General features: G+C 46.6%; 1 protein-coding gene across 1 annotated transcript; it reads right to left on the reverse strand.

Moving 5' to 3' along the window:
- Positions 1–8,252: 8,252 nt before the first annotated feature.
- Positions 8,253–232,889, reverse strand: LOC146805860 (uncharacterized). The gene is made up of 8 exons (XM_085623190.1): positions 232,813–232,889; positions 126,869–126,993; positions 123,903–124,022; positions 109,042–109,153; positions 88,837–88,974; positions 61,535–61,659; positions 46,568–46,702; positions 8,253–9,426 (listed from the first exon to the last, which is right to left on the reverse strand). The coding sequence occupies exons 1-8, from the start codon at positions 232,815–232,817 to the stop codon at positions 8,966–8,968; spliced, it is 1,221 nt and encodes a 406-aa protein (XP_085479316.1). The 5' UTR covers positions 232,818–232,889; the 3' UTR covers positions 8,253–8,965.
- Positions 232,890–288,358: the final 55,469 nt, after the last annotated feature.

Raw genomic sequence — 288,358 nt, forward strand, 5'->3', positions numbered from 1 at the left:
TTCTTGCTGGGAACGGTAAAATGTCATCCAAAAAGGGTTCTAATTTATACTTGTCTTTCACAGCGAGAAATTCTACTGTCAGAACACCTAGATTCGGATTCCCATGTAAGACTTTCAGTTTGTGAGTTCGATAGATTCTCGCCAGTTCAGTTCGTGAAACTGTAGAGCAAGTTTCTTCAGGGTTGCTCCAGAGGGTTGGTTTGCCTATCCTTATGCACTCTTTCCTTATATGTGCAAACCAGGCGATTTTTTTTCTGCCCCGGGAAGGCCTAGTAGCTCTTTGGTTTCTACCTGATAATCTACCAGTTCCGGGGTCACCCACATCCTGCGCCAGAAAGCTAGAGGTCTAAAAGTAACCTCATTTTCAATCGGCCTTATACCTAAATCTAGCCACAGGGGGGTTAGGGGAGTGCTAGGAGGGAGACCTAGAATTTGTCTTAGAAACTGTTCTCAGCTTTACTCAGAGGACTACATGGACAATGTCCCCAAAGTTCAGCCCCATACAACGTGGCTCCCCTTGCTTGTGCCCTATATATTTCAATGATAGGCCCAGTTTGTTTAAAGGTAGATTCCCTCAGTAATTTAGCGATCCCTCCGGCAGTCTGTGCCAATTTAAGCTTAGCTTTGGTCATTTGTGGCCCCCAGTCCATGTTTTCAGTAAGGGTGACACCCAAATTGTCGAATACAGGTACCCTTTCCAGTGCTATACCATCTAAATGGGGGTTTGGACGTGTTTTCTTGGGTGGATTAACAACCATAAACTTGGTTTTTGTAGTATTAATCTCCAGCCCCCTGTTGTTGCAGAAAATTGCGAAACTGTCCAATATCCTCTGGATACCCATTGGCGACTTAGGCATCAATAGGGTGTCGTCAGCAAACATCAGTGCTGGAACCTTTGAGTTTGCTAGCTTGGGGGCATCGTTGTCCTTAACCTCAGTTAATTGGGCGATGAGTGCGTTGACAAAGAGGCACAACAGAGTCGGTGCAAGCACACAGCCCTGCCTCACCCCTCTGTCAACTGGGAGACTTGAGTTTAGTTCTCCCCCTCTACCACATCTTAATTAGCTTCATGCAGCTTAATAAGCATACTTAAAAGGTGAAAGGGAATCCCCATATCTCTTAGTACCCCCCATAGTTTATCTCTGGGCACCAGATCAAAAGACGATTTCAGGTCCTCGAAAACTAAATAGAGGCTGCCACCCTCCATTTTTACCGTTTTCCAAAGTATAAGTTGGAGTCTATATATTTGGTCAACGGTGGAGGTGTTCTTCCTGAATCCGCTTGATAGGGGCTTATAATGTCATTATCTTGCATCCATCCCTGGATTCGGTCTAGAAGAATCCGTGCAAACAATTTTTGGGTGACATCGATCAAACTGATCGGTCTATAGTTTGCAGGGAGTAGTGGAGATCCCTTTTTAAAGACTGGGACAATTTCTGCCCCAGCCCAGGTATCAGGGATCGACATGCCGTTCATTATAGCATTAAATAGTACTCACAGGTAGGGGCCCCATATTGTTGGCTCTTCTCGAAACAAATCCCCTGGTAGCCTGTCTAATCCAGGTGCTTTGCACACTCAATGAATCACTGATATAGGGAATGGTGAAACAAGGACAACCTAGGCCTTCCAGTTTTCAGTTAAACAGAAAAAAAATATTTTAACTGTGGGGTTCATGCTAAATTTGGACTGGTAAGCCTATTGCAGCACCCGCTAATCTCTGAGGATGTGATGCATGAGGTCAAGCTCTGTCTGCTTCACATATTTAAACATAATTGGCTGATGTCCAGCATTGGCATCTCCTATCCTGCCCCAAATGAGTGATCTGTACTGCAGCCAGAGCCTGAACCTGCCTCAGGAGCACTCTGACAGCCACACCAGCACACGGTGGAGAGCTTTGCCATCAAGATGGAGCATGAGAAGAAGGTGAGGGTGATTGCAATGTGGCCAGTTTTAAGAAGGGAGAGTATTATGAGGTGATGCTGGTTAGGTTTCACCATGCAATACTCTCACAATACCCCAAAGATGGTCCTTGGATTCACAATAATAAATCCTTAGCTCACTCCTGGTAGAGTGACAAAGAGCAGTCAGGCTTTACTAGAGGAGCATTTATTAAGCATTTCAGAGTACCAACATGGCCAAAAAGCAATTGACACAACTCAATAGAAGTCTGATAACAATTTATAAGAGCAAAGCAGATTTTATATTAATTTAGACACTAAAACAAACACAATTAGATACATATAACCAGAGGTATGGATTTTAGAATGAAACATAAATCACAGCAATTCAATACTGCCGAACTGTAGCATTGCGGGCAAAAGTAAATACTGGTAGTGACAATAGGTCACTTGTAGGTCGAGTTGCCTGGAACAGGGTAAGGGTGATGCAAGTCCCAGGAGTTGTCCTGGCTGTCCTTGGTGCTGAAGCAGGAGCCACGGCAGAGCTGCTTTTACTTCTTAGATGGTGCTGCTGGGGAACCGGGTGCAAAATGTCCACAACTGAGCCACTGCTGGCATCAGATGAAGGTTTTGCGGAGTTCCCGGAAGGTGCAGTGCCAAGTGAAAGGGTAATTTGTAGGACTGGTGACTAACAAGCCTTAGCAGTGGTTAGCTCAGCAAAAAGGCATTTTCATGTCTGGAAGTCAGGGTGCTCATGGAAGCTGCCAGAAACTTTGTGGAGGTCAGGACTACATTTCCCACAATGCATTGGACCACCTACTTTTGTACATTCCCTCAGAGGGCCCAATGGCCAGCAGATCTTTGGTTCTGGTACATTGTTTCATCTGCGGACTGCATAACCCTGGGCGTAGTTCGCGAAGTAGCGCTTCGCGTAGCTATGCAAAGTGCACCTCGCACTACGCGAGCTACGCGTAGCACTTTACGAACTGCGTAGTACCTTGTTCGCACTGTGCAAGATGTCGTTTTCAATGATTGCACAGTGTGCACTGTGCAATCATTGAAAACGGCATCTTGCGCAGTGCGAGCTGTAGTTTTCTGCTGCTCGAGTAGATTTTTTCTCGAGCGGCAGCTTTCTCAACGCGAACTGGTAGTTTCTCATCGCGAGCGGTCGCGAGCATACGCAACCACTCGCAATGAGAAACCTGATCTCCTCGCGTTGGGAATCTCGCCGGGAGGTTTATTTTCCATGCTCGCGATTGCCAACTTGATGTTGCTGATCGCGAGCAAGGAAAAAGTCTCGCCGGGATGTCATTTTGCTGCTCACGGTCGCCAACTTGACGTTGAGGACCGCGAGCAAGCAAAAAATGACCGCAGCACTACGCTACGCGTGTTTGCACTGTGCTACTTGCAATTCGCGTAGTGCGAAGAAGCGCGAACTTCGCAAACTACGCGAGCGTAGCGCAGTGCTTTGCCCAGGCTTACTGCCGATGAGTCTGGAGTTGCCATTGGCTCTCAATGGGTTCCTCTGTTTGGGCGAGCCGAACTTTGTTCCAGGATGCTTCGTAGTTGTGCAGTTCCAGGAATGTTATTGCAGGTGCAGAGTATTGCGCCTTTGGTTTGTACAGATCCTCTTGTCACAGACAATGGTCTCTTCTTTGTCCATCTTGCAAGTCAGATCAGCACTGAGGTTAAGGTGTCAGGGGTGGCCCTTAAATCCTATGTATAGGGGCATCAGGGGTGTGGGTGCAAGTGACCAATGAGCTATTAGCCTTATCAGCTAATCCACCCCTGAGGTAATCACATCGGGGAGAGTCATCTTTTCCACCCATAGCTCTCCATTCTAACACTTTTAAAAATGGCAAACATCTTCCTCAGCTGTAGAGATCAGGCAGCCCATCCTAGAGGTGTGGCTAGCCTTCTGGGGGTGTACACCTCCTGAATACCTAATGTTCCCACCTGCCTGGGTCCAAATGTGCCTCAGGCAGGGAAGGGCTGTTTACTCCTTTGGGAGGCAGCCTGAATGTATATCAGAGGTGTTGAATACTTTGAAGCTCACCGTCTTGATGTGCCACTTCAGTAGGCATCCTGGCAGGGAGGGAAGTGTCACCTCCTTCAATCCACATGATTGTTTCTGACCCCTGAGAGAGGTCACACCTCCTTGCAGGGGGTCAGATTCCTGTCTTGGTGGCAGCAGCTGTGGGCTGGCAACCAGAGCGCAGGAAAGGCTGGGGCAACCAGGTGGGCAACCTCTTTGGTAGTCACCTAGGTGCATGCCACATCATCCTCGACATGAGATTAGTGTCAGGGGTGATAAGACACATTTTTTTATAAACCAAACATGACATTTAGGCAGTGCCATAATGGAGCTTCTAAACACGGGTTTTCCTGCCTGTACCGTTTATCACATATATAAGCCTTTAATGGTAAAGGGACAGTTTGCAGTTACATGTCCACACCTTTAATATAATGCACCCTGCCTTCTGGGCTCAGGAGGCCTTCCTTAGGGGTGACTGGCATATATTAAAAGGAGAGCTTTGACTTTGCCACCCATGCTGAGGGCACAGTGGAGTTTGAGCATTTTACACTTTCCTTGCATTCTGCAATGGCAGGCCTGCTGTCAGTAGTTAACTTGGGTCACTCAGGATGGCACAAACAGTGCTTCAGGCTCTGGCGACCCCTTTAACACCCATGACCTGGGTACCACTGGTACCATATACTAGGGACTTATAAAGCTGTTAAAGTCTTTGCCATTTGGGGTTACCAATTCACGCATATCAGTTTTAGGGAGAGAGCACTGGCAGTGAGACTTGGTTAGCAGGCTTCAGTGCACTCCCAGAGTCAGAAATCAGCATCTAGAAGTCCAAATGGGGGCAAAAAGTGGGGGAGGGGGCATGCGCAAGTTGGCCTGTTTTCTTACACAAGACATAAGGGGGAGGGCTTTCTAGAAGGAAAGGATAGTAACAATATTACTGGAATGCTTTGAGTTGAGGGCTTATATTGTACATGGACTCCATGACGAGATTTGAGGTCTTAGCGTCTTTGGAAACAAAGGAACACATGACCGTGATGTGAAAAAGGAAGGCTTATGAAGATAAGAGTCAAAGTAAGGCCTCTGATGGAGGCTGTCATATGCAGGCGTTGAAGATTTCTTCAACGCCTGCATATGACAGCCTCCATCAGAGGCCTTGGGGTAAAGAATACAAATCATCCTATCATTGCTGTGAAACCCCTTCTTCTTTTCACCTCTGCATCTGTTGGTGCATTGGCTCGTGGTTGCTCCACACAAACATACTTGAGAATTCTTTTCAGCAACATCAAGAAAATAGCTAGCAAAACACCTGGAAAATGTCAACCATTGATATTCGAAATATTTCTCCATCCACTTTCATGGGTCATGTTCATGTCCCAGTGCAATTAAAATGTGAATGTTTTTGGTAAAGAGTGGAAAACAAGCCTTGACAAAAACAGTGAAAACCACTGATTTTCAGAAAATAATTCGAAGGGGAAGTACTTTTCATTATTAGGGCCCCCCTTCACCAGTACTCCCATAAAACATGGGGATGTTTTAATCTCTTTTTCATTTTAGAAACACCTTTAATCCTGCTTTCTGTATGCTTCCCAGTTGCGGAAAAAACGTTTATGACTACCTAGTGAGGTACTTCGTGGCTGTTCACAGGAGTTTGTGAGCACGCACATGACATGTCAAACACGCTTGCCTTCCCTTTGGTATCCCTAACTCAGACTTTTGCGCGCGGAAAGTTCTGCCACTAAGGTGGATTTCAGCACATGTGCGGATTTTCTCATCATAAAAATCCACACATTTTAATTCTATCAATCAGAATTTATGAATGTAGATTCTCCGCTTTGTGACCCCAGAACATTTTGTGAATCAAGCCGCGAACACGGAATATATAATGATTCGAATCCAAACCCGTCGGATCCCCAATCCAGATGTTTGCAACCATTTAGATGCCGTTCTTCAGCTCGTTCAAAACGTCACAATCAAAACTGTCGCAGCCCTTTTTCAACAACCAGCATATGCTTGTTCTACCTCTCTTTCATGGCCCTACCCTTCCGATACAATACTGGCATCTCTCTATTTAGGACAGGAGCAGGACAGAGGGGAGGAAAACAAAGATCTCTGGGCTAAAGGATCCAATATATCAGGCATCTCTCTACTTTCCAGGGCGGCACTAAAAAGTCACTAAAAAGTGTTTTGATCAATGGGACACTCTCGGAGATATTTAAGATCACTAGGGAAACAAGACAGGGGTGCCCATGCTCTCCTCTTCTCTTTGCAGTCTATATAGACGCGTTTATACGGAAACTAGAAAATCATCCATTAGTGACCCCGATAACGGCATTTAACAATGACACAAAAACCCTTGCGTACGCTGACGACATAGCCTTAGTCACTTGCAATCCTATCCAAGCAATGGCAGCGATAGAAGAGGAAGCGCATAGTTTTGGTAAGATCTCCGGATATAAGTTGAACTCAACCAAAACACAGATAGTCATTAATGATAAGCTTAAGATGGATGACTACAGAGTAACGGATCATGCTGTCTACCTAGGAGTTGATATAACCGCTAGCGTAGATAGAATAGTGAGCTTAAACTTAGACCCACTGGTTAAATATACCAAGAAAGAACTAACCCGACTTGGCAATCTACATCTTACTATTGGCGGCAGATGCAATGTTATAAAAATGCTATTTTTACCTAGATTTCTGTATCTCTTTCGCACAATATGCCTGGAGTTTACTCCCCAACAGTTTAAAAACATAGAGAACACCTTTTCTAGATTTATTTGGGGATATAAGAGACCTCGCCGAGCACTCAAATGGCTTATGCTGCCCAAAGAAAGAGGCGGACTCGGAATGCCAAATTTTAAATTATACTATTGGGCTACGGTAATTAGATATTGTACCGTGCTTTTATCAATAGAAGAGGGCCATAACTCCGATAGGACCACTCCACAAGAATTGATCCCAGGGACAGGTTGTGAGGGTTGTCTTTGGCGACACATGAATGACAACTATTTTAAGAAAGTAAAACTCAAGACCATCTTTAACATATATAAAGTTTGGATTAATGTAAAAAAACTGTTAGGACCGGGCCGTTTCTCATGTTACACCCCAATTAAGCTTAACAATGAGCTACCCGCACTATTCCACGATACTTGTATGTCGAGATGGATCGAGAATGGCATTCAGCAATTAGGCTGTTTTTATAACTCTAGTGGCCTAAAAACTTTCTCCGACCTCCAGTCTGAATATTTCATCAGCCATAGGAATTTTTTAAAATATCTACAGTTCAGGGATTTTCTGCCAAAAAAAAACAGGGGGACGTGACAAATTTCAAAATAATATCGTATTAGATACTATATGCAGACCAAATACCCCTAAAATTGGGGTCATCTATGAACTTCTTAGGGACAATCTCCCTGATGACCTGGGAAAACATCTAATGGGATGGCAGACCTCTCTTGCAATCCAACCGAATATTCCTTTGCGAGCGTACGAATTATCACAGGTTTGTTTAATGTCTATAAATCTCCAGGCACAATTTTATAAAACTTTTTTCTCCCTTTATTATACACCATATAAGATTGCAAAATGGGCAGTAGGAAAGGGAACAACCTGTCCACGTTGTTCGATGGGTGCTGCTGACACTATTCACATGTTTGCCTCATGCGACAAACTATCAGGTTTGATAAAGGAAATCTCTGACTTCCTTTCAGAAATTCTTCAAGCTAGAATATCTATCACTCGGGAGGAAATTGTGTTAGGAGTATCTAACAACCAAAGACCTAATCATATGCAGGGCCTTATTTTTGTAGCCATGGCTGTCCTCCGACTCTGCATAGCTTCAGCGTGGCTGGATGCTACTTCACCGGTCTTTGCACAATGGAGGACTAGATTACTAGCAATTTGTACCCTGGAAGTAGCCATATACAAAACCAAAGGGAGGAGAAAAAAGAGAAGAGGGATGCAGATCTGGGGTCCGCTCTTGCACTGGCAACTAGATCACACCTAAAATGCTTGGTCTATAATATGGGTTCAATTGGGAGAATATTCATTGTAACTATACAGATTTTATAAGCACATGATGTATTATCTTACAGATTTACCGAATTGTTTTTCTCTCTAATGGATGGGTATGATTTGAAGTAATACCTTGGTCCAAAGGTGGGGGTGGGGGCTTATGTAAATAATTATATAATTTTGTGAAAATTGCTAATAAAAACATTTTTTTTTTAAAAGTGTTTTGATCTATATGGAAAGGGACAGAGAGCTACAGTCATTTGTATAAATAGTGGATATAAATAAATGAAACTCCCAGACTTCTTACATTTAGTGGACAAGTTGTTTTTATTAAGCATTTAATAACTATTTAAACATCTCTTTGCTGACGAAAAGCATATGAAATTCATCAATGATGCATTGGTGGGACACATAAGATTAGGGACCGCTCACCCATACAAAGCCGACCACATCTAACTATATCATGAATTTTATCAGGGAAACAAAGTGATTTTGATGGGAAAAATACAGAACGCTGGCAGGTGCCAATATTGCAGAGGGAGTAGCATGACTCGTCATGCCTGGTGCTTGTACAGGGAAAGTGTTGTGTCAAAAAACCTCTGATTGTGTAATGAGTTACAGGAGACATAGATGGTGTCAATTACTCATTTATTGCTGCATCAGTTTCCTGTAAATGAGTCCCAAAAAGTGGCAGGTATTTTTAAGTCAGAACACTGAGATCAATCCAAATAGCTTTTCCACACAATTCTGGAATTGGGCGTCCTAGATTGAGATCTTTTCAGAAATACAAGAGACCACTGGGAAAAATAGCTGATTTAGATTGGGTTTAAATTGGGTTGCTGGTGGGCATTTGACAGAGATCATATACTTAATGTGCAAGTGAAACATTTATTTAGAATGGTTACAAAGTTATCTCTTTACAATTCAGTGGAAAGGACACTTCTAGAATTTTCATGATCACAGAATCATTGGTCAAACAAAGTAAAGCAATGCTACGCGGTGACGATTCATGTGGAAAGCGCTATGACTGAGCACTGTTGATTTTTTTCTTGTATTCGCAGACCCCGTTTCCCTGTAAACAGGACTCTTTGGATGTATCAGGCTTAATACAGTTTTCAGAAGTCGCATCTTTGCACATCACTATATTCCCACCACATGACCACGCTGATGTGTATTGACACTTACACGCAGTGTAGGCTATGGACGAACGAGAGATTTTACAGCCACCAGGGTGATACTTGCAGTCACAACTCTCAGAATAGGCATTGCAGTTACCCCCACCCTGAAGGCAGGTGCCCAGAGATGTATCTGGATTCTTACAAAAGAAAGCCTTAGGTTGGGCACAGTCTCGGATTCCTCCTACACAATTCATCCCGTTGAGTGTGCAGTGGCAGGCCATGTTGGGAGGTGGTGTTGCCGCTATCATACACCCTCCAGCTTGGTAAACACAGTTACACGCATCAGGGTCATGATGGTGGTGACCTACAAACCAGACAATAGCAGAATTGAGTTAAAGTACAGTAAAGAATTTACTTTGCATCCTATAGTTACTTACATTTATAATGTTCCTAGTGTCTCATCAACAGTTCAACAAGCATGAAAGTGGCATTCAGGCATATTTATGAAGATTTAAAACATGAATAAACTCCCCATTTCAAATAGCAAGTGCAGGATATTTTCAGGATATTCCTTTTAGAATTGATCATGTTCCCTTAAATGGTGCGTGACTGCTGCCACATAAGTACAGGGGTCAACTTAGAAAATATGGCAGGTGTGCAAAGGAATGAATGTCAGGGCAGGCGAACCGGTTCCCGATGGATGTGAGCACTGTTCACATTGAAACTACTAGAGTTTCTGTTAAAAAAATTCCGTACACCATAATCTTTCTTTAGATGAATAAATAAACTGTTTCTGTTTTGATTAAATCAAAGATTTATTATCTTCTTTGATTCATTTTTTTTTATTTAGAACATTCCATAGTTTATAGTAATTCCATCAATCCAATTATTTTAACATGGCCCAATGCATTTCGGCTCTGAATTGACCCTTCATCTGGGGTCTACAAATAATAAAAAACAAGAAACCACATCAGTCCTTCTTTAGTTTAAACTTATTTACATTACCGAAAAGATAATATGATTTAATTAATAAACCGTTGGTACTCAATATTGTGTTCGTCTTCCTATAACTATTGCCATGAATATGCATCCAACATTTTCATCTGTTAACTATTGCCATAAATAAAAATCAAACCTTTTTGTCCGTTAATCACGAACCAACCTAATATCTGTAACCATTATCATGCGATGTGCCATTGCGCTGAAAACAATAATGTAACCACATAAACTTGCTTGTTTAATTCAAAGAATACGGATCAACCGATATCTGTGTGTAGATCGCGCTACGTGCGCTTGCACTTCCTGGTCGTGCGTTGAGCGAAATGACGTAACGTCATGTGACTCTTAATTTAAAGGAAACAATCCTGTGTACGCATGAGGTTTAACATAACGCAGTAGCGTCGTGGAATCTTTACGACCTGATAAAGTAACTAGATTACAAAACGGACAAAATAGTGATCAATAAAGTAAAAAAAACATGAATGATGAATAAATATCAAAAAATAAACACAGTCTTTTGTGTATAAATTGATATAACTTCTGGGAGAACCTGTATATTCGGAAGTTCTAGGACAGCTTCAACATGCCGCTACTGGCATCTATATGACTATGTATTATATGGTTTATAAAGGACACTGATTAATGGTGCAACTAAATATTTTGACATAACAAACATTGCAAAATAATGTCTGAATGACAAGAAACATTCAAAACGGATCTACAATGAAATTAAATTATTGAAACATCGCAATGTTTTGTATGTGATATGAACGAAAAAATTAATGAAACAAAGAATTACAACTATGTGATTCTAGGCATTAGTCAGGAAAACTATGATGGATCTATGTGTACCATATGATTGCACATTGACAACCTTACCACGTGATTAATGATTATCATCATGATCATTAACAAAATTTCTGTTAATGTGACAATTCCAAAGCTTCTAAAGAAAACATCACATTTCAATACGATCATTCATCCCGTTCGGTTGGAAGGAATTCAATCTTTTTATCCAGTAAAATTCAGATCCAAGCAATTGTTTATGTGGATCAGTATCAGGTCTGGTTGTAGGCGCTTCAAGAATGGTGAATCTGTGTTGTGAAATATTATGGCCAGCTTCAAGCCAATGCATGGCTACGGTAGATTTCACATTCTTTAATTAAATACTACTTTTATGTTCAGTGATTCTCACTCTGATTTTTCTCTCCGTAACACACACATATGTTTTCCCACAAGGGCATTTTATAATGTACACTGCATTCATAGTGTCACATGTACTTGAATGTTGAAGTGCTATCTTCGTGCCTTGTGATGGATGAGTAAATTGATTTCCTACGATGACATTATTGCAGTGAATGCAATTTTCACACTTTTGCATGCCTTTAAAAGTTTTCAGTTTGTTCTCTGGTTTTTTGTTGGATGGTAGTTCTCTCAAATTGCAAGATCATTGATAAGCAAAAACCACTTTTTTTTCAGATATACACCGTAAATCAGGTTCTGTTTTTATCATCATCCAATGTTTATTGGTGATATTTTTTATTTTCATTGCTTGTGTTGAATATTTTAATACGCATACTATTGGTGCTTCTTTCACGGATTCCTTGGGTGTCAATAAGGTTTGTCTGTTAATGGTATTAACTCTGTTCATGGATTCCTCAATTAAAGACTTCGGGTATCCTCTTTTGATGTGTCTTGTGGCGTATTTTTTAATGGTTTCTTCAGTTTCTTGCGAATGGCTTGTTATTCTTTTCAACCGAATGAATTGTGAAAATGGATGGTGTCTTTTTTAATGATTCTTGATGAAAGCTTTTAAAATGTAAACAGTTGTTACGGTCAGTTGTTTTAGTGTGTACATTAGTCTTAATCTCATTTCCATCAATTTGTACTAGGACATCTAGGAATATAATTTTTTTCTTTTTCAATCTGATGCGTGAATTTTATCTGCTCATGGCATTGGTTTAGTCTGCGAATATTTTCTTGTAACACTTTCAAATTACCCTTCCATATAATTAATATATCATCTATGTATCTCTTAAAGATAACTATATTCTCATTACATGTGGGATCTTTCAAGATGTGAAACGAATGGAACAGCACAACATTAAATTTTGTTGAATATTATAAAAAATTGGATTACTGAGTGCACTGAGAAACCTTATTGAGTTTATTTAAGGTGTGCAAAGGACACAGGCGAAAAGGGTTTTGATGTCTCCATACGTAAGCGATTGCTTTGCTGTTGTTAATGTAATACCAATGTTTGTATATCAAAGACGGAAGTTAAGATACAAACCTGATGTCGCTAAACACTTATGGCAGCACAGTAAATAGTTATTCTCCTTTTTTAGGGGAATCTTATGCACTAATACAGTCTAATCTCTATGTGAGATGCTATATCCCACGCCCCTACTCACTTCTTGCATAGCACAAACAAGGCCCGACATAATCCAAAACTAAGGTGTTCTAAATTTATCAGATTTCCATTCTGACGTTTTGGGAAATGACTTACTGCACCTAACTTCGCACGTCTCAGTAAATACCAGGCTTTGTACCATTGTTAAAGTCTGACATGTTTAATCTGCCAATTTGTAACAAATGGTGGGAATTTAACAGCAACTAATCAATGAGAGAGGGGACAAGGAGCGAATGGAAAAAGGTCCTGAACCAATGCTCCTAAAAGTCATATAATATTCCAAGGATGGTTACAGTTCCTACATAAAGAAAAGAATAGTAATAGCCAAAGAATAGGCTGTAAAGAGTAGGGGATGTCTCCAAGGACAAAGTGAGTGTGTAGAGTGAGGAGAGGATACTCCTTGTTGTGGTACTTGGTGCCCTCACACACCCTTGCGGATGTTTAGCATCATCATTGGGCACAGTTGCTCCTCGTGGGGGTGGCGCTGCAGTCCCTCACGGGCCCTTGGTTAGGGGCTCTCTGGTGGAGTTCTTTTAGGAGTTGCCGCATTTGTGAGTGTGGGTGTGTGGGTAGGGGTGTGCTAGTGAGTGCAGGTTATAAAATTGAGACAGGGTCCAAAAATAGTTTAATTGGGAGGTCCCTGGTTCAAATTAAAATATTGACGGGGATGGAGTTGCACGATAGTGCTATAATGAGAGGGGAAACTTAACCAAATAATGTCCCACTTCTCTCAACCCATATAGTGTATTAACAAGAGTGCTGTAAAAAAAGTTAGGTCAACATGTTTCGCGCTTTCTGAAGGTCCCTATTGGATCCAGAAGCGCTTCGTCAGGACCAAAAAAAAGGAAATACCAAGAACGGGTTCGGGAAGAGACAGCCCGTAATCCCATCCGTTACCTAGGTCTGGTACGCTTGACAATTCGTGTCCAGAATCCGTTTTTATACGAAATTCATGTTCACAGCCTAAGAGGAGACATAACAAAAAAGGGGGGGGGAAGAGAAGGGGTGGGAGGGAAGAAGAAAGGGGAGAGGTAGTAACATATCAAGGCTATTGATATAACTTAGACACTCATGCACATTCAGTGCTCTGGTGCCCAGTGCATAAAACCCACCGTGTTCAAAATACAGTGGTCATGCTTATATTGCGGCCGGGATACTACCCAGCGTAAACGGACAAAAGTCCAGGGGTGGTGGTTCCTACAAGGAAATGCGTGCGACACACGGGGTAGTAGTAACTCATTGGAATTCAACACTGAAATGGTGCTAAATGGATACAGGAGTATAGTATCCCCTTGAAGATGGCTGATACGGTGCTGCGGAGCCTTAGCACATCCTGAGAGTAGGGGATCAGTCTGGTAATAAAACTTTGTCTCCGCTGAAGGTAGAGGGGAGAGTGGCTAAAATCTCACAGAGCCGTGCAAGTGCCGGTCGTATACAGTGCATATGGAGTAATCTCCGGTGAGGTAACTAGCACGGTGTGACCTAGCTGCTATGTACACGTATGGTGGAGCAGGCAGAGAGGTGTAAAATAAAATAAAAAGACATATACAATCTTGAAAAAACATAAGACGCGGGCGCAAGCCTACCCCCTCCAACTCGGTGGTGGGCTCCGTCAGCGTGAGCCGCGTTGTAAGGCTGTAGAAGGTAATAATGTTAGAGGTAAGAGAGAAGTAACAATACCTTAATGGAGGTAGCTGCTGGTACGTCCCGAGTGACAGGTACCGGACCTCCCAATTAAACTATTTTTGGACCCTGTCTCAATTTTATAACCTGCACTCACTAGCACACCCCTACCCACACACCCACACTCACAAATGCGGCAACTCCTAAAAGAACTCCACCAGAGAGCCCCTAACCAAGGGCCCGTGAGGGACTGCAGCGCCACCCCCACGAGGAGCAACTGTGCCCAATGATGATGCTAAACATCCGCAAGGGTGTGTGAGGGCACCAAGTACCACAACAAGGAGTATCCTCTCCTCACTCTACACACTCACTTTGTCCTTGGAGACATCCCCTACTCTTTACAGCCTATTCTTTGGCTATTACTATTCTTTTCTTTATGTAGGAACTGTAACCATCCTTGGAATATTATAGGGAATTTAACAGCACCAGGTAATTATCCGATGCAATAAAAATCACACAACTTCTAACTCCGTTTTTCGAGCAGAGATCAAAACGTGACTGGTCACCTGAAATCAGGTTCATAAATTGTTATTCACAAATATAATGTTTAGATTTGTCATGCAACAGTTTTCTTAGGGCAAAATAACTACATTCACTGACTATGGAAGTGCTCCTAAATGTGGATGGTCCATACATCATTTGGCTGCTTTTTCCACTCCATTCCCCCACTCCCCCTATTTTAAGCGTAGATGAGAAGAAAAAAAAAGACCCGGGATTCAAACAAAATTTCTTCAAACTGCAATTCTACAGTGATGTTTACACAGTGTAAGAAAAGGAACAGGTACGGGTCCAGAGAGAGTTAATAGCTGCTCTAGGAAATGGGAGATGCAGCAAAGAGAACCAGCGGCAGCAACGATTAAGAAAGTCTTAACCAAAATCAAGTGTGACAAATTGTACCAAACAGATTAAAAAGCCAACCAGGTTCCAGAGCAATCAAGTCTGTCCTGCAACAAATGTGGATCAATTACATCAGAGTGCATCCCACATTACAGCAGGATAAATGCTCGGCCTCCCATCTCTCCCACGAACTTCTAAGGCCACAGGCAAAAGGGTCAAGCATTTATCTCAAGACTCTCAAAGAAACTTAATCCTGCTTCATAAGTCTGACCCACATCATTTAGGGCAGTTCAGTCCCTGACCATTGTTTCTACTATGGTTTCTAGGAAGACGTCATGGTTGATGGTGTTGACAGCTGAAGGCTTGTCTACAAGGCTACATTTTAGCGAGCTTTAAAATTCATACGTAGATCTATCATCATTTAATCTTTCATGTAAGGCACTGGGTAAATGCCCCACTAGGAGCTACGACATTCACTGATATTCACTGTACCTCATCCGAGGAGCATCACAGAACCTCTAACAGACAAACACAGAGCTCCATGGCATCCCCAATGCACAGAGACAGTAATATACATATTGCCCTGGGGAAATCTCTGAACAAACACACAATGCAAAACAAAATAGAGCACCTCTCCCTTAATTTAATAAAGTAAAGAAGAAGAGGGAAACACCAAGACACATGAGACATGTAACTCATCATCAGCATCAATCATCAAACAACTTTATTTTTGTTTTTTGTTTGGAAAACCGTAAAAGAAGACAGTAGCAAAGCATCACAGATAAACTTCAGGCAATATGAATGTTGAATTAAAAAGATAAAGGGTTCATTACTGGAAATGTGGGATAAAAATTAAAGTGGTATTGCGTCTGGATGCAACAGAGCACAACGGGGAAGCTCCATACTGAGACAATTTTCGGGAGGACAAATACAGAATTAATTACAAGCATCCAATTTAAAATAGATTAAGAACACAGTTCATCTCTTTATGTTTGGGCAAATTAAAGTGTCTCCTTGCTATAGCAAATTCAAGAAAGCAAAAAACCTCAAAAAGAACATAATGATAAGCTCTAACATGGTCCGCTATGCCAACCGTGATATCAAGCAGTACATACTATTTTAGAGATATTAAGGCACTTAACTAATGTAGGTAGACATAAAATGCATAGTACAAACATTAAATTGGTTCTAAAAACATTAAAACATTAAGAAGTTAAAAATCTCCCTTAGATTGAAATATTTGTCCAGACCTTTAATCTGTTGTGCAAAAATGAGCATAAAAACTTGGAGACTGAATAAACAACGTTGCATTTATTGTGTGTCGATTGTCAAACTGGAGGACCCGACAACGAGGGAACAATCCAGTAAGCTCACTGTTTTGCATATGCATGACAAAAGAAGACAACATGTTCTTCATTTTTCACAGTTTGGCAGACCATTGGACATAAATTATTGAGAATATCATTATTTTTTGTCCAAGAGAAGGTAAACAATGCTATTGGCAAGATCCCTAGTCTAAATTTATTTATAGGAACTTATAAGTGGAGCTTTCACATTGTCCATGAATTCCTCGAATTGAGGTGCACATTTGTGGAACAAGCATAAGTCAGTCAGGCTGCCAGAGGGTTCAGTCAACATTCTATTTCAAAATTACAGTGTTCCAACAGCACTGTTTAACCAAATCTTGAGCACCTTTAAGTATAGACGAAGGCTTCAGAAAATATTCAGTTCATCCTACCCTGGTCCATCAGGATTTAACATGGGCGATTGACCACTATCTCCCGCAGATGGTCTTTGTATACAGCGACAAATCCTCTGTAGTCCAGAGCCTAATCCAGTATAATATAGTTTTAATGGAGGCTATATCTGAGATTTGTCTGAGATTTAAGCCAAACCTCGGTGGTAATAGTGGGGCACTTTTTTGCCGCCTTAGCATGGATTTAATAAAGGCATTTTCGCTTCTAACAAGCAAATCTAAGTTACAGTAGCCCCACAAGTTAGTCTTATTTAGAGCTGCCCCACTCACTTGGACCTTATATATTTCTAATGGTGGGGAGATTGGTTATGAAGCTGCCCTATTAGCAAACATTGCTATGGAGATGGCTCTAGATTTGAGAGTAAATGTGCTTTTTTTAATCAGGTCCGTACTATTGTGGGAGTCGCTGAGTTTCACACCAAGATAATCAAATCCATGGACCCTTTCAAGGCTGTACCCCCTTAGCACTAACTTCCCCCTGATTTACATCCAATAGTTGAATACCATGAATTTTGTTTTCTTGTTGTTTATTTCTAGGCCATGGACATTACAGAATAAGAGAAACTTCCCCGGGAGGGTGTTTAAGCTACAGTGTTTCAGAAAGTAGAAATGTGTCATCTGCTAAGAGCAAAACCGGTACCTAGGACCCAGTCATTAGCCATTATGGGGGAGTTGTTATGACAATCCATGAGATAGGCAATGCACCCACTAATGAGTAACAGAAATAAAGTGGGTGCCAGGACGCATCCCTGGTGAACACCTCTTATGATTGGTAACTCAAAACCTTCACAAATCCCTAAAGCAGACAGATGTAATTGACACCTACTAACTAAGCATGCATTTCCCCCAAAATTAAGACACTGAGGTAAAAAATCAAAAAAGAAACCAGTGACAGCTATCTCCATCCATTTGCCGTCTACCACAGTGGTGGAAATTGGTTTACTGGTTGAGGGGGGTGAAACCCTACGCAAGCAGAAACCACAATCTCTGTTAGGGTGAAACACAAACAGACCTCCTATTAACCAATGCTTAACCCTCTGGTAGATTGGCACAAAGTGCTTAGGCATAACTTAGAGGCAATGTGTACAATAGTTATGCAGCACTTCAAACTGTAATAATGTGAAAACACAACAAAGAAAAATCCGTTACCAATTTTGAAAAATAGTGTACAATGTAATTGTTAGAAATGGGGGCCTCTAGTTGGCAGAGGTAGGTTTGTTTTGTCTAAATTGGGACTCTTGCTTCTAGTCTGTGTAAGGGGGATACACACTGTAGATAACCCCTGCTCACCCCCTTGGTAGCTTGGCACGAGCAGACAAGCTTATCCCAAAGGCAATGTGTAAAGTATTTGTACCAACACTCACAGTAACACAGTAAAAACACCACCAAAGGACACCACAACAGTTTAAAAAACATAAAGTATCTTTATCTAAACTAAACAAGACCACAACAACAAAAATCCAACATACACCATTAAAAATATGACTTTCAAAAGGTTTCAAGAACTTGTACCATAGAAATCTATGGATGCGTGACTTTTCACCAAAGTACCTGGAGATGCATCAAAACTTCCCAAGCCTAACAGCTGCAAATTCGGAAAACAAAGTGATGCAACACTCCTGAGACCTTAGGAAGGCAATAAAACAGTTATGTGGCCCGCACAGGACGTGTTGCGGCGGTTCTGGGCTGTATGGGGAGTGATGCGTCTATTGTTCTTGTCGGTTCCGGTTGCCAGGCGATGCGTCGGTAAAGCATGCCGCACTCCGGGATGCGTCAGCGATCGGTGCAGCAGCGTTGAGTAGCACTGCATCAGTACTCTTCAGCTGCAATCCCTCGATGCGTCGATTCTTGCAGCGGCGACAGACGTTGTGACGGTTTTTGCAGCGGCACGGCAATGCGTGGAAATTCTCACGCCGTGGAGAAAAACAGCCGCAAGGAGAGCGATGCGTCAATTTTAGCAATTCTTCATGTTTCTTCTTTCTTCCAGCTCCCAAACAGCAGCAACAACCTCCAGAGGTCCAAAACTGGCATAGGCACCTCTAGGCGGGTCAGAACTCACAATAGCATCGTTCTGGGGAGCTGGGGGTTAAGTCTTTGTGTCCTTGAGACTTCAGAACAGGAGTCCAGCATACACAGGCCCTTGGAGATCTTCTTTAAGCAGGGGACACAGCACACAACAAAGTCCTTCTCCTTTCCTTGGCAGAAATAGTAACTGCAGGCCAACCCCAGACACACAGTACTCCTCCTCAGTTTCTCCAGCTCTTCTCCTTGGCAAAGGGATCCTCTTGAATTCCAGGAATGATCTAAAGTTCTGGGGTTTGGGCCCCAATATTTATACTACAAAAACCTTTGTTCTCTGGTGGCAGAGAAGCCCTGTACCCAGCCACAACCAGTTCTGTCCTCTCTGGTGCAGCTTCCTGGCAGGAAGTGGAGACAGCATTGTGGAAGGCAGACCAGGCCCATTCAGGCGAAAGGAAATCTCGTCCCCCTACTCTAAATGCAGCCCAGGTCTATTCAGCCCAGTCCTGACACATCAGGGTCTCTGGAGTCACTGCTCCTCCCCCTGACACTCCAAACCCAGACAGGCAATCCATATCCTAGCAGAGGCACACTGGATGACCAAACAAGAAAATACCTACTTTCTGTCATGCCCCGTGACTCGGATCAATAGACGATCCAGTATATAAGGATACTGGGCGCGTACGAACGCGCTTAGCGTTCTAGCTTGGAGTCCTGGTTTTGTCCGTGTGCCTGACTTCCGGAGAGAGAGATTTCCTGTTTCCGGAGTTGTGTAACTTGGAGTTTGAACCTTCGCGGGTTCTGCCCGAGTATTTGGCGTGTTTGCAAAGACGCCAAGTAATTGTAGCAGCGAGCCCTTCTACACCTTTGCGGCTCGCTTTTGCTTTGCGTGTATTTGACTTCCGTCACGTGTGGCGGCATTTCGTGTGAGTGCAAGTCCTTTCCCTATCCCTGTGCTGCTCCTTTGTAGTGGCGCTCACTCCTGGGTGGCGGTGTTATGTATGTCTGCCTTCTTATTATTTCTCTCAATCGCCGTGTCCTCCCCACTCCGTTCATTCCTCAAGTCCCCGCTCAGTGATTGAGGGTTTAGGAATTCACGGGGCCACTCGTCACATCACCCGATAGCCTACATTACTGTTTCCTTTCACTACTGGATCATCGCGTCCCGACAGCACCTGGCTTGCTGCTGGGGCCGCACACCATTTACTCCCGCATCTTCCCAGTCCAGCACTATCCCTACTCCTTTTGCCGTGGTGTTAGTCTCCTCTGAGACAGAAGACTTTAGTAACTCAAAGGGGACGCTAGCGTGGACCACGATTCAAGGGCCGGTGTACGACTGAAACACGGTAACAGCGCTGTGCGCTCCACCTTTCTTGTGTGCTTATGGTCGCTTTATATAGTGAGTGGAAGTAATAGTTATCGCTCTGTTTTTTCCCACCAGGTCTTGACCTACATCTGAATATATTCGCCTTGTTATCTGTCATTGGAAAATACAAGGAAGGGATGTATGTTACCATTAGTGAGTGATAGATCTATAAGAAAGCATATGGAGAAATTGATGTTACAGTTAAAGAATATCCTCTGAATTGTTTACTTCATGTGGTATAGGAACTCTTGGCCTGCTTATTCTACGCCTGCCCTCTCCTGAGTCCCTGTCTTTCCCAATAGAGGTGCCCCACCATCATACAAGAAGACAGGACCCCAGCGGTAGGTGGGCTTGGTAATGTTTATGGTTTGCAGTGCATGAGGAGATAAGGAAGAGTGATTAGGCCTTTTCTATTGCAGCGTCCAGAGAAGAGCTACATCCTTGGTTCCACCACAGCCCAACCACTGAAGTCACACCCTCCTTCCCTTGTTTTGTTACCCTGTTTTCCCCTGGCGTGTCATCCGGTTCTCTAGGGTTTGATAGAGACGGAAGGCCGTAGGGGAAGACGGAGACTTACTCTTCAGATTCCTGACGCTCCTGCAGAAGATTCTGAGAACCCTTACACTTTCTAAAAGTGATGTTTTCAAACACAGAATATAAAGATCACCCTCACTAAAAGCTGCATTTTAATATTCTGAGTTCAGGCATACTAAACTTTATTTTCCTACCTTGTTCCCAGGGGCAGTTATGTTTATAAGACGTTACAAACAAACTCCCCATTATGTCCTATGGGAACGCTGCACCCTGCCCAGGGATGTACCTTGGGCCTTCCATAGGAGTGTCTGATACGTAAGAAAAGGGAAGGTTATGGCCTGGCAAGTGGGTGCACTTGCCAAGTTGACATGGCAGTTAACAAACTTTGCATAGGCACCGCGGTGGCAGGCCTGAGTCATCTTTTCAGGGTTACTCATGTGGGTGGCACAATCAGTGCTGCAGGCCCACTAGTACCATTTGATTTACCAGCCCTGGCACAATTAGTGCACTTTACTAGAGACCTACTAGTAGATCAAATATGCCAATCAGGGCGAACCAGTCACATTCACAATTTACACTGATCAGCAGTGGCAAAGTGCCCAAAGCATCGAAGCCAGCAAAAAGGAAATCCAACACAGCATCAAAAACACAGGAGGCAGAGGCAAAAAGTCAGGGAAAACCACGCCAAGGATACCAAGTCTAACATGTGTCCCCTCCAGCTGAAAAGTGGGGAGAACTTACCACCCTCTTGGGAGTTTTCATCACTAAGGCAGAAGAACCTGGACAGACCATCAGCATTGGTGTGTTCCGTACCATGGCGGTGTTCCACCGTAAAGTCCATTCCCTGTAGGGATATGGACCACCTCAACAGTTTCGGATTCTCACCACTCATTTGCATCAACCATCTGAGGGGCTTGTGGTCTGTCTGAACCCGAAAGTGAGTCCCAAACAAGTAGTGCCTTAGCTTCTTCAGCACCCAGACCACAGCAAAAGCTTCACTTTCAATTGCACTCCACCTCTGTTCTTTGGGAAGTAGCCTCCTACTGATGAAAGCTACAGGTTGGTCCAAGCTCCTGTCTTTCAATTGTGAGAGTACTGCTCCCACACCATGCTCTGTAGCATCTGTCTGCACTAATTCTCTGGAGAAGTCAGATGCCTTAAGCACGGATGCCGTGCACATGGCAGATTTCAGGAAATTTAAAGCAGTCTGGCAGGCATCAGTCCAGATCACCTTCCTGGGCTCCTTCCTTGAAGTCAGCTCTGTCAAGGGGGCAACAATGGTGCCATACCCCTTGACAAACTGTCTGTAGTACCTGGTGATACCTAGGAAGGCTCTCACCTCTGTCTGGGTCTTGGGGGGCACCCAAGCCAGAACAGTGTCAATCTTCGCTTGTAGGGGTGCCACCTGGCCGCTCCCTACCTGGTGTCCTAAGTACACCACAGATCCCTGCCCTATCTGGCACTTACTAGCCTTGATAGTGAGGGCTGCCCTTCGCAAAGCCTTCAACACTTCACAGAGGTGGAGCTGAACACAGCAATGTCATCCAGGTTAGAGGCGCTGAATTCCTCCAGCCCGGACAGTACCTGGTTGACCAGTCTCTGGAAGGTGGCAGGGGCGTTCTTCAACCCAAAGGGCATAACCCGGAACTGGTAGTGCCCCTCTAGATTTGAAAACGCTGACCTCTCTTTTGCCCCATCGGTTAAGGCAATCTGCCAGCACCCAAATGTCAAATCAAATGTACTGAGGTACCGGGCAACTCCCAACCATCAACGAGCCCATCAGCTCTGGGATGGGATGTGAATCAGTCTTAGTGACTGCATTGAGCCCACGGTAGTCCAAACAGAACCGGAGTTCTGGAGTGGCACCGTGTGCAGCAGCTTTTGGCACTAAGACCACTGAGCTGGCCCAGGGGCTGCTTGATGGCTCTATCCCCCCTAATGCCAAGATCTTGGAATCTTCTTCCTTGATGTTGGCCCTGACTTTGTCAGCTACCCTGTAAAATTTCTGCTTCACAGGTAGACTGTCTCCAGTGTCCACATCATGGATGCACCAATTGGTGACTCCTGCTGTCGGGGACAACAGCGAGGCGAACCGTCCCAGCACCTGGCGACAGTCCCTCTGCTACTCTGGGGTCAGGGTAGTAGAGAGGTTTACCCCATCCACTGACCCATCATGTTCTTTTGCTGACAGGAGGTCAGGAAGAGGCTCACTCTCCTCCTCCATTCCATCATCTGTTGCAAGGAGCATAGTTACTTCAGACCTCTCAGTGTGCAGCTTGAGGCGGTTTGCATGCAGGACCCTCACAGGTTCCTCGGAGTCTGCAAGTTAAGCAAATAGGTCACCTCACTCTTGCGCTCCACCACCTCATATGGACCAGTCCGCTTATCTTGGAGTGCACAAGGCTCCACTGGTGACATCACCCACACTTTCTGGCCAAGCTGAAATTCGACCAGAGTGGCATTCTGGTCATACCATCTTTTCATTTCTTCCTGGCTAGCTTCCAGATTCGCCTGAGCGAGTTTCCTGAAGCGTTGAGTCTGGTTTCTGAAGGTCGGCACATAGCTGAACACATATTGTGGGGTCTTACCAGGAGTTCTCTCACAGCCCCCCTTCATCAGACTCACAGGTCCTCTCACAGGGTGCCCATACAACCCTAAAGACATCTGCGGTACCTCCCTGTAAGCAAACAGCAGGCATGGCAAAAAGACTTCCCACTTCTGTCTCATGGGTTCTGCAAGACCCTTTATCATGCCCTTCAGGGTTTGGTTGAATCTCTCAACCAACCCATTCCCTTGAGGATGGTAAGGAGTGGTGAACTTGTATGCCATACCGCGCTCAGAAATGAAATGAAGTTTGTACAGCGGTCCGAGTACACCTCTCTGGGGAACCCCACATGGGAAAAGATCCCCATCAATGCACGGTCCACCATGGGGGCTGTGATTGTCGGAGAGGGACAGCTTCCGTGTAACGGGTGGCATGGTCCACCAAGACCAAGATAAACTTGTTGCTTAAGGCTGTCTTGGGTTCTAGTGGACACACAATGTCAATGCCCACCCACTCAAAAGGGGTGCTCACTACAGGAAAGGGTTGGAGGGGAGCGTTACACTTCCCTCCACTCTTGCCACTTGCCTGGCAAGTTGGACAAGATCTACAAAGTGTGCCAACGTGCCCTCTCATTTGGGGCCAGTAAAAGTGGATGACAAGCCTCTGAAAGGTCTTGTCACACCCCAAATGTCCTGCTAGAGGCACGTCATGAGCCAGACCAGTAGGAAGGTCCTGAAGCCCTCGCGTACCACCAGCACATGGGCTGCACCCGGCTCAGCAACCCTAAGCTCACTATACAACAATCCATCTTCCCAGTAAATCACATGTGATCCAGACTGATCACCTGCTGCCTGGTTTGCAGCCTGTTTCCTCAAACCCACAAGAGTAGGGCACTCCATCTGCGCTCTGCAGAACTTCTCCCTGGACGGACCTCCTTCCTGCTGCCAATGGGTCAGCTCAGGCAGGTTGCCCAGTTCGTCCACTTGTTGCCCTGTTCGTTCCAGGGCATCCCCCTCAGGTTTTGCCACCTCCTGGACCGTGGGAACTTCGGGGGCAGTTTTCCCACGCCCCCTTCCCTTCCACTTTCTGGCAGGCACCTGAAACACTGTTTCAGGCTCCAGGTCCTTTCGATTACCCCTACTGGCTGCCATTGACCGAGTGGTCACACAGACCCACTCAGGCAGACCCAACATCTCCAAATGAGCCTGGCTTTCCACCTCCTTAGATGAGGAACTCTCCTGGTCATTGCCAAGCAGACAGTCAACAGGCATGGATGGACTAACAACAACCTTCAGGGAACCTGAGACACCCCCACACTCAAAGGGAACTAGCGCCACCTTACAGAGTTGTCTGTTGCAACTACAGGGCGAAGTACATTGGGAATAACCTGCACTTCAGACACCCATTGACACCAGACAGATGTCACACTGGCTCCTGTGTCTCTCAGAGCCTCCACCCTCCTCCCATTGATGCATGTATTTCTTAGTGTTCTCAGGCAGATAGGATCCCTGGACCATCTCTATGTATCCTAATGAGACAAGGTTCATAACTGCTTGCTCCCCCCTCCCTAGGAACCAATTCTTCCCCCAGCACTACACTTACTAACCCTGGTGGTGGTGCACCAGTGGGTGCTGATGGTGTATTGGGGCACCTGGGATCTCTTGCAATGCAGCCCACCTGATTGCATGAATAACACTGTTGGAGACCCCGGTTGTTGCACCTGACCTTAGGGGGCCAGGATGCTTTAGCCTTGGGGTGTGGGGATTCCTTACCCTGGAAACTGTTTTGCAGCCCTTTCAAGAACTTCTTTTGGGTACCCTTGTCCCCCGCACTCTTCTGCTGGGGATCCTGCCCACCTTTGGCGGGGCTACCCACAATCCCCTTGTGGACCCTAATGCTAGACCAGCGGTCTGCCTACTTAGCAAGCTCCCTGGGGTCAGTTAGCTTACTATCCAATAGATGCTAGTGCAGCTCTGGAACACACAGACTACTCAAGTGCTCCCAACCAATTAAGTTATACAACCCCTGGTAATCAGTTACCTTGCTGCTCTATATCCAACCATCCAGTGCACGGTTATATATGTTCACACATTCAACCCAAATATGAGAATCAAGCTTCTTAAAGTTCCTAAACTTCTCTCTATACTGCTCTGGTGTGAGCCCATACCAGAGGCATAAAGCCTCCTTCATAAGGGGATGGGTCAGGTTACCCGCCTGCTCCAAAGGTGGTAGGGTGTCCCTCCCAGAGGCCTCAAAGTGTTTCCGCAGGCCCACCTCCCAATTATTCTCAGGAACCTCATTCATTCTCAAGGATATCTCATACGCTGTAAACCAGGCATAAATATCTTCATCCCTCTGGTAATTGTGCACTGGGTCCTTGGGTATGTAAACCTTACCCCCTTGCACCAGTTGTACGCTGCCAGCATTTGAACTGGACTCCACTTGCTTGGCCTTAATGTCCAGCTCCCTCATGCTCAACTCATGAACCAAAAGCAATTTATTTTCCTCCAATTCAAGAGCGTTCTTTTTCTCCTCTGCCATCTTATCTCTCTCTATGGCAGCCTTTTGGTTATCCATTTCCAATTGCTTCATCTTTAAGTTTAAAAGCTGAACTTCATGCTCTCTGACCCTTTGGTTTTCCTCCAGCTCCTCTGGGGAAAAGTTCCTAGCGTAATGGTTGCTGCCAGCCCTGCAGGCTGCTCTTGACTCAGACAGATCCTGTGACCTGAAACCATCCCCTTGTGCATCCTCATCCACCTCTGCATCCTCTGTCTCCCCAGCCTCTTTGGCCTCCCACCAGGCCCATAAGGCCTTCTAAAGCTCTTCCTTCGTGGAGCTGCTCGTCATGGGACATCCAAAATCTTTGCAAAATTGCTTGAGCTGATCTACTCTGTAGGTATGCAAAACCTCAATATCAAACTCCAATTCTGTCATCTCACTTGCTGGTTTAACCTTCTGAGACATAATGCGTGGATACTTTAAGGGTCACTCAAAAATAGAACCACAAATAAAACACAGTATATGGTTGCCTAGTGGTCTGCACTAAACTAGTGATGTACACCAATCACTGTGGGTCAAGTACAAATATAGGTTCAAATCCCACTGCTGACCACCAATGTTAGAAATGGGGGTCTCAAATTGGCAGATGTAGATACCTTTGTCCAAATAGGGACCCTTGCTTCTAGTCAGGGTAAGGGAGATACACACTTTAGATAACCCCTGCTCACCCCCTTGGTAGCTTGACACGAGCAGACAGGCTTATACCAATGGCAATGTGTAAAGAATTTGTACCAACACTCACAGTAACACAGTGAAAACACCACAAAAGGACACCACAACAGTTTAGAAAAAATAAAGTATCTTTATCAAAACTAAACAAGACCAAAATGACAAAAATCCAACATACACCCAATCCCAGTATGTCACAGAACACCCGTGCTAAAGCAACCACAAAACAAACTCCTCTGACGACCCATCTCTCACACTCAGTCCAGTCCCAGCAGATACCTTAGGATATGACAACCACTCCACTAAAACCAACAGCACCCATTCCTCGTCCGACACTCAAAGCTTTCCACCCACGCTCACCCCAACTACCCTAAACATCACCTCAACCTCATCCCCTCCTCACAAAAGCATCAGGGGGATCAGGGCAAGAGAGAAAAGCTTCCTCTCAGAAGCTTTTCTCTCTTGCCCTGATCCCCCGCTTGCGTTCATTAATATCTCACTAAAAACAGGGGTTGTCCCCGCCTCCTTCAAAGTAGCAGAGGCCATTCCCATTTTGAAGAAGCCTCATGCCGATCCCACCAATCTTACCAACTATCGTCCCATCTCCCTCCTTCCCTACCTGAGCAAGATCTTGGAGGCTCATGTTACACAATGCCTTAGCTCCTTTATTGAATGTTCATCTTTTCTTGACCCCCACCGGGCCGGTTTTAGGCCCGCACACTCTACCGAGCAGGTTATACTTGCTGTGATGAATGAGCTCCGCAGGGGGGCGGATAACAATCTCTCCCAAGCCCTTGTTCTTTTAGACCTTACGGCCGCCTTTGACACGGTCGATCACAACCTCTTGATCGACCGTGTCAGAGATGCTGGCATTCAGGGCACGGCCCTAAAATGGATTTCCTCTTTTTTGGGAGACAGCTCGCAGGCCGTTCGCCTTGCCGCCTTCTCCGCCAAAAAGACCTCTCTAACCTGCGGTGTGCCACAGGGCTCGTCTCTTTCTCCCTTACTCTTCAACCTATACATGGTCCCTCTTATCTACTCACTTCGTAACTTTGAAGTAGTCTGCTTCAACTATGCAGACGATCTTCAAATTGTCTTCAACATTAACTCTACTGCCGCGTCTATCTCCAGCTTTCAGGCTACTCTATGCCCTAGCAGGGATTGGATGAACATCAGTCAACTCAAGCTCAACCCTGATAAGACCGAGCTTGTGTTGACCGGCTCCTCAAATCCCTGGAACAACAATTTTTGGCCCCCCTCGCTAGGAAATCCTCCTATACCCTCCAAATCGGTTAAAAGCCTTGGAGTAATCATCAGCAGCGACCTGTCCATGAAGCCTCAGATCGGTGCAGTCACATCTTCATGCTTCTTCCATCTACGCAGAATCCGGAAGATCGCAAGATTTTTCACCACCGAGGCCCTCACTGTGGTTCTCATGGCCTTGGTCATCTCACGGATAGACTATGCCAACTCTCTTTATGTTGGCATTCCTGTCTATCAACTCCATCGCCTTCAGCTGGTCCAGAATCAGGCCGCTCGCCTCATAACTCACCAATCACGTACTCAACATGTCCGCCCACTGCTGAAACTCCTTCACTGGCTCCCAGTTGCCAAACGCTGTCTGTTTAAATTGGGCTGTACTATTTTTAAAGCCCTTACTTGTAAGGGGCCTGCCTTAATTTCCTCCTTAATCTCTCGTTATTCTCCTACTCGTGCACTCCGTTCGTCACACTCCAATTTTCTCACCCCTTCCCGCTTTAATCGGAAAAAACACGGTGGACTCAGTTTCTCCTTTCTGGCACCGCAGATGTGGAATTCCCTTCCTTTGGAACTCAGACTCGAAATATCTTTGCCACACTTTAGATCTCTCCTCAAAACTTTCTTATTCATTCAAGCTTACCAGTAACCTCCTGATTTAGTACGCCATTGCCATAGCGCCATGAAACCTTTGGGTGTACTTGGGCTCTAGAAATAAATTTAACATAACATAACATAACATAACATAACATCAAGCGGGGTGGGCACCCGCCATTTCAAAGGTGCATGATGCGGGGTGGGCACCCGCCATTTCAAAGGTGCATGATGCGGGTGGGCACCCTCCATTTCAAACATATACAAAGCGGGGTGGGCTCCCGCTCGTCATGAAAAGAATGCGGGGTGGGCACCCGCTCCAAGAGGTATCACGGGGGAATCCCTACGATGGGGATTCCCTTTAAAAGGGCGGCAACTCAGCGCTGCACGCCCACACTCTCCTCCTTCTTATTAAAATATAGCGCTCACGAGGCGCTAGGTGCAGCCAAAGTCTTTTAAGGTCCTGGAGGATTTAAAGACACAAAAGGTCCAAGCAAAAAGTTCTTCTAGGGGGCGTGGCCAAGATGGCGGGGTGAGCGGACGCTTCCTCCCGTAGCTCCTCCGGCCCGGCCAAGCTAAAGCCCTTTTCTTATGCTTCTCTCCCCCCGCTGAGGCTCAGCGCGGGAGAGGAGCGTGGCGGAACATCAGGGGCATACACCGGTGCTGTTTTGGTTCGGATCGCCCCGGGGGAACCCCCCCAAAAGTTCGCCCGAGATCACAGGACGACGGCGGCGAGCCCGAGGGGCGGAGCGTATTGGAGAGCTGTCCGGGCGCCTCGGCTGGGCCTGGTGCTGAAAGTTGCGGTCTGGAGGGGATCTGGCCCGCCGCTCGACGGTGACTGAAGGAGCCTGGCGGGAAGGGGCCCGACGGTGTGGAAGGCTTGGGACGGGTGCCCCGGCACTCGGACTGGTGATGGCGACACCTTGCACTGCGGAAGCCCTGACCCCTAGCCGAGGTACGGCGGACTCTCTGATGGGGTCGGATCATCTGGCCCCCTGTGCGTGACAATCGGGGGCCGGTGGTGGCACTTATTTTACTGCGGGGTGCCTCGGAGGCCCCGGAGGTGTCGCCGGGCCTAGTCGTTTTGGCTTGCTCCGCCCGGCCGCCATTTTGTCCCCGAAGGAGCAGTGGTGGCGGCCTCCGCTGGAGTCCTGGCTGCTGGCTGCGGGCGACCTCCCGCTATTGCTGGATTGACTACCGGAGGGATGAGCTGTTGGGACCCCTCCGCTGCGGCCCCCTTGGTTGTCTCACGCTAGCTCTTGCGGCTGACGGTGACCGGACTAGGCCGCCATTTTGTCACCTGTGACGCAGCGACCTCACTTGTGGGGGATACCCGGGCCGAGTGCTTGCCGGCGGCTGAGCATCCCTGGGGCGCCTGGATCGGTGCCCGACTGCGGCGCTGGCGATGTCTGGAAAAGGAGGCCCGAAGAAAGGGGACCGTACTCTGCCGGACATGCTTGGCAGGGCCCAGCACCTGCGGGACAGGACACCGCCCTCACCGGGGCCCTCCCGGGCTCCGGCAGATGTGACTGGAGGGGAGCCACCTGTCACGAGGGCCTTTATGGAGGAACTGTTTAGCTCCCTCAGGGAGGACTTCCAGACACTGAAGCGGGAGGTGGCCAGCGAGGTCCGAGAAGTGCGCAGAGAAGTGGAGGGCCTAGGTGAGCGTGTGGAAGCGGCGGAGACGGAGGGCCACCAGCGAGCGGAGGAGATAGTCCATCTCCAGCAGGACGTTCTTCGCCTCCGGGAACAGTGTGTGGAGCTCCAGGCCCACTCTGAGGACCTTGAGAACAGATCTCGGAGGAACAACATCCGAGTGCGTGGCGTGCCGACTGCGGATGAGGGGTCCGATCTGGGGGACTACCTGCGGGCCCTGTTCCGAGAGATCCTGGGGGAGGCCGCGGACTTTCCCATCAGCATCGACAGGGCGCATAGGGTTGGCCGTCAGCGCCAGCCATCGGCACCCCCACCGGACATTCTGGCCTTCCTGCCCGACTTTCCATTAAAGGAGCGTATCATGGCTGAAGCCCGCAGGAAACAGCCCCTGACCTTTCGGGATCGGCCGGTGGCGCTTTACCAGGACCTCTCCGCCATCACTCTGCAGAAACGCAGGTCCTTTAGGATTGCCACTGACTTTTTGCGCGAGCATGAGACGCCGTACTCTTGGGGTCACCCCTTCCGCCTGATTTTTCGGTGGAACGGAGTATTACACCAGCTACGCTCCTTGCAAGACATTTGTGGTGTCCTGGGGCTCACGGCAGCGGAGGAGGAGGGAGCTACGCCGTCGTGGAGGTCCTCGGAGGGACGGAATCGGCGGAGGTCAACGAGACGGCGCTCAGCGACCAGCGCAGGGCGCCCGGACTCCCCTACCATTAGGGCGGACAGGGCTGACGCCCTGAGGGCGGCGGCCGGGGACTCGACCGGCTCCTCTAGCGTGGCCTTGACGGCCTAACACACACTCCGGGGGGAGATGTCTTTAGCTTCTTAACATGCTTGGCACGGGGCGGGGGGGTTGGGGGGAGCGGGTGGAGGTGAGTGGCTGGACGTCCACTTTGCTCTTTTCTACGGACTTGCCCGTTTTGGGGCTTGACTGAGACTATGGGGTGTTTGAGTTTGGGGATGGCTAGTTGCCGAGGTTGTGTTTTGGGTGGGGGAGGGGGTTGTTTTGGGGTTGGGAAGGTCCCGTCCGATGTTGTCTACGCCCGCTTTGTTTTGGCTTGTCCCGCGCTGCGGCCCCGCGCGCCCCACCCGCTGATTCCCTACCCATTGCATGGCGCTCCCGACCCCTGCGAGGAATGCCGGGCCTAAAGGTAGTGACCCTTAATGTTCAGGGTCTGAATAACCCGGTGAAGCGCAGAGCGATCCTGTCGTTGCTGGAGGGGACGCAGGCGGACATTTGCCTTTTGCAGGAGACACACTTATTGCCCCGAGACTGCCATAGGATGCGCTCTGCTAAGTTCCCCACCCAGTTCTTTTCCTCGGCAGCGAACAAGACGGCGGGGGTGGCCATTCTCCTAGCGAGCTCCTTTCGGGGGGAGGTGTTGCATAAGTGTGCTGAACAGAAGGGGAGGCTCCTTGCGTATCGCATGCGCCTGGGAGGCATAGCATTTACAGTTGGCTCCGTTTATAGCCCAAACGAGCATCAAGAGCGCTTCCTAGATTCCGCGCTGGTGGATGTCACTGCTTCCCCAGACCGACACGTTATCTTGGGCGGAGACCTCAACATTGTCTTTGACTCTGGGATGGACAGATCGGCGCAGCGCTTTCCGCAGACGGGGGAACTGTCCCAGGCTGGGAAGGCCCGGATTGCGGAAATGGACTTGCACGATCTCTGGCGCTCCCTGCACCCCACGGATAGGGACTACTCTTTCTTCTCGCACGCACACCGCACCTACTCACGGCTGGACTACCTCCTGGTGAGTGGACCGATGCGTGCCGCTGCCACGGCGGCGGACATCGGGGTCCTGACCCTGTCTGACCACTCTCCAGTCACCGGCGTTTTCCGGTGGCCGGCGGCCTCCCCCTCTCGGGGGGCGTGGCGCCTCCGGGACACACTTCTACACAAAAAATCGGTGGTACAACGCGTCGGGGAGGTCATACAGGACTATCTCACTCACAACAGCAACACTGACACTTCGCAGGCGACACAGTGGGCGGCACTGAAGGCCGTCCTACGGGGGGAATTCATCTCTATCTCTGCAGCCGAGAATAAGGAGCGGCAACTGAAGAGGGATGAGTTGACAGCTCAAGTCCGGGAGCTTGAGCAGGTCCACCGCCGTACGGGAGCGCCGAGAGTATGGAGGCAGTTGAAGGCAGCGAGGAAGCTCCTCTCCGCTCTGGATCTTGATAGGGCGGAGTACGCCGCCTTACGCTTGAAACATGCCTACTACACTGGGGGGGACAGATGTGGCAAGCTCCTAGCACACCGGCTCCGGGTCGCGCAACAGCGCAGCGTGGTGAAAGAACTGGTGGGTGCGGATGGGGGGGTTGTCTCCGGGGACGCGGAGGTAGCGGAGACTTTCCGCGGCTTCTACGAGGCGCTGTATGCTGAGGAGCCCTCCTCGCCACGGGATGCCGATAGCTATTTGGAGTCGGTGACCCTCCCGGTGCTGGACCCGGCTCAGGCTGACCACCTGGAGCGGGACATCCATGTGGAGGAAGTGATTTCGGCTATCGCGCGGCTGAAACATGGCAAGGCCCCGGGCCCGGACGGGTACACGTCGCTATTCTACAAGACTTTTTGCACGACCGTGGCCCCTGTTCTTACGCGGCTGTTTAACTCTTTCTCCGAACCGGGAGCCATCCCTCCGGATCTCCTGAGGGCGACGGTCGCGGTAATCCCGAAGCCTGGGAAGGACCGGGCCCTCTGCGGCTCGTACCGGCCCATCTCGCTCCTAAATGTCGACCTCAAGTTGTACACGGGGATTCTCGCATCCAGGCTGGGTCCACACCTCCCCGACCTGGTGGAGGCGGACCAGGCTGGTTTTGTGCCCGGTAGACAGACGGTTGACAACACCAAGAGGGTGACGCATGTTCTGGAGAAGGCCTCAAGGATCTCGGGGGAGCGGATGTTGTTGTCCGTTGATGCGGAGAAGGCCTTCGACAGAGTTCACTGGCCGTATCTTGAGCGGGTCCTCAAAAAACTGGGAATCGGCGATAAGTTCCGCACCATGGTATTTAATTGCTATAAGCATCCTTCAGCGTCGGTGCGGGTAAACGGGTGTAGCTCTGGTGGCTTCGCCATCGAGCGCGGCACGCGGCAGGGCTGCCCTCTCTCGCCGCTCCTGTTTGCCCTCTACATGGAGCCGTTTGCTCAGAGGATCCGTAATAATCCGGATGCTGTCGGGGTCCGGATGGGCCAGTACGTCCACACCGTCAGTCTCTACGCGGATGATGTCCTGCTGACTTTGGACGACCCTAGGAGGTCGCTGCCTGCTTGCCTCCGAGAGTTGGACGCCTTTGCGGGGGTGGCCGGCTTCAAAATGAATATGAGCAAGTCGATGGCATTAGACGTATCCCTGGCTGCGGAAACCAGGAGGGATCTTCAACGGCTCTTCCCCATGCAGTGGTCCTCGTCCACGGTGCCGTATCTGGGGATTCTGCTGGCGCCTACATTATCGGAGATGGTTACGGCCAATTATGCCTCCCTCAGCAGGAAGATCAAGGACGAGCTTGGCCGATGGAACAAAGGCTTGCTGTCCTGGCTGGGGCGAATCGCGGCGGTCAAAATGACGGTGCTGCCCCAGATACTATATCTTTTCCGAGCCCTTCCGCTCCAACCCCCGGTGGGCTGGATCCGACAAATGCAGGCTGACATCTCCCGCTTTGTCTGGCAGGGCCGCAGGCCACGCATGAAGAGGGTCCTCTCCACGCTTGCTCCGGAAGCGGGGGGTCTCGGCATTCCGGACCTCCGTAAGTACTTTCAGGCGGCACAGCTTCGCTATCTGGTGGAGTGGAGCAGGTGGGAGTCCGACAAACATTGGCTCTTCCAAGACCAGGCAGTGGCGGGCCGCACCTTACAAGAGGTTCCATTCTTGCGCCGCACGCATCGCCCCCCTAATCTTTACGCTTCCTTTGTTACGCGGGTCCCCCTGCGTGTGTGGGACGCGGTCTGCGAGACCCGGGGCCTCACCACCTTCCCTTCGCCGCTCACGCCCATTACGGGCAACCCGGACTTCTCCCCAGGGATGGAGCCGGGGGTTTTCTCCCACTGGGTACGGGCGGGCTGCAGGGCACTCTTCCAGATCTATGGCCCGGAAGGCGTGGTTCCTTTTCAGCAACTCCGCCAGGAGTTCGGCCTGACGGAGCTGGACAGATTGCGCTACATGCAAGTTCGGCATTGGGCCCTCCAGCCTCAGGTGCGTGCCACCGCTGCCCGTCCAATTACACCGTACGAGCGGTGGTTGGCTACTCGGACCTCCGACGCTAAACTGATCACTGATCTGTACAAACACCTACAACCCCCGCCGTTTCACTACTACAACCCGGGGAGGGAGCGCTGGCACAGGGAATTGGGTAGGACACTCAGCCACAGGGAATGGGACAAAATTGCGTATCGGGCTCGGCACTCTGCATATCACACGGGCCTTACGGAGACATTCACTAAGGTGTCCACATACTGGTACTACACCCCGGAGAGACTGTATGAAATGCATAAACACACTGACAAGGGGTGCTGGCGGAGCTGCGGGCAGGAAGGTACCCTTACACACATTCTATGGGATTGCCCAGTGCTGACCGCCTACTGGAAAGAAGTCTTGGACGAGGTGGATGAGCACTTTGGGATAGAGCTGCCGCGACTCCCGGCGTATGTCCTGCTGGGCCTCCCCAATGACCTAATGTACCCACTGAAGTCCCGCAGGGGTAGGCAGATTGCAATAGCGCTGGGGTCTGCGGTTCAGAACATTCTGATCCACTGGCGCACATCCACCGTCCCCTCCATCACCGGTTGGTTGCATAGGCTCTGGCATGTGCTGGGGATGGAGAAGCTGTCGCTTGCGGTTGCGGGGGAGATAGACCAATTTGAAGAGCTATGGCAACCCTTTCTAGCGCTGCTGTCCACTGAATTCCGGGAGCTCACCTGCCCGAGGTACCTTAGGCTTCTCAGGCTGAGGCCGCCGGTGACCCCGGCGGACTAGCTTACATGTGAGATGGGGACCCCCGGGGAGGGGGGGGGGAGCGGGGCTTCCTGGTTAGGGCTACTTTGATGCGGGACCATAGGACGGGGGGGAGGGGGGAGTGTTGTTGTTTTGTTACTGGGAGGAGGGGGGATGGGAGGGGGGGGATTGTGTTCTGTTAAGGTGTTGATGGGGGGGATGCTCTTGCTCAGCTTTGGGGTGTCGGATACGCGCGTGGGACTCCACAGCTTGTAATTCTAGCGTTCAGTTACTGTGTTCTTCCCTCTGAGCCACCGCGCCACCTATTGCCAACCCTCTGGAGATGCATCCCTTCTTCTTTGACTGTATTCCATGTATCCTGCCTCCTATCCCCCTCCCCCATGGTTTGTTTTGTCTCAATAAAAAACGTTTTAAACATAAAAGTTCTTCTAGGTCCCTGGTGCATAGCTGGGCCCAGGGAGGCCAGCAAACAGGGCCCTCCAGCAGGCAGGTAAGCCCCCATTGCGGTTCCTCCTGGGCCCCAGCAGCAGCAAGCCCCAGCAAGTCAGGTTCAGCACTAGCACAGAACAAAACAACTTCATGGGGTCACAGCCCCTATATTTATATTAGGCATTCCTTTGTCAGCAGTACAAGGCATGGGGGAACCAGATGCAACTGGTTCAGGGGGGAATTGGAGCACTTTGTTTTCCAAGCTCCTCTTCCCCTTTGTCAGGTGGGGGCTCAGTGATTTAAACAGTCACCAGTTCATCTGACCTCCTTAGAATGCGCTGTATTTTCTTTAATGCTGATTTGTGCCTCTATATGCCCCCAAACCCTTGTTATAACAATAGCTCCCGAAGTGCATGGGTGACAGGGGAATATATTCATAATTACAGTGGCGTAACGAAACTTGAGGGGGCCCCCCTGCAAAGTACATGGAGGGGGCCCCCCATTCTCCTCGCCAGTCAAGAGCCCTCAGGCCAGCGACCCGCCATACTGCAGGGGCTCACCCCAGCCATAAAAAAAGGATTCTGGTTCCTCTATTGGTCACATCCGCCCTCTCATCGAGCAATTTACATACATCAGTAAATGCTGCTGCGCCCTCCAGCAAAGTTACATAACACTGCCTCCAGCCGGCCCACCAAACACATCCTCCTACTTGATGAGCCACCTTCAAGCGAAGCCCTCTCTGTTAACCACCTCCAAACGCAGATCACTTCCGTCGTGCCTGCTACTAACTCATCCATTACACTCTACCCTCACCCCTATGAAACCCGCAATTCTGCTTTTCTGCCCTCCTTTAAAACCACCCCTCGTATGTCACTGCAAACCTGTGACCGCCGCCTACTGCTCCCCTGTCCATCACCCACAGAAAGACTGATGACCGGTCACCATCTAACCACTGCCTACCAGTAAAGACAGAGCCTTTCAGCTGCTGGCCTCCCCAATGCCACTATGGAAGTTTTAAAAATGTTGAACAATCTCTGCAACTGACCACCTCAAAACATTTCTTCCTGCTAGCCTATACGGCATCAAAGCCGTTCCTGCTACTTTTCATCCTCTGCATGATGCACACAATAATATCAAATGCACAAAGTGTCCGATTTTTGTTTCCTCACGCCAACATTAATTTACACTATGTACCCCACTAAACCATACCTGCTGTCAAAGGCAAACCAGATCCCATATGTAGCACCAGTCAACAAGTACCCCAAGGACAAACACCAGAGAGAATGAGCGATTCATGAATTAAACCTACAATGACAACGTAGCATTTCCCCACCAACTGTCAGCCCAGCAAAGTCTGCAACCGCACAGTAGCCATCAATACCAGCAACGTCTAAAGCGCATTTCCACTTCCTTTCTTTGGCAGCTCCTGATACATATACGTATGCCTTCTGGGCGCCATCTACCACAGACCACAGCATTCTTTGTCTCCCTAAGACTAACCGAATGCTGTCGGTGAACGCTTCTCTTCCCCCTTCCTTACTAATAACTAATGGAGGATAACGAAAAAAATATATAGTATTTTCTTATGCAAATAGCGTATCAAGCACTTGCTGCCCGCAGTCCTCGCCAGATCAACACAAATCAATATTCTGCTATCGCACCATCCTGTCACCCCTATTATTATCTGAAGATATTTTTTTATCCCTTCCTTGAACTGGGAAAAACAATACTTTGCACAAAAACAAGTCCCTTTAAAACCTTTGCTACTTACAGACTCGCAAAGCACTTCCTTGTTTTACTAACTGTTGTAAAGCAAACGGATAACTCATTCTAGGATTGGGATTATTGTTTAGAGGTGTGGAAGTTAATACTGAGACATAGGATGATTTTTTGCATACACTCGTTCTTCCCTGCATGCGCACACAAAGCAACATTACAATTTAGCTAAACAAATTGTTCAGAAATGTACCGGAAGGTAAAGAAACAGCCCAAATTATTTTTACAAAGAAAAATAGACAATCGTCAACTTTATACCCCATGACATAAAAGCCTTAGCGTGCACAGCTTGCTCAAATCCACGCTACCTAATTCTACCAAACTCAGCACATTTGAACATCTCATAATTCCATGCCACACAATTCAACTATAAATAATTTAACCCTACATTCCATACCACATAATTACAATCCTAAAAATGAAAAAACATATATTTCAACTTCACTCCATACCACATAAGTCCACATCACATACTAACATTCCACACAACTTAATAGCACTCCAAACCACAAAATTACACTCCACACAACACAATTTAAGTATACATAATTCCACTTCAACCTATATAATTATACGTCACACAACATATTTACACTCAACTTTAAAACACAGAATTACCCTCCACAAAATACAACTCTGCAACATGCTACATAATTCCACTCCGCACAATTATACACCACACCAAGCCACATAATTCCACACGTCTCACAATTCCACAATTCATCCCCACACAATTCATCACACATAATTACTCCACATAATACCACTCAGCACCACATAATTACCCTCCACATAATTATGCTCTCATCCATATTGCATAAATACACTCCACATAAATCTAGTCTATGCCACGTAGCAACATTCCACATACACTCGTTCTTTCCTGCATACGCACAAAAAGAAACATTACAATTTAGCTTAACAAATTGTTCAGAAATGTACCGGAAGGTAAAGAAACAGCCCAAATTATTTTTACAAAGAAAAATAGACAATCGTCAACTTTATACCCCATGACATAAAAGCCTTAGCGTGCACAGCTTGAATCAAATCCACGCTACCTAATTCTAGCAAACTCAGCACATTTGAACCTCTCATAATTCCATGCCACACTATTCAACTATAAATAATTTAACCCTACATTCCATACCACATAATTACAATCCTAAATATGAAAAAACATATATTTCTACTTCACTCCATACCACATAAGTCCACATCACATAATAACATTCCACACAACTTAATAGCACTCCAAACCACATAATTACATTCCACACTACACAATTCAAGTACACATAATTCCACTTCAACCTATATAATTATACGTCACACAACATATTTACACGCAACTCCAAAACACAGAATTACCCTCCACAAAATATAACTCTGCAAAATGCTACATAATTCCACTCCGCACAATTATACACCACACCATGCCACATAATTCCACACGTCACAATTCCACAATTCATCCCCACACAATTCATCACACATAATTACTCCACATAATACCACTCAGCACCACATAATTAACCTCCACATAATTATGCTCTCATCCATATTGCATAAATACACTCCACATAAATCCAGTCTGTCACGTAGCAACATTCCACATAACTACACTTCACACCATGCCTCATAATACCACTCAACATAATTTTCACCCAGCAGCGAACACTTCCACGTCACACATTTCAACTCTACACATTTCCATTCCACACCACATAAGTCAACAACAAACTACATAATTCAAACCAACAACAGAATTACATAACACACCACATACATCCAATCTACACCACAAAATTCCACATCATGCTATAATATTTAACAGCACACCACATAAGTAAACTCCACTACATACCACTCCACAACGCAAAATACCATTCCAGATAATCTCCCTCCAAGACACACAATCCCACTCCATGACACACAATCCCACTCCACATAATTCCAGTACACTCAGTACCACACAATTACTATCCACATAATTACATTATTTCGCTACACAGATCCAATCCACACAACACAATTCCACAACTAACAATTCCAATCCAAACCACATATGTCCACTTGACACCACACACATTCACTCCACTCCAAGCAGAAAACACATAGGTAAAATACACTGTCCTTTACAATGTCAATAGCTCTAACTCTCACAAATGCGAGACCAATTGCATTGCAAATGCTTGTTTACCTTCCAATGCGACCGAGCAGATCCTGTTCATTTTTTTTATTTTTATTTATTTTATGGAGTTTTATATAGCTCGAACTTGACCCGTATCGGGTATCATAGCGCTTAACATGAGCACCAGTTGTGTTACATGAGGACACATTCATATTTGTTAGGCACAGGGAGATTAAGTGATTTGCCCAGAATCACAGGATGTTCAGCGTCATTGTTGAAACTCGAACCCAGTTCCCCAGATTCGAGGTCGACCGCCCTAGCCGTTAGGCCAACTCCTCTCCCAAGTATGAGTAAGAATAGGCATAAGAAGGGCTAAGCAGAAGACCTGAAGTATTTAAATGTAAAAGTAGTGGAAGGTAGGTTCAAGTAGGAGTATGCAGGAGTAAGAGTGCAAGTAGGAGTAGGTAGGACTAAGTTATGGTAATAAGGGCATTGGTAAATATGGTAGCAAAAGTAAGAATAGCAGTTAGAAGACGTAATAGTAGTAAGAGGAGAAATGAGTAAGAGCAGGAGGAAATAGGCGTAATAAATTGTAAGTGGAAGCAAGAGTATGTTGGAATAATAAAACGTAAGAGTGGGAACAAATATGAGGTGTAAGAGAAAGGTAAAATTAAGAGGTTACGTAGCACAGTAAGAGGAAGTATGCAACATATGAGTAGAAACAAAAATCAGCAGTAGGCATAAGTAGGAAAAGTTAGTAAATTAAGTGCAAGATTAATGAAAGTAAGATTGAAAGAGACCAAGATGAGGAAAGAAAGACGAAGACAGCAAATCCTTCCATATTCTTCTACGACTCCAGTGCTAACAAAGCGTGACATGCTTTTCATTTTATGTACACATCAGATGAAGAGCAAGGACCTTCCATTAAGCGCTATTGTAACATGCTTCAGTTGGTAACTTGCGTGCAGCTGAAATAGGTACAATTTATGTGTTTTATAGCGCTCACAAACAGCATAAGCGTGTTTCTTGGCACTATTTCAACAAAAGTTAACGCTATGCCACTGGCAGAGGTGCAATTTGTTTTATTAATGGGTTGCACACAGACCGGTCTCTGTGACGTGCTGTTCGACGAAAAAGTGCAAGAAAAGACTTCTTAATACCACGTGAGCAGCACTTCAGGACTGTTTGGATAAAGCTTAGCCGATGCCCGGGAGCCGAATAGTGATTTTTATGTGTCGCTGGCGGCCAGTAGCAGTGCGTTTACCCCAAGGGCCACATTTGGCATGTTCTGATTTGAACTCACCATTATAGAGAGAATGTAATACTAGGTCATTTATTGTCACATGCAACAAGGGTTGTCAATCCCGGCCCCTTTCTCTGTAGTCCCCGGCACCTGTTTAGAGGTGGACAGGAAGGAGCCCTCTCTCCTTCCAGCACAGCAAGCAATACCACAGAACAGCGCCAAGGCCAACACAAACGGCTCCCGGTAGCTCAGCTCATGTGCCCCGGTAGATGTGAGGCTGTGAGCTGATGAGTAAGAGGTTTAGGAGCAGGGTGAGGAGCTGGCAGCCTACACCAGGGTGGAGCAACAGCACCGAGGCGTCTACAGCAACAGGGGACGGGTCTCCTCAGCTCCGAAGTGTGAGGCCAGCACGTGGGAGCCATGCAGCGGCAGCCAATGCTTGTGAAGCAAGTAATCAAGCATTGGCAAAGGTAAAATAAAACCAAGCTAGTGCCAACTAACACGAAGGGTGGGACGGGGAATGGTAAAATTGGGGGCAGGAGGCAGGCCCGGCTCCGGGAATTTTTATTTGGGTGGGCCAAGGGTACATTCGGGTGGGCCACTGCTGGCCTGATTTATCGCTTATATATCTAGCCAGGCCTGCTTCTGGGCCCTCCTTTATCTCTCCTTAGTATTACAAGGTACAGTAAAACACACTCTTTTCCAAGTCTCTTTCTAAATGTTATCACTCTCAAAAAGTGTTTTTTTCCATGTACTGTCCCTCTGATGGGAAGAGGAGGTTTCTAAGGTGGGAGTATCAGGCAAGTGACACTACTCGGGCTCCCACTGGGAGAAACCCTCTTCATTACTACCTCCACCTGACCTCTGACTCTGCAGCGCACTCTCTTACAGGCTTGATTATCCACTTTTCTACCACCCTTCTTCATCACACCTTATCTCACACCTGACCTTGGGCCCTAGCCCCATATCAGCCACCATTCAGTTCCACTTTCACTATTCCCAGTAAAAAACAATAGTAAAATCACCTTCAAACTTGAAACATTGAATATAGCAGTAAAAATAATTAGCATGCATGATAAAGTATGCTCCACAGTTGTCCTAATCACCTGATTGTTAATTAAATAAATGAAAACAGAAAGGCCATGACAGGGCCGGCTTTACTGCTGGTGCAAACGTCTTTTTGACCTCTTTTTTGACCTCTTTCTCTGTAGATAGGTTAACTACCACCCTCCAACAGTACCCTTCATCTCGCCATAGCCACTCCCCCTCATGGCCTCCTCCTCAGACTCCCTAACTACCACCCTCCACCAGTTTCCCCCATCTTTCTGTAGCTCCCCCACACCCCATGACCTCCTCCTCAGATTCCCTCACTGCCACCCTCCACCAGCGCCCCTCATAGCTTCGTATTTCCCCCCACCCCATGACCTCCTCCTCGGATTCCCTGCCACCCTCCATCAGTGCCCCTCATCTCTCTGTAGTTCCCCCCCACCCCTGACCTCCTCCTCAGATTCCCTCACTGCCACCCTCCACCAGTGCCCCTCATTTCTCCATAATTCCCCCCACCCCCATAACCTCCTCCTCAGATTCCTTCACTGCCACCCTCCACCAGCACCCCTCATCTCTCCGTAGATCCACCCACCAGTGACCTCCTCTTTGGATTCCCTCACTGCCACCCCCCACTAGTGCCCCTCAGCTCTCTGTAGTTCCCCCACCTCATGACCTCCTCCTCCGCTTCCCTCACTGCCAACCTCCACTAGTGCCCCTCATTTCTACATAGCCCCCCCACCCCATGACCTCCTCCTCAGATTCCCTCACTGCTCCCTCCACCAGCGCCCCTCATCTCTCTGTAGTTCCCCCCCACCCCATGACCTCCTCCTCAGATTTCTTCACTGCCGCCCTCCACCAGTACCCCTCATCTCTCTGTAGTTCCCCTCCACCCTGTGACCTCCTCCTCGGATTCCCTCACTGCCACCCTCCACTAGTGCCCCTCATCTCTCTGCTGTTCCCCCCACCCCGTGACCACCTCCTCTGACTCCCTCACTGCCACCCTCCACCAGTGCTCCTCATCTCATTGTAGCTCCCCACCCCATTACCTCTTCCTCGTTTTCCCTCACTGCCACCCTCCACTAGTGCCCCTCATCTTTCCGCAGCTCCACCCCCACTCCAGGACCTCCTCCTCGGCTTCCCTCACTGCCACTCTCCACTAGTGCCCCTCATCTCTCTGTAGTTCCCCCCACCCCGTGACCTCCTCCTCTGACTCCCTCACTGCCACCCTCCACCAGCGCCCCTCATCCCTCCGTAGCTCCTCACCCCATGACCTCTTCCTCGGATTCCCTCACTGCCACCCTCCACTTGTGCCCCTCATCTCTCCGTTGCCCCTCTCTCATATCCATTCCATTTGTTGTACAGCGCTACTCATATGAGTGTAGGGTGTCACAGTACTTTACATAACAGCACACATTATACAGAGACAATAAATCAGTCTATGGGGAATGTCACATAAGCCAATGAGGATTACAAGGTGTAGAAATCACGTCATCCATACTGGTGGGCAATATATTTTACGGGGGTTTGGACTGGAGAAGCACAAACTCAGGATTTAAAGAGTACTCCAGTGGTTGGGGGTTGGCTTTACTGATAAAAATGTATAACTGCCCAAACAAACTCTTTTTGGCAACATTAGAATAATGAAGGAATGGAGAAGTTCTAACTATATCACAATACAAAAAAGCGAAGTTTGTATGCAGCTCTTTAAAGACAGTTCATAGGTCACTGTCCTATGTTAGGATAGTAACTTCTGAACTGCAAGTAACACAAGGATATCTGTGACAGAGGTAGTAACCCACTGAGCTATTCCCATAAAATTCAGTTTATCAGCATTTAAAAACTACCAACAGACAAATGGTTACTCTGCAGCAGGATCGTAAATCACCAGTTATCTGCACAGTTTTTATTATAGTTGTACATCGGTGGCAGATTCACTGGGAGGGCCATGGCTCATGTTTGGGTGGGCCTGGCCCACCCCGCCCACCCCACCCTCTAGAACCGGGCCTGGCAGGAGGTAACATATCCTGCACTTGTTAGTGGTGTGAGACAAAGAAAAGGGTCAGCGACAGGAGGATATTTACAGCTGGGACTAATTAAAGTCCCAGATAACCTAACTATCTGTAGAAATGTAAATGCTGCATTTTAAAATATATCAGGCATTTGTTATCAACCCACAACATAGCATGTTTTTTGAAGGAGCTCACAATGAAAACTCACAATTAAAACTGCTAGACTTACCGACAACGCTGCAGAATGTTATCTGTCCTGCTCTTTACCAGTCTAACCTCTCTCCCTGAAAGCCCCGGCCGGGCTCTGACTGAAGAGAAACAATGTAACTTGTTACTTTGTTTCTCTTCAGTCCTGCCCTGGGTCAGCGCGAGGAGCTCTGAGCAGGCTGCAGACTGCAGACTGCACCTGCTTTCTAGAGCAAGCATTTCAATCATAGCTCTTTACTGAAGAGCTGAGGGGGCCCCCTTCACCTACCGAAGACTGGGGGCCCCCCCGCACCGCGGGGGCTGCGGGGGCGTTTGTTACGCCCCTGCATAATTATAATTTTTATTGTATTCTTTTCTCGTGGTAAATAATTTAAGATATTACCTCTGCAGGCCATGTTTATTCTTTAGTTACGATACTGCAAGGTGTATGACGGATATTTTCATAAAACATGTTTATTTATTTCAAAGGATACCTCATTACCAGAAAATAGCAAGGTAAGTGGGGGAAGTGTGGCATGCTCCGTTTTTTTTAACATTTATTAAGGAAACAGCTTTATGATTGCTGTATACAGAATGTTATAGCTCTGTTGACTTGCATCGAGCCACTTGTCTTTGTGCTTTAAAGTGCCTTAGAATGTGTCCATAAATGTTTACTAATGCAAGCATACATTTCTAAATCAGACTACATGAACTAGTGTATAGCAGTTGTATAGCTCTTCAATTCCTGGCTGCACAACACCCAGGATAATGTGCTGCATGGCTAAACACTCATAAGGTCCCAAAGGCGAGATCTATTGGCTATGCCAATGCTTGTTATTTATGTTGTTATTTCCAGGGCCAATGCCCCCAAGCCTGTGTTTCCGGCTCCAACTCTGCTTGGACGACACAAAAGGAAGTCAATGAAGACACTTCTAAACAGGCAAAGTGAGCTCAGGTTTTCCAGTTCCAGAGGTATGAAAATGTCACATAGTAATGCACTGCCAGAGTTAGTTCAGGGTAGAACGAGGGCCTGCAAACATGGCGAAAGCCAGTTTGGGATGCGAAAAGGTTTAACTTGTTTTCAGGGAGTGAAGGATGGTTTGTACAAATGTTATGAAATAATCTGTTTTATTTTTAAACTCTGATACCTGAGCAAGCATGCATTAGTTATTCATGGTTACAATACATATAATATAATATTGTATAGGCTTATTGCATTTTACTATTTCTTCTGTCAGCAATTCTGCCTTACTTGCATACAATTAGAAACCATTTAGTGGCAGGTGGAGCCAAGATTCAGAGAAAACAAATTCAGGAGAATAATAATTTGCCTCCATTTAAAATATGTCTAGATTTACCCTCGTTATAATTTATCATACCCACGAAGGATTCAGATGATGCTAAGAAAGTGAGACCCCTAGTCCTGATGATTCATTACTATACCTACATAGTAAAGCCGAGGTCCATAGGTGGCTGCATTAAACTGATGCAACCACAGAGACCTAACGTACCTCATGGCCAGAGTAGTGCATTGACAGAGACTTTTCAAGGAATCTCATTGACAGTTGTAAAGGGTATAAAACTAGGATCCAGAATCTGGAAAGATGAAAACTTGTTCTCCGTAAGCCTAAAAGGATCCATCACGCCACATCTCATAAGTGCAACCTGCATCAGGAGGGCCATATGTAACTAATCCTAAGCGCCCTCTAACAGCTGCCAATGGATCCACGGATCAAGCTGAATTTCTCTGTCCTGTGCAAAAGGTCTTCTAGAAAAGAGGACCATAATACCTTCAAAATCTGGCACAAGGTGGTGTACCAACCCTAAACCTGTGACCAGTGACCGCACGCTTGAACAATCAGTCAGCATTCAAACAGAACAGAGAAGATCCTTGGGAGTTCAGCATCATATGGTGTGCAAATGCCCTGAACCCACAGAACACAACAATGCTACACATGCTTCAGCAAACACCCATATACTTAACTACTCAACACAGTGGCTGTGACTGAAGAATTTTGGGAAAGGTGCAAGCCACTGGACTCCAATTCCACCAACCCTGCATTCACACAGACATAAGGGAAACCTAGGGGCATATTTGCAACATGGCGATAATAAATTATCGCCGCTTTTGCGGACGATTTCGGCCGAAAACCGGCGATAATTTTATCACCTAATTAGCAAGGCCACGCTAACGCTTGAAACCTTGCCTTAGCGTGGGGATTCTTTACGACCAGCGTTGCATCTCTAATGAGATGCAAAGTGGGCGTTCCTGACCGAACATGACAGGAGAAATGTCGCCAAGCGACATTTCTCCTATCATCAAGCCCCGCGCTATGAAGCATAGCGTCAGGAAAAGTAGTGATAACCCCTGTTATTGCTACTTTCCTTACGCCTGCTTCAGCACTGACTTAGCCATGATATCCTATGGAAGGTGGATACCATGGCTAAGTTTGTGAGTCCCTATCAGCAAGCTAACGCCACATTGCGTGAGATTATCGCTGGGTTTCCAGCGATAATCTCACGTTAGGCAGTTAACGTGAGGATTTTTATCGCTGAGGAGATAAGCGTTTCTAATAGCACGCTATCTCAGTGATAAAAATCCACGTTACCCAGCAATAATTATCCTCACGCTAAGAGCGCTGAGCGATAATTATCGCCGGGTGTTGCTGATATGCCCCCTAGTTTCATATTTATCTCACACTAACTTCAGTCATATACCTCAGAAGTGGCCAAACAGTGAGGCGTAGTGCTTTATACAACCATAAAATTAGTCAATGCGCACATGCTCCTCTTGAGAAAAGCTGGCGCTCTCTGATCTAGTGACCAGATCGCTCACCGTTATGATGATCCTGATCGTCTTCATTGTTAGTTTCCGTGTCGGTCAGGTTGATCTTGCAGGCGCTGAGGAGATACATGTTACTCACTGGTTGATCGAAACCTTTAACCGCTAGGAAGGCGCCGGTTGATAGACCTCAATAACAACAAGAGAAACACGTTGAGTCCACTTTCTGCAAATCTCAGAATATTGGGCAGCATTTGTCAGATTTTGCGAATGGGAGAACAAGAAATACTTTCTTGTAAATAATTCGTAGGAGGCAATTTCGTGAAACTGGGGCTCTTTCAGTTAAATCATCTGTTAAATTTCACCTCTAAAAGAATAATATCTTCTCAGAACAATGAATACTGTTGTAATTGAAACTGGAAAAACATTTTAGGAGAAAAGCTCTAAGGTTTGTCAATTATTAGCAAGACAAAAGCAACCACTGTGTACAGGTGTTACACATTTATAATTAGTGTAGTCCGGTGATGCTTGTACGCATGGCCTGTGTGTGTGCGTGTTCATACATTCAATGACAATTCAAAGATCTTTATTTCGGCACCAGGCTTTAAAAACACATAAAAACCAGTGAAACAGCATAACACGAAATATACAATGTAATGCAAGTAAGCAGTCTTAATCATATTCTGTGGGGTGGACACAGCCTCATGTGGGGCACTCCAAAGACTGGATATCCTATCTCACTCACTGTGGACTTCATATACTTAATCCACAGAATCTTACTAGATCTTGAGTAAGGTAGAATTTCTTCTAGCCCTTGACAATAAGAGAGGAGCTCCGGGATGGCCCAGATCCTCCTCCAATACAGCAGTGGGTGCAGTCCTAACCTTTCGGAGATAGTTCACAGCCCAAAAGCCAGCCTAAGAGGAAGCAAAGGGGTACACGCAGGTACACCTACTAACTGACACATAAAATGATTTGACACCCTCTTGCCCGATGTCGTCTTGTTCACGGAAACTTGGACCAACACCACATCCGGCCCCGACATCGCCACTGCCATCCTGGACGGCTACAAGATACAGAGAAAGGACCGCCCTAACCACCCGGAAAGAGGGATCGCCATCGCACACAAGACCCCCTGCGACTCTCTACATCCAGCACGAGTGATCCCCACTCCAACACAGAACACCTCCACTTCCAGATCCAGACCAGCCCCAGGACTACGCTACACGGCACCCTCATTTACAGACCACCAGGACCCCGCACCCAGGCAGCAACCACCATCACCGAGCTCGCCGCACCCCACGCCATCACCTCCACTAACTACATTCTACTCGGGGACCTGAACTTCCACCTCGACAACAGCAACGATCCCAACTCCACCACTCTCCTTGAGAACCTCTACAACCTCGGACAGAAGCAGCTCGTCAGCACACCCACCCACAGAGCAGGTCACACCCTCGACCCCATCTTCGCGAGAGGATACAAAATCCGCTTCAGCCACACCACCCAGCCCATCTGGACGGACCACCACTGCGTACATTTCACCTTCAACACCGCCACCGCACCCAAGACCGCCCGCGTCCGCCGCGACAGAACTGGGGCAAGGTCACTGAGGAACTCCTCAACACCGTCCTCCTCCAAGACCCCCCCAGCGTCATGACCGACACCAACTCCGCAGCTAGGAAATTTCACCGCTGGGTCTCCTGCTGCGCCAACAAGTTGGCTCCTCTCCGCCACCCCACCAAACAACGCCCTCTGAAGGCGGCCTGGTTCACCGCAGAACTCCAAGAAGCCAGACGCTCCTGCAGATGCCTAGAGAAAACCTGTAGGAACGAGAAAACCTCGGAAGCAAGGAACAACCACAAGAGCGCCCTCAAGGAATACCACCAGCACATAAGAGACACCAAACGGGCCTTCATAAGAGACAAAGTCAAGACCAACGCGACCAACGTCAAGGAACTGTTCAACATCATTCAGCAGTTCGCAAAATCCACCAGCGAAGCCATGGACGTCACACCCTACCAGGAACTCTGCGACAAGCTCAGCTCCTACTTCCACCTGAAGATCAAGGCCCTCTATGACAACTTCAGCGAGCCAGCACCTAACATCACTCCCACCACCACCAAGAAGCCGACCATCACATCCTGGACACCTGCGACCGTAGAGCACATCACCGCGACCATGAAGAAAACTCACTCAGGAGCCCCAATGGACCCCTGCCCTCCACACATCTTCCACAAGGCCGCGACTGTCATTGCTCCCGAACTAGGATGGACAATCAACACCTCCCTCAGATCCGGCACCTGCCCAGACGACTGGAAACGTGCAGAGGTGAAACCCCTTCTCAAGAAACCAACGGCCGACCCAACGGACCTGAAAAACTACCGGCCCATCTCTCTCCTCCCCTTCGCAGCCAATGTCACAGAGAGACTCGTAAACACCCAGCTGACCACCTTCATCGAACCGAACTCCATCCTAGATGCCTCCCAGTCTGGTTTCCACAGCAATCACAGCACCAAGACCGCCCTCCTCGCTGCCACGGACGACATCCGCATGCTACTAGACCAGGGACACCCTGCGGCCCTCATCCTTCTAGAACTCTCCACAGCCTTCGACACGATCTCGCACCGCACACTAGCCATCAGACTCCACGACGCAGGGATACAAGGAGCCGCACTCGACTGGATTCAATCCTTCCTCTCCGGCAGAACCCAGAGGATCAGACTCCCCCTTTCCTCTCCGAACCCACTGACATCATCTGCGGAGTACCCCAAGGATCATCACTCAGCCTGACGCTCTTCAACATCTACATGGCCCCCATCGCCACCATCGTCAGACAGCATGGGCTCAGCATTGGTTCCTACATCGACGACACCCAGCTCATCCTCTCACTCACAAAGAGTCCTGAAGACACCAGACTCTGCCCGAAACCTCGGCATCATCCTTGACTCCTCCCTCTCCATGAACCGCTACATAAACGCCGTTGCCTCCACTAGCTTCAACTGCCTTCGCATCCTCCATAAGACATTTGAATGGATCCCCCCGGACTGCAGAAAGACTATCACCCACGCACTCATAACCAGCAGACTTGACTATGGCAACGCCCTCTACGCCCGACTCAACAAAACTCTTCTACACAAACTCCAAACAATCCAGAATGCCGCAGCCAGACTCATCCTCGGGACACCGCGTTACGAGCACATGACCCAACACCTATGAGGCCTCCACTGGCTCCCCGTCGAGAAGAGGATCACCTTCAAACTCCTCACCCATACCTACAAATCCCTCAACAACATCGGACCCAAATACCTCAACGACAGAGTATCCTTCCACGTACCCCAGAGGAACCTCCGCTCCGCTGACCTCTTCCTGGCAGAGGTCCCCCGCATCCGCAGAAACAGAACCGGTGGGAGAGCCTTCTCCTACATCACAGCCAAGACCTGGAATGAACTTCCTGCCAACATCAGACGCTCCCCGACCCTGCACACGTTCAGAAAGGACATTGAGATCTGGCTCTTCAACTGATCCGGAACTGCCTCCCCCCAGCACCTTGAGACCCTCACGGGTGAGTAACGCGCTATACAAACCCATGATTGATTGATTGATTGAACTAATGTGGATATATCTAAATGCCCCTTAACTCTGCGCCATAGGAAGCTGACCCCAGTGCCTGATGATTATATATCAGTAAAGCAAGTTGGATAGGGCGAAACTGTGACCTAGCACCATCTTAAGAATTCCTACTGACACTTGTAACATACGCTGAATAATGTGTGCTTGCCACCCCATGTGTTCATTCAGTGTTATACCTAGGTAAACAAAAGGGCCCCAGATAGTGTTGGGTTAGCCCTTGTCGAGGGCCCAGGGTTCAGGACCGTTTACTTAGTTTTGCTCACGTTGATCTCTAGGCCCCTCATTTTACAGAAACACACAAGTTGATTCAAGGCTTTTTGAAGTCCCATGGGTGATTTGGAGAGGAGTAAATATAATTTGCAAACATGAGGACCAGATCCCTCAAGCTTGCCAATCTGGGTGTGTCATTATCACACTGGTCTAAAAAATTGACAAGTCCATTGACATAAAGTGTGAACAACGTAGGCACCAATATGCACCCCTTGCCTAACCCCTCTAGTCACAAGGAAAGGATCAGCCAACTCACCTGCACTTCCAAACCTAACTTGCACATAATTCTTATGATGCGGTCTATTTATAATGTCGAGCAGTCAGTTTGGCACCTCATCTCAGAAAGAACCCCCAAAGCGTTGACCTGTGTACTATGTCGAGGGCAGTGCATAGGCCAATAAAAACGACATAGAGTCGTCTCCCAGAAAATATGACAGTCTTCCAATACAACACCTGCAGATGGAACACTTGTTCAATAGTGCTAGTCAACTCTTTGATCCCTGCCTGAAGGGGAGTCAGAAACCCATTATCAGATGTGGGCAGGTCATGTGAACTCTTTTTAGAAATAGGGATGATTTTGGCGGTCTATGTTCCTGTTAGAAAAACACTCCCACACCGGAAGGGTGGTGGTGTTCTCCCAGACATACACTGTGGTAGCTTGGCTCGAGTGGTCAGGGGTCAGGCACCGTGCTAAGTGTACGCCATACCCACACAATAACCATGCGTGCATCCGTTCCAAAAACGACACTACACCTTAAAAATTATACTGAAAATATATCTCTTTATCTTCTTTTCTCTTAGTTGCTGATTAAATAAATAATAATACAATCACAGTACACAAGGCTTTTCCTGTGGAAGGGTAAGTCAAATAAATAATACTTCAACGATTCAATAAATAAGGTAGATCATAAATAATCAAGGCATAAATATAAGTGCATTACATAACAGGCAATTAAATATTATGAGGCAATAAATACTGCGAGACAATAAATATTGTGCGACAATAAATACTGTGAAACAATAAATACTGTGAGGCAATAAATAGGATGAATACAATAAATACAGTGCTCTCAATAAATAATAAAAGCCAACAGTGACACTTGAAAATCAGTTCACATTCCTGAGGTACTATGGGATGATTTGGCCCAATCTCAGCTTGTAGAGTTTTGGATGACCTGAGGGGTGTACTACTTGGCTTGGTCAAGGCTGAGGCCTAAACTGAGGTAGATCAAGGGGGAATCTAGAGATCTGGCTCTCCCCCACTACACAACCCCTCTGTATTAGTCTCAGCTCACCCCTGGCACTATCAAGCTGGTTCCAGCACCTCTCTAGCCTCTAGGATGGTCTCTTAGGGCTCCACAGGGCCTTAGGCGCCCTCTATTCCACTTACTGCCCTTTTTAATGAAGCTCCGATGCCGCTGGAGTCGTGTCGACGCCGTGAGGCGGCTCCGGTTCGATGTCGGCGGCCTCGGCGCAATGACAGTTCTTGACGACGCCGGTAGGCGGTTCCGGTTCGATGTCGGCGGCCTCGGCTTGATGTCGACCTCCGGTTCGATGACGTCAGGCAGTCTTGGCTCGATGTCGACTTCGGGCGGCTCCGGTTCGATGTCGGCGGCCTCGGCTCGATGTCGACCTCCGGTTCGATGACGTCGGGCAATCTTGGCTCGATGTCGACTTCGGGCGGCTCCGGAGTGCGATCTTCACTCCCGACCTCCGGTGCTCCTTTCCTCGGGTTCCTGCAACTCCGGAGTGCGACCTCCACTCCCGACCTCCGGCACGCTTCACCTCGGTCTCCGGCGACTCCGGAGGGCGGACTTCACTCCCCCGTCGACGCCGCACACTCAACCTCAGGTGACTTTCTCCTCGACCTCTGGTGTCCCCACGACCTCCGTCGGCGCCCTCTCTCGACCTCTGGCGGCTCCGGGTACGACGTCTGCTTTCCAGTCAGCGCCGCTTCTCCACCTCGGGCTCCAGGACTCCAGGCTTCTCGACGTCGGACTTCAAGAAGTTACCAGTAACCAGGTCAGGAACTTGCTGTTCTTTACTTTTAAGGCCTGTTCCTGCTGTCCAGGTCCTTAAGATGGTTTCTCTTGCTTTCTCCCACACAGGGCTCCAGGCTGGGCTCAGTCAGTAGGGACTAGTATCAAGGGTGGGTTTATGGACCCCACTCCAGGCACAAGTTTCCACCCCTGCTGCCTCACTCCATCCTCCTTCAGGTTTCTGCTGCTCTCTCTTCACCAGTCAGGTGCCAACTGCCAACTCCAACTGCCAACCTGGAGATGCCTTCCCAACATTCTAAACCGCCTCCAACTGTCACAGGGTTCCAGAATGTTGCAGAAGGTTCTAGTAGGTTCCAGTGATGTCACAGGTGACAATGGGTGGCCACCATTTTGTGCTCCAGGCCCTCAGACAGAAGTTCCAGGGGTAGATAAAATGGCTCCCTGAATCTGCATCAATACTAAAAAGTCTGGTGGTTCCCAAAAAGGAAAAATTCTAACAGGGTTTGAGGCAAAAGTGGGACAAAATAAATAATGATGAGGAGGGACCACCCAAAGGGCTGACAGGTCTAACAGTTCCCTTTTAATTGCTTGAATAGGTTCAGTCTTACCTTCTCTGCATGATTTATTATACCAGGTTGTGGGCGCGTCCTCTCCAATGTTTGCCCTCATTCAATCACAAAGTGATTCCTCAGGGTTTTAAACATCGATCGTGGGCTTCGGATATCGCACTCAAAATCTCTGGGGCTTCTACTAGCTGGTCCAGAAGCACCAACCCCTCCATGCCATTGGCAGCTAATCTGTAAATCTCACTGATGGACTCCTCGGAGTATTTTAAACAACTTCATTTAACCCTGCTTTTATTACTAGTTTATTATCAGTCTTCTGCCAAGGGGTTCACATTGGAACTAAATTGTGCACTGTGGACAAACTCAACTTGAGAATCAGGGCAGTATGATTGCTCTCAAAGTGGGGGAGAACTATCACGTCAATCATGAGCGGCCACAATTTGACATCCAGCAATTTGTGGTCTATTAGGCTAGTGTGCCTTGGCCTATTAAATGTCTGTTTGCCTAATTTGTCGGAAATTGATCTACCATTGCAGGCCTGAAGCCCCTGATTTAGGTTAAGTGCATTAATTTGAACTGCAGCAGGAGACCATCTCTTGATGAGAGGAATCTCTAACTCGGGGATAGACCAGGCAGCATCTTCGTCTGCCGCAAGGGCCTGGCTGTCCGCACAGGGTTCAAATTGACAACTGAAATCCCCCACACAATTTTCTTTGCAGAGGCTGAGAGTGTGGCTAAATGAATGAATGAATGAATGAGGAGTTTCTTGTATCGCGCGTACTTAGCCCAGTGGGCGTCAAGGCGCCTAGATTGAATACAGCAACTTAAGACCCTACTTAGTCCTATTTAATCATGAGTAGGCCTTCTTAAAGAAATACAAATGCCCATTCGATATATCCACAACTATAGATTCCTTTTGTTCCCAGTTGGTCTGTAATAAATACTATAAATATAGTATGTTACATCTGAGGTCGCTTTCAAACCAAGGCACACAATGTCAGGGGAGACGATATTGATCACTTTCAATGAGCCACATGTGGAAGTTCTAGCTCAAATCATTAAACCCCAGGAGGGCTTGCCCTTCCCAGAGGATGTGGCCACTTTGTAAAAATGTTCGTACCCTACATGATGGAGGGGCTGCGTAGACCATGTCTATTGAAAGATACAAAAGTCATGTTGGTCTATGAATTCACACCAATCGGGAATAAGTAGTTTGGATGACAGCCCAGCTACATTCCAAGAGATAAATTTGGTATGCATGGTCTCCTCAATGTGAACTGTAAGATTATTGTGGCTGAATAAGAGGACCCAGCAGGATCTAGTATCTCCAATAGCTTTGGGTGGGTACCACAAATACTTGGAATGACTTGGCCTAATTCGGCGCTATCCTTTACAATGCCCGGGTTACCATACCCCACAATGGGAATGGTATGCACTACAGCCCCATATGTACCATTTAATTGGGGAATCTTTTTTGGCTGGACTCTTTTAATTCCTTCACTAATATGAGAAAAAAAGACCCAACCAATACTAGTAGTTGGGGTGTTTGTGTTTGACTTACATAATTACTGAACTTTTTCTGTCTCATCATTGGGCTGTGTACGACCGTGTCCATCGCCAGGTTATGTACAACTATGCCCACATTTTCAGCTCCTACATTATAGGTGGTGTATTGCATTCTATTCAGTGGTAACCATAATAAAATGTAGTAGACTGGCCACTAGGTCATTCTAGAGTTTCATAACTTTGGATTCTGGTTTCAAACTGAAAAGATCTCCACAATATCTCCTTCCATCAGGAGCCCATTCAGACTGCCATACTACCTGTTAATAAGAAGTGAACCCTTTGATGAAGCATGCCACCAATAGTGGGTGAGGGCACTGCTTTCTAAAAAAAAAAACACTTCTTGGACAGAGGAGGATATAACGATATATATAGTTATTATAACTTGCAGTTTGGACGGATGCATAGTGGACCTATTTAAAATCCTCGCACTCTTCTTTGCTACTTTTGGTACTGGTGTGGATATTAGACACTTTCTATGGGCATCAGTGGGTGGAGTTCCCATCAGTTCTATGCTCCCCTCAACCTAATAAAACTCAAGGGTTTAAAAGGGAAAAGCATTACGTGTCTAATGGCAAGGAGGGCGGGTAGATGCAAAGTGAAATGGCAGCAATGGAAATTTGGCCTATTTCTGGCAAAGGTTAATGCTGTTCCTTTCACTAACATTGCTAGAAAGTCATCATTTTGCCCGGTTCATCCCCATTTTATGCTGAATGATACTGGTCCTAACTGACTGACTGTCCCCTGGGCTCTGCTAACCAGGCCCAGGGCCAGTGCTATGTTTAAAAAGGTACATGTAATTGGTTACACTTACAATTGGCATTGACAGACCCTATAAGTCCCTAGTATATAATAGGTCTAGGGGATTCAAACTACATACAAGTCCCTAGTATATAATAGGGCATCGAAGTTTAGAGGCCCAGTAGATTTCCTGCACTGCTGAGTGCCTGCTGTCCTTTTAAAGGCACCCTGGCTTTTCAGACTGTTGCTAAAAATAACAAGCATTGGCATAGCCAATAGGTCTCCCCTTTGGGACCTTATAAGTGTTTAGCCATGCAACAGTTGCATAACTAAATACTTATAAGGTCCCAAAAGCGAGACCTATTGGCTATGCAAAGCGGCCCCGAAAGTGAAAGTGATCGCGATCGTGATCACGATCAAACATCAAAGCGGCCGCGAAAGTGAAAGTAATCGCGGTAAAGTGCGGCGTGCGCGCCCGCGCACATGCACTGTAGCTTTAGGCTGGCCTGGTAGCACTTTTTGGAGCCCTCTCAATAAGTCTCGCCAGACCAGCGCATGCGCTGGGTCAGGCGAGACCTAAAAATGTGTGCAACCACAACTTTGTTGGTATGGGCACTTCAAAAGTGACAATCTATCTTTTTTGACGTATTAGGCATCCCCGAGGTCTCATCTAGGTGTCTCAGGGGTGGGGTGGCCTGTAACTATAAGGAGAGACCTTATACAATACGTTTTATATGCCCTGGTGAGGGACAAACTGCTCATTTCATTTTTCCCCATTCCAGATACTTAGCTCCATAGGCTAACATTGCAATATTTTATTCAGGTATAACTATAGCTAGGAAAGGAGAAATATCATTCAAGGACTTAAAAGATTGGTATTGATGAATTCAACAACTTGCCACTGTTGAATTTATCATAACTCGTACAGAATACAAGTTATAGAACTTTCTCTTCTGTAAGCCAAAATCAATCCTCATAGTCATCTTTGCTGATTGGTCAGCCTTAACAGTCTTAGCCAGGCTGCTTTGATTAGGTGATAAGTGGCCTGGCCGGAGCAAAGGTTATCTGATGGAGAGAGCTCTGAAGCTGAGGATGATGAGTCCTGCAGAGGGGGATGGGTAAATCAAACTGAGGTCAAAGAGAGAGCAGACCAGTAAGGTATGCCAGGAGTACCTACCCCCACATACTGTGCCCCAGCTTGATGGCAGGTTTAGGACAGGAATTTGCAGAGGTCAGAGGGAGGAGAGTTAATGGAAATGAGCCACACCATATGGGTTGCTTTAGCTCCCTCTTACTCCTCTGGAGAGAAATCATCCATGTTGGATTATGGAAGTGCATTGCTTTGTGGGACAAGAAGATGACACATTTTGGAGGAATTTGTTATGCTTTTGGGTGGCACCCAGCATCTCACTGGACAGAGGTGCCCCTCTGCTTGTCATCCCTAGAACACTGAATAAATATGTTAGAGCTTGCATAGTCTCTTAGTTCTGCTGGCTGAAACCACACAGAAAAAAGGAGTTCCCTGCTGGAATCTGGATTTACACCCAAAGGCCTGCAGTCTAAATGACTGCACCATCTAGTAATACAGGCCTGGGGACTGAGCCTTGCTTTAAAGAAGGGTTAAGGAGTGGACTCTCTGCAAGCTACAGATTAACAGACCCCAGCTGCATCATCTCCAAAAACAGTCCCCATTCTGGAGTGTGTCCAGTGGACTTTTAAGGATTTGGCCAGATGCATTGTGGGGACTGTGGACCAGAAATCCCAGAGACCATCTAGGAGATTCCAGACCTTTGGATTGGTGAGTTGGACACTTAGAACCTAAAAGGAGACCTTAAGGAAGCACCTCCTGAAGTTTGAAGAACTTTTGTGAAAAAGCTCTATGAGACGACCGACCCGACATCGAGAGTCAAGCCAACTTCCTTCAATTGTGACCCGGTTAGGATCTCAGGTTCAGCCCGCTGAAAGCTCCGTAGCTCCAGACTTCCAGGATCTGACCGGGCCGCTTGAAATGTCAAGCCAGCGAATCCTCTCCGAATCCGGCCTGCTGTGGAGGCTAGAGCGACATATTAAGAAAAAGCTCTAGAAAGGTTTCTAAGTGTGAAGGTACAATTTTGACCAGGGCCTCCTGCTTGTGTATACGACCAGATCTTCATCCCAGACGGCCTTAAACTTTGATTTTGTCCTGGTCAAGCATGACCAGATGTCCCAGAGAGGTGCGATATGTTTTTAAGCACTATAAAGTGGTTAATCGGTTCCCTACATTGGAGTTTTGTCATTTTGGTGTCCATTTGTTCACAAAAATACTTCCCCTCTTTATAAATTGGTGTGGATTTTTATTGTGTATTGTTTTTCATTTATTTGATGAAATAGTGTATTTAAATCCTTTTCACTCCTGCCTCCTAAGTTAGACCTGACTGCTCATTGTCAGCTACCAAGGGTTGAGCAAGGGGCTAATTTACTGAGACCTTTACTAGACCCTATACCATGTTGATGGCCTTATTACTAGTGGTAGGTGCATACTTACTCCTATCAATATCCCGCTTTCCAACAAACATTAATTTTGTTTCAAGGTGCACACACCACACACGAGTAATGACTTAGACCATATATTTACCTCATTTGAGTCAATGTGAAAGGAAAGAATAAAGTATGGTACCATCAAATTGTGCTGCTAAAAGAAGAGAAAATACCAAGTAAGAAATATTATGCTTCTTATATTTTTTTTATCTGTAAGTGCTCCTGTGACTCTACTGTGTATAGTGTCCTGGGGCTATGTGGGTATTTGCACCCGCTTCTCATGTGCCTGGGGCATTTTCATATATGTGGCCCCTTATATAATATAGACCATGGCAGGACACATTTTGTGATAGTGCAAACACAAGGGGGAGTTAGTTCATTGGTAGAGAAACCTTTTCTGTTATGCTGGTGGAGTATTAAAGGGGCAGGCACAATGGCAATGAAGTCATCAGGAGTCGCATTGACTGTGCACTACATATGGAGTTGAGAACAGTGCGCACCCCAAAGGTGCCCTTTGCAACGGTCTAATGAACCGACCTAGACCCTCCATAACAGGCAGATGCAGTAAGGACACTGGACCACCTGCAGTGGGGATGCCTTTCTCCCTAAAAAGAGGCAGATCCACCCACAGAGAAAGAGGCACCTATGATTTAAATATGCAACTCCATACTTTAGTAATTTGCTCTCCTCAATGCAGGGGAGAACTGTGAGAGTTCATGCCTGTGCTGAGGGCAGAGGATTTTTTGTTATAATCAGGCACACTCTCCTGGCCTGCACCAGGTGCACTGTGGTAACCCTGGGCGTAGTCCGCGAAGTAGCACTTCGCGAAGCTATGCAAAGTGCACTTCGCACAACACGAGCTACGCGTAGCACTTCGCGAACTGCGTAGTATCTTGTTCGCACTGTGCCAGATGTCGTTTTCAATTATTGCACAGTGCGGACAAGCAACCGGCACTGTGCAATCATTGAAAATGGCATCTTGCACAGTGCGAGCTGTAGTTTTCTGCTGCTTGAGTAGATTTTTACTCGAGCGGCAGCTTTCTCAACGCGAACTGGTAGTTTCTCATCGCGAGCGGTCGCGAGCATACGTGACCACTCGCAATGAGAAACCTGACCTCCTCGCGTTGGGAATCTCTCCGGAAGGTTTATTTTCCATGCTCGCGATCGCCAACTTGATGTTGCTGATCGCGAACAAGGAAAAAGTCTCGCAGGGATGTCATTTTGCTTGCTCGCGGTCGCCAACTTGACGTTGAGGACCGCGAGCAAGCAAAAAATGACCGCAGCACTACTCAACACTACGCTACGCATGTTTGCACTGTGCTACGTGCAATTCGCGTAGTGCGAAGTAGCGCGAACTACGCGAGCGTAGCGTAGTGCTTTGCCCAGGCTTAGAAAAGAGCAAACGTGCGCCCTATTTATAATTTGGGCCCAGGGTTCTTGGAGCTTACATGTTTCTTATAGAGATGTCAAGTGGACACAGAAAGTTAACTGACACCTTTTTATGAGATAGTCCTTTAAAGTGATCACAGAAGTGAGAAACTGTACATCCCCTAGCTCCTTGCTGGTGGGGAAGGGGTTTTTAGGGCTCATTTTTTCTTTTTTTACAAAGGAGCTCAGGTTTTGTAGATATGTGGGGTCCTTTTTTAAGCAGTGACATAGCAAATTTTAGTGAAGCAGGGGCAGTGGCACCTGGGCCTAGGGGTGTAATGAGCCTCTTGCAACCCAACTATTGCTGCTTTCTAAACTAGAATTGCAGTTGGGCACATTTTCTTGCTAGCAGTAGGGCCCTGGGGCCCCAATGCTGTACAATGTTGCTTGAGACATTGAAAGAGCAGGGGAGGGAGATGTCGAGACTGCTTTTTCTCAAAAGGACAGCCTGTTTCTTTTTCCGGCCTCAGGCTTTGGAGGGATGGCTCAGTGCAGGGGGCAGAAGAGACAGTTTACATCACAGGGTTGTAGCAATTAGAGGTGCAGCAGGCAGAGTGGCATCAAGGAAATACGACATACAAGCCATGGTCACTATTCGCACTGATACTTTTCTGAAGAAATACAAAGGCTTCTAACAAATGCTCGGTCAAGCACAAGTAAAATCTCAAGGGCTTATTTCAAGCTCATTGCGCCACAGTTGCGTCACTTTTATTGATGCACCGGCAGGGCAATGGGCTTCCCCATATTTACAAGGCCATATAAAGTTACCCTGCGTTTCTTTTCATGGCCTTGTAAATATGTTTCCCTTTCATGCATAACTCTGCATGAAAGGGGTATTCCATGGGTGTTGTTGTGGGTGTTCCCATGCAACATGCATGGAACTTGACTCCTTCTCAGATTTACAACATTTTGGAAACCAGGGAATGCATCAGCATTCTGCAGCACACATAGAAAGAGGAAAATGCATTTAATAATTATCTTGTTGCTATGGCTCATTCCTGTCCTTTTATTTTAACTTACTGCAGTGCAGCAGTAAGGCTTGCTGCGTTGCCGTGCGCCAAAATATTGTAAAAAAAAGCCCTCAGACACAAGCTATGTGTCACAGTGTCGTTTTTTACCAGATAAAGTGCCTAATAACCATTAAGATCATTCAAAATGTATTAAAAAATATTCAAATAATTATAGGAAGTGCCTCACATAAGCAACCGCCGTGAGCCGGTTGGCTATTACTCACCATCTGGCTCGCAGTGTCATCTTCGGCACTTTCCTGTAGTCACAAGAGGACCAAGCACCATGCTTATCACTAATGGTGATCAATGTGTATAACTTCTAATTAACATCACAAGAGTAACCACCCCTATAGGTCCTCAAAAAAAGGAAGAAAAAAATGTAATACCTTTCAAAAGAGTGGCATCAGGGCTCAAGTGTTAGAGGGGCCAACTATAACCAAATTACTTCTAATTACCCAAACTATTCTTCCTTGCTTATATTAAGGTCATAGCACCTTTGCTGTGACAGAGTTGTTTTGGGTCTAGCAACGGTCAAGAGGCGTGGGAAATAGAAGCTGTGCAGTCCATTTAAAGAAACATCTTAGTTTTGGCCTCAAAAATATGGCCCAGATGGGGGTATTTGGTTAACTAAGGCTCATTATTTTTTAGCAATAGCAAAGGCGATAGCCTGCTTCACATGGGTTTCTCAGTTGCAGTGGCACTGGGGCCCAGAGGTGGGCAAGACCTACTGAATCTGGGCTTGGAACAAAGAAAGACTGAAGACTTCTGAGAATTTGAAAGAGGAACTGATTGCCCAAAATTGATTGCGTACTTAGATGTGCACTAATCCAAATGCCATGCCTGTATGAGTAGAGTCATGCATCAGTACAATGCTTCTGAAAGATACAATGAGTTCAAATGCAACTAACTATGGGCAACACTTCAATGCATTAAAGAATGACCACAGAGGAGAAGCCGGCAAATCATCACTGTTAATCCCAAGACAGTGGCTTTATAGCAAACCAGATGTGTACTGTTTGCAAAGAAGCAGAAACGACTCCCTTTAATATCAATTTGGAGATTATCTACATTGGTAAACTGTGATCAGTGTCAGTGGACAACGGGAGTCTCTACTTGCAGTTTAATCGTCGAGCACTTCTCAACAAATTTCTGTCATTGTATGATTCGTCCAGTGAGTATGTTAAGATGGCCAAACAATAGTCAATTCGGACAGGCAGACAGAGAATAATAATTCTGAAGGCATAACGTGAAAATTCATGCAGAGGTGGAAGGTAGACACATTGGTAAACCTACCTTTTGCCATTGTTGAATTTCTTTCTTTAAGTATCCAGAAGCTGACATCCTTCTTGGTGCCAAAATGCTTGCTTTTCCAGAGGTTAAAAATATCGCCCTTATCCACCAAATCCATCCGAATACATCTGCAAAAACACGAGGCTTTACTCATTGACCTTCATGTCAGATGGTTGGGAAAACATATTAAACAGCGCTGAAAATGAAATTGTGAATCCATCCTCCCAGAGTGAGAGTCTGTAACTCCTCATGCATCTGTCTTCCTTCTGTACCTCATTGGGATGTCAAAGACAAACAAGTTACTTACCTTCGGTAACGCATTATCTGGTAGACTCTATCTAGCTGCAGATTCCTTACCCTTGAATTTCCCAGGCTTCAGGCTGGATCCAGAAACTTTTGCTGAGCAACATCCCTTGCGTGCGTAGTCGCGTGACTCCATTCAGCTCAGCAAGATGTCGTCGGCTTCAGTTATGACGTTGCTGTGCCAATATAGGTGCACGGACATCAGTACTTTCCTTTTTCCCACATCAGAAACACGGAGCAACGAAGTTACTGATGTAGTCATGTGCAAAACTAGGGCCCTGAAAAGTGGAGTAACCCTAGCCCTAATAAAAATCAGTTCGCAAAGCTGGGAGGCATGTGTGGGTGTTGGACTTGGCCCTTTTTCCCTGAAATTTTTCGCTTTTGTGGGAAATCGCATGTTATGTGAATGCAAATATTGAACACTGTTCAAAGATGTACGCAGACTGAGTTTTCCCATTTACACCTAAAGCTTTGAAAATGGATGCCATAGCTGTGTGGTTGTGCCGTCTGACTGAGCTGGGTTAACAGTCTAGTGGTTATTTCCCAGCAACCCCAGCTTTTGGAGGGAAGCCTGGCACCCAGGGTGCTCTACCCCTCCCCCTAGGCCAGTTAGAACCAATTTCCCCAGACGCTTCTAGAAGCTTCTGGCACTGTCTGGAAGGTGGGGTGAGGGGCGTATAAAGGGCGGAGCTAGGCTGCCATGTGCTCAGTCAGAGGGTGGACCTGAGAGAGAGGGGACCTGCTGCCAGGGGTTACCGCCACATGGGCCTGTGTGCTGGGCCCTGAGCTTACCTACACCCCTCTACTGTCCCCAGGGTGAGGGAAAACTATAGTTGGGGCGACGCAGACCTGGGGGAACCTAGGCAGGAGTTTTAGGTGGTAGGGCCTAGTCAGGGACTTATGCCACTGAAAGTGACAGGGCTTAGGTGCTGCCTTTTAAGTGAGTGAGGGATCCTGAACTAGCCCACTGATCTGGCCCAGCGGGAGGGGAACCCAGGGACAGCCTACCAAGCCTGACTAGGAGCTATCTAGTCACCAACTCAACCTGCTCCCAAGGAACAAACCTACTAAGGGCACCAGATACAACAAGCGCCAAAAGGACGAAGAAACTTACCCAAGAACTTACCACGAGAACTGGCCGCAGAAACTTAACACAGAACTGCTGGGGGATCAACCAGGTACCTGTGCTGTGCCATTCTGCGTTCCCTGGCATCACCTGGGCCCCCTTCCTAGCTTGTTCTGCCACGGGCGTGTGGCCTGCCGCCTCCCAGCCTGCCTGCCCCGAGCTGGGGCATCATTGTGAGAGAGAGGGGGCGCTGGGCGCCAAATCGATCGCCACCCCGAGCTGCAGACCACCCCTTAAGTTCGGCCACCCCCCCGTCGGGGAACCCCAGAAAAAAAAGAGAAATAACTCACCGCCGTGAGATCGTCCCCTGCCATCACCGGGGCCCGCGGAGAAGCCCGGGGCCCCGTCGCTGCCGTCGCAGCCGAGGTAACGCGGCCCCCCAGGGCAGAGAAGGCCGCCGGAAAGCAGCGAAGGCCTCTTTGGGCCGAGACGTCTCGCTGAGGCCGCATAGGTCCGAAGCCGAAGACTCAATTCACCTGACGGGGGCGGACTGCCAAACGCCGCCCCCGCCGTTGCACCATTTGTGGAGAGGGCTGCGCCCCCGCAGACCGCGCTGTCATTGGCGGCTGTGGGCGCGGGCCTCTGAAGCCTGCATGGAGATCCCTGGACTCGTCTTTTAACACCGCGGAGCTCCCCGGCCACGTCTGGCCCGACCGGGAGCCCCGCGCCATCCCCCTCGACCCGGACATCGCCGGGAGGGATACGAGGAGTGCACGCTTCCCCTGCCCCGAGGAGAAGGAGCCGTCAGCAGTGACCCACGAGGATCGTCGGCGAATAAGGTAACCCCCCTGGGACAAGGGCGGGAGGCCCATGCAGAGGCCGGCGCACGCCCTTTCCCCGGGGGGAACCCACTGTCACGTCTGTTGGGACCCGCATCAGTCCGGACGGGGCCCGACACCCTTGAGGCACAGTTTGGGGGGAGTAGTGGAGCCTCAACCCCCGCCCTAAGACGGGCTAAGTGAACACCTCGGAGGAGGAATGAGTGGGGCCTCATTTCTTTTTTGTAAAAGCATTTTTTATTGTTTTCTCAACAACACAACTCCCCAGGGCCCCCGAGGGTACCAACAGGTCACAAAAGAGTATCATATGAGTCCGACTACACAATTATACAATGACATAAATACTCTTCCCTTGTGGGCCCCCCCTCCCCTCCCATCCCCCCTTCCACCCTTGTCAGTGTGCCCCCTACCCCTAGTCTTCCGATGGTAAGCCCTACTCCCGTAACGTATTATTTGCAGGGGTGGTCTGTCCCAGTTCTACCAACTTAAGTGCGTTCCAGGAGCCCTCCCTGGCATGGGTCACCATGAGTGGGGCCTCATACCGACTGCCCTGCGAAGAGTTGCCTCCACTGCCCAGATGGTGACTGTAAGGAGGGGACATGTGTAAGGCCCCCCTTAGATGCCCTGACCGAATGAAGTGTTTAGTGCTATAATTAGCTGCCAGGGTTAGAGCTTTGATTTCTGGCCTAATGTTATGCTATGTGCAGCGCCAGATTTACAGGCCATGGTTGAAGCGCTATTGATTGGCGATGAACAGCTCTATGTTTAGATGCCCGCGTTGAAGTGCCATTGAATTGCTAGGTGCAGCGCTATGTTCATAGGCCATGGGTTTTAAAGCGCTATTGATTCGCTGGGTGCAGCGCTATGTCAAATGCCATGTGTTAAAGCTCTATTGTTTTGCTATGTGCAGCGCTATGTTGAAATGCTCTATTTAAAGCGCTATTGGTTTGCTATGTGCAGCGCTATGCCGAATGCCATGTGTTAAAGCGCTATTGATTTGCTATGTGCAGTGCTTTGCGTAACTGCTGTGTTTGACGCTCCCCAGGATCACCAGGTGTCGCGCTTTGATTCAAGGCCAGGTTTTGATGTTGAAATGAACTGCTAATCAATTCATAATGAAATGCTTTTGATCCTAAGGTTGATCTAGATAAAACTGATTGGTTTTATCCAAACTACTGTGTGATGTCAATTATTGCGTGCGTTTCCTGTCTCAGTGGATGTGTGTGCTGTATGGCCACTTTACACGTAAGCCCTTGAATGCCTACCTGCTTGAGTCACGTTACTCCCTCAGGGCCTGGTGACCCCCGGTCCTACAGTGGGGCTGTAAGGAATCTGCAGCTAGATGGAGTCTCTTCCAGATAATGCGTTACCAAAGGTAAGTAGCTTGTTCATCTGATAGAGAATTCTAGCTGCATATTACTTACCTTTGAATGAGATACCTAAGCCATACCATCTCGACGGAGGGTTGCGGACCAATCCCTTACATTAGTCATGCATGACCGAACGGGCAAAATGATGGTCCCTGCAGACCTGACTGTCCAGGCAGTGGTGTTTTGCAAATGTGTGCAAAGATGCCCACGTTGCTGCCTGGCAGATGTCCAGGACTGGGACACCCCGAGCTAAGGCCGTAGTTGCTGCCTTTCCCTTGGTGGAATGGGCCGTTAATCCCTCGGGGTCTGCTTCTTAGCCAGGACATAGCAGATCTTAATGCAGAGAATGACCCAGCGTGGTCCTTTTCTGCACTGCCGGACCCTTCTTATCTCCCATGTACCCCACAAAGAGTTGGTTGTCCGCCTGGAACGATTTTGTGCAGTCAGGGTAGAATGACAACGCTCTTTTTGGGTCCAGTCGGTGGAGACGCTCCTCCATCTTTAGAGGGATGCAGGGCAGCAAAGAAGGTGGGCAGTTGGATGGATTAACCCAGATGGAATAGGGTCATGACCTTTGGTAGAAAGGAAGTCTGGGTGCAAATCACCACTTTTTCTGGATAAGACATCAGATAGGGATGCGTGCAAAAATAATGCCTGAAACTCACTCACCCTCTGGGCAGATGTAATCGCCACTAAAAAGGCTGTTTTAATGGTCAACAGCCGGAGGGAACATTTATGTAAAGGCTCAAAGGGAGCACATATTAGGTAGGTGAGGACAAAATTAAGGTCCCACTATGGCACAACAAAGGGCGTGGGTAGAAACAAGTGAGCCGCCCTTTTGGAAACCTATGTAAAATTGGAGATTTAAAGAGAGAGGCTGGTCTGGCAGCTGAAAATAGCAGACAGAGCAGAAAGGTAAATCTTGAGAGTTCCCAAAGCAGAGCCCTGCTGGGCAAGGGTCAGAATGAATAAAAGAAGAGTGGAAAGAGAAGCAGAAATGGGGTCACTAGACCTTTCTGTACAGTATAATACAAATTTCTGCCAACTGCAGGCGTATTCCATCTTAGTTGAGGGCCGCCTGGCACCACAACAGCGTTACATATTTCGTGAGGAAGGTCAAAAGATATCAACTGCTGCCACTCAATCTCCACACATGGAGGCACAGAGTTGACAGGTTCAGGTTAAGAAACCTCCCCTGCTGCTACAACAGAAGATCCTCCCGAAGGGGCAGCCTGATCGGAGGGTTGATGCTCGTCTTCAGCATCTCTGGATACCAGACTCTCCTTACCTAGTACCGCACCACAAGGATGACTTCTTCAGAACTTTGGGCAGAAGTGGTATGGGCAGAGAAGGCCTACAGCAGGCCTGAGTTCTACTCATGACGAAAGGCCTCGCCGAGCAATAGCCACCTTGGAAACTCCAGCGAGTATTATTGGTGACACTGAGTGTTCTCTTCAGAAGCGAACAAATCTAACCAAGATTCTCCCCACTGCTGAAAGAGACCTTACACCACCTCCAACTGAAGACGCCTCTCTTGATCCACTAGGAATTGGTGGCCAAGTTCACCTGCTCTGGTGTTCAGAGAACCTGCCAGGTGTTGAACCACCAGGGTTATGCCCTGCTGTTCCTGCCAAGTCCAGGGCCTCTCAACAAAGAGTCCACGACCCCACCCCATGGCAGTGGTGTTGTCCAAGAAAACCTGCATTAACTTCCCCTTGACAGAGGAAAGAAATGCTTTGAATACCATCCGAATCGCTTGAAGCTCCAACAAATTGATGTGGAGCTCTGACTTCGCCGGAGACCAGTGTGCCTTGATCTCTACCTCTCCCAGATTGCCGCCCAATCCCAGAAGTGACACATTTGCCACAACTGAGAGCTCTGGTTGGGGAAGGGAGAGGGGTCTGCCATTGACCCAATCATGGTTCATTAGCCACCACTGCAGATCTCTCGCTGTACCTTCCAAGATCTGGACCATGTCGGTGAGATTTCCTTGATGCTGTGCCCACTGGAACTTCAGGTCTCACTGCAGAGCCCGCATATGCCACCTGGCATGCTTTACCACCAGGATGCAGGAGGCCGTAAAGCCCAACAGCTTCAGAGTCAGTCTCACAGAAATCCAGGATAGAGGCTGAAACATCAGAATCATAACCTGAGTATCCTGGAGTCGCTGCTCGGGAGGATAGGCCTGAAATTGTACTGTGTCCAGAAGAGCTCTGATGAAAGGGAGCATCTGAGAAGGAGGCAGGTGTGACTTTGGCATGCTTATAAAGAACCCCAGGGAATGCAGGAGGTTTGCCGTAGTCTGAAGATGGGAGACGACAGTCTGGGGCGAGGACACCTTCAACAGCCAGTTGACGAGGTAGGGGAAGGCAGACAACCCTAACCTGCTCAGATAAGTTTGACCACCGCCATCACCTTGGTGAACACCTGAGTGGCACTGGTAAAGCTGAAGGGGAGCACAGTGAACTGAAAGTGCTCGTGCCCCACCTTGCACCGCAGATAACGCCTGTGGCGCTGCAGAATGGGGATGCGAAAATACACATCCTGCAGGTCCAACGCTATCATCCAGTCTTCTCGGTCTAGGGCAGACAAGACCTGAGCAACTTGAACTTCTCCTTCTTGAGGAGGAGATTGACGGTCCGCAGATCTAAAATGGGTCACCACCCTTTGTTCTTTCTTGGAATCAGAAAGCAGTGGGAGTAACAGCCACTGCCTACTTCTGACACCGGGACCCTTTCTATAGCTCACTTGGTCAAGAGAGCTGTAACCTTCTCCTGGAGTAATTTCAGATGATCCTCCATCAGCCGTTTCTGTTTTGGCAGAATGGGAGGAGGAAAAGAAATGAAAGGCAGAGAATAGCCCCCCTGAACGATCTGCAAGACCCACTTGTTCGATGTTATGGACCTCCAGTGATGGAGATGATGACAGATTCTCCAGCCAACTGGAAGGGTGTGGTCCTGCAGATTCAGACTCGGAGTGCTATGAGGCTGCGGCTGCCGAGGGCAGTGCGGCCGGCATCTTCTGACTTTCATTCCTTGGTCAGAGCGCACCGGATTCACGTTCCAGCATGGCTTGGGAAGTCTGTGCCGGACGGTCGCTGGGATAGGGCTGACTTGGCTGGAAACCCCTTCCGTTGCCACAAAAGGGGCAAAAAATAGACTGGCCATGAGGAGTAGAAGAAATGCCCATGGATCTGGCCGTAGCTCAAGAGTCTTTGAACCTCACTAGGCTGAATCTGCCTTTTCCTCAAAAAGATGGGTTCCATCAAAGGGCATTTCCATCAAATTAGCCTGAACATCGCCTGAGAAGCCAGTTGTCCTAAGCCAGGCGTTGCGCCTCAAGGCCATTGTCGTGGAAATTGATCTGCCCAGCGAATTTGACATATCAAAGCAACACCGTATGGTGAATTTTGCAGCATCCCTCCCGTCCTTAACTGCTTGGGAGAGCACAGCCCGGGCCTCCTCCGGGACTTGTGGCATCACTTGTGCAACCGACTCCAAAAGGAAGTGGGAGAAACGGCCCATTAAGTATGCGGTATTCACCGACCTCAATGCTAGGCTGGAAGAAGAAAACATCTTCTTCCCAAATGAATCCAACCTCTTGGATTCCCTATCCGGAGGGGCGGAAGGGATGTAGAGACCTGTACCACCAAACTTTCAGCGTTGTGATGTTGGCTAAGGATCTTTGGGCCACCCAGAGCAGGGCGATGGCGGCGTACAATTGTCCGATTCACAGAAGCCCCTGTGCTAGGCTTGGACCACTTGCTTGAAAGGACATCAGTCAATGCTTCGTTAAAGGGCAAAAGGGGTTCCCAGGGTGGAAGCCCCGGGTTGGAGCACTTCAATCAGGAGGTTAGTCCTGACCTGCACTGAGGGTAGCTCTAGTCTGAGGACCTTAGCTGCCATTTTAACCACCATTGCATAGGACGCTCCCTCCACGGTAGCCACAGTTGGTGGAGAGAGCACGCCAGTATCTGGAGAAGTGTCCAGTCCGCTGGCTTCCCCAAGTTCCCCAAACCAGTCTAGCTGCTCTGCAGAGTTATCCTGGTGTTCCAAAGGGGCCATAGACCCCTCCCATTCCTCTCACAAGCCTAGCATATCCTCAAAGTGCTCAGGCGACAACATAGGACCCTGGGTTCAATCGGTGCCGGAATCGGCATCAAGCAATGTCATTCCGATGCTGTGTCATCTGGGATAAGGATGAGGCTGGTGCCGACGGTGGGCACCACTGGCAACGAAGGCACCAACTTTGGGTCTAAAGCCGGAGGAGGTCGCGATGCCACAACTGGCGTCAACCTAAATCCAGGATCGGATCCATGAGGCCCTGCTGTGGCCGGAGCCGACGGTGTCAAACCCAATGGGGCCCCTTCTGACTCTGCGGGCCCCGAGGACTCACCAGAGGGGTAGGCCCGCTCAAATATGCAGCACATGGCCTTGTAAAACTCTTTATTTGAGTGGGGGGTCGCCATGGCTCCCAGAAAGTGAGGGAGGCGTGAAGCCAACCCAGGCTCATGCGCCGCAGAACCGTGCCTAGAGCGTCAGTGCTCCTTACCTCTTTTGTTGATGGATGACAGCCGAGGTGAAGATGAAGTCCGCTTGGACTTCTTCTTCTTCTTGTGCCTCTTCCCCGAGTGTCCTGAAGACCTCGAGTGGAATGAAGTGGGCTTTGGGCTCTGGGAGTAGTCCCACGACCTCCTCTTCTTCGATCGGGACCGGGATGTCCACGGAGTCTCGCTGGACGGTGTCAACTGCTGGGCCACAAGGAGTTTCATGGCCCGCTCCAGCAAGGCATTCAGAGCCATGGCCAGGCAGTCCGAGCACGACTTTGAATCATGGTCACGCTTGAGACACCAGAGGCAGACGAGGTGGGGGCCGGTAAATGACATCATGCAGTGACAGGCACTGCATGGCTTGAACCCTGTCTTCCTCCAAGACATCCTTGCACATAAAAGAAAAAATCTTCCAAATCTGACAAAAAGTGGAGAAAAAGCCTACCAAAAAGCAGCAGAGGGTAGCTGTTCCCAGATCCGCCCTTAACTGGCGCGGAAAGAAAAGAACTGACGTCTGCGCGCCGGGGTGGCTCTATATAGGCACTGTGATGATTTCAGTGCAGACCTTAGTGCATTTGCATTTGTAATAATGTTGCCTTTCTGAAAAGCAGGCTACTGTAACAGAATATCATAGTCAAAATATTGTCTCACATAAATATTGCGTCCTAAGTATTGATTCAAAAGATATTGCCTCAATGGGGGTCATAAATAACATTCACATCCAATGGGGCGACATTTAGATGTCAGACCATATTTCTGGCTATGATAGTCTGACATGCAACCCTCATTGCCCCGCTATACGCCATCAGCTCAGCCGCACGAGTCATTGGGTGAAGCAGTCTGCTGATAGGATGGTTATTGTGGTCTCACTGTTGATGGGTAGGGGTCCCGGGTAGCTGTGGCAAGAGTGTTCTTCATCCTGTTCGGCCCCCGTAGAGCACTCTAAGTGTGGGAGGAATGTGTGCAGAAAGGATAGTCTTAGGTGTGGTTCAGGAGCTCATATTCTGAGTGGTGGATTCACTGTTGTGAATTGGTCTGTGACAGATGAAAAAGTCGTTAGAAATGCTGCCGATAAGGTCCGTTGTATTACGAATATGTTCACTAGTTTGCTTTAATATTTTAACATTTTGTGGCAACTTAATGCTCAATTACATATTTTTCCTTCCCACTGCTTTACCACCTCTCCTTAGTTGGAGCCATGGAGGTTTTCTGTTGTGGATATATAAAAGCCCTACCAAAAACTCTTGCAGTTTTTTCTAAGCAGCACTGGCAAGTGATAGCTCATGGCATATGTATGGTTACCTACAGGCATGCTGTATGGCCCTAAAATGTACTGTGTTTAGGTAATTTGAGCTTCCACTAAAGAATATCTGTAATCTTACAACTTCCAGCTAGACTATACCTGCTGTATTTAAAACGAGCCACCTCGTTACTTGATCATAACACTTTGAACACTGGGTTACTACATCCAACATCAGCAGGTATGTATAGTATTACATATCACAAGCCGTAGCCAATGTCCTTCTTGTATAATGGTCCTGAAAGTACCTAATTCACTTTTGAAGTGTTTACTCTTTAGAGCGCACCTACAATTGTGATTTTTAGCTTTTTTGCTCCCAAAGCTCTACCACCACTATAAATTTGAGCCTTAATTTCTGACTTCATGGACATGTAAGGTGCATCTGGGGGACTCTGGAAAAATAAAATGACTCCTGTTAATATGGCAGACTCTGGCATGGTGGTTAGACGCCTGGGATTAGGATGGACTGTGTGATGGGGCTTGGGCTCCTCACAACTTGGTAGCCTAGGATTTGATGCTGTCTCTTCCTGTATGGCAGCAAACCCCAGACTTGTACACCATCTGTAGGTAGGGTGGCCACTCCACCAGATGGGGGAATATCCATTGGATGAGGCATAGGCAGGGCTTTAAGTGGCATGAAAAACCTGGGGGGTCTCTCAAAGGGGCGTGGTCAATGTAATTAAGGGCGTGGCTTAAAAACGTAATCTAAAAATCTGTGCTTAGCATAGTGTGCCGCCCGACTTGTATTTGGCTGTTTCTGTCATTGCATCCAGATATGTGATAAAAGTACCATCATATCTACAAAAAGCCAGGAGTATTGGCTTTGTCAATGGTTGTTAGTTGCATAAAATAAATAGGCAACTATTGCTTGTTGTATAGAATATTGAAAAAGCTTCCACTTAAAGCCCTCGTGACACCACAACAATGTTGCTGCTCCTGAGTTTCAAAAAGTGAAGGGAAATCCAGAGAGAAAGTGACTCTCTTTAAAGGATTTCCCTTCCCCTACAACGCTCACCTGGCATGACTACATGCCGTAACTTCTCCACTAGTTAGAAGTGGGCAGTGTGAGCACGCACACATCAACGTGCCTGCTGTCACTGCAGTCCGGAAAAAAATGGACCACATGTGCCAGGGCACAAAACAGAGCCCAAAAGAGACCCGTTTCGAGGCCACCTTTAAAAAACTGCTGGTGCTCAGAACCGGTGAGACTCGGACCACTTAAAACCCACAATCGGAAAGCTGTAAGCGGTGCCTAATTTGAGCCAGTGGTTTCCGATGCCTGGCACTGGCACTTTATCTTTATACCAACACTTATGACAGCCTGCCACATGGTGGCGGTGTTAACCTTATTTTGAGATGAGTACAACAAACCTTGTATAATAATTCAATATATATTAAAATGACTGATGCCTGACACCCAACCCTATATTAATAGCTTGAGCGGCAGGTATTAGTCATTTTTAGGTCAAGTCTGTGAGGCTTCTTGTATCTACTCTGTTTGGGTCCGATGCATTGGGTTGGCTTTTGCGTGTCTTTTTCGATTCAAACCCTGAAAATGGCTAAAGGTGGGTGCATGTCCCACCGCTTCTGAAAGGTTTACTCCCATGGCGTTATGCCGTGGCAGCGAGCAGTGGTGTGCAGGGCGGCAGCTGCAGTGCCTCCTTGTCTCCGTGTGCCCACCCCACCACTCCTCTTTGTGTCCCTCCACTCCCCCTTGTCTCCGTGTGCCCGCCCCCACCACTCCTCTTTGTGTCCCACAACTCCCCCTTGTCTCCGTGTGCCCGCCCCCACCACTCCTCTTTGTGTCCGTCCACTCCCCCTTGTCTCCGTGTGCCCTCCCCCGCCACTCCTCTTTGTGTCCCTCCACTCCCCCTTGTCTCCGTGTGCCCGCCCCCACCACTCCTCTTTGTGTCCCTCCACTCCCCCTTGTCTCCCTGTGCCCGTCCCACCACTCCTCTTTGTGTCCCTCCACTCCCCCTTGTCTCCGTGTGCCCGCCCCACCACTCCTCTTTGTGTCCCTCCACTCGCCCTTGTCTCCCTGTGCCTGCCCCACCACTCCTCTTTGTGTCCCTCCACTTCCCCTTGTCTCCGTGTGCCCGCCCCCACCACTCCTCTTTGTGTCCCTCCACTCCCCCTTGTCTCCGTGTGCCCGCCCCCACCACTCCTCTTTGTGTCCCTCCACTCCCCCTTGTCTCCCTGTGCCCGCCCCACCACTCCTCTTTGTGTCCCTCCACTCCCCCTTGTCTCCGTGTGCCCGCCCCCACCACTCCTCTTTGTGTCCCTCCACTCCCCCGTGTCTCCGTGTGCCCGCCCCCGCCACTCCTCTTTGTGTCCCTCCACTCCCCCTTGTCTCCCTGTGCCCGCCCACCACTCCTCTTTGTGTCCCTCCACTCCCCCTTGTCTCCCTGTGACCACTCCACCACTCCTCTTTGTGTCCCTCCACTCCCCCTTGTCTCCGTGTGCCCGCCCCCGCCACTCCTCTTTGTGTCCCTCCACTCCCCCTTGTCTCCGTGTGCCCGCCCCCGTCTCCGTGTGCCCGCCCCCGCCACTGCTCTTTGTGTCCCTCCACTCCCCCTTGTCTCCCTGTGCCCGCCCCGCCACTCCTCTTTGTGTCCCTCCACTCCCCCTTGTCTCCGTGTGCCCGCCCCCGCCACTCCTCTTTGTGTCCCTCCACTACCCCTTGTCTCTGTGTGCCCGCCCCTCCACTCCTCTTTGTGTCCCTCCACTCCCCCTTGTCTCCCTGTGCCCGCCCCACCACTCCTCTTTGTGTCCCTCCACTCCTCCTTGTCTCCGTGTGCCCGCCCCCACCACTCCTCTTTGTGTCCCTCCACTCCCCCTTGTCTCTGTGTGCCCGCCCCGCCACTCCACTTTGTGTCCCTCCACTCCCCCTTGTCTCCGTGTGCCCGCCCCCGCCATTCCTCTTTGTGTCCCTCCACTCCCCCTTGTCTCCCTGTGCCTGCCCCACCACTCCTATTTGTGTCCCTCCACTCCCCCTTGTCTCCGTGTGCCCGCCCCCACCACTCCTCTTTGTGTCCCTCCACTCCCCCTTGTCTCCCTGTGCCCGCCCCTGCCACTCCTCTTTGTGTCCCTCCACTCCCCCTTGTCTCCCTGTGCCCGCCCCACCACTCCTCTTTGTGTCCCTCCACTCCCCCTTGTCTCCGTGTGCCTGCCCCACCACTCCTCTTTGTGTCCCTCCACTCCTCCTTGCCTCCATGTGCCCGCCCCCGCCACTCCTCTTTGTGTCCCTCCACTCCCCCTTGTCTCCGTGTGCCCGCCCCACCACTCCTCTTTGTGTCCCTCCACTCCCCCTTGTCTCCCTGTGCCCGCCCCACCACTCCTCTTTGTGTCCCTCCACTCCGCCTTGTCTCCGTGTGCCTGCCCCCACCACTCCTCTTTGTGTCCCTCCACTCCCCCTTGTCTCCGTGTGCCTGCCCCCACCACTCCTCTTTGTGTCCCTCCACTCCCCCTTGTCTCCGTGTGCCTGCCCCGCCACTCCTCTTTGTGTTCCTCCTCTCCCCCTTGTCTCCCTGAGCCCGCCTCACCACTCCTCTTTGTGTCCCTCCACTCCCCCTTGTCTCCATGTGCCTGCCCCCGCCACTCCTCTTTGTGTCCCTCCACTCCCCCTTGTCTCCGTGTGCCTGCCCCGCCACTCCTCTTTGTGTCCCTCCACTCCCCCTTGTCTCCGTGTGCCCGCCCCCACCACTCCTCTTTGTGTCCCTCCACTCCCCCTTGTCTCCCTGTGCCCGCCCCACCACTCCTCTTTGTGTCCCTCCAGTCCCCCTTGTCTCCCTGTGCCCACCTCACCACTCCTCTTTGTGTCTCTCCACTCCCCCTTGTCTCCATGTGCCCGCCCCCGCCACTCCTCTTTGTGTCCCTCCACTCCCCCTTGTCTCCCTGTGCCCGCCCCACCATTCCTCTTTGTGTCCCTCCACTCCCCCTTGTCTCCGTGTGCCCGCCCCACCACTCCTCTTTGTGTCCCTCCACTCCCCCTTGTCTCCGTGTGCCCGCCCCCACCACTCCTCTTTGTGTCCCTCCACTCCCCCTTGTCTCCGTGTGCCCACCCCCACCACTCCTCTTTGTGTCCCTCCACTCCCCCTTGTCTCCCTGTGCCCGCCCCACCACTCCTCTTTGTGTCCCTCCACTCCCCCTTGTCTCCGTGTGCCCGCCCCCACCACTCCTCTTTGTGTCCCTCCACTCCCCCTTGTCTCCGTGTGCCCACCCCCGCCACTCCTCTTTGTGTCCCTCCACTCCCCCTTGTCTCCATGTGCCCGCCCCGCCACTCCTCTTTGTGTCCCTCCACTCCCCCTTTTCTCCCTGTGCCCGCCCCACCACTCCTCTTTGTGTCCCTCCACTCCCCCTTGTCTCCCCGTGCCCGCCCCACCACTCCTCTTTGTGTCCCTCCACTCCCCCATGTCTCCCTGTGCCCGCCCCACCACTCCTCTTTGTGTCCCTCCACTCCCCCTTGTCTCCGTGTGCCCGCCCCCGCCACTCCTCTTTGTGTCCCTCCACTCCCCCTTGTCTCCGTGTGCCCGCCCCACCACTCCTCTTTGTGTCCCTCCACTCCCCCTTGTCTCCCTGTGCCTGCCCCACCACTCCTCTTTGTGTCCCTCCACTCCCCCTTGTCTCCGTGTGCCCACCCTCACCACTCCTCTTTGTGTCCCTCCACTCCCCCTTGTCTCCCTGTGCCCGCCCCACCACTCCTCTTTGTGTCCCTCCACTCCCCCTTGTCTCCGTGTGCCCGCCCCCGCCACTCCTCTTTGTGTCCCTCCACTCCCCCTTGTCTCCCTGTGCCCGCCCCACCACTCCTCTTTGTGTCCCTCCACTCCCCCATGTCTCCCTGTGCCCGCCCCACCACTCCTCTTTGTGTCCCTCCACTCCCCCTTGTCTCCGTGTGTCCGCCCCCGCGACTCCTCTTTGTGTCCCTCCACTCCCCCTTGTCTCCGTGTGCCCGCCCCACCACTCCTCTTTGTGTCCCTCCACTCCCCCTTGTCTCCCTGTGCCCGCCCCACCACTCCTCTTTGTGTCCCTCCACTCCCCCTTGTCTCCGTGTGCCCGCCCCCACAACTCCTCTTTGTGTCCCTCCACTCCCCCTTGTCTCCCTGTGCCCGCCCCCACCACTCCTCTTTGTGTCCCTCCACTCCCCCTTGTCTCCGTGTGCCCGCCCGCCACTCCTCTTTGTGTCCCTCCACTTCCCCTTGTCTCCGTGTGCCCGCCCCCGCCACTCCTCTTTGTGTCCCTCCACTCCCCCTTGTCTCCCTGTGCCCACCCCGCCACTCCTCTTTGTGTCCCTCCACTCCCCCTTGTCTCCGTGTGCCCGCCCCCGCCACTCCTCTTTGTGTCCCTCCACTCCCCCTTGTCTCCGTGTGCCCGCCCCGCCACTCCTCTTTGTGTCCCTCCACTCCCCCTTGTCTCCGTGTGCCCGCCCCCACCACTCCTCTTTGTGTCCCTCCACTCCCCCTTGTCTCCCTGTGCCCGCCCCACCACTCCTCTTTGTGTCCCTCCAGTCCCCCTTGTCTCCCTGTGCCCGCCTCACCACTCCTCTTTGTGTCTCTCCACTCCCCCTTGTCTCCGTGTGCCCGCCCCCGCCACTCCTCTTTGTGTCCCTCCACTCCCCCTTGTCTCCGTGTGCCCACCCCCGTCTCCGTGTGCCCGCCCCTGCCACTCCTCTTTGTGTCCCTCCACTCCCCCCTTGTCTCCCTGTGCCCGCCCCACCACTCCTCTTTGTGTCCCTCCACTCCCCCTTGTCTCCGTGTGCCCGCGCCCACCACTCCTCTTTGTGTCCCTCCACTCCCCCTTGTCTCCGTGTGCCTGCCCCCACCACTCCTCTTTTTGTCCCTCCACTCCCCCTTGTCTCCGTGTGCCCACCCCCACCACTCCTCTTTGTGTCCCTCCACTCCCCATTATCTCCCTGTGCCCGCCCCACCACTCCTCTTTGTGTCCCTCCACTCCCCCTTGTGTCTGTGTGCCCACTTCTGCCACTCCTCTTTGTGTCCCTCCACTCCCCCTTGTCTCCGTGTGCCTGCCCCCACCACTCCTCTTTGTGTCCCTCCACTCCCCCTTGTCTCCCTGTGCCCGCCCCACCATTCCTCTTTGTGTCCCTCCACTCCCCCTTGTCTCCGTGTGCCCGCCCCCACCACTCCTCTTTGTGTCCCTCCACTCCCCCTTGTCTCCGTGTGCCCGCCCCCACCACTCCTCTTTGTGTCCCTCCACTCCCCCTTGTCTCCGTGTGCCCACCCCCACCACTCCTCTTTGTGTCCGTCCACTCCCCCTTGTCTCCCTGTGCCCGCCCCACCACTCCTCTTTGTGTCCCTCTACTCCCCCTTGTCTCCGTTTGCCCGCCCCCACCACTCCACTTTGTGTCCCTCCACTCCCCCTTGTCTCTGTGTGCCCACCCCCGCCACTCCTCTTTGTGTCCCTCCACTCCCCCTTGTCTCCATGTGCCCGCCCCACCACTCCTCTTTGTGTCCCTCCACTCCCCCTTTTCTCCCTGTGCCCGCCGCACCACTCCTCTTTGTGTCCCTCCACTCCCCCTTGTCTCCCTGTGCCCGCCCCACCACTCCTCTTTGTGTCCCTCCACTCCCCCATGTCTCCCTGTACCCGCCCCACCACTCCTCTTTGTGTCCCTCCGCTCCCCCTTGTCTCCGTGTGCCCGCCCCCGCCACTCCTCTTTGTGTCCCTCCACTCCCCCTTGTCTCCATGTGCCCGCCCCCACAACTCCTCTTTGTGTCCCTCCACTCCCCCTTGTCTCCCTGTGCCCGCCCCACCACTCCTCTTTGTGTCCCTCCACTCCCCCTTGTCTCCGTGTGCCCACCCCCACCACTCCTCTTTGTGTCTCTCCACTCCCCCTTGTCTCCCTGTGCCCGCCCCACCCCTCCTCTTTGTGTCCCTCCACTCCCCCTTGTCTCCGTGTGCCCGCCCCCGCCACTCCTCTTTGTGTCCCTCCACTCCCCCTTGTCTCCCTGTGCCCGCCCCACCACTCCTCTTTGTGTCCCTCCACTCCCCCATGTCTCCCTGTGCCCGCCGCACCACTCCTCTTTGTGTCCCTCCACTCCCCCTTGTCTCCGCGTGTCCGCCCCCGCAACTCCTCTTTGTGTCCCTCCACTCCCCCTTGTCTCCGTGTGCCCGCCCCCACCACTCCTCTTTGTGTCCCTCCACTCCCCCTTGTCTCCCTGTGCCCGCCCCACCACTCCTCTTTGTGTCCCTCCACTCCCCCTTGTCTCCGTGTGCCCGCCCCCACCACTCCTCTTTGTGTCCCTCCACTCCCCCTTGTCTCCCTGTGCCCGCCCCACCACTCCTCTTTGTGTCCCTCCACTCCACCTTGTCTCCGTGTGCCCGCCCCCGACACTCCTCTTTGTTTCCCTCCACTCCACCTTGTCTCCCTGTGCCCGCCCACCACTCCTCTTTGTGTCCCTCCACTCCCCCTTGTCACTCTGTGCCCGCCCCACCACTCCTCTTTGTGTCCCTCCACTCCCCCTTGTCTCCGTGTGCCCGCCCCCGCCACTCCTCTTTGTGTCCCTCCACTCCCCCTTGTCTCAGTGTGCCTGCCCCGTCTCTGTGTGCCCGCCCCGCCACTCCTCTTTGTGTCCCTCCACTCCCCCTTTTCTCCGTGTGCCCGCCCCCGCCACTCCTCTTTGTGTCCCTCCACTCCCCCTTGTCTCCGTGTGCCCGCCCACCACTCCTCTTTGTGTCCCTCCACTCCCCCTTGTCTCCGTGTGCCCGCCTCCACCAATCCTCTTTGTGTCCCTCCACTCCCCCTTGTCTCCCTGTGCCCGCCCCACCACTCCTCTTTGTGTCCCTCCACTCCCCCTTGTCTCCGTGTGCCCGCCCCCGCCACTCCTCTTTGTGTCCCTCCACTCCCCCTTGTCTCCCTGTGCCCGCCCCCACCACTCCTCTTTGTGTCCCTCCACTCCCCCTTGTCTCCCTGTGCCCGCCCCCGCCACTAGAGATGCTTGTTGATGTTTACCCATAACAACAGCAGCTGGAAAGCGTCATTTATTCATACACCGGGAGATGTATAGCACCAATCTGTTACCTCACGCCCGATTCTTCTAACTGCTCCGACCAGAAGTCACAGTACTGAAGCACATCCGACACAGTTGTACATACAGGTGCGAATGTGTCGTGCAGTGTGTGACATGCCACGAGTAACTGCACGTATTTAACTACTGAGGAAGCCAGTATGCAGCGGTGCCAGTGTCACCAGGCAAGGACAAGTGTAAGGGCAGCTGGTGAGGCACGAGAGTGTGTGCCGTGCAAGAGCCCTAGCTCTTTTGAGCAATGAATGGACGGACAGCTGGCGGTCGGACGAGAACTTGTTGTTTCATCTTATGTCGCTGCCCCCTCCATGGAGGCCACTAGCATCTCAGGTTTGGTTTATTTTACACACTCAGCTATATTAAAAGACTGTTCTATTTTCAACGTGTGTAATAACTCTGGGACCTGGAGTCTCTTTTGGGTTCGACTCTTCACTTTATGAAAGGCACCCTTCTGCTCCAAGCGTCCTTCGCTCGTGCTGTATAATGCACTTTCCAGCCTCCTCCCTGAGTCGGTAGAAATCCTGAACCCCATGTTACAGCACAACTGCACAATGTTACAGGAACTAATGGGGTTGTGCGCCATCTGTTGGGTAAAGAGCGCCATGCCAGTTTCTCGTCGCTTGTTCAGGAAGAGGAGGACATCTAACCCTTTGAGAACGCTGTACTATTTCGGTTTTTTTTAAAAGTCACACCATGTGGTCCTTCATGATCGGGCATATTTTTGCAAGCCAGCCTGTCTGCTTATCAGGGCCCTGTGACGTCAAGGGTGCACTTAATGACAGTAAAGAGCACTCACGCCTGCTTCCCAACGCTTATCTGCGTGGGTGCTGGGCCTCTCCCTTCCCTTGAATACATCGTCACACGTAGCCCTCGTTCAAGAAAGCGCCTCGAGGCGTAAGTAATGCATTCAGGCTGCTGCCTACTTCAACGCTCCTTTCCCAATAGGACCCCGCTAACATGGGTTACATGATGCTCACTTCCTGGGTAGCAGCTGTACCACAAATGCGTCCACTGCTTATAGTGCCAATATCGGCAACCGTTATCATATCATACATCAGTACATAATCATAATAAAACACACGACACTGAATGTAAGTGGAGAAATATTGCTGCAGGTTTATTAGCATAATAAATACGCAAACACGGTGGGTTATCTTACGGGCGATCCCAGGGCAGGCCAGCCCCATGGCGCCTGCCCGTCTGATAAGCCTAGGGTCACCATGGCAGCGCCAATTGGTGACCACCAAATGTTGGGAGGGTCCACCCCTCCCATCCGTGAACCTCCAGTCCACATGCTTCACCACGCCCCCCCGTGATGGGTGGGCGGAGCATACATGGCAGCCCCCGGTTGCTCAGACCCACAACCGCCTGTCGGTAGCGGGGCGCCGTAGGTCTTCCAGTGGACACGCTAAAAGATCCCTGGGTATCCTGGCTTAGCACCACACGGTGCTGCTGCATGCTATACCCCTTGGTATGTGCAGACCCTGGATCGCCCTGTAACTCCTCCTGCAACACAAAAGTGAAAGTTGTTAGAAAACCTTCCCCCCCCTTCTTGACCCTCCTGATGCCGGGTAAGCGGATGGGCGGGTAAGGCAAAACGAGCGGACAAGAGGGCGAGGAGGGGGCGGGGACCGAATATGTACCCCCTCAAGGCCCCTCCCCGCCGGAAGCAGCTACCTGCTTGGGGTCTCCCTAGGTCAAGCCCAGGGACAAGACCTCCCACCCCTGTGCCTTCCTGTGGCACTAAGGCGGCCGCCCTCAAGGGGGCGGGCCGCTGCGCAACCCCCACCCCGGGCAGCCTTACATAGTGCCAATATCGGCAACCGTTATCATATCATACATCAGTACATAATCATAATAAAACACACGACACTGAATGTAAGTGGAGAAATATTGCTGCAGGTTTATTAGCATAATAAATACGCAAACACGGTGGGTTATCTTACGGGCGATCCCAGGGCAGGCCAGCCCCATGGCGCCTGCCCGTCTGATAAGCCTAGGGTCACCATGGCAGCGCCAATTGGTGACCACCAAATGTTGGGAGGGTCCACCCCTCCCATCCGTGAACCTCCAGTCCACATGCTTCACCACGCCCCCCCGTGATGGGTGGGCGGAGCATACATGGCAGCCCCCGGTTGCTCAGACCCACAACCGCCTGTCGGTAGCGGGGCGCCGTAGGTCTTCCAGTGGACACGCTAAAAGATCCCTGGGTATCCTGGCTTAGCACCACACGGTGCTGCTGCATGCTATACCCCTTGGTATGTGCAGACCCTGGATCGCCCTGTAACTCCTCCACAGCCTTGGGAGTGGCCACCGTCACTACCAGGGCCCCCCACCAGAACCCCTATTAATAGCAACCCGCAGCTGTCAGAGCTTCTCCTAGATCCAGTAAAAACAGTCCCATGCCTAAATCCGAGAGGTGAACCCCATCGCCTTTGAGACATCCCGTTGACTTGGCATGCAGAAGGCCGTGCCTGATGAAACCAAAGCCTCTTTGCTCCGTGAACTTGCGCATAGCGCTGTTAACCTTTCTTCTAGATGCCTCGATGGCATCGCCTGAGCGAGCACCACGCCAAATAGTACGTGGAGTCATCTCAGACCACCACAGCTCACACGGTCCTAACAACACGCTCAACTTGCAGAAAGTATCCCTCATGTCTTGTAGTAGAGCTCTCCTTCCTAGTGATGTGAGGTCATTCCCCCCCAGGTGAACCACCAAGAGGTTGGGCGGCAGCCACCCTCCCCGGAGTCTCTGCTTAACCTTCCGTAACAAGTCGCACCAGCGCAAGCCTGGGAAACCCAACCACGTGATGTCCGTGTTGGCAAATCCATTCTGCCACTCTCTTGCCGCCGCCCAAAGTGCCAGTCTTGCAATAATTGAGTGACCAATTACCCACACCTTCATACCTAATAAAGAGAAAATTGGATTTGAGTATAATGTTTATTAAGCGGAAAAGAAAGCAACACAAGCAAACATCAGCACCTCTGCAGTACAGGTATACGTCATCAAGAAGAACCAGCGAGGGAGGGGAGCCCTGCTATGAACGTGGGCACCACAGACAGCCCCCCCCAAGTGACCCACAGCCCCGCCGGCCACCCTTAGGGCCGGATGTACCGCTTGAAGCAATGCGACTGCCAGCGCCCCACCATCATAATACCTTCTGCAGGCATTCCCGCCAGGAACGCTGTGGTGGCCGCACCTATGCGGAAGGAGTGGCTGCTGAATACTTTGCCCCTGACCTCATGGCCGGACAGCCTAAGGCAGGCCTTGAGGATGTGGTCCACTTGAAATCTAGTGACCGGGAGGCCATCCTGATGCACTAGCAGGTAACCCACCTCCCGCGGGCGAAGCAGCAGGTAGGTTCTGACACAGGCTACCGGGCAGTATCTCTCATCCCCCAGGCCATGAAGCACCACTACCCTCCCTCGCCCTAGCTGGTCAGTTTTGGACTGTCTAATGACTATTTTCAAGCACCCCGGTTCAAGTTCCACGTCCTTTACGTTCAGTGCCACCCCCGAAGAGTCAGATTTGGAGCGGGCCACTAGTTCCCCTATCCTGAAGGCACCAAAGAAGGCCAGGGAAAAACAGGCCGAGAACAGCGTAGCTTCGTACCTAGAGTGAGTGGCCCTATCCATGCAGTCCAACATTCCTTGTAGCAGTGAGAAAGTAATGGGGGACCTGGGATCCGGGGATCGCGGATCCATTTTCGCCCACCCTCGCAGAGCTGCCCTGATCACAAAAGCCTTGGTGGGATCCGCCTGCCCCCTCAATCTAGCGTGGTGGCTGATGGCAGCGAGGTGGCCCGATATCCAGGAATGAGTTTTCCCCTCCCCTCTGGCCCACAGCAAGAATTGTTGGACTCTAAGTTCCAGCGCCACCTGATCCTCCTCCCAGCCCCCTGTAACTGCACAAAAGAGGGTGACACAGCTCCCGTAGCGCTTCGCAGTTCTGGGGGCTAACGACCGCTCTCCCAGCTCCCTCATCCGTGGTCCCACTTCAGCAGCCGCCACAAGTGCGGCGGGAAAGGGGTCCCCTCTTGACGTGCGCTCGGCCAGGCCTCCCGGAAGCGGTGCCACTGGAAACGAGACAAAGAGTCAGCGGCAACATTAGAAATCCCTGGAATGTGCCTGGCCCTGCACTCTACGTTGTTAAATAGGCAGGCCCTGGCAAGCTCTCGCAGTAGACACAGGACTAGGGGGCAGCTAGCAGACTGGGAGTTGATGGCCTGCACCACCGCCAGGTTGTCAGACCAGAAAAGCACCCGTTTGGCGGCCAGGGCCCTGGGCCAGAGATGAAAAGCAACCACAATGGGGAAGAGTTCCAGGACCGTGATCTTGGACGTGACCTTTTTTCTGTGCCAGGCGTTGGGCCACCTCTCTGCGCACCACTCCTTGTCCAAAATCACTCCGAACCCTTCCCGGCCAGATGCATCAGAAAAGAGGGCCAGCTCCCGGCTGTTGGCCCAGGGGTCGCGCCAGATGACAGCCCCATTAAAGTTGACTAGAAAGTTTGCCCACATGACTAGGTCTTCGCGCATCCCCTTGTTCAGCTTGACCATGTGGTGCTTCCTGCTCACCGAGGCCGTGGCTCTAGCTAACCTTCGCGCAAAAGCCCTACCCGCGGGGATGACTCTGGCAGCGAAGTTTAGCTTCCCCAGGAGGCTCTGAATGACAGCCAAGGAAACCTTCTCCCTCCCTACCACTTGGCTAATCTGGTCTCTCAGGTCCCGCACCTTGTCAGCTGGCAGCCTGGCCTCCCCCGCCACAGTGTCCAGCTCGATCCCTAAGAAAGAGAGAACTTGAGCCGGGCCTTCCGTTTTCTTAGGGGCCAAAGGAACACCGAAATGATGCATCAGTGCCTGAAAATCAACCAGGGCTCCCTTACATTCCTGAGTGCCATCCCTCCCGATGAAAAGGAAGTCATCTAAGTAATGGGAAACCCCTGAAAAACTGTACGTGTGCTGGAAGGCCCAATGAAGAAAGGAGCTGAAAGCCTCAAAGAAGGCACAGGAAACCGCGCACCCCATGGGCATGCACTTGTCAAAGTAGTACATGCCGTCCACCTTGAAACCCAGCAAGTGTTGGCTGCTGGGGTGCACTGGTAGTAACCGAAAGGCCGACTCAATGTCAGCCTTCGCCAACCAGGCTCCTTTGCCAGCCCTCCTTACCAGGTCAAGTGCAACATCCAGTGTACAATAAGACACCGAGCAAGACCCCTCCTGCAGGCCGTGGTTTACTGAGCCCCCCTCAGGGTAAGACAAGTGGTGAATTAACCTGAAAGACCCCGGATCTTTTTTAGGGACCAAGCCAAGGGGGGAGACTACAAAGTTGTCTAACGGGGGCTCCCTGAAAGGACCCGCCACCCGCCCCAGCCTCAGTTCCTTCTGAACTTTTTCATTCAAGACCTGTGGGAGGGCCCTGGCCGATCTGAGGTTCTCCGCATCGCGGCCGGACAGTGGACCTACATAGGGGATGGTGAAGCCCAGCGAGAAGCCTTCAAGCAGGAGCGCGCTGTCAGCGGAGAGGGGGTACAGTCTGAGTAGCTCTAGCATACGGTCCAGGAGGACCGGGGAAGGACCCTTGCTGGCCAGGGGCGCAGGAGAGCAGGCGACCAGGTCGTTAGGAGGGAGAAAGAGGGGTGGGGCCGCAGCTGGGGGGAGGAGTGGAGGCGAATCAAGCCGATGGCTTGGCGGAGTCAGCAGGCTTCTTGTCCTGTTTGGATTGGCACGAGGCAGCGGGGTGACGCCCCCCGCACTTGCTGCATGAGTGCTGGAAACGGCACTTGACCCCCCAAGAGCAAGCGCCGGCATTGAAAAGGTTGCAAGTCCCAGGAGAGACCCGCTTGGCCCCCCCTCCCCTGCCACCCCCTCTACGCCCGCCCCGAAAGGACTGCCTCGCTTGCTTCGCATTGAACTGGGAGTTCCCTGTCTGCCCACCTCCTCCGGACCCTTTGGGAAGAGAGGCAGGACTCTTGGATCCCCGAGACCCCATGTGGTCCATCCACAGCTGTACCTCTTTCTGGTCCCATTCCATCTCGGGGCAAATGGCCATCTTTTTTCTGAACTCCATGTCATAATTAAGCCACCCTTCCCCGCCCCACTTCTGCGCCTCTGTGTGAATTAGCCTCTGGTACAGTACCAAAGCCTGGCCCTGTTCAGGAAATTTTTCAAGTATCACAGATTGAAGGATGGAAAAGGCGGCTAGCCAATTGTCTATTGTTTTAAAACGAGCGGACAAGAGGGCGAGGAGGGGGCGGGGACCGAATATGTACCCCCTCAAGGCCCCTCCCCGCCGGAAGCAGCTACCTGCTTGGGGTCTCCCTAGGTCAAGCCCAGGGACAAGACCTCCCACCCCTGTGCCTTCCTGTGGCACTAAGGCGGCCGCCCTCAAGGGGGCGGGCCGCTGCGCAACCCCCACCCCGGGCAGCCTTACATTACTACAGCGCGTCTTCATATAGCGCTCCTCTGGGATTTGTTAAGAGCCCTTCATTTGGCTGCTTCACAGGTTCAGGCATTGCCAAGTGGATATAAGATGGCTCCAATATAGAAATATAAAGGCATTCTGGCTTGTACACAGACACCACTTCTACCTGCTGCACAATCTGATTACAGAGGAGTGCTGAAAGATGTGTGTGTGTGGGTGCGTTGGCTGATGTCCTGTTTCAGATGCTGTGTCCCCGCGACAAGGTGGACAAACAGGAGATTCATATGTTGCATTCGGGGTAATGATTTTAAGTTGATGCATGGCCTGTCTGTGTTTGTAAGTAAACTGATAATGTTACAGAACTTTACACGATGGCAGCATGAAAGTCTCTGGTTGCAGAGTGAATGAATCAATGACGTGGTATTCACCTATGATATCATTCGGCTAAAATGTGAACGGTCTCTTGCTGTGAACCATCCCCACAGTGGTCAACTCTAACCGGTTAACTCTCAACCACTCAGTTTAGCCGTCAAAAAGAAATGATATATTTTCCCTGTTGTCCTGTCTACCACCGAGGAGCCGTTCACCCTATGCTGCAGGTGAAAGGGCGAGGGTAGAACAGGCAGCCGTCACAAAGTATAGGCACCTGTCACCAAGTAATGAGGTGCAACTCTCACACCCTACTTTTTTATAGCGTGCTTAATGTTGAAGTTCTACCATTTCTAAGCGCTGTTACCAACAGGTTTTTGTTTCCCCCCATAATAATAATACTTGTTTTATCCAATTTGACCATATAGGCCCTCAGAGGGGGCTCATCTTGCCAGTGGATACATCTCAGGAGGCGAAGAGGGTTTCAACCAATGTCACTAGAGTTTAGCACCAGTGTCTGATGCTTGTCAGGCAATGGGGAGTGCACTAAATGTAGTCCCAGGTATTCCCCGAGAGGCGCCTTCTCTGCCACCCTCTGTCTGGTTGTATGGAACAGAGTTGCTGATGATGGAACCAGTGTGTGGGCTGAGCTGGCAGAGAGAGATTCATGAAGCATTATTTGAGGTGGGTTTGCTGTTAATGTTCAACCATGCAGTCTCCCATCCGACATTGGAAAGATGTGACCTCCTCGGCAGTGGCGTCAGGTGAAGCCTGGGCACTGGCAGCAGTAGTAACCCTGGCCTTGGGTATCAATGGCGGCTCCCTTAATGACTGAGGATACTGCAGTGTTGTGACAAGGATTTCAGAAGCCGCCTGAGATTTTTGCTAAGATCTTTTGGGCAGGGTGTGATTATTGAGTATTGAATGCAGTGAAATAAGTGCCAGTCCCCAAAAATAAGTGCTGGTGCCCCCCAATTCTCCCCAGCAACCACTGGCTCAAATTAGGCACTGCTCATACCGCTCTTTAACCGTGGTTTCTTCCACATCTGGAGGACTAGGGGGTTTTGAAGTGCTGCTTCTGTCGGTTTCAAGGTCGTCAAATATTATTATAGCAGAGCATTAAATATTTCAAAGGCAGGATGTTTGATTTATAGAACAATCACCCCGTTTTAGCTCAAACTTCTCTTTGGCTTTGGCTTTGCAAGCATTTGGAAATGAAACTCACTTTATATGGCACAGGGAGGTATTATCTTGCAGGAAATGATAATTAAACACATGTGAAGACTGCTTGAACAAGGGATGTCATTGCCAAATGCTTGCTGTTGTAGTTTTAGTTCAGCATAATGTATTCGGGTGGGAGCGGGAACTTTGAGAGATTCCATAGAAACATCAGTGAGCTGAGCTGGTAGGGAGTAAAGGAAGGGAGAGGGCAGGGCCCCTCTAGCGAGGGACATGTTTGGGTCAAGTCGAGAGTCAGCGAGCATGCACTGCTCTGCGACGCATGCTATAGTCTCTGCGAGGTTTGAACTCGTAAGCTTAGCTACCAAGCATTAGCAAAATCAATAGCTCTAGCCAAACACTTATAAAGCCCCAAAGGCGAGACCTATAGGCTTTGCCAATGCTTGTTAATGTATCATAACAGTCTGAATTGTCACACTTGTCGGAGTGTGATGGTTGGTTGTGTTGGTACTGTCATTGGCAGCACTGGCAGAGGTAATGGATGGTGCAAGCTGCAATTACGTTGTTTGGGTGCATATCGGGGTGGGCCAGAGCAGACAGCTGGAGTGCCTGCAATAGCCGGTGAACAGTTCAGGAGACGCACAGTGGCAGTGACTGTATAGGAAGGGCGTGCCAGTCTCTAGGGCAGGTTTAGCACAGCCAGACCGATGGAGATAGAGGCAACTTTCATACCTCTGCCAGCTCTTGAACATTAGTAGTTTGAGATTTTGAGCAGGATGAGGAGCTAGTAGGGCGAGATGTCTGAGGGTGTAAGGCATGTTCGGCATTTGGAGCGTGGGACGAGAGTGCTTGGCATCCTCCTGTGTCCGGAACATTCTGTTTCTTGGCAGAAACCACAGACGCAAACACACACGCACACACACTCACTCCAGGTCCAGTTATCTACCCATCCATCCACTTATCCACTCATCTACCCATTCATTCTTGCATCCACCCATTCATCAATACATGCAGTCATCCACTAACTGACCAGTTCCTCAGTCCTTGCACTCAACCGTAATCTCACTGACACATTCATTTATCCATGCACTCCCTCATCTATTCATCATCCATGGACTGATTCACCCATCCATACACTTACTCAGTTATTTATCCACCCATGGACTGTGTCACTTACACACCCATTTCTTAATGAATGTGTTCATCTTCTAATCATTCTTTCATCCATTAATTCGTGCATACATCCTTTCACCCTACCACTCATTCTAGCATGCATTCACCTCTGCACACACAACCTATTCAAGCAATTAAAAAGCATTTTCACTTATACGAAAAATCAGACTTTTCGGCTTCCTCCATGCTTGTTCCTTATGTTGGATTTAGGAAATCGGTCTGAAAATGTTCCTCCATCATGTGTTTAGTCTGGTCCTCCAGGAAAATCTACGTCTTTTTCTCTTAATACACCTTGTAAAGCTTGAAATAATAACTACTGTAATTTGCTAATACAACCTATTACTTCCTTGACTGTCATGAATATTTTAATGGCAAACAACGTCCTCCATGCCCGGCTACGTCGGAGCCAATTTTCCACTGGCAGCACACATTCAATGAGCACAAACAGGGGAGAGAAAACACTAACATTGGGCAAGTGGAATTACCTCAGCATGTACATTAGACATTTCAAAATCAAAAGATTCTCATACTTTGACTTTGTAATCCATGTGCCATCAAGGAGCCTTTCCAAACATCTGTTCATGAGTTTGCTAATGGAGGACTCATAAGTAAAGAAAGGTGTGGAGGCCATGAACCATCTCACTACCTCAAAGGGCTAGCATCACAGGCACACGGTGAACCATGAGAGTGCAACCTACCGGTACATGTTTCGATCAGGGGACCTTTTGTAGCTCTTCATCGCGACATCTCCAAGGCAGATGTAGTTGGATGGAGGGATCATCTCGTAGATTGTAACTGGTCTGTGCGCAGAACTCCCTTTATCGCTCCAGATTTTCCTGCAATGTTCAATTACATTTTTCCAGTTACATATGTCTCCATAATACTTAAATGAAGATAGTAAGGTCTAGCGTCAAAGCCTCCAGCCTTCTTTGTGTGGAATAGCGTACTATAGGCATTAAGAGCAAGGCAAAGTGCCCAGCTTCACACACAGTGCTGACTTTAATGTTGGTAGCGCCCGATGCAGCAATCTTTGTTGGTGCCCTCCCACCCCATGATCTACTTCACAGATTCCCTCACTACCACCACACGGCGGTGCCCTCATCTCTCCTCAGCAACTCTCCCATTTATTTTATAGCACTACACATTCCAATATGGACATTCAAAGCACTTTACATCACAAACATATTATACAGAGACAATGAATCTTACACGTGTGTAAGTCAATGTATAGCAAATGTTAAGACAATGATGACTACAAGGGGTAAAAGTCACATTTCATCCATACTGGTAGGCAATGTGGTTTAGATTTGCTAACACTTTGCGCCAGGTTTGGCTCACAGTTGAAACATAAACCCAAAACTGTTATGTTGGGATTTACTATCCAATGCAAATCACGGTTTGCATTGGGTAATTTCCTAAAGTAACACAAATTTGTGCTGTGTGCTGCTTTGCATTACATTACGTGAAAGGGGCGTTCCATGAGTGGTACATTGGTGTTTCCATGCAATCACCCAAGGGTTTGATGCAAAACCCTACCTCCAAGAATCGTAGACAGGTATTTGCACCAAAATCTTACGATTCCTTGAGGTAAGGTCAACAAGGACAAATGTTTTCATTTCTCCTCGTTTTTCCTACTTTGCATGTGTGATGCATTGTACAGCATGAAGTGTTTTTGACAGTTTTTGCCCTGGAAGTCCTGTAACTTGGGAAGAGCCTAAATAAATCTATGTCTTTTCCAATTGGATTGGAAGCCACGTGTAAAATTCCACACGTTTTTAGTATTATTCTCAATTGGCACAAACCAAATTGTTTTTAGATCGGGCTTTAGACAATAAATAATAAATCTGTATTTGTAAAGCGCAAACTACTCACCCTTACGGGTCTCAAGGCGCTGGGGCCGTTGTGGAAACTAAGTGAGCTATTGCCCAGAGTCACATGGTGCTGAGCTGAGCTGCCGCAGGAGCTGGGGATCGAACCGTGAATCCTGTGCCCCAAAGTCAGCTGCCCTGGCCGCTGCACCACACCGCTCCACCATATGATGTTACTAAAAGTATGTATTCTGTATACATAATTCTAGTGGCTTTCAGACAGCCCTCTTTATGCCTCTGTCTATTGCTATGTCATTCATATATTTATTTTGCCCTTTACAGCCTTGTTATGTGAACATTACAGTATGTCATTAGATTGCAATTTGTAATGTTGATGGGTTTCTTCAATGCTGTTGATGAACTATTATTTGGGAATGTTTATATGTCATCGTTTTGGGGTTCTGGAATGTGACGATGTGCAGGGATTGAAGGCTGTCGCAGTTGGAGAGAATGAAATGTTTTTTAATTACACATGCGAGCTTGAAAAAAAAGTCTTGGATCTGTTTCGACACACTGAACACTTTTAACTCGGAATTGCTGTCCTATTTGTGAACAGTTTAGGGATTTTCCTACAGAATGAGGTGAGAATTCACATGAAGGTGACAATTCATGTGTCATGTAAGGATTACATGCTTTTACATATTTGTAACTGTGTAATAAGGTAATAGGAACTCTATTACATGCCTGGCCAGGCAGTGATAGGCACAGCTTTGTATTCTATTACCTGCCTGTTTGGAACTGTTTGTCTATATAGCACGGTGACAGGCACACCTTTTGATTACTTCTAGGCTCGCTGGGCTGTTTCACTATTTTTTGTTACTTATATTTAGGCTTTCCTGTTTTCAGTTTCTATTTCTAGTAAATTCTGGTGGGGTTTTTTCAGTTTTTTCAGTACCATAAAAATACAGTGATTAGCAGTGGATACACATTTACCTGCCATAAAAAACAACAGAAACAGTGTTTTTCCGGTGTTTATGGAATGTTTTGTTTTTAATTATTGCTTGCTTTCTGAACTGATAGTGCATGTGTATAGATAGCGTGTGTACTGGGTATATGAGGTCCAAATACATTTTTACAAATCTAACTTATTTAAGTATACCATACAATACTTCTTTAGTCAGTCTTTGGTCATGCTCGCTAGCTCTGTCCCTCCTATGTAAACGTTTATCTGTGAAAAGGCCTTCTCAATATTGGCACTTGAGACGGCAATGCCAAAACAGCCAGTACACAATTTGCTAACGCTGGCCAATGACATAGCTTTCCATGCCAATACTGGTGCACCTGAAGATTCTGATTGTGATTGTCTATGACATGTTCTGCAACATATGCATTGAATTGGGCACACATGCCCTCAGTTATTGAAGTGGTCAAAAATGAAGCAGTACTTTTCAAAGTCTGGAGAAAATTCTGAAGGGATCTAGAACTTGTACAGAGTACCTCAGTGAGGCTTCATTAACTTCAAACGCCATAGTTGGTGAAGGGACATTGCTATGCATCATTGCAAGCCATTTCCCATAGACTGTAAAATAAAATTTCCTGAATTGCTCCTCAACATTTCTTTGCTTACCAAGTAGCAAGAACTCCAACATGGAGCATGTTGTAGTGCCTAAAGTCACTAACAATGTTGCCCAGCCTAGTCTCAAGGAGATGTTGCACATCTACACCAATTAGGTTGAACACTTAGTATACAAGGGTGTTTTCAGACTCTAGTATTTTAATTAAGTCCACTACAGCAGTCATGATTTCCTGTAAAAACCTAAGAATGCAGTAGACTGTACATTTTTCACATCACTACCAATATGTGACCAAAGGTCATCACATTTCTTGCCTTTGGCATCATCACCAAGCACAAATCGCATAAACTGTCGCCACATGGCTAATATGGTATTCACCGCCTCTAGGACTAAGAACTAGCGGCTAAATGACAGCTGGGATGACTCTTTCTTTGGTGCCACACAAAGCACAAAATGAGAAAAATTAGAATTTTAGTTCCCAGGCATAACGAAACAGTGCACCAGAATAGACTACAAAGTCAATAGCATTCTTCATTAACTCTGAAGATTGTAAAGATGATTTCAGGTCATCATATAACTTTTTTATATACGTAGCTGAATTACTGCAAATACAAACAATATCACTCCAATCTTTATTGAACTTGGTAGGAACTTTTTCCAGCAGCATTCCAAGTGACACTGCGTTCCTTGTTTACCAACATCTGGTGTCATGTTTTCACCACTAACTCAGATGCTTGTTGATAACATTCTTTTCACATATACCTGTCACTACACCTTGCGTTGAATGTTTAAAGCCTGGCGTGTTTGGTATTTAACCTACAATCAATACTGACTTGCTAGAACAGGGGGCTGATGTATCAAAGGATTTCACCCATTCTCTGTATGTGGGTAAATGTGATTGTACATATTGGGAAAGATTCTTATGAACCCCGCCATTTTACCCATCAGTGAAATCAAATGTAGCCAAAATATCAAATATGATTTTGATATTTCCTGATTCTCTACAGTTTTTAAAATAACTAAATAAAACCTAAAACATGCTTCGAAACACTGCATCTTTAGACCAAAGACCACAAAACTGAAAAAATCAGAAGGAAGATGAAACACTATTTTAGTGACATCCCTAAACAACAAAACTCAAGCAGTTTAATGTTAGTCCAGTTTTTCTTGCTACTGCCTTGTATAACAAAGTTGCATTGCATTAACCCCTTCAGGAAGAAATAAAAATGGCTCTTTTACTCATCTTTTCCTTTCTTTGACACTTAGTTTGTGGTTGTGAAGGTGTTTTTTCAGTGTTTATATATTTAAACCGGTGCTGGCTATTTTCCTTTCAGTGGGGTTTTATCAGTTATTATAGGTTTAAACCTAAAACCAGATAGCCTACTTATATTTATTCAGCTTCATATTTATGATTGTTGTCATGGCGAATTCAAGGAATGTTATTCAACCACCACCTTTTCTGCAAGTGCCTGTCTAGCCACCTATGTTAAAAGAGGCGGCTTTGGATTTTTGAAAATGATTTGGTAGCAATTCATGTTTATTCACTTAGGTAAAGCTGGTCAACACGTTTTTGACAATTTACCACAAGTGGAAGCTCCTACTGGTTAGGATGCGTGGGATGCTTATTCTGGACCTTTAGCTCGAATGGATAAGTAATATTTTGAAGAGCCTTCAGATATGTTGGAAAGACATAATTTGTTTCAGAGAAAACAACTTGTGAATAAGACAGTGGAAGATTGTTTAGCAGGTTTGAAACTACTTGCTACTAAAAGTGAGTTTGGAAGTAATTTAGGGGCATATCAACAACAACCGGCGATAATTATCTCTAAGCGCACTTAGCGCTAGGATAATTATCGCCGGCTAGCGTGAATTTTTATCGCTGAGATAGCGTGCTATTAGCAACGCTTATCTCAAAAGCGATAAAAATTCTCACGCTAACAGGCTAACGTGAGATTATCGCTGGAAACCCAGCGATAATCTCACGTTACATTGTTGATAGGGACAGGCAAACTTAGCCATGATATCCTCCTTCCATAGGATATCATGGCTAAGTCAGAAAAATACCAGACGTAAAAAAGCAGCGTTAACCGCGGTTAGCGCTGCTTTTTTTGTCTCTAACAGGGTTAGCGACATTCTTGATAATAGGAGAAATGTCGCTTAGCTTCATGCATCTACTGTGTGTGTATTAGATAATGCAGAAGTGTGTGCTATTTCAAACAAAAGTAGGTTTAAAAGAAGTTGGAATAAGAAATGGTCTGATGCTTGTTACAGGTGTGGTTCTAAGTTGCATTTGCCAAACAGTTTGTTTGTCATTCCCAGCCCAAGGAAAAAAAATTAACATTGTGAAAAAATATAAATCCTTTTCAAAAAGTTTGCAGATTAGCCAGAGTGAATTCTAAAGTTAATCAGATTTTGACAAATAAAAAGGATATATGTGAAAGTTTGAATAATGTTTTGCTAAAAGTGTATATCGGGGTGGTATATTTATCTAAGAAAAAATATCAAGTTCTGATGTGTGTTGTGGAGATTGCCATAATTAAGGTGGGAATAATGGCCGAATCTCCCATTAAGATTTTAACTGATGTCACTTGTGAAAAGTCTTGGACTAATTTGCTTTTGAAACCTGCCAATGTAAATCCGAAGACGTTTGGTGATTAGGATATCACAATGAAAGGATTTTTCTCAGACGCCTTGAAGTTTAAAGGTTGAGAACCTTTTGCAAAAGTGCATGTTGCTGAAAAGGGGAAAGAGATTATGGGTTGGCACGATCAGGGTAGATTTGGAATTTCACTTAAGCCTGGACATGAGCCAGTTGTTTTGTGTGACATGCCTATTTTGTCTGTGGAAACACCACCTTTATGTGCAGATATTGAAATGTTGCTCAAGAAGTATGAAAGGGTGTTTAGTTACAGTGTGGTCCTTGTCGAAGGATTTGAGCAAAAAAATTAAATTGAAACGTGATGCCCGGTTATTCAAAAAGTGAGACCTCTACCTATATTGGTCAAGAAAGAGCTGAAATATTTTTTAGGTAAGATGTGTGAACAAGGAATCTTCATACCTGTTGAATCGTCAAAGTAGGTTTCTGCAGCAGTTATTGCTAGGAAAAATGTGGGTAAAATATGCTGATGTTAGAGTGTTGAATCACATAGTTGTGGATTGCCATCCTCGTCTACGAATTCATGCTGTTAATCTAAAGTGGTAGTAAATTCTTTCCTACTCTAGACTTACATCCACCATATCATTGAATTCCTTTGGCTAAAGAGTCACAGCCATTAACAATCTTTGGAACTCCATATGGGGCCTACATGTATTTGTGGATGCCATTTGGTCTGGTATCCCCTGCAAGTGTGTTTTAGCGTGTGATGGAAGCAATGTTTGGTGGGTAGGCTTGAATTCAAGCTTTTCAGGGTGATATTCCATTAATGCAGAGACTACTGAATGACATATTGAGAAATTAGAGATTGTATTAAGACAAAGGCAGTGGGTTGTACAAGACAGGTTAACCCTAGCTCCCAGTGTATAGGTAATTTTGATCTCATGCTGGTGTTATTTATACATTTAAAAAAAATATGGCAGCTGCTGGTCGCCCCTCCATGTTCCTTGGAGATGGCCAAATGATTTAATCTGTCTCATTTTAAATGAATGAATTAATTGGTTTTATATGTCTACTCTAGAATGGAATAGAAGTTTATTGTGTAATTATGTATACTGTTTTACCGTGTTTTACAAATTAAGTTATTAAAAGTAAAATTTGAAAGTTAAGCAAACTATTGAGACATGGTATTACAGTAAAGTGTTCGTCGTTGACCAGTCAAGTTGATTATCTAGGACACAACATCACACATCAAGGTATAAAACCCAAGTCATCTTTAGTGAGTGCAATAAGAGAAGGGGAAACAGCCTTTACAATGAGGTTTTTACCTCGGTAAGCCTTTACAACGCATTTTTTAGCGTGGATATTTTTACTGCGAGTATGCATTAAAAACGCATGCCAATACAACGCATTTACGGTAAGTTGGGGGATACAAATACATTGTTTTTAAATATAAAGATAAAACAAAGCATGGTATTGGCATGCGTTTTAAATGTATTTTTGCGGTAAAAACATGTACGCTAAAAAATGGGTGTAAAAGGCATGCAAAGTAATTGCATGCGATGTACCGTCGTACAACCTAAGTGAAGCACCCATTCCTAAAGACAAAGATTCACTCAGATCCTTCTTAGACCTGAGTGAATATTATGCCAGATTTATTCAAGAATACACTTTTGTGGTATAACTATTAAGAGGACTTTTAAAAGAAGAAGTGAAATTTGAATGATCAGATGAAGAGCAATTGGCATTTGATAATCATTTTGTTGAAGATACATATATATGTGTGTATGTATATGTGTATGTATATACGTAATATATACTACCCTTTTTAGGAAACCGACCGCTGGCAATACACTGTTACATGCCACAAGTGCTCACCCCAAACATCTTATAAATAGTATCCCATATGGGGAGATGCTTAGAATTAGGCGCATATGCAGTGACCCAGCAGACATGAAGATTAAACAAATGGAAAGTCAGGCACGGTTTTTAGATAGAGGATACAGCCCCAAAGTTATCAAAGCGGCCATAACTAAAGCAAATCTTCAGCCCCGAGACAAACTTCTCCAATACAAGACCAAAACAGTTACTGACAAAGTGGAACCAGTCAGTTTAATTTTTACCTATTCAAAACAGGAGAAACAATTGAGAAACATTGTTAGACGGAACTGGCACTTTGTCAGAGATGACCCAGTGATAGGTGAATTGATGCCACACAATCCAGCAATAGCCTTCAGAAAGTCTACCAGTATGGGCAATGTCCTATCGAGAAATAGCCAGGAGCTATGTAAAAAGGAGAGCTGGCTCACAGCAAGGAAAGGATTTTATAAGTGCACAAGTTGCAGAGCCTGCCAATTTGGTGTAAATACCAAAAAATACAGGACATTTTTCTCCAATAATGATAGAGAAATAAAGCAACATCTAACCTGCAAAACGGAATTCTGTGTATATGTCCTAGAATGTGACTGCCATCTTAAATACATTGGCAGCACAAAGTTGGCAGTCCATAAGCGAATCCTCCAACATCTAAGGGCAATAACAAATAAAGATCAGAATTACCCGGTCGCTAGACATTTTGAAGCTACGCACAACAGTGACCCGCGATTTCTTCACTATTTTGCCATTGAGTCCATCCCTACAACAAAAAGAGGAGGGGATAGGGAGGCTACCCTCCGTAGGCTTGAGACCAATTATATACTGGAGTTCAATAGTAAGTGGCCGGGTGGTTTAAACACGACTGAAGATCTTTACACGCTACTCTAATATCCATTAGGAAATAGAGGGTGCCCTATACTATATGGCTATCTGTACTGTATTTGGATATGTGTATGTGGACGCTGGCTTTTTACAATCAATTTTAAAGGAATTTCATGGGTAGTTTTATCTATGTTTGTTTTTTTATATTGATTGTTTTAACTGCGTCACCAAGCTGGTTTTATTGAACTAATTTTAACACAGCATGGTCGATTGGTATTTCACCAGATCCTCCATAGACAAATTATAATGCATATATGATATCCCTCTAGAAAGTATTCTCTTCTAATTTCATGTCCCTGATTGTTTGTTGCAATGTTACTGATTTCATGGTTTTAATTGTATCATAGTATATCTATTTTTTAGTATTATGTATACTTTAAAAGGATGTAACTATAGCACTTTATTTCGGTGAGCACTTTATAAAAAGAAAAAAGGTAAAATTTTGTTAGCGTAATTATGCAATGAATCAACTTAAGTGTAATCTTAGACAATGAATGACATTCTCATTATACATTTGCCATAAGATAACTCACTTTGACATGCATATTCATGTGCAAGTACTAATGCATTTAGGCTTTAATTTTGTGAGTTACACTATTGGCATACATGCGTATTATACAATTAAGAATGTTTTCCTTTTAAATTATAATATGATCAAGGATGGTCGACTTATAGTGATGTAAAGTAAGGAAAACATAGTATGTCTTCTATGTCTATTGTTGATCCATGCACTTGCACTTGCACTTTAAAAACGGGTCTATCAGTGACGTGCGATCAGGTGATCAAGGCCGCTTGGACGGCCGAAACGCGTCCTGACATATGAGGAGTGAAAAATAAAAAAATAATGCTGCACAAGTGGGTCTGTACTAGTGATTTCCGTACGAAAACGGGAGTGTGTCACAAGCTGCTGTAAAATATATATTATGTATATACATACACATATGCAAACATACATGCATATATACATACACACACATATATATACACATATATACACACACACACACACACACATATATATGCATAATTCATTCGTCACTCTATGCCTGAAAGGGTATTCTTTCAACTTATACTGGGTGCTCCCTTGTGTCTGGACAAAGCTATACCTCTGTGAAGAGCTCTAATTAGAGCGAAACACTGTGTCAGGGGTTGCTTTTACTCATTTCAGGTTGGCTTGGTTGGTATTTTACCAATTCAAAGCTGTAATACTGTGCCTGGAGTGGTTAATGGCTTTTGTCATTTTACAGTGTGGCAAGGACAGCACTGTGCTAGTTCTATGCTTATAGACTTTGCTCTAAAAATGGCAAAAGACTTTGTCCATTTCTATCTCGGCGTGGATAGCACTGTGCTAATCCTATGCTTAAAAACTTTGATAGAAAAGCAGTCATTTGAGGTGAGCAGATCTAGAGTGTCGCAGGTGTTGAGAGTGCTCTATACAGGAGCTGCTTTCCACCTAACTTGAGAACTACCCAGAGTTCTCTGCTTCTTTTTTTGCATAATTCATTCGTCACTCTATGCCTGAAAGGGTATTCTTTTGACTTATACTGGGTGCTGCCATGTGTCTGGACAAAGCTATACCTCTCTGAAGAGCTCTAATTAGAGCGAAACACTGTGTTAGGGGTTGCTTTTACTAATTTCAGGTTGGCTTGGTTGGTATTTTACCAACTCAAAGCTGTAATACTGTGCCTGGAGTGGTTAATGGCTTTTGTCATTTTACAGCTCGGCAAGGACAGCACTGTGCTAGTTCTATGCTTATAGACTTTGCTCTAAAAATGGCAAAAGACTTTGTCCATTTCTATCTCGGCGTGGATAGCACTGTGCTAATCCTATGCTTAAAAACTTTGATAGAAAAGCAGTCATTTGAGGTGAGCAGATCTAGAGTGTCGCTGGTGTTGAGAGTGCTCTATACAGGAGCTGCTTTCCACCTAAACTTGAGAACTACCCAGAGTTCTCTGCTTCTTTTTTTGCATAATTCATTCGTCACTCTATGCCTGAAAGGGTATTCTTTTGACTTATACTGGGTGCTCCCTTGTGTCTGGACAAAGCTATACCTCTCTGAAGAGCTCTAATTAGAGCGAAACACTGTGTCAGGGGTTGCTTTTACTCATTTCAGGTTGGCTTGGTTGGTATTTCACCAATTCAAAGCTGTAATACTGTGCCTGGAGTGGTTGATGGCTTTTGTCATTTTACAGCTCGGCAAGGACAGCACTGTGCTAGTTCTATGCTTATAGACTTTGCTCTAAAAATGGCAAAAGACTTTGTCCATTTCTATCTCGGCGTGGATAGCACTGTGCTAATCCTATGCTTAAAAACTTTGATAGAAAAGCAGACATTTGAGGGGAGCAGATCTAGAGTGTCGCTGGTGTTGAGAGTGCTCTATACAGGAGCTGCTTTCCACCTAAACTTGAGAACTACCCAGAGTTCTCTGCTTCTTTTTTTGCATAATGCATTCGTCACTCTATGCCTGAAAGGGTATTCTTTTGACTTATACTGGGTGCTCCCTTGTGTCTGGACAAAGCTATACCTCTCTGAAGAGCTCTAATTAGAGCGAAACACTGTGTCAGGGGTTGCTTTTACTCATTTCAGGTTGGCTTGGTTGGTATTTCACCAATTCAAAGCTGTAATACTGTGCCTGGAGTGGTTGATGGCTTTTGTCATTTTACAGCTCGGCAAGGACAGCACTGTGCTAGTTCTATGCTTATAGACTTTGCTCTAAAAATGGCAAAAGACTTTGTCCATTTCTATCTCGGCGTGGATAGCACTGTGCTAATCCTATGCTTAAAAACTTTGATAGAAAAGCAGACATTTGAGGGGAGCAGATCTAGAGTGTCGCTGGTGTTGAGAGTGCTCTATACAGGAGCTGCTTTCCACCTAAACTTGAGAACTACCCAGAGTTCTCTGCTTCTTTTTTTGCATAATGCATTCGTCACTCTATGCCTGAAAGGGTATTCTTTTGACTTATACTGGGTGCTCCCTTGTGTCTGGACAAAGCTATACCTCTCTGAAGAGCTCTAATTAGAGCGAAACACTGTGTCAGGGGTTGCTTTTACTCATTTCAGGTTGGTTTGGTTCGTATTTTACCAATTCAAAGCTGTAATACTGTGCCTGGAGTGGTTAATGGCTTTTGTCATTTTACAGCTCGGCAAGGACAGCACTGTGCTAGTTCTATGCTTATAGACTTTGCTCTAAAAATGGCAAAAGACTTTGTCCATTTCTATCTCGGCGTGGATAGCACTGTGCTAATCCTATGCTTAAAAACTTTGATAGAAAAGCAGACATTTGAGGTGAGCAGATCTAGAGTGTCGCTGGTGTTGAGAGTGCTCTATACAGAAGCTGCTTTCCACCTAAACTTGAGAACTACCCAGAGTTCTCTGCTTCTTTTTTTGCATAATTCATTCGTCACTCTATGCCTGAAAGGGTATTCTTTTGACTTATACTGGGTGCTCCCTTGTGTCTGGACAAAGCTATACCTCTCTGAAGAGCTCTAATTAGAGCGAAACACTGTGTCAGGGGTTGCTTTTACTCATTTCAGGTTGGCTTGGTTGGTATTTTACCAATTCAAAGCTGTAATACTGTGCCTGGGGTGGTTAATGGCTTTTGTCATTTTACAGCATGGCAAGGACAGCACTGTGCTAGTTCTATGCTTATAGACTTTGCTCTAAAAATGGCAAAAGACTTTGTCCATTTCTATCTCGGCGTGGATAGCACTGTGCTAATCCTATGCTTAAAAACTTTGATAGAAAAGCAGTCATTTGAGGTGAGCAGATCTAGAGTGTCGCTGGTGTTGAGAGTGCTCTATACAGGAGCTGCTTTCCACCTAAACTTGAGAACTACCCAGAGTTCTCTGCTTCTTTTTTTGCATAATTAATTCGTCACTCTATGCCTGAAAGGGTATTCTTTTGACTTATACTGGGTGCTCCCTTGTGTCTGGACAAAGCTATACCTCTCTGAAGAGCTCTAATTAGAGCGAAACACTGTGTCAGGGGTTGCTTTTAATCATTTCAGGTTGGCTTGGTTGGCATTTCACCAATTCAAAGCTGTAATACTGTGCCTGGAGTGGTTGATGGCTTTTGTCATTTTACAGCTCGGCAAGGACAGCACTGTGCTAGTTCTATGCTTATAGACTTTGCTCTAAAAATGGCAAAAGACTTTGTCCATTTCTATCTCGGCGTGGATAGCACTGTGCTAATCCTATGCTTAAAAACTTTGATAGAAAAGCAGACATTTGAGGTGAGCAGATCTAGAGTGTCGCTGGTGTTGAGAGTGCTCTATACAGGAGCTGCTTTCCACCTAAACTTGCGAACTACCCAGAGTTCTCTGCTTCTTTTTTTGCATAATGCATTCGTCACTCTATGCCTGAAAGGGTATTCTTTTGACTTATACTGGGTGCTCCCTTGTGTCTGGACAAAGCTATACCTCTGTGAAGAGCTCTAATTAGAGCGAAACACTGTGTCAGGGGTTGCTTGTACTCATTTCAGGTTGGTTTGGTTGGTATTTTACCAATTCAAAGCTGTAATACTGTGCCTGGAGTGGTTAATGGCTTTTGTCATTTTACAGCTCGGCAAGGACAGCACTGTGCTAGTTCTATGCTTATAGACTTTGCTCTAAAAATGGCAAAAGACTTTGTCCATTTCTATCTCGGCGTGGATAGCACTGTGCTAATCCTATGCTTAAAAACTTTGATAGAAAAGCAGACATTTGAGGTGAGCAGATCTAGAGTGTCGCTGGTGTTGAGAGTGCTCTATACAGAAGCTGCTTTCCACCTAAACTTGAGAACTACCCAGAGTTCTCTGCTTCTTTTTTTCCATAATTCATTTGTCACTCTATGCCTGAAAGGGTATTTTTTTGACTTATACTGGGTGCTCCCTTGTGTCTGGACAAAGCTATACCTCTCTGAAGAGCTCTAATTAGAGCGAAACACTGTGTCAGGGGTTGCTTTTGCTCATTTCAGGTTGGCTTGGTTGGTATTTTACCAATTCAAAGCTGTAATACTGTGCCTGGAGTGGTTAATGGCTTTTGTCATTTTACGGCTCGGCAAGGACAGCACTGTGCTAGTTCTATGCTTATAGACTTTGCTCTAAAAATGGCAAAAGACTTTGTCCATTTCTATCTCGGCGTGGATAGCACTGTGCTAATCCTATGCTTAAAAACTTTGATAGAAAAGCAGACATTTGAGGTGAGGAGATCTAGAGTGTCGCTGGTGTTGAGAGTGCTCTATACAGGAGCTGCATTCCACCTAAACTTGAGAACTACCCAGAGTTCTCTGCTTCTTTTTTTGCATAATTCATTCGTCACTCTATGCCTGAAAGGGTATTCTTTTGACTTATACTGGGTGCTCCCTTGTGTCTGGACAAAGCTATACCTCTCTGAAGAGCTCTAATTAGAGCGAAACACTGTGTCAGGGGTTGCTTTTACTCATTTCAGGTTGGCTTGGTTGGTATTTTACCAATTTAAAGCTGTAATACTGTGCCTGGAGTGGTTAATGGCTTTTGTCATTTTACAGCTCGGCAAGGACAGCACTGTGCTAGTTCTATGCTTATAGAATTTGCTCTAAAAATGGCAAAAGACTTTGTCCATTTCTATCTCGGCGTGGATAGCACTGTGCTAATCCTATGCTTAAAAACTTTGATAGAAAAGCAGACATTTGAGGTGAGCATATCTAGAGTGTCGCTGGTGTTGAGAGTGCTCTATACAGGAGCTGCTTTCCACCTAAACTTGAGAACTACCCAGAGTTCTCTGCTTCTTTTTTTGCATATATATATATATATATATATATATATATATATATATATATATATATATATATATATACACATATATATATTCAACATAATGAATAATATTTATGTCCTGTAAGTTACTATATGGTAGACGAGTCAATGAAAAATACGTAAATACTATATCATTTTCATTAAAACGTTTACTGTACTAACTTTGGGCCAATTGGAATGCTGTTGTTGGTTAGCTGTATTGAATTTTTAGTCATGACATTTTCTGTCTACAATACATATAGATAATTATTATACATACATATACTATATATATATATATGTATATATATATATATATAGTGTAGTGTGCTCACAGACAAAGATGGTCTACAAGTTTCGACAACAGCCTTCAGCTTGGTCATAAAGTTCATGTGCAGATTGTCCTTTTTAAAGGGCAACACACCCTACACCACCACAATAGAATTACAACAAATATCTTCAAAACAAAAGAATGGGCAATAGTTATTGTTAAAAACAAATTCTCTTGGACTCATTATCTTAGTGATCATCATAATCATACTACCTGTGTCTGGTAAAGTACCAAAATCCCTTATAGCTATTAAAGTGCATGTCTATTTGTGGCAGGTAACATGTTTTCTCAAACAACTCCACAAACCTATTTGTAACGTTGAAAGCAGTAATCTCAACATGTCCTGTAAAAACTAAGGAGCCAATAAAACATAAACAAGTTAATATAAGGTAGACAAGTCAATGAGAAACATGTAAATACCATATCATTTTCGTTAAAACGTTCACTGTACTAACTTTGGGTCAATAGGAATGCTATTGTAGGTTAACTCTTTTGAATTTTGAGTTATGATATTTTCTGTGCACAATATATATACATAATTATTGAACATAAATATACATATTGAAAAACAAAGGATGTGGCACTCTTAAGCAGGCTTTTGCTGTAGTTTATTAACAAGCGTTCACTCCACCAACGCGTTTCAGCCTCAATTGGCTTTTTTCACGGTCAGTGAGTCTTTCTTCTCTTTACACATTTATACTGCCCATCTCTGCCTTAAGGTGTCATTATGGGAGTTGTAGTTTTGAAGATATTTTACACAATTTACACAATTTTATACATATTTACAAGAAAGACAATTGCGCCATTTGTCAACTATTTACATTCTCTATGATTTCATCATTACGCAAAGTTAATGTTTTTAACAAAGCGTTGTTTAAGTCAAGTTTCCTGTTTCTTTTTTTGAGTGACATGCTGTTTTGTAAATAATCTTTTAGGTTAGGTATAGCACCTGGTGTTATAGACATTCATTATTTGTTACGCTTTATATGATCAATTAAATGGCACTGGTGTCACGAATTTCACAGCATAGATTAATAGGTCACTTTGCATGTACCTTAATGTTTGGGTATAGTACCCCATTCATGTATCTACAATATTATATTAGTTCAAAACAGCTACCAAACTATTTACATTAAAGAAACATTTCTTAATCAAGGTGTACATAAAGTTCTTCATCGTTATTTATGCCTCTCGGGCTCTTAGTCCTGAGTCTTTTAATGAGACGTGACTCCATTTGTTTTAGCATCTTGACTCTATCTCCCCCACAATCTCCTTGGGGTACCGTTTTAATCCCATAGTAAACCATTGATTTCCAGTCGCCTTGTTGACATTTACTCATGTGTTTCGCTGTTAAATAAGCCATGTCCCCATTCCTCACTGCACGTATGTGCTCAAGAATACGTTTCTTAAGCATGCATGTGGTACTGCCAATGTATTTCATGCCGAATTTGCATTCTATAATGTAGATTACAAATTTGGATGTGCAGGTGATGTTCTGATCGATCACAATAGATTTTCCATTGGGTTCAAAAATAGCAGTCATGTTTTTTCCTATTTTGCAGGCTTTGCACGAGTTACATTTTTTAAATCCTTTTTGTTGGTCTAATAGCCAATTAGTTTGTTGCTTAGGTTGAAAATAACTTCTTACTAGTAGGTCTTGAAGTGATGTTGTTTTCCTATATGTCACCACTGGTTTAGTGCCTATCATTTTGCCTATATCAGGGTCTCCGGAAATTATGTGCCAATACTTCCTCATTTTATTTACAATTATTCCACTCTCCTTACTGTATGTGGTCACAAATCGTGGTGTCACGTTATCTTGAGTGATTTTCGGTTTTTCAATTAAGCTCTCTTCTCTTGCTTTTTTATCAATCCGTTGTTTACATTTTCTGGGTGTTCGTTCATTATAGCCTCTCATTTTGAATCTTTTTTTGCTTTCTTTAATTTTTTGTTCTGCAACTGCTTCTTTTTAACAATTTCTCTTCATGCGTGTAAATTCTCTGAGCGGGATGCTGTTTATTAATGGTTTTGGGTGGAAGCTTATCCCGTGCAGGACACTGTTGGTGGCGGTCTTTTTTCGGAAAAGCGTTGATTGTAATTTCCCATCTTCTATATAGACCATAGTGTCCAAAAAAACTATTTCTTTCTTGTGCGTTGTACATGTGAACGCCAATCCAATTTGATTGTGATTCAGTTTGGAGAAATATTCGCAAAACTCCAGTTCAGTTCCATTCCAAACTATAAACAGGTTGTCTATATAACGTACCCATGAGATTACATTGATCAAGGTCTTCTTGATTGTCTGCACTCCACGCTATGGTCCTTTCCCACCATCCCATGGTGATGTTGGCATAGTTTGGAGGAAATGAAATTCCCAAGGCTGTACCACACTCTTGCTTGAAGTGTTCTTTATTAAACAGAAAAATATTGTTCTTTAAGCATATTTGTATCATACTGAGAAGCATTTCTGTATGCTCAAGTTCCGATATGTTCCGCTGTTTTAGGAAGTATTTGCACGCTGTTAGACCAATTTCATATCTAATTGATGTGTACAATGAAACAATGTCTATTATACCCAAGAGGTATTCTGGGTTGCATACTAATCCTGTTAGAATTCTGAGGAAGTCTCCAGTGTCTTTTAGATACAAGCTCATGCTCTGTGCGATTGGCGCTAGAAACTTATCCATGCACTGTGACAGATTTTCATACAGAGAATTGCAGGAGGAGTCAGTCAGTCAGTCAACAATAGCTTTATTCGGTTAATAATTAAAACCATCAAAGCATACAGAAAATTTCAGGAGGAGATTATTGGTCTCCCTGGTGGATTGATCAGAGTCTTATGAATTTTTGGCAAAAAGTATATACATGGTATCACCGGAAAATCTTTTGTTAAGAATTTTCTTTCTTCATCATTGATGAGCTGTTTCTCAAACCACAATTGGAGATCTGAATTTAGTTCCATTGTCATTTTATTTATTGAATTGTTCTGCAATCTACAGTAGTTATCCACGTCATTTAATTGTCTTAATGCCTCTTGGATATAATCACATGTGTCCATTATCACGATGTGTCACCTTTTATCGGCGGGCATAATTGTGATTTCCTTGTTATTCACCAATTTGTCAATTGCTTTTCTTTCCTTTGTTGTTAGATTTTCTCTGTGTTTTAAGTTACGTGTTGGTGGCATTCTTTCCAGTTCTTCAATTATTGCATCATAGAACAGGTCTATTTTGTTACCTGGAGACAGTGCCGGGCAATATTTCAATGTTCTCCTTAGTCCACTTTCTGGTCTCCTATTTGTTTGTATATCCAGATGTTCCAGTACTTCTTCCTCTGTCATTGCCTCATCCTCCAAATTATATAAGATGTAAAACATATTTTTAAGATCTGGCAATTGATCTATTGTGATCACAAGATCTTCATTATTTTCAGTCTGATTTAAACTTTGGGTTTTGTGTTCCTTATTGGCATATATTTTCACCAGCTTGAGCTTCCTGGTGTATTTATACAGGTCTATTTGTGTTTGTGTGCAGTTGAAGTGCGACTCCGGACAGAATGATAAGCCTTTGTTTAAAACTAATATCTCATCTTGTGTTGGTTGATATTGTGGGATATTCACGATCAAGTTGATTTTTTCTACTTGCAACTGTGCATTGAATACTGCTTTCTTTCGCTTGGCCCTTCTTGTTTTTCTTGTGCTGGTGAGGGGTTTATTGTCCCTCTTCCTCGGCCTTGGCTTGTGGCTCTTCCTCGACGGCCCCCCCCCCCTTGTTAGGGTCTTGTCTAGTTCATCAACCTCATTTCTTCTAAAAAAAAGTCATCCTTTCGATGCCACTCATGTCCCTTGATGTTTCACTCTCACTTGCCTCTGATTCACTTGTGCTCACTACTGCTGGCTTCAAGTATTGCCCAGGATAGTTCTTTTTTAAGGTGTCAAATCGCCTTGCGAACATAAGTATTCTGCCTTGTAGGTAATCCTGTTCATCTCGTTTGAATTTGCGGGCTTTACGCTCTTGTATCTCTAATTCATGCAAAGTGACCTATTAATCTATGCTGTGAAATTCATGACCAGTGCAAAGAGACATTTATTGGATCAAATCTTTAGATACAATGATCCCATTAGGGTTAAATGACCGACCAGACATGAGTTGTTTTTTGTAACACACACCTGGCTATGTAACATATGGAATAATATTACTGCTGCATTAGAGAGCATCTTAAATAATACAAACTATAACACACGGTGGTGGTGTCACTATGAGCACGACTGTAAAATTTTAAGACTTCTTTTAAAAAAAAATCTTTTAATAAATCTATTGATTTCATTAAGTGACCACGGGAGTATCCGTCCTCTTAATGGTATGAGTTAGATACTTAGACTTTTTACACATAGATTAGTGTCTTGTATGTATGTATGAGTCTAAAAATGCATATTTTTCTGCATTCAGGTATGTTTTACCGCATGTTTTTCATAACGATTTCTTGGATGAATTATTGGCACTAAGTATTTCCCTCTGTTTAGAGGCGGTATCCGTTCTTTTAATATGGCGACAGCAAGTGTCATCTCGTCACATATTCTCCAGAGTACTCTTTCTTTTTCTATCATCCCGCCACTATTCTAGGACGTTGACAGAACGCCATTTCCGGAAACACAGGCTTCGTCCTATTTCCATTACTTTTTCATAACGCTCTTTATATAAAATGCTTAGTTTCCGCCAGCAACCTCAAGAGTTTTTTCAACACGGACGTACAATGATAGACGGCTTCCATTAGCGGTAAAGTGTGATCCGGTTCATTCGTAGACGACATGACTTTTCGGTAACCTTAAGTCAGGATTAGTTCCCATGGGATCACTTTTTCTGTTGTTGCAGGGAGCTTTGCTTCTCGATATTCATCTCATTAGGTGATACATTAGTAGCCTGATAAGGTGAGATTTTGGAATCTTTTTTGAAATTCATAGTATCACGCACCCGGAGCAACGTATTGATAGATGTTTTTTGTTGTTTCTAGCATTAGGATATAAGCATCAAATGTGCGGAGTCCTTTATAAAATAGGAGGTGAGCTTCTGTGACTATTGGGATAGCCCCATTGATGGGGAGACTGGAATGTTTGTTCACTTGTCTGTTTCTCGATATAGCATTGTTTTTATTTCATTCAGATACTTATTGAAGCCAGATCACAAGATTCTTGACAAGAGGTATTTTCTACTGATATCTTTTGGTTTTACATTCTTTTCACGTTGGGTGTACTACGTGTATTATTAACTTCACTCTTTTATTTTAACACAATAGACACAATATAATTGATCGTTTATAGGGTTATCACTTGGCAGCATGAAAATGTGTTACTAGTAGATAATTTGGGTAATGCAATTCATTTATGTGGCAGTCTGTATCATTTATGAATATATCATCAAATAAGTAATATCACATGCTTCTTTATAGGTTGGCCCCTGAGGAAGGGACGATATAGCCCCGAAATGCATCGGGCTTTCACAAGAATGACATGGAACAATTATTCATGTTTTGTTATGCAATGTTTTTGAAATATATATGTTGTAAACTATGTGAACATTGTTGAAATTCATGACTATTTTAATGGATGGATATTCATGCTTTCATTTATGATTGGATGCAAAATTGATGTTTGTAAACAATATAGTTCATGAATGAATTTAATTTGAGCACTTGTTGATTCATTCAAATTATTGGACAATCCACAAGGTTTTGTTTAAAACCCAGTGAACAGTGCACGGTGCTAGTAAGTTTTCTTGCTATTATTTCATTCCAGTCTTATCCTAACCACTATCAGGGGAACCTATCTTGAACCTCTGCTCATACTAGGCCTAGCTGTGTGTCAGTTTGTAGGCGATAGCACTTTATAAATGACATACAGTTAATACAGAATTTCCTCAAGTTAGTGGTGCAGATAGCATAACTCAGGAAGTAAGAGAAAATCACTGCTTGATATTTCCTGGAGCAGAACCATTAAATACATATTAATTCTGGGAACGTTCGCACTAAATTTGCACCCATGCATTAGTAATTATTGCACGAAAACCACATAGGTCTAGTTTTTCACCAAAATACCTAAACTTCCTAGGTGGCTTCACAAGTCCGGTTCCATCATCTTCCACTAACACAGCCGCGTGGTCAGGAGATTCATGAGACGTTACCGCTGTGTCTCCCACAGGAAAGAAATCTAGAAACAAAATTCAGTGTCTGTAAGCATAGAGCTACCTGGTGTCTAAAACTTCAGACAGCATTATTTATCACATTCCTATAGGAGTATTCACATACTAGGTTTTGAGGGGACGAAGATCACAGTCTTGGTGCCAGTTGTAGCATAGCTTCCAAACTGCCTAAACAGAAAGTCCCACAAAGATTTTACTGAGAATAACACTGGCTCGCTTCTGTTAACTGCAGGATAATGTGCCTAATGAACCAATCAAACAGCAGAACAGTAACAGACTACTTAAATGTCCCCACAAGAAGTAAAATTGCAAGTATTTAATATTAAATATGCAAAAAGCAAGAAAATCTGCGTGCGAGAAATTGATAAAGGATTTAATGGAAAGATCATTTATCTCTTAACCTGTGTGCACACCAACATGTCAAATATAAAAGACAGGCATTGGCAATGCTAGTAGATCTGGCTTATAAATGAAAGTGGTGTTTCTTGAGTGAGTGATGGGTAGGCACTAATTTGGCACTAAGTACCAGATGTATGACCATTCCGTTTTGCTGTTCATAAATTGAGATCTTTGTGACCCGAAATTTGCGACTTGCAAAACGGAATGTACTAATGTGTCTTAGACACAATTAGCGATTCCCAATGGGGTCGGAAATTACTTGCCTCATCAATATTCAGGAGGCAGGTCGCAATTTGCGACCCATTGGGAATGGGCTACTATCACTGGGATGGTGGCCTGCTGGGGACAGCAGACCACCATGTGTATGTTTGCTTTTTAAATAAAGCAACTTTCTTTTTTAAAATGCATCCCGTTTTCCTTAAAGGCGCGCCCCTTCCTAATAGTGACTAGCAGACCCTATTTTGCAAGTCTGTAATAGGTTACATACCACAACCCTTTTTAGTGGTCCCAAACAGACCGATTTTCGGTTTGCGACCACTAAAGAGGGTCACACAACTGACCTCAAGTCACATACATGCACTCTTTCAATCATTATTGCACTCATGAATCCTTAATCCACTCATTGACTAATTTTTGCATTCACCCCCTTATACAACCTCAATGAAATACATACTCAAACTCAAAACAATGCATGGCAAGCATATGCTTGCAATAACAAATAAAATAAAGCATAGCAGTGTGTGGTCATTTTGCAACTGTATTGTTCATAGTGTTAAAGTTCCATCATGGCCGCCAGGTTTGGAACAAACATGTTACCGATCTTGCAATGTAAAGCTATGATAAAACTACACACAACATCATTGAATGATGGTTGCCTGGTTTAGAGGCAGTGCCTGCACAGAATTCAGTTTGCTACAGATAAAATGAGCAAGCAGCCTGTTAACATTGTCCAGGGAGCTGTAGTTTTAGTAAATAACAAAGATAAAAAAAAGAGATGGAAACAAACGTTTGTCACTGGTGGAAGCAGGGCATAAATGGCACACAAACAGTTCAATGGTGAATAAAAGGCCTAACCTCTATTCCTGGCTATTGTGGCTTGATACTGTTAATTTCTGCTGAACTGCATTGTGTACTGCCTTTTTCCTTGCAGCGCAAGCGCTTTCCTTATCAGCGGCGATCTCACCGCGCTCTTAGCAGCCGCGGGAGTGTCTCTCATCGCTCCATTTGCGGCCATGTCCTTGCAGGCTCTGCGGTAGTGCTGACGGCCGCTAGATGGCGCCCGTGTAGAGCAACCCTCGTCTCGTTGCTCGGCGGGAGTGTGTCTTCCTGTCAGGTTTTTTCCTGTCAGTGCTTTCCCCGCCGAGCTGCAGCCCGTGCCTAGAAGCCTTTATGCCTGTGTGTACACAGGTCTGCATTGAAGCAGCCTGATGCCCGCATCGGATCGGTAAGGTGTCTTTAGCACGAATGCAATTCTAAGGCGAGTGCATGTTTAAGGCTGTCATTGAAGTGAGGCTCGGCCCAGGCACACTATTACCCCCCTGATTAGTTGGTGAGAAGCCCCTAGGGTCCTTGTTACCCAGATTCCTGAGCTTTCGCAGCCCAAATATAGGGTTTTCAGGCCCACCAAAGCTCTAGAACCACTGGTTCAACAAATTTCTGTGCTGAGTGTACGGCCAGTGTTGGTACATAGTTTCCCATGGAAGGGAATTATGTAGAGGAGGAAACCTTACAGGTCCTGCCCCTAGATGATGAGTTTTGCGATGATGTAGACGCCTCCATCCACCAGGCAGTCGTGGCGGTCATAGGCCCTTTGAAAGTCTCCAGATCGCTTACTCCTATTCAGGTGGACCTGGGGACATTCGAGCGCCTTAAGAAGGCCTTCCTCATGCGCCCGTCTCTGGAGCCTCTAGGGGCAATTGAGGAGGTGAATACCTTGTCCCCGCAGGGGGGGATGACGAAGGTGATGACTCCCCTACCAAGTCTACTGAGGAACTGGTCCCTTCCAGGCCCTAGCGCCCAACCACGAGTGGTGTGGAGCCTCCACCGGACATACTGATCCCGAAGGATCTCATGCACCCTCGTTCCAAGGAGTGGACTCCGGGAGATAAGGTGACACAGTTTGTGGCGAGCAGCATGAGAAAACCCCTAGAAAAGGAGGTTAGGGCCTGTCTGAGGGCTGAATGCGGGCAAAGTGGCGGTTACACCTGAAATAGATGCTAGAATAGCCACATTTCTTCAGAAATATATGCGTGATCCCAAAAAGGGGATTGATAGGTCCTGGAAAGCTTGCCAGGACAAGCTTTTGGATGCTAGCGGCCCCCTCACGAGTTCCTGTCAGGTCCGCAGGCAGCAAGCGAAGGTAGTGTTGATCAAGCCTTATTGGAGATCGCAAGTATGGTTTCCAGTTCTTCTGGAACTTTCCTGGGGGTCTCCAATCCTTCTACCACGAGATCGGATGATTCTCCGTGATCCTCGGGGGAGCCTCAGCCTCTGATCCTGCAGAATCGGATGCCCATAATGGCCTGGCGGATTTCTGGCAACGTTGGAGACTCCGGGGCTTATCAGGAGAAGCTCAAAACATCCTGGCAGCAGCATGGGTGGGTGACACCAACAAGCGATGCAGATCAGCTTGGTCCAGATCAGGATCCCATGGGTTGCAAGGTGGTCCACATTTTGAACTTCCTGGCCTTTGTGGCTTCAAAGGGTTTGGCATACCGCACAATTAATTCTTACAGATCGGCAATCTCAGCGGGCCATGACCCAGTGTAGGGTAACACGGTGGGCAAACATCCGTTCGTATGCAAACTGATGAGAGGCATTCGCTTGTCCCTGCCTCCTCTGCCTTAATATTTTAAGTTGTGGGACGTCAACAAAGTGTTATCTCTTTTTAAGTCCTGGCAACCGAATAAGTACCTATCCCACAAGGAGCTATCGGTGAAGTTGGCCATGCTTCTATGCCTGGTCTCTTGTCGGAGAGTCTCTGACATGAGAGCCCTGGACATCCACGGTCGTGTTTTTACTCCCCAAGGGGTCACCTTCCATATTTCCTGCCGCACGAAGTCCGACTCCAGGGTGATCTCGTACCTGGCTTTTGATAGGCACCCTAAACTGTGTGATGTGCGTTGCCTGAAGGCTTATGAGTATGACAGATGAACATCGCCCCCATGGAGAGTTACTGATATCTCTTAGGAAAACCTTCAAGGCTGTCTCTTCTACCACCATAGCAAGATGGATCAGATGGGTCATGCGGGAAGCAGGCATTGACATTTCGCACTTCGGTGCTCATTCGGTCAGAGGAGCAATGGCCTCCAAGGACTTTTTTCTCGGGGCACGCCTTGAAGATCTTATCAATGCCACAGACTGGTCATCAGACTCCATGTTTAAAAGGTTCTATTTAAAACCAGTCATGGACATGACTTTCCTGGTGGTGGACAAGCTTTGAACTAGCATAATCCTTGCCTCCGGTCCTGCCATAGAATGAAAAATGTCCTAATCGGCCTGAAGGAAAGTTTCAATCCTATTAAGGACATGGAGGCGAGGATTATTTACGCCCTGGGTATCTTGAGGATTCAGTCATCACCCACCCTCGGCCATAGATCAGCAATCCGTATGGTATAAGTATGAGTCAGTGTTTATCCACTGTTAAAGTATTGTATTTAATCAGACAGTTGTTTGCACTTCGACTTGACATGTGGTTGTTTCATAATGTTGTTATCTTCCTTATGTACTATGTTCCTTCTGTAAGCTTTGGTGTTAAGTTTAGATTCATCTCCATATCCTTTGGCTTCTTGTAGGATCCGAGCCTGCTCAAACGGACTAGTTGAATTTGACGAAGGCCGGATGGTCGCTGTCAAGAAAGAGGAGGTTTCGCAGCAGCCCAGGCCTTTCAGAACGTGTGTAGCTCAGTGATTGGCCCTTGCCGGTGTTCCATGGGAAAGAGAGTTTTTTCTGTTAAAGTTGAATACTGCTGGTGATGGCATAATCCTCGCCTCTGTGTCCTTAATAGAATTGAAACTTTCCTTTGTGCCTGCTAGGACATTTTTCATTCTGCCTACACAGTTCTGTCGGCAGGAACTATGTACGGTGAATGCCTAGCAAGGATTTTGTGGACCACGAGGAGCTTATTATTGAAGCTTTTAAGATGGCCACGCCATTCACAATTCTCATAAGAGTTCTATGGTCCCTTGGACATGTATACTGCCTTTGTTTCACTCAGGTGTTTAGAGCAGAATGTCCATTTGAGATATGAGTCCTCTGTCAGGCCTTGCTGACACTCTGAGCATCATGCCATTCTCTTCTGATTCAGAAGATGTCCATGTTCAGGACATTTAGAGTAGCGCAACTCCATGTGTGATCGGCACACAGAGGTAAGCATATTCCATACATACAGTTGCCAGAATCTAAAGCAGAAAACAGTACAAGATGGGCTATTCAGGCATGGCACAGGCTGATGTGAGATGTCAGAAGGACTTATGCATGAGGGGCACTTGTGCCCCCATTGCACAAGTCCCTCAGAGATCCATCAACTCAGGAACTCGAAGGAGGACAGACGCTTTAGGGAGACCAAGAGCTGAGAGAAAGACAGTGTCTGCAAGGGGGATGTACATAAGCAATGAATCCACAAGCTGTTTGATATTCAGGAACTTGTGAGAAGAGTACACAGACGCAAGAGACAGGAGTTGCAGCAAGCCCCCCTACTTCAGGAGCTATATAGATGTCTGGAGGTGCATGGAGTGCAAATGGCTTCAGGCTGAATCAGAAGCTGCAAGCAGAGCTAGGAGCTGTACGTAGGGTTAGTTTGATGGGCAGGTGTCGACATTCAACTGGATAGATAATATTAAATAAAAATAATAATAAAATCACTTACCTTGCGCTGAGCCGGCAATACGGCGAGCGCAAGCAAAGCGTTTTTATGTTTTTTTGTTTTATTTTATCTATCCTGTCAACTGCCCTGCCCCGCCCTCATCCAGACCCACCGCTCTTACCTGTGCCAGCCACGCCTGCTGGTGGGAATTCCAGAAGCTACTAGTTAGCAAGGAACTTCAGTGGGAGCACGAAGCTCAGGGAAGCCATTTGCGGTCTAGGGAGCTGAGATGCGGAAAGAAGTTCAGGAGCTACAGGATACAAAGACAGTGGGCCCAGGAGAGCAATCTCTGCATCTGATGGATGCAGAGATTTGACGGACATCAGGAGTGATGGAGCATGATTATTTTTAAATGATTTTGCTTGGTCAATTCTTGATCATTGCATGAAAAATGACTAAACCGTACTCATGAAATCCTTTAACGTCTTGTGTCTTGTCAAATCTTGGGAGAAGCTAAAAAACTGCATCATAAAAGCATGCAGAAGGGTTCATGTATATTATTTTTGCTTAATAAAATAGATGTGAGACTCAGCTTTCATGATTAAGAAAAACGAGAAGAACCTCAAAGACTAATATTATATTGTGATATAAACATGGTTTGTGCGTTTAAAGAAAAACGTTGAAAAAATGCAGAATGGTATTATAAATTATTAGTGAACATTATGAGATTATTTAGATTGCTTTGATGAGCCATTCACACTAACGGACTATGCTTACATTGAGAAATATGGTGGTTTGTGTTGCTTCCTGGGTAGGCCCAATTTCTATTCTGCCATTTATCATTGTAGGCCTCAGTAATGTGTTTTGTCCTTCATTATTTCCTTTTCACTAGAAAGGCTGACTTAATTATTCAGCAGAGAATGTTATCGAGAAAACTATATTTTCCTCCGCTTAAAATGTATATTTGTTGAGTAGATAATAACGATTTGCTGCAGTAGTAATACTTGCGTGGAGAGAAATCACGATTATGCTTCCTAGTTTAAATACTTTTTCACATTCTAGGAGGACGGTTGTACAAAGAACAATGGATCATGTGAGGGTGTTGTACGATTTGGGATTCACGCAATGAGTGACCTGCCCAACGAGAAGTGTGAAAACTGAGCTAAGGATACTCTATGGGTGGAACTAAGAACATTTTGAGGTATAATTGCCCGATAGGGTGTGGGGGCCGGCTGTTTCCTGCAACACCTGAGCACGACATGCTGTCGGTCTGAACTTTAATTTCCTCTTGAACTGAACATTCCTGACTCCCTCCTGCATTTTATCATGCAGTGAAATTGTGCAGGCTAAAACCTTTGAGCTGAAGGGTTTGATTTCCTTGACTATAGCACACTGTGCTCTAGTTAACCTGACTAGCTCTTGATAACCTGCAACCGATTCTTGGTTCGTATTATCCCTGAAATTTCATATTCTGAATTGTAATATATTTCATTTCTTTCTCACTCCCTCTTTGCCCTCTCAACAGGCATTTGATTTTGAATGTATTTGCGCAAACTGTTATCGAGCTGTGTCAGGAGCTAAATAGAGTCCTCAGCCCAAGAGCTGCAATAATGCTAGGAGCTAAAGAGAGTCCCCGGGACAGAAGCTACAGAGGGCGTTAATGGTTGTTATCATAGTTCAAGAGGTGACATGAAGCCATTAATTGTAGGGTGTTGTATACATGTGCAATGGATGAAAGAAATATATTACCTTCACACGCTGAAGCAATTCCCTCAGCCAAGAAAATCTAAACAGTCTTGGAGATGCTGAGAAGCCAGACTCTGCAGTGGCAATCATGGGGCAGTGGAAAAGTTACCCCAACTTCAGAGTACCTGAGTAATCTTGAATGAAAGCCAGAGTTCAGTTTCCTTGAACAAAGTGAGAATTTTCTGACATCACCCAATGAGTATTCCGAGTAAGCCTGGGCAAAGCACTACACTACACTCGCGTAGTTTGCGAAGTTCGCGCTACTTCGCACTACGCGAATTGCAAGTAGTACAGTGCAAACACGCGTAGCGTAGTGTTGCGTAGTGCTGCGGTCAAGGAGCAGTAGATGCCTTAGTGATCCCTGTTGAAAGTGCTAGTTGACAAGAGTCTTCACTGTGCACACCTACAGAATACCACTGATCATCAAACGTGCCCAAGCTACAAGAACACTATATACCGTATGCACTTCAAGGGTTTTAGAATTATGTTTGTTTCCAGTCCTGGAGCTCCACTGCAACTGTATTTTTTAAGACTTTCAACTTCAATAGTTTCCTATTAATGACCTCCTGGCCCTCTCCAGTGTTTCCAACATCATCTCCTTCGGCCTACTCTGGTGCTTTTCTCTGTTACATGCTAGTTTCTGTTCTTCTTCATGTATTTCCTAGATTCAAATCAGTGTTCTGCTGTATCTTCTTGATTCTATGAATTCATAAGGGGGCAATTTTTTTTGTGCTGTAAAAGCACAGGCTACTGCTGTGGCCACCTTTCACTGCGCCTAACCTAGGTCGGACTGGCATATAGGGCAATGAGGCAGTGCCGATGGGATGGTCTAACAGATCAGTGTGTGGGTTGGTTTTACAGCAGTTTTGGGCCGGTTTTATGGCCAGGTGTGCTGTTTTTTACTGTTTATTTCCATGATGTTAAAACTTTTTTTTAACTATATGCTTCGCTGATGTGGGCCACTTTCATTTTGGTGGTTGGGCTTACATTTTGGCCCAGCCGACCCTGCTCCTAGGCTTTTCAGATGTCATTGCAAGGCCTGGGGCTAAAGCTTAAACTAATTCCTTTTTTTAGCTCTTTGGCAGATTCGTTCTTCCTTATTATCTAAAAAGAAACGTATAACGTCACACAGAAAGTATGTCATTTGGAGTTACCTAGTGGTACATCCGCGTAAAAAGCCTCTATAAGTGACAGCTGCTTTACTTTCAATTAAATATCTATGAAAAATAAATTTTGATGAAGGAGCAGGAAGTCCTTTAACGCTTAGTTAGGACCATGGACATTATGCCTTGTCTTCCTTCATCTGCAAATGAATATGGTACATTGAATTGCACAGCCGTTCCCTTTAGCGAGTCCACACCACCGCCCCCCTTCGGTCATATCTAACTTTATCAAGTTGGATAGTTTCTCTTAGCAGATTACCTCTCTAATTTGTTAATTTAGTTTGCTCTGCATTTGTTGCCCCCAATTGGCCTTTACATCTTGATTGTCTCACCCAACTCCACTACATGAGTATAGTTTAATTTATTGTTTCACTGCATCACTGGTATTTGCAGAGACGTTTTAAGGCATGGGCAAAGTGGGCTCTGGCCCAGGGCCCCAGCCTGTCAGGGGGCCCCCTGAGAGAGCCAGCTCTGTTCATGCCCGGATGACTTTGAATAATTCTTCAACAGATTGTTTCAAACACCGTTTTCCTTTAATTTACTTTTAATGTGGGTGATGTGTGAGAGTCTATTAGAAACATTTTGCAGAGAAATGTTTTTGTTTCATACAACATACATAAAAAGTTTATTTTAGATCAAAACAGGACCTTACATATTCGTATGTCACAGAGATTATTTGCAGTAATATTAGTGAGCTACAGCTGTGTTACAATATTGAAAACGCATCACTATCCTGAATATTAGAATGTAAACAGGTTTAGAATTTAGACCAGTGTGTGTGTGCACTGTCAGTGATCTGGCCAAAGAGGGCATAAAGAGCTAATCTGGGTCATAAATTCAAAGCTATTTGAAAAGGGGCCCCCACAATATGTTTGGCCCAGGGCCCCCACAATCCTTAAGACGTCCCTGGGTATTTGTTTTGATAGGTAATGTATTGCTAGTTATTTTTTTATACAATAGCTATTTAGTAAACTTACAAATATCTAAAAGCAATAAATCCCCTGTATTCGGTTATATTACAGATGTGTGTGATTATTTCGCAGAGCATGGTTCTGTCTAAATATTCATCACCTAGGTTCGTTCTTCTCCACCATTCTATGTTAAAATGCTCATTTAGGTCTTTCTCACAACTTTTAATTCTTTTGAAGAGTTGTGGTTACAATATGAGTCTGCAGCAGGCAAATATGATTAAAATGCACTGTGAAGAAATCCGAGGTCTAACATTTCACTTTGCTAGATAACAAAGGATAAGGTGTTATTTATACTTGGTGTACTGCAGAGTTTAATAGTATTTTGTTAAGTCAGCAGGTGGCGCTAAAGCATCGCGCTGCTAACGCCAGGCGAGGGCTTCTTGGAATCAATACGGTTCCACAAGTCGTGTCTCTGCTCCGCCCCTAATTTTGATTTGCGTGCATCGTTTGTCGTCATTCATTCTGCCGAACAGAGTTCCCTGATTGGACCGGAGGGTTTTTAGTCCCTCCTGGTTGCCACCCTGTCCTCTTTAGGCGGCGTGAGACGGTGGGTTTAATATTTACTTTAGGCACTTTTTTCTTTACTATTGCATGCGTCTTGCCTGTCTTCAGGCGCGGTGTCTTGCATGTGTGATGCATTTTCTTTATTACTGCCATCTTGGTAGTATACGCTTGAGGCGCTGTGTCTTGCGTGTGGGCTGCATTTTGTTACTTGCTTACTGTTTAACTGAATTTTTGGGGGATCATGAGACGGTGGGTATAACTGCTTGCTTTGCAAGCACAATTTTTTATTGTGTGTTAAGCACTTCATGAAGTGCCTGTGTCCTCAAGCAGTCTCCCTCGTGTACTTTTCTCCCTATGCACTTGTGTTGCTCTTTGTTGCCGAAGTGCGTCTTCCTGCCTGTTGCTCTCCCTCGTGCTTCTCCCCATTACCATTCCACGCATTCCATGTTGTTTCCCTTAACCCCCATTTTGATTCTCCATATCTGTGTTCGTTTCACCTCTAGTCCTACTCTCCTCTGTGTTGCTTACGCCCACCTCCCAGCATTGCGTCCATTTTCCCTGTCTTCCTTCGTGTTGCTTCTACGTCACTTGTTGCTTGTGTACCGACCCCCCCCTACTTGCTTTGAATCTAAACAAAAACGTTTGCACACCCAGACCCCGAGAAGGCCTGGATGATCATTTGATGTGACCTACTGACATGCACCGCAAGACACTCTCGTTGTATTCAGCTTCAACTAGAGATCTCAGTCGTGCCCAGTTATGAACATCCATCCACAGTTGAGCACACCCAGACACCGAGAAGGCACTCGGAGCACAGTATGCCCTGTACAAGCATTGAAAATGCAATAGGTCTCGCCTTTGATTAAGTTAAAGCCATTTGTTTTGCTAATGGTATTGTATAGCAAAGCAAATGGCTTTAACTAAATGAAAGGCGAGACCTATTGCATTTTTAATGCTTGTTTTAATTTTGTTTACATGCCGTCCTTCACATTTTAACGTGATGGCTATATAAGATGAGGTGAAACACTCCAACAGACAATAAGAGTGCAATAAAAGCACTCTTTCAGGCGAAGTAAAAAAATTCGGCCCAATCAAATCATGTAGACACGCCTCCCAACATTTGGGCAGATCCAAAGTTCCTCTTCCGTAATTACCACATAATTATCAGGGGATAGCTGCGCTGTTAATCCAGACCATAACAAGCACTGCCAAAGACAATAGGCATTGAGAATGTGTTTGAGCCATGTTCTACAGCAATGAAGCGGCTGTGCAACATGGTTAAACATGGTTAAAAATGAGAAAACAAAACATTGACAATATCAAACGATCTGTCGCATGAAAGCACTGTCAAGCCAGACGTAAAGATCCATGTATGTTAATGACGGCCTTCTCGCTGCTACTGCCGGAGAAAAAATCACAAATTATTTAGCTATTTAAGACACTTTCACAGCATTATAATAGCATGTGTGTGCCCTGGAAATCTCACGCTCCGACAGCTGAATAAACTAAATGATCACTGCTGTGTGGAGGACAAGCCCATTTTTTGTGGAAGCATACAATTTCTTCCCAGTCAAAACATGTACTTTAGGCTTCCAACATTACGAGTGGCCTTAGCCCCTCTCCTGGTGGTTCCCAGATAACTGTTCGGTGACAGATGTGCTGTCAAGCGAGATCATAAAAGCACTGTGATGTAGCCACCACTGGCCGCATGATAGAGCTTTTTTTCTAGCGGCACTTAGGAGGGGCAAGCAACAACAACGGGAGGGGAGGCAAGAAACAATGACACGAGGTGCACAAGCAACAATGACGTGAGGTAGTAGGGAGAGTGGCAAGCAACAATGACGGCAGGGGATAGGAAGTGTGACAAGCAACAACAACAGGAAGGAGAGGGAACGAAGGAGAGTGCAAGCAACAATGACAGGAGGGGATAGGAAGTGTGACAAGCAACAACAACAGGAAGGAGAGGGAACGAAGGAGAGTGCAAGCAACAATGACAGGAGGGGATAGGAAGTGTGACAAGCAACGACAACAGGAAGGAGAGGGAACGAAGGAGAGTGCAAGCAACAATGACGGGAGGGGATAGGAAGTGTGACAAGCAACAACAACAGGAAGGAGAGGGAACGAAGCATGACAGTTAAATAGGATACCCGCCATCGGTCATAGTCTTTCCTTTGCTTCTAGACTTTGCCAGGCAAAGCTCCAGTAATATTAAAACTCTGAGCAGTGGGGGTGTGGCTTGGATGGCACTCAAGATGGCCACTTAGCTCTGGAACTCTACAACATGCCAGTACCACTGTCTCTTTTCTTAGCAGCTTCTGCTATAATGTGTCCCTGAAACAGCTGGTTCCTTGATGTTTCTGCATGGCAGTTTGGTGTTGGAACCTCCGGTCAGCATCTCCTGTACAGTTGCAGACAGCAATGAAACAGTGAGCCTATTTAGCAGCTGCACCTCCCTCGCAATATCCCAAATAAAGTTCAAAGTCCAGCAGTTTTGAGCCACTTAGCGTGCACCTCCAGTAGCTCCTGCTGTTTCCAGGGAGCGATCCAAAGGTCAAGAATAATCCATCCACAAATGTGGAGTGCACCGCCAATACAAGTTTTCACAGTAAATGAGTCCACTCCGTCCATACTGTATATCATAAATTCTTTATTTTCCACAACAATAGCATAAAACCAGCCAACGCGTTTCGGCCACTGCCTGTGGAGTTCATCAGGGTGTCATAGTTTATCGTGTTGGTTTCTCCACTATATCAGCAAAACATCAACTCAAACCATATAATTCTTGGTTGGGGAGTTTGTCCCTATGACTTATTGGGCCCTCATACTTTCAGGGCTATTTGGAAGTCCTTGTGCGAATATTTAAATCAAAAAAGCTTGAACACCATCAGCAATTTCCCTTGAAACGTACGTCGACCGGATGATGTGACATCCCAGTTATCAGCACAGCCACCGAGGGTTGATGATACACCCCGTTGATTCCATCTGTGCATGCAGTGTTGTACTGGGGTGTATGAATGGATGTATTGTGTGTCAGTGATACAATTGATGAGTACGTAAATGTGGTGTGAGTATGGGGGATTGTATTGTGATGAGAGTGGATTAGAGTCCTAAAGGACTCAATTTGAATTGTGTACTGGATCTCTATAAAGTACACTTGTGGCCTTTGCCAAATTAGAGAATTAAGCTCATTCTTTGTTTATAATGTTGTGTTAATAATGATCATTGTCTAAACTATGTACTGCAATGAAAAAACGCGGACTTTTTTTTTATACCAAATGGATAAAGAAAATAAATTAATTTTAAATAATAATCAAGGTTTGGACATTTTGGTGGAACAGAAGATGACCCAGTAAAGCTGACATCAGCTAATAACGAAGACATACAGGTCAAGTGGGAGTCTTTCTATTATGTAGTTGTTGTTTTCCCCTTACTCCCAGACCTGTAGTCTTATTTTTAATTCTGTGGCATGGCAAGAAAGAGGAGAGAGGAAAGATCATTCAGCAGTCGATAAACATTCTGCAAGCACTGCATGGTGCCAAGCAGCGCTAAATTCCTACAAGAGAGATCAGTAAGTAGATGTGGCTACCTCTGTAGATTATAGCACAGGACCTCACCAATCTGGTCTGCAAACTTAATGCCAGTGTGGCATGCTCAGGCAACCAGGGCACAACAGGCCAACATGCACAAAGTCCACCTCTTTCCATACATGTCAGAGGCGTCCATACACAGCGCCTCTTCATACAACCAACACGCAGCAACCAATGAACTACAATTGGGCCCCATCACACTTAAATTGCAGAGCCGAGCCTGCCATGGGAAGCAGGGCCGCTGGTATTATTTGGCAGGGAAGGGCCCAATAGTGCGGCAGAATTGCCAGAATTGTACAGCTAGAAAAGGCAAATTATGCTGCACAATGTGCCATATTTTATGATAGCATAACTACATTATTTTCCAATTTTTACACTTGATAACGCTGTCTGGGCTTGGACTGCATCTCATTAGTACAAACTTAACACCCTAATATAGTAGAAAGCAATAGAAATTGCATCTAGGCGCTATACACATCCCAGCAGAAACAGCGTTACTAAAATAGCTTAGTGAAGAAACGGTTTATACAGAACAGATTCATGAAAATAGCATAGAATAAAATATATTATTAAGAAATTACGCACAAGGGCTTTACAACTGCTCCGAAATATTCCTGGATTGTCATTGGAAAGATTAAATTGCAGCAAAGTCAAAGGGCTATATTAATGTGGCCTTATGTATGGTGCATGTAAACATATGAGCAATTAATTTGTTTTCACAGCTTGACCTTAAAATGAGTTTAAAGTGAGTGGGGTTGACTGACAAACAGAAACCTCAATTTCCTCATGAAGTGACGTACAAGCAAATTTGTATCTCTGCAAAATGTCAAACCATTCTTAAATACATTTATGAATGTGCGTCTGGGTTATGCAACTACAAAAAAATGGGGTTTGCATGTTTGTGCAAACTAAACTGAACTAAGTTTCCACACAGAAGAGTAAGCTGCTACTGCGCATGCCCGCAGGGAGCTTTCTAAGTCAAACTGCAATATCAACTACTAGTACTAAAGAATTAAGGAGCGCTACCATGGCGGGTGTTAAGGGGCACACTCAAAGGCTTCTATTGAATACAAACTGGTATTTTTGAGTAACACAATACATATGCAGCAGAAACAATACCCATTAAACCACTTTACCCGCTTGTAAGCAATGGAGCTGCCCCTTTTGACGTCTTATCTAAAATAACAAAACATATTTCTGAACCCAGGAACGGCCTTGGGCATGGGCGAGCTCCCCGAGGGGTGCAGAAGGGAGCAGCCCGACTTAATGTCAGCGCCTGGACACCTCTTGGGGTGATTGTAGCTCCCCATCAACCCCCTTCCCTCCTCCCATCTTTCTCACACCTCCTGCTGTGATACCACAGCGACGGCCACCCACCCCCACAACAAACACCGAATGTTCTTTCTGCCCAGGGCGCTATCTGCTCCCGGCCCTGTCTGCACCTCACTACTGAAGAGACGGGGTGGGTGCGTGGGGGCAAATAAACTAAACTAAATCCGTATAAGGCACCTAGTGTAAGCGTCTAGTGTTCATAGCTCTGCTTCGAGTGCCAGGAGTCAAGGTACCACCAGGATCCAACCTACCTGCTTCCCTTGATGTTGGCCTCCAGATTGAGAGGTTTCCTCCAGCGTCGCTTCCCTCGTCATCCCAAATGGCTTTAAAGTTAGTTGTGAACTTTATCAAGAGTTCGACGCTGCAATCCGCTAGAAGAAAGCACAAGAGAAGAAGGGAAACAATGATGTGGCTGTGCCCGGGGCGAGCTGCTGGGGGCGGGGTAAGATGCGCTGTTTGCAGAGACGTGTGCAGCTGTCCAGCTGCAGTGCGCATTTTAGGCGAGAAATAACACTTTCACTTTTGGCACAGAAATATTTCCCAAATCTGACGGGTTATTTAATTTTAATTTTGTAATGACCACGAAAGCCATGACATTTGCGATTTCCAAAACCTAACAAGAATTTTTAAACCCCACTGAAAGGGTTATTAATTATGCCCTGAAGGGTGATTAATTATAACTTTGCCCAATTCCTCTCTCATTTTAAATAATTCGGAGGACACGCCATGGCATCTGTGGGTACCTAAAGATCACAAGGCGCGCTCATAGTTTAGTAAAGTAAAAATCTATAAGATTCTTTGGAAACTTGTTATTAATCAGGACTGTATAATAAGAACATTAGAATTGCAAATACATCTTTGGAGTTTTTAAACTATTGGTTTCCTGTTGAGAAATTGTTGTCCACAATTATGTATGACTCCATCCCAGCTGGAGATTTCCCTGCGTGGTCTTTGTACCCGGGTTTCAATGAAACCTTCAGTGGTGTATGCAGCATCAAGAGGCGGCACGTGAAATGGAAGCCCACTGTCTCCATGACTACTGTCCACCCATCTCCAGGTACCAGTTTGAGACTGTCCTTAAGGTGATCTTGACTCTGATTCGCCTCTGCCAAATACTACGAAACAACAATACTCAGTCTATGCAATCTTGACATGGCGATGCCCACATGGAGAAAGCGCTACAGTGCCATCTTATTGTTACGAGGTGATAAAAAATGTTGGTTCCTAACGTTAAAGGAAAGACAGAAATTGAAGAAATCATGGGTTACGCTGTAACCTGCTCCAAATGGAAGTCCTCATTTGATGTCAACATAGGGCCATGTTCTGACACTCAGCAAGAGTGTAACATCTCCGGTTTTTGCAGAAGTTACCTCTAATACAACACTGTCATAGAAATATATTGTGGATTCGCACAAGGATGCATGCTGCAAAAACTCAAGGTGTGCCCTGTTCGGCGAGAATTGTTTGTGCTGTGCCTGTTTTGACTCTCTGGTTGCCAAAGTAGGCTTTACTTGTCTCATCATAAACGAAGGGCCACACATCCCAAAATGCAGAGGATAACGCAGGACAGGAGGAGTTACTCGAATATGTCTAGAGACATCTTAATAATTGTGCATTGGCATCCATGTGTGACGCGCCGTCACTTTGGATGGATGGATTGAGTGGTTACACTTTGCTTTATTGTTACTGTACTAATGTTCGATGTGCCCCAGGCCCAAGCGACATTATGCTTCCCTTTTAACAGGAGGGCATACCAACCAGGTGAACTAGCAGCATTGATGTGTGCTGAAAATTATTGCTAGAGAACCCTTATGAAATAGCCTGAGGGGCAGATTTATGTTTCCTGGCGCATCCCTGAAAATCAGCAGGGATGCGCCAGGAAAGATGCGTCACGCAAGTTTACCCTTGCGCCACCACAGATGCGCCGCATTTACAATGCAGCGCATTGTGGCGCAAGGATAAACAGATGCGTGACGCATCTGATGGCGTAAGGGCGGCGCATTGCTGGAGTCGTGTCGCAAGCACGACGTAACTCCAGCAATGCTCAGGGACTGCCCATACCTAACAGGCTGCGTCATGCCTTACGCCTGCTTCAAGCAGGCGCTGGTTTTTGACACAGCATGGCCGCAAAAGTGACTCAGCGAAATCTTGTAGATTTCAGTGCATCACTTTTATGAGGCGTTCCTGCAACGGAACGCCCACCGCACCGGAACGCCCCCATGAAACCTGACGCAGGTTTAATGTAGTGCAGGGCTTTACAACGTGACGCATCTCCCTAGATGCGTCACGTTGTAAATAAGGCGCAACATGGCGCATGGTTTACGCCGTCGCTGCGTCACAGTAGTGACACAACGGCGGCGTAAATGTCTCACAAGGGGCTTGTAAATCTGCCCCTAAGGGGCATATTTACAATAACTGGCGCATCCCTGCATATCAGCAGGGATGCGCCAGTTATTGTGCGCCACTGCTCCGCCACCATGGATGCGCCGCATTTACAATGCGGCGCACCATGGGGCAAAAACGGCACAGATGCGTGACGCATCTGTGCCGTAAAAGTGGCGCATTGCTGGAGTTGCGTCGCAAGTGCGACGCAGCTCCAGCAATGCTCTGGGGGGCCCTATCTTGTTGATGCTGTGTCAATCCGTACGCCTGCTTCAGGCAGGCGCAGGGTTTTGACGCAGCATGGGCCTAAAAGTGACTGAGTGAAATCTTGCAGATTTCACTCAGCCACTTTTAGGAGGCGTTCCTGTGCCGGACCGCCCCCCCTCTGTGCAGGAACGCCTACATGTGGCGCAGGGCTTTACAACGTGACGCATCTCCCAGATGCATCACGTTGTAAGTAACCCGCACCATGGCGCAGGATTGTAAATCTGTCTCTAAGTGTCTGTGCTCACCAGCAACTCATCGCAGGAAGAGCTAAGCTTTCACCATCCAAAGCTGGATGAGTGCGCAGCGTTTACAGCGCACAGAATCCACACGAATATTGTACCTTTTGAGCCTATTTGCTAAGATCAGCAGCTAAAGAAATTTGAAGATGCCAATGCACCTCTGAGCTGCCAACTCTATATTCAAGGTTAACGTTTGCCAATCTCTCCGGGGTTTCTAATTGCATTGATCCAGTTTGACTTGTTATTGAAGTAAGCCCTGGGATTCTGCACCCACACTCTAGCTGACGTTTCCCAGAGGATACAATACTATTGAACAGCCAATGACCTACCGTTCTCAGCTCTCTCATCCTTCCTGTGAGACCAGCGCGCATTCACGCGCGCATTCACGCAGCACAGAATCAACAGGAATATTGTAGCAAAGCCGCCCGCTCCGCCCAGGGAAAGCGCTGATCTCCTGAAGGGAAAAAAGATACAATGATTTAGTCGATTTGTTCCAAAAGACATTGGAAACAGTTTTTTCCAAACTCCTTCCATCACTTACAATACATGTACTGGATCTCGGAGTTTGACTGGCACAGCTATGCCCTGCTTTTCTAGTTGACTCTTACTGTATAACCCTAAATGTAGCTCCTTCACAAATAAAGATTTGGCTGGTAATTTTTAGCGGAAAGCGCAGAAAGAAAGGCCTTTGATTTTCAGAGGCCAGAAATATGTGTAAATGCAGTTGTTACAATATGGGATATACACAGGAAACTTGGCTGGTTTACAGCTTTTCCACAATGGTCTTTGTGCCCCGGTGTCCTTCAGTGCCCCCTACAGCAACATCAACAGGGCGGGTCACCTGGAAATCTCCAGACCCATCAGGCATCTCCATGCCCTGCCTGCTCTGACATCACAAACTCCACCCAGGGTCCAACTTTTAATGCAAGATTTCCAAATGACCGAGCCTCAAAAAATATGTCTACCTTTAACTGTGCTGCAAGGCTTATCTGCAACACCACCACCACACCATCACTCAACAAGCATTGGCATAGCCAATAGGTCTCGCCTTTGGGACCTTATAAGTGTTTAGCCATGCAACAGTTGATGTTGTTGCACCAAGGATATTGTGCTAGATAACTAAACACCTATAAAGTCCCAAAGGCGAGACCTATTGGCTATGCCAATGCTTGTTTTACAGGGTGTGTTCATGTATTTCTGGCTTATTGGTGTTGTCTACAGATTCTATACCCTGAATGACCGGACATACTGCCACGGAGTTAAGACACAAGGTCAACGTGTCTTTGGGTGAAGGGCGGCAGAATACGCGTTTGAAAACAAAAACTAAAAGAAACAGCAAAGCACACCACTAAATACAATAATAAGGAAAAGAAGAGAAAAATAAGCAAAGAGCACATTCAGATTTAACAATCAACCTGCAGTGGTCTTTTTATATGCAAATCGAAGGTCGATTTGTCAGGGAAGATAAAAGTAGTTCCACTGTAAGCCAATGTCAGATATGACAACATTGGATCCTTTGCAGTGTGGGGTTTGACGTTTACCACTCTAAGTACGAGGCAACAATCCCGTCCATGTCGAGCTCTGTGTCTAACATGCCAGGTCTGGATGTAGCCACTGGACAGCTATTATAATGCCACTAGACTGCTTTTCCAATCAGTTCACTATGAATGCTGGGACATGTAGTTTAACTTGACCTATTATAGGCATCGGCTTTTTACAGGAAATATCTGGAGTGCTGAACATGACTCTAATAGATGAACTACTGCCTAACTGTGCAAGCAACATAAAATATAAACAGATAAAACAAAAATAAAATGATTTTGCGTAATAAAGGGCCCATCTCTTACTGAATTTACCTCTGTACTGCTTTCAAAAATACTGCATACTGATTATGGCTTAAATGATAATTCCCAACTAATGCTCATGTCTTTTGTAAAGTGCACTGATACCCCAACGAGCTTCCAAACGCTATCCTATCCTGAAAACCTGTACATAACCAACAGCAGATCCTTGTAAAGCTAGGGGGTTCTTCGGATGTATGTGTTGTTATTGTCAGGGATCGGACACAACCTCTTTCTCAGCGACCAATCTTTCCCAAGAGGGGTGCGGCTCTGGTGTGATGTCAGCAGCCAGGTCGGGGTCTCTCGCCGTGCGTCGTCCCCACGTTTGGGCGAGTCGGGGCCTGCACTGCCCATGCAGGCGGCGCTTTTAGACTACAAAAACAATCAGATCACCGGGGTTTAGAGCTGCGCTTCGCCAGTGGAGGTTTCGTAATCTGCTTATTGAAACAGCGCTGTGCCCACACGCAAGTGCAGTACTCCCCATGTACGTCCATATCACTAAGGGAGTGGCGAGGGCTGGGAGAGAAGAGGGTCGAGACAAGTAAAGGCTCAGGTGAATTGACACGTCATTAAAATGGACAGGCATTGAGTGAGGGAGAACTAGGAATGTGAGGAGGGGAGAGTTTAGGATGGACAAAAAGACGCTGTGTATGTAACTCATCTAACCAATGATTTTGCTTTGCTTTCTGGGACATGTAGTCGTGTGTAGACTCTTAGAATGTCAGAACCATAAGTACAAGCATTCAAAGCAAAAACAACTAATAGTTCATTGGCCTTGAGGCACCTCTAAGCGGACTGGAGCTTCAAAGTGAGCTGCACAAATGGTGTGACTTTTGTTTGTTTATTCTCATGAGTAGTGACGAAAAGGGAGGAGGGAGATGCGAGCAGAGCATATGGTGTGCACTTTCGCGGCCGCTTTGATGTTCTCAGTGGCCGCGCGGCTCACTGAGAACATCAAAGCGGCCGCGAAATGATCACGCAGGCTGCCAAATGGTGTGCGCGCCCGGCGCACATGCACTGTAGTTGGCGGCCTGAAAGCACTGGTTTGCACTTCCAAATCCCCCTTTTACAAAAGCTCTCGCGAGAGCAGCGCTAAAGCGCTGGCTCAGGCGAGACCTAAAAACGAAACCCCATTTACTTGGGGTAATCACTCTGAGAGAACCTGACTACAGCCACAACTCTCTGCCTTTTGGCAGCACAAGTCTGCCTGTTCTCGATGCTGACAGAGTCAGACGCATGTCAGAGTAATGTCTAAGGTCAATACAATAAGTACAATGCCTAAACGAACCAGTGTGCTCTAAAGCATTTATGCTACTGAATATCGCCCCCCCCTCATAATCGTGGGACAAGAAACTCAAGGGGCAAAATATCGAAAGGTAAGTGCATATAGGGGAATAAAGATTTACTATTCCTAATTCTACCTTTTTTTTTTTCTTTCTTCCAGTTCCAACTTCCCAATGATAATCGGATACCGACACAAAGGTACGACACTCCAGGGATTTTCCTCGCACATTTATTTATGTTGCTGTATATCAAACAGCCCCAAGGAGAGAGCGCTCTGTTTCATAGTGGGTGCTGGTGCCGAGGACGGGCCAGTCCTCGCAATTAATCTTTCACCAAAATTCCTCTGCGGTAAGGAAATCACCGCAGTCCAAAGAAATTGTTCAATAAAAGGGATTTATTTTAACGTGCAAATGGTCACCACTAACCACCATAAATCACGTTTATTGAACTATTTCTTTGGAGTGTGGTGATTTCCTTACAGCATTAAGGCAGAGGAATTTTGGTGAAAGATATATATATATATATATATATCTATATATATATTACCTACTGGCGGTCGCCAGTAGGTAGTTATAGTTAGGACCACGTTTCCATAGGAAATCCGCAACATTCTATTTTGAATAACTTTGGCGCCGGTCGACGAATCCTCGCGAATTTTTCAAAATAGGTGGGGCGCTACGCTCCGCTCCTACCCTGAAAGTCTCGGGGGGATTCGTCAAGCGGGGGCTGAGATAAAAGGGGGGTCCCAAAACACGTTTTTCCCATGCATTTTTCCATAGGACCTTTAGACAGGGCTACAGCCCGAACGGCTGAACAGAATTACTAGAAATTTGGCAGAGAGGTAGTCCTCAGGTCAAGGAAGTGCCTTTTGTAGGTTTGGTGTAAATCTGTTCAGTAGATTCTGAGAAAATAGCCTTTAAATCAATATATATCTGAGCCAGCTTACGGTGCGCTTACGGTACGCTTACCGTACGCGTACGGTGGCGTGCGCGAGCGCGATTATGATTGGCTCTTAGATCTTAGTAAACATTCGAATCGGCCGAAACCAGGAAGCGGCGGCCGCCATTTTCTCTCTCGCACTGAGAGAGATGATTAACAAACAAAGCACAAAAACATTTAAAGGGGCTGTTTTGACAGCTCCCACACACATAGCCATGTACAGGGAGTCCCCAAAGATCCCCCAAGGCCAAAAACGGAATTTTTATTTTTTCGCTAATTTCGCCGATTACGCTTACCGTACGCGTACGGTAAAAAATTATAAAAAAAAATAAAATATCCACACTAACCCCACCCCGTGTGCAATTGGTGACCGAAGGTCACCAATTGTGAATGGCTTATCACACAAGTAAAAAACGAAAAGATTAAAAAAAAAAATATAAAAAAAAAAAATTATCCACACTCTCTCCACCCCGTGTGCAAATGGTGCCCGAAGGGCACCATTTGTGCACGGCTTATCACTACTGCGAAAAATTAAAATATTACCTTTAAAAACGAAGTGCATCATATGTCCTCCATGTGCGCACGGTGCGCGAAGCGCATCGTGCGTACATGGCCCATCTAGCGTAACGTGGGCACGCGGTGCACGTAGCGCACCGCGTGCCCACCGTGCGTGCATGGCACTAACTGCGTAAAGTGGGCGCGCGGTGCGCGAAGCGCACCGCGTGCTCACTGTGCGCGCACGGTGTGAAACCTATGGTTTTTTCAGTGAATATATATATAGATATATATATATATATATTATCTACTGGCGGTCGCCAGTAGCTAGTTATAGTTAGGACCGTGTTTCCATAGGAAATCTCAAAATTCTATTTTGAATAACTTTGGCGCCGGTTGACGAATCCTCGTGAAATTTTCAAAACTAATGGGGCGCTCCGTTCAGCTCCTACCCTGAAAGTCTCGGGGTGATTCATCAAGCGGGGGCCGAGAAAAAAGGGGGGTCCCAAAACGCCTTTTCCCCATGCATTTTTCTATAGGACCTTTAGACACAGCTACAGCCCGAACGGCTGAACAGAATTACTTGAAATTTGGCAGAGAGGTAGCCATAAGGTCAAGGAAGTGCCTTTTGCAGGTCTGGTGTAAATCTGTTCAGTATTTCCTGAGAAAATAGCATTTAAAAGCATATCAATATCTATACGCGCGCAGGGTGCGCGCACCGTGCGCGCAGGGTGCGCGCACCGTGCGCGCACCGTGCGAGCACCGTGCGAGCACCCTAACGTGCGCAAGCGTAATTCTGATTGGTGGTTACATGTTAGTCAATGTTCGAATCGGTCGAAATCAGGAAGTGTCGGCCGCCATTTTGTTTGTTTTCAGTGCGAGAGTGAAAAAGGAAGGTGGCGAACGTGAAAAGGGGGCAGGGTAGAGAGTTCCTGACCCCCTAGCCTTTGTCAGACCCCGAAGGCAGAAAAACATTGTTTTTTTTTTAAATTCGGGGGTGAAAAAAATACGTAGTTTATTGTAAAATAAATATATAAAAAAAATAATAATACATAAATAAATTAGCATTTATAAAACCGTACAAATTCACTGAAAAAACCATAGGTTTCACACACGTTATAGTTAGGAATTAGCATTTAAAAAACCTTGCAAATTCACTTAAAAAACCATAGGTTTCACACATGTTATAGTTAGGTGGATATTTCACTCGTAAAAAACCAATGAAATTCCCCCGTTATAGTTAGTTCAGATAACTATAACTCGCACGACCGCCACTCTATCACAAGGATGATGTCATCAGTGATGTCATGAGTGATGCCACTGACCATGTCATGAGTGATGTAATATGTGACGTCATGAGCAGTGGATTGCGGGCGCGCGAGTTATAGTTATCTGAACTAACTATAACGGGGGAATTTCATTGGTTTTTTACGAGTGAAATATCCACCTGACTATAACATGTGTGAAACCAATGGTTTTTTAAGTGAACTATATATATATATATATATATATATATATATATATATATATATATATATATATATATATACGGCTTGTGACGATGTTGAGAATGGAAGGATTTTAATTTTCCTCAGCAGAGTTAGTGATCCGGATATTTAAATTACTCGACTCAACTGCACTTTGTAACACAAGTCGAAAAAGGCGCGAACGCCGAAACGCGTACTGCTGATCTCGGATATGAAATAAAATATTACCGAGAAACCTTGCTGTGTGTGGTCCCCTTCATTCGTTGAGTGAAGATTCTAGGGCTGAATATATATATATATATATATATATCCCACAAAGATTGCCTCGCAACTGAACCGGATCTTAAAAGGGCGGCCAGTGTGACTGGTACGAGGCTTCCAGTTAAAATACCACACAACCTTCCTTGAATTTCAAAGAGGCACACCGACTCTGGCTGAATTACTGCATTTCATTTATTACGTGGAACAGCACGAAGGCAATAGGCATCCCTTTCCCAACGTTTCTGCTTCTGCAAGCCTTGATCACGGGAGGAGTCTCTGATTTTGAATGACCCACGTGGTTCCTTTAAACACATGAGTCGTATTCTTTTGCAGAGCGCGCAGGGAGAAAAATGACTGTGAATTACGAAGCACTTTGATATGCGTGTAAATCTTCATCTCACTTGTCAATCCCCCAGCGCTTGAATAAAGTCAGCCATAATGCACAGTTCGTTTTTTCATGTTTCCACTCACTAGGAATACAGCATCAGCTCACAGCCTCAGGGATTTCTTCCTTTAGCTCCCAACTTGCCGCTCACTGAAAAGCATTTTCAAGGGGGGCAAGCAGGTCCGGTTCTAACGTTAAATGTCCCACAAAGATTGCCTCGCAACTGAACCGGATCTTAAAAGGGCGGCCAGTGTGACTGGTACGAGGCTTCCAGTTAAAATACCACACAACCTTCCTTGAATTTCAAAGAGGCACACCGACTCTGGCTGAATTACTGCATTTCATTTATTACGTGGAACAGCACGAAGGCAATAGGCATCCCTTTCCCAACGTTTCTGCTTCTGCAAGCCTTGAAAATGCTTTTCAGTGAGCGGCAAGTTGGGAGCTAAAGGAAGAAATCCCTGAGGCTGTGAGCTGATGCTGTATTCCTAGTGAGTGGAAACATGAAAAAACGAACTGTGCATTATGGCTGACTTTATTCAAGCGCTGGGGGATTGACAAGTGAGATGAAGATTTACACGCATATCAAAGCGCTTCGTAATTCACAGTCATTTTTCTCCCTGCGCGCTCTGCAAAAGAATACGACTCATGTGTTTAAAGGAACCACGTGGGTCATTCAAAATCAGAGACTCCTCCCGTGATCAAGGCTTGCAGAAGCAGAAACGTTGGGAAAGGGATGCCTATTGCCTTCGTGCTGTTCCACGTAATAAATGAAATGCAGTAATTCAGCCAGAGTCGGTGTGCCTCTTTGAAATTCAAGGAAGGTTGTGTGGTATTTTAACTGGAAGCCTCGTACCAGTCACACTGGCCGCCCTTTTAAGATCCGGTTCAGTTGCGAGGCAATCTTTGTGGGACATTTAACGTTAGAACCGGACCTGCTTGCCCCCCTTGAAAATGCTTTTCAGTGAGCGGCAAGTTGGGAGCTAAAGGAAGAAATCCCTGAGGCTGTGAGCTGATGCTGTATTCCTAGTGAGTGGAAACATGAAAAAACGAACTGTGCATTATGGCTGACTTTATTCAAGCGCTGGGGGATTGACAAGTGAGATGAAGATTTACACGCATATCAAAGCGCTTCGTAATTCACAGTCATTTTTCTCCCTGCGCGCTCTGCAAAAGAATACGACTCATGTGTTTAAAGGAACCACGTGGGTCATTCAAAATCAGAGACTCCTCCCGTGATCAAGGCTTGCAGAAGCAGAAACGTTGGGAAAGGGATGCCTATTGCCTTCGTGCTGTTCCACGTAATAAATGAAATGCAGTAATTCAGCCAGAGTCGGTGTGCCTCTTTGAAATTCAAGGAAGGTTGTGTGGTATTTTAACTGGAAGCCTCGTACCAGTCACACTGGCCGCCCTTTTAAGATCCGGTTCAGTTGCGAGGCAATCTTTGTGGGACATTTAACGTTAGAACCGGACCTGCTTGCCCCCCTTGAAAATGCTTTTCAGTGAGCGGCAAGTTGGGAGCTAAAGGAAGAAATCCCTGAGGCTGTGAGCTGATGCTGTATTCCTAGTGAGTGGAAACATGAAAAAACGAACTGTGCATTATGGCTGACTTTATTCAAGCGCTGGGGGATTGACAAGTGAGATGAAGATTTACACGCATATCAAAGCGCTTCGTAATTCACAGTCATTTTTCTCCCTGCGCGCTCTGCAAAAGAATACGACTCATGTGTTTAAAGGAACCACGTGGGTCATTCAAAATCAGAGACTCCTCCCGTGATCAAGGCTTGCAGAAGCAGAAACGTTGGGAAAGGGATGCCTATTGCCTTCGTGCTGTTCCACGTAATAAATGAAATGCAGTAATTCAGCCAGAGTCGGTGTGCCTCTTTGAAATTCAAGGAAGGTTGTGTGGTATTTTAACTGGAAGCCTCGTACCAGTCACACTGGCCGCCCTTTTAAGATCCGGTTCAGTTGCGAGGCAATCTTTGTGGGACATTTAACGTTAGAACCGGACCTGCTTGCCCCCCTTGAAAATGCTTTTCAGTGAGCGGCAAGTTGGGAGCTAAAGGAAGAAATCCCTGAGGCTGTGAGCTGATGCTGTATTCCTAGTGAGTGGAAACATGAAAAAACGAACTGTGCATTATGGCTGACTTTATTCAAGCGCTGGGGGATTGACAAGTGAGATGAAGATTTACACGCATATCAAAGCGCTTCGTAATTCACAGTCATTTTTCTCCCTGCGCGCTCTGCAAAAGAATACGACTCATGTGTTTAAAGGAACCACGTGGGTCATTCAAAATCAGAGACTCCTCCCGTGATCAAGGCTTGCAGAAGCAGAAACGTTGGGAAAGGGATGCCTATTGCCTTCGTGCTGTTCCACGTAATAAATGAAATGCAGTAATTCAGCCAGAGTCGGTGTGCCTCTTTGAAATTCAAGGAAGGTTGTGTGGTATTTTAACTGGAAGCCTCGTACCAGTCACACTGGCCGCCCTTTTAAGATCCGGTTCAGTTGCGAGGCAATCTTTGTGGGACATTTAACGTTAGAACCGGACCTGCTTGCCCCCCTTGAAAATGCTTTTCAGTGAGCGGCAAGTTGGGAGCTAAAGGAAGAAATCCCTGAGGCTGTGAGCTGATGCTGTATTCCTAGTGAGTGGAAACATGAAAAAACGAACTGTGCATTATGGCTGACTTTATTCAAGCGCTGGGGGATTGACAAGTGAGATGAAGATTTACACGCATATCAAAGCGCTTCGTAATTCACAGTCATTTTTCTCCCTGCGCGCTCTGCAAAAGAATACGACTCATGTGTTTAAAGGAACCACGTGGGTCATTCAAAATCAGAGACTCCTCCCGTGATCAAGGCTTGCAGAAGCAGAAACGTTGGGAAAGGGATGCCTATTGCCTTCGTGCTGTTCCACGTAATAAATGAAATGCAGTAATTCAGCCAGAGTCGGTGTGCCTCTTTGAAATTCAAGGAAGGTTGTGTGGTATTTTAACTGGAAGCCTCGTACCAGTCACACTGGCCGCCCTTTTAAGATCCGGTTCAGTTGCGAGGCAATCTTTGTGGGACATTTAACGTTAGAACCGGACCTGCTTGCCCCCCTTGAAAATGCTTTTCAGTGAGCGGCAAGTTGGGAGCTAAAGGAAGAAATCCCTGAGGCTGTGAGCTGATGCTGTATTCCTAGTGAGTGGAAACATGAAAAAACGAACTGTGCATTATGGCTGACTTTACTCAAGCGCTGGGGGATTGACAAGTGAGATGAAGATTTACACGCATATCAAAGCGCTTCGTAATTCACAGTCATTTTTCTCCCTGCGCGCTCTGCAAAAGAATACGACTCATGTGTTTAAAGGAACCACGTGGGTCATTCAAAATCAGAGACTCCTCCCGTGATCAAGGCTTGCAGAAGCAGAAACGTTGGGAAAGGGATGCCTATTGCCTTCGTGCTGTTCCACGTAATAAATGAAATGCAGTAATTCAGCCAGAGTCGGTGTGCCTCTTTGAAATTCAAGGAAGGTTGTGTGGTATATATATATATATATATATTATCTACTGGCGGTCGCCAGTAGATAGTTATAGTTAGGACCGAGTTCCCATAGGAAATCTGAAAATTCTATTTTGAATAACTGTGGCGCCGGTTGACGAATCCTCGCGAAATTTTCAAAACTAATGGGGCGCTCCGCTCAGCTCCTACCCTGAAAGTCTCGGGGTGATTCGTCAAGCGGGGGCTGAGAAAAAAGGGGGCTCCCAAATCGCGTTTTCCCCATGCATTTTCCCATAGGACCTTTAGTCGAAGGTACAGCCCGAACGGCTGAACAAAATTACTTGAAATTTGGCAAAGAGGTAGTCCTCAGGTCAGGCATGTGCCTTTTGCATATATGGTGTCAATCTGTTCAATTCTCCGTCTATATATTATATATATATTTTTTTGTTTTTTGTTTTTGTTTTGGACATATATATTTTCTTGTCCTAATATTCTATGATAATTTGCCTAAATCACATAATTATAATGCTGTGAGAAAAAATTTAATATTGTTTATTTATTGAAAACAAATTAAGTTTGAAGATACAATTACGATTGGTATTATTCTTGTGAAAGTCTTTTGTTTATGCCCTTTGTGGTCTTTAAAATGACTGAACTCTGAACTGATGGTCATGTGACCAAGAGCTTGTTTGCTCGAAACGCGTCTTTTTGCCCTGTGATTAAAAAAAGACTATCGGAAACTGGATTCGTGTGGCTCCTTTCTTGGATCAAGTGAAGATTTGCGAGTTGTTTTGGAATCTATATGAGCGGTGGCACCCGATCAAAAAACGAGCCCCGACCCGACTGGATGGGAGGAGGAGTGTGCCGAACAACGAGACGGTGAATAGACTTCAATTTCCCCCGCCCGCCGGCAACGCGAAACCACATTGATTCACGTTAACGCAGCGTGCTTGAGTCAATCATGATCGTGTTCGTTAACGAAGGATTTGAGGTATTTATTACCGAAGTGGAGAAAACGCAAGCGTTACCAGGGTCTGTCAGGATTCTCATCCGATTGACGGAATCCGGTTTCATCAAGGTCCGACGACCGCAAGGTACTCTGGGCAATGGAGTTCTTGGAAGGCCGGGAGGCTTCAGCTGCACTGACTTTTAAAAAAACGGCCGATGGAGCTACGCAAGGAACAACTAATTCCAATCATTCTCTCACATCTAATCTTAAACAGAAAGGAAACTTGCTGGAGAGATTACGAAAAAAAGAGCTGAGTAGATGGTGGGAGGCTACCTCTCTCCAGAACTACTTGGAAGTAGATCGTATTCCCAGAGGCCTAAGAATCTTTATCGTACCAACGTTAAATAAACCCAAACAAGAGGTCCTGAAGGCATGGCTTGACAATACTACTGCCTGCTCCAAAATGATGCTGCAAATCCTCATTAAGAATGCATGGGAGGAGCATAAGGACTTAGTGGTTGAAATACAAAAAATACTTGATGAACTGGCTAAAGAGGCTGATCAGAGTGAAGTAAATAAAATCCTCACAACAATTAATGATCGCATTAAGATATTTGAAAAAGATATCATTGAAAGGAAACAAAGGAAGTTTGAAAGAGACGAGAGAGATTACCGCTCTGGGAGAATACTGACTTTTGCCAGAAAGTTTGACAAGATACGTTCGAATTTAACTAAGGACCAGGCATTGGGAGCAGCCGATAAAGGAAGATGGGAGTCCGGTACCAGTCTAAGCTCGGATGTGGAATCCACGGATAGCAGCACTTCTTTCCCAACGGAAATTACGTCTTTTTCCGAGGAACTACGCCTCATGCAAGAGGCAAACGAACATTCAATGAGAGGAAGAACAAGGTTTCAAGGAAGGGGAAGAGGAAAAACGCAAGTAAAAGGAGGCGAGAGCGGCGCAAGAAAAAACAACAATACTGGAGTGGGAACCAAGAGCCAGAACCAAAGAGGCAAATAATGGAGTGCCAAGAACTAACGGTAATGAACCTTTCAAACAGATCCTTGACTCCAATGGAAGAACAGGTTCTGAAATTGGGATTACGCTTCTGTCCTGATTTTCCATTAGATTACTCACAAACACGTATTGATATGTATTGTTTTGTTAGAAAATTGTAACTGTTTAAAATTCACCACATGAGAAATAGTAACTTGAATCTAACAGGGCCAGCCTTACCCACTCCTGCACCCTCTATTGATGACACTGAGATTTTAAGAACCTTACTTAGCCTAGATGATGAACAAAATACTATGGACCCACTATCCTTGACCTTACAGGAAGAAAGTTTTAACACCCAGGAATCTGTTATACAGATCCCAGAAGGTACTAATCTGGATTCCACTTTAGGCTTAGACACTGAAAGGTCTATTGTTACACCCTTTAAGGGAAAATCTAAATATAGACCACAAACCCCCAAAGACAATATTGATATTTTTCACTAAATGGTAAACCAAGATATTGAACATCTTCTGAAGAAACCTACCCCTAATACTAACCTTAGTAAACCACAGAGGGATGCTCTAAGGGATTTACAGGATGATAACAGTATAGTTATCAAACCATCCGATAAAGGGGGGAATATTGTCCTATGGGACAAAAGAAGCTATACCAATGAAGCTATGAGACAACTGAATAATACAACGTGTTACGTGAAGGTTGACAGGTCATATACCAACAAATTACAAGATACTCTCTTTACTCTCCTTGACAAATGGGCAGATGAGAAACTTTTAAGTTGGGATGAATTGAAATTCTTGAAAAATGAGACACCCACTATCCCCACTCTCTATCTGCTCCCTAAAGTACACAAAAATCCTACGCAACCCCCAGGCAGACCTATAGTCTCGTCTAAGAATAGTCTGTTTGAAAATGTCTCTATGTACGTAGATTTCTTTTTGTCTGATTATGTTAAGGATTTAACTTCGTACATTAGAGACACGAAAGATTTTCTACAGAAGATTGAGAACATGCATTGGGACACCAACTATTGGCTTGTATGTTTAGACGTGGAGAGTCTTTATACCAGTATCAGACATAGAGATGGACTGAAAGCTTGCGAATATTTTTTGAACTCTAGGGGCAAACATTTACTCAGTCATACATCAATGCTATTGCAAATGATAGAACTGTGCCTTGTGGAGAATGTATTTACCTTTAATGGAGTACTATACAAACAAATACAAGGTACTTCTATGGGCACCTGCTTCGCTCCCAGCTATGCCAATCTTTTGGTTGGCTGGTGGGAGAAGCAGGTGCTCGGGAGTGAATTGATGGAACAATGGACAAGCAAGATCAGTATCTGGCTTAGATTTATTGACGACATTTTCTTTGTGTGGGAAGGTGGAGAACAAGAACTGTTGACACTCTTAAATGTATTGAATGAAAATGCTGTTAATTTGAAATTTACTATGCAACATAGCCAAGAAACAGTTGATTTCTTAGACATTAGAGTAACGGCAACACATAACAAATTAGAGACAGATGTGTTCAGAAAAACCACTGCAGGTAACTCAGTTTTACACTCCAGCAGCTGCCACCCTCCAAATTTTAGGTGGAGTATACCATTTGGTGAATTCCTCCGTGCTAAGAGAAACTGTAGCACGGAGGAAGCATACGAAAGAAACAAAAAAGAAATGTCGGAAAGATTTCTAGCTAGAGGGTATCCACAGGGAATGATCAAAAAAGCAGAGAAAAAAGCAGATGAGATCAAGAGAGAGGAGGTGCTTTATAAAGCACCAAAGAACAAACAATTAGAGACTGATTTACCAATCAGACTCATCACCACTTTTAATTCCCAGTCACATCAATTCCATCAAATAATCAAAAAGAGATGGGATATTTTGATTCAAGACAAAGTATTAAAAGAAAAACTTGGCCCACATCCTGCCATAACGTACAGAAAGGGAACCTCCATTAAAGACATGATTGTCAAAAGTCACTTTAGTAACCAGAAACCTACTTGGCTGGAGAAAATAAGAGGTTTCAATCGATGCGGCAAGTGCAAAGCATGTAGCCACAGCGAAAACGTCAAACAAGTGGTCCTAGAGAGAACCCAAAGAAAATGGTACATCCGCAAGAATATTCAGTGCACTACAGATTATGTCATTTATGTAATCACTTGCCCTTGTGGCAAGTGGTACATAGGGTCAACCATTTTCCCAGTGAAAAAGAGAATTCTAGAGCACTGGCGTGCTATTACTAATAAGGATTTTAGTTATAGCACGGCAAGACATTTCTGTAAAGAGCACAATGGAGACTGGACAAAGGCCAAATTCTTTGCCCTTGATACTGTTATTAAGAACCCCAGAGGAGGGAATAGGAACCAAGCCCTACGCAGATTGGAATCAAAATTTATTCTACAAGCTGGAAGTGTAGCTCCCTTTGGGATGAATAACGATGAAGAGATGCATGTACATCTTTAATCTCCCCATTCAGATCAGTGCAGCCTTTACCTTTCTACCTTTAGGTACTCCAGTTCTCTTTTTCTTTGATTTTTGAGTTGAGTTTCAATGTTTTATAAATTTATATTGACTGTAACCATGTGTAATTAGTAACTAGAATATTTTTTCTTCTTTTCAAAATCTTTATAGGTATCTGTGTGAATTTGTCATAGCATTGATGTTTAGGATCACATTTACAAAGAAATTGAACTGTCTCAGTTATATTTTATATTTACATTTGTCTCCATTTTTGTCTCTCCCTCTTAAACTGGACCTATGAAACTTACAGACATCACTGTCAGTGACTAGTAATACGAGCACGGAGATTCAGAGTGTTGTCCATAACCACCTTCTCCTTCTCTTTTTGGGAGGGTTATATTATTATTTTGCACCTTGTGATCTAAGCTAAACGCACCGCAATTAGATACCAATAGAGGATATCGGGAATATCCATGGAGACAAGGGTGGTACTATACCATAATTCTCCGTCTATATATTATATATATATTTTTTTGTTTTTTTGTTTTGTTTTGGACATATATATTTTCTTGTCCTAATATTCTATGATAATTTGCCTAAATCACATAATTATAATGCTGTGAGAAAAAATGTAATATTGTTTATTTATTGAAAACAAATTAAGTTTGAAGATACAATTACGATTGGTATTATTCTTGTGAAAGTCTTTTGTTTATGCCCTTTGTGGTCTTTAAAATGACTGAACTCTGAACTGATGGTTATGTGACCAAGAGCTTGTTTGCTCGAAACGCGTCTTTTTGCCCTGTGATTAAAAAAAGACTATCGGAAACCGGATTCGTGTGGCTCCTTTCTTGCATCAAGTGAAGATTTGCGAGTTGTTTTGGAATATATATATATATATATATATATATATATATATATATATATATATATATATATATATACGGCTTGTGACGATGTTGAGAATGGAAGGATTTTAATTTTCCTCAGCAGAGTTAGTGATCCGGATATTTAAATTACTCGACTCAACTGCACTTTGTAACACAAGTCGAAAAAGGCGCGAACGCCGAAATGCGTCCTGCTGATCTCGGATATGAAATAAAATATTACCGAGAAACCTTGCTGTGTGCGGTCCCCTTCATTCGTTGAGTGAAGATTCTAGAGCTGAATATATATATATATATATATATATATATATATATATATATATTATCTACTGGCGGTCGCCAGTAGATAGTTATAGTTAGGACCGAGTTCCCATAGGAAATCTGAAAATTCTATTTTGAATAACTGTGGCGCCGGTTGACGAATCCTCGCGAAATTTTCAAAACTAATGGGGCGCTCCGCTCAGCTCCTACCCTGAAAGTCTCGGGGTGATTCGTCAAGCGGGGGCTGAGAAAAAAGGGGACTCCCAAATCGCGTTTTCCCCATGCATTTTCCCATAGGACCTTTAGTCGAAGGTACAGCCCGAACGGCTGAACAAAATTACTTGAAATTTGGCAAAGAGGTAGTCCTCAGGTCAGGCATGTGCCTTTTGCATATATGGTGTCAATCTGTTCAGTAGTTCCTGAGAAAATTGCAGTTAAAAGTACATATATATCTATAGGCGCGCACCGTGCGCGAGCGTAATTCTGATTGGTGGTTACATGTCAGTCAACATTTGAATCGGTTGAAATCAGGAAGTGTCAGCCGCCATTTTGTGTGTGACAGTGAAAAAGAAAGGTGGAGAACGTGAAAAGGGGGCAGGGTAGAGAGTTCCTGACCCCCTAGCCCTTGTCAGGGGGTCCCTGAAGGACCCCGAAGGGTGAAAAAAACATTTTATGTTTTTTTTCAAAAAATCGCGGGGTGTGATAACTGTTTATAAGTTTATAGAAGATATTAACTATGCTGTTCAACTTTATCCAAATACAAAAAAAAGAGCTGAGCCATTCCATATTACAGGATACAGTCAATATATAACTATATACATAGGTAGTTTATTGTAAAATAAATATATAAAAATATAATAATACATACATAAATTAGCATTTAAAAAAACCTTACAAATTCACTTAAAAAACCATAGGTTTCACACACGTTATAGTTAGGAATTAGCATTTAAAAAACCTTGCAAATTCACTTCAAAAACCATAGGTTTCACACATGTTATAGTTAGCTGGATATTTCACTCGTAAAAAACCATTGAAATTCCCCCGTTATAGTTAGTTCAGATAACTATAACTCGCGCGACCGCCACTCTATCTAAATATTTTTTATATATGTATATCTAAAGGTTAATGGAAGAAAAAAAGGGTAAATAAGTGTCTAAATGGATGCTTTTTTTGTAAAATTAATTGTATAACTGACTTATTAACATTATCTTAGTGAATACAGTGATGTAATATGTGACATCATCAGCAGTGGATTGCAGTCGCGCGATTTATAGTTATCTGAACTAACTATAACGGGGGAATTTCAATGGTTTTTTACGAGTGAAATGTCCAGCTAACTATAACATGTGTGAAACCTATGGTTTTTTAAGTGAATTTGCAAGGTTTTTTAAATGCTAATTCCTAACTATAACGTGTGTGAAACCTATGGTTTTTTAAGTGAATATATATATATATATCTCGCGATTTCCTCAGCGTCTCAGCTTTCTCAGCAGCAACACAGGGACACGGACCACAGGATAGTGCCAATAATCGTTTTTTATTTAATCAGATGCCACCCTAACGCGTTTCAACTCCTGCGAGTCTTGTTCACATGGTAACGGTGTTTAGCGGCAAAGACACTTTTAAACTTGTAACGTGCTCTGTGATTGGTTCACACAAATCAATGGGCATAGAAGAGGTATTTCTCTTTGTCATTTTAACACGTTCATTTCCTGACATTGATACTACGTTTTTAGATGTTTCTACAATTCAAAAATTACTATTCATGATATCGACAATTATGTCTATATTTCGTTGTGAATTGTTGATTAATAATGGCATAAATGCGATTTTCATTTTGGAACATCATCCAAATAGATCTGCAATTTATCAGACTAATTCATCGTATACAATGCCAATAATTTGATAAAAGAAGCCCAGTGATTTAAAAATTGTGCAAATAGTGCTTTAAAGTGCTGTTTTAGTGAGAAGTAAAATGTGTCAGTGCATGTGTGAAATAAAGAATATAAAATTATAAAAAAGTTTTTTTCTTTTGTTTACAAATTTTTATGTGTATGTATAAATTATTCTTAATTTCACCGATGTCACAGATGGAAGTCTTTTACTTTTGGATATTGTGACATTTCCAAATTCATTTTACTCGGAACTTATCCTGAGTAATGTCTAATATTGGCAGGTTAGAAAATGCATAGGTAAATATGTATGTAAATCACATAAGTAACACTGGTGTGGTGCCGGAACAAACATCACAAATATATGGTGCAAAATCGCGCTCATGTAAATATAAACATAAATATATAAATACATAATAAATATATAATATAATATATAAATATATAAATATATAAATACATAAATAAGCAATATATATACACCAATATTTACAATACCAATTGTTACAAATGTTAAAATTCCTCACAAAATTACATAAAGTTCTGTACATTGTTTAAATCCTCAATCGGTTTTTAGAAGTTCGTGCTGGACCAGTAGGAGGTTGTTCATATACATGTATAAAGATCTTCCGTGATATTAAGACCACCTGGGGTCTTTGTGTCGAGGTTTAAGATGTATTGGGTTTCTAATTTTCTTAATTTGACCTCTCTGTTACCACCCCGTCTACTTGGTGGAATACAGTCAATTAGGAAAAATCTTAAATCCTGACTTCTTGAGTTGTGGTGTTCACGGAAATGTCTGGCTACCGGATATGTGTTGTCATGATTGTTAATGGCTCTAATATGTTGAAGAATCCGTTTGTGTGCTTGTAGCTTAGTGCTACCGATATACTGTAGCCCACATATATATATATACATTACCTACTGGCGGTCGCCAGTAGGTAGTTATAGTTAGGACCACGTTTCCATAGGAAATCCGCAACATTCTATTTTGAATAACTTTGGCGCCGGTTGACGAATCCTCGCGAATTTTTCAAAATAGGTGGGGCGCTACGCTCCGCTCCTACCCTGAAAGTCTCGGGGGGATTCGTCAAGCGGGGGCTGAGATAAAAGGGGGGTCCCAAAACGCGTTTTTCCCATGCATTTTTCCATAGGACCTTTAGACAGGGCTACAGCCCGAACGGCTGAACAGAATTACTAGAAATTTGGCAGAGAGGTAGTCCTCAGGTCAAGGAAGTGCCTTTTGTAGGTTTGGTGTAAATCTGTTCAGTAGATTCTGAGAAAATAGCCTTTAAATCAATATATATATCTGAGCCAGCTTACGGTGCGCTTACGGTACGCTTACCGTACGCGTACGGTGGCGTGCGCGAGGGCGATTCTGATTGGCTCTTAGATCTTAGTAAACATTCGAATCGGCCGAAACCAGGAAGCGGCGGCCGCCATTTTCTCTCTCGCACTGAGAGTGATGTTTAAAATATAAAGCACAAAAACATGTAAAGGGGCTGTTTAGACAGCTCCCACACACATAGCAATGTTGAGGGAGTCCCCAAAGATCCCCCAAGGCCAAAAACGGAATTTTTATTTTTTCGCTAATTTCGCCGATTACGCTTACCGTACGCGTACGGTAAAAAATTATAAAAAAAAAAAATTATCCACACTCTCCCCACCCCGTTTGCAATTGGTTCCCGAAGGGCCCCAATTGTGCATGGCTTATTAAAGATGAGTTAAACTAAAATATTTAAAAAAAAAATAATAAAAAAAAAAATTATCCACACTCTCTCCACCCCGTGTGCAAATGGTGCCCGAAGGGCACCATTTGTGCATGGCTTATAACATATACGAAAAATTAAAATATTACCTTTCAAAACGAAGTGCATCATATGTCCTCCATGTGCGCACGGTGCGCGAAGCGCATCGTGCGTACATGGCCCATCTAGCGTAACGTGGGCACGCGGTGCGCGTAGCGCACCGCGTGCCCACCGTGCGTGCACGGCACTAACTGCGTAAAGTGGGTGCGCGGTGCGCGAAGCGCACCGCGTGCTCACTGTGCGCGCACGGTGCGCGAAGCGCACCGTGCGCGCACGGAACGAACTGCGTTAAGTGGGCGCGCACGCCACGAATGGCGTAAAGTAACTTAGCATTTAAAAAACCGTACAAATTCACTGAAAAAACCATAGGTTTCACACACGTTATAGTTAGGAATTAGCATTTAAAAAACCTTGCAAATTTACTGAAAAAACCATAGGTTTCACACATGTTATAGTTAGCGGAAATTTTACTGATAAAAAACCAATGAAATTCCCCCGTTATAGTTAGTGCAGGCAACTATAACTCACGCGACCGCAATCTTCTGCTGATGACATATGTGTCTTTATGAAAAAAAAATATTTGTAATATATGTATAGCTAAAAATGTATGGAAGAAGACATGGGCAAATAAGTGTCTAAATACAGTATTAGCATCAGCAGAAGATTGCGGTCGCGTGAGTTATAGTTGCCTGCACTAACTATAACGGGGGAATTTCATTGGTTTTATATCAGTAAAATTTCCGCTAACTATAACATGTGTGAAACCTATGGTTTTTTCAGTGAATATATATATATATATATATATATATATATATATATATATATATATATATATATATATATGTACACATATATACAGGACACACACTTTTTATCTATTTTTTGCACATGCTGTCTTGCACATATTTATACCCGCTTGATTGCACATATTTATTACCCGCCAGTTTGCACAATAGCAGATAATTGTACAAGCAGCACATGCACTTTATGCTAATTAGGAGGCAGTATCAAGATCACCACATTTATTTAAGAAAACACAGTTGAGTGTCTTTGAGCCATGTGAGTCTCACCAACATGACTCTTGTTCTGATATGAATCTACTACAGCCAATACCAGGGAGTTACGGGTATTTTACCGTAACAAGCCCAAAACGCAGAACAGCACATATACCCTATGAGATCCCTTCTCCACATCTCCCTGTAGCGTGTTCCTATTATTTGAAACTATATTTGGCCTCAAACATTCTCTGATACTATACAAAGCTATGAACTTTTAAACTTTGTTTGGTGCCATTTTGGTGTGATTCATAGTCCACAATGTAACAGCTGTTCTTTATGAAATCAAATATTTATTTTGCACTTTGCACTTACCTAACACTATTGCACTGATTGTTGACCGCATGGCTCAACAGTACGACCTTATTTTTTCCAACAGTGACAATGTCTTAAGTTTATGTACCTTACTATGTGACAGGACTGTTGATTGAAATTACGACAACCAGCCCGCACAGCATTATATGATGTACTTTACGGTTATTCGGTTATTGCCATGTACAAGTTTAATTGGCCTCAATATTTTATATTTGTATGGATAATTTTATCTTTACATGTTGATACACATTGAATCATTGAAGGCTATACATAACATGCTGTGTTAGGTACTTAACATTGCGAGTATTTTCTCCTGTTTCATTGTACTGCCGGTCACGTGGCCATTGGATTTCCGTTGCACTGCCACTTTAAAAGCACTAAAAAATGTCTTGCCATGTCGAGTGAACAAGGCTAGTGTGAGCTGAAACGCGTCTTGACATCAGGAAATAAAAATAATTGAGCACGAATTTGGGTTCGTGTCTGCCATTCTTGATTCCGGAGAGTTGGATTCAGGCTGGAACTACGTAATACAATATATTATATTATATTATATTATATTATATTATATATATATATATATATATATATATATATCACTGAAAAAACCATAGGTTTCACACACGTTATAGTTAGGAATTAGCATTTAAAAAACCTTGCAAATTCACTGAAAAAACCATAGGTTTCACACATGTTATAGTTAGCGGAAATTTTACTGATAAAAAACCAGTGAAATTCCCCCGTTATAGTTAGTGCAGGCAGCTATAACTCACGCGACCGCAATCCTCTGCTGATGCTAATACTGTATTTAGACACTTATTTGCCCATGTCTTCTTCCATACATTTTTAGCTATACATATATTACAAATATTTTTTTTTCATAAAGACACATATGTCATCAGCAGAAGATTGCGGTCGCGTGAGTTATAGTTGCCTGCACTAACTATAACGGGGGAATTTCCTCTGCTGATGATGTCAGATATTACATCACTGTATTTAGACACCTATTTACCCATGTCTTCTTCCATTAATCTTTAGCTATACATATATTACAAATATTTTTTTTTCAGAAAGACACATATGTAATCAGTGATGTAATATCTGACGTCATCAGCAGAGGATTGCGGTCGCGTGAGTTATAGTTGCCTGCACTAACTATAACGGGGGAATTTCATTGTTTTTTTATGAGGGAAATGTCCAGCTAACTATAACATGTGTGAAACCTATGGTTTTTTAAGTAAATTTGCAAGGTTTTTTAAATGCTAATTCCTAACTATAACGTGTGTGAAACCTATGGTTTTTTAAGTGAATTTGTACGGTTTTTTAAATGCTAAGTTATGTATTTATTAATATATTTTTTTTCAGGTTTTTCACCGTGCGCGCACGCACCGAGCGCGCACGATTTTTTATTCTATTTTTTTTAATGATTTTTTTCTGCCGTGCGCGTACGGTAAGCTTACCGTACGCGCACCCCGCGATTTAAAAAAAATATATAAAATGTATTTTTCATACTTTTGGGTCCTTCTTGGACCCCCTGACAAACGCTAGGGGGTCTGCAACTCTCTTCGTTGCCCCCTTTTCACGTTCTCCACCTTTGTTTATCAGTGTGAGACACACAAAATGGCGGCCGACACTTCCTGATTTCGACCGATTTGAATGTTTACAGTCATGTAACCACCAATCAGAATTAAGCTCGCGCACGGCAGCGTGCGCGTACGGTAAGCTTACCGTACGCGCTCGGAGCGCACCTATAGATATATATATTGATTTAAATGCTATTTTCTCAGGAAATACTGAACAGATTTACACCAGACCTGCAAAAGGCACATCCCTGACCTGAGGACTACCTCTCTGCCAAATTTCAAGTAATTCTGTTCAGCCGTTCGGGCTGTAGCTTGGACTAAAGGTCCTATGGAAAAATGCATGGGGAAAACGGGTTTTGGGACCCCTCCTTTTTCTCAGCCCCCGCTTGACGAATGCCCCCGAGACTTTCAGGGAAGGAGTGGAGCGGAGCGCCCCACCTATTTTGAAAATTTCGCGAGGATTCGTCAATCGGCGCCAAAGTTATTCTAAATAGAATGTTGCGGATTTCCTATGGAAACACGATCCTAACTATAACCATCTACTGGCGACCGCCAGTAGATAATATATATATATATATATATATATAAACATTACCTTTCACAACATCGTGCGTGCACGGCACTAACTGCGTAAAGTGGGCGCGCGAAGCGCACCGCGTGCTCACTGTGCGCGCACGGAACGAACTGCGTTAAGTGGGCGCGCACGCCACGAATGGCGTAAAGTAACTTAGCATTTAAAAAACCGTACTCCATGGTCTTTGTGTATGCCATCATAGTCTCACTGTTGCTCTCCATGGTGTGTCTTGTTTCTAGTGCCCATCTTGCCTGACCTCCATGGCCATATTGCTGCTCCTGACCTGCCCCCTTGCCCCCAGCCCTCTGTTTCCATGTGCAGACCCCTATTCCCTCCCTCCTGGCTTGTCTATTCCATTGTAATGCCCCTGATCCGTCTCTCCTGCCCTTTATGGTCTGTTATGCTGCAGCTTTCTCTCCTGTCTGTCCATTATGGTCAGCTAGCTACCATTGCCTCTTTCCCCTCTGTTCTTTGTTGTCCATGTGCATGGTTCTGTCCCCTCCCTATTGCTTTCTATGGATTGTTGTGCTGCACTCCCGTACCGCATGCCCTGTGTGGTGTATTGTGCTGCTGCAAACCCTGATGCCTGCCCTGTAGGGTCAGTTAGGTGCACCTCTCCATGTCCCTCCTGTCCTCTGTTATCCGAGTCCATGTCCCTACCCCAATTCCTCCTGCCTACCATGATCCAATGTACCATACTTGCGAACATTTTGAACTTGGTAAGAGGGAGATTTTGAAAAAAAACTGGGGTATTGATTTTCCCCGTTGAGTTACATTGAAAAAGAGGAGACTGTAGACAGGAGACAGATCATATAAAGCCCATTTGAGCTTAAAAACATTGGACGTTTCCTGGCTGAAACGGGTCTGTTGGCATGTATGGTTGTACTACCACTGCCTCTTCCTTCTGCCCACAATGGTCTATTATATTGCCACAGCCTCTCTTGCCAGTCCTGTATTGTTGGTTTGTTGCCCCTGCCCCCCTTTCCACTGCCCTCCATAGTCTGTTGTGCTGCCACTGCCCTTCCTGCCTGCCCAGTGTGGTCAAATTGTTGCCTCTGCACTCTCCTACCTGCCTTCAATTTTCAGAGTCCGTGCCCCTGGCCTCTGCCTCTCAACAGTATCTCAATGATGCTCGATCCCCGGGCCACGCTCACTTTCTAAGGCCACGCCCACCGAACCTTCAAAAAGCCACGCTGACTACTAGCGCGCCAGAATCGCTGAACCACCCCTGAGGCGGAAGCCGGGAGAGTATGCTCTGTGTGTAATTTTAAAACTGCTGTATTCTGCTGCTTTTAAACTCACGTTTCACTCACCCCTGGGCACTTCCCTTCAACCGCCTTGAGGTCCCCTGCACGGCGGATTTCGGCGCTGTTGCAGGCAGGGAACAATCTTCGCCGCCATCGCGCGCTCGATCCCCGGGCCACGCCCACTTTCTAAGGCCACGCCCACCGAACCTTCAAAAAGCCGCGCTGACTACTAGCGCGCCAGAATCGCTGAACCACTCCTGAGGCGGAAGCCGGGAGAGTATGCTCTGTGTGTAATTTTAAAACTGCTGTATTCTGCTGCTTTTAAACTCACGTTTCACTCACCCCTGGGCACTTCCCTTCAACCGCCCACTTTCTAAGGCCACGCCCTTCTTCCTTTCTTTATTAATGTGCATTTACCGGAAACACAGCGGGCGAGCGCAGCGGGCGCGCCGTCAGCGCGCCGAAGGCGAGCCAAAGGCGAGCCCGTCTGCGCCCGTCCGTGACCGGCCGGGACTAGGGGCTATACCCCCTACTGGTCCCACTCAAACTCTGCCCACACCAATTCGCTACTCGCGCAGCGAGCTACTAGCCTTTAACAAAGCCAATACAAATACAAAACCACATCCCTGTATCCAAACTGGCCCAGGCTTATCCTATGGACCCATCTCCTGCCTTGCGTGTCGATGGTCCAGCATGAGTCAAACCCTAACAGATTACCACATAATCCCCGATACTAATCATTTCGCGCTGAATTGTCTATATCTCAACTCAAGATCTCTCCCTAAACATGCCCTTGATATCTGGGATCTACTTATATCCAAGACCCCAGACCTGGTTTTCATCACCGAAACCTGGTTATCTGAAACCAGTGCTCCAGACCTAGCAAACGCCCTTCCCCCCAACTACAAAATCATCACACAAGATAGACTGGGCAAAAAAGGTGGCGAAGTAGCCGTGATATTCAGGGATTTTCTAACATGCCTCACCGAACCGACAACTGCCTATATTGAACATCAGACCCTACCATTCAAAGTACTTTTTGAGGGTCTTACCATCATAGCCGGTGCAGTTATATATAATCCCCCAGGACAACAAGCCAGTCTCGGCACCAAACTATTGAATCAACTGCTACCTCTCTGTCTAAAAAACAAAAACTATATGGTTGTTGGCGATTTCAACATCCATTATGAGAAAACGGATGCCCCAGGATCCTCCCAATTGGAATATGATATGGGAATTCTCCAACTAAGACAGTGGATAGTGGGTCCCACGCATTTAGCTGGCCATACCCTAGATCTACTATTTACCAATATCGAATCCACCGATATAAGAGAAATCCTTCCCCTATCCTGGTCAGACCACTCCATGATATCCTTCTCATTTAAATTTCCTGGCAACCCTCCGAAGCTTAAAACAGCCCCTCTTATCTCCAATAGAGCCTGGAGGCTAATCAATGAATCAAACTTTGAGAAATATTTCTGCGAAGTGGACGCTACACAACCGGACGATTCCCCTGTCTGTAACGACGTCGTCCTATTAGATGCCAGAATACGGCAAACATTAGACAAACTAGCACCTATGCGGGAATCTAGGAAAAAAACTACAACAGAGAAATGGTACACCCCCCACCTAAAAAACCTTAAAAGGGACTGCCAAAAACATGAACACTTATGGAGACAGAAGAATGATAGCGAAGCAAGACTAAATTATACCTACAAATGGAAGCAATATATCTCGGACATTAAAGATGCAAAGAAGGTGTATTTTACCCAGCGCATTAAGGAGAACAGCAACTCAGCTAAAGAACTGTTCAGAATAGTAAAGGAGCTTAGTAAACCTTCAAGCACCTCACAAACCCTCACCCCCTCAATTGAGGCTTGTGAGCGTATTAGCACCTTCTTTTCTGATAAAATCAAAAAAATATATTCTACCTTTACCCCCCAAAATACTCTCAGTACCCCAGACAATCTTTGTAAGACTGTTATTTCATCAGAAAGATGCAAAGACCAATCAGACCCATGCAATGTACCCCGCCTAACCAGTTTTGAACCATTCTCTGAAGAAGAGGTTTTAGCGGTATTGAACACAGTCAAATCCGGTTCCCCTTCGGACCCCTGTCCCCACTTCGTGTTCTCTAAAATCGCACCCACGCTCTGCCCCTTTGTCACCCAACTCTTCAATAAATCGCTAGTCACTGCCATCTTCCCTGAGGCTCCGTGACCCCCCTCCTGAAGAAAGTGGGATCTGATATTTTCAATCCAGAGAATTATAGACCTATCTCCCAGCTCCCTTACCTCTCCAAAGCCTTGGAGAAATTGGTCAACGTTCAACTGACTAAGTATCTAGAAGACAATTTTCTTCTGGATCCTTCCCAGACTGGTTTTAGAGCTAACAATAGCACCGAGGCAACGTTGCTGGCAGTGTCGGACAGCATCAGATCCTCCACCGATCAAGGTGGAGCAGTGGCACTGATACTGCTTGACCTGTCAGCGGCGTTTGACACGGTATCCCACGACTGCCTGCCGAACATACTCCTGAGTAAAGGAGTTCAATCTACAGCACTGAACTGGATTCAATCCTTCCTAAGCAACCGTACCCAGGCAGTGCATATGGGCCAGTTCCACTCAAAACCCAACCCCATCGGCTGTGGGGTCCCTCAGGGGGCCTCACTGAGCCCCACTCTTTTCAATGTCTATATTTCATCTCTGGCTGACATTGGAAGGAAGTGGGGCATTGGCATCTGCTCTTATGCAGATGATACACAGCTGATGGTGACTATGAACGAAGGGCCTGAGATAACCAAAAAAAAGCTACATGACTGCCTCTCCGAGATGGCCCAATGGATGCACAACCATTGTTTAAAACTAAATGCTGGCAAATCTGAGATCCTCCTGTTCGGTGGAGCCAAGTGTGTGTGGGATGCCACATGGTGGCCACCTTCACTGGGATTGGCCCCCATTCCCAAACAACACGCCAGAAATCTGGGAATCATTATGGACGATGCCCTGTCCATGAAGGATCATGTCCGCTCCCTTTGGGGCAAGGGCTTTGCTATACTAAAACTCCTCGCAAGGATATTTCCTTGGATACCCCTGGACTGTAGACGCTCAGTCACACAGGCACTATTGGTCAGCCGCCTGGACTATGGCAACGCACTATTCGAAGGGATGAATAAACAACTATTCTCCCGTCTACAGGTCTTGCAAAATCAAGCGGCCAAACTGGTCTGTAATAAAGGCAAACGAGACTCGGCATCGGAATGCCTAAAGAAACTCCACTGGCTTCCGATGCGTCAGAGGTCTGCCTATAAACTGCTCAGCCATGCGCATAGAGCTTTATATAAAACTGGCCCTACAATTCTTCAAGGGAAAATCGAGTTCTATGTTCCCAACAGGAATCTACGGTCGAGCCATTCAGCCCTGGGCAAACCCAAACGAATCTATGAAGTCAGAACAGGCGGTCGCGCCTTTTCCTACCTGGCGGCCAAAAGGTGGAATGATCTACCTACCGACCTAAGACACACTATAAACTACTTCCAGTTCCGGAAAAAACTGAAAACACATCTTTTCCCCAAAACGTAACCTTCCAGCATATGCCTTCAGTAGTCCCTCTTGGTTCATAGCGCCGTGATATCCCTTGGGATGAGTGTCGCGCTCTATAAATACCGCAAATAAATAAATGAACAACTAGATTGCTAACATTCTATATTCATTACAAAAGTGTGGAACGCCTGACGTCATCTTGATGTAATCAAAACTGTAATACCTAGAGCATTTCCTTTAGAAATTACATATATGAGAGGGTCTTATTTGCATCAAAATTATGGTTAGTGCTCTAAAAAACTAAAATGAGGACATATTTTCTGAGTTTTCAAATAGCGACAAAGAACTTTTAAATTATTTGTAATCTTTATGTTTTTTTATCCAGTTGACCACTTGATTAAATGTTGCACCTAGGGGAGAGGATGTGGTGTTACTTCCAGAGCTGCAGACTTTGCAACTGGGGAACCAGGTTGGAGTTTCTGCTTCAGCTCAACATTCTGTGATTCTGTTCAAATAACTTAATCTCCCCATGTCTACAACCAAAATGAATTTGATCTTGTGTGATGTAACCAATGCTCATGTAAAGCACTCCAATACCTGACAAGTCTGCACTATATAAAACTGCAAATACACAAACAATAAGTGTTTTGCACGCTTCTGTTGTTGGGCTACATGTGGGCTACATCTGGGTGATATTTGTGCTGCATTGGGCTCTTTTGTCTCTGGTGGCCATCTTGAGAGATTTATTTGTTATGAAGTTTCCTAATTTCCTCATTTACTGCAGTCTCCTCAGTAGGAAATGCTTTCAGTTTTTTACTTTGATTCCATCAAGAAGGTATTCAGATATGTCACACATTTGCCATAAATTCTGCATGTTAACACTCTAGTTGCTCATTAGATCACTGTAGTAAAGCTACTGCTCACCACGGAAGTCTGCTGCTGGTATTAAAAGTGCATGTTTCAGTCTACATATTCGAATTTTTTTATGAAATAGAAGAGGATTTGAGAAGTCACTCAAACTGTGCCTTAATTTTTCTTTCTTCAGCACTAATCATAATTTCTATGGCAAAATGAACCCCCTCATTGTGTTCCTTTTTAAATTAAATGATTTAAGTGTTACCAGTTTATTCCAATCAAGATGGCTTCAGGTGTGCCATACTTTTGTCATAAATAAGACAGTAAGCGCTCTAGTTGTTCTTAAAAACACTCTGGGACATTCTGTCATTGGGCTATACTTGGGCTACATCTGGGTGATATTTGTGCTACATTTGGGCTCTTTTGTCTCTGGTGGCCATTTTGGGAGACTTATTTGTTATGAAGTTTCCTAATTTCCTCATTTACTGCAGTCTCCTCAGTAGGAAATACTTTCAGTTTTTTACTTTGATTCCATCAAGAAGGCATTCAGATGTGTCACACATTTGCCATAAATTCAGAATGTTAGCACTCTAGTTGCTTATTAGATCACTATAGTAAAGCTACTGCTCACCAGGGAAGTCTGCTGCTGGTATTGAAAGTGCATGTTTCAGTCTGCATGTCAGAATTATTTAATGAAATAGAAGAGGATTTGAGAAGTCACTAATCATACTTTCTATGGCAAAATGAACCCCTCATTTTGTTCCTTTAAATGGTAAATGTTTTAAGAGTTACCACTTTATTCCAATCAAGATGGCTTCAGGTGTGCAATACGTTTGTGATAAGTAGGACTGTTAGCGCTCTAGTTGTTCTTTAGAACACTCTGGGAAGCTGCAGCAGAACACAAAGGAATCAACTGACAGTCTCTGCCCTTGTTGGGTGTACATGTTTTACTGAGAATGTCAGGCTTCATTCTCACATGACTGAGAAAGATAATGTGAATTTACAGAAAATATGCTCTCAGTTTAGCTTATAGATCACCTTCCAAACCTCTGTGGGAAAAGCATAAGAAAATAGTTTTCTCTCAAACATGATTCATGATATCACAGCAGAAGGCTTTTTCACATGGTAAAATCACCTTAGAACACACCACAATTCCTAAAATGAGTATGGTACCATCAACAAATCATTTATAATGTAACTAAAGTCTTAAAATCTTCTATTAACTGCAATGCTTGTTAATGAGGTGCTATAATGTACATTGGTCCCAATATGGCTTCCAACACTTCTTGGATGAAGTACTGACAGCCAATCAGATCTCATGATGAGATGTGTGGTTAGGCTCCGCCCAGATATATCTATCTTTTTAACTCTAATTTTCTCAGGAACTACTGAACGGATATACACCATTTAAGCAAAAGGCATGAGTCTGAACTGAGGACTACCTCTTCGTCAAATTTGGTGTAATTCCGTTCAGCAGTTCGGGCTGTAGCTGCGTCAACAGGTCCTAGGGGAAAATGTGTTTTGGGACCCCCTTTTTTCTCGGCCCCCGCTTGACAAATCACTGTGAAAGTTTCAGGATAGGAGCGGACCGGAGCTGGCCAAAACTTTGGAAAATTTCACGAAGATTCGTTAATCCAAATAGAATGTTGCAGATTTCCTGTAGAAAATAGGTCCTAACTATAACTACCTACTGGCAACTGGCAGAAATTGGATTTCTGGTTGGCTAAGGCTTGCGCCAAAGCCAGGCAGAAGCCACCACTCTAGTCAGGGCAAGGGAGTTACACGCCAAAGATAAACCCTGCTCACCCCCTTGGTAGCTTGGTACGAGCAGTCAGGCTTATCCCGGAGGCAATGTGTAAACACACCCACAGCAACAACACACTAGGCACACCACAAAAGGAACTCCACACAAGGTTTTATCAAAAATAGAATAGTAATCACACAATACACTGTGCCAAGTGGCTCTAAGCATCATTTACAGGGGATTATATACACATGACAGGGCCAATTGGTCCACTGTCAGAGAACCATCACAAAGTGAACATAGTAAATGTAGAACATGTAATAAACATAGACCACAACCAGTAATTACTGGCAAACACCGTACTCAGCATCTTCCTGCAACATAAACCATATTATGCACAGTATCACATCAGGCGTAAAATACATTATGCGCCAACCTCATAAGCCTAAACATATTAGACCATAACCTCCTAATCATAAATCACATTAGGGGCATAACTCACAGAAGAGGATAACCTCACAAGCATAAATACATTATGCAAAAACCTCATAAGCAGAACTCTTAGATTATGGAATAACCTCCTAAACATAAATCATAGAGGCATAAATCACATTTCCTAGCACCATATAAATCACAGTAGGGCCTGGTGTCCTATCAATCTCACACAGTCCCCCCTGGCCATCCGGCCTTCTCAGAGGGCTAATATGCCCTATGTCCCAAATGTCAGGGCAGCTGCCAATGTAGCAGAGTCTCAAAGTGTGCAATTGTGCAGAGCTAAACAATGCAGCTGTCACTAAGTGCTGTACAACTGGGAATCAAATAAAGGCCCTGGCACCACTGTGCCTCTTTTGTCCCCCTCATGGGATTCTACAATAAAAATGCCCCCTAAGAAATTAGCACGGGCATTCACTGTGCCCTCGGGTGTAAAGAATAAGGCACTGGTGCTTCGGCGCCCTCAGGAGTCCTCACTGGGACTTTGGAAGCAGGCGCAGCTGTAATAACGTAAAGGGGCCCTGGCACGACTGTGCCCTCTGGGCCCCCACTGGGGGCTCTGGAAAGGAATTGGGCCCCCGCTACGGCAGCTGTGGCAAATAAAGCAGCGCCTCTGGAGCACTGCACTGGGGTTCTCGAAATAGCACCACCCCCATCATTGGAGCGGCCCAGAATGGCTGGACCGCTCAGGGACCGACACTGTGCCTCGGAAGGCACCACAAAGGTGCCCATGGAGCCCCCACTCACCGGGACTCTGCAGGCGCTCCTCGGAGATCTTCCTCACTTCGCCGGTGCTCTTGGTGTGCATGAAGCTTCCCTCAGCTACACGGGAGCCCCGCTTCAAATCCGGCAGCATACACGCAGGCGGGATGGGCTCCCGTCTGTCTCCAGCTTCTCCCTCCGTCGCCAAGGCTCCCAACCACTCACAGGAGCCCTGCTCAGACCCACAACTCTGGCACCTCTTCCAGCCCTGCCGCAGGCCCTGCCCAGAGTCAGGTGAACTCTGCCTGGCTTCCGGGTCGGCGGCCTCTCTCCATTGGGTCATGGCGGTGATTTTTTAATGGCAAACGCGGGGTGGGTACCCGCAATGAACACCAAGCATAAGCGGGGTGGGCACCCGCAATTCGAACATCAAAATAAGCGGGGTGGGCACCCACAAAAATACAGGAAAACGCGGGGTGGGCACCCGCCAACAATTCCCAACGTGGGGTGGGCACCCGCCCCTCAGCATCACAAGGGATTCCCTCTCAAAAAGAGTGCAGCTGAGCGCTGCAAAGCTCCAGCACTCCAGCGCTCCTGGGGAAATTACAGCACAGTGATTGCATTTAGGATAATTAAAATAAAAGCGCTCACAGGGCGCAAGAGGTCAACAAAAGTCCTTAGAGATGAAGGGGGCCATGCTGGGCCCAGGGAGACAAGCCCTCATGGCGGTTCCTCCTGGGCCCCAGCAGCAGCATGCCCCACAGGTTCAGGAACAAGCACAGACAGAACTTCATGGGAACACAGCCCCTATATTTATACTAGGCATTCCTTTGTCTGCAGTGTCGGGTTTGGGGTTACCAGATGCAACTGGTTCGGGGGGATTTGGAGCACTTTGTTTACCAAGCTCCTCTTCCCCTTTGTCAGGTGGGGGCTAGGTGATCAGACACACCACAGGGGGTGGAGCCAGCATTGTACAGGGCAGGCCCACTCCTATTCAGGGTCAGGGGATTACTCCTCCCACTACTCCCAACACAGATGTCCCATTCACCCTAGTGCTGACTCACCCTGCCCCTCCTGGAGCCACACACACCTCCCAGCCCCTGTCACTCACAAGCCAGACATGCAATTCACATCAGGCAGGCAGACACATAGCACACAGAAATGCTAACTTCTAAAGTGGTATTTCTAAAATACTCATCATAAATCTACTCAGACCATTGCGCAGCATTTATTACTACAATTCCAAAGATACGAAACTCGACCATTCCAGGAATTCCACTGACACACTGATCAGGGAATCCCCAATGCATTCCTATGGGAGGGCAGGCCAATCTCACCAATGTAACACAGAGAAAAAACCATAGGTTTCAGGAACGTTATAGTTAGTTGGACATTTCACTCGTACAAAACCATAGAAATTCCGAGGTTATAGTTAGTTCAGCTAACTATAACTCGCGCCCCCGCAATGCACTGCTGACGAAGTCACATATTACATCATTCATGACATGGTCTAGTCAGGTGGACACCCTCCTCCCGGTGAGGCACGGCTTGAGGATTCTATTCAAAAGGTGAGGAATCAACAGGTATCCATCAGAAGAGCAAGTTACTTACCTTCAGTAACGCTTTTTCTGGTGGATACAGTATCTGCCTGTGGATTCCTCACTGTCCTACCCGCCTCCCCGTTGTCCACCTGTTTCTACCAAAAAGATGCCTTTACTGTTTGGCATGAATGTTTTCAATATGTCTTAATCATGCTTATGTTTAAATAGTGAGAAATGCTTGATCAGTTGCTATTTCTTTATGCCTTTATTGGTTATGCATTTGTATATATATATATATATATATATATTTAGTATACTATGTATACATGTGAAAATATGTCGGTCCACCTGTTTACCTCGGTGGCAATGAAAAAATGGGTGGAACTGATATCAGCACGCCGACGAGGTCCTCTTTTGGCTCCTATGACGTCATACGGTGTCGCGAGCGGAGCCGTGCTATTATGACATCGTCGTCGACGTGGGAGAGCTAGGAAAGAATTTCTGCGGAATGCTGGCACTGGGGATATTAACCTAATTGTTCAGGCTAGTCCTTTGGGAGCAACTGTTTATGTTGCCACTCCAGAAACTGAAACCAGTGATCCGAGGGCAGAGGCCCTGCAGGTGGCACATGAGGTGGGGAGTCCAGTCGTGTGCACCGGCGGGGCAGCGAAGAGACAAGCACCACTACCTACAGAAAAGGTAACGAGGGCACTGAATAACACAGGATCTTCTCTTTGCATCTGGCAGGAACAACAAGGTTAAAATGACCTTGTTCAAAAATGTAGAATTAGTGCTACAACGGTCTTCAAGAGGACCTGCGATGGATGCCGCTTCTTGCTTCCATACTCTGGAGGCAGCACATGGGTCACGCGGTACGGTCATACTGCGGTGGGACGCACACTCGTTGACCTCTAATGGCACTGCTCCATACTTCGGGGACAGCGCTTTCCATTAGCTGTGTTTTCTGATGACGCGTCGCGCCGGCCCGTCCAACAGCAGAACCCCTTTAGATCCAAACAGACTCTTCCACTCCAGAAGTGAAACCAGGCAACGCGGACACTTTCACAATACAACAGCCGGGAATGCACTTTTCAGTAAAAAAAACAAATTCCTTCCTCCTAATTTATCAAATAAACGACTCACTGAAGAACAGGGGCCAGCTTCGATCGGTAAACAGCCATTACAATGACTTTTTTACTTCGCGATACCATTACAACACATGCATTACCACGCATGCATTGTACATCGCAAAGTCATTACTACATATTTTTTTAGAACGCATGGTCATTTACCACGCATGCCTTCACAACGAATTTCGTTGTAAAGGTATGTATGGTAAATGACCATGAGTTCTAATGTAGACGATCCACGTCATTGTAAGGAAACAGAGACTGTTCCGTTTCCTCACAACGACGTGCACCGCCCCTCAGAGATGACATGAAGCAGGAACCACGAGGAGAGAGGAACCACGAGGAGTGAGAGGTAAGGGGGATTGGGCATGGGGTGGTGGTTACTTTTCTAGGGTTTAGGGTAGTGTAGTGGTGTTTGTGTAGTGTAGGGGGTCGTGCTGGGGGTAGATGTAGGGTTTAGGGTAGTGCAGTGGTGTTTGTGTAGTATAGGGGTCGTGCTGGGGGTAGTGTTATAAGATTTAGGGCAGTACAGTGGTGTTTGTGTAGTGTAGGGGGTCATGCTGGGGGTAGTGTTTTAGGGTTTAGGGTAGTGCTGTGGTGTTTGGGTAGTGTAGGGGGTCATACTAGGGGTAGTGTTTTAGGGTTTAGGTTAGTGCAGTGGTGTTTGGGTAGTGCAGGGGGTCATGCTGGGGTAATGTTTTAGGGTGTAGGATAGTACAGTGGTGTTGGTGTAATGTAGGGGGTTGTGCTGGGGGTAGTGTTTTAGGGTTTAGGGTAGTGCAGTGGTGTTTGGGTAGTGTAGGGGGTCGTGCTGAGGGTAGATTTAGGGTTTAGGGTAGTGCAGTGGTGTTTGGGTAGTGTAGCGGGTCATGCTGGGGGTGGATTTAGGGTTTAGGGTAGTGCATTGGTGTTTGGGTAGTGTAGGGGGTCGTCCTGGGGGTAGATTTAGGGTTTAGGGTAGTGCAGTGGTGTTTGGGTAGTGTAGGGAGTTGTGCTGGGGAAGTGTTTTAGGGTTTAGGGTAGTGCAGTGGTGTTTGGGTAGTGTAGGGGGTCGTGCTGGGGTGTCATGTCCATCCCCCCTGGGCAGTCGACGTGAACCCTGTCTTACCCGCCACCGCAGCCGGATTGTCAGACGCATGCACATTTTCGTGCGCCTCCGCGGACAGCAGGGATCCGGACTACAGTTCCCATGATCCTCTGCCTAGACGCGCTTTCGCCGGGGACGCGGAAGGACGTAAAAGCATTTCCGCCTCCCAGCAGCACTGCCGATAATTCGATTCTGGAGAGTTGGAGTAAGGACGCATTGGTATGCTTGTCGTGGAGGTCCGATAAGGGTGTTGATACACCACCTAAATGCCGGCTCTCAATCCTGGGAGGCGTTGCCTTGACTTTCAAAGTTATTCTTGCCTGGTTGGCAGTTCCTGAGTTGCGAACCTTCTCTTATCCCATACATGCGGTGTCCCTCCCTGTTGGCGAGATGCACGTTTGTGTTCTCATGCAGGTAGAAGGGATACCGGCAGGCATGTATATAATGTAGTCATTTAAAGGGGCGTGATTTTGATTTTGTGCCATTTGTCTTTTTTCACGGGTGGAGAGATACAGGACACTGTTATATCCTATACTTCCTGGTCCTGGCTGCTCAGCCTGCATGAGTGTGATGTCATGGAATGTTGGGTGTGTGTGTGCATGCTTTGAAGGAGAGAGCAGTTAGACTGAGTGGGGCTGAGCAGCAGGATGCTGCTCCCGGTGGGGCACCCTATATCATCTTACTTGAACAATAAATCTACCTAACTACATCTCTGGCTCCTGGTCTACATATGATGACAGCACTTTTCTTCAGTTACAAAAATGGCGACGATTTTTAAAAGAACCATGCGTGAAGAAGTAAAGAAACAAGGAACTGAAAGAAGGAACTAAAAGAAGATGGCCAGTGTTTGAAAAAAAGCCTGAAAATTATGCCTGCGCAACGCTTTGGATGCCCCACCGGTGTCTTTTTCCATCAGACAGTCCACAAAGGTATGTGTTGGGCGTTAGGCATTAAGTGGCTTGGGTGGCTTGAAACCTGCCTGTGCAGTTAAGAAAATCACATAGAGGAGTCATGCCTACAGACTGCATAAAATGAACGTTTTTTTTGCTGTGTGATCTTGAACTGAAGCTATTTAAATTACCTGAGTTTGAAACCTGTCTACAGACTGCATAAAACATACGTTTTTGCTGTGGAATTTTGAACTGAAGATTTTTAAACCATCTGATGTTTGAAACCTGCCAACCTACAAACTATTGGTCTTGGCGTGTTAACCTGCCTGGAAAATATTTGAAGTCAATTAGAAATATTGAAGGGAGTCACGTTATGGATTCTGTTATGCACTGCATGCCACATGGAGTAAATGAGCAGTATTAGATTTTTTTTTCAACTGCTGGCACCAAGAAAATGTTTGAGCAGCGTTTATTTTTTTTAAACCATCCATGGATGTTGGAACATTTACTGTAACTTTAGCTGAGTGTCTGCATTTTAAAGCATTCCGAAATCGGGGGCATGTGTCGGGTCCCGTGAAGCGTTTGGCAAAGTTTCCAGGGTGGTGTCAGATGACCATCTAATCCCTAAAAAGAGAAACTGAAATGCTCGGAGTTACAACCTGAACAAAAAGAATTTCACGCTCACATTCGGGGGAGTGTTGTGACAGTCGGAGTGTGTGACTGACTTGCAGCGGAGGACTCAACGGAGAGAAATTGTGCTTTCGTTGCGTTAATTTGGGGGCATTCGTTTGGCAAGTCTTCATATGCATAGGGAGGAGTGAGCATCGCGCTGGTTTGTGTGAATTTTAACGGACTAGTTGGTATTTTTTTTTTTTAAAAAGGACCAAGACGTGAGAATTTGTTTTTCAACTAGATGCGTTGTTTTTGCCGTTTCATGCGCTAGTATTCAGAGCTTAAAACGAACTTTGACAGAACGCGACTGAGCAAGTATGTCAATATTCAAACTTACATGAGCGCGTGGACTGGAACTTCGGAGCGAGGTTTGAACGTCAACATTCTCCAGAGGATTCTGTTTCACCACACTGTGATCCGTAACACGTTCTGCGTGATTGCCAATGATTGTCGTCATCACGTGGAGGTCGTCATGGTAACGTTCAGAATGTCCGACCTCCTTATCTACGGCATGCCGGGTGCGGCAAAACTAAGAGAGAAAACGTCCGAATGTGAAAGATGCCTGAGCGAAGTATGGCAGATTTTAAGGTGACTGTTTCTGCCATAAGATAATGGTGCAAGAGCAACGAACTGGGTATCATTCGAAAGTGTTTATTTCCAACAGTGGCACTGCGCTTTTGTGACTCGTGAAATTCGAGTTGAGGATCCATACTTTGAACTAGTATTGTTTCCTGCAAGCTGTTTTTCTAATTTACCCTGTCACCTTACGAGCTAAAAGTGAATGAGTTTGATGATATTCGCGTTATGGGTTGGGTAAAAAGTCTCTCACCTGATGGCTTAATTGATTTGAATTGGTTGTGTTTATAGCCATCTAATTGTGGTGCATACTATTAGTAAGTTTATGACGTGCCACTCATGTGGTAGCGAGTTATACATGTGAGTGGAAATAGTGAATGGTACGTGTGGGTGGTATGGAAGGTTATTTTGCCTTGTGTGTTGTTTTTAAGTCGTTTTGTATTTTTGGTATTTGGTTGTGTTAAGTTTGTGAGTGAATCTTCAGTGCGGATGTGATATGCACAATGGATATGTGCATATTTTAACTATAAGGTACACATACATTTCTAGGTGTACAGTGATTTCTTAAGTGCTAGTATTTTGTCTATTTTTAGATGTAGCCTGAGTAGTATTTATTTTGATTTGCCTCGCACGTCATGATTGCGTTGGCAGTGTCCCTCGCATGTCATGGTTGCGTTGGGAATGTCCTTCACACGTCAGGGTTGTGTTGGGAATGTGATTTTCCTCGCACGTCATGATTGCGTTGGCAGTGTCCCTCGCACGTCATGGTTGCATTGGGAATGTCCTTCACACGTCAGGGTTGTGTTTTGAATGTGATTGGCCTCGCACGTCAGGGTTGCGTTGCCAGTGTCCCTCGCACGTCATGGTTGCGTTGGGAATGTCCCTCACACGTCAGGGTTGTGTAGGGAAAGTGTTTTGAATGTGATCGGCCTCGCACGTCAGGGTTGCGTTGGCAGTGTCCCTCGCATGTCATGGTTGCATTGGGAATGTCCTTCACACGTCAGGGTTGTGTTGGGAATGTGATTGGCCTCGCACGTCAGGGTTGCATTGCCAGTGTCCCTCACACGTCATGGTTGCGTTGGGAATGTCCCTCACACGTCAGGGTTGTGTTGGGAAGGTGTTTTGCTTTGCACGTCAGGGTTGCATTTGCAGTGCACTATTTATTAATTTGTAATGTTAGGCGTGCATTATGTTTTTTTGTTCCCTCTCTTACATCAGTTATTGTGCGTTGTTACATGTTTTCTTTCATGTTGTTAGCAGAGGGAGATAGGTGTGTTGTGATGATCTTCTGGGTGTACTGGCTAAGTGTTTTGAATGCATTGTCTGTGAAACACATGCCATATTTTATGTTTGCACCCTGCATGAAACATGTGCAATTTTAATTTGATTTTACATGTTTCATACCATTCTATATAAAGATCAATATCATTTATCTATATGTTCTTATGTGAACAGGAGAAAAATCATTTATCTCTTTTCAATTTATTTGATCTTGTCGATTTTAATATCCGAGAATGCTAATTGATCGTTATTGTGATCTAAGTAAGCATTTACCTATTTAATGGGATTTTCGTGATTTAATTGATTTTTATTTACTAAGGGCCTTATGAAGGTAGCCTAACATTTACCACTTCATAAATACCGAATTTTACCGATTCGGTATTTATGAAGTGGTAAATGCTATGTAGGTAATCAGTCGGTAAAAATTACCGATTCGGAATTGGTCGGTAATTAAGTATCGGTATTTACCCATTCGGTAATGGTAACTGGCTTCCCATTGATTCCTATGGGCCAGGAGGCCCATAGGAATCAATGGGAAGCCAGTTACCATTACCGAATCGGTAAATACCGATTCGGTAATGGGGGGAGCACAATCAAGGGTGGCAGGGTGTCACAGTGACACCCTGTTGCACCCCTGATTCCTGCATGTGTGCACATGTGGCACACATACATGCCCTAAGGGCATGTATGTCTGCCACATTGCACACTTCTAAGGGCCAAAAAATGTTTTTTCTAAGACATTCGTCATTTACCACCAACTTTTAGTTGGTGGTAAATAACGAATCCACACAACACCCACACACTCCCCCTACATCTCATTTCAGGATTCGGTATTTACCGAATCGGTAAAATTACCGATTCGGTAATTTTACCGATTCGGTAAATTACCGAATCCTGAAATGTCCCCCCTACATACCAAAAGCCTGAATACCGGTCGGTAACGCGATTTTTACCGAAAATCGGCCGTTACCGACCGGTATTAGGCTACCTACATATGGCCCTAAGTAACTAATTGTGATATAGTTCCAGCAATTTGTTTCCTGTTGTTTTATTTGTTTCTAAAGGAAGGAGATATGATATATCCTATACTTCCTGGTCCTGGCTGCTCAGCCTGGATGAGTGTGATGTCATGGAATGTTGGGTGTGTGTGTGCATGCTTTGAAGGAGAGAGCAGTTAGACTGAGTGGAGCTGAGAAGCAGGATGCTGCTCCCGGTGGGGCACCCTATATCATCTTACTTGAACAATAAATCTACCTAACTACATCTCTGGCTCCTGGTCTACATATGATGACAGCACTTTTCTTCAGTTACAAAAGACACGTGTCGGGAAAGATTCACGGTCTGATTCCCTACTTTAAAGACACAACCCCGAACGGTCAAGGTTAGACTTACAGGTGTCCTGAAGAGACGGACACTTTCAGTCGCTGCATGTTCTCCGTTATGTTTGTTACTTGTCAAAAGTTCTGATATATATGTATTCCCAGTCATTTGTATTTACGCACCGCAATGTTCGTGATGAACCCATTGTTCGACAGCGAGTCATATATGTATATAAATCGCTTGATGATTATTTGTCTCCAAGTTCAGGCCGTTTGAACAGGGACTGGTGGAAGAGTCTTATTGGTACCTCTTACCACCCTGTGACGAAAGGTCTTGTGAGAAAAAGGGTAGGTTGGGAGACCAGTAATACCATGGTGAATGTTATGGCAGAAAGGATGCTTTAGTCAACGAGTGGTATTGTTCACAAACACCACATTTGTTCTTATTTATGTACCATGCAGCATGTGCCCTTTCCTGAACACTTTGGGTCTGGTCCTATGAGGATTGAATAGGAGTTGTGATTCCTTCCAGGGCGCATCTGACAAGATCTGGTTATTTTCCTTTTCAGGTAGTTTGCCATTAGAAGCATTACATATACCGAGTTGCATATATATATATATATAAGCGTGTTATTTACAGAGCTTTATTTGTCATTTCAGATCTCCCTCCCCGCTGTTCCCTTCCTTTCCTTCATTCGCTCGACCACTTCAATGATCTGTGCTATTACAGCATACAGACTTGAAGCTGTCGAGAGATGGACCCTGTTTGAGCATCGTTCCGATCCTGAGGAGTTGGTGACACGACATGGGGGCAATGGTTTAGGGTTTAGGGTAGTGCAGTGGTGTTTGAGTAGTGTAGGGGGTACTGCTGGGGGTAGTGTTTTAGGGTTTAGGATAGTGCAGTGGTGTTTGGGTATTGCAGGGGGTACTGCTGGGGGTAGTGTATCGGGTTTAGGGTTTAGGGTAGTGCAGTGGTGTTTGGGTCGTGTAGGGGGTACTGCTGGGGGTAGTATTTTAGGGTTTAGGGTAGTGCAGTGGTGTTTGGGTAGTGTAGGGGGTCGTGCTGGGGGTAGTGTTTTAGGGTTTAGGGTAGTGCAGTGGTGTTTGTGTAGTGTAGGGGGTAGGTTTTAGGGTTTAGGGTAGTGCAGCGGTGTTTGTGTAGTGTAGGGGTTCGTGTTTAACGTTTAGGGTAGTGCAGTGGTCTTTGGGTAGTGTAGGGGGTTGTGTTTTAGGGTTTAGGGTAGTGCAGTGTTCTTTGGGTAGTGTAGGGGGTCATGCGGGGGGTAGTGTTTTAGGGTTTAGGGCTGTGCAGTGGTGTTCGGGTAGTGTAGAGGGTCATGCTGGGGGTGGTGTTTTAGGGTTTAGGGCAGTGCAGTGGTGTTTGGGCAGTGTATGGGGTCGTGCTGGGAGTGGTGTTTCAGGGTTTAGGGCAGTGCAGTGGTGTTTGGGCAGTGTAGGGGGTCGTACTGGAGGTTGGTGTTTCAGGTTTAGGGCAGTGCAGTGGTGTTCGGGAAGTGTAGGGGGTCTTGCTGGGGGTAATGTTTCAGGATTTAGGGCAGTGCAGTGGTGTTCGGGGTCTTGCTGGGGGTGGTGTTTCAGGGTTTAGGGCAGTGCAGCGGTGTTCGGGCAATGTATGGGGGCCTGCAGTGGGTGGTATTTCAGGGTTTAGGGCAGTGCAGTGGTGTTTGGGAAGTGTAGGGGGTCGTGTTGGAGGTTGGTGTTTCAGGTTTAGGGCAGTGGTGTTCGGGCAGTGTAGGGGGTCATGCAGGGGGTGGTGTTTCAGGGTTTAGGGCAGTGCAGCGGTGTTCGGGCAGTGTAGGGGGTCGTGCAGGGGGGTGGTATTTCAGGGTTTAATGCAGTGCAGTGGTGTTTTGGCACTGTAGGGGGTCATGTGGGGGTGGTGTTTCAGGGTTTAGTGCAGTGCAGTGGTGTTCAGGCAGTGTAGGGGGTCGTGTTTCAGGGTTTAGGGCAGTGCAGTGGTGTTTGGGCAGTGTAGGGGTCATGCAGGGGGGTGGTGTTTCAGGGTTTAGGGCAGTGCAGTGGTGTTCGGGCAGTGTAGGGGGTTGTGCAGGGGGGTGGTGTTTCAGGGTCGAGGGCAGTGCAGTGGTGTTTGGGCAGTGTAGGGGGTCGTGCAGGTGGGTGGTGTTTCAGGGTAGAGGGCAGTGCAGTGGTGTTCGGGCAGTGTAGGAGGTCGTGCAGGGGGTGGTGTTTCAGGGTTTTGGGCAGTGCAGTGGTGTTTGGACAGTATAGGGGGTCATGCTGGGTTTAGTGTTTCAGGGTTCAGGGCAATGCAATGGTGTTTGGGCAGTGTAGGGGGACGTGCTGGGGTAATGCGTCAGGGTTTAGGGCAGAGCAGTGGTGTTCTGGCAGTGTAGGGGTCATGCTGGGGTAGTGTTTCAGGGTTTAGGGCAGAGCAGTGGTGTTTGCGCAGTGTAGGGGGTCATGCTGGGGGTGGTGTTTCAGTGTTTAGGGCAGAGCAGTGGTGTTCAGACAGAGTAGGGTGTCGTGCTGGGGTGGTATTTAGGGTTTAGGGCAGTGCAGTGGTGTTCGGGCAGTGTAGGGGGTTGTGCTGGGGTGGTGTTTCAGGGTTTAGGGCAGTGAAGTGGTGTTCGGGCAGTGTAGGGGGTAATGCTGGGGGTGGTGATTCAGGGTTTAGGGCAGTGCAGTGGTGTTTGGGCAGTGTAGGGGGTCATGCAGGGGGTGGTGTTTCAGGGTTTAGGGCAGTGCAGTGGTGTTCGGGCAGTGTAGGGTTCTGGCTGGGGGTGTTGTTTCAAGGTTTAGGGCAGTGGTGTTCGGGCAGTGTAGGGGGTCGTGCTGGGGCTGGTGTTTCAGGGTTTGGGGCAGTGGTGTTCGGGCAGTGTAGGGGGTCGTGCTGGTGCTGGTGTTGTGGTGTTCAGGCAGTGTAGGGGTCTTGATGGGGCTGGTGTTTCAGGGTTTAGGGCAGTGCAGTGGTGTTTGGGCAGTGTAGGGGGTTGTGCTGGGGCTGGTGTTTCAGGGTTTACGGCAGTGCAGTGGTGTTTGGTCAGTGTAGGGGATCGTGCTGGGGGGTGGTGTTTCAGGGTTTAGGGCAGCACAGTGGTGATCTGGCAGTGTAGGGGGTTGTGCGGGGTAGTGTTTCAGGGTTTAGGGCAGTGCAGTGGTGTTTGGGCAGTGTAGGGGGTCATGCTGGGGGTTGGTGGTTCAGGTTTAGAGCAGTGCAGTGGTGTTCGGGCAGTGTAGGGGGTCATGCAGGGGGTGGTGTTTCAGGGTTTAGGGCAGTGCAGCGGTGTTTGGGCAGTGTAGGGGGTCGTGCAGGGGGGTGGTGTTTCAGGGTTAAATGCAGTGCAGTGGTGTTTGGGCACTGTAGGGGGTCATGCAGGGGTGGTGTTTCAGGGTTTAGTGCAGTGCAGTGGTGTTCAGGCAGTGTAGGGGGTCGTGTTTCAGGGTTTAGGGCAGTGCAGTGGTGTTTGGGCAGTGTAGGGGTCGTGCAGGGGGGTGTTTCAGGGTTTAGAGCAGTGCAGTGGTGTTCGGGCAGTGTAGGGGGTTGTGCAGGGGGGTGGTGTTTCAGGGTTGAGGGCAGTGCAGTGGTGTTCGGGCAGTGTAGGGGGCCGTGCAGGTGGGTGGTGTTTCAGGGTAGAGGGCAGTGCAGTGGTGTTCGGGCAGTGTAGGAGGTCGTGCAGGGGTGGTGTTTCAGGGCTTTGGGCAGTGCAGTGATGTTTGGACAGTATAGGGGGTCATGCTGGGTTTAGTGTTTCATGGTTCTGGGCAACGCAATGGTGTTCGGGCAGTGTAGGGGGACGTGCTGCGGTAGTGCTTCAGGGTTTAGGGCACAGCAGTGGTGTTCTGGCAGTGTAGGGGTCATGCTGGGGGTAGTGTTTCAGGGTTATGGGCAGAGCAGTAGTGTTCGGGCAGTGTAGGGGGTAGTGCTGGGGGTGGTGTTTCAGTGTTTAGGGCAGAGCAGTGGTGTTTGGTCAGAGTAGGGTGTCGTGCTGGGGTGATATTTAGGGTTTAGGGCAGTGCAGTGGTGTTCGGGCAGTGTAGGGGGTTGTGCTGATGTGGTGTTTCAGGGTTTAGGGCAGTGCAGTGGTGTTCGGGCAGTGTAGGGGGTAGTCCTGGGGGTGGTGATTCAGAGTTTAGGGCAGTGCAGTGGTGTTCTGACAGTGTAGGGGGTCATGCAGGGGTGGTGTTTCAGGGTTTAGGGCAGTGCAGTGGTGTTTGGGCAGTGTAGGGTTCTTGCTGGGGGTGTTGTTTCAGGGTTTAGGGCAGTGGTGTTCAGGCAGTGTAGGGGGTCGTGCTGGGGCTGGTGTTGTGGTGTTCAGGCAGTGTAGGGGGTCTTGATGGGGCTGGTGTTTCAGGGTTTAGGGCAGTGCAGTGGTGTTCGGGCAGTGTAGGGGGTCGTGCTGGGGGTTGGTGGTTTAGGGCAGTGCAGTGGTGTTCGGGCAGCAAAGGGGGTTGTGCGGGGGGTGGTGTTTCAGGGTTTAGGGCAGTGCAGTGGTGTTCGGGGGTCTTGCTGGGGGTGGTGTTTCAGGGTTTAGGGCAGTGCAGTGGTGTTCGGGGGTCTTGCTGGGGTAGTGCTTCAGGGTTTAGGGCAGTGCAGTGGTGTTCAGGCAGTGTAGAGGGTCATGTTTGAGGGTTTAGGGCAGTGCAGTGGTGATCGGGCAGTGTAGGGGGTCATGCAGGGCGGTGGAGTTTCAGGGTTTAGGGCAGTGCAGTGGTGTTCGGGCAGTGTATGGGGTCATGCAGGGTGGTGGTGTTTAAGGGTTTAATGCAGTGCAGTGGTGTTCGGGCACTGTAGGGGGTTGTGTGGGGGTGGTGTTTCAGGGTTTAGGGCAGTGCAGTGGTGTTCAGGCAGTGTAGAGGGTCATGTTTGAGGGTTTAGGGCAGTGCAGTGGTGATCGGGCAGTGTAGGGGTCATGCAGGGCGGTGGAGTTTCAGGGTTTAGGGCAGTGCAGTGGTGTTCGGGCAGTGTTGGGGGTCATGCAGGGGGGTTGTGTTTCAGGGTTGAGGGCAGTGCAGTGGTGTTCGGGCAGTGTAGGGAGTCGTGCAGGTGGGTGGTGTTTCAGGGTAGAGGGCAGTGCAGTGGTATTCGGGCAGTGTAGGGGGTCATGCAGGGGGTGGTGTTTCAGGGTTTAGGGCAGTGCAGTGGTGTTCGGACAGTATAGGGGTCATGCTGGGTTTAGTGTTTCAGGGTTCAGGTCAATGCAATGGTGTTTGGGCAGTGTAGGGGGACGTGCTGGGGTAGTGCTTCAGGGTTTAGGGCAGAGCAGTGGTGTTCGGGCAGTGTAGGGGTCATGCTGGAGGTAGTGTTTCAGGGTTTAGGGTAGAGCAGTGGTGTTCGGGCAGTGTAGGGGGTCATGCTGGGGGTAGTGTTTTAGGGTTTAGGGTAGTGCAGTGGTGTTTATGTAGTGTAAGGGGTAGGTTTTAGGGTTTAGGGTAGTGCAGCAGTGTTTGTGTAGTGTAGGGGGTTCGTGTTTTAGTGTTTAGGGTAGTGCAGTGGTCTTTGGGTAGTGTAGGGGGTCGTGTTTTAGGGTTTAGGGTAGTGCAGTGTTCTTTAGGTAGTGTAGGGGGTCGTGCGGGGGTAGTGTTTTAGGGTTTAGGGCTGTGCAGTGGTGTTCGGGTAGTGTAGAGGGTCATGCTGTGGGTGGTGTTTTAGGGTTTAGGGCAGTGCAGTGGTGTTCGGGCAGTGTAGGGGGTTGTGCTGGGGATGTTGTTTCAGGGTTTAGGGCAGTGGTGTTCGGGAAGTGTAGGGGGTCTTGCTGGGGGTAATGTTTCAGGGTTTAGGGCAGTGCAGTGGTGTTCGGGGTCTTGCTGGGGGTGGTGTTTCAGGTTTAGGGCAGTGCAGTGGTGTTTGGGCAGTGTAGGGGGTCGTGCAGGGGGTGGTGTTTCAGGGTTTAGGGCAGTGCAGTGGTGTTCAGGCAGTGTAGTAGGTCGTGCAGGGGGTGGTGTTTCAGGGTTTAAAGCAGTGCAGTGGTGTTTGGGCACTGTAGGGGGTCGTGCAGGGGTGGTGTGTCAGGGTTTAGTGCAGTGGTGTTCAGGCAGTGTAGGGGGTCATGTTTCAGGGTTTAGGGCAGTGCAGTGGTGTTCAGGCAGTGTAGGGGGTCGTGCAGGGGGGTGGTGTTTCAGGGTTGAGGGCATTGCAGTGGTGTTTGGGCAGTGTAGGGGTTCGTGCAGGTGGGTGGAGTTTCAGGGTAGAGGGCAGTGCAGTGGTGTTCGGGCAGTGTAGGGGGTCGTGCAGGGGGTGGTGTTTCAGGGTTTTGGGCAGTGCAGGGGTGTTTGGACAGTATAGGGGGTCATGCTGGGTTTAGTGTTTCAGGGTTCAGGGCAATGCAATGGTGTTCGGGCAGTGTAGGGGGACGTGCTGGGGTAGTGCTTCAGGGTTTAGGGCAGAGCAGTGGTGTTTGGGCAGTGTAGGGGTCATGCTGGGGGTAGTGTTTCAGAGTTTAGGGCAGAGCAGTGGTGTTCGGGTAGTGTAGGGGGTCGTGCTGGGGGTGGTGTTTCAGTGTTTAGGGTAGAGCAGTGGTGTTCGGACAGAGTAGGGTGTCGTGCTGGGGTGGTATTTAGGGTTTAGGGCAGTGCATTGGTGTTCGGGCAGTGTAGGGGTCATGCTGGGGGTGGTGTTTCAGGGTTTAGGCCAGTGCAGTGGTGTTCGGGCAGTGTAGGGGGTCGTGCTGGGGGTGGGGATTCAGGGTTTAGGGCAGTGCAGTGGTGTTCGGGCAGTGTATGGGTCTTGCTGAGGGTGTTGTTTCATGGTTTAGGCCAGTGGTGTTCGGGCAGTGTAGGGGGGTCAGGCTGGGGCTGGTGCTTCAGGGTTTAGGGCAGTGGTCTTCGGGCAGTGTGGTGGGTCGTGCTGGGTCTGGTGTTGTTGTGTTCAGGCAGTGTAGGGGGTCTAGATGGGGCTGGTGTTTCAGGGTTCAGGGCAGGACACTGGTGTTCGGGCAGTGAAGGGGGTTGTGCTGGGGCTGGCGTTTCAGGGTTTACGGCAGTGCAGTGGTGTTCGGTCAGTGTAGGGGGTCGTGCTGGGGGGTGGTGTTTCAGGGTTTAGGGCAGCGTAGTGGTGTTCTGGCAGTGTAGGGGGCGTGCGGGGGTGGTGTTTCAGGGTTTAGGGCAGTGCAGTGGTGTTCAGGCAGTGTAGGGGGTCATGCTGGGGGTTGGTGTTTCAGGTTTAGGGCAGTGCAGGGGTGTTCGGGCAGCGTAGGGGGTCGTGCAGGGGGTGGTGTTTCAGGGTTTAGGGCAGTGCAGTGGTGTTTGGGGGTCTTGCTGGGGGTGGTGTTTCAGGGTTTAGGGCAGTGCAGTGATGTTCGGGCAGTGTAGTGGGTCATGCGGGGGTTGTGTTTCAGGGTTTAGGGCATTGCAGTGGTGTTCGGGCAGTGTAGGGGGTCGTGCAGGGTGGTGGTGTTTCAGGGTTTTATGCAGTGCAGTGGTGTTCGGGCACTGTAGGGGGTTGTGTGGGGGTGGTGTTTCAGGGTTTAGGGCAGTGCAGTGGTGTTCAGGCAGTGTAGGGGGTCGTGTTTCAGGGTTTAGGGCAGTGCAGTGGCTTTCGGGCAGTGTAGGCGGTCGTGCAGGGGGGTGGAGTTTCAGGGTTTTGAGGCAGTGCAGTGGTGTTTGGGCAGTGTAGGGGGTCATGCAGAGGGGTGGTGTTTCAGGGTTGAGGGCAGTGCAGTGGTGTTCAGGCAGTGTGGGGAGTCATGCAGGTGGGTGGTGTTTCAGGGTAGAGGTCAGTGCAGTGGTGTTCGGGCAGTGTAGGGGGTCGTGCAGGGGTTGGTGTTTCAGGGTTTAGGGCAGTGCAGTGGTGTTCGGACAGTATAGGGGTTATGCTGGGTTTAGAGTTTCAGGGTTCAGGGAAATGCAATGGTGTTTGGGCAGTGGAGGGGGACTTGCTGGGGGTAGTGCTTCAGGGTTTAGGGCAGAGCAGTGGTGTTCGGGCAGTGTAGGGGTCATGCTGGGGGTAGTGTCTCAGGCTTTAGGTTAAAGCAGTTGTGTTCGGGCAGTGTAGGGGGTCATGCTGGGGGTGTTGTTTCAGTGTTTAGGGCAGAGCAGTGGTGTTCAGACAGAGTAGGGGGTCATGCGGGGGTGGTGTTTCAGGGTTTAGGACAGTGCATTGGTGTTTGGGCAGTGTAGGGGGTTGTGTGGGGGTGGTGTTTCAGGGTTTAGGACAGTGCAGTGGTGTTCGGGGGTCTTGCTGGGGTGGTGTTTCAGGGTTTAGGGCAGTGCAGTGGTGTTCAGGCAGTGTAGTGGGTCGTGCTGGGGGTTGGTGTTTCAGGTTAAGGCCAGTGCAGTGGTGTTCGGGCAGTGTAGGGGGTCATGCGGGGGGTGGTGTTTCAGGGTTTAGGGCAGTGCAGTTGTGTTCTGGCAGTGTAGGGGGTCGTGCGGGGGTGGTGTTTCAGGGTTTAGGGCAGTGCAGTGGTGCTCGGGCAGTTTAGGGGGTCGTGCAGAGCAGTGGTGTTTCAGGGTTAAGGGCAGTGCAGTGGTGTTTGGGCAGTGTAGGGGGTCATGTAGGGCAGTGGTGTTTCAGGGTTTAGGGCAGTGCAGTGGTGTTCGGGCAGTGTAGGGGGTCGTGCAGGGGGGTTGTGTTTCAGGATTGGGGGCAGTGCAGTAGGTTTCAGGCAGTGTAGGGGGTCGTGCAGGGGGTGGTGTTTCAGGGTTTATGGCAGTGCAGTGGTGTTCGGGCAGTGTGGGGGGTCATGCTGGGGCTAGTGTTTCAGGGTTTTGGGCAGTGCAGTGGTGTTCGGGCAGTGTAGGGGGATGGTCTGGGGGTAGTGTTTTAAGGGTTTTGGGCAGAGCAGTGGTGTTTGGGCAGTGTAGGGGTCATGCTGGGGGTAGTGTTTCAGGGTTTAGGGCAGATCAGTGGTGTTCGGGCAGTGTAGGGGGTCGTGCTGGGGGTGGTGTTTCACTGTTTATGGCAGAGCAGTGGTGTTCGAACAGAGTAGGGGGTCGTGCTGGGGTAGTGTTTAGGGTTTGGTACAGTGCAGTGGTGTTCGGGCAGTGTAAGGAGTCGTACTGGGGGTGGTGTTTCAGGTTGTAAGGCAGTGCAGTGGTGTTAGGGCAGTGTAGGGGGTCATGCTGGGGGTGGTGTTTCAGGGTTTAGGGCAGTGCAGTGGTGTTCGGGCAGTGTAAGGGTCTTGCTGGGGGTGTTGTTTCAGGGTTTAGGGCAGTGGTGTTCGGGCGGTGTAGGGGATGTTGCTGGGGCTAGTGTGTCAGGGTTTAGGGCAGTAGTGTTTGGGCAGTGTAGGGGGTCGTGCTGGCGCTGGTGTTGTGGTGTTCAGGCAGTGTACGGGGTCTTGCTGGGGCTGGTATTTCAGGGTTTAGGGCAGTGGTGTTCGGGCAGTGTAGGGGGTTGTGCGGGGGCTGGTGTTTCAGGGTTTAAGGCAGTGCAGTGGTGTTCGGGCAGAGTAGGGGGTTGTGCTGGGGCTGGTGTTGTGGTGTTCAGGCAGTGTACGGGGTCTTGCTGGGGCTGGTGTTTCAGGGTTTAGGGCAGTGGTGTTCGGACAGTGTAGGGGGTTGTGCTGGGGCTGGTGTTTCAGGGTTTAGGGCAGTGCAGTGGTGTTCGGGCAGAGTAGGGGGTTGTGCTGGGGCTGGTGTTGTGGTGTTCAGGCAGTGTAGGGGGTCGTGCAGGGGGTGGTGTTTTAGGGTTGAGGGCAGTGCAGTGGTGTTCGGGCAGTGTAGGGGGTCATGCAGGGGGTAGTGTTTTAGGGTTGAGGGCAGTGTAGGGGGTCGTGCAGATGGGTGGTGTTTCAGGGTTGAGGGCAGTGCAGTCGTGTTCGGGCAGTGTAGGGGATCGTGCAAGGGGTGGTGTTTCAGGGTTTAAGGCAGTGCAGTGGTGTTCGGACAGTGTCGAGTGTCATGCTCGGGCTAGTGTTTCAGGGTTTAGGGCAGTGCAGTGGTGTTCGGGCAGTGTAGGGATCATGCTGGGGGTAGTGTTTGAGGGTTTAGGGCAGAGCAGTGGTGTTTGGGCAGTGTAGGGGGTCGTGCTGTGGGTAGTGTTTCAGTGTTTAGGGCAGAACAGTGGTATTCGAACAGAGTAGGGGGTCGTGCTGGGGTGGTGTTTAGGGTTTGGCGCCGTGCAGTGGTGTTCTGGCAGTGTAGGGTTCTTGCTGGGGGTGTTGTTTCAGGGTTTAGGACAGTGGTGTTCGGGTAGTGTAGGGGGTCTTGCTGGGGCTGGTGTTTCAGGGTTTAGGGCAGTGGTGTTCGGGCAGTGTAGGGGTCGTGCTGGGGCTGGTGTTGTGGTGTTCAGGCAGTGTAGGGGGTCTTGCTGGGGCTGGTGTTTCAGGGTTTAGGGCAGTGTCGTTCGGGCAGTGTAGGTGGTCGTGCTGGGGCTGGTGTTTCAGGGTTTAGGGCAGTGCAGTGTTGTTCGGGCAGTGTAGGGGGTTGTGCTGGGGCTGGTGTTTCAGGGTTTAGGGCAGGGCAGTGGTGTTTGGGCAGTGTAGGGGGTCATGCTGAGGCTGGTGTTTCAGGGTTTAGGGCAGTGCAGTGGTTTTCGGGCAGTGTAGGGGGTCGTGCTGGGGCTGGTGTTTCAGGGTTTAGGGCAGTGCAGTGGTGTTCGGGCAGTACAGGGGGTCTGGCTGTGGCTGGTGTTTTAGGGTTTAGGGCAGTGCAGTGGTTTTCGGGCAGTGTAGGGGGTCTTGCTTGGGGTGGTGTTTCAGGGTTTAGGGCAGTGGTGTTTAGGCAGTGTAGGGGGGCTTGCTGGGGGTGGTATTTCAGGGTTTAGGGCAGTGCAGTGGTGTTCAGGCAGTGTAGGGGGTCGTGCTGGGGTGGTATTTCAGGGTTTAGGGCAGTGCAGAGGTGTTTGGGCAGTGTAGGGGGTCATGCTGGGGTGGTGTTTCAGGGTTTAGGGCAGTGCAGTGGTTTTTGGGCAGTGTAGGGAGTCGTGCTGGGGGTAGTGTTTCAGGGTTTAGGGCAGTGCAGTGATGTTTGTGTAGTGATAGCGCATGCGCTGCGTCGCTAGGCGAGACCTAAAAAGCATTGCACCAAGATAGCTGCCAACACTTCGTGGATTGAAGTGTTGGCATCCAATGAGAGCCAAGCTCGTGCTTGTGTAGTTAGGTCCTGCCAAGATATATAAAGATATTTATCCTCTAATATCCCGAAAAATACTCTATGAATTTAAACCATTTAAAAAAAAGGTCGCTTTATGAACCAAGCACTACCTTTTTGCTAGATTTGGTGTAATTCCGTTCAGCAGTTTCAGCTGTAACCGTGTCCAAAGTTTCCAATGGGAAATTGATTTTTTCACCTCTATTTTTTGAATTTCTCAGGAACTACTGAATGGATTTACATCATTTAAAAAAAAAGGTCTATTTTTGAACCAAGGGCTACGTTTTTGCCAAATTTGGTGTAATTCCGTTCAGAAGTTCGGGCTGTAGTCATGTCTAAAGTTATCTTTGGGAAATAACATGGAGAAAAAAAGTTTTGGGACTACCTTTTTTCTCAGCTCCCACTTGGCGAATCACCCCGAAACTTTCAGGATAGGTGCTGACCGGAGCGGGCCACAAGTTTTGAAAATTTCGCTAAGATTCGTCAACCGGCGCCAAAGTTATTGGGAAAGGAAAAAACGCTTTTCCTATGGAAACCAAGTCATAACTATAACTATCTACTGGCGACCGCCAATAGAATATATATATATATATATATATATACTCGTGATCGGCAGAACAGGGTGTTCAAATTAGACAGGCAGAGTCTCATTCGGGCGGCTCACTGAAGAGCTGTTTAAATTAGTCCATGAAAGTGAAAAATGAGAACTTAACCCATTGAAGGGTAAACACACTGGAGGGTTTAATTGGATGCATGAAATCACTGCAGGTCCCAGCATGCATCTCATAAGGGGATAAATAACGAGCACACCGGAAGCAGCACACCGGAGGCGAGTTTAATACCGTGCATGGGACAGTGCAGTGCACGCATTTCTGAAGCTGCTGCATTTTGGACTCTGAGGAAAGGGAAAGGAATTCCCTGAAACGCGTCAGGCCGTGGGATTCAAAGAAGGGATGAGAAGCTGCCTGCTTTCGTAAAATAAAGGAGTGTTTCCAACCTGTAATGGAGTGCGGCCTCGTATCTGGGGGAAATTTGTGAAGACATAAATCACGGCGCTTCCAGGTCGTGGAGGCAACGCACCGCCCTGGAGTGAACTTGGGTCTGCGCGAGAGAAATGAGCTTCTCTTGTGATCGGCAGAACAGGGTGTTCAAATTAGACAGGCAGAGTCTCATTCGGGCGGCTCACTGAAGAGCTGTTTAAATTAGTCCATGAAAGTGAAAAATGAGCACTTAACCCATTGAAGGGTAAACCCACTGGAGGGTTTAATTGGACGCATGAAATCACTGCAGGTGCCAGCATGCACCTCATAAGGGGATAAATAACGAGCACACCGGAAGCAGCACACCGGAGGCGAGTTTAATACCGTGCATGGGACAGTGCAGTGCACGCATTTCTGAATCTGCTGCATTTTGGCCTCTGAGGAAAGGGAAAGGATTTCCCTGAAACGCGACAGGCCGTGGGATTCAAAGAAGGGATGAGAAGCTGCCTGCTTTCGTAAAATAAAGGAGTGTTTCCAACCTGTAATGGAGTGCGGCCTCGTATCTGGGGGAAATTTGTGAAGACATATATATATATATATATATATATATATATATATATATATATATATATATATATATATATATATATATATATATATATATATATATATATATATATATATATATGCATATATATATATATATATTACCTACTGGCAGTCGCCAGTAGGTAGTTATAGTTAGGACCCTGTTTCCATAGGAAATCCGCAACATTTTATTTGGAATAACTTTGGCGCCGGTCGACGAATCCTCGCGAAATTTTCAAAATAGGTGGGGCGCTCCGCTCCGCTCCTACCCTGAAAGTCTCGGGGGGATTCGTCAAGCAGGGGCCGAGAAAAAAGGGGGGTCCCAAAACGCGTTTTCCCCATGCATTTTTCCATAGGACCTTTAGACACAGCTACAGCCCGAACGGCTTAACAGAATTACTTGAAATTTGGCAGAGATGTAGCCATAAGGTCAAGGAAGTGCCTTTTGCAGGTCTGGTGTAAATCTGTTCAGTATTTCCTGAGAAAATAGCATTTAAAAGCATATATATATGTGGGCGGAGCCTAACCACACATCTCATCCTGAGATCTGATTGGCTGTCAGCACTTCATCCAAGAAGTGTTGGCAGCCATCTTGGGACCAATATACATGATAGCACCTCATTAAAAAGCATTGCAGTTAATAGAAGGTTTTAAGACTTTAGTTACATTATAAATCATTTGTTGATGGTACCATACTCATTTTAGGAATTGTGGTATGTTCTAAGGTGATTTCACCATGTGAAAAAGCCTTCTGCTGGGATATCATGATTGAGAGAAAAATATTTTCTCATGCTTTTACCACAGAGGTTTGGAAGGTGATCTATAGGCTAAACTGAGAGCTTATTTTCTGTAAATTCACATTATCTTTCTCAGTCATGTGAGAATGAAGTCTGACATTCTCAGTAAAACATGTACATCCAACAAGGGCAGAGACTGTCAGTTGATTCCTTTGTGTTCTACTGCAGCTTCCCAGAGTGTTCCAAAGAACTACTAGAGCGCTAACAGTCCTACTTATGATAAACGTATGGCACACCTGAAGCCATCTTGCTTGGATTAAAGTGGTAACTCTTAAAACATTTAATTTAAAAAGGAACAAAATGAGGGGGTTCATTTTTCCATAAAAAGTATGATTAGTGCTGCAGAAAAAAAAAATTAGGGCACATTTTGAGTGACTTCTCAAATCCTCTTCTATTTCATTAAAACATTCTGACATGCAGACTGAAACATGCACTTTCAATACCAGCAGCAGTTTTCCCTGGTGAGCAGTAGCTTTACTACAGTGATCTAATGAGCAAAAAGAGTGCTAACATTCTGAATTTATGGCAAATGTGTGACACATCTGAATGCCTTCTTGATGGAATCAAAGTAAAAAACTGAAAGTATTTCCTACTGAGGAGACTGCAGTAAATGAGGAAATTAGGAAACTTCATAACAAATAAGTCTCCCAAGATGGCCACCAGAGACAAAAGAGCCCAAATGTAGCCCAAATATCACCCAGATGTAGCCCAAGTATAGCCCAATGACAGAATGTCCCAGAATGTTCTTAAAAACAACTAGAGCGCTTACTGTCTTCATTATGACAAAAGTAAGGCACACCTGAAGCCATCTTGATTGGAATAAACTGGTAACACTTAAAACATTTAATTTAAAAAGGAACACAATGAGGAGGTTCATTTTGCCATAGAAATTATGATTAATGCTGAAGAAAGAAAATGAGGGCACATTTTGAGTGACTTCTCAAATCCTCTTCTATTTCATTAAAAAATTCTGACATGCAGACTGAAACATGCACTTTTAATACCAGGAGCAGACTTCCATGGTGCAGTAGTTTTACTACAGTGATCTAATGAGCAACTAGAGTGCTAACATTGAGAATTTATGGCAAATGTGTGACATATCTGAATACCTTCATGATGGAATCAAAGTAAAAAACTGAAAGCATTTCCTACTGAGGAGACTGCAGTACATGAGGAAATTAGGAAACTTCATAACAAATAAATCTCCCAAGATGGCCACCGGAGACAAAAGAGCCCAAATGTAGCCCAAAATCACCCAGATGTAGCCCAAATATAGCCCAATGACAGAAGTGTGCAAAACACTTATTATTTTGTGTTTTTGCAGTGTTATATAGTGCAGACTTGTCAGGTATTGGAGTGCTTTACATGAGCATTGGTTACATCACACAAGAACAAATTCATTTTGGTTGTAGACATGGGGAGACTAAGTGATTTGACCAGAATCACAGAATGTCGAGCTGAAGCAGAAACTTCAACCTGGTTCCCCAGTTGCAAAGTCCGCAGTTCTGGAAGTAACACCACATCCTCTCCCCTAAGTGCAACATTTAATCAAGTGGTCAACTGGATAAAAAAACATAAAGATAACAAATAATTTAAAAGTGCTTTGTCGCTATTTGAAAACTCTGAAAATATGTCCTTATTTTAGTCTTTTAGAGCACTAACCATAATTTTGATGCCAATAAGACCCTCTCATATATGTAATTTCTAAAGGAAATGCTCTAGGTATTACAGTTTTGATTACATCAAGATGATGTCAGGCGTTCCACACTTTTGTAATAAATATAGAATGTTAGCAATCTAGTTGTTCATTAGGATACTGTTGAGAGGCAGAGGCCAGGGGCACGGACTCTGAAAATTGAAGGCAGGTAGGAGGGTGCAAAGGCAACAATTTAACCACACTGAGCAGGCAGGAAGGGCCGTGGAAGCACAACAGACTATGGAGGGCAGTGGAAAGGGGGGCAGGGGCAACAAACCAACAATACAGGACTTGCAAGAGAGGCTGTTGGAGGGAAGATCTATTACGGGTCAAGGAAGCTAGGGGCGGTCCCCAGATCCCCGGGAGCCACCACAGAACTGAGCAGGAGAGTGAGTCAGGGACAAAAGGGGCACCTTAATTTGAGCCGGGGTGCCTAGGAACGCTCGCTCCAAAAATGAAGAAAACAGACATATGAGACATGGAATTGGAGGCAGAATACAATGGCAGTTTAATGAGAAGATGCAACTTCAAAGAAACCGCAGAATAGAGACATAAAGTACAAAATACAGAATCCAGATAATCATACAGCCGTCATAATATTCTCTGTATCTCAATTAATGTACTGACAGAGAGAGAGAGAAAACACATCTATAAATGCATCATGAGAAACAAGTTACACCAAGGAAAATGTTACCTAGGAACACTCACGTTTACTCTTAGAGCAAGCATTCCTGCAATTACAATACAAAATCTTTTAAATGCAAAAGTAAAGAGAACAATGGTTAAACATAACATGACATTTCATATAGGTAAAATAGAATAAGATACTTCAAGCAAAGCAGAGCAAGACATTTTAAGCAAAGGAAGACAAGAGCTCCCAGCTCTTGGGGAAAACCTGCACTGCCTGTTAACCTACATACAGACGGCGAGGTAGTCCGTCGATATCTGTGGGTGCTCCCTTTTTATATCATTTTGTGGGCTCCTTTGCACGCTACATCTACCTACGTATGCTACCCAAAAGCTTCGTCTGCAGATTTTACCAGACATTTCGTCATTTACCCACTTAATGCTGACAATGGACTGGGTGAAAAGGTCAGTCTCTCAGGCCAATCGCTTATCGTAAGTTCCATAGAGCAAGCAGAAAATAATGGGTATTGTACGGGAATTCAATATATTCATGTATAAAATCTCCTCAGTTCTCCTAACTTGACGCTCTGCGGTTGCCACTTCCTTAAAAGCGGGAAATCTGCCCAGGAAGCAAGTACCAGTCCAGGATGCAGCCTACTGTATGTCGACAGCTTCAGGGGGATGTTGAACTTTGATACCGAGCACGGAGCACTCGGGTAGGGTGGGGGCTACTAGTTTGGATCAGAAGGCCTCGCAGACCTGCCTTCAGACTGCTATACACTAAAATTGCAGAGCTATGGTCAATTTAACAAAGAGGCCTACATATTGAACAGAAGGGCCTACACAGGGGTTTTATGCTGGCTGAGTGGTAAGGATGTCTCAGGATAATTATATAGCAACATAGGACCCGCTGGTCAATTTAATACGGCCTACAAATGCAGCTGGCAGGGCAAGGACAAGGGTCTCATACTTCAGGTGTGGACAGAACGGGCCAGGGGCCCCCTGTGATACAAAATCTACCCTCCTTCAAGGCTGTGGCAATGTAATAGACCATTGTGGGCAGAAGGAAGAGGCAATGGTAGTACAACCATACATGCCAACAGACCCGATTCAGCCAGGAAACGTCCAATGTTTTTAAGCTCAAATGGGCTTTATTTGATCTGTCTCCTGTCTACAATATCCTCTTTTTCAATGTAACTCAAAGGGGAAAATCAATACCCCAGTTTTTTTTCAAAATCTCCCTCTTACCAAGTTCAAAATGTTCGCAAGTATGGTACATTGGATCATGGAAGGAAATGGGATAGGGACATGGACTTGGATAACAGAGGACAGGAGGGACATGGAGAGGTGCACCAAACTGACCCTGCAGGGCAGGCATCAGGGTTTGCAGCAGCACAATACACCACACAGGGCATGCAGGACGGGAGTGCAGCACAACAATCCATAGAAAGCAAGAGGGAGGGGACAGGACCATGCACATGGACAACAGAGAACAGAGGGGCAAGAGGCAATGGTAGCTAGCTGACCATAATGGACAGACAGGAGAGAAAGCTGCAGTATAACAGACCATAAAGGGCAGGAGGGACGGATCAGGGGCATTACAATGGAACAGACAAGCCAGGAGGGAGGGAGTAGGGATGGGGGCAAGGGGGCAGGGCAGGAGCAGCAAGATAGCCATGGAGGTCAGGCAGGATGGGCACTAGAAGCAAGACACACCATGAAGAGCAACAGTGAGACTGTGATGGCATACACACAGACCATGGAGGGAAGGTGGGAGGGGGTCAGGGGCAGCTAACTGACCACACAGGGAAGGTGGGAGGGGCCATGGCAGCACAGAAGACCATGCATGGCAAGTGGGAGGGTTAGTGGCAGCACAATGGCTATGATGGGCAAGAAGGAGGGTGGAGGGGCATGCACAAAGGACGATGGAGGATAGAAGGAAGGGTCAGGACCTGTGCACAGACAAGAAAGTTCAGGGGAAGGGACCTCACAACAGACCACACGGGGCAGGCAGGAGGAGCAGTTGCAGCACAACAGACCAGGGAGGGCAGAAGGGTGTGGCAGTACAATGGACCATGTAGGACAGGAGGAAGAGGATAGGGGCATGGCATGTGGACAGGCAGGGTGGAGGTGGCAGGGACAGGTTACAGTCATCTGACAATGCTAGGCAGGTGGGAGGGGAGTGGCAGCTCAACAGAACACTCAGAGTAGATAGGAGTGGCAGGTCCATGGGACATGGTGGGCAAAAAGGATGGAGCAGGGGCATGCACAAAGACATCGGAGGGCAGGGGGAAGGAGAATAGGGGCAGCAAGCTAAGCACAGAGTTTAAGCAGGAGGTCAATGATGGGGCATAGAATTGGGCAATGGAGGGCAGGAGGAGTGGACTGGTACATCATACTAAATTGAGGGCAGTGGCAGCACATCAGACCATGCATGGCAGGAGGGAGGAGGCTAGTCCATGGATTCACACAACAGAGGATAGGGAGGAAGGGGATGGGGCAGCAAGCTAACTGTTCAGAGAAGGCGGGTATTAGGAACTTTATTGTTTTTAAAACATTGTGTCTGTGCGAACTACTTAAAATATGAACAAGTATGCAGCATAATCTCACTTTTATTCAGGAAGAAGAGGACGTTTGTGACTGTGACTCCGGGCTCACTTGGCAGAAACACCCCCTGACCCTCCACCCCCTATCGCAAAATGTAATGCCCGTGAAAAGGGTAGGTGAACACAGTGTTATATAGAACATAGTCCTGAGAGCACGATTAAAAATGAAAACTAGATATAGTGTATGGTATAAACTATGCACCAAAAAGTGTGATATAAGATGAACCGGGCGTGAAATATAATATGCAATACATTGTGCGCAATGACAGATTCATTGGAGAGCGCGAGATAGCACAGGCACTAGCGCGTGCTATGCGATATGCGCCTTGGAGTGTAATATGCACAGGGCAGTGTTGTGTAACCTAACTAGTCTCTAAAGTTGTAATATAAAATATGTGCTGGGGAGTGTAACGTTGCATATGCACTGTGACAAAGATATGGATCCCAGATTGTAATATGTATGGCATAGCACTGTGCGTTATAACATAGGCATCGAGAAAGGCACGTTAGATGGGGCAATATAACCCGTGCGAAGACAAGTGTGGCATGACATATTCACGGGGTGGTGTTACAGTGCACATGGGCTAGAGAGTGTCATAGCATATGCACTAGCTAGTGGAATACAACACAGAGGTGTGTGGCACTCGGCAGGCAATGGTGGGTGTAACACAGCATTGGGCTCTGTCAGGAGCACGCTGTGACTCTCAAGTGATGTTCGTCCCCTTTCCAGAGAGTAAAATAAAAAGTATTACACATCCGGCAGTGGATGTGTGTTTTATTAACCGTGAGGGGGGTTTCTTGCATAGTTTTGGTCGAATTTTTGTCGAATCCCCTGTGAATGGCTTGGTGTGCATGTGTATTAAATGTGCCCGTCAATAGCTACCCATGTTTGTATAAATAAACGACAAGGGTGTCTACCAGGATTAGGCACGGTAGGGCATCAGACATGTTAGAGCTTCACTAGTGGTGTAAATACATTCCACGTGGATTCATTGCATGCATAGTCGCCTTTTAATGAATATCACGCAAATCGTCATGGTGATAGGTACGTACGGTTTGTCCAGCATGTCCTAGGTGTGTCTATAAATATATATTTTTTAAAAATAATAAAAAAACAGTGGCCGGCCCTGGGGATTGGGGTCAAAAAAATATAATTAGGAGACTGGCCCTGGGGGATGGGGTCATCAGGGCCAATAAATTAGAATAAGAAGGGGAACCAAACAGCCCCCCTTCTTAAAAAACTAAAATAAATAAAAGACTGGCATCGTGCCGGAGGCCATGCCCCCTCCGTGCAGCACTCTGCAAACGCGCCCCCAACAGGCATCTCCAGTATGCGCCAGGGAGCTGCGCTGCAGCCAGGTGTTCTGAGGCCAAGCCCCTTTTTACACCTCTCTGCAACGCAGCTCTGTGGCGCTTACTGGAGGTACCTAGTGGTCTAGTTTGACCCTAGGGACCCTTAGGATTCAGGGGGACTTAATCTCTCAACTTAGAACAGCCACAGGGCGCGTTTACACAGTGGTGAAGGGAGGGGACGGGGCCTGAGGTGACGTGTGCAAACACGCACTATGGCACGTTTTAAATTGGGGATATAATTTCCCTTCAATACTGAGGGCCCCTGGGGGCTAACTAGCCCACCAAGTGCTTCCAGTAAGCGCCACTGAGCTGCATTGCAGAGAGGTGGTCCAGGCCGTGCCACTTTTTACACCTCTCTGCAACGCAGCTCTGCGGCACTTACTGGAGGTACCTAGTGGGCTTGTTGGACCCTAGGGACCCTCAGGATTCAAATGAACTTAATCTCCCAACTAAAAATGGACACAGGGCGTGTTTACACAGTGGTGAAGGGAGGGGACGGGGCCTGAGTTAACGTGTGCAAAAACGCCCTGTGGCCTGTTTTAAGAGGTAGTTTTAATCCCCATGCCCTATTATACACTAGGGGCTTACAGAGGAGGTCATGCTAATCACAGGGGGACCCCAACGCATAATGTTCCCTAGTGTATGTAGGTGTTTTCACTGTATTCTAAGTGTCTTTTAACATAGCACTGGCTCTAGGACTGGTTAGTCAGACTCAGTTACCACCAGTATCCGTCTGAAAAAGTTGAGGGTACAGGATGATTTTGCAACAAGGCTTCTTTCTGCTCTTCTTTTTGTTCTTTCTGCACGTTATCCTTCTTCCTGCACTTATCTTCGTATTTGAGGACTTCTGTTGCTTCTTTCTGCACTTCTTTTGTTTCTTTCTGTGCATTTTTTCTTCTTTCTTCACATGTCCTATCTCTGTAGGCATAGTTAGAAATTAGCATTTAAAAAACCTTTGAAATTCACAGAAAAAACCATAGGTTTCAGGCACGTTATAGTTAGGAATTACCATTTAAAAAACCTCAGAAATTCACTGAAAAAACCATAGGTTTCAGGGGTGTTATAGTTAGCTGGACTTTTCACTTGTACAAAACCATTGAAATTCCCCCGTTATAGTTAGTTCAGCTAACTATAACTCGCGCGCCCGCAATGCACTGCTGATGACGTCACATATTACATCACTCATGACATGGTCAGTGACATCACTCATGACATCACTAATGACATCTCAAATGACATCACTGATGACATCACTGATGACATCATCCAGTGAATGTGTGTTTTTCTGAAAATTAAATATGTTTTATATATGTATATCTCAAGGTCGATGGAAGAATAAATGGGTATATAAGTGTCTAAATGGATGATTTGTTTTTGAAAAATTGATTGTGTAACTGACTGATTAAGTGTATCATAGTGAATACATGGCTTAGTGAGTAATGTTTAAATATGTAAATATCTGTATCAGTCTCTCACTTTGTGTATAAGTGGCTGCATGGGTTGGTGAGTAGCTACATGGGTGTCTATATAGGTTATTAGTTGGTTTTTTGAGTATCAGTCTGAGTGTCTGCATGGTTCGGTGGGGGGTATTACGTAGTGCATAGGTGCATGAATGAGTGACTCACTGTTTGTATGTGTTGAACACAGCATGTGTGCAGGACTGTATGGGTGGATGAGTGTGTGTATGGGTGTGTTAGTGAGTGAATGACTGTCTCAATAGTGTCTTTATGAGTAACTACATATGTTTTAAACTAGTATATGTGACTATTGGTGTATATATGTGAGTATATGTGAGAGATTGAAAGAGTTCCTGTATGAATAAGTATGTGTTTCTATAAGTGATTGTTTAAAAGACTAAGTATGTGTAAGTTTCCGTAGAAGTAAGTATGGTGGTGTGTGTATAACTGTATATGCAAGTAAATGTATGTTTGATTCTTTATTAGCATGAGTGACTATGTGTGTGAGTAACTCTATGGATGAGTGGCATTGTGTAACAGGATGTATAGGTGTATGAGTACATATGATGAGTGAGTACATGTATGAGTGACTGTATAGGACTGTTGGTGAATGAGTGGATGTGTATGTGGATCTTACAATTACTGAAGAGGTTGTTGTAACTGGTATTGGTATGTCCATTGTTTTGAAAATTTTAGTCTCTATTTTTGAATGTGTGTATCAAAGGTTATATTAGGGTGAGAGGAGGTCTGCCACTCTATCACAAGGATGATGTCATCAGTGATGTCATCAGTGATGTCATTTGAGATGTCATCAGTGATGTCATGAGTGATGTCACTGACCATGTCATGAGTGATGTAATATGTGACGTCATCAGCAGTGCATTGCGGGCGCGCGAGTTATAGTTAGCTGAACTAACTATAACGGGGGAATTTCAATGGTTTTGTACAAGTGAAAAGTCCAGCTAACTATAACACCCCTGAAACCTATGGTTTTTTCAGTGAATATATATATATATAATCTACTGGCGGTCGCCAGTAGATAGTTATAGTTAGGACCGTGTTTCCATAGGAAATCTGAAAATTCTATTTTGAATAACTTTGGCGCAGGTTGACGGATCCTCGCGAAATTTTCAAAACTAATGGGGCGCTCCGCTCAGCTCCTACCCTGGAAGTCTCGGGGTGATTCGTCAAGCGGGGGCTGAGAAAAAAGGGGGGTCCCAAAACGTGTTTTCCCCATGCATTTTCCCATAGGACCTTTAGTCGAAGGTACAGCCCGAACGGCTGAACAGAATTACTTGAAATTTGGCAAAGAGGTAGTCCTCAGGTCAGGGATGTGCCTTTTGCATATATGGTGTCAATCTGTTCAGTAGTTCCTGAGAAAATTACAGTTAAAAGTACATAAATATCTATAAGCACGCACCGTGCGCGAACCGTGCGCGCACCTTAACGTGCGCGAGCATAATTGTGATTGGTGGTTACATGTCAGTCAACATTCGAATCGGTCGAAATCAGGAAGTGTTGTCTGCCATTTTGTGTGTGAAAGTGAAAAAGAAAGGTGGAGAACGTGAAAAGGGGACAGGGTACAGAGTTCCTGACCCCTTAGCTTTTGTCAGGGGGTCCCTGAAGGACCCCGAAGGGTGAAAACATTTTTTTTTTTTTTTTTAATCGCGAGGTGCGCGCACCGTGCGCACGGCGGATAAAAATCATTAAAAAAATAGAATTAAAAATCTAATTTAAGTGTTTAGATGTTAGGTGGCTCTAAAAAGAGCCATTGTGTTAATTGAGGAACAGAGGAACAAAAAAATGAAAAAAATTATGGGGTGCCGTATGTGTGCTGCTGTATCTTGCTCGCTATTAGGGGAATGCTGGTGTCACCATAAGAGAGAAGAGCATTGCACGCATTGCACGGTATATGCACCCTCTTGAAGAGAGGGTGTATATCCATAGGAACAGAAGCAGGTGATGCTGCCGCCGCAGATGAAGTGCTCGGCTGAGATGCCGATGATGTGCTCGGCTGAGCTGCTGCGGATGTGCTCGGCTGAGCTGCTGGAGGGTTGTCTCTAGCAGCTCGAGCAAAAGCCACAGGATGTACTCCTTTAACGTGCCTGATCATAGTGAAATTACTAAAAGAGTATTTCTTTTTAGGATCTCCTCTTGATAAGACAACACCACAAATAGTGCAGGTGACTTTTGAGCATTCACCTTCTTCTGCCCCTCTGGAAATGTAAAAAATTGCCATATAAAAGAGTCTTTCTGTTTCCTCTGTCTCACAAGGGTCTCCTGCTCACTCCCAGAAGATGACTGCAGCTCTGCCATTCTCAAGTACTGGAAAAGTTGCTCAGCTCCTTCTCCCAGGGAATCAGAAGAAATAATGAGGGGAGTGGGTGTGGTGTTGGAAGTTTCTGGAACTGAAACTACTATAAACCAATGAAAAGTGTTGTTTCTTAATCACATGACCTGAAACTACTATAAACCAATGAAAAGTGTTGTTTCTAAATCACATGACTTGCCGTGCGCGCACCGTGCACGCACGGTGCGCGCACGGAGCACGCGCGTACGGAGCACGCACGACGTATGCATGCGCACATGGAGCACATACGCATGCGCACACAGAGCATGTACGCATGCGTGCACCGTGCACGCACCGTGCGCGCACCGTGCTCGCATGGTCAAAAACCCTTAAAAAAATAAAATGACTGCTGCTCTGCAATTTGTCAAGTACTGGAGTACTGGAAAAGCTGCTCAGCTCCTTCTCCCAGGGAATCAGAAGAAATAATGAGGGGAGTGGGTGTGGTGTTGGAAGTTTCTGGAACTGAAACTACTATAAACCAATGAAAAGTGTTGTTTCTTAACCCCTTCGATGCGGCGCCGATTCCCGCTCAGCGCTGACCGTTTCTTGCGCGGGCGTGGTCATGACGGAACGGTTCCGTCATGAGCACAGCTCAACCGACGCTCATGACGGAACCGTTCCGTCATGAGCGCCGAAGGGGTTAATCACATGACCTGAAACTACTATAAACCAATGAAAAGTAATGTTTCTAAATCACATGACTTGCCGTGCGCGCACCGTGCACGCACGGTGCGCGCACTGAATACGCACGCATGCGCGTACGGAGCACGCGCGTAAGGAGCACGCACGACGTACGCATGCGCACGTGGAGCACGTACGCATGTGCGCACCGTGCGCGCACCGTGCACGCACGGTCAAAAACCCTTAAAAAAAAAAACATTTTTTAAAGTGTTTATAAGTTTATAGAAGATATTAACTATGCTGTTCAACTTTATCCAAATTTTTTAAAAAAAGAGCTGATCCATTCCATATTACAGGCTAAAGTCAATCTATAACTATATACATAGGTAGCTTATTGTAAAATAAATATTTAAAAAATATAATAATACATTCATAAATTAGCATTTAAAAAACCTTGCAAATTCGCTTAAAAAACCATAGGTTTCACACACGTTATAGTTAGGAATTAGCATTTAAAAAACCTTGCAAATCCACTGAAAAAAACATAGGTTTCACACACATTATAGTTAGGAATTAGCATTTAAAAAACCTTGCAAATTCACTGGAAAAAACCATAGGTTTCACACATGTTATAGTTAGCTGGACATTTCACTCGTACAAAACCATTGAAATTCCCCTGTTATAGTTAGTTCAGCTAACTATAACTTACGCCCCCGCAATGCACTGCTGATGACGTCACATATTACATCACTCATGACATGGTCAGTGACATCACTGATGACATCACTGATGACATCTCAAATGACATCACTGATGACATCATCCATGTGATAAATGACTGCCTCTTCTCACACCCTAATTTAACATTTGATACACCGACTCAAAATTACAGGCGGGCATTTTGAAAACCATAGATACTCCAATACCAATAACTAAATACCCAAACATTAACTCTTAGATCTACATACACCTCCACTCACTCACCTGTACAGTCACTCATACTGACAGTCACTCCGTACAAGACTATCATATGCATTTATACACCTATATAAACACTCACACACCGCCAATCATCCATTGAGGTACTGACACAGCTAGTCAGTTGTGCAAGTAATTAAACACAGTCGAATTTACTCACCTATACAGTTAAACACACTCAAGTTCACTTACTCATAAAAATAGTACCACATTCTTACGCTCTTATACAATCATTGATACAAGCACACACTCTTCCATACAGCCACTCCCACAATCACACACTCTCACATATACCCACTTATATACTCTTACACACATATATACTGCCTTTCACATATGTAGTTAGTCACACATGTACCACTGAGATATACATTCAATCCCTAACATACCCATACATACACTCACCCAACCATACAGTTCATCACAGATGTACTCTTAAGACCATGCACCCATAGAATCACCCACTCACACATCTATGCATAGAGTCACACACACCCTACCCACACGAACACTTAGGCACCCATACAGATACTCAGACAACCAATCAATAACCCATATAGACACTCATATAGGTATTCACAAAACCATGCAGCCACTTATACACCTACACACAGACACATACAGACATTCACACAGTTTAGTCACTAGTCTGCAGTAAGATACATTTAATGACTCACTTATAGAGTCAGTTATGCACCTAGAAAATCATCCAGTCACACACTTGTACACCCACTCATTCTTCCACAGGTTCTTTCACTATAAATTTATAACCCATATTTAAACTTTACAGAAACACACAGTCACTGGATGACGTCATCAGTGATGTCATCAGTGATGTCATTTGAGATGTCATCAGTGATGTCACTGACCATGTCATGAGTGATGTAATATGTGACGTCATCAGCAGTGCATTGCGGGTGCGCAAGTTATAGTTAGCTGAACTAACTATAACAGGGGAATTTCTAGGGTTTTGTACGAGGGAAATGTCCAGCTAACTATAACACGCCTGAAACCTATGGTTTTTTCTGTGAATTTCTAAGGTTTTTTAAATGCCAATTCCTAACTATAACGCCCCTGAAACCTTTGGTTTTTTCAGTGAATTTCAAAGGTTTTTTAAATGCTAATTCCTATCTATAACTTATCTCTAAAGATATCATGAAAAGCATTCTTTTTTAAAAGTAGGGAGCACATTAGTTTTGTGGAAAAGCATCTTTGTGATTGGTTAAGAAAAAGCAGTTTCAACGTGGAGTACATATCATAGGATAAAATTTGCTCAGCTCAACCACACCTGCTACTTGCATTTGGAAGGCACTGTTCGAACTTAAAACAATCGTCAACTTTTAACCTGCACGTATCGTTAAATGTTCAAGAAAATGTTACAAAAAAATATCGTAAAGTTTTAAAACATTTATGAACTTTTAACCTGCACGTCTTGTAGAATGTTCTAGAAAGTGTGTTGATAGAATACGTTGCACTTCTGACTTCTATGTGTTGTTGTATATTTAAAAAAATGGTTCATATAGAAAATTAAAAAGAAACCAATAGAGAAGTTTTGAAACCTAAAACAATCAAGAAACTATTGTAATTTATTCTTTACATGTATTTATGTGTGCAGCAACAAAATTATAGACACAACAGCACTAGGAAGAGGAAGAAGCAGGGAGTGGGGGGAGTGGGGGAGATGGGCAGAATGGCACACATGCACAATTAAGTACAACACACATATAGACTAACAATGGCCAAAATGAAACACACCAACAAGGAGCACAAGTCACACAACCCGCCAACATCACACCACTGAACGAGCATAGAAGTGAAAACCACGCTGCATTCATACAGGATGTGTACAAAGGCCAGTCGTTGGTGTTGTGGGATGTCTGAGACCGTGGTCATCATGGATGAGATGCCCAGCATGTGGCACATGGTCGAGTTCACTGTGTGTTATGTTGCCAAACGCCTGCTCCTCCCTCCCACGAGCCCCCACACTTTTGTATGGTGAGCTGTTGTATCTCGTGCACTCATACAGCACGCCATTGTAATGCCTATTTGCGCATGTCCTGCTGCATTCCAACTACAACATCACAGTGCCGTTTGGAGGTGGTGCATGCCACTTTACAACATCGACTGCTGCGGCTCTTGTAACAGGCCACACCAGAACACAGAGACACACTTACCGCACTTCCTGTACACAGACATGTCTGAGACACCTCGTTCCCCTTGCCGGATAGGCACACCCCTGCACTGACCTGTGAACCCCAGACCAGCACATGCCAGTTTTGCATGTAGGAGGATGCGTGCGTAGCTACACATCCAGGCTCACTGTGAAAGCTCAGGTGACAGCACACTGTGATATTGCAGGGCTCGTGCCTATCATACTAAGACAATGACCACAGGGACACACTAACTAAGATGTGGGTTTGGGGCGCATTGGCGGTCCTGGAGTTGTTGAGATGAGTCTTCTGGGTATCCCTGTATCATGCTCATTGACTCTATGGCACCTGTAGGTGTTTTGGTATGGCTCTTGGCTCTGTTCCCTTTCATGGTGCAGGTAGTTGTCCTGCTTAACACCAGCAGAAAGCAGGAGTAAAATCCCTGGTCCTAATGTGTCTTATCGGCGGAATTTGTTTCGCATTGCAATTGGTGTGAAAGTTGTGATGTGATTTTTTTCGTGTGCACAACAATATACGAATTGAGCAGTGTATCTCGTCAAGATCCAGCCCCTGACGCACTATTCCCAATCAATATAAATACAATGAGTTTTCTTAATTTTTTTTTGTGTGTACACTGTGAGTGCAGCCAATAACTCAGTGCAATTCAATACAGGATTTTAGTATTTAGAATAAATCAGAAAGGTGAACCTCATGTCTTTTTGCACGGGAACGGCTACTCTCCATTTCATTATCGGCACTTTAACGGAAGTAAATTTGAGATAAATCTAACACACTATTCAGAAGTTGGTGAAAACTGCAGATATCACCAGTATTCCAGCGATAAGTGCCCCAAAAATTTAACACCATGGTGGACTCCATCAAATAACAGTAATAAGAACAAGAAACTCAAAAGCAAACACATTTCTATTGGTTAAACATTTCAACCCTTTCCAACTGAAATACATTTCAACCCTTCCCCCAATCTGCCTTCTGCCTATTACCATAGAAACAGGTCCTGGAGCACTGCACTGAGCTCACAGGTCACAAGTTCAGCACTAAAATGTTCCTACACAAGACAGGAAGTGTGCTTGACTTTTCAACATATCAGCTTATCATATATAATGTTCCTTACAATCTGTTTTCGTTAACCAATAACAATCATACCTTTAAAAAACAGAAATATATACCCTACCTTTCAGTGTAGAAAGTTGTCATACAAACAATGATTTCTTGACATTTTTCAAAAAACGTTGCCGTGGATCCGTGCACCCACCGCGAGAGAATCTGTGCATCCAACGCGATAGGATGCGCGCATTTCACCGTAGTTTTTTTTTTTTTAAAAGGGGGCCCAGAGGGTCCTTCTGGGACCCCCTAAGCACCTCTAGAGGGTCAGAGTATTTCCACTCTGCCCCCTTTATATGTTTTACACACTTTTTCCCCTTGCTTCTTCAGCCTCGCTTCTACCGAGGCAGAAAATGGCCGCCAACAGTTCCTGGTTTCGAATGTAGAGAGACACTCGACAGCCAATTAGCATTCAGCGTGCGATCGGGAGGGTGCGTGCTCGGTTCAGGGAGGATGCGCTTACGGTGCGGGTAGGGTGCGCGGATCCTCCGCGGCCATAGATATCACTAACTTTTTTACCCTAATTTGCTCAGGAACTACTGAACAGATTCACACCATATATGCAAAAGGCACGAGTCCAAACTGAGGACTACCTCTTTGCCAAATTTGGTGTCATCCCGTTCAGCGGTTCGGGCTGTAGCTGCGACAACAGATCCTATGAGAAATTGCATGGGGAAAACGCCTTTTGGGACCCCCCTTTTTTCTCAGCCCCCGCTTGACGGATCACCGCAAAACTTTCAGGGTAGGAGCGGAGCGGAGCGGAGCTGGCCAAAAGTTTGGAAAATTTCGCGAGGATTCGTCAACCGGCGCCAGACTTATTGGGAATAGAATGTTGCGGATTTCCTATGGAAAATAGGTCCTGACTATAACTACCTACTGGCGACCGCCAGTAGGTAATATACATACATACATATATATATATAGTGACTTTGACAAAGACCGTGAGGTTGAAACGCGTCAGTCATTAAACTTTTCTTTTCCTGCAATCCTGAGTGCGACTCCTACCTTTCTGTTGTGAAGCAAGAGGGTTTCCTTTACATATATATATATATATATATATATATATATATATATATATATATATATATATATATATATATATATATATATATATATATATATAAAAAGCACATAGAGGCCCATTGTTGGGGACGTAGCTTTATTCAGCGTCCAACAGCACAGCATGCTTCCTTTCCCTAACGTTTCGTCACAGGTGGCCTTGATCACAGGGGGAAGTAATTTCACAAAGTGCATTCATGCGTGCTTTTAAAAGATGAAAGTCACATGACTGGAATATGCAAACTTCAGCTCCCATAGTGCATTGTGAATTCATAAACTGAATACGATCTGGAAGTCCTCCTTTATAAAACATGTGTACAATTCTTACTTGGCACACGCACTATTCGCTTGGAGTCTTCTGTTGAAACCAGTCAGGTAAGTTGAAATTATTCCACAGTGATGTCATTTTGTAAATGGCCTGACAAAGCTTCGCTCCCCATCACGATCGTAGCAGAGTGTTTTCCTGCTCGAATCCCTTCCTTCACGCACACACATTTTCACACCAGTGGCATTCCTCCATAGGCTGGGTGTGCGAAGTGGGTCATGCTCCTCCTTAAAATTCAAAGCACAATTTTTTCCGTTCCGGAGCCCCCGACCCTACAGGGCGGCCTCATCAACAGGCACTGAAAAGCCCATCATAATAACAAAAAAAGCACATAGAGGCCCATTGTTGGGGACGTAGCTTTATTCAGCGTCCAACAGCACAGCATGCTTCCTTTCCCTAACGTTTCGGCACAGGTGGCCTTGATCACAGGGGGAAGTAATTTCACAAAGTGCATTCATGCGTGCTTTTAAAAGATGAAAGTCACATGACTGGAATATGCAAACTTCAGCTCCCATAGTGCATTGTGAATTCATAAACTGAATACGATCTGGAAGTCCTCATTTATAAAACATGTGTACAATTCTTACTTGGCACACGCACTATTCGCTTGGAGTCTTCTGTTGAAACCAGTCAGGTAAGTTGAAATTATTCCACAGTGATGTCATTTTGTAAATGGCCTGACAAAGCTTCGCTCCCCATCACGATCGTAGCAGAGTGTTTTCCTGCTCGAATCCCTTCCTTCACGCACACACATTTTCACACCAGTGGCATTCCTCCGTAGGCTGGGTGTGCGAAGTGGGTCATGCTCCTCCTTAAAATTCAAAGCACAATTTTTTCCGTTCCGGTGTCTTATGGGACAAGTAGTGCGTGTCAGCCACATTGATTTTACTGTTGTGATGCCCTGGATGGGCCCGAAGGAACGGGTGAGCCATAAATCCCCTGCTGCTGGTCCATCATGGCCCCCTTAGATATGGGGTGGTGCGATCCTTTACGGCCGGGCCGCCGCATAAACATCCAAAGCTCCAAAGTTGCCCGCAGGCAAGGCCGCACTCCCCAGCAGCTTGTTCCGAGCATATTTCTCGAAGCAATTTTCAGAGTAAAGGCAACACTCCGTCCTTCTGTGATTACAGTTCTTGTGTCAACGATAGTAGAGCCCGACGCGTTTCTGGGCTTCCGCCCTCTTCAGAGGCTCGACATGAGATTTGTGCAGTAGACTTTTGCAAATTCCGCCCACCCCTAAGATACGGTGGCACTGTGGGCCTTTAAGGCCGAAGGTGGGAAGCACATTTTCATTGCTAAGTAATGGAAGACTCGTGTATACATGGGCACAGTCTGGCATGGATGAGAGTGGCTGCATGCAAATGATTATTTGTGCAACTTCTGGAGAAGAATGTTTGCAGGCATTTATATTGTGTGAGGAGACTCAAAGAAGGGTGGTCCAGCAGTATTGGGGTTCAGTCCTGTTCAACTGAGAGGCATGTGTGGGAGGTACTGAGGACGGGCTATGTTCAAAGTAAAAAATATTCTGACAGGCTTTATTCTGGGAAGACCTCTGCAGGAAAATAGTGAGGTCCTCGATGACCTAAGGGATGTACAGGACACTTGTAGGGTAGTTCCACCTAGTGGTGGGGAAATTGTATGGGCCTTCCTTGACTTGTGTATTTTCTGCACTAAGGACATGGGTTGGCATGTTGGAGAGTCATCAAATGCAAAATTCAACGGGCTTGTAGTCAGACCCCCACCCCAGGATTTTGTGGCATGGATTAGCAAATTTTGCGCCAGAAATTTGGGAACTTTGCGGTATTTTAGCTGGACTTTTATTTTGCTAATCTCCATAAAATAATGCCCTCCTGAATGCTGTAGCTCCAATTCCTTCCTATTTAAAAAGTACAATCAACTGTTCACCATGAACTTTATAATAGAGATAATTTGAAATCAGTTTCCATCCCTGGCTACAAGATGTCCTCGCCCATAATGTCTTAACAAGACCTCAGAGAAAGTTATGCAAACACAATTTCTTGTTGGTTACTCCCTTTTAGTTTCTCATCTATGTTCAGACAGTGAAGTCACTCTCTCTTCCCCATTCTTTCATCATTGCTTTCAGTTAACTTTTTTTTAAATGTATTTTTGTACGAAAAAAAGTGGCATTTGGAGCGTCCCCTAGAACCTTAACCGATTGATAGTTCTTGGTATCTCCTGTGATTTGCAAGTATACCGCTAGCGCTCTGTTCCTTGTACAATAATCTGTGTACAACAAAAAGAAACTTTAGGGGCCCAGGAAATCTCTCTGTAGAGCGAGATACCCACACAAGGGATGACTGTGGAATCACAAATGCTTTCACAAAATAATACTGTCTCACAAAGAAAAACAGTAGTTCAATGCTGTGTCACTCAGCTGCTTAGTCACAATAAAGTACAAATTCTTACACACATCCATATATGTAATTAGTATCATATCTGTGCGGACTGCAGAGCCACATTCAAACAATCATTGGCATAGCCTATAGGTCTCGCCTTTGGGACCTTATAAGTGTTTAGCCATGCAACAGTTGATGTTGTTGCACCAAGGATATTGTGCTGCATAACTAAACACTTATAAGGTCCCAAAGGCGAGACCTGTTGGCTATGCCTTCTTTTATCCTTTCCTCCACTGACTGGCATGGTGAGAAACCAGTGCACTCTGCTGATAGTTCACCAGGCTCTACCTGGGACAAGCATCGGACCTGGCTTGCTTGCTGTCGATGCCCCCCTCTTTAATAATGTCTCATTGTGAAAGTGTATTGGTGTTATAACAAGGACAATACATGTTTGCTTTATTTTTAATCAAATTATTTTAACAAAAGCACAACATGCTATATTAATTACGTTAATGGATTTTGGTGGGCAAGATATGTAACTGTACATTATTGAGGACTGTGCAGTCGAGATTGTCAGAAGAGAAGACGCAAGATAGCTCAGTGAGATCAAGCGCATGCTGCAGATGTGTATAACTGGTGCTTGTACTTTAGAGTGTGTGTCTGTGCCTCTTGGTGCTTTCGAGGATTCTGTCCCCTTTTGTAGGAAAGAATAGCATCAGCGAGGTGGGGAAACTCGCCTAGAAAAAAACAACAGGGCACGAACATTACAGGCTGGCAGGAAACCACACATTGTGTCAGCACTCGAAAGGTATTCTCAACCAGAGAGCGCGCCATAGAGTAACCTGTGACCAATTATTTGTCAGTAACCAATCACCTTTCTAATTAACCCTTGAAAATAGTAGTTTGAACAGCCCAGCTGAAAATCAAAGCTGTAACGTGAATTATTATAGGCGGGGGCCCAGCCCCCAGGCTGAGCATAATATTTACACTATCAGAGCATGGAAGTGGACAGAGTTCGATGATTCAGAAAGACACACGTTTGGCAGTGGTTAACGCATGCGCAAACATGCCAGCTCCACCTAATGTGAGCCCACCGCGCTGGTGAAGTTACTTCAAAGTCCCTTTAAGGCACCGAAATAACCTGGGATGTACGAGCACATAGTACCCCCAGGGGCACCCCGCTGTCCCCCCTCCCCCATAATAGGTTACCCAAATGACACACACAAGACAGTTGGTGTTGGGTAACAATGCTGCAGGTTGATTACATAATTCCAGAATATGTAATGGGTGGGTTATCTTACGGGCGATCCAAGGGCAGGCAACCAACTGGGTCGCTAGCCCGCCTGATGAGCCGGGCAGCGTGGGAGCGATGCCCGCCGTTGCTGCCCTCCAGGTGATTCTTTCTACGATCACGTGCCGTTGGTAATTCTACTCATGCCCCCCCTCTCGGGGCGGAGCGTCGCATAGCAAGCCCCCGGTTGTTCAGGCCCACAACCGCCCGCAGGACTAGCGGGGCGCCGACACGGCTTCCGGGACCTCCCTTGAGGCTCCTCGGTTTTGGCTCAGGCACCCCCTATGGTGCCGCGCAGAGGTACCCTTTGTACCGGCCTGCTTCCAGATCGCCCTGTAACTCCGCCTGCAACGAAAAAGAAAACATTACAACGCTCAGAAACCCCCCCCCCACCCAACGCCTACTCCGGGTAAGCGGTAGGGAGGGAAATGGCGAGGTGGGCGAGAAAGAGGTTGCCAGGAGGGTGGGGGAAGGATAAATAGCCTCCCCCTCACACCAGGGCCAGGAAGTGACATGCATTGCGCGTCACTTCCGGCCAGCCCGAGGAGGGGGGCTCCGGGCTGCGTCCCCGCCCCCCCCCAGTGGGAGGGGGTGTGGAGGGGTGACCGGTGCCCCGGGGGCACTAAGGCGCCGACCGCCAATTGGCCACCTGCGGGGGCCGCGGTCAGCGGCATAGTACCCCCAGGGGCACCCCGCTGTCCCCCACCCCCATAATAGGTTACCCAAATGACACACACAAGACAGTTGGTGTTGGGTAACAATGCTGCAGGTTTATTACATAATTCCAGAATATGTAATGGGTGGGTTATCTTACGGGCGATCCAAGGGCAGGCAACCAACTGGGTCGCCTGCCCGCCTGATGAGCCGGGCAGCGCGGGAGCGATGCCCGCCGTTGCTGCCCTCCAGGTGATTCTTTCTACGATCACGTGCCGTTGGTAATTCTACTCACGCCCCCCCTCTCGGGCGGAGCGTCGCATAGCAAGCCCCCGGTTGTTCAGGCCCTCAACTGCCCGCAGGACTAGCAGGGCGCCGACACGGCTTCCGGGACCTCCCTTGAGGCTCCTCGGTTTTGGCTCAGGCACCCCCTATGGTGCCGCGCAGAGGTACCCTTTGTACCGGTCTGCTTCCAGATCGCCCTGTAACTCTGCCACAGCCCTGGAGGCGGCTCACCGTCGCAGCCAGGGCCCCCCACCAAACCTTGTTCTTTACCTGCACCCTCTCATCTCTAATGCTTCGCTTAAGTCTAATAGAAACAGGTCCATGCCTACTTGGGACAGATGTACCCCATCTAAGTCGAAGTAGCCCTTTATATTCCCCCTAATCATCTCGTGGCGAATAAAACCTAATCCCCTTTGTGCCGTAAACTTTCGCATAGCTCCGTTAATACGCCTTCTAGAATGTTCGACCGCTTCTATTGATTTAGCCCCCCGCCAGGACCTTCGTGGGATGATCTCCGACTAAACGATCTCGCAATGGCCTAGACGCTTGCAAATCTCCCCTAAGTCCCTTTTCATGGCTAGCAGCAACAGTCTCCTTCCAAGGGTAATGAGGTCATTCCCCTCAAGGTGAATCACCAACATGTGAGGGATGCTCAAACCGTGTGATCTTAGTCTCTGCTCAAGCTTGTTCCTTAGCTCAAACCATCTCATGTCAGGAAAAACCCATCCACTCCACCTGAGACTGTGGGAAGTGCCGCATCCAGTTTCGGTGCGACGCCCATTGGGCAGCCCGGGCGACAAATGAATGCCCGATCACCCACACCAAGCGCCCTAATAAAACAGGAGACATGGTGTACACACAGGGTTATTTAATCATAGGGGTTATTCAATCAAAGACAAAACACGATAAATCACTGCAAACACACGAATAAGTGAAGCCAACATCACGGGCGAACATATCTTTTATAGAAGTCGGATTCCCAGCGCCCTACTTTCTTTACCTGGGCAGGCGCTAAACCCGCCAAGTGGGCGGCTGTGGCAGCGCCAATGCGGAAAGAGTGGCTGGAGTTCCTCTTTTCCAGCTGGGCGAGCCCCGCTCTGGACAGGCTGGCCCTGATCATCTGCTCAAACTGGTATCTAGTTACAGGGGCACGGTCCCTATGCAACAGCAGGTATCCGGGGGCGGGGGGTCTGCACTCCAAAAACACCTTTACCCAATGTACTGGGCAGAACCTGGGGTCGCCAAGGGGCTGAAGAACCACATTAATCCCACGCCCTGCCTGATCAGTCTTGGACTTTCGTAGGTGAATGGACAGGGAGTCAGAGAAGGACACATCCGAAATGTCCAGGGCATCCCCTGAACAGTCATCCTTAGACCTGGCCACTAGCTCGCTAATTCTGAATGCCCCGAAAAAGGCTAGGCAAAATGCTACCGAGAACAGCGTGGCCTCATAAGGTGAGTGGGTGACCAGCCCAAGGGCGCCCAGCATGCCCTTCAGAATTGCGAAGTCGATGGGAGCTCGGTTGTCAGGTACCTTGGGCTCCTCCCTAGCCCAACCCTTCATGGCGGCACGGATGGCAAAGGAGTTAGTGGGGTCCGCCCCACCGGACAATCTGGGGGCGTGGCTCACAGCCGCCAAGTGACTACCCACCCAAGAATGGCTTTTTCCTTGCTCCCTAGCCCACACGATAAATGCTCGGACTTGGATCGCCATCGTAGCCCCTGATGTGCCCAGCGCCAAGGATGCTGCTTTAAAGGTCCCCATGTGCGCGCCGTAACGTTTCCTGGTACCTGGGGCCAGAGCTCTCTCTCCCAACGCCTTCAGGCTCTGTCCCACTGCAGGATCCTCCATAGACGTTCCGGGAATGGGGTCATCTGTGCTCTCGCCCGCGGCCAGGCCTCCCTGAATCGGAGCCACTGAAAACGAGAAAGAGCATCAGCTGCCACATTTTTCATGCCTTTAATGTGCCTGGCCTTAAACTCTACATTGATGCGCAGGCAGGCCCTGACCACTTCCCTCAGCAAGCACAGCACCAGCCGGCACTTGGCAGTCTGGCTGTTGATTGCCTGGGCGACCGCCATGTTGTCAGACCAGAATATGATCTTTCTGCCTGACAACGTGGCGGGCCAAAGGTGCAGGGCAACAACGATGGGGAAGAGCTCAAGTACAGTAACGTTTTTGGTGACCCTGCGCCTACGCCAGACGTTGGGCCATTCCTGAGCACACCAGTCCTCACCCAGGATAGCCCCGAAGCCTTCCCTACCCGAGGCATCCGTGAATAGACACAGCTCCTGACTGTCCACCCAAGGCTGCCTCCATATTACCGATCCATTGAAACAGGCTAGGAACTCGTCCCAAACAACCAGGTCTTGTTTCAACCCTGACCCCAGCTTGACCCAGTGGAGTTTCTTCCTTATCCCCGCGGTGGCCCTGGCTAGCCTGCAGGCGAAGACCCTCCCCATGGGTATGACCTTTACCGCAAAGTTCAGTTTCCCTAGCAAGCATTGGATTTCACCCAGCGTAGCCTTGTCTCTCCCCAGCAGACCGTGGATATCCTGACGCAAGGCCTGTACCTTATCCGCAGGGAGTCTGGACTTGCCCTTGACTGTGCCCAACTCGATGCCCAAGAATACTAAAACCTGCGCTGGACCCTCTGTCTTACCTGGAGCTAAAAGCACGCCTAGGTGTCCTGCCAATTCCTGGAAACACTGCAATGCCCTTGCGCACTCCTGTGAGTCAGCTCCCCCGATGAACAGGAAATCGTCCAGGTAGTGGGTCACTCCCTCTATGCCATACCTGCTCGTTAGGACCCACTGGAGGAAGGAGCTGAACGCCTCGAAGTACGCGCATGACACTGAGCAACCCATGGGCATACATCTGTCGTAAAAGACTTTGTCCTCCCACCTGAAGGCCAAAAGGTGTTGGCTGTCTGGGTGTACCGACAGCAGCCTGAAAGCCGATTCAATATCCGACTTGGCTAGCCAGGCTCCCTCCCCTGCCCTCCTGACCATGTCTACAGCCAAGTCTAAGGAGCAGTAGGACACCGAGCACCTTCCTTCGTCAAGCCAAGAATTCACAGAGTCCCCTTCTGGGTGTGATAAGTTGTGAATTAAATGAAACGCTCCAGGCTCCTTTTTTGGTACCACCCCCAAAGGGGAGATCACAAAATGGGGCACTGGGGGGCTGGTAAACGGGCCCGCCACCCTGCCCAAGGACACCTCCTTTGCTATTTTGGCCTGCACTATCTCCGGGTGGTCCCTAGCAGATTTAAGGTTCTCCGCATCCCTGCTCACTAAGGGGCCTTGGTAAGGGATGCGGAATCCCTCTATGAAGCCCTCCGCAATGAGGGTCCCCTCGCTGCTGCTGTGGTATCCGCGGAGGGCGGTAAGGAGGTTCGTTATGCTGATTGGGGAGGGGCCTCTCGAGAAATCGTGCGGGGCGAGGACAAGCGCGCTGTTGGTCGCATTAGCTAGGGGCCAGTGGGCAGAGGGGCGGGCCGGCGGTGGAGCCTGCGCCCGCCCCCGGCTACTTGCTGGTGGATGGCTGGCCGGGGCTGTCGCGCTTGGAGCATGCGGTGGCGGCGTGGGGTGCCCCGCACTTGCTGCAACTGTGAGCGAAACGGCACGCTTTGCCCCACAAGCAGGACCCTGCATTAAAGAGCCTGCAGGTGCCGGAGGACTGTGCCCTAAAGCCCAGCTTGCGGCCCCCCCCTCGACCGCCTCGAAAGGGCTTCCTGTTCTGCACTTTCCCCTCCTGTTTGTTTTCCTTGCTCTTCTCGCTATTCGCTGCGCCTGATTTTGTTGCTGCCTCCACTGTGTGCTTGCCCATGTGCTTCACCCATAACCTGACTTCCATCTGATCCCACTCAAGTTCTGGACAAATAGCCCTCTTCTTACGGAAGTCACAATCATAATGGAACCACCCCATGCCCCCGCACTTGGCAGCCTCCTCTGTGATTACGCTCGCGTAGTGGAAGAGACCTGGCCCTTCATCCGGGAATTTCTCAACTATCACAGCTGCCATGATGGCGAAAGCCTGGCCCCAAGTCACAATGTTTTTCTCGGGCCATGCATGGTAACGCACCTTCCTGTCCTCCTCCTTGGTGCCCATCCTTCTGGTATCTACCCCCTCTGCCCCATGCATGAGAAGGGTGAAGATATCTATGAACTCCCTACGCCAAATCCACTCCTTGGCCACTAATGGAACCATCCAAGCTAGGGAGCAGCGGCCAGATACTAGCGGAGCAGTAGTAACCAGCGGCTTGGGTACTACAGCCAGAGTCTGCGCCGGCGGGGGCCCCACCGGGGGGACCCCCGTTGGTAAGTTGAGGGTGCTTGCCACAGCACCTGCCACTACATTCGTTGCGGGGGGGGCAGGGGTGCCACCACAGCCGCAGGCTGGCCATTCAAGGGTGAAACTTCAGGGGCCAGCAAACCCCCCGCCACACCGGTAGGACATGGCTGGCTGGCCCTTTCCCCCCAGACTTGTGTGAACGCCCCCGGCCCCGGGGTCATGCTCGGTGGGGCTGCGGCGGACGGCCCAACCCCTGTGGGTGGCCTGACTAGCATCAAAACTGATCTGACCTCATCCATAAAGTTTCTCAAGGCGTCCGAGAGCTTACCCAGGTCATCCGAAGTCGCGAATGTCACCTGGGATGGGCCAGGGGGTGTAGGGAGCGGCCCTGTGCACAAGGGGAGGTTTGCCTGGGGGGCCAATGCGGCCCTGGGGGGAGCGGCTCTGATTCGTGCCGGCGGTTGTTCAGCGGAAAGTCCTTAATTGTGGGGCGGCGAATCCTCTTTGACCACGAGGGGCCTGCGTCGTCTCCCAAGTCCCTGTCAGCGGGCGGAGCGTCACTGGCTATACCAGAGTCCGAGGGGTTATTGGCTTTTAACAGTTCTGTTGCCCAAGCTAAACCCTTGGTGTTTGCCAAATCTAGGAAGGCGGCAATCCGGGCGTCTTCCGATGTGCCTGCCTGGGTCTCCTCAACTTGGGGCCCTGGTGTAAACAGCGGGGGGGAGGATCCTTGGCTGTCCATCTTATTGCGGCGGCGCTCTCTACATCTGCAAGGGGGAAAAGAGATCAATTAACCTTATGCTCGTCCCCTGAGATACTCAACGCCATGGACTAAGGATGCTACACCAGGCCCTCCCTTCCCCCACCTGCTCGTACTTACTCCCGTGAACGTTGATGATTGCGAAGAGCGTCCGGCTTGCGTTCGCTGTCCCGTCACTGAGCTGCGCCCGATCGCACTTCGGCCAGAGCTAAACTGTAAAACAAACCATCGTTAGCAAAGAGGCAACCAAGACCACGAGCTCACGATCAGGAGGGGGTGGTGGGGTGCAAGAGACGGGTGCAAATGCGCGCGGCCATATACAGACACGTTAAGGAACCGCAGCCGCATGTGCTTATATCCTTTTAACCTTACCACCCTCCACCACTGCTTCCTTATGGGAATGACCCATTCGCAACGCAGCGTAATGCAGCGCACACAAACATTTGGGCCCCACATTTGCCCCCTTTACAAAGCGCCACTGTAGCGGGGTGCTTCCGCCGGCTCAGCGTATGGAGCTGAAAGGCCCCAACGTCAATCTGAAGTGCCCCAAATGTTCGCGAGGCCAAACAACATGTTCGCGCGAAGGCTTTGTTAAAAACGCTGCTGCTGCGCGCCCAGACAACTGAGCCCGGACGCGAGCACCGCACCCCTTGCCTCAGCTCATGAGAACACGCAAATTAGAGCGCTGGACCCAAGCTACATGCCACACATGTATGCGCGGGGCACGTCGAAGTTCCTTAATACACTGATGAGCGCCAACGTTTTGGAGCGCCATATACGAACGCCGTGCACAATGACTATGAGGTGGAAGGGGGTGTCGCAACGACCTGGAATGCCTAATGTACGAAAATATGGGCACGAGCGGCATCACGTGGACAATGCATGCACACGAATCATAAATCCGCCTTATAGGCAGCCCGCAACCCCAGTGAGCATATTTACATAGTGCCAACACGACCCGAAGGAATTGGCGCAACATTCATCCACGAATCATGTATCTGCCTTAAAATTGCAATCTACGCCTCGCTCATCCGCCCATAAGGCAGCCCACCAATGCTTGTTGTACACTATATAGCGCGAAATCACCCCGTGGTGTTGGAGCGCTTTACATGAGCCCGTATTTACATTAGACCAGGCACTGGGAGCTCCGTAACATATTCCACGTTCGCATGACTTCGCATAAACACCCAGGCCCGAGAAGCTCCCGAACCCTATTACCAGCTCGGGTCACGCTAGCCCTGCACCCGCGAATGCGGACGCGGCCTCCCGGCCAGAAACCGCTTCCACCGAACCCGCGTCCCGCTCGCCGATTGCACCGCCAGCCACTTGGCCCCGTTCCTCCTAGCACCCCCACGACAACGCACTTGTGACCTATGTGCACGCCGCCCAATGCACGCCTCCCCCCACCCTCGCGGCATCGTAGCCACCGGAGGGGGGGGCGACCGATCCCTGGAGCGCCATGGGTTACACCGCCCGCGGTCCGCGGGCACCCAGGCAGCTCGCAACCTTTTAGTGCATGGGGTGGGCGAGTGGAAGGGGCCGGGGAGCCACGAACGCTCATGAAGGCTCCCACCGTACGCCGGGTGCGCGGCTTATTGGCCGGCCGTTCCCATATAGACTTACTTGAGCAACCGTTTCCTTACAGATGGCACCTACATTCTTGAGATGCCGGGGGAGGGGGGGGGAGTAGCGTGATCTGAATCACTGGCAATTCACCGGTAACCTTGCTCGCAAGAGCCTCAGACCATAACCATTAGGCCACAGCGACTCTAACAGCATCGCGCTGAGGCGACGCTGGGGCCGGCGAAACCCCCCGAAGCTCGGTTCAGTCTGGTCGGGGTGGGATGAAGGGATGGCCCCAGCTGAACAAGAGTTCCCTTCCCATAACCTGCAAGCCGCCAAGGCTTTTGTGGCCCTCACATTCAAATCACGCCACAAATTTCGAGCCTTTCCCGCGCGCCCCCAGTGCCCCTCAATCGCGCCACGAACCTGCTCAACCACCAATTAACGCTCATTAAGAAGACGCAGCGTTGTGTCGCGCCACCGTGACCCAACTTGCGCCCCCCCGCCCATGGCCATCCGAGCCACAGGGCCCCATCGACCTGGTACTGCCCAGGGACAGGGCCGGGGCGGGGAGGGTGGAGCAAGACTCACCGTTGTTCTAATAATAGGACGGTGGGGCCGAGATCGCAGCGACGAGGCACGGACGACGACCGATGATGCCGGAGACAAAGAGGTCGCCAGGAGGGTGGGGGAAGGCTAAATAGCCTTCCCCTCACACCAGGGCCTGGAAGTGACACGCATTGTGCGTCACTTCCGGCCAGCCTGAGGAGGGGGGCTCTGGTCTGCGTCCCCGCCCCCCCCCAGTGGGAGGGGGTGTGGAGGGGTGACCGGTGCCCCGGGGGCACTAAGGCGCCGACCGCCGATTGGACCCCTGCGGGGGCCGTGGTCAGTGGCAGACCTGCACCCCCTCGTGTGAGGCTGGTTAACCAGGAGGCCAATCAGCACGAAACACACACACACAGTCAGCAGACAGCCTTGCCTGGGCACGTCTCTGCATACATATGTCTGTTCAACAGCACATCTGCCCTGATGCTGTCCTATAGCTTTCAAATGCACATTACCAGTGCAGAAAAAAATTCAATTTACGCACAACGTTTGATTCCCACTGCCTTTGCTTTGTTTTGTTTTAGTTTCCTTTTTATACATTATTCATCTTCATTGCGTTAATGCTGACTTTATTATCAAAAAGACAACGAACTATGCAGACTAAAACAAGCAGGTGCTGCGTGAGGTGAAGCAAGAAGTGGAAGAGAGGCCGTTGGGCGAGGAGGGAGATGAGAGAGAGGAAGAGAAAACCGATCGACTCACCAGACCACGGTAAAGCAAGGTCTGACGTCAGCTGCGGATACATTACACAATCACACTCTGTGGGACTGAGATGCCCCTGAGGGGGACAAATACAAGAATATGTAGGAAAGCCATGGAACAGGGTCAGGCAGGTCATGAAACAGGGTCGGTGAAATGTCAAAAAAGTGAAATGTTAAAAAACACAAGCCCGGGAGTTGTGTGCACGCGCGCAATAAAAGAAAAACAAGCATTGGCATAGCCAGTAGGTCTCGCCTTTGGGACCTTATAAGTGTTTAGCCATGCAACAGTTGCATAATTAAATACTTATAAGGTCCCAAAAGCAAGCCCTATTGGCTATGCCAAGCGGCCATGCGGCCGCGAAAGTGAAGCTGATCGCGATCGCGATCAAACATCAAAGCGGCCGCGAAAGTGAAAGTAATCGCGGTAAAAGAGGCGCGCGTGCCCGAGAACATGCACTGTAGCTCTAGGCTGGCCTGGTAGCACTTTTTGGAGCCCTCTCAATAAGTCTCGCCAGACCAGCGCATGCGCTGGGTCAGGCAAGACCTAAAAAGGACGCAAGTGGTGCGCGTGACGGCAAAAGTGAAAGCAGGCTGGCGAGTGGTGTGCGATGTGCGTGCACCATGACGAGAGAGGAAACCCAGATGGCGCCTCTGCTCGTCATTGTGAGCGTAACCGCACGCTCTATGCCAGCCAAAAAGCTGTGGTCGGCTTTTTAAAGCTTTTTGCAAAAGACGCTATGCGTCAACAACCTGTAGCCATGGTTTTAAGTAACTTGATCAGTTTGTGCCAGAAACAATTTTATTAAAATCTGCAAATGATGAAGCAAATTGTGTTAAACCCATAATTATGATGGAAAACAATTCGAGTTGCCATGCATATTATAGAACAAATCTGCTACAACACCGATTTGGGTATAACAGGCTATCAAGTAGCTCAATAGTACTACTGTAAGAAATAAAACATCAGAAAACAGGTTAGTCTCCACTCTTGCTTTTAACCCAGGAATGCCATGTGGCTTACAACAGCACTAACCACAAAAGCACACATGCTCAAGACAACACAGACAAAAACAGTTTGTGCACATCATACATTCAGATATCACTATGCTTAAAATAGCACTTACTCCATGAGCCACACGCGCTCAGAAGAATTAATATGCATTCCCCAAAATCCAAACTTAGTTCATTATATCTATATCTCTATATATATATATATATATATATATATATATATATATATATATATATATATATTCACTGAAAAAAACATAGGTTTCACACATGTTATAGTTAGCGGAAATTTTACTGATAAAAAACCAATGAAATTCCCCGTTATAGTTAGTGCAGGAAACTATAACTCACGCGACCGCAATCCTCTGCTGATGCTAATACTGTATTTAGACACTTATTTGCCCATGTCTTCTTCCATAAATTTTTAGCTATACATATATTACAAATATTTTTTTTTCATAAAGACACATATGTCATCAGCAGAAGATTGCGGTCGCGTGAGTTATAGTTTCCTGCACTAACTATAACGGGGAATTTCATTGGTTTTTTATCAGTAAAATTTCCGCTAACTATAACATGTGTGAAACCTATGTTTTTTTCAGTGAATTTGCAAGGTTTTTTAAATGCTAATTCCTAACTATAACGTGTGTGAAACCTATGGTTTTTTTAGTGAATTTGTACGGTTTTTTAAATGCTAAGTTACTTTACGCCATTCGTGGCGTGCGCGCCCACTTAACGCAGTTCGTTCCGTGCGCGCACGGTGCGCTTCGCGCACCGTGCGCGCACAGTGAGCACGCGGTGCGCTTCGCGCACCGCGCGCCCACTTTACGCAGTTAGTGCCGTGCACGCGGTGCGCGTAGTGCCCACGTTACGCTAGATGGGCCATGTACGCACGATGCGCTTCGCGCACCGTGCGCACATGGAGGACATATTATGCGCTTCCTTGTGATAGGTAATCTGTTGAAATTTTTTTGGGAAATGCTGTGCTCTTATATGCCATGCACAAATGTTGGCCATCGGCCACCATTTGCACACGGGGTGGAGAGAGTGTGGATTTTTTTTTTTAAATATTTTTTACCGTACGCGTACGGTAAGCGTACGGTAAGCGTAATCGGCGAAATTTTCGAAAAATAAAAAATTACCGTTTTTTGCCTTGGGGGATCTTTGAAGACTCAACTAACATGGTTATGTGCATGGGCGCTGTCTAAACAGCCCCTTTATATGTTTTTGGCATTTGTTTATCAGCTCCCCCCTCAGAGTGCGAGAGAGAAAATGGCGGCCGCCGCTTCCTGGTTTCGACCGATTAGAATGTTTACTAAGATCTAAGGGCCAATCAGAATCGCGCTCGCGCACGCCACCGTACGCATACGGTAAGCGCACCGTAAGCGCACCGTAAGCTGGCTCAGATATATATATTGATTTAAAGGCTATTTTCTCAGAATCTACTGAACAGATTTACACCAAACCTACAAAAGGCACTTCCTTGACCTGAGGACTACCTCTCTGCCAAATTTCAAGTAATTCTGTTCAGCCGTTCGGGCTGTAGCTGTGTCTAAAGGTCCTATGGAAAAATGCATGGGAAAAACGCGTTTTGGGACCCCCCTTTTATCTCAGCCCCCGCTTGACGAATCCCCCCGAGAGTTTCAGGGTAGGTGCGGAGCGTAGCGCCCCACCTATTTTGAAAAATTCGCAAGGATTCGTCGACCGGCGCAAAAGTTATTCAAAATAGAATGTTGCGGATTTCCTATGGAAACGTGGTCCTAACTATAACTACCTACTGGCGACCGCCAGTAGGTAATATATATATATATATATATATTTATTTATTTATTTATTTATTCAATCGATCAAAAATATGATCCTTCACATTTCAAATACAGTACATGATCATTAAGAACAGTAATAAAATGTGCACCAATATAGAAACCGTTACATTTTTTAAAAATACATTAAAATGAGCTACTAGATTTTTTTTTTTAAATCAATGTACATGTGTCTGAGAAATACCACTAAACCTAATTAAAGTTAAAGCACAAGAACATGTTTGCTCATTTTTAGACTTTTCCACCATGCAAACATTAAAAATCTCGAGACAGCAAATACTAGCCAGCTTGTAGTATCTGATTTAAATATTTGATTGTCCACTGGAAGCAATACGTATATTTAAATCAGATACTACAAAAATATATATAAATATATATATATACACACACATACATATATATATATATATATATAGATCTCACACACATTTAAAAAACACATACTTATCTAGCTTAGTGAGGATGACAGCTAACTAGCTGAGAATGACCACAACACCAGTATCATTGCCAAAAGTCGAATCTTGTCAAAGTTCAGGTGTCAGGTTCACGAGTCCAACATATAACATGATTTTAAATCCATATTTACACATTCGGGTTTCTATATATAATACGATATATATGTATATATCGTATTATGACATTTAGAAAAATGTACTCAACGAAAATAATAAAAAAGTTGGTTGTGAACAGGTAAGAGTAAATTATCAATGAAATACAGCAATATGTAGATATTACTAGTCAAATAAGAATTGGGCACAGGAAGCGAGTTATCAAATTGCAGCTTTAGGCTAGGTAGTAAACCACTACACAAGAATCTTATTCAGTCTAATAAAAAGTTACATTTAAATGGAAACATAAATATTAACCAGTTTGACGATAAGGTGAGGTAGACATACACCAGTACAACGGTCCACTATCTTTTGAATACCCACTTACACCCATCCGGGGGTAGGCGGGGCTCTAACTGCTGAATGCAATATTTTCTAGAGTAAAGGGCATGCCGAATAACATGCAAACTTTTGACTCACAGGGCGGGACATTACATGTTAGCTGTCTGTTTACTTTCAAATCGATCATTGATCCCACAAATCAAGCCTGTAAAAATCCATCGAAAATATGCAGCTTTTAAGTTTCACAGGACTGGAGGTGTGGAAGTAACTTAATCAAAGGGCAACTTTGGACTCAAGAGAGCCTGTGAATTTCCCCGCCAGGTATCAGAAACATCTGTAGATCGGGAATAAAGCGTGCTGTAAACGGACAGTGGCACCAATCTGGAGCAGGAGAGAAAAAACGCTGAGCGCTTTAAACTGCATACAGGAAGTATTCAGAAGAGCCGGTGGGATTTAAACCAATGGATGCACATGGTGTTTAGAATGTAGTGGGAGAAAAGGAATGTTCAGCGGGTTCAGTGTTTTCAATTGGACATACACTTGGAGACATCTACCCTCTACATTTGATATGTCAATAGATCAATATTCACGGATGGAAAACAGGGCTCAGCTGGAAAGCTTTTTGTTAAGCCAGTTAACTTGGAGTCGCTGTGTACGGCGGGGTACCACTGGATATGATACGGAAATGTTGAACGTTAGAGATATGCATGGATCAAGGGAAGAGCCTGTAACACAGCTAGAGATCAAGATTAAGATTAAGGACCCGAGTAAAAACCCGAAAGAGGGAAGGTCTGTTGCACTAATGGGCATTCCACTTTTGCAGAATCAGTGGAGAAAATGCAATATATATATATGTAGTACAGATAACTCTTTAGGATCAGGTGGTCTAAAGCATCTCAGGGCTGCAGATGCCCCCATCTTACATTGAAACTATAGTAGACCACGTACGTAGAGCGGTATCTTCTGTTAAAGCGACAGTATTCCACGTTAGTGTACAAAGTTTTAGACATACGCTTTGACACGTTCCAATTTAAACAAAACAAGTATTTATAGGCTTTTGTAGAGGGATGAAAAATGCCAATTAAAATAAATATGTAAAAAGGATAAAGAGATACATTTTTTTTGTAAGTTGGAACTTTGTGAGACTGCCATGGACATAGTAAGTTAAAGGACACGCGCTGTCTAGACTCACCGCCTGATTTCAAAAAAGTGAAAGTTAAAAAACACAAGCCCGGGAATTGTGTGCGAGTGCACAATAAAAGAAAAAAAAAGGACGCGAGTGGTGCACGTGCGCACGACGGCAAAGTGAAAGCAGGCTGGTGAGTGGTGTGCGATGTGCGCGCACCATGACGAGAGAGGAAAGCCAGATGGTGCCTCTGCTCATCATTGTGAGCTTAACCGCACACTCTATGCCAGCCAAAAAGCTGTAGTCGGCTTATTAAAGCCCATACACTAAATGTCTCGCCAGAACAGCACATGCACTGGCTCAGGCGAGACCTAATGATGTTTATGGACGGACAGGATTGGTGATGCATTTCTTGTCTTCCCCGAGGACAGGATGAAGCAGAGCCTGCTGCTATTTCACCAGACTCCGACAATTCTCACAGTATTAAGCATATTTTTGGTGTGCAGAGAGTTTGCAATAAATCAGCCCAGAAATAGACAGGCGCTTTGTGATGGCCCCCGTGATTCACCAGATCTGGCACGGCACCACTCACGGAGCAAGCTTCCCTGCATGAGGTTTCATCCTTCAGGCACAGGCTGAAACAAAACGTACTTCCCATCTCTGGCCACAAGATGCCCTCCCTTCCTAAAAGTTGGGAATTGAGAGACTGAAAATTTCTGCAATTCCTCCATATTTCGCGGGGCACTTTTGTAAAGAGCGCGGCGTTTTTACAAACCTGCAGAATTCGCGATTTGTTTGGTAAATCGCGAAATCACGGCGGGTCTGTGTAATTGGACAGTAAACATATAACACGTGTAGGCTCACCACTCTATGGCTACCATCCGGATAGTAGAAAATGGGATAAGGGAGACTTCAGTACTATCTATGGAGTAGGGCTGTGCTACAGCTCTTCATTCTAGAGCGTAGACGTCCCTGAATCCTCATGTATCCGGGACGGCAAAAGGATGTTTATTCCCTCACACCGGTTCGGCCAGCTGTGTTTTGCCTCATTTGCTTACCTGCCTGCTCTCTAAGGAAGATGGGAGAACCTCTAGGCATAGTTGGCAGAGCGGCAGTGGTCCAATACCAACCCATTGTTAAACCACCTAGGACCTTACTAGGGCCTAACACGACTGATGATGGTGCACGTGTGGACCCAATGTGAAAAAGCAAATTTTTGGGGATCCAGCTTTCCAGGTGGCTGTGGTTTGGTCCAACTTATAATAAAGCACAGCGCCTCAGTGCCTTGAGACCCTCACGGGTAAGTAGCGCGCTTTACAAGTACCCTGATTGATTGATTGAAAGCACATGCTGGTACTCCTCTGAGCGCTCTCTGTATAGGGATGTAGCAGTATTAAAGTATATTACATAGACAACAACATAGGAGTACTATTCTTTAGCTAAATACAGTTCCAAAACTCACAGAACCAGGTGAAGGTACTGTTCTAATGAGCTAAAATGTTGGGATGCTAATGACCCAAACGTTATACACCAACACTCATGTGGTAAACAGGTCAATACTAAGTGAAACTCGACAATATGCACAATAGGTGTGTGACCGTGACACCAGTTCCCCGACACTTATGTGATCAATCCCTGTGCCTAATATTGACTGTTGTCCGCGGCACCACAGACGTCCAGAGCTCCTGTGACGTCACTGAATTACTGCTGACTTTATTTGTAGCGTTTTCCTGCTGGTGAAGTTTGTAAACTTATTTTGCCTTATTTTTGACTTGTATGTCAATTTATATTGCATTGAATGAAAACGCCATGTTGTTACTTGCAGCCATTTTGTGTGCTCATGATATACTTCGGGTTACACTATACTCACACTTCTGACATATTCAGCCTCCTATTCATATTGGCCCTTGCAAGCGAATCTATACCTCTTGAATACCCCTTCAGTCCTTTTCATGAGAGCATCCATCCCTGCTGAGGCCCCCATTGTCTGAGTTTCGGTTTCTGTGACAAGTATCTTCCCATTGTTGCTTATGGGGTTACAATGGATACAAAGTAGAGGGTTTTGGGAGGGGGCCGCATTACATGCTGAGTCTCCCAGGAGGTGAAGCTATTTTTGGTTTTAAGCTAATTTTAGTCTTCATGTAGGTGTGGAACCTTGATTTTATTTCAGGGGTTGAACAGTGGAAGCGTGTGCACAACACTGTTGAGGGGGAGGAGCTTAGATTCATTTAGCACATAGATAACAACATCACCCGCTCAGTGTTTAGGTCTCGCGAGCCAAAGGCTCGAAGAGACATTTTATATGTGGGATTTTCAAAGTGCTACCCACAGTTTGGCTGGCCTAAACCTTGAGTGCACGATCGCATGCACGTGCACAGCTGCTCCCACCCCCCCTCCCTTCTATATAGCTTTGGCTCCTTTGTTTTTTCTTACACCCTCCCTTCTCTCCCCGCTGTTTTCACACTACCCCCTCCCTTCTAATCAGTTTCCTTTCTGCTTGCTTGCTCGCACATCGCACACCACTCGCCTGCCAGCCTGCTTTCACTTTTGCGCCTCAGTCACTCAGCCTCTATCCCTTGTGTGTGCTGCGTCCCCTTCGCATCCCTCTTCCTTGCTCTCTGTATTGCCCCAGGTTCATTTACTCCAGCCCCCACCCTTACCTGTCCTGCTTAGCTTTTTTTAAGCCCCCCTCCCCCCGTGGCTCCTCCCTTTCTCTCTTGTCTCTCACTGCTTCCTATCTATCGGCAACGTTCACTTGATCTTCCATCAGGTCCCTCCGTTCCTCATCTGCCCCTGGAAGTCGACGCTGTCTCGCTGCACTGCGCGATTCCCCTACACAGCCCTCCTGAGGAGAGTCCGATCCACCCACACACACTGCCCCCCCTCCAGCTCGATCGTCCTCCCACGCAGCCCCTTCGTGGCTTGTTTTTGTTGATGAGGGTTTGGCCGCGATTGTTCTCATTGCGAGTGTTTTAGCATTTCTCTCGTATGATTTAAAAAAGATTCATAAAACACAGGAGCGGAAAGCTATGTTTTAAGGTGTGGTTAACTTTAGTAATCTAGCTAGGGATTTCACAGGCTGATGGGCACGCTGCCAGCCCCGTACTTCAGAATGTTCGAAGCATGAATCATACACCCAAGGCGCCTCCCATCATGCATGGGGCAACTACGACCTATAGTTATGTGCACAGATCTTACCATTTCTAAATAATTCTTAGGAACGTTCTTGCTCAAACATGTAAAAGAACAAGGTTCCTTGTTTAGCAGCTCTATTAATAATATAATAACCTGTTGCCTAGGCAGTCCTTTTTGCATTTCCTTGTGTTTTAGTATCAATAAAAAGCACATACAGAGCGTGCAGGCGGCACACTGGGAAAAGTTATTCAGTGTTTTACATAATTCACTTAATCCGACCCAGAGGCACTTTGCATTCCAAGTATTTCAAACTTCCACAACGAGATGTCGGGAGGTTAAGACTTTTTAGGAAAGTTCTGGGAGCTCGCACCTCTTTCTGCAGCATAGGCCTTTAGCTGGGAGAAATCAATCAATGACCTCTTTGCCGTGTATTAGGGATACGAATAGCAAATAGCGCCCTCCTGACAGAAAATCCTATTCTTTTTTATTGCTGAATTATATTGTTTTTACTTTTTCGTCTGAAAAATGGTCCTATGTTCCATGTTTGCCACGAGAAGCATGCGCCTAATGCTGGAGGGACTTATGCCTACCGGTCGGCTGGCACTGCCAAATGCTTTGCTTTCAGTTGACAGATGTTAAAAACCTTCATTCTTTCTTTACTTCATCACAACACGTCGCTTTCTTTTGAACATCAATAAAAGGATTTTGGAGCCAAATTTAAGTAAGTGTACTTACCCAATGTTATCTCTGAAATGTTCGTTCATTTGAATTTTTCCTTGGAGTCTTTGAGGATGTCGCCTAGTTGGTTATTTCAGTTAACTTTCTATTTTCATTAATTTATCTTCTTTTCTTATTGTTACTCTCTTGCTTTCTCGGCGCTCGTTACTTGATAGTTTTGTCAGCTTTACGTGGTCATATTATGGCAGAGCTCTCTCGGCTACATAACACACGCACCTTGTTCTGCTCCAGCCATGTTTTACCCACAAAATGTTATGTTTATAGTTACAGAGCTTGGTACATATTTTGCTAAATTCCCCTGGTTCATTAAATAATGTTTTACTTTTCTAGTGTATTAACGAAGGTACACTGTACCTGAGTCTGCGTTTGTAAATTGTTTAACTTTAAGCATTTGAGTTGTCCTTTTTTTGCTAATATGTGCCAGGCCTCTACTCATTCAAGTACAGTTTTAGGCCTCGCCTGAACCAGCAGTGCGCTGCTCTGGGAAGACATTTTGTGAGGGCTCCAAAAAGTGCTACCAGGGCAGTCTAGAGCTACAGTGCATGTGCGCGCGTGTCGCGCTTTACCGCGATTACTTTCACTTTCGCTTTGATGTTTGATCGATCGCGATCACTTTCGCGGCCGCACGGCCGCTTTGATGTTCTCCGTGAGGCTTCAATAGATTTCAGCAGTTAAAACAAGCATTGGCATAGCCAATAGGTCTCGCTTTTGGGACCTTATAAGTGTATAGTTATGCAACTGTTGCATGGCTAAACACATATAAGGTCCCAAAGGCGAGACCTATTGGCTATGCCAATGCTTGTTTTTATTTGTTAACGTAAACAGCGCAGTAGAAACCAGGCATGCTGGCATTGGGCAAAGCAGTAGGAAGTGTCTGCACAGTTGAGTTTGCTGTACTTATTCAGACATTCTAACAGAGCTCCCTTTAGCCTGGGTGCACAAGGGGAGCAATGCAGGAGGCCTGTCCATGTCTCTTATAGGGATGTGTCCTAGCAGCTTCCTAACTCTTCCCTTACTTTCACTTGGACAACAATGCTGCAGTCACTCTGATCTCTCCCATGAAAATGCAGAGAAATGAAGGTCCCTCATTGTCAGTAATCTTGGATGGGCAGTGACAACAAGCCAACAATTCAGCAATACTTTGCAATTCAAGGCTCTTCGTGGTAGCTTGTGGAGTATCTAGACCTGGTGCTCTGGTATTGAATAATGCAAGATCTCAGCATGTTAGGAAGTCTGTACTTTTCTCTTTCCAGTCACAGCAAAAGCAGGTACAGTTCTGGGCTATATTTCCTTATGTGTGGCAGTCCTTTCTATCTGCTCCGGGTCGCAGGTCACCTTTTCTGCCCAGGACCCACTATTTTACAACTTTTAAAAATGGTAGAAGGGTCCTTAGCTGTACAGACCAGGTAGCCCACCCTAGAGGTGTGGCTAGCCTTCTGGGGGTATACACCTCCTAAATACAATTTTTTCCTGCCTGCCCCGGTGAAAATGGGCCTGGGGAAATGGGGAGGGCTGTGCAGACAGGGCTGGACTGGCCATAGCAGGCACCGGGCATTTCCCCGGTGGGCTGCTAGGGTGGGGGCCGATTTTTGGCCCCTGGGGGCCGTTTTTGTTACAGGGCCGTTTTTGCAGCAGAGCTGCAATATCGGCCCCTGTAACAAAATCGTCAAAACCGGCCCTGGCAAACAGCTTGGCCACACCCCCATCGCCTGGGGGGCTGGCTGAGCACTTTGCCAGGGCCAGTTTTGGTTCCCAGTCCGGCCCTGTGTGCAGAGCTTATTCACTTAAAAGGTGAACTTTTCAAACATATGGAGATAATTAATCACTTTCAAGTTAATCTTCCCTGGAATTGCTGTTCTGCTTGATCGTAATAGCAGATATCCAAAAATATTCTCTGTTTTATGTACCAGGTCCAGAATTCCTATAAAAATCTAGGGACTTTGCTAAGCTACCAGTTCCTTGGCAGTTATAGACACATGATGTGGGGATGGCAAATAACTTTTCACTTGTGTGGTGGAAATCGGTCCTGGGAGACACCCCTTTGTTCAGGAGTTTCATCTCAGAGGCTACTGCAAGGATAACATTCCTTTACACTGAAGAGGATATGAATAAAAATCCGGACCCATGTACGTGGATTACAATGTCTCCTATGTGGGAAGGGAGGGCAGGACGCTAAGCGCACTTAGCGCTAGGATAATTATCGCCGGCTATCGCTGGTTTCTATCTCTGAGATAGCGCGCTATCAGCAACGCTTATCTCAAAAGCGATAGAAATACCAGCGATAGCTACATATTGTGCGATTATCGCTGGAAATCCAACGATAGTCGTACAACGATCGGCGAAACGTTGGTGATGGGGAGGGCAGACTTAACCATTATATCCACCTTCCATTGGATATAATGGCTAAATCAGATTAAAAGCAGGCATAAGATAAGTAGCGATAAGCGCGGTTAGCGCTAGTTTTCTTATCGCAATGCCAGTTAGCGGGAGGTTTGATAATAGGAGAAATGACGGTTAGCGACATTTCTCCCGTTATTTGGGGGAGGAACGCCAACTTTGCATCTCATTAGTGATGCACAGCTGGGCGTTCAGGGAAAGGGTGAAAATGCATGGAAACACGCGCTAACGTGTCCATGCTGATAGGGCGTTAAGATTATCGCCGCTTTAGCGGTAAAAAGTGCCGCTAAAGCGGCGATAATGCCCTTGATGATATGCCCCATAGTGAGGCATATGCACAATGTGGTACAGCACACGTCTCACTAACACTAACATATGAAGCACCCAATAGCCTTGGGCCTACAAACAAACAGGGGGGCCAAACTAAGGCAGCCCACACTTTAAGTGTCCATTCACTACCTGACACAAACATCTTATGCTTTTAAAAGGAAAGCAGAAAGCAGTCACCCACTTTGTGATACAAGTAAAAAGGCCTGTACCTGTAGGAAGGTGCACCATTATGCAGTTAGGCTTCAACATGCAATACTCTCATGATACCCAAAACATGGTCCTTTGAGTCACAATAATAAATCCTTAGCTCAGTCCTGGTACAGTGGCAAAGAGCTGTAAGACTTTAATAGAGAAACATGTGTTAAGCATTTCAGTGTACCAACATGGACGATAAGTAATTGACACGACTCAAAAGAAATCAGACATCAATTTATAAAAATAAAGCAGATTTTATCCTAATTTAGACACCAAAGTGAATGAGCTCACATACATATAACTGGAGTTTTGGATTTTAGAAGCAATATAAAATCAGTGTAAAATAATACTGTAAAACTTTACCATTGTGGTCAATGGTAAAAATTACTAGTGACAATTGGTCATTTACAGTCGAGTTGCGTGGAAGGAGGGTAAAGGTGATGTGGGTCCCAGGACCAAGCCACAACAGTAAGTTCCATTTTGCCTGGCTTGAGAAGCCTGGGTGCAGAGTTATCCTGGCTTTCCTTGGTGATGAAGCAGGAGCCACGGGAGAGCTGGTTTGACTGCTTACACGGTACTGGCGGGGAACAGGATGGAAAAAGTCAACAATGAAACCAATGCTGATGTCAGAGGAAGGTTTTGCAGTGTTCTTTGGAGGTACACCATCGATGTAAAGGGGGTGGTTGTTGGACTGGCGAATAACAAGCCTTGGCAGCAGTAAGCACAGCAGAAAGTGATTTTGATGACCTGAGGTCCGAGGGAACACAGTAGCCATCTGAAATGTTGTGGTGTTCAGGACTACTTTTCTCACAATGCACTGAATCATCTACTTCTGGGCGATCCCTCGGATGGCCCGATGGCTAACAATTCTTCAGTTACAATATGTTGTCTTTACCTGAGGTTAAATGGGACTAGTGCCACTAATCCAGAGGAGTCTTGTGGTGCCTTTGGCTCTCTAAGGGGTCCCTCTGTCTGGTGGAATTGAACTTTGGTCCAGGACGAGCCGCGTTCGTGTAGTTCCAGAAGGTTGCCACAGGTGCAGAGTATCATGGGTTTGGATTGTGCAGATCCTGTTGTCGCAGACACAGGTTTTTTCTTTTGTCTTTGTTGCAAGTCAGATCAGAACTGAGGTTCTGGCATTAGGGGTAGCCCTTAAATCTAAGATTTAGAGGTTTTAGGGGTGTGAGTGGAAGTGGAAGTGGCCTCAGCGGCTAATCTGCCCTTGAGGTGAACACATCCAGGGTTTTAGGTCTCCCTTTCTACCCAGCACCCACTATTCTACCACTTTTAAAAATGGTAGAAGGGTCCTTTGCTGTACAGACCAGGTAGCCCACCCTAGAGGTGTGGCTAGCCTTCTGGGGGTGTACACATCCTGAATACCAATTTTTCCTGCCTGCCCCGTTGAAAATGTGCCTGGAGGCAGGGGGAGGGCTGTTTCATCCTTTAGGAGGCAGCCTGGTTGCAGATCACAGACAGAGCAGCTTTTGAAGCTCATGCCTTGATGTGCCACTTCACTATCCAGCCTGTCAGGAAGGGCCGTGTGACCTCCTTCCCGCCCAGGCCATTGTTTCTTACTCCTGCAGAGGGTCAGATTCCTGTCTTGGCAGCTGCAAGCGCAGGCTGACAGCAAGAACACAGGAAAGGGGAGGCAACCAGGTGGGCAGCCTCTAAGGTAGCCACCTGGGGGCATGCCACATTGTCCTCGACACGAGATCAAGGGTGATGAGGCACATTGTTTGATACCAAAGACGACACATTTAGGTGGTACCATATTGGAGCTGCCAACCTAGGGTTTGCCCGGGTGGCAGCCCATGTTATCCTATGGACAGTCTAGCATGATAGTGTTCTTTAATGCTAAAAGCCACTATAGGGACATCTAAGTTTGCACTTACATGTCCCCATCCTGAATAAAATGTACCCTGTCTTATAGACTTAGGAGCCTTCCTTTGGGATGACTGGTGAGTATTACAAATAGGGCATTGTCTTTGGTGCAGATGGTGAGGGCAAACTTGAGTTTGAGCAGTTTACACTGCTCCTGCAGTCTGCAAAGGCAGACCTGCTGTAAATGGTTACTTGGGTCATTCAGGGTGACACAAACAGTGCTTCAGGCCCTGATACCCCTTTAAGACCCTTGCCCTGGGTGCCACTGATACCAAGCACGAGGGACTTATAAGTAGGTTAAAGTATTTTATCCAATTGGGGTTACCAATTCACACATATCAGTTTTAGGGAGAGAATACAGGCAATGGGGCCTGGGCATCAGACTCTAGTGCACTTTCAGAGTCATAACTATCAGCATTGGGACAGAGTGGGTGGGGTGGGTGACCATGCAAAAAGGGCACTTTCCTGCAGTAGCCATGACCAAAGTTTGGCTGCAACCAACTGTTAGTTATGTCATAACCTCATCATGCAGTCACCAATGATAAAATGGGTACTTCTTTGAGTAGATCTCTATTGCTCAACACAGTCAATAATCCTATTGAGAAACAACATACAAAACATATAGAGCATCTCTCTGAAGACATGCAAAATGGGTCCTTTGTACAAGCAAAAATGACCAGCATGGTGAACTGAGGAGCAGGGTCACACGCGGCGATTGGGACTTTCAATCCTAAAGACACCATACAGGGTGGGTGCAGAGTAGCAGGGATAATTCAATAGCTTATATACACTATTGTTTCAAAGGTATACATTTTCAACCCTTTGTATTTTGTGGTCGACTAATTCAAAGTTTTTCATAAGTTGCTCTGATGCTCTGTAGCACAGTCCTCGTCTCTGCTGGACATGGCATTCACTCCAACGTGGAATCTCTTTAAAAATGGGTGACCACTCTCTCTGTGTCCAGGCTATGAGAGGAATAATGGTTTGTGGCTTTCAATTAATAGTGAGGTGCTGGGCTTTTAGCTGTTTTCACTGACCAGCCTGACCCTAAAGGCTGCATAATCAGTGGCATAGCCATCTTATTCTTCTGATAGAGAACTGACTGAAGTAAAAGGTAGGCCTTCTAGTACCTCATGGTTGAACTGCTGTGCTGTACCTGCTCAAAGTGCTTTTCTTCCCCTGATTTCAGTATGTTTATTTGTGTGCCAACTACAACTTTGTTGCACCCAGCATATGGCTTTCCGAGGTCAGCCATTCTACAAAAGAGGATGAGCAAGGCATGCGTATGCTTCAAGAGAGGGGGCAGAGCCGCACAGAGGATGAGAGCCAGAGGTGAGGCACAATGCAGATAAGAATGAAACAAGACATATAATCAACGATAGGGAAATGGACACCAGGTAGATGAGATGAAAACAATCTGCAAGAAGGCTGGGAGGAGACCAAGCCATGAGATGAGCAGAGAATAATAAGCACATGAAAGGGGGCTAAGGCAGTGAGTGGTCAAAGATAAAAAGTTCTACAGTTAGGCCATTGCTCTTCAAGAAGAAGACTGGAGCTTACATCATATCCAAATTAACATTATGATGATCCCGGGATAGGCAAATATCCTTATGGCTCTTTGTTATACCTATAGCCAGGTAGTCCTCTGGGATCAACATCTCGGTTCACCTGCCTTGCTTACATTTTCTTGTGGTTTAGAATAATAACAGAACTACCTGCTATGCAGACATTTTATGGAACAAATCTGTTTTATTAGACATTTGAAAGATGACTCATTGGCTGCTCACAGCCTTCAGCCTACAACCACAGGGGCCGGCGGCTAGAAATAATGCTTGTATTAGGGCCTACATCCTGGAGGCCGGTATCTAATAGCAGCAAGGCTAGTATGTCCATTTGGCCTGTATCTTCAGAACGTCAATGTGACCCATAACAAGAGTCAACCCAGAGGGGAAACAACCATGAGAAAAGAATATAAAGAGAACCCCCTCCTACCACAAACATTCCCACCCCCATACATTAAAGGTAAAAGAAAAATGTGGGGGGGGGGGACTCCGTATCCGATTGTCCAGAGTTATGAAGGAGCCGTAGTTCACCAGCCCGCCTGCTCTCGCTCTGTTTCCTTAAGTGTCTGCGCAATTCACTGAGGGGGGTATCAAATGTAAAACTTGCAGGAGTTTGGGGCAAGTGTCCTCGTGGAGGTCATCCGGAGCCTATGGATCCAGGCCGAGTAAATAGGTACTGTTGTAGTGCCCCAGTGTAGTAGGATCGCCTGACCTCAGGGGGTATGAAGACATTTCCAGCATAATACAAGTGCACATATTCTACTCAGTCAGTTGGCCAACCAGATAGAAGCAGGGAACACTGCAACCCACCAGTGGATCGCTTAGAGAAAGCTTATTGAGACAACATTTGGTTTGGTTTTGATCCTCTTTTGTCTGTAGGATATTTTCCAAACACATCAAGGGCCGTGGCTCACACTGTGCCCAAAGAACATTAGGAAAATGCATTGGTTATCCGCTGTGCAGAGCAGATCCGCTTAACGCTGCTGTTGTTGACACATATCCACGCACTCAGAAGTTCTCGGGAAATCGATATCTGGGTTCAACCACCAAGCCACCATCTCCCTCTGGGAGAAAAACCTACTTGAAATGTATTCTTTGTGGCAATTCCAAGCACAAAATATTGTATTCTCAAATCGAGTGTGATCTCCTGCTCAACCAATTAAGAACAACAAACGCTGCAAGCAACTGAACAATGTCTTAGTTTCCACGTGTGTGTGGATAAATTGTCTATATTTGTCGATGTCCCTTTGGGTAACCTTTCAGATAAATAGAGGGTATAGGCTAAGATGATGCTCAAATGAATATTGAGATGAGGCATTGAATATATAGTGACTGGTATCTGTACACCCAGGAGACACAGGAAGTGGATATGTGGCTCATTGGGTCAACTAACGTTTTTCCAGCATGAAGGAAGCATGACAGAAGGTCCACTATACAAAACGTCCCGGAAAAAGTTAGCAGAGACTTTTAATTCAGTGCAATTGGTTGTTGATCTCATTAGGAGCAACACGGTTGTTGACTCAACCAAATGATAATAAGGGCCTGCAGAGGTCTCAAATATTCAGTTTCATAATGTTTTCCGATGCTCTTGGGGTGGGGACTCGCAGGAATAGACTGGTCAAAAAGGCAGTTTTAGCTAGAGGTCATTCTGAAATACCCCTCCAAGATGAGATGTACATATGCGCCTCCCTAGGGGCAGCCCAAAGTCAAGATAAATCGATTTACCCCCATAATCACAGTATCGGTAGGGATATACATCTGCAAACTTCTGTCCGCGTGACATATTCTCGTGCTAGGGGGTTGGATGAGAAATGTGAGTTCACATCAACATTCTCACAGCTGCTATTTATGTGGCGACTCCAGAGTTTGACAATCTATGTTTGTGTTATGTGTCCTTGCAATTCTACCTTGTTATTGCCCCTCAACAATTCTACTCCAAGCTCAATTTCGGCCACAATTCATTCTGAAATTTCTTGCAGGCGCTATGCTTTCGGGAACGGAAACTCATGGAAAAGCTATGTATTTCTTTAGTGTGCCCAAAGGAATGTGGAAATTAACACATACGACGTCTTCCCAACTGGCACAACTCCTTGTGAGGGAACGAGACGACAAATGACAGCTTAAAAAAAAAAAAAAACTCTATTAAAAAAGAAAAAGGAAATTCTGACCTAGGTTATGCAAGCCCTCCATTTCAGACATTCAGGGTAATAGACGTGGGCATAGCACCAGCATACCTATTAGCTTGTTTAAAAATATGAATGTATGGTTTTCTTAGTTTTCAACCACATCTGTCATCAAATGAGGAGCGCACCTTTACCAGAGATTCTGCTACTTTTAATGAGAAGCCCTAATATCACACACTGAATTGGGCAAATTACAACTCCTACGAACGAATACTCTAGCTCCTTCGTATGGTATTGACAGACATGGGGCAGTCAAGACCTTTCTTTAATTAGAATTATGGAATTATTTGAGACACGCTACACAATATTTAGCAATATTGATACACCAATTTAAACATTTGCACATTTCAATGTACATTCAGCGTGCAATTAAGATCTGAAGTGGTAAATGTGTAAAAAATGTGTAAAACAAATATTGTTTTAATGGGTGCTGGGCAGGACAAAACAGCTATATGTGGTCGATCGACGAAACGGTGAAAAATGTTAACTATTTTGCACAGGGATGTTCAAGCACTCGGTCACTAAAAGTGTTAAATTCTCCCAAAATTTGCCATTTCCTTAGTCGAACTTACTCCTTGTAGTGCTGCCACTCAAACCTCTGAGTGAATGTGATTTTATACAATATTAAGGCCCATCTCTTGAGTGACTGAATACCTCTAAACAATGTTGTCCAGCATTTAATCAGCTTGCATTCCATTCTTGGCATACAGAGCGTCTCAATCTGTCATTGTGAAAGGGAGGTTTATCACTTATTCCTTCAAAGGAAACAGGATGAGTTTAAGGAGAAAAAAAATTTAACTTTGAAGTTTCATTTTTTTGAGTCAACAGTAGTCCATGGGACCATCACCTGCTCTCAAAATATTTTTACCATTCTCTAAGGTTAAGGGATCCCATTGGGACCCCTTTTCATTTGCAAATGAGTTACAACCTACTTCAAGGAGTCAGTAAATATGAATGTTTTGCGACCAGAAATCTGTCATGAAACATTAATGCCTCCCATTTAGATTGTGATTTGGAAAGGACGCCCAGAAGAGCCTGTGCTATCTGTCTATGTGATTGTGTAATGCTTGTGCTGTCTGTCTATGTGATTCTGTAATGCCTGTGCTATCTGTCTATGTGATTCTGCAATGCCTGTGCTATCTGTCTATGTGATTCTGCAATGCCTGTGCTATCTGTCTATGTGATTCTCTAATGCCTGTGCTATCGGTCTATATGATTGTGTAATGCCTGTGCTATCTGTCTGTGTGATTCTGTAATGCCTGTGCTATCTGTCTTTGTGATTCTGTAATGCCTGTGCTATCTGTCTGTGTGATTGTGTAATGCCTGTGCTATCTGTCTATGTGATTGTGTAATGCCTGTGCTATCTGTCTATGTGATTGTAATGCCTGTGCTATCTGTCTATGTGATTCTGTAATGCCTGTGCTATCTGTCTATGTGATTGTGTAATGCCTGTGATATCTGTCTATGTGATTCTGTAATGCCTGTGCTATCTGTCTATGTGATTCTGTAATGCCTGTGCTATCTGTCTATGTGATTGTGTAATGCCTGTGCTATCTGTCTATGTGATTGTAATGTCTGTGCTATCTGTCTATGTGATTGTGTAATGCCTGTGCTATCTGTCTGTGTGATTGTGTAATGCCTGTGCTATCTGTCTGTGTGATTGTGTAATGCCTGTGCTATCTGTCTGTGTGATTGTGTAATGCCTGTGCTATCTGTCTATGTGATTGTGTAATGCCTGTCCTATCTGTCTATGTGATTGTGTAATGCCTGTCCTATCTGTCTATGTGATTATGTAATGCCTGTGCTATCTGTCTATGTGATTGTGTAATGCCTGTCCTATCTGTCTATGTGATTGTGTAATGCCTGTCCTATCTGTATATGTGATTGTGTAATGCCTGTCCTATCTGTCTATGTGATTGTGTAATGCCTGTGCTATCTGTCTATGTGATTGTGTAATGCCTGTCCTATCTGTCTATGTGATTGTGTAATGCCTGTCCTATCTGTATATGTGATTGTGTAATGCCTGTCCTATCTGTCTATGTGATTGTGTAATGCCTGTGCTATCTGTCTATGTGATTGTGTAATGCCTGTGCTATCTGTCTATGTGATTGTGTAATGCCTGTGCTATCTGTCTATGTAATGCCTTGTTATACTTCACCCTGCGTGGTGACTGCATCCCGCCTCGAATGTAGAATGATATGCTTTGAATGCCACAGTTTGACTGCTAGTGGGGACTGAGCTTGGTAGATGGAGTTTCTCTTATGCTGCATTATGCAATGGAGCAGGCATTGAGAAATATCCTATTAACAAACCATTGGGGACCCAGCATTGTGAACAAATGTAACATCTTAAAGAAGGTCCGAGCTCATCTGGGTAGCTCCTAAAACACGAGTCTGATTGATTTTCTTCTGTCTTTCATGTTGGATATTATCATATTGTAAGACTGTAAAGCAAACTGAATGCATTTTTGACAGTCCTATATCTGCACTTGTACACAATTAGAACATACAATGCGATTGTATAGTTTGCTGGATAGGACAGTGCCTGTGTAAGTTTGTGTGTGTGGTGCAAAGCAGATGCTTCTATTGAGACATTATCAAAGTCTTTAAATTAATATATAACTTATTGTTGACAACTTCAAATGAATATATATATAAAGTTGATTGGCAGCTTCTACTATAGAAGGAACATTAAGTAGAAACTATGTCTACCAGAATGCACAGCGTGCTCGAGCCCAGTGGGGCGAGTATTTAATATGGCGCAGGTGCGCCTTGAACTGTTGCTGCTAATCACTCAAGCCGACGCCAGTGATCAAGGGTGAATCTATGCCCGAAACATGTTTGGAACAACCGAGGCTTGCTGAAGAAATGCTTTTAAAGGACGCTGTCTGCGAACCTTTTGTCTGCCAATAAATGGATAAAACTTACAAGACGTGTGTAGCCCTCAATGCGGAGCAGGTTTCTGATGGATATATATATATATATCTATATATCCGTTCAAACAGTTCGCTGATTTCCCTGCCGCTTTTGCGGTGGCGGGCTCAAGCGAGGTAGCGATCCTCCTTAAAATTTTCAACCGCAGCTTTTTCTTGGTAAAAAAGCAATCTTGAGCCCAAATCCTTATGCGTGATTCTTTATTTATGAAATGGCAAAATGGCAAACAAATGGCGTTTGTTTGCCATTTCATAAATAAAGAATCACGCATAAGGATTTGGGCTCAAGGTTGAAAATATATCTATATATATATATATATATTCACTTAAAAAACCATAGGTTTCACACATGTTATAGTTAGCTGGACATTTCACTCGTGAAAAACCATTGAAATTCCCCCGTTATAGTTAGTGCAGGCAACTATAACTCACGCGACCGCAATCCTCTGCTGATGACGTCAGATATTACATCACTGTATTTAGACACTTATTTACCCATGTCTTCTTCCATTAATTTTTAGCTATACATATATTACAAATATTTTTTTTCCAGAAAGACACATATGTCATCAGTGATGTAATATCTGACATCATCAGCAGAGGACTGCGGTCGCGTGAGTTATAGTTGCCTGCACTAACTATAACGGGGGAATTTCAATGGTTTTTCACGAGTGAAATGTCCAGCTAACTATAACATGTGTGAAACCTATGGTTTTTTAAGTGAATGTGCAAGGTTTTTTAAATGCTAATTCCTAACTATAACGTGTGTGAAACCTATGGTTTTTTCAGTGAATTTGTACGTTTTTTTAAATGCTAAGTTATGTTTTTTTTTTTTCTTTAAGGTTTTTCACCGTGCGCGTACCGTACGCGCACGGTGCGCTTCGCGCACCGTGCGCGCGCTGTGGGCGCACGGGGGTCTTCATGGACCGCGTGCCCACGTTACGCAGTTCGCGTAATTTTTCCGTTTCGACCGTACGCGCACGCTACGCGTACTCCGCGATTTTGGCCCTTGGAGGTCCTTCTGGGACCCCCTGACAAAGGCTAGGGGGTCAGGAACTGTCCACCCTGCCCCCTTTTCACGTTCTCCACCTTTGTTTTTCACCCCCTCAGACTGCGAGAGACAAAATGGCGGCCGACACCTCCTGGTTTCGACCGATTCGAATGTTTACTAAGATCTAACAACCAATCAGAATCGCGCTCGCGCACGGCAGCGTGCGCGTACGGTAAGTTTTACCGTACGCACACGGTGCGCGCTTATAGATATATATATGCTTTTAAATGCTATTTTCTCAGGAAATACTGAACAGATTTACACCAGACCTGCAAAAGGCACATCCCTGACCTGAGGACTACCTCTCTGCCAAATTTCAAGTAATTCTGTTCAGCCGTTCGGGCTGTAGCTTGGACTAAAGGTCCTATGGAAAAATGCATGGGGAAAACGCGTTTTGGGACCCCCCCTTTTTCTCAGCCCCCGCTTGACGAATCCCCCCGAGACTTTCAGGGAAGGAGCGGAGCGGAGCGCCCCACCTATTTTGAAAATTTCGCGAGGATTCGTCAATCGGCGCCAAAGTTATTCCAAATAGAATGTTGCGGATTTCCTATGGAAACACGATCCTAACTATAACTATCTACTGGCGACCGCCAGTAGATAATATATATATAGATATATATATGTATGTATATATATATATATATATGTACTTCAATGTTTATAGCAACTGTAGATCAATGTAAGAATCTACATTAATCACGAAATTAGACTGAAAATATTTCACCATTCCTACAAATAGATTTCAGTCTCCCTTACTCAATGCATTTTCCAATTAAAGTTTAATTTTATTGAATATCTTTACTAATCGAAATGGCCTGGACCCACTCTGAAATGTACATTCCTAACTGCCCTGCAATGTCTTTTATAAATGATCCCCAGGTAACATAACGTGGCAAAGATATCCGAGCACTTCTACAAAACCAACAACCATCAAAAGTTTACAGCTTTGCACCTTGGCAAAACAGTGTAGCATTGACCCACTGTGCCATAGTGGAGAAGTGTGGCTCAATGGTTAGAGCGGCAGACCCTGATGCAGAAGTCTGGCCCGGGACCAGGGTTCAATTCCCGCCTCGGCGGGTCTTGGGCTCAATTTCCTCGGACCTGATAATTCTTCCCTTGGTGCCTATTCTGATCATGGGTCCCACTCTGCAACTCTGGCCAATAGCTTGCTTAATCTCCACAACAGCCCCAACAGCGCTGGGATGCCTGGCTTCACCTTGGGGGTGCCCAGGAGTGGATATTTCACAGGGAAAAGCCAGGAAGGGTTCCACAGCGGTAAGAGTACAGCGCCAAGACACCCCAGGGTATAAGTGCGCTATACAAGTACAAATTCATTTCATAGTGAAGATTTAACCCATGTATTATTCGTACCACAACAGGCCTACTGTAAATGAGATTGTGAATGTACAGAAACATCTAGCTCCAATAACCATACATCGCATACTACAAACCCTACAAAGTTGAATAAAGAACTAGGCTTAGCTAGTCCTTGTTACTACATGTTCGACAGTCTGTATGGTATGATGCTTACGTTGAATCCACGTAGCTCAGTGTGAGTGTTTTTCCATCCTCTAAAATATTTGTTAAATAATAGTGTGGGCCTAGTAGAGCTGATTTAGGATCCTACAAAACCCAAATCAACCCATAACCTAAACACTATTTATACAAGAGGCAAATCTCATTCAATGGATAGCTTCCACACTTCTCACGGTGCCTGTAGATGTACTTTTAAGGATTTAAAAAAAAAAGTTTTATAGAGCACGAACTAGACCCGAAGATATCGGGTATTGGAGCAGCGCTTTACTTGAGCACCAGTTTCGTTACAGACGAACTCATTCATTGTTGTTAGGCATGGGGAGATTTGGGGTCAGCTGTACAACCGTGGAAATAGGGCCTGCAAATTGCGAATTATTTGCAACTCCTATTTTGCGAGGCGCTATTTCCAATGTTCAACCGTGTATTTCACACTGTTAGCGATTCCCAATAGGGTCGCAAATTGAGAGGCTCATGAATATTAATGAGCCTTACGCAATTTGCGAGCCCATTGGGAATGGCAGGCCCTCCCAGGTATGGTGGCCTGCTGGGCTCAGAAGACCACCATGTCTGGGACTGCTTTTAAATAAAGCAGGTTTTTTTTTAATGCAGCCCGTTTTCCTTAAAGGAGAACAGGATGCATTTAAATAAAAAAAATGTGAAACATTTTCGTTTCTTTTTTAAAAGGCATGCAGTGGTGCCTGGAACCACTGCCTTCCCTTAAAAAATATTTTCCCCTGCATTTGCAAAGGAGAAGGGACTCCCTAGGGACCTCTTCCCTTTTGTGAGTGCATTACCACCCTCTTGAAGAGGGTGGTAATTTGTGAGTGCTTTGCGCCCGCAATTGCTGATGCAAAACATTCTTACATAGGGTTGTGCTCGCTATTAGGAAGGGAACGCCCCTTCCTAATAGCGAGTCGCAAAACCCTATTTTACGAGTCGCAAAAAAATGTGACTCGCAAAATAGGGTTTGTACATTACCCATGCTGTTTTGCATGCGCAAACTGGTTTGCAAACCTGTTTGCGCATGCAAAAATGGTCGTACATCTGGCCCTAAGTGATTTGCCCAGAATCACAGGATGTTGAGCATCGTTGCCGAGACTCGATCCCAGTTCCTCAGCTTCGAAGTCGGCTGATCTAGCCAGACTACACCAGTTCCGTTTGGAAGGAGAATGCTAATAATATAGGATTCTAACTTACCGCATGGTTACCAGTGTTTACCTCTGCTTCTTCCCAGGGAGCTTCTCCAAGGGTGGCGTGTCGCTCTCTGTCCCTCTGAAGAAATGCCCTTGTGCACGTCAGTTTTTATCTCAAATGCTCATCATGTCATAAGTTGTATGAATTGCATTGGGTGGAAATAACTTGAAGAGGGCGTGTTAGTAGGAGGGGATTCATGGACTTGAATCCCGGGCTCCTGATCCAATGGACAGTGTATTGAGTTTGGTGAGGACTTTTGTGACCACCCCCCATGGTTTTACACAGCATGTGCATCTTCAGCACCTTTGAAGCAATTTTGTTGACATAAGCGCGCTATTCAACTTTAGTTCAGCCCATACTGCCTGAAGTCAGTAAATAAAAGCCTATCATTTGGTGACCTGCCAGTGAGTAAAACAAACATGCCACATCTCCAGCTAAGAGAGCGGCAGGAGAAAAGTGAGGAAGGACATTGAGAGGAGCAAAATAGAGGCAGATTATCCCTTTTAGTGACAGGACACCCTCACATTCTTATCCCAGCAGATATGATGTTTTGGTTATTATTAAGATTTATTCTCTGGAGCACATGTGAGATAATAACCAAATGAATGTAAATGCATAACTTGATTAGGGCAGACCTAGTGCCTGATACAGAGTTTGGCGGACAGAGTTCTCCATCGCAAAGGTAGCAGTACCCTGGGACCCTCATTTAGAGACAGGGGTGAGCTTTCTGTTGATGGACCCCCCTTTGGCTCCATCTGGAGAAAGCTTCCTGTGACAGAATAAGGGCCATTGGCGGCAGGACATTGCACAATTTCATTCTTTTTGTTACTAGATCACTCTTTTTCATATTTTGATAGCACATGCTCTCATGCCTTGTCCTGAGCAGGCTCTTCTCTCTTTACCAGATCAGATTATTTCATTCCTTGTCACAGCAGGCCATCCCACACTGCTAAAGCAAGCTCTCTCATTCCTTGATAGGAAACTGTGTCATTCTATGCTAAGTCAGGCTCTCATGTTTTTGCTACAGTAGGCTCTCTTATTCTTTCTGGGGGGCTCGCTCGCTCGATGCTCGGCCAGAGCAGGGTCACTTCTTATGACCAGACCACATACTCCTACTTAAGCCTACATTGTCATTTCACCAGGAAACATGCATTTCATTTCGCCCATGCAAAATAGATTTGATATTTGTACTGCTGATTTCAATATCACAGTCAATTTTGAATCCTTCAAAATGGATATACCAGCCTCTGATGGTGGAAATACAGAAGCAATCCTACCCGATTCCACACCAGAAAGGAGATAAAATCCCACAGAAAAGATGCATTTTTGCACCCCAAATGCAGAGGTTAGGACAGGCCTCTACAGTTCCACTATGCATTGTTGTCATTTTCTGATTAAACCATCATGCAAACCACAAACTATTTCAGACACTCTTTGCTGGATCCTTGCAAGTTCCAGATCTACCTAGGCTATGACATGAGACTGGAGGGTTTCTGCACTATCCAGGACACTGGGTATTCAGTCTGTGATAGAAAGATGGTCTTTCCAGCTTCCTTGACCCTCACAGCACGTCCAGCACTAAAGCCGGCACCAAAGAGACAGTGGGAAGGTTGAGCCAAGATACAGTGTAATACAGCTCCCATAGTGGAAATAAAGATATCATTTTTAGTCAGAGTTATGTCATATAAAAGGAACAATAATGTTATAGCAACTTAGATATATAGGAAAACCTTTGGCAAAAAAAACAGCGTAAATAACAAAACTCAAAAACCTGTCCACGCATTTTAAACGCAATATATATTATATATTGTGGTTGTTTTGCTGTTCATTATTAAATTGAGGCTAAGGAAATGGCAACTCTCCCCCATAACAGAACATCCTAGATCAACTTTGACAAACAATTGCTGATTGCAATCAATAGACAAAATGCACTAACTAAAGATGCAATATTGGGGTAAAGAAACAAGATCCCTGCCAGTGGAACTGGGGTAGGAGATTGGGGCTGAAAAGTGTGGGACCTGGAAATCTTGTATACTACATGAAACTTGTGCAAATTTAAATGCTGAGTCAATGTTTTCATATCCCAGGCGGATGGAGGGACAGATTTTTGTTTGGAGAGACAGAAAGAGCTGAGACATTCTGGGTAAATTGGGGTTTAGAGTCACAGGTCTTAAGTACATACAAAAAGGACTATGCAGGGTCTATTCAAATCTCTGGAAGTGTCTAGAACACAAGATTTGCAGGCGCTGTGCCTCTGCATAGCACCACATGGTCAGAGGATCACTGAATGAGGTTCAAACAACACTTCTTCCAGAATTAATGCCCCAGAGAATTTCGATCAGTGATTGCTCATGTGTTAGGTAGAGGTTAATTAGCACTGGTAAAGGGCAATAAAGGGTCTCCAAAAAGATGAAAAAGTCAAACATTGGAGCAGGGTGAGAAGATGCTGTCCAGGAAATCATCACTCGCCTCACCTGCACTTGAAGATATCTGGACCTTCGACACCACTGTTGAGGATGCTTCTTTGTTCTGTGTTCCATAATTGTGCTGTTTCCCTTCTTTCTGCTGTGTGCTTTCTTTTTTAGATTCCATGGGATCAGTTGGAGCTTCCAAATTGTCTAGGTGAGCAGCAGGTTAGCAGAACGTCAGCAGGACATCAGGCCTAGTCCTGGCGTTGAGTATGCTATGACTGGGACATCTCACTGCTCCTGAGTGAGAGAGAGGTTTGAGTTCATAGTGCCTAGAAGCTCACGGTGCCACTGGAACCAAGCTACATCTGACTGAAGAGCTCCAATCAGGGCCAAATCAGTCTTGTCCTAGCGTTGAGCAAACAAGTGGCATAAAGCTTCAGTAGGTCTGAGTCAATGTAGGTCTTTTTCATGTTGGGCTTGCATGCACCACCAACCGGTGGCAATGCATTACCAAGTATTGGAAACTCAACAGTCAGATTGGGGTTCAATTCCTTCTTCAGGGAGGATACTAGAAAAAAGGCAGCCTTTCCTGCATCTGGACTCAACTGCAGGGACTAGTGCTTATGTAACACAAGGCAGTCTACCAGGGTCAGCAGTAGTGGGAACCCTTGTTTATTCCCCTCAGACAGAACATGCAGACAAAAAAGGAGTGAGGGGACAAGGAAGTGGAGGACGCAGAGTGAAGCATTCCTTGGGATGCCTCTGGCAGCCAATCTTGTAATTAAACCCAGTATGTTTTCCTATGCAGACCACTCATATAACAGGTCCCCCTGGCTGGCACTCTATATTTTATCTTATATATGCTTCTCCAAAGATAAATGCAGCTGGGCATCCATTCAAGAAAATCTAGGTTTGTTATGGGTCAATACCTTATGCAGCCGATTGGTAGTTGTAGGTATACTTCTTTTAACCTACACTCTGTGTTAGAAAGCCTGTCTACTAGGACTAGTAAATTTATAGTATGCTATGACTGGGACATCTCACTGCTCCTGAGTGAGAGAGAGGTTTGAGTTCATAGTGCTTAGAAGCTCACTGTGCCACTGGAACCAAGCTACATCTGACTGGAGAGCTCCAATCAGGGCCAAATCAGTCTTGAGTTGCTTGTGTTCTGGTTCAGGGAAGACCTGGACTGGCAGTTTGGGTTGATAGGGTCAAGACCAATTTGTATATGGCTGGGTCCAAACTAATGTGGTTGGTGGGCAGAAGAACAATGGATCGGAATGTTACGCCAAGCTGTTGCAAGGGGTTAGACTTATTGCAAGCATTCCTCCCATCACCTTTTGTGTGTTTGATGTAAGTCTCTATGTGGCAAGGGTATGCCTAGATGTGGGACTTGCACTCATCATGCTACTGGATCCAAGCTACACTAGACTGAAGACATCAATCAGGGCAAAACTGGGGCGAGGAGTTGGCCTAACAGCTAGGGCGCTCGACCTCGGACCTGGGGAACTGGGTTCGAGTCTCAGTAATGACGCTGAACATCCTGTGATTCTGGGCAAATCACTTAATCTCCCTGTGCCTAACTAAAAAAGAATGTGTGTCCTCATGTAACGTAACTGGTGCTATGTAAAGTGATCTGATACCTGATTGGATTTGGGTCAAGTTTGCGCTATATAAAACCCTGGGAAAAAAAAAAATACTGGTCTTGGGTTGCATGTGTTCCAGTTACGGGTGGACCTGGGCTAGAGTGTTTCTATTGGTACAGGGTCAAGGCAGATTTGCCTATGACTGGGTCCAAACTGAGGTGGTTTGGTGGGCAAAAGAACAACCTCTTTTGTGTGTTTAATTTACTTAGCTCTTTCCACACAAACATTTTCCAATGTCGCTTCTTAATATGCCCAGAACATGCAACTCTTGTGCCTCTATTTCAACCTCAAATATATCAAACTCTGTGATAATAGAAACTAAGAGGAAAGACTTAAGATTGAAAACCAGGTGCAAACGTATAACAAAACACTGGAAAGCAAAAGCAACTAAGCAAAGAAAATAACTCAGTGAGTTAAACACTTGTTGGTGTTGTTTGTTTTGATTTATGTGTCACAGGTTCAAATCATAACAAGGCCTACTGATCCTTCCTTTATTTCAAGGTTGATAAATTGAATGCCATAACCACCGGGTAGCAATTAGGAATGATTCAGAAGTACTCCAAGTGTAATTAATACTCACAGTAAAAATGTGTTAATCATGGACTTCTAATTTACAGCAATCACAACTGCAGTGCACCATTAACCACTACTTAAAACCAAATCATTATTGTATGCTAAAAAATTGATGAATCTATTATGATGTATAAAAGAAATAAGCACTTAAAACTATCTAAGTAAGCAAGCTTTGAATATGATTACCGTAAATATTGTCTGTCACAATTTTGCACACTGTGGGGCCGATTCCGATTCCGGCCGCAAAACGTACTGACCGACACGGACCCGGACCGGATACTGACCGACACGGACCAGCACCGTATGACCCATGCAGTACGATGCAATGCGTGTGAATCACAACCGACACGTACAGAATACAAGCCATACGACCGAGCCGTAGGGAAAATAGTGGTCTGGCCAGAAAACCGACGTGAATTTCACTGACCGACACGAACCCGGAATGAACCCGACCGACCCGTACCCGCGATGTCCAATCCGCGCAGTACGATGCAATGCGTTTAAAACCAGACCGACTCGCACGGAGACCAAGCCGCACGACCGACACGCACAGACAACCAGGCCCACAAGCAATAGAGACCTTCGCGACCGACGCGTAGGAAACACAGAAGATAGGCAGCGTAAACGAGGCGGAGAAGCCCGCACGAGCCAACATCAGCGTCCGTTTCCATCAGATGAACGTCTTCTTCATGCCTACAAAACCCAAAGGAAAAAAGACAAAAAAAGGACCAAACAAGCAATGACAAAGCCAATAAATATCAAATTAAAAAAAACTGGGACAAAGACACACCCACAACTCCAACTATATAAAGGACTATAATCACTACCATCATCCCTTGCAAACAGGAGACACAGCCAGTAGCAAACACCATTACACAGCAACCACAGACACACTCACAACTCACCCATCACACAACCCACACACCATCAGCACCTCATCCAAAAGCACACACACATACAGCCAGCAAAACCAACACCAACCCACCCTCACTTGCACCCTCACACACACATCCCTCACCACCACCACCCATCGCCATGCCCCCAAAGAAGAATCCAAAGTTCACAGATAGTGAGTTAGAAGTGCTGGTAGACGAGATCATCAGAGTAGAGCCACATGTTTTTGGTACATTGGTCCAAAGGACCCCCATGTCACAGAAAACCAAGATGTGGGCGAGGATTGTGGACAAGGTGAACGCTCATGCACCAGCAAGGCGCACAAAGGACGATATCCAGAACAGGTGGTATGACGTGCGCAGGAGGGTCAAGAAACTCATCGAAAAAGATCACGCCCTGCCAGTCTACTTCAGGACCTGGGAGGAGAAGGTGCGGGACATCCTACCACCAGAGAGCGTCCATGGGCTAACAGACATACCAGAGCCTGGTGAGTACACAAACAACATACCCAAGATTGTATGGCAAGGGGACAGTGAAACCATGCACCGCAAGCAAAGCTACAGTAACCAATTGATAATCATACCAAGATGTGTATGCCAGTCACACAAACACAATACCTGCCATCTCATAGTGACTTGGAACTATGTCATGACATGCACCAACCTACAAACAAATAGAGCAAGGCAGTGGCACAAAGCTAAATCCACACTGCTAGACAGTTTGCCACCACAAACACACTACCTCACAGTGCAGCTGACTGACAGGAAGGAATTGTGGGGATGCAGGTGAAGTGAGTGTATCCAAAAGCATGATGGGGCCTGTAGTCACAGATAATGCTCCCCATCCTGATTGGCCCATCAAGACCTCTCTGAAACATGCTCACAACACAGGGAGTGGAAAATGACTGACAAGATGGCTGACACTGGCTCCCGCTGTGGGGAGTACAAGGCCCTGCTAGGGCATGTGCGCAAATCAGATGCAGGACAATACTGACTGACATCCTGAAAGACAACTTGCACGCCCCACAATGGAAGCACGTTTCATGGTGGGATGTCTGGCTGGGTGGGAAGGAGGACTGACAGCTCTGCCATACTTCCCAGCATGTGGAGACACACACACCCCTCAACACAAACTCCACACAACTCACCGGGTAGAATGCATTGACCCACACCTCTTTGAAATATCAGCAAAAAGATACACCATACTGGGTGCTGCTGTGTGAAGCACAGGGGCTCTTTTTGGACTTGTAGCCAAACAAACACCAGGATTTCACAGGCAGCCATCTTGCCATTGCTGTCACCACTCCCCCCTCACAGGGAAGCAGAGTCAAGAGGGAGGACATATGGGCATGCTGGTAAGGGGGGTGTAGCCAAGAGTATGATGGGAGTCGCAGTCACAGACAATCTACACCCACCCACATGGCACAGCAAGTTCTAACTGAACCATACTCGCCCCACAGAGAGTGGGAAGGGACTGACAAGATGTCTGACACTGGGCTCTGTTGTGGGGAGCACAAGGCCATGCTGGGAACTGGGCACCAACAAACACCAGAACTTCACAGTCAGCCATCTTGCCATTGCTGTCACACCCCCTCACAGGGAAGCAGAATCAAGAGGAAGGAAGTATGGGCATGCTGGGAAGGGGGGTGTAGCCAGATGCATGATGGGAGTTGCAGTCACATACAATCTACACCCACCCACAAGGCCCAGCAAGTTCTAACTCAACCATACTCGCCCCACAGTGAGTGGGAAGGGACTGACAGGATGTCTGACACTGGGCTCTGTTGTGGGGAGCACAAGGCCATGCTGGGAACTGGGCAACAACAATATCAAACTCTGTCCGTGACAAGCTGGGAAAAAGCAGTGTACAGGCAGGCATCTGTTCGTAAAGTAGAAAATGTCATGTTTGTGAACCATCGATGCATGTAGAAACATAACTCACATCGTGTGTCTCTTCCAAACACAGGTGGTGCTGGACACCCAGCACCAAATGAAGAGGATTCCCAGTTCCAGACTCTGGCGGACACTGAGCTCTCTGGTTTGACTCTGTCTCTGTCCTCTTCGGATGACGACGACCAACCTGGCCCCCCACCGGTGTGAGTCACCATGCAGCACCAGTAGCATCAACATCTGCCCCCCCTGTACCCACGTCTCCAGCATCTGGAAACCGACAGGACACCCCCGCCAACATGGACAGACCAAGGCCACTGAACACCCACAGCACAGGGACACAGGACCCCCCGGAAGCTACAGCAACACCACCAGCAATACCACCCTAGGGGTCCCAGTCTCATCTGTGCGTCCCGCCGCTGGTCATGCCCGTGTGGATAGGGGTGCTGGGAGGGGTGAGAGGCAGAGGGCGTGCTTTGCAGAAGGGTCTGGACTGCATGATGACTCCCACCTGGCACACATCATAGATGCGTACCGGGATAGCACCGGAGGATTTGGCCAGGTAGTGGGGATCCTCAAGGACATGCAACAGGAGCAGGCTGCCCACCATGCCCGCATGGAATCCAAGTGGGATGCCCTTACTGCGGTGCATCGGGACATACTCCAATGCCTCCGCCAGATCAACACAAACCTCTTCACACCTCCCTGTGTGTCCAAAACATCTGTTGCAACACCATTTGCCAGCGCCACAGGGAGGGAGGAGGACTCTGGCGGAGAGTCCCCTGCACCGCAGAGGCCTGCACCTGAGTATTCCCTCCCCCCCCCCCCAGGAAGAAGAGGGGTCGTCCGAAGAAGGACATGAGAGAGGCAGATGTCCCAGCACACCTGTTCTGGACAATGTTCTTTGTGCGCAACACGTTCACCTTGTCCAATCGCCCTCAACTCGCCCATATGACATGGAGGGTTCATGTTGGGCCAAAGTAGCAGATGACTGTGGACTTTACTCTGGACATTTCATCTACCAGCACATCCAACTCTAATGTGAACTTTGGATTCCAAAATCAATGTACAGCACCCATCATCCTGTGCACTTTCCTCACACATGCTTGAAAATAAACTCACCAGTACACCATACTTGTCTCTGTTGTGATTCCAACTTGTCATGTGTCATGGAGATGTCGATCTGCTACACAACACAGTGCATGCCAAATACTACAACAATGTGACCAATGTAAGGTGAGTCATGGTGATGTGACACATGTGAGGGAGACACACCACTATGGCACTACAACACATACTCACCATGGCCATGTTACTCATCCCACACAATGATGTTGACCTGAAACACATTGGCATGCACAGACACAACACCAACCCCAGTCAGTGGTAACAAGTCCACAGGTGAGGTAAGCAGATGTCAGTCAGATGTGGGAAGACAGACAACGCACATCACAAAGCGTAGCACAGGTTCATTACACATCAGCAACATGTTTATTCCACACTAGTTGCAAGGTAATTTTACGTAACAGTGGACACACGCTCACAAAATGTTGGAGAATTGAAGTCCAGGGATGTGTGGTACACCAGTTGATGGGAATTGACAACTTCCACACTGGTGTTGGATTCTGGGTGTTGGGGGTCAGTGTTGACCAAACAACAGGCAAAGTACCCTGGGAAGGACAAACACAAGACACAGTCAAAAGCACAGCAGAACAGGAGAGAAATGCAATACACATGCACAAAACATGTCGCAAGAAACCTACACAAACACAAGTTAGCAGTACTACCCTATTGTGGAGTACACACCACCTGAATGGACACATCACTGCACGCATCCAGTCAAGTGGCACACAGACACACTCAGACAGCAACAGAGCAGCCACAACACATTCCAGGCTACCTCCATACATTGACATAACAACCCTGGAAACTCACATTCAGGTGAAGAAGTTGTTGATGAGCTGTGAGTGGACGTCACCCTCATCCTCATCATCTCTGGCATCTTGGCCCAGGCCGGGATCCTCCACAGGTGCTGGAGGTTGGTCATCATCATCGTCATCCTGGATAAGAGGCACCTCCTTCCGCACTGCCATGTTGTGTAGCATGCAGCATACAAGGATTATTTTGCATACCTTTGCAGGCTCATATGGGAGGGCCCCTCCGGCTTGTCCAGGCAGTTAAAGCGGCTTTTCAGGAGGCCGAATGTCTGCTCAATCACCCTCCTGCTCCGACCATGTGCCTCATTGTAGCGCATCTCGGCTGGTGTCACAGGGTTCCGGAGGGGCGTCAGCAACCACGGCATGTTGGGGTATCTGGAGTCACCTACACACACAAAAATGAACAAGTAGCTGAGTTTTGTAGGAGTGCGGAATACAACATTGACAAACACACACAATGATAAACAGTCAGTACACACCGACAAACCAGGCACGCTGAGCTGGCATCTGTGATATAAGCGTTGCAATGCGATTGCTCCTCATTATGTAGGCATCGTGCGCAGAACCAGGGAACCGTGCACACACATGTGTGATGCAAGAGATACCACCAGAGCATTGATCGAGTGGAATGTTTCCTGTTCCGGTATGCCTACTCATGTGCCTGTGGTGGTATCAGGACCACATGTGTACCATCAATAGATCCGTTTACGTTCGGCATCCTCCCCAGTGCATAAAAGGCATCCTTTATTTCAGGGAGTTCAGTTGGGCTCGGGAACCTGATGTACAGGTCGAGGAATTGCAACATCCCCTCCAAGACATCGCGTAGGACCCGACTAAACATCGTTTGCGACACCCCACCAGCAGTAGCCACAGTGTACTGGAAGGTACTGGTGGCAAAGAAGTGCAGGGTTGCCATCACCTTCACCTCTGGGGTCAGTGCTGTAGGGTATGTCCGGCCAGGTAGCAGATGTGGCGCCAACTGCTCCGCCAACTCCTCAATCAGTGGCCTGGTGCAGCGGTACCGTCTGATGCAGTCGCGTTCCTGCATGGTCGCAAGGTCTGGGAATGGTCTATGGACAGCTGGTGCCCTGCAGTACAGAGATGCACAAATGAAGATTGTCAGTTCATCCACCCATGTGGCCATGACCAGGCTCAATATCACATGATAGATCAAGACATTACACAATGCACTGAGGTGTGTGCTGTTGGGCATGGACACATATGTCACCTACATGACCATCACCGCACATCTCAATTCCACATGTCCACATGAGTCCCATGTAGTGCAATGGCCAATCATCTGGATGTGTCACCCAACCTATAAACTACTGTGACGTTCCAAACACACACCACAGTGACAAGTGAGGCCTGATGTCTCCCAGGCATCACAGATCTTTGCCATGCAGAAACCCAAGGTCACTGTATTGCCACATCGACACTGGCATGGACATAGCGTATCACGTACACACCACAAGGCAAGCGCAAGTCCCACAGGTAGTGGCCACTGTTGTTCCTGCAGGCCCTACATGTACGTCTCTTAGACACACACACACCATCAAGGTTGATGCACATACCACATGGATGTGGAGACTGTCACCCATTGGGCACATTTGATCAGACACATCTGAGACACAACATGCACACAGACTGTGGGTGCACATCAGTATTGTGGCTACAGGTCTCACTGTGATATACATGCCATCACCCCCTGGACTCAGGGTGTATGTAACATGCCCCAAACATATCCAACATGAAACTGTGTTCGTGATTCATGCCCATTACTGTACAATTGCAAATCACAGTGGTAATGTGCACAACACACAAAGGATTCTGCCCCCATGTACACGTGCACAGCCTGGGAGTGGCTGCTCAAAAGTGCCACCCAACAAACCAAATGTGCCCCCCCACAAACACCCAGGGAATGCAGCCTTACATGCCATGAGACACTGTGTGGCCAATGCTGTAGTGTGGTGGGTGTGCACAGGTGTCCCTGGCAAGTAATTGTGTGTTGAATCCGTAAAATAGTAACATCAATGAGGTCTGACGTGGGTGACAATGCGTACGCATTGCACGGTTCATGACCGAGCCGTGCGTACGCTTTGCCATTGAATGCAATGAGGTCCGAAGCGGGTGACAATGCATACGCATTGCACGGTTTATGACCGAGCCGTGCGTACGCTTTGCCATTGAATGCAATGAGGTCTGACGCGGGTGACAATGCGTACGCATTGCACGGTTCATGACCGAGCCGTGCGTACGCTTTGCCATTGAATGCAATGAGGTCCGACGCGGGTGACTATCATGCATACGCGTCGGGCAGGCGTGGTCTGAAACAGGCGTACGCCTTGGCCATTGAATCATATGGAGACGGGTGCATGTGTATTTTCAAAATACGCGTTGTACAGTCAGTTGACCGAGCCGGGCGCACCCATTGGCTCTGGACTGTCATGGAGACGGATGCGGATTCAAAACTTGTACAAGTTGTGCACTGGAAATTCAGTTGGATGCCTACAACAATGTTGCAATTTCAAGTGTTTCATGAAGGTCAAGATTTGAACGATGCGGAAGGCGTGTACGAGTCGTACATTTCCATGGATTGGCCAGATTCATAGAATGCAACCGTGTTGGACCTATCACTTGGGACACATGGCACAGATTCTGCCTCTGCAGCACAGATATAAGGCTGGCTAGCCCCCAGGGAGCTCACTTGCCTGCACTTCATGCTACTGGACCACATCCCAGCTACCACTGCTGCTGTCTCTGCATCCTCTGGCTCGTACTCTCGAGAGGGACCCAGCCTTCACTGAGGAGGAGAACCAGACCCTGCTGGACGGGCTCCTTCCACAGTACAGCAAGCCCTATGGGAAACCAGGGGAGCAGGTGAGTGTGCAGTCCACTGCCTTCCTAATTATGCATGTTGTCTGACTAGCAGTACTAGCACTGTATACACCAGTGGCAAGCATTCTCACTGACTACTTTCATCCCCCACAGTGTGTAGGTACATGTAATGAACAGGTGTCCTGCTGCTAAAGTGCATTAGTGCAAGGTTAAACTATCCAGGCATTTGTAACATGTCAGACATGCAGGTGATTTGTCCTTCCCCATGGTTGAACTACCTGTGTAACTCATTTTCCTTTGTGATGATGACATGTATATCCAAATGTGTGCAGCACAAATATGGGGCATGTGTGTTAATGGACCTTTAACTTTTTCGTCCTCACAGGTTGATGCCCACCAGAAGCAGGAGATATGGCTGACCATCACCCGGGCTGTTGGTTTGGTGGGGGTCTACAAGCGCCGGATCCGCAACTGCCAGAAGATGTGGCAGGACCTTCGGGGCTGGACCCGGAGGATAGCTAGAGTCCAGCTGAAGCTGTCACCTCCGCGCAGGAGGGGCGGACACCGGACCCTGAATCCCCACATGCTCCGGATACTGCCGGCGGTCTTCCGGGACCTGGATAGGCAGCTGAAGGCCAGACAGCAGCAGGAAGGGGGTCATTCCATGCCTAATCTGTGTACTATGTCTGACATGCTAATTGCAGTCCATTGGCCTGGTCACACTTCCACATTACGTAGGTCTTGTAGTCCAATACTCAGGTCCCTCAATTGTGTGATGCACCCTCTCCATCTGTTCCACAGGTGTGGCTCCTACAGTCTGTTGCTTGTGCCACTAGGGCACTGTGTCCTTGTAGTCAGCTATGCTTCATCTACCGGACAGCATCTGTTCCCGTGACTGTTGTGTGTTTCATGGGTGGGTCAATTGTTTGCCCAATGCCTGAGATCTGACATGTGATCTGTGTGTACCCTTGAGATGTGTTCCAATTGGTGGTCTGACATGCCACATGAGGCTGGGGTATTCCAAAAAAACCCATGCAGCAGGGGACTCCAATTTTGGGGCCTAAGGAGTATGTATATCAAGTATGTCACACTTGCTTAGCCACCTGACTACTGTCCAAGGCCAAACACTGTTACATGGAGACCTGGGCAGTCATGTCTCCTCAAGGGCATTTAGAAACACTCTGTAATCCCACTCCTGTGTATTAAATTACAGGTTGTGCTTAGTGACATGTGCCCTCAGGTGTCTGCCTCTGTGTCATTAGGGTGTGGCTTGTTGTTACGTACAACTGGGGTGTCCATGATTCAGAGGGTCAGCAGGACATCTGAGATGTGACTGTGAGAGCAAGACCTGTGTGATATATAGGAGTGTGATTATCTGACAGCGCACAATGGTGTATGCAACTGTGTCCTTCATGCAGCTGGGTTACATGCATGGCAGACTGTGATGTGTTAATGTACAGGGAGTTGTGTTTGCAGAGACTCATATGTCTGATTTGCATGATGTGGGGTCTTCTGGGTCCTGTATATGTTGTTTGCAGGGGATAGGCAAGTGCGCCGGTCATCTGCAGAGTTAGCTTTACCCCTGAGCTAGGGTTGTGAGTCAGTGCATATTGTTGTTGTCTGGATGCCCTGCCCCTGTGATAGGAGACAGTGTTGACTGACTTTCCAGGCATCTCAGTGCCATGGCATTTAACTTGCTATGAGTGATCCTGCATTGTGTTCAAGTGTGCACCAAGCACCCCATTGTGGCATTGCCCATCAGGATATGAGAACATCATAGTGTGTGTTGCTGGCATGCATCACAAACATGTGAAATGAGTCTCTGCCCATCCCTTCATCCGGACACCTGTATTGAGTCAATAGCAAGAGATGTGCTGTGTGTATAGTGACATACTCCTACATGTTCACTTGCATGTCCAAATAATGTGTGGGTGGTGCATGTCGGCACATTGGGGTATTAGCATCCAACATGCAACAGACGTATGTGTGCAAGTCAAGGAGGGATATGTGTGCCATGGTTAATGTTGAGAATGACAATTGGCTTATTCTAAACAGTGTTGGCACTTTGAGCTGTGTTCAGCTGATGATGCCAGGGCTGGCCGTGTGATGTGATGTACTCACTGTGGTGTGTGAAGTCGGTGAAGGGGACTTATGTTGTTCTATGACTTCCTATTCCTATCCTGATACCTTCACGGCCACAGGAGGGGACAGCTCCACGGTCCAGGAGGAGCTACAGAGCCTGACAGGGACAGAAGGAGAGGAGTCGGGGGGACCCAGTGTCACGAAGGGAGAGTGGAGCCACACAGAGGAGTCGTCAGCACCATCACCCCCAGCTGAGGGCCACAGCAGCTCTGAGGATGACTCCCTTGTGGAAGCGGGTGTCAGCAGCCACCAAACCCCAGCTAGTGAGGCTGTCCCCGCCACCGCCACCACCACCACCACCATCACCACCCTCCCATCGGCTCCCATCCCAGAGGTCCCTGTAGGCTCCCGTGTTCGTGAGCATGTCTCCTTTGTGCCAGGCACCGCACCCCCTGCCCCTGTGTTTCCTGCTGCCCTGAGTGAGGAGTCTGTGGACTTACTTAGACAGATCCATGCAGTGCAGACGTTGATGCTGATGGTCCTCCATGCACATACAAGTCTGTTGACACAACGAGGGGGGGCGCTAGAGGGCGCGCACGCAGTATGGCCGCGCTTCGGTGAGGCTCCTGCTGCCTGGGCACAGAATCCTACCATTATCCTGATTCCCCGATCGCCCGCCGGACCGTGACCAGGTGTCCATGTGGCTGCTGGGCCCTGGCGGCTCCGGCTGAAGTTTTGGAGCCGAGAGCCCATCGAGGACGCTGGGAGACGCGTTTGAAGCCCCGTCGGGCCGATAACTGAGACGCAGTGGTAACGGCGGCCGGATTCTGTAACCACGCGAGCCCGGTGCTGTGCACGAGGCAGGTGGGCCCTGGCCTTCCCCCCTGGCCGAAGCGACCTTTGCTGAGGAGAACGTGGAGATTGTTTGCGGTGCAGGGGCGGCGGAGTGCGGAGGTGTGCTGGAGTCTCCCTGTGCCTGGCTTGGCCCCCCCCGGCCGCCGTGTGGATCCCCGAGGCCCTACGGCGAAGAGTGGCTGTCCTCCCTGTGTGACCCCGAGACTGGAGAGACTGCGTTGCCTGGCGGTTGGGGGGGCCTCCCCCTCCTCCCCCCCCCCCCCGCTCTGCCTGGGCGCTGCTGCCCCCGCTGCCGGAGTTGACCAGGACGCGGACACTGCGGCGGGGCTATCTGGCCTTCCGGCAGTGCTGCTGGCGGACGAGTGATCTGCGGCGCGGGCCCGGCGCTTCACGGACCTGGCTTACACTGCTCCTGGACGACTCCCCCTGCCTCCCTTCGCTGCGGCCTGGAGGCCCCCCCCCTGTTGGTGCTGCTCTGGGGTCCCAGGTGTGAGGGCTTCTCCGCGTGGGCTTGCGGCCTTCCCGTGCACTGGGCCCACATCAGAGTGCTGGCTGAGCTTGCCCCTGTGGCTATGTGACTTGTCGGAGCGCCTGCCTCCATCGCTGCGCCAAGGTGCACACCGGCGCCTACCGGGGCTGTGCTGCCCGTTACTGGCCCCCAGTTTCCGTCCTGAAGACGGCTCTGTGGTGTGGGCTGGTCCCCCACGACGAGCCCACGATGGGCAAGCATGACGCTAAGCAGGCGAAGCTGTCGTTTACTGCCCCAGCTGCGAAGCCGGGGCTGCGGAGTGCGCCGGATGATGGAGGCGCACAGGCCCCCCCGGGGCTGGACGTGGACAAGGCCCCGCCGCCGATAGATATGCAGCAAATGATGCGGGAAATGAGCAAGGCTTCGCCACAGTGGTGGATAAGGTGGACCGCCTTACATCCCGAATGGATGCGTACGCGCAGAAGATCGATGCCCATGAGGAGCGCCTTACTGAGGCCGAACGGCGGATCTCGGAGACTGAAGATGCGACCGCATCCCACTCTACCCAGCTCAATAAAATGGACAATGTCCTGCGCATCATAGCTGCTAAAAATGAGGAGTTGGAAGCCCGCAGCCGGCGCAACAACATCCGCGTGGTGGGTGTGCCGGAGTCCACCAACACGGGGCGCATGGAGGAATATGTGGAGAAGATCCTCATTGCCTCAATTGGCGCAGACGCCTTCTCCAAGCAGTTCATCGTGGAGAGGGCTCACCGGTCACTTGGCCCGCGACCACGTCCCGGCGCCCCACCCCGGCCCATCATCGCGCGGCTCCTGAACTACCGCGACCGAGATGCTGCGCTGCGGGCTGCGCGGGCGAACCAGAACTTGTCCTTTGAGGGGGTCAACTTCACCATCTTCCCTGATTTTACTCCTGTTGTGCAAGACCAACGTCGCAAATTTGTTGATGTAAAGAAAAAGCTGAGAGCCCTCCAAATCGACTATGCACTACTTTACCCGGCGAAGCTACGTGTCACCCATCAAGCGAAGCAACACTTCTTCACGAATCCGCAGCAGGTGGAGGACTTTTTGAAATCCCTGCGGAAAGCGCATCGAGACCGACTTGATGAACAAGATGCTGCCTCGGAGAACGAACATTGACTGCCCATCTGGGAGTTAACGTGATTCCTTCTCTGCATTTCTGTGCCACCTTTCTGTGCCTTTCCTGTTTGCCCTCCCCTGTGAACCACTTGATGGGCTATGTATTGACTGACTGACGGAGGCCCGGTTGCGTGCTGGACGGAGATCGGTAATGTATGCCAGGCACCACCCTACTCCCTCCCTCTATGACTATGGTGGGTTACGGGCAGGCAAGGGTGGATCTGTGTGCCCTCTGGATGTCCCCTGTAGGGTGTACCCCCTGGACTCTATTGACTGAGTTGCTCCTGTTGAGCTTACTGAGGGTTCGACTGGGTGGGGGGAGGGTTGACATTCCTGGCGAGTTGGGGTTGCTTCAGTGGGTGGGGGGCGGGGTGATGGGACGCGGGTTTCTGTGGGTAGTCCTGCCCAAGTTGGGCTGTGGGTTTGTTTTGGGGGCGGCTGGGTGGGCCCTGGGGTCCGGGCGTTGGAGGACTAAGCGCCTCACTTCCCTCTGTAGCCCGGCACTAGAGCCGGATACTGGTGATCTGCTAGGACGGGCTGCTGGGTTAGGTTCGGGACCCGAGATGGTTCTTTATGTTGTTGTTATGTTTGCTACAGCTGTGTACAAGACGCTGCCGCTCATGGAGCTATTCCAAGCTTTTGCTGCCTTTTCGTGGCGTAGACCCCTGAGGGGGCGTGATGTTTACCCGTATATTAATGATACCTTCGACCTCGGCTTGACTGGTGATGTGGACGGTGGAAAGCTTGAGGCTGGGTGTGTGGTGCGTGGTGCAATTCGCGCATGCAGCGGATGGGGGGTGACTGGATTGGGGCCCTCGGCCACTGCTCTTCCTACCTGTCCTGGTCGACCTGGCCATGGGGGACACTGATTTGAATGTACTCACATGGAATGTTAGAGGCCTGGGGGACCCTAGGAAACGAAGGAACGTCCTCTCCTACCTAGATCGCCACGCTATACACATAGCGTTCCTTCAAGAGACCCATTTCCGTGCGCAGGCTGCCCCTACTTTCGCTAGCAGGTGGGCGAAGTGCTCTGCCTTTTCGTCTTATTCCTCATATTCCCGTGGGGTTGCTATATTAGTTAAACGGACTACCCCCTTCGTGCTGGCGGGTATGAAAAGTGATGCCCAAGGCCGATACTGCCTGATGTGGGGGAGACTGGGCCATAAAATGGTCACTCTGGCCTGCTGCTATGGTCCCAATGTAGACGACCCTGCCTCCTTCGCAGACCTCGGTGCGGATCTAATAGGTGTGGGTACGCAGCACCTCATACTGGGGGGAGATTTTAACGTTACGCTTGACCCGGCGCCTGACAGGTCCCACCCGGCCCCGCATCATTACACACGGTCTCGTGAGATGCTTTTGGACATCATAGCAGAACATAGGCTGATTGACACGTGGAGACACCTCCATGTGGACGCCCGTGAGGGTACCCACTTCACGGCGCAGGCGCGCTCCTGGGCCAGGCTCGATTATGTCTTCCTGACCCCACAGTTTCATGCGGCGCTGACTGGAGCGCAACATCTTCCGCGTACATTCTCTGACCATGCGCCAGTGCGAGTCACGCTGCGGGCGGCGGAACTCGGCCCCCCTCTGGCGGCCTGGCGGCTGCAGCCCACGATCCTTCTCGATGCCCTTTTTCAGGAGGAGCTGCGGGAGGAGTGCTTGGCGTTCTTTGAGCGCAACAAGGACTCTGTGCAAGACGTTGAGACTATATGGGATGCTTTCAAGGTGACCCTCCGGGGCCTGTGCATTGCCAAAGGATCAGGGGTACTGAAGAGCATTATGGCGCGCCTGCGCACCTTGGAAGATGACCTCCGGGCGCTAGAGACGTCGCTTGCGACCAACCCTGACGACGCTGGGCTGGCAAGCATTCGGGACAAAATTTCCGAATATACCACGGAGGCCACTCGGGAGGCTAACTTTCGAGGCAAATACTGGGTGGCCCGGAGTTATGGAGAGGGAGAGAGGCCGGGGAAGGCCCTGGCTGCAACGATGAGGCTAGCACGACCGCCTAATACGATCATGGAGATTAGAGGAGTGGATGGCGCAAGGTACAGTGAGACCGCGCATATCCTCAATGCGTTTGTAGCTCACTATAGCGTGCTCTACGCGTCCACTAGAGTTGGAGAACTCCAACTGCATGATTACCTTGACGATGTGTCCCTGGGGTGGCTAAGCGATGCGCAACGGGAGTTTCTGAGCTCCCCTTTTGAGCTTGATGAGGTGCGGGAGGCCATTATGCAGATGAGTTCAGGAAAAACCGCCGGACTCGACGGAATACCCATTGAATTCTACAAAACCTATATCGACTTTATGGCCCCGGTGCTGAGAGAAGTCTACGAAGATGCATTGGAAGTGGGGCATCTCCCCCCGTCGATGCGCATGGCCCTCATTACCTCGCTCCTTAAACCAGGGAAGGAGGCTAACGACTGTGACTCCTATAGGCCTCTCTCCCTCCTCAACTGTGATGTGAAAATTCTAGCCAAACTCATCGCCAATCGAATCAATCTATTGCTCCCCAACCTGATACTGCCTGACCAGGCCGGTTTTGTGCCAGGCAGAGCCACAACGCATAACCTGCGCACGTTCTTTTCGATCCATAATTCTGTGCATGACGATCTGCCCATGGCCGCCGTGTTCCTAGACGCCACGAAGGCCTTCGACTCACTCGAATGGGACTACCTGTTCCAAGTTCTGGGGCGCATGGGCTTCCCGGCTATATTCATCTCGTGGATTAAATTATTGTATACTGCCCCTAGGGCCAAAGTCTTAGTGAATGGGAGGCTATCCTCTGACTTCCCCATTACCAGGGGCACCAGGCAGGGCTGTCCCCTTTCGCCGCTACTCTTTGCTCTGGCCATGGAGCCTCTAGCGGCCAAACTGCGGCAACACCATCGGGACAAGGCGCTGCGGTGCTTCCAGAGGCAGATACTCGTATCCATGTATGCCGACGACATCACCCTCTATGTACGGGAGCCGGAGGAAAATCTCAACCCGATCCTCCGCGAATTCATTCGGTTTGGCGTGATCTCCGGCATTCAGATCAACTGGAGCAAATCTTGTATATTTCCCCTGACGGCCTCCACGAGCAGATTTGTGCCCGACTTCCCCCTTGCCTGGTGTGACGGGGACTTTAAGTACCTGGGCGTCCGCATTGAAAAAGACAGAGAGGAACTCATGAGGGCTAACTATGGGACGGCCATGTCCCGCATTACTGATTCCATCACTCGCTGGATCACCCTGCCCCTTTCCATGGCTGGCAGGTCCTCACTGGTTAAGATGGTGATCTTGCCGCAACTACTGTACCTCTTCTTGAATATTCCCTTCTATCCTGGTGCTGTTTTCTTTCGACAGCTCCGCTCGGAGCTTACCAGACTAGTGTGGGGCGGGAAGTCCCCCCGGCTCCGGTGGGACGTCCTGATCAGGCCCTATGAGCAGGGTGGCTTCGGCATTCCTAACTTCGAGCTCTACTATCAGGCAGCCCAGGCACACTACGCTTACTACTGGCTGCGGCAGCCCCGATACATGCCCCAACTAGCGGCGGAACATTGGTTAGCCCATCCCGTTCCCATAGAGGGCGCGCTGTACATTCCGGTGACAGGCAGAGATAGGACGCCCACGACATTGATCAGTACGGTTACTGCGTGGACTAAGCTGGCCGCCGCCCTAGAGCTCGACATGGTGTACAAGCCGCTCCTGCCTCTTGTTTATCATCCCGACATGCCCCTGCTGCAGGAGACGGGCTTCCGAAAACTGCTTCGCTCTATTCACGTGACTACGTGGGGCGACCTGTACCACGACGGCACGTTCCGGTCCATGGAGCACATGTATGCCACCATTCAGCCTACTCCCCTCGATGTCTTCTTCTACCTGCGCCTGCGGCGGGGGCTGAGGGCCCTCATGCCCTGCTTCCCCCAGGAGCCCCCACATCTGGCTCCGCTGCATCGTATACTAAGCGACGACACTCCAGCTAAGCTGGTCTCCAAAATCTACCGCTCGGTCCACACCTCCTTGCAGGCGCCACGGTTAGCAGCCAGGGAGAGATGGGACCTGGAACTAAGTGTCCCGCTGACGGACAAACAGTGGCAGTTCTGCCTGATGCAGACGGACCGCGTATCCTCCAGTAGCCGCCTCAGGATTATCCATTATAAATACCTTCATAGGCTCTACTTCACGCCCGCCAGACTTCACAAATATCGGCTACGTGACAATGATAATTGCGACAGGTGCCGGGCTCCGGGTGCGGACTTTCTTCACCTGGCCTGGACGTGTGATGCAGTTCACCGCTATTGGTGCCAGGTGTTTGAGGCGCTCTCCAAGATGGTCGATACAGTATTACAGCCCTCCCCTCTCCTGGCCCTGCTGGGTTATGTAGAACCTATACAGGCGGCGCACCGTAAATTCATCGCACTGGCCTTTCTGCTTGCTAAAAGGAGAGTGGCATGTCGCTGGGGCAGGGGCAGGGCCCCCAAATTTAAGGAGTGGATGAGAGATCTAGTCTACTGTCAAGATCAGATCCGCACGTACTCTGAGCTCATGCCGCCCAGGTCGCGGCCCGCTGATATATGGGCCCCATTACAGTGTTATCTCCTTGCTGGGGCGGCGGCCTCGGATAGCAGCCAAGATGCTGAATGAGCGTGTGCCGACTGGTGCGGCGACTGGGGATGCTTGCTCGAGATCTGGTCTAGGATGTGTTGGCATTGATCGCGCTTGTGGCGTGGGTCTCCTCTCTGTTCTATGGGAGAATGTGTCGCTGTGGAGGGCGTGATGTGGGTGCTGCCCCCCCCCCCCTTCCCCCCCCCTCCCCCCCCCCAGAGGGGTATATACTCCTTGCAATGATCTCTTGGGTTCAGCACTTTGGCTACTGTTGTACAATGAGGACTGTATTGATGCAGAGGTGTATGGCTAGTGCTGCAATGGCTATATATTTTTGCATGTTATTTAGGTAGATTTTTATCTACCTTATTGACACTTTTGGGTAGTGAGTGTCCATAGCTAACTAAGCACCCAAATTCTATTTCATATATATCCACTTATTTTACGCCTCTTTAACTTAACTGTTGACAAGTGTGTGTGTTTTTTTGATGTGCAGGTCTTTTCCTTTTCAGGAACACCACTACCCTCTTTCAGGACTGTATTGATGTTCACGTCACCCCCCGCACAGAATCTGTCTCCGCTACATTTGTCCTTCCTTCTCTGTACCGCCCCCATTGAGATGTGCGCACATTGGCGCCTTTGTACCACAGCTGTATGTTTATTTTTGTCTTAAAACTTTCAAAATAAAATTAAAAAAAAAAAAAAAAAAAAAGTCTGTTGACACAACTGGTGTCGTTCATGGAGGGCATTTCATTGGGCATGTCTGCCCTACAGAGGACCAATCAGTCCATGGCCTCCTCCCTGATGACAGCAGTGTCCCTTCTCCAACAGTCCCGCACCCCTCCTACCCCTGTACCACCCACGATTCCTAGCAGCCTACCCTCCACAAGCACCCAAACGCCTGCACATTTTCACAGAGCCACAGACACGGGCAGCACACAAACACCCAAATCAAGGTCTAGACGTGCACACAAGCAAGCGCAGAGGCCTGATACCACACTCACAGGGGCTGGTTTGCAGACACACACACTGTCATCCACAACCACTCTGCAGTCCTCCGAAAGCTCTCCCTCCCAGCCCCCTTCCCTTGTCTCATCTGCAACCCCATCTCCCCAGAAGCTCTTCCTCTGTGACCATGACCTCTTCCCCACCGACCCAGCAGATCCTGATTACAAGGGGAAGAGGAAGTCCGCACACACAGAGGGGAGTGCCCCTCACACCCAGACACCCTCCCCCAGGTGCAGTCAGACTGAGTCCCCCACCCGCAAGTCCCCCCGGAGCCGGAAGGGCAAGACCCCCCTGCCACCACGCAGCTCCAAGGCAAAGTCTCCATCCTCCATCCCCCAGGCCACCACTCCAGAGGTACCCCGCCACTCCCGGCCCCAGGTTCCCGCACCCACAGATACACCATCCCCAAAATGCTAAGGCCCCCCCTACCACTTGCTCCTCCACACCTGGTCAGACGGTTAGTGCCACTGACGTGGGGACCGTGTCTCCCCCCCCCCCTGTCCTGCCGACCTCACCTGCACCCCATTCAGCTCACATGGATGTAGGCACTGCAGTGGAGTCCACGACCACCCCGTCTGACTTAGGCACTGCAGCGGGGACCCAATCCACTCCATCTGACCTGCCCACAGGAGTTGTGCCGGCACCCACCCCATCTGACTTGTGCCCCACAGTTGTGACTGCACCCACCACTTCAGTCCGCTCCGCTGCAGTTGCAAGTGTCTCGCCTACATCCACCACCTCTTCACTGCCTCCTTCTGCTGCGCCCTGATCCTGTCCCTGCGGTGCCTGGCCTGCCCCCATGTATGCCCCTCCAAGGGGATGACCCCGGTCCATAGCAGTGCAGGCAAGCAACGTGTGACAGTTGTCACTCTAGTTCACTCCTTGGCATTTAGACATGGACTGGCCATTGGCCTTTTGTTTGAACGGACGTTTAACTTTTAATATGCTGAATAAAGGTTTTTTCTTTATCCCTGTGAACTTGATTTAGCTGTACATTATGTTGATGATGTTTAACATGTCCTTGCACCTGTAATGCTTGGTTTCCAATTTTGAATACTGATGTGTTGATGTGAGGTACTCCATGTGGTCCATGAGATATGTATCCTATTCTGGTGGGTATCCATGTCATCCTCTGCAGCTACCTGGATGTGTCATGATCACCTATTTGTGGACATCTCTGTGAACATTTCATTTGCATGGTCACATCTCTGGCTTGCACCCATGCACATATGATGTGCTTCCCATTGTCCAGTTTGTCAATTTCACAGACTTTGTGCGCATCACCACTGGACCTACAGGTGTGGGCATCATTGGTATAGGAGCAACTGGGTCCTCTGTGCAACTTGCTAGACATATGCTTTGAGTATGTGCAGATGACTTAGGGGAGACTCACGTACCCAGGCTGTTGTGATCAGAGCCTTCATTGTGTGGTAACTGATGGTTGACTGACCAAGTGTTCTGCTGACATTTTTGGCACAGCTGGGTTTCCACAGGAGTTGGGTCCCCTCAAGTAAGTGTGTTGTCCCGTGACATAGCCTGGGCCCATGGTGTGTGTTGTATGAGCATGTGTGTGTGTCCACTTCCCTTTTCATACACAGGCAGTGTTCCCTTGATATGTTCCTGTTGTTGATGCTTGCTGAGTGGTACTGGGTTCATCCCACTACTTTGCCATGGGCTACCAGATGTGTGGGTGCATGACACACTACTGTTAATTGGTGTATCATCATTGGGATTTGTCAGTTCTGAGTGGTGGTGATGTTGTCAGACACAGATGGGACACAGTCAGGGTCCCCAAGGCACTTGTTTATTAGCAATATCATGTAGTTGTCCCTAGGTGGTACCTTTCAGTGATTGAGACATGTGTATGTGGGTGTGACTGCTCCCACTTGTTGGGTTCATGGCTGCAATGTTGGCAGGTGTCAGCATGTGTGCCTTGTGGTCCTTGGCTTCTGCATTGTCCTGGGACTGTGGCAGGTATTCTGAAGGTTACGTGAGCTTTGATGTCATGGCCATGTACTGCGTACTGTGCAGTATGTCTGTTATGCCCTAGGGTTGTAAACTGTCCTTGTGTGATGAGTCTGTGCACCTTAGTTCCTCCCGAACATTCCTGTGTTTGTCATGGGTGCATGTGGAATGTCACCTGTCCATGTGGGCTTCACAGATGCACATTGTTGCAGTTCAGGGTGTGTGGTGTTGAGGGTGGACTGATGTAAATGTTTGCATGGATGGTCCCCTACCTCCCGTTTGTCCATGGATGAGGGGCCATGCTGAGTGATTTGTGTAGGTGTAGGTGTGATATACGTTTGTGGAACAGGACACATGTCTGGGTTTCCCAGTTTGTAAGACATCTGCCTTTGTCATCACAGTGGAGGTGTCATGCATGCTAGTGTCAACCCAATGTCCGGTCACTGGGGGTAGTGCTGTTGTGTGTCAGTCTCTTGCTGTGTTAGTTGGTGTTCATTCAAGCTTGTGTCACATGTGTCTGTTGTGCTCCCTCTCATCTCACAATGCCTGATTGCCCACAAAAGGTGTCCCAATGATGATTTACTTTTGTATGGCACTGTGTCCACATCTGTGTCACTGTGATTCAACCCCTCTCATATGTTGTGTAGTTGCCTGGGGATACTGAGACACACACACACACACATGTTGTGGCAGATGTGCACTGTGAGGTTGCCTATTTGTGATTGTGCATCTGCATCAGTGCATTGGTATTGCTGTTGTGGGCCATTGTCTGGATGCTGTTTCTGTGATTTTCCCTGCTGTCCCTGTGAGTCATATCACATCATTTTGCACGTTCATCCTGGTTGTTAGGTGCCATTGCTGGCATGGAATGGGAGTTTGTGAGCTGACACCTACAGTCTACACAGGTTGTTTTGATTAGTGTGTCTATTTTTGAGATGTCTGTATGCTTTGTGATGGTCACTTCTGCTCTTGTGTCATTGTACACTGTATGCATTGTCAGCCCTCATGGGTGGTGCCTGTCTGGACATGGCCGAGAGTGTGTTATGTTTTCACAGCACTGTTAGCCTCACCACATCTCTGTGGGAATGGGATACAACCACTACTTTGCCTCAGAAGTGTTTAATGTGTTGGGAGCAGGGATCATACATGCTGTTTGTTATTTGCAGCTTTGACCATGATGACACTTACCTTTTGGTCACTGTGATGAGGAAGGGTTTAGACCCCATCTCCACATGTATTTTGCTGACATACCTAATATTGGAATATGATGGATGTGTGGCACATCACCCATCCTATCAGTGGGGGTGGCAGTAGTGATGGGCAACAGCTCCCCTATAGCTGGGGGTGGCAGTAGTGATGGGCACCAGGTCCCCTATGAGTGGGGGAGGCAGGGGTGATGAGCAACAGGTCCCCTATGGCTGGGGGTGGCAGGAGTGATGGGCACCAGGTCCCCTATGAGTGGGGGTGGCAGGGGTGATGGGCAACAGGTCCCTATGGGTGGGGGTGGCAGTAGTGATGGGCAACATATGGCCTATGGCTGGGGGTGGCAGTAGTGAGGGGCAACATATGCCCTATGAGTGGGTGTGGCAGGAGTGCTGGGCAACAGGTCCCCTATGGCGGGGGGTGGCAGTAGTGATGGGCACCAGGTCCCCTATGAGTGGGGGTGGCAGGGGTGATGGGCAACAGTTCCCCTATGGCTGGGGGTGGCAGTAGTGATGGGCAACATAAGCCCTATGAGTGGGGGTGGCAGTAGTGCTGGGCAACAGGTCCCCTATGGCTGGGGGTGGCAGTAGTGATGGGCACCAGGTCCCTTTTGAGTGGGGGTGGCAGTAGTGATGGGCAACATAGGCCCTATGGCTGTGGGTGGCCTTAGTGATGGGCACCAAGTCCCCTATGGCTGGGGGTGGCAGGGGTGATGGGCAACAGGTCCCCTATGGGTGGGGGTGGCAGTAGTGATGGGCAACATATGCCCTGTGGCTGGGGGTGGCAGGGGTGATGGGCAACATAAGCCCTATGGGTGGGGGTGTTAGTGGTGCTGGCCATGCAACCCCTATGGTGGCCTGTTGTTAGTGGCCAGGATGTGGATCCCCTGTGTGTGTGTGTGCTATTTTGCGGGTACATGTTGTTTGCTTGTGTGGTAGGACTTACCGCCTATGCTGTCGGCGTTGGTTCCTGATCCGGTCATAGATGTAGAGTACTGGTATGACGTGCGCGATGGGATTCATGATGTGTTTGTGTCGTACACGCTGCTTGTTGCTCCGTCTCGGATCCGCTGCAAGCTGGTCCGTCTCGTAGCCGTGGATTGAGTTGTGCCGCGAATCGTAGCTGATATGCTTGTTTTCCGGATGCTGTGACGAGCCGTACGTGGCGACCAGTCCGTCGCGTAGGAAGTACGCATCGTACTTGTCAGGGCGGACACTGCTATGCTTCCGGCCGACCCGGTTTGGCGTTCGGCGTTACGGCTCAGACAGAGAATGGAGCTTGAATCACAGCCTACGTGTCGGTCGTGTTTTTGGCAGTTATGCGCATCGTACTTACTCTACAGGACGGACCGGCTACAGGTACGTGTCGGTCGCACGGTAAGGCTACGGACAGCTGTCCGACCGGCTTTCGGAATCGGACCCAAAATGTACACATTTACCAGTTAGGAAAGCAAAAATGAATCGCATCTGTTTTTAATTCTAAAGTGTGATGGAAACTAAATTTTTAAAAGAATCAAAACAAATCAAGACTCTTTGAGATGCACAAATTATATATAGTCACTGAAACCCGATTTCCATACATAATCATATAATCGTTTGTGTACAATACATTTTTATCAGTAAAACTGTATGTCTGTACAAATTTAGTGGTCATTTCAGTGGTAACAATGCTACCTGTAAATAACAGTGGGCTAACACTCAGTGCTTTTGTTGCAATAAATAATCACCTGTCTCATGTCCATTAAAGCTAGGTGGGTCATGAAAGTTTGACATTCCCAAATTTTGCTTGTGGTTCAAAAATGGTTGAGAAGCACTAGTCTGATGATAATTTCTTTTGTTGTATATGCTTTACAAATAAATTCAAGGAATGAAGGTAAACGAAATTAAACACATCGTTCATTCATCACTGAGATACATAAACACAATCCAATGGTCCAGCACCCAAAATACAGTTCAAGTGTTAAACATTATTATGACACAGGTAAATGTCAGTAGATTATATTCCATAAGAAAACATGGACTTTCAGCAGAGTTGTTTTTTTCTTCGATCCTTTATTCAGAAATTTCTTTCAAACATGTTAAAACAGACCATAGCCAACGCATTTCATCCTCGCGGACTGCTTCAGGGCTATAAATAATACATTTATATTTATAAAATTAATATACATTATTTACATACTTTTTTATAATACACACACTTTATACAATACAAACAATAATTACATCTTGTTTTATAAAATAAGCAAACCATGTTGTTTCAAGTTTCCTAATTCTTTCTGAAGAATCAATATTGCAACAATTTTTTTAACATGTAGAAATAGTGCAAAAAGCTTCTAATATAGCTACTTATTTCACCCATTCTTGTTCATCTATTTATATAGGATCTTGATCACTCTGCTGATTTCAATATTAAAAAAGGAACAATTTTATAATATATTCCTAAGGCATGTCATTGTCTTACATTTATATATATTCATAAATATTTTTAGTCATAATGGAGCATGAGAAAGACCTTTAACCATTAACACAATCGTACACATTCCATATCGCTTACCATTAATTAGTGACTTTATTTTTCTGTGGTCTGTGCTCTACCGGTTAAAATTGCAGAATTCTTTCTTTATGGTCTTTTTGTATACTCTTATGATATCTATTAAGAGAATTATTTATTTTTTAGAACACAACACATATATAACTAAAGTGTAGTACTATCAGAATATATTACTGATTTTTTTACATATACGTTTGGTAGAATTCACTATCCGTACCTGAGGGAGAGATATGGCGATTAGACGCTTTCTATTCCCGGTTTTCACAATTCGTTAAATTATTCAGTATCAGCCATCCCTCAATTCAATAGTCATCTATCCATTGGAGCAAAGAACATTTAATATGTAACTAATCATATCCATATATATCCCAATCTAATATACATAAATCTCTTTGTCACATCAAAAGCATTTGTTTTAAGTTAAAAGAATACTTGTCCAACTCGCTCAATTTAGAAAAATTCTCAAATGAACGGTGTTGATTATTTATCTATAGCGAGACAGTTTTAAGTCCCAGTCTTGCTCTTTTATGAGTACAAATTAAGCACACCCACAGTTAAGCTGCTAGCTCATAGAGTATACCTCCATCCTACTTGGTATTAGTGTAGTTTTGCGATCTATTTTTGTTGCCCTTAATTCTGCTTGATTCAAACATTTTTTTGTATATCCCCTATTCTTGAATTTGTGTTTGATGTTTTTGATGCTCTTCTTGAAATTGCTTTCTTCACTACAAATCCGCCGTGCCCTAATCATTTCCCCAAATGGTATAGCATTGATCGTAGCCCTAGGGTGTGAACTTTCAGCATGCAAGATACTATTGCATGCGGTTGGTTTCACAAACATTTCACTTTGTATGTTATCATTTGCTATATACAATTTTAAATCAAGAAAATCAATTGAATCCCTTGAATGATTGATGGTCAGCTTCACATTGAATCTATTTTGATTAAGGTATTTATGATAATCCAATAGTTCTTCCACCCCTCCATTCCATATTAGAAGCACATCGTCTATATATCTCCCATAGAAAATGATGTTATTACTCCAATTCTTTGAGCCTGGTCCCCACGCGACCATGCCGGCAAATTGAAAATTACAAGTAAGTCTATGAAACTGTAGACCGAATATACTAGAGCTTAGTGGTGGGGTGGTGAACCACATAGTAGGATGGAGGTATACTTCATAAGCTAGCAGTTTAACTGTGGGTGTGCTTAATATGTACTCATATAAGAGCAAGACTGTGACTTAAAACTGTGTCGCTACAGATAGACAATCAACTCTGTTCATTTGAGAATTTTTCTAAATTGAGCGAGTTGGACAAGTATTCTCTTAACTTAAAATAAATGTTTTTGATGTAACAAGGAGTTTTATGTGTATTAGACTGGACCAAATAGTAGGATGGAGGTATACTCTATGAGCTAGCAGCTTAACTGTGGGTGTGCTTAATTTGTACTCATAAAAGAGCAAGACTGGGACTTAAAACTGTCTCGCTATAGATAAATAATCAACACCGTTCATTTGAGAATTTTTCTAAATTGAGCGAGTTGGACAAGTATTCTTTTAACTTAAAACAAATGCTTTTGATGTGACAAAGAGATTTATGTATATTAGATTGGGATATATATGGATATGATTAGTTACATATTAAATGTTCTTTGCTCCAATGGATAGATGACTATTGAATTGAGGGATGGCTGATACTGAATAATTTAACGAATTGTGAAAACCGGGAATAGAAAGCGTCTAATCGCCATATCTCTCCCTCAGGTACGGATAGTGAATTCTACCAAACGTATATGTAAAAAAATCAGTAATATATTCTGATAGTACTACACTTTAGTCATATATGTGTTGTGTTCTAAAAAATAAATAATTCTCTTAATAGATATCATAAGAGTATACAAAAAGACCATAAAGAAAGAATTCTGCAATTTTAACCGGTAGAGCACAGACCACAGAAAAATAAAGTCACTAATTAATGGTAAGCGATATGGAATGTGTACGATTGTGTTAATGGTTAAAGGTCTTTCTCATGCTCCATTATGACTAAAAATATTTATGAATATATATAAATGTAAGACAATGACATGCCTTAGGAATATATTATAAAATTGTTCCTTTTTTAATATTGAAATCAGGAGAGTGGTCAAGATCCTATATAAATAGATGAACAAGAATGGGTGAAATAAGTAGCTATATTAGAAGCTTTTTGCACTATTTCTACATGTTAAAAAAATTGTTGCAATATTGATTCTTCAGAAAGAATTAGGAAACTTGAAACAACATGGTTTGCTTATTTTATAAAACAAGATGTAATTATTGTTTGTATTGTATAAAGTGTGTGTATTATAAAAAAGTATGTAAATAATGTATATTCATTTTATAAATATATATGTATTATTTATAGCCCTGAAGCAGTCCACGAGGATGAAACGCGTTGGCTATGGTCTGTTTTAACATGTTTGAAAGAAATTTCTGAATAAAGGATCGAAGAAAAAAACAACTCTGCTGAAAGTCCATGTTTTCTTATGGAATATAATCTACTGACATTTACCTGTGTCATAATAATGTTTAACACTTGAACTGTATTTTGGGTGCTGGACCATTGGATTGTGTTTATGGTTATTTGAAGCGTTCAGCTTCAGGAGATTTAGGGGTTTTGGATCTCCGGTCACTAGCACCACGTTTATATAAAACTTTACCAGGGATAGGTGCAATTGTGCTTTGCCCCAAACCCTTCTTTTTCGCTTAAACAGATCACTGAGATACATGTGTAGTGCGGATGCCAAGTAGTTGGACAAAAGTAAAAAAAAAAGGGTGAACATTTAAGGCGTATCACATAATCTGCCCTCTGTGAAAACTGGGAAAAGGTAAACTACCTCCAATAAGCACACACTTGTTAGCCTAGTTCATAATTACTGGGTTTTTTTCAGAATCGCTGTAATATGTCAAAAAATTGAATCAAATTTTAGTTCTTGTTGGAAGTTTGAGTTTCTATGCTTCTAAAATAAATCAATGGGTCAATGTACCTGTTATTGAAATTTTGAAATTTTGTGAAGCTTGCACATCATAGATTTAAAAACCCACAGGAATGAGTGATTTATTTATTATTTGGGTAATAATAACAACAATAAAGTATAAAATGTGATGAACACTTATTATTGCGTAATACTTCAGTTCTTAAATGATTTGAAGCCTTGCACTAAAATAAAACAATCTTTATGAACCACATATTTAAAAGAACAGTCTGTCATTAATTGGCTCTGGAACATTTACAGCCCTCAAGATGTAAAGTTTAATCCTAAACTTACAAACATTCCTGCCATTCAAATCAAAAGAGAGATAGCCAATGTCTTTCCAATAATGGATCAAATATTTTTAATATTTATAACGAATCTCTACAATACATGCTATCTCTAAGCACCATCACTAAACGATGTGGCAAATGTCCTACTTCTGTAGCGTTACCCAGGTTGTTAGGTCGAGCCTACGAGACAGTGCATGCTCTATCTATTGCGAGGCATATTGTAGCTTACCAAGAGCAAAGTGGGGTTTGTAGCCCAACAGTTGCTTACCATTGGTTGGATTTCCTGTCACTCTTGTTTGCCTGCTTCCTATTTGTGTTGCAGCTTGTCAATCTTGTGTTTGTCCCTCCTGTAGAGCTTGCCTATTTACCATAATTTTGATTGGCTGACACCTTTGCCTCCACTGCTTGCTTTTCCAGCACTACTTTTTTCTTTTATGTTAAGTACTCCATAGAGTGCACATGTTTTCAAGCTGCCTACCTTGTGTACTTCTCTTCCCCTGCATTAGTAATGCTCTCCTTTGTGCTAGTGTTTCTCCACGTCCAACTCACTGGTGCACTCACTGTTTGGTTCTCCTCATTGCCTTTCTGCACCCGCCATGCTGCTTCACCCCAACCTTGCTCTCCTTCTCTTTCCTTGTTGTTTCATCTACTGCACCCTCTGTGTTGTTTCTCCCAACCCAGTGATACTTTCTCATACCTTCCAACATCCTCCATGTTGCTCTCCCGTTCCTTTTGCCCTCCCTCTGTTGCTTTTGCCTCCCTCCCCACTCCCACGTATTGCTTACGCCCCCTCTCACCCTCTCCTTGTTGCTTCCACATTCCCTTGCCCTACCCCATGTTGCTTCCACCCCCCAGCCACTGTTGCTTTCCATCCTCCCTTGGCTCACTTTGAAAACAAAAACACTTTTACACATTTTCTTTTCTTTTTAGTTATCAATCCACCTTGGAATGGTAACGAAAAAGAAAAAATAATCGGTGTCATTTTGTAGGGGTGGGTATGAGTAGTGCATGTGCCTCAAAATGATGCGGGTTGCTGCATCAAAGGCATTTTAATTTTTTTTTTTACTTTAGACATGCTTCACAGCATCAAGGATGCTGTGCAGTGTGGCTAAAAACCATTGACAAAGCCAATAGGTCGAAAAGGTGAGACCCATTGGCTTTGCCAATGTTTGTTTAATCTGAGCAGGTAGAAGGTTGAATTGATCCTCAGGACTCCCGTTAATGCTCTGGAGACCTCCCCATTTTCCACCTACAAGTGATCCACTTGTTCAGTCGTGATTTCATCTAAAGAAGATCCATGTTATCCATGTTTTTATGGCCCTTGAAGACCGGCACCTACAGCTACTGCTGAGTCCAGCCCAGGGCCCACCAAGATAGATTACATGTCTACTACTGCCTAATTTTTCAAAGATCAAATGAATTCATAAACCGCATGTTAAATGAGACACATATTAATAGCCTTGTGCAGGTCTCTAGTTGGCAATGGTTTGCACCTTTGTCCAAGTAGGGACCCTTCTTCCTAGTCAGGATAAGGGAGTTACATTCCTAAAATAACTCCTGCTCACCCCCTTGGTAGCTTGGCACGAGCAGTCAAGCTTATCTTAGAGGCAGTGTGTAAAGCATTTGCTCATAACCAACGGTAACACCGTGAAAGCACTACAAAAGGACAACACACCAGTTTCGAAAAATATCCAATCTTTTTACATACTTATGACAGGACCAAAAACGATAAAAATCCACAATACTGTACTTAGAAATCTTTAGTTATCAGAATAAACTTGAAATACAATTCTTGAAGCCGATGCTCTGTCCGGGGCTGTCACGGCGTTGTGATCAAACAAATCCAAACAGTTCTGGCTGACTGCGGCGTCGCGGGCAAGCTACAGTGTCGGGAAGTCCCGTAAAACAGTACCTCTAGAAATGCAGGGCAAAGACCCACCAATCAATGTACGACACGAACACATCATGAATCCCATCGCGCAGGTCATACCAGTACTCTACATCTATGACCGGATCAGGGACCGACGCCGACGGCGCAGGAGGTAAGTCGGACACCTACAACACAAACAAACGACACGTACCTGCAAAATGGCACACACACACAGGGGATCCACATCCTGGCCACTAACAACAGCCCACCATAGGGGTTACATGGCCAGCACCACTAACACCCCCACCCATAATGGATCTGTTGCCCATCACTACTGCCACCCACACCCATATGGACTATGTTTCCCATCACCCCTGCCACCCCCAGCCATAGGGCCTATGTTGCCCATCACCCCTGCCACCCCCACTCACAGGGCACCTGTTGCCCATCACCCCTGCCACCCACACCCATAGGGCTTATGGTGCCCATCACTACAGCCACCCCCACCCATAGTGGACCTGTTGCCCATCACTACTGCCACCCACACCCATATGGCTGATGTTGCCCATCACCCCTGCCACCCCCAGCCATAGGGCTTATGTTGCCCATCCCTATAGCCACCCCCACCCATAGTGGACCTGTTGCCCATCACTACTGCCACCCACACCCATATGGACTATGTTGCCCATCACCCCTGCCACCCCCAGCCATAGGGCCTATGTTGCCCATCACCCATGCCACCCCCATTCACAGGGGACCTGTTGCCCATCACCTCTGCCACCCCCAGCCATAGGGCTTATGTTGCCCATCACTACAGCCACCCCCACCCATAGGGGACCTGTTGCCCTTTACTACTGCCACCCACACCCATAGGGCTGATGTTGCCCATCACTACAGCCACCCCCACCCATAGTGGACCTGGTGCCATCACTACTGCCACCCACACGCATATGGCTGATGTTGCCCATCACCCCTGCCACCCCCAGCCATAGGGCTTATGTTGCCCATCACTACAGCCACCCCCACCCATAGGGGACCTGTTGTCCATCACTACTGCCACCCACACCCATATGGACTATGTTGCCCACCACCCCTGCCACCCCCAGCCATAGGGTCTATGTTGCCCATCACCCCTGCCACTCACAGGGGACCTGTTGCCCATCACCTCTGCCACCCCCAGCCATAGGGCTTATGTTGCCCATCACTACAGCCACCCCCACCCATAGGGGACCTGTTGCCCATCACTACTGCCTCCCACACCCATAGGTTTTATGTTGCCCATCACTACAGCCACCCCACTCCTAGTGGGCCTGTTGCTCATCACTACTGCCACCCACACCCATATGGCTTCTGTTGCCCATCACTACCTCCACCCCCACCCATAGGGGACCGGTTGCCCATCACTACTGCCACCCACACCCATAGGGCTTATGTTGCCCATCACTAGAGCCACCCCCATCCACAGTGGACCTGTTGCCCATCACTACTGCCACCCACACCCATATGGCTGATGTTGGCCATCACCTCTGATACCCCCAGCCATAGGGCTTATGTTGCCCATCACTACAGCCACCACCACCCATAGTGGACCTGTTGCCCATCACCACTGCCACCCACACCCATATGGCTGATGTTGACCATCACCCCTGCCACCCCCAGCCATAGGGCTTATGTTGCCCATCACTACTGCCACCCCCAGCCATAGGACTTATGTTGCCCATCACTACAGCCCCCCCCAGCCAGAGGAAGGGTGAGGCGCAACACATCCAGCATACTCCAACATGAGCTGTGTCCTCAAAATACATCCCCCCTAACATCATGACAACAGTGTGTAGTCTGTGATAAATGCCCACAACAGTGATTATGGCTACGAGCATACAATGTAAGTAACAGCACATGTGTGACCAACACATGAGTGTTTATCAAAATAAGGGGGGAAGGAGAGGTTGATGGTTAGGTTCACCCTCCAGCAGTATATGTATCACAAAACAACCTGAACTAGTCAAGTAAAAGAACCTAACCTTAGGGGGAAGGAAGGTATCAGAAGCCAAATAGGTTCTAAAATACCAAATGTAGAGAAAGGAAAAGATTGTCCTTTTCTTGAGTCCCCTCACTCACCAGGGTTTCCCCACGGTGACATGCTTCATCATTGGGGTCCTCCCAGTCCTCTACGGACTGAGGCGTGCTGCGACTTGCGGATTACGTAGGAGCACTGGAAAATCAGACTATGTGTAGTGCAAGTGAAAGTGGAGTGGATTTGTGAAATTAAAATTAATCAGCTAGTGGGCCAAAATAGACTTTATTAATGCTCTAAGCTGAAGAAATTAAAAATGGGGTGATATACTAAGGTCCCTAGTTATAATGAAATAGGTGTACCTAGTATATTGTATTGTCAACTAGTTTCGAGCTTCCCCAGCTCTTCGTCAGGACAACACTGGGACCAGCCCAGTGGGACAGTGCCACTCCTAGTCAACCTTGATGTGGTGTAAAATGAAAAAACGCTGCAACAGTGAGGCATGCGTAACTTATAATACATACGTTTTGTACGTCAGGAAACTTCTGTGGGATATAATAAAATACATATTATTTCGTCTCTTGAATACACCCACCGTTTGTCCCTGTGGGCTCCTACCTCTGCAGCTTCTCTCACGAGTGGTGCCATACCAGCAGTTCCTGCCGCCTCCTCCCTCCCGCCGCCGCGTTTCCAATCTCGCGGCCGCAGTGTGGAGGGAGGTAAAGACTACAATACCCAGGCTCCCTCTTTGTTCCCACCCCGGAAGCAGCGCAAAGCCATCTCCCGCGCCCGGAGGAGTTTAAAAAACGGACACCACCTCGGCAGAGCGGGCGTCTCTTGAATACACCCACCGTTTGTCCCTGTGGGCTCCTACCTCTGCAGCTTCTCTCACGAGTGGTGCCATACCAGCAGTTCCTGCCGCCTCCTCCCTCCCGCCGCCGCGTTTCCAATCTCGCGGCCGCAGTGTGGAGGGAGGTAAAGACTACAATACCCAGGCTCCCTCTTTGTTCCCACCCCGGAAGCAGCGCAAAGCCATCTCCCGCGCCCGGAGGAGTTTAAAAAACGGACACCACCTCGGCAGAGCGGGCGTCTCTTGAATACACCCACCGTTTGTCCCTGTGGGCTCCTACCTCTGCAGCTTCTCTCACGAGTGGTGCCATACCAGCAGTTCCTGCCGCCTCCTCCCTCCCGCCGCCGCGTTTCCAATCTCGCGGCCGCAGTGTGGAGGGAGGTAAAGACTACAATACCCAGGCTCCCTCTTTGTTCCCACCCCGGAAGCAGCGCAAAGCCATCTCCCGCGCCCGGAGGAGTTTAAAAAACGGACACCACCTCGGCAGAGCGGGCGTCTCTTGAATACACCCACCGTTTGTCCCTGTGGGCTCCTACCTCTGCAGCTTCTCTCACGAGTGGTGCCATACCAGCAGTTCCTGCCGCCTCCTCCCTCCCGCCGCCGCGTTTCCAATCTCGCGGCCGCAGTGTGGAGGGAGGTAAAGACTACAATACCCAGGCTCCCTCTTTGTTCCCACCCCGGAAGCAGCGCAAAGCCATCTCCCGTGCCCGGAGGAGTTTAAAAAACGGACACCACCTCGGCAGAGCGGGCGTCTCTTGAATACACCCACCGTTTGTCCCTGTGGGCTCCTACCTCTGCAGCTTCTCTCACGAGTGGTGCCATACCAGCAGTTCCTGCCGCCTCCTCCCTCCCGCCGCCGCGTTTCCAATCTCGCGGCCGCAGTGTGGAGGGAGGTAAAGACTACAATACCCAGGCTCCCTCTTTGTTCCCACCCCGGAAGCAGCGCAAAGCCATCTCCCGCGCCCGGAGGAGTTTAAAAAACGGACACCACCCCCGCGACGCGGGATCGCGCGCGGGCGGCGCCGGGCTGAGCCCGGGCAGAGGGCGGGCCGTCTGTGGCCGTCAGGGGCCAAAGGAGGCCAGGCCGGGCCCCCCCCCCTTGGCTCTGGATTTCTGGACTGAAAGCAATACTGATAGTAAGACTTTTCCATCATTGTCATAATATCCATACCACCATTTTTGACTATTAGGTATATTGTTTATAGATTCTGCTAGTAGTTGTCATCTATCAATTTCACCCTGTCACGCCCTAAAATGGCCCTTAAACTGGCTGAAAACGGAACTAAAGTGATATCTCCCCTAATAGGACCCCCACGGAAAGGTACCCTCGACCATTTCTTGGCAAAGGCTGTCTCGAAACTAGACCATCAAATAGCGGATACAGAGCGTCGTCTGTCGCTCGGCCCATTCCCTAACAAACGTTCCTCACTAGGCCCTGCTCAAATAATTCCCTCCCCTACACCACTTCCTATGATTGATATTCCTATCCAGATAACCGATCCAGGCATCCCTCTGCTTTTACAAACTCAGCCACTGATAGTGGATACTTCAATAGATCCTGTGATCATTAACACTAACTCGGGCCCCTCTGCACACTCCACTCCGTCAGAGCCCCCACTCAAAAAATTACCCAAAGAAAAATCAAGGTCTAATAATCTCCAAAGTAAATTAAGACCTGGGGTTACAGCAAAGAGAAAGCAGGGGGGCGAGGGCATGAAAGGCAATCGCTCCAAAACACCGAGACTACATCCTGCACAAACCATTAAGGACCAACCATCTGCTGTCCTTGACTTAAATGACGACTTAATTAAGAGGATTGAACATCTAGTTAAATCCTTAATACTCCCACTATCTGAGAGACTAAAAAGGCTAACCGAACAATTAGACACCTTAGCAGTAGCATCCTCCTCAAATACCATCCTCCTGAAAGACCTTGTAATGTCTAAAACAACTGACACTCATAAATCCCCTGCTATTATGATTCCAAGGGACCCTCCACCATCACCTAAAGCTAATGCACACCCCTTGCCTACATCTAGAACCGCATTGGGCACTACAGGAGAAGGGAAACAATTACCCCCATCCAATACCTTAGGCTGTAAGCCCATTAACAATACTAGAGTAGCTCCTCCACCTGAGTCTCCAAAAAGAACGGATGTGCGCATAGACCTGCCACCCGAGGCGGCATCTTATGCCGTCATATTGACAGGAGTCCCAAAATTAGCATCGGGTAAGAAAGAGGGGTTCACAGAACTTAAAAATAAAGTAATTGATTGGTTAAGCAAGCATAGGCCTCTGCCTCCTAATATCAACGGTGAGATATTACATGTTAGAAGGCTGTCCTGGTTGGGATGCAGGCCCAAGGACATAGAGGGCGATATTATAATCACCAACTTTAAAGACCCAAGAGCAGTAACCCATATAGTGGACTGGTTCTCAGAGAGAGGAAGGGAAGGAATATCAACCCGCGCTTTGAGCTATTTCTATCCCCAATCTCTTCTTACCCCTTGTAACAATGAACTCACCTCAAAACCACGTAGAAATATGAGGCATTCGTCATTATCTCATCACTTTAATACAACAAGACAATGGATGGATTACTCTCCACCCCCACTCTTCCCACACAGGCCTTATTCTTATCAATATCGAAACATTCGTAATATACCTCAATACCCTTTATGGCCTGTCCCTATCACTAACCGCTTTGAAGCACTGACAGACCTAGACGATCCGGACTGACAGATGGATGCACTTCCGGAAACCCATCTCTATGAACAGTCTCTTGCGAATCCCAATATGTACCCAAACATTGGTACCCCTGATTTGGACGCCTATAATCATTGTGCCCAGGGAATCTTAATCAAAGAGGCACCCAACGATCAGATTCATACTGATTTTGATAAACTTCCTCTGGAAGCTATTCCCCAATTGGATCTTATCACCGAGTCTAGTTCCCTTACAACTTTAAACCCTATATTTAGAGCTGAAACTATCAATGATTCCGCCACAAACAAGCCATTGTTGGCCTATAACATTATTTCATGGAACATTGCAGGTCTCATTAACAAAATATCCCATCAACCCTGGTTAGACATTGTATCTACTTTTAGTATCATCTGTCTCCAGGAAACGTGGGCAGTTGATGAACTCCACATATTGGGATATCAGACCCTTCATGCACCTGCACAACTCACCCCACAGGGGAGAAACAAAGGAGGCCTGGCCATATATGTCTCTACGATACAGGATATAAAAGTTGTAAATTATCTATATACTGATTTTTATCAGATCTTAGTCATTAGTTGGGGCCACGTAAAATCCATGACCCTTATTAATTTTTATAATAACATCCCAATCAATAGCCTAGAAAGCCAGATCGATAACTTTATTCAGAGTATAAATATATCTAAGACCCAGAAAGAAGACGAGTCGTTATTGATTTGGGTGGGTGATTTTAATTGTACAATCTGCCCTTATGGACCTAAAGGCATTTGCGGCCTTGGCCCCCATAAGGACGATAACCCAACCCACTTTGTTCACTCTAAATTGGGAAATCTTCTCAATAACGCGCTTTTTCATTTTAACTTGTCTTTTATAAATGAATTATGTACCCCAAATATCCCCTTTCAACCGACTTTTCATGGGCGGGGCTGCAGTTCAATTATTGATTTTACCCTTATTTCCTTACCCAACGCAGGGCTGATTGCAGATTGGGTAACACATGATGCCATTTTTGGCGACCATTACCCGATCTCTTTCAATCTAAAAATTAAAAATAAACATCAGACCTTCATAGAGCAGTTTACCTATCACCCTAACATTAATTTAGCCACAAAAAATGGCTACTCGATAAAATGGGATAGGGTAAATCCCGTAGATTTCCACTATAAATTAATGGAAACCTCCCGAAATGATATATCTGTCTGCTTAACAGAAAATGAGGAGCCACTAGTTATTATGACCTCCTTTTCAAAAATTCAATTTGAGCTTAAAAAATTGCTAACCAGAGAATATCGTTCTAACCCTAAAAATAGCCACGGCTGGTTTGACAAAAACTGCACTAGAGCTCTTCAAGCTCTCAAAAGGGCATTACATGAAACAAATAAATCCCCAGCCGAGATTCGTAGCTGTAGAAAAGTATATAATTTGGCTGTAAAATCGAGGAAACAAACGCTACGTAAAGAGGCCTGGTTGGCCTTAACTGAAGTCTCTAAAGCTAAGGACAATACAGCTTTTTGGAAAGTTGTTAACGCTCCCTATTTACGAAATAACCAGACAGATACCATAGACATAGCCATTAATGGGGAAACCTGGGTGAACCATTTTAAACTTCTATACGATAATCATGAAGATCTCAACTATGATAACTTACTGGCGGATGGGTTATCTATCCAAAAAACTACAACTTTACCTACCTCATTCCCTATAGACATAACTTTTTCTTGCCTGGAGATCACAAAGGCAATCAAAGATAGCCCTTCAGGCAAAGCTCCAGGCCCGGATGGCGTTCCGACAGATGTGTACAAAGCCGAACCTGACTTGTGGGGCCCCCTGCTAACAAATGTTTTAAATCACTCTAACCGTCATGGGTTCCCACCGTCTTGGTCTGAAGCCATAGTCGTTCCGATCTTTAAGAAAGGAGACAGGCACGACCCCACCTGCTACCGGCCAATATCGCTTTTAGACGCACTAATGAAGGTAGCAGCCCGGGCAATTTTAGACAGAATACAATCTTGGGCGGAAGAGAACAAGATAGTGTCACACTTACAGTACGGATTTAGCCCTGGTAAAGGTACCATAGAACAGAGCCTAAATTTGGCCTTAGTTCTATCAAAATATAATCAGGCAAAAAAGGGAAAACTTTTTGTTACGTTTGTGGACCTAAGTTCCGCTTTTGATTGCGTGAATCACGAGATATTATGGTCCATTTTATCAGAGATGGGTATAGATTTAAATATCTTACACTTTATAAAAGCACTTTATAGCGATGCAGGAGCCAGGGTACGCTTTGGAAACAAAGGGGAGTGCTCTGGCAAATTTTGTATTAAGAGAGGGGTGAGACAGGGGTGCATCTTAGCCCCCCTCCTTTTCACCCTATACATAAACTCCATCGGCAAACACTTAATGGAATTTCAGTACGACTACCCAACAATTCTGGGCACTCCTGCCCCAATATTTCTTTACGCTGATGACGCTGCCATCATGTCTCGAACTAACATCGGCCTCCAGAGGGCTGTCCAGAAATTCTCGAACTACATGAAAGAACGAGGGCTAAAAATTAATATCTCAAAAACCTTCACGATGGCCTGTGGACCTGGCACAAAGAAAATGTCCTGCCCAATCTTCTTAGATAATAAGAGGATAGAGACCATAGACCAATTTTCTTATCTAGGTATAAATTTTGATAGGAAAGGAAACTGGCTAGCAGCAATTAATGCCAGAAATTTAGCCTTCACTCGAGAATTAGGCGCCCTAAAAAAGTTCTCCACAAAAATAGGTGGCAGGCCAGTGAAAGAGCTAATTGAAATCTACAAAGCTAAATGCGTTTCTACCGCCACCTATGGAGCAGGCCTTTGGGGGATTGAAAATCCATCCTTGATACAACAAACAGAAAATCAGTTTTTACGTTACTTACTTGGAGTCCCCAAATCAACATCAACTTATTTTATACACATTGAGCTGGGCATGCTATACATCTCGGATGTTATTAAAATTGCGCCCATACTCTTGTGGCATAAAATCTGGGTTACCCCAGAGACGTCACTAAATAGAGATCTAATTACTGACTGTTTTAGCCTCGATGGTCTGACAAACATTAAATGGCTTGCATATGTAAAAAATATGTTGATCGATCTTGGCCATTTGGAGTTTTTTGTGAGGCCATCAAGTATGGAAATGGTACCCAGAAAAACTTTAAGAAAGTTGGCTCTTAACCATCTAATCTCTAAGAGATGGAATTTAGAAAAATCTAAAACTACAGTCACTGATTTCCAAAAAGTAACTACCGATGAAGGCCTTCAAAGGTACCTCATAACCCAGCCAAATTGCTATGCACGAACGCTATTGACCCGTCTTAGATTTGGCAATTTTTTCCGCATGATTACATTTCCTGTTTGTAACCTTTGGTCTAATGAAATTTTACTGTGTCCCTGTGACAATATCTCTGTCCAATCAAACATACACTGTATTCTATTTTGTAAATTTTATCAGCTGCCCAGAGGAGCCTTCCTAAAACCGATTTTAAAAGCCTGGGGAATCCGTACCTGCAGATCTGCCATGACTAGGCTCCTACAATTAGAAGATGATTGTGTTACCTCTGCAGTAACTAGTTTTTTAAAATTGATTATCAAATTTCGGAACTCAATGCAACCACCCTAAAAATCATGTTATGTCTTTTTATCTTTTTTAACGGTTTTTATCTGTTTTTTACATGTAATGTACTTTTCTTCATATGTATGTATGCTTTTATGATTCTACTCTGAAAATCGAATAAAGCTTTCATGACTGACTGACTGACATATTATTTCGAAAAAAATGTTGTTAGTGGGTACTTTTATCTATAAAAAGTTTTTTGTGAGCACACTACACCCAAGTGGTCAATCACTTCAGTCTATGACGTGCCTCGTGGTTGTTTCTTTATAAAAGAGAAGGAAAACAGAAGAAAGTTGAATCACTATCTCCATGCCGGCGTTTTTGTGCTGAAAAGTGATTTGTGGTTTAAAACATACTTAACCAACATGTCTGACATCACACGAAACATACATACACAAAACATACAATTGACACAAAAAACGGGTAATTACATACTTTTTAAAGGACATAGATATGCCTCATGGTCAACGGAGGGGCAATGGCGGTCTAATACATCTAAGAAAAAATGTAAAGTTTGCCGTTAAAGCTGTTCAGTGCTTCGTGGTCGAAGCTTGCCCTGTTATGGAGGCAGAGACGGAAAAAGATCAATGTTCTCCGTATGGTGGGCGGGATAAATTGAGCAAACTGTTACGGAGCGCTCACTTACTTGTACCAGGACAGCCACGCATCGGAAAACCTACTGGGGCCAACACCTTCCGGACCGCATTCTGGCGTGTCTCAGGTGTGGTGATGTTTTATGAAGACGGGACGGGGTAGAAACTGAAAAGGGGAGTGCCTCGTACTTGGAGAGGCCTCCGGGGGGGGCCATCTTGGATAGGGACAAGTATTAAGGATAATACCAAGACGTATATTTCGTGAAGCACAATCGAGTTCAACGAAGATGTTGATAATGTGAATAGGCTTATGAAAGTTCTTAATAAGTCAACAGGGAATATTTTAAAGAATATTTTAATGACGTATAAAAACCTATGTAACAGTTATATCTCTTAATTAAGGTCGTTTTGTAAAAATGGTGGTTAGGTAATTGCACTCAGGGTATTGCAATCAAGAGGAGTCCCAAAGGGGGTTTGTTTGAAACTGAAAAGGGGAGTGCCTCGTACTTGGAGAGGCCTCCGGGGGGCGGCCATCTTGGATAGGGACAAGTATTTAAGGATAATACCAAGACGTTTATTACGTGAAGCACATTCGAGTTCAACGAAGTTGTTGATAATGTGGATAGGCTTATGAAAGTTCTTGATAGGTCAACAGGGAATATTTTGAAGAATATTTTAATGATGTATAGAAAACTATGTAACAGTTATATCCCTTAATTAGTTCGTTTTGCAAAGATGGTGGCTAGGTAATTGTACTCAGGGTATTGCAATCAAGAGGAGTCCCAAGGGGGTTTGTTTCTTTCAATAAAAATCCAACAATTCAAAAAATTCAAAACATTCCAAAGAATTTCGGACCACAAGTAGTGGGAACAATAGGAAGAACTTTACAGTCCTGGTGATACAGTGTCTGACATTCACAGGGGGTGTCACTGTCATGTGAATTGTCCCCAGGGAATTTCATCGTTCAAACCATTGATATCAGAGCGGAGCTTGAAAACCCATCGCTGTTCCTTTTCATGTAGTTTCTTCTCACAGTTAGGCTGGTTGCTTACGTGTTCCAGAATGACCCAACTAAGGTCGTTCGGTGTGTGCTGTTTCTCCAAAAAATGGGTTGTCATTTTGGTGTTGTTGCGTTTGCATCTAAAGTTGCTCCGATGCTCAATTATCCTGGTATTCACCTTCCTTGTGGTCATCCCCACATAGTGAAGGTTGCAGATGCAGGTAATCAGGTACACCACTCCTGTCGTATTACAGTTGGTGAAGGATCTGAGGTCCCATGTTTTTCCATTGTTACAATTCACTGTTTTTGTCACTTTGGTTAAGTGGCATACACTGCAGTTGCTGCATGGGAAATGGCCCTGAGGTAGTGGGTGTAATAAACGTAAAGGGCCCGTTGTATTTGTGGGTTTAGGGCGAGTGTGGACTAAAAAGTCCCTCAAGTTCTTAGCTTTCCGATGGCTGAACATCGTTTTTTGTAACTCCAAACCTCCACTGTTTAGGGTTCGCCAATGTTTTTTTATTATCTTGGTTACTTGATTCGATGCAATATTGAAGGTGGTAATACAAATATGTCGTTTTTGACCTGGTTGCATGTTCTCAGGTTTGTCTTCCAGTAGTGCCTCTCTGTTGTTGTTTAGAGCTCTTTTCTGTGCTCTGGAGACAAGATGTTGTGGATATTGTCTATGCAACAGTTTGTGAGACAAGTCATTGGCTTGTAAGTTATAGTCTTGACGAGTGGTGCAGTTGCGTCGTAAGCGCAGAAATTGTCCAAAAGGGAGGTTATCTTTTAGACTTCTGGGATGGAAACTGTCATAGACTAGTAAGCAATTCCTAGCTGTGGGTTTGAAATGTGTAGTGGTAATTATACGTCCTTCATGTGCTGTTATATTTAAGTCAAGGAAGACCAGATTAGACTTACTCATAGTGAAGGTGAATTTCAAAAAAGGATCCTGTTGATTTAGCCAGATCAGGAAAGACTCTGCTTCTTTCTCGTTTCCCTCCCAAATCAAAAGCACATCATCTATGTACCTTTTCCATAATTTAATATGGTTGATGTGTGGATTGTGCTGATGGAGAATCTTTTGTTTCTCAAGGTGGAATACGTACAGTCCTGCTATGCTCGGCGCAAATGTACTTCCCATGCTGGTACCGTGGGTTTGTTTGTACAAGGTGTCATTGAATTGGAAAAAATTCTCAGTTAGAGCAAGGCGACAGCATTCCAGAACCACATGTCTGGGTGTATGGTAGTCCCAGGTGCTTAGAAAGAGTACTTCCTCCAGGATGTCCAAGGTGTCTTGGTGTGGGAGGCTAGTGTAGAGACTCTCTACGTCTAAGCTAATCAGTATGCTGGTTGAAGGATTGAACTCCAGGTCCTTAATTAAATTAAGGACTGCCTTAGTGTCCTGTAAGTATGTTTCGGTCGCTTGGACTAAAGGTCTTAAGAATGCATCCGCAAACTTAGATAAAGGTTCCAAAATAGAACCTATGCCAGATACTATTGGTCTACCAGGTGGCGCTTCCATTGACTTGTGTATTTTGGGAATTGTGTAAAAGTAAGGGATTACAGGTTTTCGGTTTTCCAAAAAGTCTGCTTCTTTTTTACTGATCCACTGATTTGCCAAGGATTCCTCCACCAAACTGGAAATCTCAATTCGTAGACGTTCTGTGGGGTCTTGGTGTATTGCCAGATAGTTGCGCTCATCAGCCAACAGTCTTAGGCATTCTTTCTGATAGTCAGGGGTGTTTTGTAGAACTATAGCCCCACCCTTATCAGCTGGTTTTATGGTTAGTTCCTTATTGTCTGAAAGTTGGTTTATAGCCTCGTACTCGGCTTTACTAGTATTATGAAATACTTTGATTGATCTCGGGTCCAATTCGGTTACCTCCTTCAACACCGCTTTTTCGAATGCCAGTAATTCGATAGGGAGGTTGTGTGCTGGGGGAGTGAAATTGGATTTCTTATGTAGTCCTGTATCCGTGGGGATACTTGAATAAGGCTCCTTGTCTCTGAAATAAATTTCCAGTTTGATCTTGCGAATAAACTCTTTTAATTCGCAGACAAGTCTGAATTTATCCAGTGATGCTGTGGGTACAAAACCTAATCCTTTTTCCAGGACAGTTTTTTGGATAGTAGTGAGATTTATTTTGGATAAGTTCACTACTAGACTGAGTTGTTGCTCGTCGAGGGCATGCTCGGTGGTCCCATGCTCCGTGTGTGGCTCCTCTCTGTCTCCAGAGGTTGGGCCCATTGTACTTGTTGGCCTCTTCTGTTTTTTCCTCTTAGAGGAGTCTTGCCTCTCCCTAAAAAAGACTGGCTCTGATCTTGGTTCTGTGGTCCATCCCAGTATGGGTACGGTTGTTGTTGGTAAGATGGGTGAAAAGGGGGGGGGCCATAGAAGAAATGCGGTGGTGGGGGGGCGTATGGTGGTATATTTTGATACGAGGGCCAACCAAATCTTGGTCCGCCTCTATTTCTTTGACGTCCTCCTCTTGATCGTCTATTTCTGTTGGTGAGGTTGTAGTTCCTGCCAGAGTCTGAAATATCAGAACCTGTATCAGAGCCTTCGCTGTCTGTGTTGTAGCCTGGATTACGATTGGAGGGGATGTAATCATCCCTGGTGTAAGGATACACTTTTTCTAAAGAGAAATTCTTCTGATCTTTTTGTAATTTGACATATTTGGTGTCTTTGAGGCTTATTTCGAACTCCGTCATGGTCTTATTAAGTTCCTCAAGTCGTTTTTTTAGCTCCGCTGTGCTTTGGAATGTTTTCAGACGGACCTCCAAATTATGGATACCGATTTTCATTTCCTCAGAGAGGCGTGCTGCAGTCTTTATAATTAGCACAAGCCAGTCTCTGGTGCAGTGCCACGATATTAGTGACCAATCCTTCTTAAAGAGTTTGTCGTTTTGAAAAATGAAGGGTTCATTCCTGACAATCAAGCCACGTGGGGCAATGTTGGCTCTTACATATTCCGTCATCATGATTCCATGAATCAATGTTTTGATTTGTTCTCGTTTCAGTTCTGTCAATTCATCCCAGCATTGACTGGCTTCGCTTGTGTCCCTGGTACTGGTCCCAGCCAGGGGAAGCATGGAAGCTATGATTTTATCAACCTCGTCTTGAGAGTAGGTGAGGCCTATTCTTTCTGCCATGTTGACTAATGTTGGAAGAGTAAGTGTGATAGGAAAAGTCAGACAGTGGTTGGTTTTAAATGGGGGGGGAAAGGGTTTCCCACAGCTGCACGCTGTAAATAATGGTTATCAAAATAAGGGGGGAAGGAGAGGTTGATGGTTAGGTTCACCCTCCAGCAGTATATGTATCACAAAACAACCTGAACTAGTCAAGTAAAAGAACCTAACCTTAGGGGGAAGGAAGGTAGAGAAAGGAAAAGATTGTCCTTTTCTTCAAGAAAAGGACAATCTTTTCCTTTCTCTACATTTGGTATTTTAGAACCTATTTGGCTTCTGATACCTTCCTTCCCCCTAAGGTTAGGTTCTTTTACTTGACTTGACTAGCCAACTCTGGTCTCCCCACTAGCTTCAATAACCTAGGAGAGTTAGGACTAAATGTCTTGGATAATCTGTATTCTGATTTTGCGTATATTAGACTACGACCTCTCTGTGTTCTGAATATATGTATGTTTATTATTTTTACCCACTGTAATCCACGAGAATTTGTATGACTCAACCCAATGTTTAGTGTAATTGGTACTTTGATCTCGATTTTATTACACTGGAATCAATCAGTTTTCGGATGATGTAACATGTATTTCATTGTAATCCACCGCAATCCATCTTGGATATACACTACCAATACCCTATAGAATGTATGTTTTGTTTATTCTGCACTTGGGTCTAGCGATAATTTTAAAGTTCAGACTATATGCAATTTGCTTTGATACACATCTATGAATTTCGTGTAAACTACCTAATTAACAATTAAGGATGATTTGATTGGGTAGATTCATGCTAATGTGGTTCCATTTTTAGAAATGATCCGATACTGTGTCACTCCTGACGTAGCCAGTCACATAGTCTCTTAGCAACCTAAACGCTACGTAACACACATGCGCCTTCTAATGTTACAGAGCGCCCGCCCGTTACTTTACAAGATGCCACGTAGCCCGCCACACAGTCTCTTAGCAACTGAAACGCTACGTAACACACATGCGCCTTCTAATGTTATAGAACGCGCGCCGTAGACCCTACGCGTTGCCTAGAAACTAAACTCAAAGATGCCACGTAACTTACGTGGACCCTCCATGACAGAGCACGCTAAAGATCACTTGCGTTGCCTAGCAACCAGTTTCACAGACGCCACGCAACGTACACGCGTCTAGGTCTTTAACTACAGTCGAGTGGCATTGCTGCGACTTCCACGGACGTAACAGGACGCCTGCCTGTACCGCTCCACTTGACCCCCGGTTCTATGAAAGGAATTTAGACCAAAAGGTAAGCATGCGTGTGAGGCAGATTCTCCACGAGAATAGATGCCTTTTGCGCAGGAACTAATTTTCCGTTTTTAACCTTTAATTTAGAAACACGCAATCAACTGCATTAGAGATGCAAGGACAGGCTACCTCTCCATTCGCCGGTTAATGTTTACCAGTGGTAACCGTGGATGACTGATCCATCCTAGGGTAAGCCCATATTACACAAATCTATTGCTCCTGCTTACACCAAACTAAAGCGCCTTTTATTAATTAATTTTAGCGCTTGGGTTCCCTAAACATGCTTCATTTCATTAATAGGGCCCCCCATTTTTTGGATTAAATCCTGGAAGTACAGTACAACTTGGAAACTGTTTGAAATCTTGAAGATACACACGCCCTTTGTTTGAAATTGGGCTTTCTAGGTGAGTTTCCCGCCTACTGCCGAAATTAGTGTTATTAATCACCTTCACAACACACTTGACCATTACCCTCAATTTCCATAGGCTGTCCGCCACTTGTCCTGATGAAGACCCGCATTGACTGACTTAGTAATGCCCCCTGGGTTGAAACGTCGACAAATCCCTGGACCAGTTGAAAGCCTCTGTTTCAAGACTTATTCATTCAACCTACAGAGCTATTCAAACATTGTTGTTCTTTTTCTGGCCTTTTTTAATAACAGTTTAGGAGAATTCACTCTGTATATATTGCACCTTCACTACGTCACTGAGCACTATATTCACTTTGTCACAGATTATAAATGCCCTGTAAGTTTTGTCTCTGACAGCCACACAAATCAATGTGGGTATTTATAAATGAGGTAATTTATAAAACTTTTGAATACCCTGGATGGTCGTTATATGTGTGTTGTTCTTTTGATATTCTCATTTAAGTAACAAATGACTGGACTAGCAATTTAAAGAGATAATCTGTACCCGACAGAACCAATTGTTTATATTATACGTTGTTGCCCAGGTTCTGAGGGATACTGGGTTACCCCATTGTTACTATATCTTGATTAGTGCAGGTGGTTACCTGCGAGGGTTTTTGCTCTCATTCACTGTTCCTAAATCATTCATTTAAAATCTTTTCTATTGTAGTATGTCTGAAAAGGATACTCTGTCATATAGTGAAGATTACATTGCAAGGCTTATTCAAGATCAAGGCGCTTCTAACTTTTTTCTAGGATCAGATAGAGTTTCAGTAGATGTAGGACTAAATGAGAAATTGGCCAAAATTGAGAGGTTGGAAAAGAAACTCATCAGATCCCGCCTTCACGGGCATGTACTAACCAAATACTTGCATGCTAATATAATCCCTAAAGGGCTGCAAGTCCGAAATGAACCAGCTATATTTATAGATGTCCCGAAGTTCAGAGAAGGGTTTAGCTTCGTAGCTAACAACTGCTCGCGACACTGGATGGTCCTTGGTGTCGAAACTGCGATTGAGTACGTCAAAAAACTCACGCAAGAAATAACTGACCTGAAGAAAGAGATTCTCGAAGATAGAGCCCTCTCAAACGCTAGGGAAGCCCTAGAGCGAGCAGAAAAAACTCTTGCTGAATTTAACACAGTTACACTTAACCGTAAGTTAGATAAACTTGCAAAGGACATAAGGAGTTATGATAAAAATTTAACCTATCCTTACTTGTCAGATGACTTCTATCAACAGGACAGTCAAGGCTTTTTCTCCAATAGAAGCAGACAGGGTCCAAGGAGATTTAAAACATTCTCAGATTCCACGGGAGGGAGTAGCACAGATTCTGACCCCGATAGACCCTCCACTAGTTATCAAGGTAATCAGGGTTCCCATTTTTTAGGGGAAGGTTACCGACAGACCAACAGGGGAGGAGGGAGGTCACAGAACTGGGAAAGACCAAGGGGATGGAACAGGGGCAGGAATACCCAACAGGGAGCATCGCGGGTGCGCTTCTATCAACCGGAAACACATGGCGAGATTTCAACCCGAAGGCAAACCTACAGATGGTAGAAACTCAGGGGGCTAATTGTGATAACATTGAGGCACCAAGTAGACCCTATCTCACTGTTACTGATAACAATAACATGTGCACACCTAAGATGGCAGACCGTGAAGGGTCTAACGCCACAGAACTGGAACATGCTATGACCATACCCATCAATGTGACAACTTCCAACCAATCCAGCGCCAACGTGACTACACCACAAGAGCTGTTGATTGGCGTGCCTAGTCAGATATTACCACCAAACAAAGACGCAATGCTGGATCAGAATGAACCCATAATTAATCTGTCTACTCATGTGATGTCCGCTGCTGAGAGGGATGTCCTTGCCAAGGGGCTCTCCTTTGTGCCAACGGTCATACCGGACTCATTTCAAGTTAAACTTGAGCTCCAACAATTTTTTCGAAAAATCAGACTAAAATATTACTTCAGCAAAAACACATATAGTCCAAAACCGGCTGCGACCTGCTTTAGACCCATTTCCACGTTTACACCTGGCTCATACTTAATGAGTGAGAAAATACTGGCATTTGAGAAAATTGTCCTCCAAGAAGCCATGCAAGTCTTGGATGAAAGAAAATACATTCAATACAACATCAGCAAAGAAGAAAAACTTGCATTGAACTCACTGAGAAACAATGACTGTATAGTCATCAAAGCAGCGGACAAGGGAGGGGCCGTAGTGCTACAGAACTCCACGGATTACGTTGAAGAAATAGACCTCCAATTGAGTGACAGGGAGAGTTATCAACCTACTCCACGCGACCCCACACCAAACCTTAAGTCTTTGATAGAAAACATAACGAAGGATGGCCTGACTTCCGGATTCCTCAGCCAACCTGAACATGATTTTCTTAATAAAAAAGAACCTCGGATTCCAACTATTTATACACTACCTAAAGTGCACAAGCGAATAACAAAACCACCAGGCAGGCCGATTGTGTCCGGATGTGGATCTATACTTGAGCCATTGAACCAATTCATTGACCATTTCCTCCAACCATGGGTCCCAAAAACTAAATCCTTCGTACGGGACTCGATGCATATTATACAGCTTCTGGAGGGACAGGCGTTTAATGTACAGACACAACTGCTAGTAACGCTCGATGTATCATCATTGTATACATCAATTCCCCAGGATAAGGCACTGACTGTGATCAGAAATACACTTGAGGGGAGACAGAGACCCCATTGGATCCCGACTGATTTCCTGATTTCTATCTTGGAGATCGCCATGAAGAAGAATTATTTTGTCTTCAGGAAACAATTCTACTATCAATGCAAAGGTGTGGCGATGGGGGCTACCTATGCGCCGAGCCTGGCCAATATCTTCATGGACCATTATGAGGAAGAGCATCTGTACAATAATGATAATCCATATCTGAACCAGATTACAGTCTGGAAACGATACATTGATGATGTAATAATGGTTTGGACAGGCGATGTGCAGGAGTTGAATGCGTTCCATGTCTGGCTCAACACCAGATCTGATGACATCCAATTTACAATGACGAATAACAATGAATCAATAGACTTTTTGGATCTCACGTTCCGTGTTGAAGATGGTCTCCTGTACTGTGACCTTTTCCGGAAACCAATGGAACGAAACACATTGTTGATGTACAATTCACACCATCCCCGTAACCTGAGGGATAACCTGCCCTATGGGCAATTCCTCCGGCTCAGAAGGAATTGCACCAGGCGAACTGATTTTTTCAAGGAGGCGGATACCCTTGTGAGTCGCTTGAGAGAAAGAGGCTATCCGAAAGGACTTCTAAAACGTGCGAAGAAACGCGCCTGGTATTGCCCCCGCGACCAACTGTTGGAAGTCAAGACCAAAGATGCCAAATCAGACAACATTGTCTGTGTCACAACATTCAACACCCGGAGCAATGACATTAAAAGAATCATCAAGAAGTATTGGAATCTGGTGTCCAGTGAACTCATGACCAAACAAGACCCGATCTTTGCCTTCAAGAGAGGCAAAAACATCAAGAACACTGTTGTCAGAGCATTTCTTGAACCACCTAAACAACCTGATCTAAGGAACTACTTGGGACTACCGGCACTCAGTGGACATCACAAATGTGGACAGTGTAAAGCCTGTGAGCTATGCCAAGAAGGAATGACTTTCACGTACAACAGCAAAACATACAAGCAAACACACTTTACAAACTGCAATAGCTCCCATGTCATTTATGCTATTCTTTGCCCCTGTGACCTGATATATGTGGGTCAAACCACTCAGAAAGCCAAAGTCAGAATTCTCCAGCATATGAGTAGGATAAGGTGTAAAGTACAGGGCGCACCCATGGTTGATCACTTTCTGACACACGGTCACCCCCCAGACAGCATAAAATGGTGGATTATTGAAAAGATCTTTCCAAATCCAAGGGGAGGCGCAATCTCTGGGATCCTTAACTATAAGGAGTGCAGATGGATTCATTCCCTTAACTCAATACAGAATGGGTTGAACGAGATGGAAGAGACGACAAGACAGATGGGACAACTGTGAATTTCTCACACCCCTGCACTAGCTAGGAATTTCTCACATCTGGGACCCACATCTCTGTGTCCGATGGGGTTTAACCTAACCTAGCCAACTCTGGTCTCCCCACTAGCTTCAATAACCTAGGAGAGTTAGGACTAAATGTCTTGGATAATCTGTATTCTGATTTTGCGTATATTAGACTACGACCTCTCTGTGTTCTGAATATATGTATGTTTATTATTTTTACCCACTGTAATCCACGAGAATTTGTATGACTCAACCCAATGTTTAGTGTAATCGGTACTTTGATCTCGATTTTATTACACTGCAATCAATCAGTTTTCGGATGATGTAACATGTATTTCATTGTAATCCACCGCAATCCATCTTGGATATACACTACCAATACCCTATAGAATGTATGTTTTGTTTATTCTGCACTTGGGTCTAGCGATAATTTTAAAGTTCAGACTATATGCAATTTGCTTTGATACACATCTATGAATTTCGTGTAAACTACCTAATTAACAATTAAGGATGATTTGATTGGGTAGATTCATGCTAATGTGGTTCCATTTTTAGAAATGATCCGATACTGTGTCACTCCTGACGTAGCCAGTCACATAGTCTCTTAGCAACCTAAACGCTACGTAACACACATGCGCCTTCTAATGTTACAGAGCGCCCGCCCGTTACTTTACAAGATGCCACGTAGCCCGCCACACAGTCTCTTAGCAACTGAAACGCTACGTAACACACATGCGCCTTCTAATGTTATAGAACGCGCGCCGTAGACCCTACGCGTTGCCTAGAAACTAAACTCAAAGATGCCACGTAACTTACGTGGACCCTCCATGACAGAGCACGCTAAAGATCACTTGCGTTGCCTAGCAACCAGTTTCACAGACGCCACGCAACGTACACGCGTCTAGGTCTTTAACTACAGTCGAGTGGCATTGCTGCGACTTCCACGGACGTAACAGGACGCCTGCCTGTACCGCTCCACTTGACCCCCGGTTCTATGAAAGGAATTTAGACCAAAAGGTAAGCATGCGTGTGAGGCAGATTCTCCACGAGAATAGATGCCTTTTGCGCAGGAACTAATTTTCCGTTTTTAACCTTTAATTTAGAAACACGCAATCAACTGCATTAGAGATGCAAGGACAGGCTACCTCTCCATTCGCCGGTTAATGTTTACCAGTGGTAACCGTGGATGACTGATCCATCCTAGGGTAAGCCCATATTACACAAATCTATTGCTCCTGCTTACACCAAACTAAAGCGCCTTTTATTAATTAATTTTAGCGCTTGGGTTCCCTAAACATGCTTCATTTCATTAATAGGGCCCCCCATTTTTTGGATTAAATCCTGGAAGTACAGTACAACTTGGAAACTGTTTGAAATCTTGAAGATACACACGCCCTTTGTTTGAAATTGGGCTTTCTAGGTGAGTTTCCCGCCTACTGCCGAAATTAGTGTTATTAATCACCTTCACAACACACTTGACCATTACCCTCAATTTCCATAGGCTGTCCGCCACTTGTCCTGATGAAGACCCGCATTGACTGACTTAGTAATGCCCCCTGGGTTGAAACGTCGACAAATCCCTGGACCAGTTGAAAGCCTCTGTTTCAAGACTTATTCATTCAACCTACAGAGCTATTCAAACATTGTTGTTCTTTTTCTGGCCTTTTTTAATAACAGTTTAGGAGAATTCACTCTGTATATATTGCACCTTCACTACGTCACTGAGCACTATATTCACTTTGTCACAGATTATAAATGCCCTGTAAGTTTTGTCTCTGACAGCCACACAAATCAATGTGGGTATTTATAAATGAGGTAATTTATAAAACTTTTGAATACCCTGGATGGTCGTTATATGTGTGTTGTTCTTTTGATATTCTCATTTAAGTAACAAATGACTGGACTAGCAATTTAAAGAGATAATCTGTACCCGACAGAACCAATTGTTTATATTATACGTTGTTGCCCAGGTTCTGAGGGATACTGGGTTACCCCATTGTTACTATATCTTGATTAGTGCAGGTGGTTACCTGCGAGGGTTTTTGCTCTCATTCACTGTTCCTAAATCATTCATTTAAAATCTTTTCTATTGTAGTATGTCTGAAAAGGATACTCTGTCATATAGTGAAGATTACATTGCAAGGCTTATTCAAGATCAAGGCGCTTCTAACTTTTTTCTAGGATCAGATAGAGTTTCAGTAGATGTAGGACTAAATGAGAAATTGGCCAAAATTGAGAGGTTGGAAAAGAAACTCATCAGATCCCGCCTTCACGGGCATGTACTAACCAAATACTTGCATGCTAATATAATCCCTAAAGGGCTGCAAGTCCGAAATGAACCAGCTATATTTATAGATGTCCCGAAGTTCAGAGAAGGGTTTAGCTTCGTAGCTAACAACTGCTCGCGACACTGGATGGTCCTTGGTGTCGAAACTGCGATTGAGTACGTCAAAAAACTCACGCAAGAAATAACTGACCTGAAGAAAGAGATTCTCGAAGATAGAGCCCTCTCAAACGCTAGGGAAGCCCTAGAGCGA

This window comes from Triturus cristatus, chromosome 8 (genome assembly GCF_964204655.1).
Source record: "Triturus cristatus chromosome 8, aTriCri1.1, whole genome shotgun sequence".
NCBI lineage: Eukaryota > Metazoa > Chordata > Amphibia > Caudata > Salamandridae > Triturus > Triturus cristatus.

Bases quoted from the DNA above. Each gene is read 5' to 3' on its own strand.
- LOC146805860 (XM_085623190.1), bottom strand. The intron at 61,660-88,836 runs GTAGGTTGCACT...GTGTTTTTGCAG, and splicing joins CCTGATCGAAACATGTACCG to ATGTATTCGGATGGATTTGG. The intron at 46,703-61,534 runs GTAGGTTTACCA...GTTGTTATTGAG, and splicing joins AAATTCAACAATGGCAAAAG to GTCTATCAACCGGCGCCTTC.